This window comes from Anguilla anguilla, chromosome 14 (genome assembly GCF_013347855.1).
Source record: "Anguilla anguilla isolate fAngAng1 chromosome 14, fAngAng1.pri, whole genome shotgun sequence".
NCBI lineage: Eukaryota > Metazoa > Chordata > Actinopteri > Anguilliformes > Anguillidae > Anguilla > Anguilla anguilla.
Genome location: NC_049214.1, coordinates 16,613,301 through 16,852,725, shown reverse-complemented (window position 1 = coordinate 16,852,725; position 239,425 = coordinate 16,613,301). Strand labels below are relative to the sequence as shown.

The 239,425-nt window shown below is 41.1% G+C and overlaps 1 protein-coding gene across 11 annotated transcripts; it reads right to left on the bottom strand.

Annotated features, from left to right (window-relative positions):
• Positions 1-8,584: 8,584 nt before the first annotated feature.
• On the bottom strand, positions 8,585-200,088 carry dab2ipb (DAB2 interacting protein b). Of its 11 annotated transcripts, none has more exons than XM_035390340.1 (16): positions 199,894-200,088; positions 122,038-122,141; positions 104,461-104,579; positions 52,669-52,822; positions 49,780-49,878; positions 47,861-48,415; positions 34,203-34,347; positions 31,351-31,495; positions 29,023-29,259; positions 28,642-28,843; positions 25,436-25,614; positions 23,706-24,591; positions 18,332-18,484; positions 14,482-14,684; positions 13,386-13,473; positions 8,638-8,805 (listed from the first exon to the last, which is right to left on the bottom strand). In XM_035390340.1, exons 1-16 carry the CDS (start codon positions 200,066-200,068, stop codon positions 8,638-8,640), a joined length of 3,612 nt encoding a protein of 1,203 aa, XP_035246231.1. In that variant the 5' UTR covers positions 200,069-200,088. The 11 variants fall into 11 exon arrangements, with proteins under 11 accessions (XP_035246242.1, XP_035246230.1, XP_035246241.1 ...); XM_035390341.1 differs by having other exon boundaries at positions 122,044-122,141; XM_035390346.1 differs by lacking the exon at positions 199,894-200,088 and adding an exon at positions 177,649-177,876.
• Between the last annotated feature and the right edge of the window lie 39,337 nt (positions 200,089-239,425).

Here is a 239,425-nt window from a genome sequence, read left to right as displayed (position 1 = left end):
ATAATGTTTGTACAACACAAACCCCATAATTTTAGTTGACAGCTTTATATATGAAACTTTTGTCTATAGACTTGACTTTTGTGCATCAAACAGACAGCAAAATGTTCACGTCAGCCTGATTACACAAGATGTGTTGATCTTTGGCTTTGAAAGGATGTACTTTATTTCAAATTCAAAATGATATTGAGGTGATAAAATTGTTAAGGAGACTTCTGCTATTTGGTAAATACACTTAAATTGACAGTGTCTAAGCTTCCTTCATCAGAGCCAGACATTTCCACTGGCAACTTAACTTGTGGCAAGTTGCAAAATAATTTAAAATCTTCTGTACATGTTTGTCCAGTATCTGACTCAAGTGCATTCCTATTGGTAGAGAGAGCAGAATAGCCACATTAATGAAAGCCATGAAACCAATGATCATTTTCAAGATCTTGCACGACAAGCTATTTACCAACATATAAACCAATTAAAACAAGTAGAACAGCAGAATTAAGCAACATTGTTTATCATTTCATTCTCATACCTATATTGTATATTGTACTTGCAAAGTACTTGTCCAAAACAATGTTCACACATGGTTATAATCACAAGCCCGGGTACCAGAATGAAGGATTCTGAAATAAAATGCAGTTACAGTAATTCTGATGATGTTGTTTAAATTTATTCTCCCATCTGGATGTTGACAGCTGCACCATTGATTTAAAGGAAAGCACTTTTCCAATATCACTGTACCAATATAGCTTACATTTACCGACATCACTCTTTTGTTGGAGCAGTGAAGAAGACTTCAATGTATTGTGAATATACAGCACATTTAATGCAGATCTGCACTTCTCTGCACATCTATCATTCTTTATAGCACCTTGCAGCATGCATACAACTGTACAGTATTTAGCTATGTGTATACCATTTGTCATCACCTTCTTAATGAGAGATGTATAATTGTATTCTAAGCTTTCCCACTGTTGGTAGGGAGAGTGACACGAAAGGAACAGTGCTGATAGCAGTAAGCAATACAATAAAAATTTGTATGCAAATCAGTGTATAAATGCTCCAGCACTCGGTTGCTGCTCTCATTTTATGCTAATATTTATTGATATGTAAATCAGAAACTAAGCCATTCTGTTTCTGTAACTTCATACTAAAAGGTATATTATCATTCCTTTGCACTTTAGACACATATAGCCGTACAATAAAGTTTAATATGATATACTTCCTTGTTTTATATAAAGAGTATGTTTGCAATAATGAACAGTAGTGTTGAGTAGTCGTTCATGGACCAGCATTTCAGGTTGAAGTGGTAACTTCAGTACTTTTATATCCTTAAGCAAGATACATTATTTTTAAATGCTCCTGAGAAATTTTGGCTGCATTCGTGAATCCAAAATTTCAGAACACTCATGGGTGGCTAAGACTGTTCAATTCCACAGCATAGGCTTATGAGCAAAGGCGGTTTGAGTTTGGTAGTGAGATTGGATAAATTCGACAAACAAACTGAATATTAAAGAAAATATGTACACCACTGACACTTAATTAAGCCAAAGCCCAAACCAGCTGTTTTTACAGGAATCCTACAACTATTTGCCGCATTATGATTAGCCAAACTGCTTTAGCTCCTGTCTGACTGTTAGGATAAAGAGGTTATACCAAGTGTGTATTTGTCAACTACTTAATCATTAGTGACCACTGAAGAGGCTGCCTAACATTTACAGCTATGTTTCAATGGGCTAACCACTAAAAGCCTGCAGTCAGTACAACGCCAACCTAAGCTGACACCAGTGCCATAATGGATTCTGCATGGCTCTTAAGCGGTTTAATGGCATGATGCCACTGGGATCTCTATCAGTGTTTTAATTTGAATGAAAGTACAGTTGTTATTGCAAGAAAAGTGAGGAAAACAGTAATCATTATTCTGCACTTCTAAAACTGGCTTCTAACCTTGACTGTTTTGCTCAAGGTCGGAAGTGTAAATTCTGGAAAGCAAAAGTTCCTGATGAACTCTGCCCGACAAGAAGGTCCCGAGTGTATGGCTGCTAAGCAAGTTATCAGAATTTCAAATGTTTTCGGTTGTCTGGCATTGGATTAATGCATGTTTGCAGCATCTTTATGAGTCTGGAATGATATACAAGGTGAAAAATAATTAACGACTGTCAAGTGTGATTTGAGTAAAGGTAGGGATAATCCTTGCAGTATTTAGTTTAAAGATTGGAGGAGCAATAGATTTTGAAGGTTGTTAAACATTAACTTTGAAAAAGGAGATTCTGGGATTAGTGTCTGATTTGCCTCAGCGCTGCTTTTCTGAAACTCAAAAAGGAAATTGGCTTTAATTTAAAACCAGGTCAATCGTCCGTGTGACAAGACTGCAGGCCACAGATTGCTGTGAATTCGTTTCCTATGACAAACTAATGCTTTGGAATTTCCATTAGCACAAAAAAATTCTTAAAAGAAAATCTATTTAGTTTTGAGTATTTATTGTTCATTTCACATGTGATTGTGTATCTATGGCACAAGACTTATCAACTGCATTTCTCATATACTACTTTGGTGAGTGGGAATTAACCATTGTGTTCCTACTGTGGTATCAGAATTAAAATGGCTAGCCTCCTACAGATTACAGAAGTAAAATGCAATTAGCAAACTCTTCCAAAAGAAATCTCCTATATTAACTATTGTGTGCAAGGACACTTGGATCATTTTTTTTCTCTAAGCCTGAAAAATTAAATAATTGGTTTAACAGAAAAAATATGTAAAGGTGTATTGGTTGTTAGGCTTGCAAAAACACATGCATTGTTTCCCTTGTGTAAACAAACCAGAACCACAATCCTCCAGACCAGCTGCTACCAGAGAAGAGCAAGGAGAGTAAGGTGGAGACAGAGGAGGAGGCTGAGCTGGAAAGTGAGCTAATTTGAGAACACTTTTTCTATGAGCATACAGAATGCAATCTGCCTAACCCTAAACCTAATTTGAGCCCTAAACCTAATTGAAATCATAAGTACTTTTGAAAACAATGTCAAGATCATTAATGTGTAGTGTAGCATAGTGGGTTAGGAACTGGGCTTGTAACTGAAAGGTCATAGGTTTGATTCCTGGGTAGGACACTGCCATTGTACCCTTGAGCAAGGTACTTAATCTGCATTGCATCAGTATATATCCAGCTGTATAAATGGATTCAATGTAAATGCTACGTAAAAAGTTTTGTAAGTCGCTCTGGATAAGAGCGTCTGCTAAATGCCTGCAATGTAATGTAATAAATTCAATAATACAAATGCAAAATAATATATTTGAGATAATTTAAAATAAAATAAAAAAAGGTTTTCCCAAAAAAAAAAATGCATATATGCTACATCTTTTTATGGTCATAGGTTTTACCCATGCTACTAAACAACATTTTTGGCTCGTCCAAAATCAGAAATGAACCCATGTCCTAACCTTACTTTAAGCTGCTGAACACAGCCATAAACCTGCCACAACCCTAACCCTAACCCTAGTTTGAGCACTTAACCCTAATTGAAGACATAGATATCTTTTAAAACTTTTGAGAACCTATTTAAATTTGATGAAAAACAAGGTACATATTATGAATAAAACAATACAACTGTAAAATAATGTTTGAGGTAATTCAAAAATTTTTTTAAAGAAAAGTTTTCCCCAAACAATATGCATTTATTACACATGCTACTATAGAAAATATTTGGCTCTTTAATAAACCCATGTACTAACTGTTCTTCAAGCATTTTACCACAGTAAAATAAATTCTTGAAAATGTATTAGAATACATTTTTCATGAAAAACCTGTTTCAGTGGAAAAACAGGCAAATAGATAAAATTAGTCTTCCGTCCAAAAATGAAAAAATGCAAAGAAATTAGATTCAGATAAAAAATCATCCTTGTCCAACAAAAATGTATTTTTTCCCCCATATGTGATCTATGTGCAAAACAATTTAACTGAGCTGACCTCTATCATAAGGTTGGGAGAGCTGAAAAGACAATAGACGATGATGTCCATCTAAGGTATTCTTTGGTTTGAAAAAAAAAAAACCTCTTCAGAATATTGATAGATACGTGTCTCCACAACGTATAAAAGAGTATACCACAAATGTCTTCAGTTGCTTCCAATGAGCTAGAGACCATACTTAATTAAAAAAAGTATATCACAGAACACACAGGGCAGAAACTTAAAATAGCTAAATAAAACTTTAATAATTCTAGTTGCAAATGTACATAAATTGCACAGCCACATTTTTCTTAAACACAAACAACTTTCTCTGTACATTATTGTTTTGTCACCGTAGTTAACTGAAGCAGAGTCCAGCAAATACTTTACTTTCAACATACTTACAAAAGTGTTTCTAGAAGAGATTATAAAACAAACACCTTCTTTATATTTTAGAAACCAGTAATTTTCCACATTGGGGGTCAGAGAGAAAGAGAGCAAATATCTCCATGGTCTTTATCTTGTTTATTGTCAATATTGTAGGCTTCTTTGCCCAATGGACTAATGCAATAGAAATGTAGATGGGAAAAGACGTGACTGACCCCTGTGAAGAAGCCATGTTATTTCATCCTCAAAATATGTTGTACCTTTCTCAGTTTAAAGATTAAATGATGGATTTATGTCATCCATTGCCAAGACAGCTGCCTTTCGAATGGAGACTCTACGATTTAGACGCGAGTCATTTATGACCTGCTTGTTGGGTGATGAACAAAGAGGCATTTTATGTTACCTGGAAAACAGAAAGACTCATACCTGCCTCTTTCCACCATCACATTCAATCCACGGTTTTTCTGATGATTGTTCGTCTGCACGGGAGAATTCTTTTTTGCATTAAAAGAAAGTTAAATTAATAAATAATGTGAAATGATTAGAACATACAGAATGCAAACCCACTGTTTCTAATCTAAGCTTCCTGACCTTGGAAGTCTGTTTCCAAAATGAGGCCCATAACCTGTTTCTGTATGTTAATGACCCAAGGATCATGGAGTAAGATCCAGTGAATCAGAAATATCTCAGTCCATCGGAGCAGAAAATTTGCACAGACAGCGAGAAGACAACCACAGAACTCAACACTGCAGTGATCCCTGCCTATCATAGTGGCATAATAAGAGTTGCTTCTGAAGATACCTGTACACGGTATTCTCTTGTTTTCAAAGCAAAACACTGACATGGAAATTGTTTCTTTTTCCCTGCAAGTACCTGTCTGCTATACAAAATCTGAGCAAGCTTCTTCTAACTAAAGACAATACTAGCTGTCTGGCTAGCACCTTTTATAAGGGGACAAATCAAGATACTAAAAAAGTGCATAGAGCTGGCCTGTTAAAGAAGTGCACGAGTGCAGAGCAAGAAGGGGCATGGAGTTTGTGCTTCTGTTCCTCTTAAAGCTCATGCCTCCTTCAGTGTACAACATAAAAGTGTCACTGACTGAGATGGGCTCAGTCCTGTTCCTCTGCACTTTGGTTCATCTGTCATTCCAGACAAACACAGCTTTTACTTTCTTTTGCTTTTTCCTTTCAGTGTTTTCCTTTGAAAAGAAAAGATTGCCAACAGACTGAAGAAGCGGTAAAATTGAAAGCCGGAACTGTCTAAAGAAGCTGCACCAGAAATAAAATAAAACAATATATTTACAATATTTTTGTGATGTCAGTTACAGTAGAGTTAAACACAGGGAACATTTACAAAAAAGAGGGCTCTCTTATAACATTAGGTAAAAATATTGTGAACATTTTATTTACATATCTGAGGCACACTGCCTCTTAATACACTCATCTTAATATTTAAGTATGCAGCAAATAATATAGTGGAAGTTGCGCTTCCTTATCATTGGCAACTAAAACCAAATCATACCTTTTGTGCCACCACCCATAGCACTGAGCATGAAACATGCAAAAAAAATATTTTACAGGTAAGAAAAAGAATACAAAAATATACAAAATATAGAATGCTGAAATGCTTGGTATGGGTGCAAGGGGTGGAGTAGGCTTGTTCGGTTTAACCGGTGGCATACAGTAGCCTACACCGGTGTCATTATCTCCACACCGTCAATACCGGTACTTTTTGTGATTACAATTTAAAAATAAAAGCAGAAAATAAATAAAAGTGCATTTGTAGAGCCTCAAAGTTGATATTATTAAATGTATATAAACACATTACAGAGCCTACGTGTCCTTATCACTGATCAACGACAGCGTTAAAAGAGCTGGTGCTGGCAACGCTTGAAAACAACCTGCGCAGATTCTGCGGCTAGCTCTTCTCAGGTCATGCAGGCAGTTGCCTCCCAGAATTGTAAAATAGGTTGTAGGCCCACGGTGTAATAAGTTTGCACTGTCATACATTGGCTACAGCTTTGTAACATATTGTTTTCATTTGTTTATTTTATATTTACATTATGTTTTTGTAATGCTGAGACTATTTTAGTTAGGCTCTGTTGTTTGGTCTGTATCAAGGAAATTTAATTCAGGCTATTTATTACCGAAGGTAATTTTGCCTTGTATTTATTTTACGTAAAATTTTTTAGTAGTAAGAATTTTGGTTTCTTGTTGCAAAGTTTTTTATGAATTATAAAAAATTGAGTGTTAAACTTGAACCAGGTCAGGAGTACCGGTATCAACGGTGTTTTTGAGGGAAGTGTCAAAATAGTAATACCGCAACAAGCCTAGGGTGGAACTAATGTGCAGAAAAATGCCACATAAAGAGCTTAAGTTATGTTTCTGATTAGCATCTTAGCATTCAAAATAAACTTTAGACTTAACACTAACATGTTACCATTCAATGCAGCATGCTTAGAACTGGCAAAAGGAGAAAAATGACTCTTGCTAGTTTTCCTACGCCCATTATCTGAGCGTGAGTGACAATGCTACCAGTCCAGTGTTTAAGATTAACCATCACACCACGTTCTCTCTTTGTGCCAACTCATACTGCACGTTTCAATGAGACACAATTCCTGGGCAACCAACACAGAAATGGCTTTGACAGTATATGAAAAGGTGAAGGAATACACAGTTTTTGAAGTCTGATCTTCTTTGGAGGGACTATTTTACTGCTAGTGTCTAGAATGACCAGTAAGCTCTTCTAGAACAGAGCATCGAATTCTTTAAAGACTGAAGATCAGTGCTTTGTGCACCCACTGCGAGAGAGGGAACTGAAACATGCACAGGGCCAGGGACAAACATGCCATAAAATATCAGGCTAACTTCATTTTTAAAACTCATCTGACTCAATTATACTTACTCAAAAAATCCACCCCAGCCAGAGAGGCAACATGCTACTTAGGTGTCGGCCATTTTCAGGGCAGTTTAAAATCTTAATGGAAGCTTTGGCAGAAGATCTGCCAGGAAGATTTATGGGCGGTCCTATCTTTATGGACAATAAGGTAAACGTCACCCTTTAAAAGGTCACTCACCCGCGCCTTTCTGCTGTTTCAGAGATCTCCGTTTCCCCCTCTTCCTCCTCCCATCACCACCTGCTCCCTGCCTCAGGGGGCATCACATGCCTTGCTCTGCTGGCACTGGGCACACGTGCACTCCCTGCTGTGAGGCCCCGCCTCCAGCTCCCCCTCCAAACTTCTTCCTCGTTACCATGTCTGTGTTGTGCTAACACATAAAAATCTGCTACCATCAAATCTTTTTCAGATTTCAACTAATCTTTCTTTCAACTAATCTTTCCAATTACACTCAGAAATTCTCTTAGACATGCCATTAAAGTGTACATGCCATACCCACTAGCCAACACAGACCACAGAGAAATCTCAGCACAGGAAAACATTTAAATACCAATGCTTGCACTGATCTTGAGAAGCGAGAAACAATTCAAATGGTCAAATGACCACACTTTACAAAATACAAGGTTAAACTGTGCCCTTTTGCTTAATGAGGGTGCAAGAAAATGATGCTATGTTTGAAGTGTGTTAAGGCTTTGCTACATGCTTCATACACTTTCACAAAGTGCAATACAGAGCTATGGTGTAGGCCTTTTGGAACACAACCTTAGAACGTGAAATGGAATGGGTCATATAGCTTGATTACTAACATACCAGAAGCTTCTGTTAGACAAAAAAAAAAATACATTGAAATAAAATTTGGCTCCAAGAATGCTTACATTAGTATAGTTAAAAACAAGGTGTACACAACCAACTCCTGACTGAAAAGAAAAGCATTGGTACAGAAGCAGAGCTGTGTGAACACTGGCAGACACTCATGTAATATAGTGGTTTGTCACAAGCTTGATTTCAGAGTTAAGAATGTCCTCAATTCCTCTCAGTTTCTACTCTCGGAGGACTCTGCTGTGTAGGTGCTGATCAGTTGTCATTCCAAGGACAAGCTTCCCCATTTGCCGGAAAGCAATATGCCGTCCCATCCCCCAACCCTCCAGAGTCCACAAATGTGTAATTAAAATGAGCATTTCCACTGAAAACAAAGAGGTTCTCAGAGTCTGTCGACCAACAGCACCGATAGGCTCTCCGCTCGCCCCCTCTGTATCCAAAGCTTCTCTATCTCGACCGGTCGGTCTGTGCGATCCGTTGCCAAGGCATCCGTAATTGGCACTGCCCCACCCGCAGTCCAGCCACCCCCCCACCCCCACCCCCTTCCCCTTTCCCCACTGTCCTAACCCAAGGGCACGCTCTCCTGACTCCGTCCCCCACACTAGCAGTTGCTGCTGTTCCTGAACTCCCCGTTCTCGGTGATCTGCAGCTTGGTTGGGTTGGTGGGGGAGATGCCGTTGCGCGTCTGCATGCTGTAGCGCTCCTTCAGCTGCGTGAGCGCGCTCATCAGGCGGGCGTTCGCCGCATCCAGGGAAGCGATGCGTTTCTCCTGTGGAGGCGGGAGGGGGTGGGGGGTGGGGGGTGAGAAGACAGAAAGGCGGGCGGTCAGGATCAGCATCGACGGAGCTCATTGGAGCATTAAGAGGCTCTGATCCGTGGTAATGTGCTCTGCAGGGCCATGGGGGATTCTAGCTTCTGATTCATCTGCCCTTATTAAAATTATTGGGTCAATCATTTGGCTTGATTATTTGCTATTCACGTCTGCCCAAGGTACTTCGAAATCAAAGAATCTGATTTTTGATTCCGTTTTTAATTTTTATTTCATATCCTGTTTTTGTGGGTGGTTAGCCCAGGAGCTGGATCATTGATTTTTGTTTATTTGCAGAATAAATGAGTCTCATTACTTTGTGTGTTTTCTGCATAACAGCAGTTTGGCCTGTTTCCAGAATAGCAAGCCACTCCCACAGCATACACAGTCAAGTTACTCTGTGATTAGAATGCAATAACCACTCGCAAATACTAATTAATCCAATCCCACAGTTTGTAACAGATAACATCTTTCTGTGTTAAATCTAGCATTATATTGTTTTACAGCTAGTAAAGATTACAAAGGCTTGGTGTATTTATGCAGCAGCAAAATATTTAAATGCTCCAATAAATTTCAGGCTAGCTTATATTTATGGGTAACATGCAGAATGCCAGTGATAAAAGTAACCCTGAATAAGACATAAAAAATAACATGCTTTTCAGGCTATATTTACAAACATTCAATCCCGTTGGACTTTACATACAATTCACTCAAATATATACAAACAATATAGAAGTTTGTTGAAACATGGTAGTCTTTGTTTAGATATGGGCTGAATATGAATTAAAAAAATAAAACAGCAAGATAATGATTTAGTGTTAACTGGATAAAATCACAATGTAATCCTGCAAATCTACTAGGCCTTAAACCATCTGATTATTTAACAAGATAAACACCTAGTCACTTTAATTGAATGCACTTGTAGCTGGTAAGGTCATTAAAAGTTTGTACTAAAGAAACATGGCTCAGTACATCTTTTGGACAAGCTATACTGGCTGTAGATTTCTCCTTTTGGGGTGAAATCATTTTAATTGTTTCTTTTTTGTTGGAAGGGTCCCCCCCTTAATCTTACAGCACCTTAATCAAACATAGGAGAGAAAGGCTGAGGCTTGATTTACTGACTGGCTAGTCTTACCCAAATTCAGGGTAGCAAACAATACCTGCTGGTCTTACCATGGCCAACCTGTATGCACACTGCATTTCACCCCAAAAGGAATTTATGGCGTTCTGCCACCAGAGGGAGCTGTTCCATAGGGCTTTACTTTGCCCCTTATTCTAAGAAGTAATGCAAACTACTACCCTCTAAGAGCTTATATTTACACAGCATATCTCTATTGCTAATAGAGTAACCCATTTACATATGACCCATTTCATGTAGTGAATAAAAGTCATAATTCTGTCAATATTTACTATCTACTGTTCTGTTACTGGAGCTTGTAATTAACTGAAACACTCTGATTTTTTAAAATACTTTCTGACCACTATCAAACAAGGTACAACTAGACCTCAAAATCCTCTATCCCTTTCAAACCCCCTCAAAGTAAATATTTTAGTCCTATTTCCTTATGAAAATGGAAATACATAGAACACATCGTGGAAAGAACCATCCACTGGAGATATTAACAGCCCATGAAACATTCCACCAAGAGTGCTCTATTGGCCTAGCATTCAACAGTGTTTGATTGTCACTAAATAACAAAAAGAGATTAAAGACCTTTTCTGAAAGATATATTTTACCAAACAAATTATGAGCATCTTTATAGCTCAGAAATAATGATCAAAATGTCTAGGCTTGTGACTATTTTTAAGATGAGGAATTAGTTACCTGTTTTGATTACTACCAAAACCTCTATTGTGTGTAGTGGTGCATTTCGGGAATATTGCTCTAGTATAATCACAATAAAATATCTCATGTTTACAGTCGACCCTGCTGTCCTTTTCTGCATGTTTCTGAAGACCGACATTATGGCTTTGGCATGAAAATACCTTCCCTATCTTACTCTGCCTGGAACCAGAAGTACTTCTGGCTTTGACATACGCTTTAAGTATAAGACACTGTGGTTTGGTAAAATGTGGCAAAGCTGGAGATGCAGAATAAGACACTAGTAAAAATGCAGGTATGGTTTGGTGCTTTGGGACAGGGCCCTGCCATCCTGCTCGAGGGGTTAACAGTCTGAATTGATCCTTTTCCTTCCCACTGAAACAGAGGACCTTTGGGCAGATTGGCACTTATTTCAGTCAGTTACCTGGCTTAACACCCACGCTCTGATTGGGCTCTCAGCCCTTGGTTCCATTTTTCCACCCACACAAAGTCTGCAAAGTTCAGCTCTGCAGCTCAGCAGTAGGTTTGTTCACCTCCACTGGTATTTATATCTCTGCAATTATATTGTAGGTACAGTGCAGACTAAGTATTTGGGCAGGGACACAATTATTGTTGTTTTGGACCTGTACTCCAGCACAATGGATTTCAAATTAAACAATGAATATGAGGTTAAAAAGCAGAATGTCAGCTTTAATTTGTAGATATTTACATCCATATACGGTGAACCCTGTAGGAATTGCAGCCCATTTTATACACAGCTCCCCCATTATAGAGGGACCAAAAAGTTATTTGACAAATTAAAATAATCTTAAATAAGGTAGCCATATTTAGTACTTCAGGTTGCAAATGCATTCCTATGGATTACAATGACTTCCTGAAGTCTGCCAATCACAGACATCACCAGGCACTGAGTATCTTCCTCGGTGACACTGTGTCAGGCTTGTACTGCAGTGAAACATATGTTCAGCTGGATTCAGGTCAGGTGATTGACTTGGCCAGTCGAGAACATTCCACTTTTTGGCCCTGAAAAACTCCTTGGTTCCATTAACAGTGTGTTTGGAGTCATTGTTCTGCTGCAAGGTGACGTGCCATCCAATGAGTTTTGAGGCATATGGTTGGATCTCATCAGATACAATGTTCTGGCAGATTTCAGAATTCATCCTACCTGCTGCTGTCAGCAGTCACATCATCAGTGAAGACACGTGAGGCAGTACCTATGGCAGCCATACATGCCAAAACCACAACACCCCCACCACCATGTCTGACAGAAGAGTTGATTTCAGCATAGTAGAATACATGGTTCCTGAGATTAAGACCAGAGACTCATGTCCCCTACTGGGGATAAAATATAATTGCTAGGTCTAAGGAGGACACCTTCTGATACACACAGTATCAGTATATGCTCTTTGTTTGCATCACACTACTCCTTGTGCCAGCTCTTTTGCAGGCTTAGTGCAGGTGCATCGTCTTTAACTTCCTGGTTAACATTTCAGTCAGTCATTTAGTAGGAGATGATCTTGCATCACTGTAACTTTCATCATCTGCACATATTTTTCTTTGACATTTTTGCGTTGGGTTCATCACACTCTATTGGTTGCTGGGAATTTATTTATTTTAATCTTGTCCCATTCAACTTAAATTTTTTTCAGTGCATAATCATTATTTGTCAAACAAATAAATCCCATATTGATCCTAAATTGCTAATACAAACATTTGAACATGTCTAAACATCAGCTCTTTGCACATTTGAATAGCAATAAGCATAACTGGGTGCTCATTTAAAATCTTGCTAAGTGATAAAAATGTGTTCCTTTCTTTTTTATATCATGATAAATATATATATAAATATAAATATGCAAACTTTTTATTCAAAACATGTTCAAAATGCCAAAATAGAGCTGGAAGTGAATAATGTAATGTAGTAATAATGCTATGCTGACTGGAATGCTAAAATTGCTAAAGACTCAAAGGGAGCGGCATGTCAGTGTCACATTCTAGTATGACAAACGACAGCACAGCCCAGCATGTTCCCCTCTTTAATATGCAATGTTACGTTTCTTGCATTCAACTTCAAATTGAACCATTTCTTTTCATTTTTGAAATGTCCAGCCACTCCGACGAAGCTGAAATTATGTAATTTTCTGCCAAACAGTAGCTTTAATCTTACTTGTCATGCTGCTGCCATGGCATTCGATCAATATATGTTTCAGCTTACACCGTAGACTATTATGTCCATCCATAGACATTAATTTTCTTTTTCCTGCTTAAAGGCACGGTCACCATGTGAGGCTAATTTATGAAGGCGGAGATCTAAGACTACAACTCATGTACACAATTAAACAAATTATTGAAAAATTGGTACATGTGAGTGTCCTACAGACCTATGAATCATACTTCTACGTCTACAGGATTCTAGATTTTGCCCTGACACCAGCACTGAGCATAATTGCAAATGTCTGATAAAAGGGGCCCCCAGGTCTGTAACAACAGTTGCATTACAAAGTTACACTTTTGATAACTAACTTTTGTATATAAAATATTTGAATTGGGAGGGGAGGAAGAGCAAATAAAAGCAGTGGTATTTGACGCAAGCTCTCCTTGTGTAAGTTTGACAAACACTCTCCACAGGAGAATTCGCAGTGGAAGGGCCTGACTGCTGATTGATGGGAATACTGCTGCCTGAATGCAAACAGTGCCTGCATAGGTGCCTGGAACTGACCTGGGCCTCTATGATCTTCTGCTTGGAGTCCACCACGGCCTGCATGTCTGAGTGGTCCTTCTTCAGCTCCTCCTCGACGGACATTAACCTGGAATGCCAACATAGAAAATGTGTCAATACGGACTTCTGCTGTCAGTCGTAGCCATGGGAACAGTCATTGTGTAAGAGAACACAAAAAAATAAGCTTTATTTTCTCTTGTACAGCAAGATTGTGTACTTTCTTCACAGCAAATATGAGCATGGTGCCACACTTCCTGCGTGTTCAGGTGAATAGCCTCTCTGCTGATTGCGGGGGGTGGGGTCAGAGTTCAGCTGTTTCCATCAGAGGAGACAGGCAGACTGAGGCCAGCATGTGAACTCTGGCTTTTGTTCTCTCCCTTAGGGCCTGTGTACCCCAACATGGCCGGCTCAGCCATGGCGCCGTGCTCAAGCAACTGACTTTAATCACACCATTCATCTGAGGTCAGAGAGGAACAAGTAGCACCAGGAGAAAAGACATTCATGTACCGTCAGCAAAACAAGTGTGTTTGTTATGCATGGCCAGTTGTGTGCTATAGACAGCATTACAGGGCGTGTCTATGAAATCTATAAACTGGTGCTCCGATAACTTAATCTGCACCATGTACGCTGATAGCAATCGGAGGAAGTGAACAGGGAAGTGCTTGTCGCCTGACATCACACCACAGCAGATTGTGTCAGCTTCAGTTTCATCACATATCAGGGATCACACTGGCATTGTGTACACCACCCCGGTCTGGAGGGAAATATGCTCTATTTATATCAAACTGGAGAGACACGAGAATTAACAGTAATTAATTCCAACTCAGAAAAGGCCAAAAATACAGTTTCATTTGTCCCACAAAATAGCTGAATAATTATAATTTGAAGTTAAGCTTTACATTTCAACCACCAAACCTTTCAATCCCTACAGTAAACCAAGAAAGGGGAAAGTACTGTATAGGCAAAAAAGTCACAAAATGATTTGTGGAGTGGCTAATGGGGTTGTGAGCTCATTACAAGATATTCTAGAACCTCCCCTGAGCCCCTCTGCTAAAGTGCCAATGTTCCTCTCCACACCCAGAGCAGAGGTGCTCACCTGCTAATGATGCCCTTCATCTGCAGCTCCTTATCATCCTGCTGCCGGCGCAGTCGCTCCTCAGACTCCTCCAGCCGGGCCTGGTACTCCATCAGCATCTTCTGGGCCTGGTCGTCCTGACCCTTCAACCTGGACTCGTACTCCTCCAGCTTCTGGGTGGAGATCCGCAGTTTCTCCTGCAGGATGGCTATCTCCTGCTGGTACTGGAGAGATACAAGCAGTGGAGAAAGCACGCTAATTATCATCATCATCGTGATCATGGTACCGGAGACAAGACAATGCTGGGTCAGGCACAGGGTAAATACGCCTCGATTGTCATCATCTTCCCGCAGTGGAAGGCAATTCTGCTCTTCTTTTGTCCCTTGATATTTTCTTGCTCTCATGAACAAATCATTAGAATAATGATCCCAAAAGACAATCCATTGCTCAGAGAAGTGAATCTGTTTTCCTGTGCAATCCACCCTCATCACCAGAGCTCCTGATCATGACCCCTAGCCCATGTCTTCAGCCCCCTGCTAGCAGTGAGGTTGTGTGAAAGGGCTATATTAGGGTGGGGGGTGAGAAAAGGCTCTTCCAGTCCTAAAACTCTGGGACATTTTAAAGCACATTGCTGCAGGCTCAGGGAAACCAGAAAAAGAAGAAAATCCCTCACAGATCTATAGAAATATACATCCAACAACCGCAAGGTCAACCTGTCAAAAAGCAGAACTCGGAAAATACCCTCCAGAGAAGATCAGAAACACGCTTTGTGAATCCTGTGAATTTATTTCAAATTCTTATCACACCAGCATCCTGGTGTGCACAATTTCTTTTTCCAATTCTAATACTCCTATTGGAAAACAAAAAACAGAAGAAAAATGAGCACATAGAATAGATTCATTCCAGCTAGACAGATTGGGCTACAAGGTAACTCTTTGGTTGATCAGATGCATGTTCATATGCATTCATTAACAGTATGACCTCTAGGCTGAAGTAAACCTGTATGAAAGGAATTTATTTGGAAAAGGAATATTATGATTTATTTAGTCACTGAAGGGTCGACTACAAATTCTCTTGGTAACAGACAGTGGTGGGCCTTTGTCATTGCCCGGTGCCTGAAAGCCCTACCAGAATCAAGGGACTCTGTTTAAAACATGCAACTTCCTTGATAAAACAGGCCCTCATTTCCTCACACACAGACAGCAGAGTGACCTGAGAAAAGCTAGATATCCTGTATATCATGAGACTAAATTAATTTTCCTTTAAAAGATGTGAGAAAACGTTGGCCCAGTAGACTGTTATAAAGATTTACAAGGCAGAGAACAGCCATCTTTATTGCGTCAATAAAAGAAACGTTCCTGGCACTGCAGATGATATCTGAGAGGGACGTTGACTCTAAATGATAGTTCTATGGAAACTGTGCACAATGCATAAAGGAAGCCCAAATAAGCCATGGGTCACTATTATTGTATTGACAATGACTGGTTCAGTTGAATGGGAGATTCACTTGAACCAAGTATTTATCTATTTATTTATTTAAGACCTGTGATTGATGTGATCATTTAATAGCTCCACTTGTTTACTTGGTTTATGACATCATGCCTGCCTGTTCCTAGCTCAGAGTTCCTGTGACTGCTCTGGATGCCATGGAGGCACGACGTGTGCGTTGGTGGTGGTAAGGTGGTGCTGTATAATTCATAAAGAGCAGTCGGGGCGAGTGCTGCAGGGGAGCCTGCACAGCCAGGCCTTCAGTGAGGGTGATTAGTAGGAGCTCTGCCCTTCTCCGCACATCCACACTGCTGGTCCACATGTCCCGCGTCTGACAGCCACAATTACAACACTGGGATAATTCAGTGTCAAATTCACACACTTTCATCTTTCATTTATAAAGGCTCTCCTCCGTTCAATTGCTCCCTCGTCTCGACTCCTTTCAGCCTCCATATGCTTCCTGCAACACCTGCCATGTAGAAGACCCTCTATGCGATCTCGAGGAATGACACCAGATTTAGCATTCTTTCATGTTTTTGACTTCAAATAAAGCAGTGGCCCTATGAATTGTGGCTGCTTCCAACCTGTCTGTTGGCTTGCTGGTTCCTTGCTTGTTGCTGGAACAGTCTGACTTGAAATGGCCTTGAATGCCCACAGAATGACTTTGGTTCCTGCCAGTTTCCTATGGCTTCTCAGCCTTGTTTAAAACTGGATGGAAACCAGGCCCAGAGTGCACTCCATGGCTTTGCCCCAAAATGGCACTTACCTCACATTTTCATTGTGTAAAGTGTGAATATCAACAAAAATACGACCAAGCATAGCAGGCAGAGGTAGAACATTGTTTAAACATTCCCCAACATTGACTGATGTCACAATGCCGTTGGCGCGACAGCAGACTTCCAGAGAGCATGCTGTTCAAATGGGACTGTCTCTATTTTGAGTGCTGAGTTTCAGAATATTTTGTCAATATCATACACGATTAAAATAGAAAGAGTGTTGACCTGTTTTTCCTCTACAGTGACTAATAATCAAACACGTCTTGTTTATGTGCTCATTCTCCAAAATAACTACAGACAATTTATGTGATTAATACCGTGGCTATTATTAAACAGTTAAAAACTGAGGGGATTGAACAAAGGCCTGGGCCACAAGGAGGTGTTGACCCAGTTTATATACTGTTATATAAATTATGACATTAGATCACATAAAGTTACATCACCTTTTTCTTGTACAGAGAAAATGAAAAAAATACATCATATTTATGAAAAAAAGAGAAAAATACCAAGTAATTAAAAACAAACCAGAAATATGGATGAAATTAAGCAGTTAGAAAAGCCACTTTGGAGTCTCCGTGGAGATACCCATAACACTTTGGTTGCAGACGTCCAGCATGTATGGATGTACATGGAGGGGTGTTTTTGAATGAGCTGGTCTGGATAAGCACTTACTCCCTAGCATCACACTCCACCATTACAAGTGACTGCATAACCTCCCATGCTACTGTACACCTCATGCCTCCAGGGACGTCGTACCGCGTGTGTGAACTGCACACGCAAGGGATGGCATGAAAGATGCATGCTGCTCCCACTGTCTGTGTGACTGGAATCTCACATCAGTAATCCGCATGAGGGGGGTGGGGGAGGGAGCCTCTGGCACATTCGATTTTAGGCTGGATGAGGTGGATCTGGAATGTGAATGCTGCCGTCTTATGAAGTGAATAAGCTTATGGGCTGCTGGCCAAGGGGCTCTTGTAGGTTTTACCCAGGTACAGATGAAGAACAGGCATTGGTTTAGCCAGGTAAAGGTACAGGTACAGGGTTACCCAGGTACAGGTTGACGTACAGGATTACCTGACAATGAACACACCACTCACTGAGAGTGGTGTATGGTGATTTGCTCACAGTGCGTTACTTTAAATGCACAAAAGGGAGCACAGAGCACCTTCTTTTATACCTAATCACATTTTAGAGGCTACATGTATCTTACTATAACTTAATAGAGCCTTTCCTACATATACCTTAGCATGCCTTTACTGCTGCTACTATGACGGTTTCCACTTTTACAAACACTAGTGCAGTAGAGTAAGAATAATAGTAAAATTAATTGATAAGTCAACATTCATATTCTTACAGTATAAATAATTCAATCACCATAATTGTCTGCCATGTTGATATCAATTAATATCCTCTGTAACTGACAAAACTTTAAAAACAGTTAGAGAGACCATGCAAACTCTATTTACTTTTTTCACTAAAGGGGTGTGGGTTTGGTTTGTTATTTTTTGAGAGGTGGGGAGAGGGATAGTTCAGGGTGGGTTAGTATTTAGGGAGGAGTTAGGACGGGGAGGAGGAGGGGAGTAGGGGTAAGGGGGAGGTGAATTTACCTTCTCGATCTGAGTGAGCTCCTCTGTGTTTCTGAGGTCGTCCCTGTGTTTGGAATCTGGGTCAATTCCCTCGTGATCTAAATACTGCACATTCATATTCAATAGCCAGGCGGCGGTGCGGTCCAGAGCATGGGGGTTCACTGGGGAGGGGGCCTAGTGGAACCAACACAATAAACACATGAGCTTGCTGGTGGAAAAAAAAGGACAGCAAGAAAGCAAGGAAATGAAGGAAATAAAAACCGCATTAAAAATGAAAAGAAAGCAGCTGCAATGGGAATGCAGTCTGAAGCAGGGCGTGCAGGTGCTGGAAGCGTGGAGGGGTGGGGTGGCGTGGGACAGTTTAGCTCAACCTGTCCATCTGTCGTCACGTGGATCACAAACAAGAGCCTGGACGCTAAAAATTCTCACTGGTTAATAAACGTAGGTTTTTCCCCACAAAGAGGCCACATGTATTCGAGGAGGAAGTCCCTGAGTTGGTGCAATTGACAAGGATAACTAAGTTAATTAGGATCTAGATATGTAAGTGGAGATATGTAAATGATCAATGTTGATATTTAAATGAAGCCAACGTTCAATTTTGATCATCTGGTGGTTAAATAATCCATACAGCTGTAAGTGATACTCTGGCACATGTGTGAAGATGAAGCCTGTGAGGGAGAAAGATGCAGACGTAGATTTAAAAGAGGAACTGAAGCCAGAGATTTGGAATGGAAGCAATTCTCAACAATTAAAAACTTATGAGTTTAAGTGTTAATGACAGGGTTTAATTACAGAGTCCCTTTGTATAGTGAACTGGGAATATTTTGATATAGGCTGAGTCTTCAACAAAACCCTGGTGAGCGCTAAATCCAAGTTTTGCTTTTCACAGTGGTTCATATAATGTTCATACTGTTTTTGCTGAGAGCCCATGAAGTATTAACAACTGCAATAAACTGACAAGGAAAACAATTATTGTCCAGTGATCAAAGAAACCATTTAGATTTTTCTTACATATACTACATGGCCAAAGGTATGTGGACACCTGACATCCAACATCTCATCCAAAATCATTAGTATTAATATGGAGTTGATCTACACTTTGCTGCTATAACAACCTCCACTCTTCTCGGAAGGCTTTATACTAGATGTTGGAGCATTGCTGCAGGGATTTGCTTCCATTCAGCCAGAAGAGCATCAGTGAGGTTGGGCACTGATTGGGCGATTAGTCCTGGCTTGCAGTTGCCTTTCAAATTGATCCCAATGGTGTTGGATGGCGTTGAGGTCAGGGCTCTGTGCAGGCCAGTCAAATTCTTTGTTCTTGAAAAAACCATTTCTATGTGGACCTCGCTGTGATGCCCAGGGGAATTGTCATGCTGAAACAGGAAAGGGCCTTCCCCAAACTGTTGGGGAAGCACAGAATTGTCTAGAATGTGATTGTATGCTGTAGCATTAAGATTTGCCTTCACTGGAACTAAGGGGCCTAGCCCAAAACATGAAAAACAGCCCCAGACCAAGCGGTGTCCAGATACTTTTGGTCATATAGCATAGGTCCAGACCTCTTTAAAATCTAATACTGAAACATTGGCTTTCTCGCTAAAATTCAGCATTTAGATTTTCATTCAGTACAAACACCAGGATTTTGAAATTATAATTATTATCTTTTTGACCACAACACTGTAGACCACCCACTAGTGGTTAGGAAGTGCATGAATACTGTTTGACCACCATGCCTAACCATGACAATCAAGCCTGCATGACTACACATGGGCCTGGGATTCCATCAATCAATTAGTTCCTGAGGGAAAGCAATGCATTGTGGGGGCTGGGATGCCTTTGCTGCAACCTTCAACCTCTGAAACTGCACTAGCTGAGGACAATGATCGACCGCTGTCTATAATTACAACCAATTAAAATGATCCGCTGACTAGCATATCACCATTACCAGTGTGGGGCTCAATAACATACATAATCAATAACACACGTGAGGCTTACTCTCTCTCACACACACCCATTCATTTCATAGAACTCTAACCCACCTCCTTCTACTCCCATTGCCATATGTGACCCTACACTCCATCAGGATGTGCCCCCCCCCCCCCCCCCCACTCATGGTGACAGGACTAGAAGAGGGCAAATGACCTCATCCATGCGGCCCCTTCTCTTCCTCCCCCTTCTGCGAACAAACCCTTCCTGAAATCTAACGCATCTCTGGTTGCAAAATTCCCAGTTGTCCTGAAGTCATTGGAGTGTAACAGGGATGCACTGTGGCTTAGAGCTTCATTGCTACTGTGTGAGAAGGATTAGCCCTGAGCTTTTAATTGTGATGAACACTTTCATCCCCGTTAAATACAATAGGCTAACAATCATGCTGATTATAGTTGTTATCAGAGTAATTACCCCAATACATTCCAAATTCAGCCTTGAGCTCCTGGGGACATTGTTATAGAAAAGACATTTCTGCTCTAAACATTCTCATTATGTACTATGGCAATGCACTACGGCCTGAAACGAGTCAGTGATTTTACAAAAACAGCAGTTTGTCCTCTTTTCAATTAAGAAGTCATAATATAAAATTAAATATTTTTAAACTTGATTTCAGTCCATCACAGAGCAAAGCATCAAGCCAATAATCTACAGTACCTAACTGGTCCATCAATCACTTGATTTACAGAGAAAGAGAGCAAGGGACAGGGGGAAAAGGAGAGAGGATAAGAATTAATATAAATTAAGACTTTAAATATGTGAAAAATATGTGAGAAAAAATTAATGAAAAAAATGAGCAGAGATATTAGCAATAATTACATATAGACTTGTATGTGTGTGTGTGTCTATGTGTGTGTGTGTGTGTATTCCAGTTAAATGCTAAATTATTGGGACAGTGACACAATTTGTGTTGTTTCGGCTCTGTAGTTATGGTATACTCCAACACACCGGATTTGAAATTGAAACTGAAATGTCAGTTTTAATTTGAGGGTATTTACATCCATATTGGAATGATCATTGTAGAATTACTGCCCTTTTTAAACATAATCACCCCATTTGAGGGGAGCAAAAGTAATTGGAAAATTGGCTGCTCTTCTGTTTCTTTGCCAGCCGTGTCGTTGCCTCATTAGTTCATGCATTCATGACAAAAGGTCGAGAGTTGACTCTGTGTGTAGGATTTTCAACATGAGGACCAAACAAGTTTCAGCGCCAGTAAAGCAAACCATCATGAGGCTGAAAAATCTGAATAAATCAATTTGAGACATATACAAAATATTGGGGGTGTGCAAATCAACTGTTTGAAACATTGCACGCATGCACTGGTGAGCAAACAACCTGGTAGACCATGCAAGGACACTGTAGCGGATTACATTACATTACATTATAGGCATTTAGCAGACGCTCTTATCCAGAGCGACGTACAACAAGTGCAACGGATGACTGAAGAATACATCCAGTTGTGAAGAAAAACCCCTTTTCAACAGCCAAACAGATCAAGATCACTCTCCAGGAAGTAGGCGTAGATGTGTTGAACACTATCATACACAGAAGACTTCACCAGCATAACCTCAATGGGTTCACCGCAAGACACAAACTACTGGTAAGGCTCAAGAACAGAATGGCCAGGTTAAAGGGTTAGAGTTTGCTAAAAAAAAAAAAAAAGTAAATACGAGTACTGTGGAGTTCTGGAACTAAGTCTGTACCAAAGTGATGGAAGGAGGAACGTGTGGAGAAAGGAATTGATCATGCTCCAAAGCAACCCCCCCTTCATCTGTGAAACAGGGCGGAGGTAATGATCAGGCATGTGTGGCTGCCACTAGAACTGGGTCACATGTCTTCATTGACACGTGGTTAAAGTGCAGATTCTCAGCTTTTATTAAAGGGTATTTTTATTTTTTAAGGGTATTTACATTTTTATTTTTTAAGGGTATTTACATTTTGGTTTCACAATAAAGAAATGACAACACTGTTTATACATAGTCCCCCATTTCAGGGCACCACAACTTTTGGGACGAATGACTTCACAAGTGCTTCTGATTAGTCAGGTGTGTTCAATTGCTTCTTTAGTGCAGGTATAAGAGCTTTCAGTATCTAGTTTTGATCTAGGCTTTTGATTGCCTTTGCAGTCTACGACAAAGTACTAAATATGATTACTTTAATTTACATAACATTAATATGTCCTAAACATTATGGTTCCCTGAAATGGGGGGTGGGGGGGGATGTAAAAAGTTCTGTAATTTCTACATGGTTGAAAAGGTGTAGAAGTACCCTTAAATAAAAGCTAAGAATGTCCACTTGAACCATATGTGAATTGTTTAATTATAAATCAGAAATTTTGGAGTACAGGGCTAAATCAATTTTTAAAATGTGTTTGTCCCAAACATTATGGAGGTGTGTGTGTGTGTGTGTGTGTGTGTGTATATATATATATATATATATATAAAGAGAGAGAGAGAAAGAGAGAGAGATAACGTTTTCTAAGGTAAGCCCTGTGCAGTTAAACCTAAACTTAAGTTAGGGTCTGCTTGATCAGGCTTTAATGAAGATTCATTCACATGGCTTCTAAGGAGCAGCCTCAACAATAAGAATAGGCATTTAATCATGGCCCCGCACCACCTCCCCTGCACACTATTCACTCCGTCTGTCTACTTCACTCCCAGCCTCCTGAAGGCACAAGGCCACAAGGCCAGATCAGCCCAGTCATGCATGGGATTCCTTATCACCTCAGCAGGAGGGCTGAAGCCGGTTCGGCTCTTCTCAGAATGCTTTTCCAATTATAAAAAGCTGTTCTATGATGATGAAACCGAGGCACGGACTTTGTTTTGGCATTCTGACCCATTCACAAAGCCCTGAAATGCTTTGTTCTTGTTAGGTCCAAAAAAGGCTTAATTTGCAAATACATTTTATACGGAAAGTCTCTATTAAATATTGCATGCACGTTAAATGATAACTGCAACATAAACTACCAAAAATACATAAAATATCATTATTATTAAGGCAACTAATTCCTGACAAAACTTGATGTATGCATATTAAAAAGTGAGAGGAATTGCATCTAGTTTCTTTAATGTTCAGAAATTCACACAGTAATGTTAGCTTTCAGAAACACAAAATAATATAAGTTCTTCCAAGGAACTGAAGGTCACTGTATATAATAAATTGTAACTACGTATTTTCCATGGACAGCTAGTATGTCCTTTACATGAGAAGCAGAATGATGATGATATTCCTCAACTTTAACATTTATCAGGCTCATGCTCATGTGGAAGTAATAAGGTAATAAAGAAGTAACAAAGAATCTTAAACGCCCTCAATATACCAGTTGGGCAATGATGCATTGTATAGTATAGAGGCCAAAAAAGAAGGAAGAATGTTTTTGTGGAGCTGAAGCCCTGTTGTGGGTCCCCCTCACCTGTTTGTGCTGGGTACGTTGCTTTGTTTCGGGACTGTCCCCCTTGGAGGACGATGACTGCTGGCGTAGACGCGCCCCACTCCCTGGCCAATCAGGAGACGATGACATCATGCTGCCGCTGGAGGGACGGGGGTAGGGTGCAGTGTTGAGCAGGTTGGGAGGGGTGCGCCCCCTGGTGACAGTTGGGGGCGGGGGCTGGTCTATCCGGCGCTGGGGCCCAGCGCTGTTCTGCCGCGGGACAGTGGGCTGGTGCTGGGATTCGGTGAGGGATATCTGCCGGCGGGTGTACTCTCCGGAGCGGCGTGTGAAGTCCTCCCCGCTGCTGCCCCCACCTCCGCCGCCGTGGTTGAGGAAGCCGTGTTTGCCCGCCGCCCCGTCCTCGTTGTTGCTCTGGGAGCTCACAGAGCTGTGGCACTCGGACCCAGAGTCACCCACACCCCGCGGTGACACGGGCAGCCCTGCCGCCATCTGGTACACCGGGTTTTGGAAGGACAAAGGGGCCAGCAGCTGTGGCCGACCTGGAACGTTCTCTGAACTGGGTGTGGTGGGGGTCTGCCCCGCCCTCCTCAAGGTGGGCCCGGCAGTGGTGTTGCCCTGAGGCGTCCGGGCAGACCACACCCCCCCACCCACAGGGCCAATTGGTGATTGGCTGTCATTGAGCACGTCGCTGACTGAGGTGTTGGGGCCGCTCTCCAGGCTACGGTTGTCCTGGAGGTCCACCATGGAGAGGCTCTTGCTGCCGTTGGGCATCTGCATGTCCGGCTCGTTGGCCTCAGAGTAGCTGGAGCTGCGGGCTGGCGACTGCTGCACCCCAGAGTTCCGCGTCACAAAGAACAGGTCCTTGTTTTCGGGGGTTGGCGATGGCAGGCGAGTGAAGTCCACCAATCTGAAACATGGAGATAAACGGCAGAGTGAGGAAGGCTCGATCCAGCACGCTGCTTCTGCAGCTGAGACACGGTCGCAGGTGCTGCGATCGAATCGGGCTGCTTCCATCCTGCAGAGCTGCCCTTTTCTATCTACCACTAGACACTGAGGAAAAGCTGGAGAACGAGTGCGACTCAAACTGTTTCAGGGACAGAAGAGAAATGGGACACTAAATGAGAATGTCTGCCATGCTCAGAGCTGTGGAGGCAGAGTTTCTTTTCCAATGGAATTTTCTCATTTGCAGATCTATCGAGACCCACCTTTCCCTCACAAGAAAAAGGTAGACTGTGGCTTTATTGTCTAAAAACAATTACAGTGGCCAGGTGATTTATTTCCTCGTAATCTTGACAGCCACAAACTGTCTCGCTCCAGTCAGCTTTTCACTGTAAATAGTCTGCAATTAAGACAGACTCCAAGAGTATTCACAATGTCCTCTATAAATCTCTGTGGGACCACCTTAACTCAACGAGATAAAGAGATGACAGTGGCTTTCAAATAAAGCCATCGAGTGAGCGCTTAATTATCCTCATTGATCGCAAGTGACCATGGGACAATCACCGGGTGCGCATTTACTGTAAAAATATATGTATCTAGATGAACATTGTTAATCCACAGAGGGAACTGTGCATCGATTAAAATACAGCCTTACATTTTAATGACTTGGTAATGACTTCTTTCAGATAAAAAAAACAGCCAAGGCCCCAGTATCCATAAAGCTAGCAATCGGATATCATGACGTACATAGCATGTATATTTTGGCCTAGTTATACAGGCCATAACAATGATCAGTGATTTTTGGTCCTTACCCGGACAAGTCGTTTTCGATTACCATCTTCTGCAGGCCGGTGGAGATGCTGCAGCTGGCTCCAGGGGGGGACGCCACGCGCTCTGTGGGGATGGACATCTGGACGCTGGAGGGGTTGGTCAGTGCCGAGTTCACGTCCCGCAGGATGCGAGGCAGTGGGCCCAGCTTGGAGGCCGTGCTCTGGAGTGAGAAGGGGGCAAAGATTCAGGCTCACTGCGGACCTCACCCATGATTGTCTGGTATTCATTTCTGAAAGTTCTCAATTCAAAGGCCGCTACAAAAAATAGATCCTAATTAAGTGAAACCTTGAGGACCTCTACTTTGATTTTATATGCGGCATTTGAAGTGAAATCACCTGAGGGGACATTTTCTTCCACAAGGATATGATAATATTTCACCAATGCTTATTTGTACTTCAAACACTGGAATCGGTGAGCCTTGATTTTGGACCAGTACTGCTTTTCAACTGTAAATTGCATAACATATATGCGGCATACTTGGTTGTCTGTCTTTGCCTTTTTCTAATGCCTATGAATTAATCTGGCCGGATGTCAGATTCAAAATAGTTGCAGGTTTTTTCTGGGTTATCAATTTTCTGTGGTTTATGCCTTCAAAAAACAAAACAAACAAACATCAGAAACAGCTGTCGCAGCATGCCATTTCGGCAGGTTAGTGGTGGCGGTCCTGATTCAAAGTTTCAAGGAATTCTTTCCTGAAGTATACCTTTAATACCTCAAACAGCTAGTTTGCCAACAATAGTTTGTCTATGATTAAAAAACTAAACTTATGCCATTTAATAATGACATACTGTACACTACATGGCCAAACCTGCGTGGACAACTGACAACTGACATCTCATTCAAAATTATAGGCATTAATATGGAGTTGGTTCACCTTTTGCTGCTATAACAACCTCCACTCTTCTGGGAAGGCTTTATACTTCATGTTGGAGCATTGCTGCAGGGATTTGCTTCCATTCAGCCAGAGGAGCATTAGTGAGGCTGGGCACTGATTGGGCGATTAGGCCTGGCTTGCAGTAAGCTTTACAATTGATTCTAAAGGTGTCGGATGGGGTTGAGGTGCTGGCCAGTCAAGTTCTTCCACATTGATCTCTACAAGACCATACAGCATCTTCTATTGTTCTTTTCATCAAAAACATAAATAAGAAAGTTCAAGCACCAAACACCATCAGAAACAGTGCTGGTAATAACATAATTCAATGACAAACTCCTTAATGCCCATTAACTGGAACGTAATCAAAGCAGTACAATGGGCTGGACTCTGTCATTCTCCAATCATACTGTAAGCTGAGGAATGGAAGATGCATCCAAAAAAGAAAAACAAAGAACAAACACAAAACAGAACTTTTTACTAGTCCCATTAACAGTGAACTGTTAAGTGATGAGGTTCATGGGGAGTTTCCTGAAATGCTTTGAAGGACTTAACAGAGGGCCAGATGCTATTTGATTGTAGTTCCTCCAACACGTTCTTACACATTTTAAATATAGATGATTTTGAGAATAGTCATATTATTTATGTCTGCACTTTTGTCCTCTCATTCCTACCTCGGTTGGCATTTACACATATATCTGCCATTACTTTGGGAACCCTCCAGCACCTCCTCCAGACATGAAAGCAAAATCATCATAATTTGGGAGGCATGTTTTTGATATATATGGGGTTATTTTTTACTCGACCAGTTGATACTACGATTTCTAGCAGTGATAATATACTTTATATTTACTCTTATTCTATGATCTATGAATCCCAATTTTTCTGTGACTGAATTTCAAAGCAAGCCATAACCTGGATATATCCTTAATTGTTTCATTGCCCCTAACAACCAGGTTGCAGAACTTCAGGCCTGGAGGGTATATGACTTGTTGGAAAAAATAAATGATTGGACTACTTAAATGATTAAGAGCAGAAGTTGGCACAAAATCCTAAAATGGGTCAGTCTGCTGTGAGACCTCAGTTTGAAGGTCTTTTTCCAAATGAATCAAGTAACTAAAAAATAAGTGCCCCTTACATCTGGGAATGACAGGTGCTCATTGGTAAGGTAAGGCAGGTAGGCAAACACTAGGCAGAAATCCTTGAGGAAAAATTGCCTCTGAAAAGTAAGTAAACTAAAAAAAAGTAAATAAAGTCGCTGCACTTTTTAAAGTTATATTTTAAAGCTTATTTTACAGAGGCGGTTTTTCCTCAATGCTTTTGGTCTAGTTTCTCAAAATAAAATCACACTTTCTTTCAATAATTAAAATCACACTTTTTTTCGATTACTGCACCTTTAACGACTTTTTGTTCCAGATAAAATATTTTTTTTCTGTTTTTCTTTATGTTTTTTTCTTTCTTTTTTTTTTTTTTTTTTAGAGTTAGAGGCCTTGTGTCAGACTAAGAGTCTGACATAGTTATAATTGATGGCTCAGAGTGTGTGCCCATGGCTCTGGGTGCTGAAAATAATAATGAAATCTCAGTGTATGTGCCGGATTGATGGGGTTTAAAAAGTACAAAAGCAAAAGGAGCAAAAAACAGCCACAATAGCATTCCACTGGCAGTTTTTAGTGACTTGGGAGCATGGGTGTTGTCTCTGAAAGTTATTTACCTAAAAAAAAGTTTACCAAAAACCTCTTACAATTGGAATGTGTGCATTATAACATAAAATAACAACATAACATACCAACGTAATGACAGGAACAGGCCTTTCATCCCAACAATGCTCGCCATTTTCCTGACTAAATTGTACCTAGTGCTGTGATTACCTACAGACTAGATACTATCTAACACTGTTTCATTACATTGCAGGCATTTAGCAGACGCTCTTATCCAGAGCGACGTACAACAAAGTGTATAACCGTAACCAGGGACAAGTGTGTTGAAACCCTAGAGGGAAGTTTCAAGCCTGGTCTTGAAAATCCCCAGAGTTTCTGCCTCTACTACGTGACCTGGCAGGCTATTCCACACATTGACTACTCTCTGCCTGAAAAATGTTTTCCAAATGTCTGTATGGAATTTACCTTTTGCTAATTTCCGTTATGTCCCCTTCTACCATTATGACCTTTTACAAACCATTTCTGAAAGGATAATTGTTTATACTGATGTAAATCTTTATAGCCCCAAATGAGCCCATAGTCTGTAACTTACTATTTATCACCAGCACTAAAAAACATTTGTAATCCCCCAGATGATGCCCAGGCCCTGGTAATGCACCTGCTCCAGCTGGGAGACCACCTCTGACAGCAGGGAGTGCAGAGTAGACAGCTCTCGGCCTAGGTCAATGTAACCCTCGAACCCTGCTGTATTGGAGATGGTCTCTGGGTTGGAAATCTCCAACAGGAAGCGTTGCATGTTGGTCCACTCATGCTCCAGGAACTGGTTCATAAAGGACATGTATTCTTCCTTATTGCCAAACCTGTCCGGGAGAACCAGTCACAGTTAACACCCAGGAAGGAATACACACTCGGTTGTGAGCAAGAGCTGTGCAACAGGCACATACACACGTGGGCACACATACAGATATGCACAAACATAGTGTACAGACACACTGGCGCACACACACACACACACACACACGCTGGCAAACACACTTACTTTGCAAAGTTGGCCAGGTTCTGGGTGACCTTGGCGATGAGGGTGAGCGTGCGTGCGGTGCGGTCATCGGGGTATTCCTGCATCAGGTTGAACAGTGATGGGGACATGATTGCTGGACACAAGAAGCGCAGGAAAAGGGAGGCACTGATGAGCCGCTCGCTGATGTCTGGTCTCCCCCGGTTACTGCACTCCTGTCGCCATGATGCGAACACCTCCTTCAGCTCACGTGGGAAAACACTGTCGGGGGACACAGCCAACAGTCACATATTTAACCAGCCAAAACCAGCTTGTGCTCTCAATTCTCTCAATAGTTAAGTGCAATAGCTATTCACAGGAACAAAATGTGTTTGCGAACAAAGTCTTGTGTAATTTTAACAAGGATCGATAAGAGTTCCTGAGTAGTTTCGACATGGATGTTCACTATACATAGCAAGGAAATAGATTATAATCTGAACACTGACATGACCATCTTTGTATTACACTTGCAGTTATTTTAAAAAACATGGATGTTCCAGGAATAAAAGACCACGTTGTACTTTACACATAATCATTGCTTGAGGTACAGTAAAGTTTGACAAGCCAACTGAATACCATTTCCATTTTTGTGGTATGTCTATAACACCTCAAACTAGCCTGGAGATACCACGCTGGGATTCCCTGCAGTAGACCTTAAAACTGCTCTTAGTTCACTGATAAAAGGCACAGAATTCCTCCTTCTGGCTTTTATTCCTTGTGCGAATTCCTGACAGATATGGTCAGGCAGGTCCCGGTGGTCTAATTCCAATGCTGTCAAACAGGAACAGCAGGGCCCCTTTCTGAAAAAAGGTCAGCTTTACAGATAAAAACATGGAATTTTCTGTTGCTGATAAATTCAACTCTCTGCCCTTTACATTGGCTAGTCACAATCAACACTACATATACATACACTATATGTACTGTATGAGTAGGAGGCATTATATAAATTAGACAGAAAAGGTGATTATGATCAGTGCTATTGGTTACCATTAGTGAGTTGTATTCATTGTTAAATTGAATATGTGATAAAGAATACAGCTCATTGTTGCGTTAAGGAGTTTCCATCAGTGAAAATGTAAAGTATTGTTTTGGACAAAAACTTATTTTTTCTTGATTTGGCTCTGTACTCCACAATTTTAGATTTGCAATGCAACAATTCACATGTGGTTAAAGTGCACATTCTCAGCTTTTATTTAAGGTTATGTTTTTATGCATTTTGGTTTCACCATGGAGGAATTACAGCACTTCTAATACATAGTCACCCAATAACTACAGTGCATGTGATCAGTTTCATTACAAATCTAATACTATGGAGCACAGAGCCAAATCAAGAAAAATATGCCTTTGCCCCAAACATTATGGAGCTCACTGTATATTCTCTTATAGAAAGTCTCTAGTATTATTATAGCACCAGCTCAAATTTGTTTATCAGTTAGCAGGGTCAATTCTTATCAGGTGGCCTTTAAAAGTATGAAACAACATTTGATCATTAAATTTAGACCATATACAATGTCAATTAATGGTGTTTTGCCTAATATAACTATGCCACACTTGACATATGATCCCTCTAAATTTAGGTTATTGCATTGTTGGCTTTGTTATAACCAATAAAATGTTTTAAATTAACCATGGATAATGCTATATGTAATTAGCATGTTAATCCTGTTAATCTATGTTCATCCTTCTCCACACCTGAAAATGTAGGTGATTTTCTACAGCAAAATTTTCATTTTCAGAACACAAATGAAAGTAGGTTCGCTTAAACAGTTGTCTGTTGGCTGCTTTTTTATTTGAATATAGCAGCATGATGTATCTGGCAAGGTAATTCTACCTTCATTAGACATGTCACTCGCTTCTAGTGTGGACTTATTTATGGTGTGAATGAGTACATCAATCAGTGCCATGTGACAGTACTAGCACTATAATAAAGCTTGCATTTAACTTTTGTTTATTCCTTGTATTCCTACAAAAAAATCCACACGGGACTTCATTTTCTTTATCTCTTGATCAGACATTTTTATGTGTGCATCGTATCGATGCTTACATTTTTGTCACTCGTGCTTCTTAAAGCCACAGTGCACCACTGTTTTTCATATCAGTACTTTTTCCTATTGTCCTACATGTTTTTCATTATTTTTCAATTTGCCAATGAAAGTATCCCTAATAGGAATCGATTCTTACAAACAACATTAGTACTTTACTTGCCAGCAGGAAATGATTAGACCGGGCAGCATTAACACAATGACCAACATAAGCAGAGATGTTTTACTAGAGATAAGCACTATTACCAAAGGTGAGCAGTATTACAGTTACCAGTAGGAGTTGATGATCTTGCAGAAGGCCAGCTCACAGCACATCTTCAGGTTGCTCTGGTGCTCAGGCAGGTCTCCTGAGGAACACCTGGAAGGGTCTACCTCACAATTCTCATCTGACTCGTACAGGGCCTTGATGAATTCACCTGAAGGAAGGAGACACAGACGCGGAGCCAGAGATTGGTCCTCGGCACAAAACTGCATCAGGGCTGAATCACTGCTGAATCACGTATAGCACAGTTAATCCTGGACCTAAAAATACTGACTGTGCATTCACACAAGGCAACAGCAAACAAGACTCCCCACATTGCAGAGACTCACTGAGCTCAAGCTGTTTGCAAATGGCTTCAGAGAAATCGGTCTGCATGGTTCCGAAGATAACAAGGCTTCAGCATTACCAAACATACTATATACTCTCATTTAAAAGGCACCTAGGGCAAAACTAAGAGGTGAAAAACACAGGAAGTGTTGTACTATGCATTTGTAATTCAACCCAGCAAAGGGCCATTGACTGAGAGTGTGCTTGGTGCATCCAGATACACATTTTTATATGGTTAACTTTTAAAGATTTGACCTACTTCAAGCTAAAATCTTATCATTACAATTTGAATTAGCAGTTTAATAGTAATTGCCAGGTAATCTGCAGATAATACTTTCCAGAGAAGAGCCATTGATCCTTTACACACAACACAAATGTTGTCCTGGTTATGAAACTATCATAGTTTTATGAAAATGACCAACAGGGCTCCAGTGCTCTGACTGTGCAAACTGCTGTAATTCTACTGGAATACTGAAAGAACAGAAAGTCCTTGTGAGATCTGATAAACCTTACTTCACTTGTAACTCCACACTTATTGAATTTCAGTGATAAAATTGCATGAAGCCGTGCTTCACTTCGATGGAGACAGTAACTCAGTGGTAGCTAGTCAGTGAATCTCAGCCCAGCTTAGCCAATTAAGTAAGCCTGCAGAAAACTATATTTTAAGTAATGAGTTCTATCAATTACCCTAACTATGAACCCAGTTCCAAGTTCATGGTACGTTCTGCAGCCATCCCAAAGGCATACATTTATTCTGTTTAAGCACTTCGCTTCTTAGATAAATTCACAATGCTATGAACCGTAATCGCGTTCTGCAGTGACTTCAAAACATTTGCCACCAGTTGAAATTTAAATAAGTACTGAGTTTGTTATTGTTTAATGTCAAAATGTCATAATTCTGTAATCCTGTTAGTGAGTATAATTTGTTCAGAAACATGGATGGTGTTTTTGTTCCTTTTTTTTTCTTTTTAACCGAGTATCTGTGGGTATGCTCCTTCTTTTAAATTATGTCACCCTGCTGTGTACAAAAAAAAAAAAAACTAACTGTATGGAACTAAAGCGAACAGACAGAGCTGACAGAGGTCCACTGCGGGCTTCTGACCCCTGCTATAGATGGCCAGATCATCTCCCTGAGAGGAATTCATTGACTGGTCCTACAGAGAGCAGCTCTCTATTATTACAGCCACTTCTTTCAGCTGCGATATTAGGGTAAAGTCATTTTCTCCATACAGTTAGTCATGGCGATTACAAACAGGGAAAAGCTTTTGCTACCAAAATGACCAGAGAGGGATTTTCTCATTTTGGGAAAAATGAAACTTCTAATGGTGTAGGAGTTGAAGGAGATTGTTGTGTCCTTGTGTCTCTCCCAGAATCTGCCAGAACCAGTCAATCTTCAGGAGTGACATCTTGAATAATTCAGTGCTGCTTCAAACGACGTTAATTCTTAGAAAAAACACTCATGAATTATTCACAACCTTCAATGTATTCTCATCCCAACCTAGAGATGTATTCATGCCTTCAAATATACATGGATAAGATTAGATCTAAGTAAAGGACAGAGTTTACCTTCTTCAGATGAAAATTAAAATGGCACATACAGATATGTACATCTCCCAGAACTTGGAGGGTTCAATTCATCATTCTAAGCGCTAAACCCTATGCAGACCTTAATTGATCTTTAGAAATGTACATTATTTTGTAATGTACCCGGGGAGGTTACAGGAATGATTTCAAGATATTTCACGGAAGAAACAGTCTGCTTCCCCTGGGTCTTCTGATGGCCATCTTTCATGCAAGATAATCACCACAGGATGTTTTAAATGATAAGGTTGTGCCATCACAGGGATAACATCAGTCCTAACAAAAGTGCTCAGTGCTGCTTGTGCTCAGTGTTTTAAAAAGACAAAAGACCTTGGTGAAGGGCAAACTTTGCTTGCCACATAGCTTGGCGATGTTCCATGTTTGTAGCCTCAATTTTGAGTGAGTGCTGCTCTGGCTGTGGACCTACATCCTTTGAACCGATTAGATGGCTGTGTGTGAGAAAACACTGCAGGTGCTGTACACTGTGTTCTGTGATGGCCAGTTTTCCCCCTGGAGTCACAGCCTGATTGGCTGAGGAGATGTTTGTGTGCCAGAGGCCCAACTTCCCAGGTGCATTGTGGGGGCTCTCATTCAAGGTCTAGGAGGTCTCTCGGGAGCCTAGGCCTAAATATAAATCGAAATGAGAAAAAGGGACAGGCAGTGTCCATGTGAAAGCTTAAGGACACTTGCAGGGGAGATAAATGTTATTGCTTTTTCTCCCACACGACCTCCAGGGGATCCACAAATGTCACCAAGCACAAAGGCGGGAAGAGAACCAATGCTCTTCATCTACACAGAAGATTCTATCACAGGTTGAATGACTTTTCTTTTCTGCTTCTATCCAGATTACAGCAGCCATTTCTCTGCTCAGGTGGAGGCAATAACAAAGACCCTTTTATCTGGGATCATGGAGGTTCTTGTCAGCGCCCGATCTGCATTGCATGCTTACATACCCAGTGCATCCTGTAGGTATTTCTGCCCCACCAGTTTGAGGTACTCCTCGATGGCCTTGGTGGCCAGAGTGTTCTCCCGGAAAATGAGGTGCTCGTTGTCCCCACACCGGTCGACCTCAGACATCATCAGATCCGTCAAGAAGTCCTGAGAGAAGGAAGGAAGCAAGCCCAACAGAGTGAGTGAGAATTCCTCAGCAACTTCAACCTCCTTATAACTTTTAGACACTACATTAAACCGTTGACCCAAACTCAGAATATTGCATTGAGGCAAGCACCTTTGAGAAAGTTGGAGACAATGAGCATTCAATTTCTCATTTATATTTGGTGGGTGGGTCACAATTGTTATGTTTTTAAAGGACAGTAGACATGCTGCCCTTCATTTTCTATTCTCAACACATTTCAACCATAATTGTATCAGTCCCAGAAGGGAATTTATCCAGATTACTTGCATTACATTGCAACACACCCACCCTTTAAAATCTGGAGGTAGACAAGACACACCCAAAGGTCTTATTAATGAAGTGGAACCTAATATGGAGAACATGAAAGGCAGGCAAACATTACTGCAATCACACAAGGTTTATTCAGACCAGGCCTAAACAAGCATGGCACTTGAAGAACTGGGTTTCATTCTTTGGAAAGGAAAACAGGAAGAACTATGTTAAACATAAAACACTGCTTTCATCAAAAGCGCCGCAAAATACAGACATCAGTAACAAAGTCTGGCCATTAGAAACTTTCTTGCAGTAATTTTGGCACGATACCGCCCATAACAAAGTAATCTGAAGCTCTTCTGGTGATAATTGTTCTTTTCAATCAACTGCTATTATGGCAGGCATTCACATTGTAGCTATGAGCATGAATGGCTGATATAAACCTGTGTAAAATGAATGGGAACTCCAAATAAGAATGGAAAACAGTGGGCTCTTAACAGCTGGAATGTAAACAAACACCCCTCCAGCACACCCCCCTCCCATCTGGGCAGAAATACAGGTGCTTGTGATCCAGGGCTATGTGAAACAGATGTTGATAAAAACCTCATTGGAATAATTTTGATGACTTTTGATGACAGTGCTTACAGTAGCATACACTGTACACTTATATACATTTAAGAACCACAAGACTGTCACACTTTGAAAGAATCATGCACTCTAGCAGGGTCATACAACTTAGTCCTGCCATCCTAAATTTCAAAAATAGCCAGTGGGACCAACTGAGTATCAGCTCAACTTTGTGTTAATGGTATGGTCTCTGTTCCTCAGTTCACTGGGGTGTTCTCTAGACCGAGGACCTAGAAGGGACCGAATTTGGCCAAATCATTTCTTATGTGAGAAAGAAGGATGCCACAGACCTGGTGAGGCTTCATCTAGGCTACATCACAAGTAATATTTTAGCAATGACCAAACCAAACAAGAGGCGCTTTGCCAGAATGATGAACAATCAGCACTAATTCAATTTCATGAAACATGAAAGTGGTGGGAGACCACAAGGCTTCAAGGGGAACTGAGAATGTGGCTTTATGTTTGTGTACACTCAAGGCAATGTACACATTTCTGAATGTTACTTCTACCAGGACCAAGGACCATGTGTGATGACTTTTTAAATTTAACAAAAATATTTGCTGGCATCTTCAGCAGCAGTTTCTAACTAAGTTGAAGCAATCAAGTGATTGACATGTACTGACTAGCCCATAAGAGCTTAGAAATTTTTAGAATAGATGCTGTGCTTATACCATCAGTTAGCAAGCCTGCTGAGAGAAGCTGTGAACTTAGACAGACAGTTAGCTTACATGGTGAGTACATATGGCCTTTAAATGACTATGCATTATGTCATATAAAGGTCTTTAAAGTTGTCATGAGCAGTAGGCTACAACTTTTAGAAAACAAATCTACTCTCTTTGTGGTTGAGCTTGGTCAATAGCAACAGTGACCTAACAAGGCTCTCTGGTACACAAAAGCATGCCATAACAGAGGTAGCTAAGTAGCTCAGTTATTGGGGAACTGGATTCATAATCAGGGGGCTACAAATGGCTCATACGTAAAAAGGGATGTAATGCAAGTCATTCTAGATGGAGACATCTCCACAGCAAATGAATAATGGAATACAATAATGGCAATGCACTTTAAGTGAGCTAAGATTTCAGCTGAGGCCCTATTGGAAACTCATAACACTTTTTAAAAAGTTAAAGTGTTTAGCGGTCCGTATGGATGTGTCCTTAAAGGAGGTGACACCACAGGCTATGGTTTTGAAAAGACTTCAAGCTTCCGGTGAAATGATGACTCACTCAAATCCTCTAGTGACTTGGAGCCAGCAGATGAGGCAGCTCTGTGATGAGAGATGTTTTATCCCAAATGAATCAAGCAGCTATTCTTGGACCCTGTGCTAAACAGCCCCACTCCCTCATTGTAATTTAATCTGTCTGATTGTGTTCATTATCGAGAAAAGCCATGTGCTGGTGTGTTTCTCCGGCTACCCCCAGCTTGTAATCCTGCTGATTGGCTAGTGCTGATGCCCAGTCTAGAGACAGCAGGCAAATATTTCAATCATTTTATTCAGAAGCTCAGAATAGATGACCTACTTTGGAAAACTTATATAGAGAGAGAGAGACAGAGAGAGAGAGAGAGAGAGAGAGAGAGAGATAAAGAGAAAGAGCCAATAGGAGTTCTGTGTGTGTGTGTATGTGTGTGTGTCTGTTACACACACAACTACAAACTGTGAGCACACGTGTGATCAGACAAGAAGCCATGTTCTTGAAACAGCTGGCAGGACCAGGCTGAAAATGTTCCTGAAATATTTCAATACAGCTATCAAGCAGACCATAAAAAAGACATATGGGTATGTTTTACAACAAGAAACTGTGTGTGCGACCAGACTAATGTACACTATTCTGAAGGCCAAGATTTGAGGAGACCAAAGCCATCTAAATGATATACTGTGGAGCTGGGAAACAGACAGAAAAGTATGCTGAGAACACAACTCTAGGAGCTGGGATACAGTCGACCTGTGCAGCAGCACACAGCTGCACACAGAACAGAGGGAACGCAGCACAGCACAGCACAGCACAGCCTGACTCAGCTAGCAGGCAGGGAGGGACAACAAGGAGACAAAGGAGACAAAAACAAAAAAGCATTGCTGTTGCCTGGGGAAAAGCACTGTGCACATTTCTGCTTGTGATTAAAAGGCAGGTGAAGTAAGAACTCCAGGGTTGAAATAAAAACAGTAAAAACAGGGTATGAGGGTAAAAAGAAAGCAAGGCCCCATCCAAAGATTCCAAAACGAGTTCAGACCCATTACGACTCCTCCACACAGCTGCCTATCTGAAAAGAGATCATGGAAAACAGCAAGGGGGGAGTTTGCTGAGCAGTCAACGTGCGCTTCCTCCCTCTTTTCCTAAAGCCCTCCAGCTAAGCAGGATGCACCTAAACTCCACATGAAGCAGCTTTCTTTGACTGGGGCTTCAGTGGGAGCAAGACCAAAAAGAACCAGTAACTATATTTTATGACCTGGCTGATGATAAACGTTGCCACATTTGCTGGAACACCAGCTGATGAACTCCTGCGTTTCTGCTATATTAGCATTTCTTCCTTCCAAAAAACATCTCTTTCAACAATTTCAGCAAGCAAACAACCCTAGAAACACACAGTGCTCCAGTTGGAGAGCTCAGACGTGGAGCTCTGCACACCCACGCCCGCTCGGCCATGACCTTTGCTGGTCTCATAATAACGCAGCCTATAATTAGCCCAAGTTTTGCATGCTGGCTCCGGTGCATAACGTCGGGCCAATTACTGCATGAGCTCCTCTCCAGGCCTCCCCCGTCTTTATCTGGGAGATAAGGTCAGGGCTGCTCCTGCGTCCCCTCCCCGTTCGACAGGAGGGATGTTACGGCACACAGGACAGAGGGCACAGTCCTCCAGACAGGTACTGTGGGGCGGGGGCTTCATTCAGGAAGCCTACACCACTCCAGCCTGTCACTCTAAAGTCACCTTCTCAAGAGCGAGGACAGAGGCCCAACCTGGCCCATCAATCATCCGATTCATTAAATCGGGTAAATCAGCCATAAGGTGGACCATGACAGACAATCCCCCCCCCCCCTTCCCCAATCGAGAGTTCTGCATCCTTCAAAGTAGCACAGGAGAGCATGCTGCCCACACCCGGCGAATGACCTAAAACAGACAGGAGGTACACATAAAAATGATATTAATATAAATGAGTTACAACGTCCTGACCGTACAGTGGTGACTTGCCCTCGACTACTGGATAGCGATATAAATGCTTTTGGAGCTGCTGGGCTCCCGCTGGGCCGGCTAAGTGCAAATGTGTCATTTCTTCAGGAATCGGCTGCCTGAAGTAGTCAGGAGTCTGAAGGGCCAGGAGAATAATAACAAGCCCTGCCGTGACTCCCTCATATTGCACATAATATAGATGCTGCGCGCCGCTTCTCCCTACTGCTGCTTAATTGAAGGCAAAGTGCTCTGTATTCAATTATGACTCGGAGGCCGAATGGTGCCTCTTTCAGCTTCCTTCCTGGTCTCAGGCCTAATAAGAGAGAGTATAGCACTCTCTGCATTACTGTCACATCGGATCAGCCGAGCCATGCCTCAGCATCATTACCATCCTGAGAAAGAGGCCGACGGAGCGAGAGCCGGTGCAGGGAGCGGGAGGGAGAGGCGAACACATCAACAATAATAAACAGGGGAGAGAGGGGAAAAAAAGAAATGGAGGAAAAAAATAAATAAAAATCCTCTCCAGCATGGACAAGCTCCCCAGAGCTGGGCTGACAGCAGAAACTCATAAAGTGCTGTCCATCTGATTGAATTAAATGGCAAAATGAAATAAGGCGAGCATCGTCCTGAAGGCAGGAGATAAAGGCTTTCTGGCAGTGTGCGTGTGTGTGTGTGTGTGTGTGCATGTGTGTGTGTGTGTGTGTGTGTGCATGTGTGCGTGTGTGTGTGCATGTGTGCGTATGTGTGTGTGTGTGTTTCACGTGGCTTTTCTCTCTCCACTGGTTTCTCTGGAGATGGGGAGAGTAGAGGGATGTCACGGCCTGTGAGAGCTTTAATTCTCCTGCCTGAGGGGATCTGGGAGCAGTGGATTGTGTGGACCTTGAAGGCTATCAGCAAACCACTACAAGACACCACACTTCCAGGGTCAGGGGCCACAGCTGAGAGAGATTTGCTTCCCCCAGGTAGAGGTACAATGGCCCACTAAGAATAAGGCCAATTGAGAATATGGATAATTTAAAGCATCATTTTTTTTGATATATTAAAAGCACTGTTATGAAGCAATGGCAATACTTGCAGGCCCTTCTGTGCTAATTTATATTAAAATCCAATTTTAGAGATAGCTGGAGTCACTGGGAGGGCAAAGATACTGTGTGTGTGTGTGTGTGTGTGTGTGTGTGTGTGTGTGTGTGTGAGAGCGTATGTGTGTGTGTGTGTGTGTGTGTGTGCGCATGTGTGCGCATGGGTGTGTGTGTGTGTGGATGGGTATGTGTGTAAACCAGGACATCAGACACACACTGGATCCTAAAGCAGCACCGAGAGCAGTGAGAACCCATGCCTTGTGTCTCTGTGATGATGCCATGACTCAAGTCCCCCAGTTCAATTCATGCTGGCCTTGCCTATCCCAGCGCTCCCCTGCTGCATCATTACCCTCCACAGCGGCTAGCACCACCCCTCAGCACGGACCCAGCACCCCTCTGGAGGCTCCATCATAACAGCTCTAACCCCCACTGGGGTGCATTCTCATTCCCATACCACAAACAAACCTGCTCAAGAAAACTCTTCCCTCATTTAAACCAGACTGAATACAGCATTAGAGATCAGTCATTCAGACACAATTAAATTTTAGCAGGGACAAATATAAATTACTTTGAGCAAATTAATTCCACTCCAACTGCAGTGACACTTTATTTCTGACATGTTTCAGTTGCATTTTCCCAATATTAGCATAAAGTATGCATGTTGCATAAGAGTTCATTTACGGTATTATGTTATTGAATTGCATGCATTTAAATATATTTCTGTATGTATCAATCCATTCACCTATATATCTATCTATTAGCCCACTCTATAACGCTTTTAGAATTTGGTATATTCAAACATACATTCTTACACAAAAACCTATAGTGCTTTGACAAAGAACAGGGAACCACCCAGATACACCAACATGCTTGTGTATACACACACACACTAACCTATGCATTACACCCATACTTGTGTTTATCTTTGCATGCCATTCCATAGATACCCATAAAGACTTGATACTAAAGCTCCACATCCTGATAAAGAGCTATGTCCTCAAGCGTTTCCATGGCAAATAAGAGGAAAAGGCAAACAGAGAACATGGATATGTATGCTGTGACCTTTCAGATGAAACTCGCAAGCTAAAATAATGGGAGGACTTGGCATTTACCATAACCTGATTCAACTCCTTTAAAATGGATTGTCCTTGTATATAATTGACTTCATCTAAATATTCAAGAGCTCGGCATATATGCGCTGAACTCACTCAAACGTGGAAATCCCAAAAGCAAAATACAGAGCAATGAAGGTTAAAAAAGAAAGAGAAAAAAGTAAAACAAGCTACACAACTAATTGGCAAAATCAACAGCTTTGGGTTCTCTGCCCTCTGTACTATAGAGCAGAGAGGATTCCTTAAGCCTAACCATCCTTCACCCTTGAAGGCCCTGGGGACTACAGTCCACAAGGGTTCACCCGGAGAAACAAGCAACACAAAGAAAGATCAAACTTTTCCACGTCCGTGAACATCAGAATAAATCTATGCGAAATATCGCGTTTCCTCCCACCCGAATACCCTCGAACGGGACATCTGGCTGGAGGCTTTCAAAGCATTTTATCATCCATACCTCTTGACCTGTGAGGAAGTTTGCTCAGCAATGGTTGGCCATCTCTTTGGGGGGCGACTGTTTGAGAGGATGAAGAACTGAGGTTAAAGAAAAGGTCTGCACTTCAAAGCCTCTCCAGGCAGGAAGAGAAGGCTTTGCGTCGAACGCTTGCGGTTGATGAAAACTGCGTCCCCAGTTACATGCCTGCTCAGAAACGGAGCGATGAGGCGAAAGGGGAGCTTGCTAACGAGCATTCTGACTGCAGAGCTCCACCCCCGTCACTGATTAAGCCCACCGATGAAAGGTCTGTTGTTGCTGAGAGACCCTCAGAGGAGGCTGTGCTTTGGGAATGCCCATTTATTTAGCAGAGGGGTAAATGTGGAGAGGCTCTTGGAGGTGATTAGATGTGCTGCACAACAGTGAGCCTCTGCATCTCGTTGACATGCAGAGACAATCCAGCAGTGTTGTTTTTGTACTGTACGTGACCTGGCTAGAACATGCCAAACATCTGCAGGGTTCAAAGCATCAGCATCTACTTGGTTCCTTTGGACCTAAGAGACTTGGGCACAAATCCTGAATGGAATTCCTCTGTTACATCTATTCAATCAAAACACAGCTATGTGGACCTCCTCAGTGGGTCCGTTTGTAAAAGGTGACCGCCATGAACCAAATAGCCTTTATTCTGCCACTGGCTGCCTGGGGATTCCGCAGTAGAGGGAAGTGATTAGTTTTGTCCTGCCAGCATAGAGTAAGCTTAAGTTAGCCAGGACCTTACACATGAAGGTTGTCTGTTATACCTCAAGCTGAACCATACAAGATCACTTTAGAAATTTTTACCCATGGCCCCTCTATGTGAACAGCTAGAGGTGGGTTCCCTGGTTATATATTATATAAGACTTGTCCTGGGGGACAGGACGGAGTTTCTCTACCACTCCATAGCTAAGCAATGTTAAAGTGAACATTGGGGTCAGTTAAGCAATACAATGCAATAGCAATGTAACTTTCAGTGGGCGGATGTCTTACAAAAACCCTTGGCTTTGTTCAAAAACTCAAACCATTACAGGCCTCCGAAGTCATATCATTTGGCACAAATGAAACACAACTGACAAATTAAACAATGTACAGTTCCAGAGCTAATTTTTTGATGTTTTTCTTAAAAGGACGCACTCAGCCCTTTCGCTAGGATCCCTCATCCCAGCATGCTTTGCCCTGAACATCTCAGCGAGATGCAGACGTGGACGTAGCAGTCTAAGCTATGCTTGGCAGACATGCCAGGATTCCTCTCTTATTAATGATAACGAGAGCTCAGTCAGTTGTAAAGGGTGTGATCAAAGCTGGATCGCCGCAGTCACTCAAACAGACGCAGGCGTGGGAGGGGAAATGAGGTTTTAGAAGAGCCCTATCCTTCTGATTCATTTCACTTCATCCCATCGTTACCTTCCATTTTCCCCTCTGTCATTAAGATGTCAAGCTATGTCCTGACTCCTGAGTTAGAGCTGCGCTACCAGGGATACAAAAATGAAGAATAATGTGCACAGGTAGGCATGCCAGCATTTCATTTTTATCTTATCAAAAATCTCCCACAAAAACAAATTCCCATTGATAAAAAGCATAATGTAACAAGAGTAACTACTAGGAAATTATGTTCATAACCTCATTTGCAGTTTGTTTTGATGTGCATTAACAATTGGTCAAAAATTCCATGCAGGTATATTACCATGCCAACCCATATAAAATCAGGTTCCTACAGGAGCCCCACCCAGAAGCACCAGAATGAATATTTTTACATAAACTAAAAAAAGCTGAAGTAGTAGCAGCATACCAGCCAAAGAAAAAAAAATTGCCAAAACTATTAACATAAATCACAAGGTTCTGTTGACAGGAACTCTTAAAATACTTCATTTTACAAACATAAAAGCAGAAATACTGACCAACAAAAGAAAGAAATAGTGATATACAGTTGGTTTATGGTGCAGAGCATAAATAAATACAAATCGGTTCTAAGCTGCAGCTACCCCCAGCCTGAACTCCGAAAATGGAGTGATGGCTTGCTCTTTATCGGCTTGGATGGAAGTGTCTCTCGGTGTATTCATCTGACATGATGATTCTTCGGCACTGTGAAGAAAGTGGGTCACATGGATTGAACTCTAGAGACAGAGCAGAAAGCCAGTCAGTAATACAAATGTTACCATGGCCCTCCATCCACACTGGGAGCACAAAATCTTAAGAACATGCTTGTTTTTCACGATCACAACCCCTCTCCCCCCCTTGCATTGTTCACTGTGCCGAGAGAGGTTATGCCACAGAATAAAAAATCCAGCGTCTCTTCCAGGTCTCACTGGATTTCCTGGTGGAATTAAATACCGACACACTCAGATGTACAGAAGATGCGTTTAGGGTCCCCCCCCCCCCCCCACTGAGTAAATGGCTACTAAGAAAAGATATAAGATTATCTCCTTGAATGGCATAAACCTCCCCGCAGATGCTCTTTATGAATACAAAATCCTTTACAGATGTCCTCTGCAGAGAGGTCTCCAAGGAAAAGCAGAAAGTCTTTGCGATGTTACCTCATTCCCACGAGCCAGTGCTGACATCAAGTCAATTTCATACTGTGCCGCTTACTAGCAGCCATTTTAACAAAAAAAAGAAATGAGACCCTTGAGGCAAAGAAAGGTCCATGTTTTTATTTTTAAGTAAAAAGCCAGTCCAGCTGCAAACATCTAATATGGCTGGAAACCGAAAAAAGGTGGTTCTATGGTTTATGTCCTACTGCAGATCTAAGGACAGTCATGTGATGCAGTTGGGTTAATTTGCACATTACATCACTATAACTTATTTGTATGAATAAATGTCAAAGCTATAAAGAGAAACGGCTGTCTCACTCACACAGAGGTGGACACAGAGGTTGTGAGGGAATTTATTTACTTATATTTTTTCTGGGAGTGGCATCTTCAAGTGAGTCAGATGATTGCTAGATATAGGAGAGAGGAGAGGCATTTTGCAAGCAACCTTTCCAAAACAGATAAGATGGCTTTCGCAGCAGGAACCTGCTTTGGATACCATTTGAATCCTTTTTCACAGATCTTCTGCTAACGGCATCGAGAGATTATTCCCCCGGTTGCCGCGCCCTAGTCTAGGAGAAGGGGGGCGGGGCCAAGGCGAATGTCACCGGCGGCGTAGGAGCACCTCCTGCATTAACAGACACATCAATCTGTCGCTTCAGAACAGCAGCACCATCGCTTCAAAGTCACAGCCTTAGAGTGCAGTGATACATATCACAGCGCTCGTGGAAAATGCACTGAATATTAATGTAAGGCTATATAATAGAGGAAACCAGTGTTCTGAATATTAATTTCTATCAGAGTGAATAAATATACAACCTCCACTGCTTCTCATAATTAATATTTCCCTATTCACACACTGTGATTAAAACCAGATGCAAGGAACAGAGCCATTGGTAGACAGTGTAATTACATTCTACAGAATAAGTACAGCCTGAGCACGAATTAAGCCAGAGATACACAGTGACACAAGAAGTAATCTTTCTCTTCAGCTGATGCCAATAACAATTAGTAATAATTGTACATTGTGTAAGTGAACGTTGTTTTAGCTGGGGTAGCTTTTCCATGCTACTCCCACTAAATTCAAATTGCTTCCCAATGGCAACGTGATGACAGAATGGAATTCATTTGTAGTACCCACATTGATGCCACACTGAAGCAACCAGAATTCCTTGGAACATTGGGTTCCTTTTAAGAAGATGCTGTCCAGTGAACTCCGTCTCTAACAACAAGCCGTTGCTCTACTTTACATTGCTCTGAGTGCCTTTGGAACGGACACAGCACAAGCAGTGTTTTGTCTGTAGCAGGGGGTACCATCATTAAAAACCAATGACACAAGTGTCCTGACCTACTGCCAGTCTCAGAGAATTAACTGTTTTTAATTGACTCAATCAATAATGTCCTGCTCGAGTTAGCAGCATCTGTTTTAACACATACTTCCCTTTAATTGCCCTACCGCATTCCCAGGAGCAGATCATTGGGAATAATCGCTGGGATCATTATGGAGTGTTCTTCCTTCCAGCTTGGAGCAGGGTACATACACCGCGTTAATGGGAACAACGCGACAAACGCAACCTCTGCCGAGACAGCTCCCGTGAAAAATGACCTTGCGCGAATTAACACACCCCTGGCATTAAAGTTTTACAACACGTCACCCGGAGAAAAGGGGAGGGCCATAAAGTTGTTCCAAGCTCACCGCAATTAATGGGAACTAATTAACAACACAGGGGCGGAGGTGTCCGTCTCTCTGGGACCTTGTGGTAACCAAACGCGGCCCCATGTGCACCCATCAACTATCCATAAGAAACAATCCATTTATTGACCCGCTGTACTGGAAAGCTGCAGCTCAACAGAAACCTGGATGCTCCCTTCGACAAACACACAAGATGTACTGCAGACTTAAAGGGTGTCCTTGGCAACCATGCAATGAGGCAAGGGGGAAAAAAGTGATGCAGCCAATGCGACAAAGAGCTGAGTGATTAAAAAAAACTCATCTATTTCCTGGAAAATTATTTGCAAGAAGATTGTAATTAAAATATATCCCTCGCCCGTTGAACAATATTATGGTGACATACATTTAACTATTGACATATGTATATAAGCAATATCCATGCTGATATAAAAGTAATAGAATTTATTCTGGGCTGACTCCTTTCTTCTTGGAGCAAATAGAGCTGGTGCACAGCTCGGATAAATTGCGCTTCATGGCTTGAATAGGCAATTAGCCGCCACAGCCGCAAAAATGAAGAGCTGCGCAGAGTTCAGCAGAGAAGACACCCTTGCAGGACAAACAGCATTATTACAAAAGGCTGGAGTTGAAGTATGCTGGGGCTGCACCTTTCACATTCCTCTGTGACCAAATCCTCCCTCTCTTCAGTTCAAAGAATAATCAGGATATGCATAATTAGCTTAGTCTAAGCGCATTCTTAATAAGCCCTCATTATAGAATAGCGATATTCCCCCCTCTCTACTCACTTTTGCCAATGTTTACAACTCTGAAATCTCTGCCCTCTGATGAGACGTCAGCCAATTAGCTGCTAGGGCAGCTCCCTTTATCCCCTGATATTATTTCTGCTAGCCGGTTACTCGACGAAAACAGGAAACATTAGTTTTATTCTTTCATGGAGGGTGCGGTGGGAGACTGCGGCAGCCCGCTCCGAGTGAGAGATAATGTTTTCCAACGCTTCCTGTTGTGACAGACTAAACACTCGCTGATACACATGGTTACCCCTGGATTTCTGTTGCTCTACATATCGGCTCCTTGTGACGTACAGCCACTAGGATGTCCATGCCTTGGAGGGAATTATGACCCATTTAAAAAGGAAAACAACACATTTCAGCCAGGCTTAATCCAAAATATATCTACAAACAACACCGCCACTGTTTTGAAGCCCATGCATTGGCATATCTGTCTCTAAAAATAATATCCACTTGCTGGCTTTATTTATTTTTTTGTTCTGTTTTTGTTTTTTACTGTGTCGCCATTTTGTTGCTGGGAACAGGATTGAAACCTAGCCCTTTTGTCTATATGAAATGGGTCTGAATGACGTTTGAGAAAAAAAGCAATGCATTCTGTGCGATCAATACTGAATCCTTGAAATTTTTACCCACCACTCCTGTTCTCTCATGCTCAATACTAAAATGAGAACTAAAATATTAATGAAATTGCTGATGTAACCCACTGGCAATTTTGTAAATGCTACTAAGCCCCGCCTCCTCAGGGCACCATGAAAAAGGGCAATCAGTATACTGTTGTAGAGCTCCCACCGAAAGAAGCATGTGATCACTCGAACATCCAGCTGTCAGAAAGAACCTCTACACAGCAGTTTCAACAAAAAAGTAAAAAGTAACAACCACCCATTAAAGCTACTGCTGCACAATCCTCTCTATTCAACACTTATCTCAAAGTAAGTGCCTTTATGTAACATTAAAACAGTATCAATGGCCTTTTTATATCCCGGTCTGTCATTTTAAGCCTTGCTGAAAATGGGTTTTGTTCCACTGTAAATATTTTAGCCACCGTTGGATACATTCAGCGACTGGAATCTCCAGGTTCCAGAGACTGTAATCAGGGTCAAAGTTTACTCCCGACTTCCTGCACAACAGGATGCACAGCGGGTGTCGACTCGTTTTTTTGGATGGGATTCAGTGTGGGGCACGTAAACAATCAAGCCATCTGACCGCAAAGAACTCCCAGGCAATCTCTACAAACCAAACATGGTCAAAAACAGGCAAGAGTTGGAGTTCTGTGTACTTTAGACAGGTCAGTCAGAAAATATAGGACACAAAGAAGTAACATATTACACAATTGCTTCCTTGGGAGTTGGCCGTGAGGCAGAATATGCAACTGCTGCTGTCCTCCACATTAACCACAGACCCTAATATGGGCTTCAGTGGTTGTGTGCACACACGCACTAGGTGAGAAGAGAAAATTCTGTTCCTTGGAGCATAGATGTGTCTGCAGCTTGCTGTTGCTTCCAATTTACCAGGGTCAGTTAGCTAATTATCTATATATACCAAAGTAGGTTCACTTATAGATTAGACCATAAGAAAATATTCTGTGTAGGGACACACTCTTCAGCTGTCCTTCTTGAGCTTCTCAAAAAGTACAACTAAAATGTCAGTAAATAATGATTGGGTTGATTAAATCATTAAAAGCATAATTTGGCATGAAACCCAAAGACAGATACAGCCCTGTTTTCCTACCCTCATGATTTCAGTGAAAAACGTAAAGAGAAGGTGAACTCTACCTTAGCCTTGCCAGTGCTCTGCAGAATATGCACCAGCGCACAGGCCATCTCTTCCTTGTTCTTCACGCTGAGTGCTGGCTCCAGTACGGAGCACAGCAGCATGTAGTTGTTGGTGGTGTACTCGGCAAACTCCTTGTACATCTCCATCGGCAGGATGCTCATGCTCTGGTAGCGGGACTTGATCCGGATCATGGGCCCGGGCGTCTTCCCCTTGGCCGGGTTGGGCGTGCTGACTGGATACCACTTCTCCAAAAACTGCCGCCCGGTCACGGACGCAATGGGGATATTTACCAGGCCCACATAGTTATTCTTGTCTTTCTTCTTCTTCTTGTCTGTCTCCTTGTACAGGTGCACTGTCACGCTCTTGACGGCGGGCAGGTTGTTGAACTCAAAGTGCTCGCCCCAGAACACATTGTCCGTCTTGAGCTTGCACGTAGTCCGTGCGTACAGGGTGTCATCCAGACACAGCTCGCAGAAGTACTTCTTCTTGGCTGGCAGGTCCTTGGCCTCGATGATCCACAGCTTTAGCAAGTTCTCCACACGGCGGCTGTTGTCCTGTGGGAAGAGGAAAGCACATATTGGGGGACACAACACAATAGCATAACAGCTCTGCATAATAGCCCTCCCTATCAGCTCAACATATTTTACTCATTCAACCCAGGATAATGTTTAGTGGTTGAGTGCAACACACCTCGAAAGGAGTATTTCATATACATACAAACCAAAATTAGTCCACTCTTTCAACAAAATAGATGAGCTCGACTTTATAATACTGTGAACCTCTAAAACTGCAGGACATTGACACTGAAATTGAAATTCTTCAACTTGAGGAAAGTATTCTGTTGAATTATAATTACTTTATCAGATGGAGAAAAAATATCTTGCAGGAAGATGAGGAGATTTATGGTGAGGCTGGAGAATGCAGTAGCTCAGTAGATGAAGCTGAACTCATTTTTAATTAGCCATCAATTTGTTGAATAATGAAAGATGAAGAAAAGAGACTAATATAGGCTGTGCAGTGTTCTGGAATTTAAGACAAGGGGCTGTATAACGCAAGAAGGATTTAGTGAAGATTCATAGTCTTATATTGCATTCCAATGCACAATGCAATTAGCTTGAATTGCCTTAAAGGTAACGTCACAGACATTCTTTATATTTTCAGCATTTTCAAGTAGTTTACCTTGCCACAAAACAGGCATCCATATTGAAATTTCAGAAAATAGTTTGGAGCAGAAAACTAGTTTTTCACTTTATGTGACCTCTGTGTATAATCAACAGTGAATGGACACTTGATTTAATCGATGTGACATCACATAAGAGATATCAAGCAATGCGCAGGTATCAATTTGAAAATAATGTATTTCTTAATATTATGGTTAAAATCAAGTGCTGTTTCAGGGTGTCCTCAGTCCCCAGAAAGTGCAGTGGGTGTGTCCTTTCCTTACTTGCCAAAAATGAGTCAAAGCTGCAGGAGGCACGCACACTGCTAAAATGGATGCAAATTTAAATTACATACAATAAGACAAAATCCATATCAATGTCAATAAGTGTAAAATGCTAGCTATAGCTTAGATAAGTGTTTGTAAATTTATGCATTTAAGTCTTCAAGAAAGAATAAAAAAGGGAGCCAGGGTTTGTTTGAAGGTTAGATAGCCTGAAGCTGGTTACCAAACTTTAAGAGTTCAAATTAGAATGTTCTCTTTCTTATCTTAGTTATTAATAGAATAGAATGGAAAAATGTGTGCGATACATGTAAAGGCAAGGAGCACTATATGCGAAATTAAATGCAGAGCAAAGGAACCCTTTAAGCAAGTAGATAAGGTGTCTGCCCCATTACATTGTGGTTTATAGTACACTCTGGCTTTCTGTCTGATGACATGGTGGACAGCCCTCTGCTCCTGAGACACCTCTGAGTTTACCTTATTGGGGTGTACAGCTCTCCTCAGATTCTCCATCCACTTATCTCTCTCGGCTGATGATCGACAGGAGAAACATTTGCTTCCAGTTGAGGTGGTCACCTGCATTGGAGAAACAAGAGACATGAGACGATATGACAGTGGCCGTCAGAAAGTATTACTCACCACGTGCAACACTACTTGCCATCACTGAGAGGGCGATGCTTTCTGACATGTACTTGCCAATTCAGTTCAAGCCGTCCCTGAGATTTTTGGGAAGATGAGGGCACGAGATGGCAGGACAGTATCACTTCATACTGTGCCAGCAGTGTGAAGGTGTGATTTTAGAAGGACGCGACTAAGGCTAAGAGTTTGGTGTCACCAGACATCGCCAGCCAACTGAGAAGATTAGGGACACAACTGCAGCCAGTGTTAAAGATTAATGTTAATGCCCTGGGAACCAGGGCATATAGGACATGTAGGTACCGTGTGTCATCATAATCAAGTCCACTAGAGTGTTACTTTTTACCTACAAATGCATAAAAGGATTGAAATTACTGAATGACAGTCATAAATTACAACAAATGGTGAGTGGAGAGGTTAATCTTGGATGTGCGGGAAATTTATCTGTATATGTGTGGATAAACAGATTTATAAGGATCACCTCAGCCTTTGCTGGAGTTCACTATTATTGGTCGATATGGTCGCGGATGGTTGTTCCAAATGATATCGTCAATGATTCTGTATGATACGACACAAGGTATCGTGGCCTAAACAGCCCGTCTAAATCCCCGGTACTCCATCGCCATGCTCTGTCCAGCTGGCGATGGGCTTTACTCTAATAGCCTCTAAATCCCTGTAAATGGTTCCCTCAAAGCCCACCTCCAGCAGGCTACAGCCGAGGCAACGATGCGAGAAATTCCCAGAGTCGCGACACTCGCGGCCCCAGTCAGGCGGGAAATAGAGTACCTGGAGACAGTGGCCGGTTTGACCAAAATAAATAAACAAGGCGAAAATCTACTCCGGGAGATTTCACTGGCTGATTCTGACACTGTTGGCCCTCCCCCTGCTTGTGGATAAATCCAGAATTCAGACCTCCTGGCAGGTAATCTTTCCTCTGCTGGAACAGAGCAGACCGCACATATAATCCCAAAACCAATGGGAATTTATCAGTTTATTGCCTCCGAACAGCATTTTTTCTAATTAATGTTCTTTTTCCGTTCTGTAATGCACCATCTAATGAATAAATTGACTGCACCTGCTCTTGACTGGAAATAAATCATCCCTTTGCTATCATACCATCTCACTCAAATATACCCCTACTGACAGAGCAATAAGCAACAATCCCTTCTTGCAAACTAAACTCTATTCTGAATCCAAGTGAACTGCAGTCTGCCTCATTTATTAAATATTTTATAATTACTAACACTAAAAGACTCTAATAATGTGCTACGGCAGTTAAATCTATACACCTTCACCTCTGCTTGGACCTTGCCTTCACAAATGACGGTTCTCTAATTCTGGTTCTGGATGAATTAATGGGCTCATTTAAAACCGGATATTCTCTCTCTCTCTGTGCATTATAAACACATGTATTCATACTGAAAGAGATGCAGATGCATATTCGTACACATACAGTATAGACATAGGGGCACACACACACACACACACTCTCGCACACACTTGCATACTGCAGAGATTGCCGACCCTCAGCTTTGTGGCTGGATGAGGCGGTGTTGGCGCCCTGGCTGTAGCCTCGCGGCGTTGATGGATGATGGGAGGATGCAAGTGGACAGAGCAGAATAATGAGCACTGGGGCCTGCTGCTAATGGTGAAGCAGAACTGTGGTGTACAGTAGGGCTGATAAAGATGGCTCCTGTCTTCAGCTGATGCAGCCAAGGGCTTCTTTCCCATTCAGAGGCACAAATATACAATCTGAAACCGGCCATCTCAGAGCAGGGAGGATGAGGGACTCTAATGGGTGTTTAGTCACAAACATCACCGGCATATTTAGTCCTCTGGGGTTTCAGTGCAGAATACTAACTGTGAACTTATTCATTCCAGTGTGAAGGGAACCATAAACCCTGTTTGCAAAGCCCCATAATAAATGGAGCAATTGAACTGAGGCTACACTTGAGGAAAAAATACACACTAGCACATGCGCACAGATGCACACGTGCAGAGTTTTGGTTATAAATCGGTCCATCCAAAAGAAACAGGGACGGGCATAAAACCATGTCTATTTTTAAACCGACAAAATATTTTCCCTCAAATATGTTTCTCAATTAGGGCCACCATTAACTTCTAACCTCAGACTCATTGATAACAATACTACGCCTAAACAGGGATTTCTGTCTTGTCTGTACTTGTTTCAGACAAATTTCTACTGTTTGTATTTCTTATTCTTATTCTATAAAACATAAACAAGGTAGTACTCTGCAGTGGGTAAAATCTAAACAAGACCAAAGATAGTTAGGCAAGAGTGAGTGAAGGGATGGTTCAAGGCACTTTAACTCTTTGAAGTAGCATTTTGTCTTGCAACTGGACATGCAGTTTTTTTGAAGTCTAAATGGGAAGGGATAATTTCAGGAACTTGTTTTGAACAGATATAACTGTTAATATTTGTCTGGCCACTGTGGAAATGGGAAAACTGTAATACATATCTAATATTTCCTGTAGCACAAGTAGCAGTTTCCTGGGGGGTGATCTCTCCAGTTTTAGAATAATTAGAGACACGCTGCGCGCTGGGTCAACATGGCTCCCAGAGAAATGTCTTCATGCATAAATTAATTAGGAAGGAGAACAGAGGCGTGAAAAAATACAACATGTACTCAGTCCCCCTGCAGAAAGAGCCTGTGGGGGAGGTGGGGGAGGGGCGTGTAGAGCGTACAGAGCGGGTGTGGGCGGGGTTACCTCAAAGCAGTAGTCCTGTCCCAGGATGCTGCTGTGCACAGGCTTGATGACCACTTCCTCCTCCATGCTGAGATCCAGGGCTTCCACTGCACTGCTGGGGCTGAGCAACGACTCGTGAGACCGTGATTCCTTCAGCCTCGGCATCAGATGTGATCTGTGCAACAGGAAGGAGGGAAAATGAGCACGGTGAGTCACCAGGAATCTGCTGCACTCACATACACCTTTTTTAAATCAAATAATGCACACAAAGTCTCATTTCTAAACCATCCTTACTTCCTGTGTAGGATTCTTTTTTGAGTCGGTTCAACTTTTGATAAAAACAAGCTTGTCCCATAGCATATACTCAAAACATTCAGAAGCACTGCAACAAAATGCTTGATATTAAACTGAACTTACATACGGATTCTATTCTGAGGACGTGAGCTAAGGCCACTGTTTATAAGAGGCTTTATGTCTAAAAAGAAACATGTATATACAGGAGGGAACAAATATGAAGCTTTGAGGCTTATACACATGCTGTTAGAAAGCACTCAATACATAGCCCTATACCTCGAAGCTGCTATCATTTATGAAGCTCAGGATTTGTGCTTCCTTGCTGAGGAAGTAGAATACTAAGATTAGTGGACAAACAAACGCCCTAGGCGAACACCTAAAAGACATGGACACAGCTGACAGAAGTAGCGTCGCTCCCTCACAAATTTAGTGTTCTCTCTTGCTGCTATCCAAGCCTCTCAAATCTCCAGTTTGAACTTACGGGCTGCTTTGACTCCAGGTCTACGATCTCTTTGTGTCTCGTCTTCAAAAATACTGTCAATCTTTTTCTGAGGGTCAGGCTCTTCCCCTTTTCAAAAAGAAAGTTTGATGCTGGCAGGTCTTTCTTTGATCCCCTTGCTGTCTCTGAAGGTTGCTAAGCATATCAACGAGAGAGGCCTGCTACCAGGAAGGCAGTGAAGCTGCTGCGCATGGCTGATGGTATCGCCAGCCACACAATTGCAATGCTAAAGGCACAGCACTTGATCAAATATGGACTTTCAGCCTCTTGGGTAGATCTGAATTCCTGGTGCAGCGACACGCCCCACAGTCAGGAATACTGAGCAAGGCCCAAGGACTCGTCTGGTCCATCAGGCGCCTGCAGTCTGCCTGTGCCAACTGCATAAGTGCTCCATTCCTCCTGTGCAGTGCAGCTCTCCTGGTCGACTGCCAAATGAAAAGAAGTGCAGGCTGGCTGTACAGCTTTGGACGATTCGTGCGCTACTGAGTGTCCTTCTGAACTGACAAAGGACTTTGCAGGAATGGGATGGTCTTACAAATACAACTGGAAATAAAATAGTACATGCATACTTGAGTTGCATGATTTAAAGTAGTGGTCGTGGTAGCAGTGGTGGTGATGGTGGTAGTGGATTATGTTACTGCATTATGACCAAACTGCTGCCTTGCTTGTTTTCAATGTCACTTGAAGGACTTAAACCAGAAGTCCAGTTTTCTCAGATGATAACAGCTAATATAAAATTAGATTTATCACCAAACTGTCAGTTCATAATGCAGTAAGCCAGTAAACAATAAAAAGGAACAATAATAAACATATAGTATACATTATGTAATATAAGCTTCTGAATCATTTCGGTGTTAAGTTCTTCATTCGCCACCTGTTCTGAAAAATTGGCTATGCCAGGCCTGGCTTGCCCAACTAGTCGCTTCCCCGCCCAGTCCTGCGATTGTGCTGCACTGCTGGGCAGAGAGATGCAGCCCAAGCACACACCAGAGGGAAGGCTGCCTGTCAGACATGCATTTTTTGAGCTTCTGGCAAAGTACAGAGCACAACTGCAGGGAGAGAAGGGGGAGGGATGCTGCTCTCTGATTGGCTTCTCAGAAACCAGGCAGAAGATGCAGAGCTGTAAGACTCAGAACTGTCGGTACAGAGATTGTAGATATCGCAGGACCTCGGAGGATGCAGCACCCAGCTGCCCGTTTCCGATACGACTCCACTGAGCCGGGTGCAACTGCGTCCGTACTCCAGACGCACTGACAGGAAAACTGCAGGGAGCGACTGTCAAAGAAGTCTACGCACAAGAAGGCTAAAAAAACACACAAAATCGGGATTTACTATAGGCCTATTTGTCGGGATGCCGTTATATTATACCCCTGTGGAACCTGAAATATCCGCACACTACAGCTTTCTTTAAGTCGTGTTTTTAAATAATGAGGTTATGAAATCTGAACACTTAGGGATAAACATGTCACCTGTTTTCCCCAAATAAAATTTAATTGGAAACAGATAAAACCAGTTGACTTGAGTACAATCCTGAAAATGCCAATGACTTAGCATTTAGAAAGCAGACATTTTGTTAATAGTTTTAACAGAGTTAATCTGTGCTAAAGCCAATATTTGTGATGGCAAAAGTGATATTTGTGACAGCATACACTAGCCTACACTACGACTAATAATGGAGAACAGTAGAATTTTAATACACTAATATTGTCTGTAAATTACACTGCTACTTACAAGTCTGCAAAGACTGTAACACTAGTTTTAACCCCTTGATTCAAACTAGGTCCAACTAATAGGCAAGACATCCAGGCGTGTCGCATCACAGATGTGATAGAACCTACTGGTAGCTACCTACGTATAACAAGACTGCAAACATATTTTATTATGAATGAACTAATACCAGCACTGCAGTACCCATTCTTATAAGCCTGCATAAAATCAAAATGGCAACTTTCACTAATTATGTATTTTAAAACAGCAACAGAATACCGCATTCTTGAAGTGTTTATATAGGCCTAATTGCTTATCATATGCCTTTAGAACCTTTCTTCATTTTACCTCATATCCATTTAAACAGCTTGATTTTTACAGAGGCAAATCAAGTATGCATATTGCTGAAGGGTACAATGGCAGCACTCAGCCTGAAAACATAACCTGAAACCTTTGGGTTACAAGCCCAGATCGTTGTCCACCAATATCTCCACACACCCAGCCTACTCATGTCACCCTCCTCCCCTCAGGAAATGCACTTAGGCCAGTCAAGTCCAGAACCTCACATTTCCAGAATAATACCTATGCGGTGACTGTTCAGATTTGGAATGCCTCATTGCACCAGCTCTTTTTTAATCTCCCTTTTTAAATGCACAAAGTACTTTGCACCATCTGTATAGTGATGTTTCATTGTCTCAGCTACCTTGTGCTACTGAATTTATTTATGTATTTATTTATTTATTATTCCATGTCTTTATAGATATCTTGTTTTGTCTCGTGTACTCATGTCTTTGTGAGTCTTTGAAATTTTGGGTAAATGTACAATTGGATATTGAAAATACAAGTAATGTAAGTCACAAGGTGTTATTAGTCTTCCACTAAGCAAATAAAGTCATATTGAAAAATGATGAAATGCAGCCAAACACTTTTTGAAACTGATCACCCACAATTCACAAGACAAAAAAATTGTAAAGTGTCTGGCCCAATGTGCCTAAGTTATGTTGTTGCCTGTATCAGCAAAACATTTCTTAATGCAACTTACATAATACAAATGCAACACGTAGTTATGAAATGTGTTTTGAAGCCAAACCTTTGATAATCACCATAGCCATGGATACCATATTTAAGAGCAATTAATACAGTCACACCCAAAAACCCAATTAAGGGGTGTGTCGTCATGTAGATACGTAGTGCTGAAATATGTGAAATCTCCTGGGAGACTCATCTTTTCATAATTGGCACAATCAACTGAAAGGTGCCATCCTGCCTCACACTACTACAGCTCATCTGCTGGGTATCAGTGTGACAGTCAGCAGCTGTTGGGCAAAACCAACCCGGCTTTCCACATCCTTTTTTCACAATAAGAGGAATGATCACAAAGAGGAAAAGCAGAACATACAGTTTGCAGGTACTTTGTGTTGCATCTAAACAATGACAATCAATGCTGAGTAGAGGAGAGGTGGTTGTGGCACTGATCCCATGGCACAGAGGTTGTGGGTTCGAGTCCCATGGAGGACACCACTGCTGTAGTATTGAGAAAGGCGCTTGAAAACGTACTACTTATCTCCAGTACAGAAAAACCAGCCACATGACTGTTTCACATAAAATGTTCAATCACTATAATGTTAGGCCTAGTTGTTCCGTTCTTATATTCTCCACATTCCCCACTGCATCTTCACTGTGTACAGATCTGAAAAATAATGCACACTAGAGCTCTAATACTTTTTAAAAACAGAAGAACCAAATACGTGCTCTGAAATCCGCGTATTAAGTGTGATTTAAGGAGAGTGGTAGTTAGATATCTCTCATTGCTGCTGAGGTTGGACAGGGGTGGCGTGGGTTAGAGTGAGGCAATTAACCACTGGCTGTGAGGCGAGCAAGGCCACAAACCTGCTGTCCTTTATCAGTATAACCGCCCTCTGTTCATGGTTCACTCTCCATGAATTAAAGCTGCCTGTGTCCAAACGACAGCCCCTAAAGTCCCTGGGTGGGCTACTGCCACCAGCAGAGCCATCCTGCTCAGCCTCAACCAGAGACTTGACTGCCAGTGAAGCCGCCGTGTCTGCTAACAAAGTTAGACTGGCTGCGGTAAACAACTCCTTTTACAGACATTTCAGGCTCAGACATGATCCTCAGATGAAAGCCTGCGGCCAACTTGTAGGAGGCTGACTGAAGCAACTCCAAATGAGAGCTGTTTGCAAAGGTCACATGACGGGTTGCGCCACAAAACACTTACTCTTATCTTTTCAGACAAACAAAGAAGGCCGCACTGAACCAAAGTCTAACCAGGAAAATAACATACCTGAAGCAGACAGAAAGGTGCAGATCATATTTAAGACTGAAAAAAGAAACAGATTTCCAAGGGCAAATGAAAGAATAAATAGGACGAAAAGTTGGAACACTGTCATGAGATACAGACAATTCCCTGCTTCTGGAGAGATTCTTGTATGCATCCAGGCACAGATCTATACCCTGAGTATCATTTTCCCAGAGAATGTGCATGCTATTAACGACACCTGAAATGATGAAGGAGAGAGGAGCAGACAGGAAGCAAAATGGTGGAGTGTGTGCAATGGAAGAGAACAGGTCATCCACTCCCTGTTGGAGGCCTAGCCTCCAGTCATTTATAACACATTTTCTCAGCACACCTTAAAATGGATTTATCTCAGTCTATACAAGCAAGGTAGCTGAGCTTCTACTGAGCTGAGCCATTAACACCCATTCATCCTTTCCCAGTTGGAAAATCATGGGAGGGGGTAAGTGGGTGGCAGGTGGGTGGAGAATGCAGACAGGGCAGAGAGAATTAATCTACTGGTGCGACAGGCAGAAAACATGCAGCCATGTGTACAGTATGTAGTGCATACAGGTTCAGTCAACCAATAAGAAGAATTCAAGGATTAGAGAGAGAGAGTCCTCTTGGGGAATGCAGGTGAAGAGAGGGATAGCCTACATGCTCAGACAGCACGCTCACACAGGTGTCTAAATGGTATGGAATGTATCCTGTGGAATCTTTAAAAAAAACCACAAAAAAAACAGTTAAATCTGTGTGTCAGAATATTTTTAAACGTATTTCCTGTCTACTTCTTTCCTGAATCCTCAAACAGTTTCTCATGAAGTTAGAAAATATCTAAAATACTTGAAATACTTAACTATTCGCATGAATGTAGTTAAACATTGTAAAGGATCAAACTCAGACAGCCATCTTTAAATCCAACATCTGGAATATATTACAGCTTCAGTTCAAACTAAACTAAAGGGATGAGAGAGATACTGAGAAAAGTTAGTGAAAATTAGATGAGCACTGATCTTCTCCATTAATTCCTCTGTGGGGATTCTTTAAAGGCTTGGAAATTCCTAAACCTGACTTAATTGCAAAATGACACCCCTGGATGCACACACAACTAGGATGGAGTCAACACTGTTTCCTCAGTTCTTGTTACCACGGTAACAGGCCTAAACCCTCTCATTAAACCAGCTGGTTTTTGGACCACTATAGCCTAGGGCAGCTGAGCCTAGGGAAGTGTTCACATGTATATAGAACTGCAAATGAGCCTTCCAACCCCTACCCAACCCTACCCTGCCACCCCCACCTGTACAAAAACACATGCACACACAAATACACAGAAACACGCCACCACTAGCACCACCGCCCCTGCCCTAAATCCATCCACATAATCCCACAACAAAGACTGGAATTCATAAGTGAGCTGAAACAGCCATGGCTCTATATTCAATATATCGATACAGTGAGCAGAGAGGGTTTGTATTGTCTCAAAACACTGCACGCTTGAGGATGGCTGACACAGTTTGTTAATGTGATGCATCACCTCAGTGTATCAGGAGCTCCACAGCTCAAAGATCAACGCTAATACACACCATCCTTTAGACTGCCCACCCAGAGAACGACAGAAAGACTGACAAGGAACAGAACAATTGCTCTTTTAGATACTATTTGCTTGGTAAATACTTTCATTCCTCTTAAGCTTCCATTTTTTATTCTTCAAAAAGTGCTCCAGTGCAGTGCATAGACAAGACTATATTATTTTTTAAATGATGATGTCATTGACTTATATCATGTATCCCTGCACATTTGGTGAGATGTGAACAGTATTATGTGGACCACAATTAATTTACTAAGTAGATCACTAAAACCATGCAAAAAAACATATTCAATTCCCTGATTGAACAGCCTTCAGAAATATATTATTATCTGTACAAAATCTGCAGTATATTCACAATTTTAAAAACGAACACAGAGAGCAGTTATATCCATATTTATGGGGTTTTTCTTGTAACCGTATGTGGTCCATTAAACTTTAGGAGTAGATCTGATAGTAAAGGTCAAAAATAAGAGTTATATTATAGTCGCAATGACAAAAAAGGTATTAACATGGAGGTGTGCAATATAAGCACATTCTGACAAAATAATGCAAGGCCACATGCCTGGACAAATACACCATTCAAATGGGATCATGTATATTTATATCTCTAATATTTTTTTTAAATGTAATTTTTATATCAACTTTTTGAATTGAATTTCCAAATAGGGAATGAAGGGTCTCACTTGCTGAAACCCGTGGTTCCTATACATTGAATTTATGTGGGCAGCATGCCCAAAAAGATTTTTTGTATGCAGTTTCTGTGAGACACGCCCACTAATTGCGCAGTTTACCACAATGCAAATGCGGTTCAAAATGAAAACGCGTATATACAACAAAAGGTGACTTTAGGGTATAGAATAATAGGTTTTCAAGACAGTAATCTTTAGCCCTCCGATTGTTATTTTGTCCACGAAATGCGACTTTATATCATAATAAATCCATCCAGGAGATTGTTGCCGTTGATAGCTTGGGTGTCATATGTGTTCACAAGACCACGTGGACGGTTGAACAGTTTATGTTTTAAATTCAGTTTTCTTTTCAACCCGAAGCCTGCTTTACATTCCATGCAATTTAAAGGCTATATCACTACTAAAGATTCGCGATGCGACCATCTGCAACCGGTGACACATTCCAAAAACTGACCTGTTCACATCGAAGCCATTAGATGAGATGTTGTTTACGGTTACCATAGCAACGATTCTATCGACTTCCTTGAGTTACTAACTTGTTACTTGCAGTACTAATCTGGCAAATATCAGTCAATATAGCAAAAATGGAGCAATAAAAGCAAGGCTTCTTAAGAGCCGAACATTCAGTGCCTGTAGCTAACGCACAGTTGTGCAGGGACTTAGATTTACCGTATGTTCTTAATCTCATCCGTCCTTTCCCCGAGCAGTAGGCTCACCAAAGAGCTGGCTTCACCGTTAATTCTGGACGACACTACCCGTATACCGCGCGCTCTTAAATTAGCTAATTGCGGTACTGATTTTTTAAATGTGTAGTCATCAGTGCACCAACACCCTTCGCGCGCACCTTTCATTCCCAGCCCACTAATACATTTTTTTGCGGGGAACACTGAAAGCAAAACGCCCCCAGATATAAACAAGAACTGAATGAAGATGGCTGCAGTACAGGCCTGGCCAGGCATCACGGAGAGAAGATACCCAGTGTCTATACCCAGTGATGTCTGTGGGGTCACAGACTTCAGGCAGTCATGGAATACAAAGGATTTGCAAAAAAAGTAATAACTATAATGACTTCATTTCAGATTATGTTAAATTGTTCAATTACTTTTGCTCCCATAAAATGGGGGACTATGTATGTAAAGAACTGTAATTCCTACACCGATAACCCAATATAGATGGTAAATACTCTCAAATTAAAGCTGACAGTATGCACTTTAACCTCATAATCATTGTTTCATTTCTAATCCAATGTGCTTTGCATTTAACTGAATATAATTTGCATTTAACTGCCAATATTCCTGTTAATATGTTTTAACACAGACTATAACTGAAAACTAGCTATTAATGGGAGCTTAGAACGAGTCGCTGGCCTGAGGGAAGTCCTCCCTTTTTAGTAAAGTATGCATTTCTATTTTTTCATTATTTTCATACCCGCAACAAAATTGGAATGTGCTGTCTTTGTCTTTTAACAAAGCTGTTATTAGTTAAATTGAGGATAGTTATCACTACTCTTCTGTGTTCTGTGGTCAATAGTTATTGATGTCAGTATGCAGTTTATCTTTTTACAATTCACAATTCAGAAAAATCCCATTACAACCTAATAGAACCATTTACATTATGGCCGACATTAATGTTTTATGACTGACTTCAAACAGCTTCATATTTAGAACTAAAGTGCTTCTATAGTCTATAAAGTGGGAGCATAGTGTGACCTGATAATATACATCCAATATCACTGATTACTCAGAAGGCATAGTCCTCATTGTGGTGCTATGTACACTCTTTGGGCATCTCATTGTCTTACTGAAGCCCCTAAATGGCAGAGCTTTCAAAAAAATTCAAAGATGCACTTCTCCAAAAAGCAAGACCTCAGATAAATCTGAGGAGTACAAAAATGGTATACGCCCAGCCAACAGAAGTGGGACTTTAATGGTTTTAAAAGGCTTGGTTGTGCAGGGTGGATTTTTCTTGTTACACTCTGTTTCGCAGCATCCAGCCCATATAAGGTTACATGGCCTATATGACATCATATGCATACTGTAGCACCCCCACAGAGGCAGAGGGCCATATCAGTGGCTGGTTATTTCTCTCCATGGTAGTGAATCTCTGGGACCAGGACTGCCTGTCTCCTGCAGCTTTTACAGCTGCTCCACACTATGTAGAGGAAAATGGTAGTGAGGAAAGAGTTTGTTGTCATCTACACAATGTTAATGACCACAATTCTGTTTACAAAGGAATGACAGTGATCGCAGTTAGGCTATACCAAATACAAAAGCAGGACCATAATGACCACCAGTCATGATTCTCATCCCATGTATTATGTAATTTGTTACAAATAAAACCTTTACCGTCCCAATATTCCCTTTGCCTTCAATTCACACAAGATTTCTTTTGAAGAATTACTAGCCCCGTTTCCCTGGAGGTCCCCTAAGTTGAGGCAACACAGAATTTCAGTCATTTCAGTGTATGTATCTATTCTGTGCATTGAAATGAATAAGTCAGATTCTTTTGTGAATTAGTCATTACATTACAGACATTTAGCAGATGCTAAACAACTTACAACTTTTTTTATTATTATTGTTTGTTTAATAAAAACAGCTGGATATTCGGAAGCAGTTCAGCTTTAAGGGTACAACAGCAGCATCCAACCTGGGATCAAACCTGCAACATTTAGGTTACAAACCTCGTTCCTAACCCATTATACAACACTGCAGGTCATTTCAGAATAAGAAATATTAATTTGTATGTTAGAGATTTAATATCATAAACCTGATTATGACTTCAGAATCAAGTCACCCTTATTAAGGGTGCTCAGAATGATTAGGCAGGCATTATGCTGCCCCTCCCCTTCTATGTTGAATTCCACTGCTTGTTCATTTGGCAGCAAGGTTAAATGTGTAGCTAGCGTAGCTCTTGTGGACAGTAGGGCCCTCTTTGTAAACAGCTTTACAACAGGCTAAAGCCACTCCCATTCAGTGTCGACACAGTCCTCGCGCTTAATGCATCCGGTAAATCGATAAACACTTCATAACGGCCATTCAATCTGCAGCCTGTGGCACATCCGCCTCAGAGTGACCTTGTCAGCATCATTACAGACTCAGTAGAAGCCTGAAGACCCCAAATAAGGTGATTATGTCATTAAAAAAAGGCCTGTGCCAGAGTGGGGAGAGGAGCCAGTACACGGCACCAATCACACGGCAGCTCAAGGCTGGGCCAGCAAGTCGCCGCAGCGACCCTCTTACATCAGAGGTAAGAGGGCAGTCCAAACGGTACAGCGTCCCTTTAGCCTCAGTGCAATACAAATCCACACTTACTTTCATCATATGAATTTGAGCCATTTTTCGGCACACAGTGGCAATCAAACTTGGCACTGCCCCACCCCCCGGTCCGCCCCCCCCCCCCCCCCACACACACACACAAACTGCACTGGGAAATAAGCAAGATTCCTGTGAGAGAAGCAGCAAAACTCTCAGAAATCTGGACATAATTGGGACAGCCTCAGCATGATTGTTGGTTGACAGTTTGTTCATGGAAGCTGCCCACACAGAAGTGTAATGCGGTTCCAGTCTCAGCAGTCTGTTGCATAGAGTGCAGTACTGATGACTGACAAACTGTCACAAGTCTGACATGTTGGCTTTAAGAAGCTACTTGTTTGGCTCCCAGAAAACATATTGGCTCAAAACATGTTTTAGCCTACTTAGCATTAAACATAATGGGCCCCAGAGGGATTTAATGCTTGTAGCAATATAATTTTTTCCCCCAAAAAATTCAGTTGGTTTTGTGTCGTGTGCTATGAGCTGTGTACAAAACAGCCAGCTGTCAATTCCTGCATCTGTCTCAGCACAGTGGGGGAAAGGGAAACAATTTTTTTCTGGTTTGCAGCTCCAGCTCAGATTGCTCTGAAACAGCCTGCTGTCACGAAAGCAGAACGCCAACCTGCTGTGGTTCAAATGTGCCCCGCGTCACGTCAAGACCTCACCCTAACAAGACACATCAGAATCTATATTGGTTTGGTCACATGGTTCGGTGCATTAAAAAAACCGAACATATACTGTACATGTATGAATATGAAAACTGTAGATATGATCAAGACATGCCTCACAGCATGCCATGGAATTGAAAGAAATGCACAGAGTGCCATGCCTCTATGCTGTTAGCTCGACAGGGAGCTCAACAGCACAACAAGAGACACAAAGCCAGAGTAAAATCTTCCGGGCATGCCAGTAACTGCACCAGAAATAACAAGGCCCTGACACCACAGGGAACAAATATGACCCTTTGGAGATCAGCACAGCAGACGGCAGGTAGATTATTTAACAGGTACACTGAGTCAGCTTCAGACAGATGTTGGGGAAAAAAAACCTATGTGAATGTCAGCACAGATAATCTGGTGCACGTTTTAAGCATGGCATCGTACGGACTTTGTTATAAAAAATATAAAAAATATTTTTTTGTATTTTCTAAACCAAGCCCTTTAGGAACAACGATGCAAAACAATTGGTGGCCTTAATTCACAATAATAGTCCTGTTACACATCCCGTGAATTGGAAAAATAAATGGTTCAGTGGGCATGATTAAACTCACACACACTAAAACAGTGTTTTTAGCACCATTGTGTACTTTTACATCATTTGTTCTAATAATTGAAATGATGACTTTGTTTAAAACACTGACCTAGTTTTTTATCCAAATATTTTTTGAATTCTAAATACAGGCTTTTTGCATTCATGCCCAAAACTAGCCTCCACTGTGTACTGCATGGCTATTGCTATGCCATACAAAACTACCAAAGAGCATACAATAGTCAACTTTAGAAGGAATAAAATTTGATAAAAAACTGTTCATGATCCATGAATTCAGAATAAGTGGTTGACAAACTCTTGCAATTCACTGACAGTCTTCATTGAAGAGTTATGAACATTTCAACATTTGCTTATGTAGTTGTCCAATGACCATGATATGCACTTTTGTACATCGCTTTGGATAAAAGCGTCTGCTAAATAAATGTATTGTAATGTAATGAAGCTAATATTAACCCCCCCCCCCCCCCACACACACACACACACACACATAATTCCTAGCAAACAAAGAAATAATGAAAATATTATCAAAGCACACAGCTACAGTTAGAAAAAAAAAAAAATATGCCAGGTTTCAATAACTTCCTTGTACTTGGTGAGATATACTGGTATGTATTATCAGTAAAGCAAATAAATATCACATTTATATTAGAAAGTCATTAAAGTTTCTGCAATAAAGTTACTGGATAACACAAGCTTATAATGCACATGAACACCATTGAAGAACATATGTAAAGCACGTTGGATTGCATAGAACAGCCCACTGAAAGCCTGCACTTTTTGCATGTTCATTTATTATCCACCTTCATTTCAAGCAGTCATCCCCACATAGGAGGCTGGCAACAACCTCTTATCCTGCCCATGGCAACCTTTGGGGGAAAAGTAATCACCAGGTAAAATATCCATGCATGGGTGATGTGGTAGGTGCTATAATGAGGCTAATAATGTTCCTTATGCTGCACGGGTATGGCCTCACACTGTGCACAGAACCTAGCACATAACCAAATAAAATGGGAGACTGCAGAAATAACTGTTGCAAACATTGATTTGTCAATAAAAGTGGATTGATTAATAGGCAGGCATTGGAGATACACTAAATAGTTATCTGCTAAAACAAATTCCCATCACATGACAACTATCACAGCTTAGGAATGACATATTGGGACATCCTTCAATTTAGCCTACCTATTTTATAAATGTATGCAAACTAACAGGTATTATGAATTGTACCAGTCACTTGACTTTGTTAAACAAATTTTATACTTTCAACATTTAAGTAACAAATAGGTGGACATGTACTGTACAAGCGATAAGCATACCATTTGGTCTTTTGCTTTGGGAAGGACTGCAAGTACTATTATTGCACTATAAGGCAATGAATGTTAGCACATAGCTTCAGTGGTCATATATTTATCTAGAAATATATATATATATATTCATGCACATCTGTTTCTGTGGTTGTACGGGGGTGTTGCCTGTGGTGTGGTATGTTGTTGATAAAGATAAAGTCCATATATTACTAAAGGCTTACAGGGAGAGCAAAATGGTTTCCAACCAGGATGTGGAGAAGCTTGTGCAGGAGTTGATTAAAGTGCCCCATCACTCTACTACTCAAGGCATACGTATGCGTGTTTGCCCTCAGCAGAAGGTAGGGGTCACCCTCACTCATGCCAAAAAGTCTGGCTGCAAACGCTGTCGTCTGAGTGGATGAATGTCCAGAGCGGGACATGACAAAATCGGGGGGTTAACATGCAAGAATAAATGGGGTGCAAGAACATGCAGAGGTCCCATTAATATGCACACTGCCCAGAGGTACAGGGAACACAGTAATGACTCTGTTTGTTTATTAAGCGCTTTGCTTAAAAGGAACTCGAACACGCCCACTTCCCGCGTCGGATAACGCCGGCATGCAGTGAGATGTGTGCGGAGAACTGCCTGTTCTCGCTGCCCCGCCCCTCTGGGCTGGGGAGGGAATGAGTCACACAGCATGTGCAGACATGGGCTCATTTTCAAATGAGAGGGGGATGGGAAGAGAGCAAGGCCTCTCAGAAGTTATGAGCTTGACTCAACAGGGTCTAACCAATAGCTGAGGGCCAAACACACTGACAGCCTTCTTGTGGAATGAAATAGCAAGATCCAAATGTATTGGTTTTGGTTCTTCATGTCCAAAAAGAAAAGATTATGGCTGACACAAAGACAGAAAAGGACCTCTATCCCACTTTTCTTTACTCAAAATGTGTTCTGGTTTCACTTTCTCAAACAAACCAATAAGTATTATTTGAACATAAGCTCTATAGTTTGAAACATCATCCTTATTATTCAATTAATGTTGCAACCTATGCAGGCCTAAGTTTTTTGAAAAAAATGGAATACAATTTGGAATACCGGGGATCTAAATTCTCCCAGCTTTAATTTCTCCCAAAAAAACAGTTCTCCGCTAATGAGAGGCCAGCAGCAGGATGTATGTGCGACCTTAGACCCGTAGACCTCTGGGTCAATGGGGGCAGGAACCAGCAGGGAGGAAGGATAGCTAACACAGACATTTCTTTCACATTAGCTTTCAGCAGCACTGATGCACTCCCATCGTAAAAATCACTTCTAACACGCCACAATCCTTCTACTGTCCTCCTACAGAGACAGATCAATAATAAATATAAATATATTTTTCCTCCCACCAAATGGCTTTGGAGGCAATTAGCCAGAGCTCGTGACTCTGTTTTAAAAAGGGGGAAATTCTCTGCAAATGAATCGTTATATAATTTCCATTATACAGCATGGTGCTTTGAGCGGAGGAAAATATGAAATAGTTACAAGCAAGTAAACATCTTTCTTAAGACATTACATAACCGTGTTTTTGAGGTGAGGTTTGAGGAGTGATAGTTTCCCTGTGTGCTGCTTGGGGAAAAAGAGACGGATACTCCTTTGGAAAGGCTGCTTGGCCCATTCTTCCTGAGGCTACAGAAGGCAACCTGGTCACCAAGTGGAGTTGGAAAGGAACCCCCTATGAAGCAGAATTTAATGCATGGCCAGGAATTCCAGCTGACACCAGTATTTTCAGTTTTTTCTAAGGAGGCATTTGAGCTAAACCATGATCACGTCTTACATTTCACAACCTGCATAAACCCTGTGTGCTGGGTTAAGACATTCACTAACAGCATTCAGATGAAATGGCTTCTGGGTGACTGCTGAAGAATACCATCACATGGCAGAACTCATAGCCAGATATTTTTGTGACCACACCTACTCTTCAAATACTGACACAAAGATGAGCAACACCAAACACAATTTACCAGTTTACAATGACACAAAGTAGTCCCGAAAGACTTGGTTAAACTGGTGATAAAAATAAAAAAATTAATTTCCAATTTCCTATTTATTGATGTCTTTCCCACAGATCTAAATGCAGTCACTTTAGTCACTGTGCCTATTAAAACACTAGTCAGTTGAGCAGTCTTTGTGACTGAAGCGCCTGCCATCCATGCCCCAATAACGAACCCTCTTTCAAAGTCACTTAGAACTTTCTTAATGTCATCTTGATCAAAAATGGAGGTCAGCAGTGTCTGCTTAGCATTTTTATACATGCCACAGAGCATTATAGGATGTTCATTACTTAACTGTATCAGCAGTAAAGAAATGCGTAATAACTATAATGACAATAGGCCGATACAGACATTTTTGCTTCACAGATCAAATGAAAAGTAAAGTTGCAGATAATAAATGAAAAGCCATTTATAGTTCGGCGCAAAATGTAATACGCTGGACCCTCTGACTGAAGGGTCTTGAGCGTTGCGTCCGTTTGCGATACTGATGATGTACATTTAATTACGATACGCTGAAATATTTTACCCCTACATATCAGTATGAATCTTGGTAATGTATTAATGTATTGGTTACGCAATTGTTTGTTGTCTTGAATAAGGATGTCTGCAAGCAAATAAATGCATAGTTACTGTACAATATCTGTCACCACCCCTGCTGTTTCTGACAACTAGCCTACACTTAAGATCACCGTGTCTGTAGGGACTGTCCCGTCTCGAACGCAGTGGCGAGGCAGCTCAGGCGAGATAAAGGCAGGGGCTCTTGTGCTGAAAGCTGAGACAGTATGCTTTGCGACGCTGCGGAGGAACAGAAACGGAGGGAAACGGAGTGAACTCCCTTCCTTTTCCCTCCGAGCAGCCAATTTATCCATTTAGTGCATACAAATATTTTAAAAACACGACCCAATTCACAGTATAGCAGTCAAGTAACAGTTCCCTGTCTAGGTGTCCTGCGTAGGCTACTGTTAGTATTTAATTGGCTGTAAGTTGTATGTAGACTATATTATCCAGGGGTTTTGCATTTATTTTTAAATAAAATCCAAGAGGCTTACGATACATATTTTGAGGTCAGAGCATGAATTAGTTTACCAGCCTACTGTAGACACTGTTTAGCCTAGTTTTGACCGCGGCATTGTTTCACCTCTTGCTTGCACTCCGCATTGTAAATTGGACTAATGAATTATTAATTTTTGCGACCTTTACCCGGATCAGCAGTCAAATTTGAGGTGCCATCTGACATTATCTGAACGAAAACCCGATCACAGGGCTACCCCAGTAAAGCCGTCAGTTCCATAATTAATAAATGGATAAAATCATATTCATACAATTCCCTACCCCACCGTCTCCGGGAGACACCATAGGCCTATAATACGAGGGAAAGAATCAAGTCAGCTACCTTATAAGGGCAGCTATCTAACCTATCACATTTAAAGCGAAAACAGCATAAAAGCAGGAGAGAATACGAAACCAACGCACTTACTGTTTACTAAAGAGATGAAGCATAGCTCCACGGATATGAACGCGAGCTGCCGACAAGAGTTTGACTTCAGGCGCATTCTCGCTCTTTCCAACTTCCCCCAGTTTCCGACGATTTTAAAATCTCGGGAAATCTGTAACCAATGGTCGACAGAAAGTCCGGACTCAAGAGTAGCTACGCCAATATGTGCCCCTGGGATGTGCGCTGCGTTTTAAACACACCCTCCACACCACAAAGCTTACAGTAGCCGGGGCTATTTAAGACGACAGCGCTCCTATTTGAAACACTATTTAAAAAACATGTTATATTTATTTACAAATATGAGAAAACAGGCAACATAAAATTTAATATTTAAAAAGTTGTAACTGTACAACTTATCTTTTTTTCCGCAAATTACGCAGAATGTATCTATGAAAAATACATTCAGTCAAATAGCACAAACAATAGGACATGAGGACAAACGTGACAACCCAACTGTTTAGTCAAATTATTATGTTCTACTGAGTCACAATCGCCATAAAATTTACATTTAAAATGGACGCAAATAATACAACCCGTCCTTAAATTTAATTTGTATTTAGAAACAAAACTTAATTTTACAAATTAATCGAATGGGCTATCCAGGAAGGCCAGCGCTGTTTGGAGTTTGAACTGATAAGCTTATTTACAGATACTTCAATTCAAACGGGCAGTAGGCTAGCGTATTATTCACTAGTACATGCAATGTAATAATATCTCAATGTGAGGAGAATCCTCAAGCTGATCCGGATACACTGTGCTGCGCTCATACAATCTAGTAAACCTCTTTTCGCCAGTCTGGTATGCTGCACGTATATAAGGTTAATATCATTCTTACATGCCCCTTTGCGAACATAAAGGACGGATAAAACTTCCCTCAAAATAATTAATATACTGATTTAACAATGTATATGCATATGATAACATCTGGGGGGAATTCCAAACAAACTCAAGCTACATGTGAGGTTTGTCAGAAAGCAGCCATTTTATTTTTTACCAGTTTCCTTATGAGACAATGCTATGCATAACCTGAGCCCATTTCTTTCCCAAACTCATCATAAGAGAGCAGTGGGCTTACATCTGAAATATTTTACTTTTATGAATGGCCTGTTCAAGGTTGACACAGGAGTATCTGCCTCTTGACAGAGGGCATTTTTAACTTATTTATTTCTTTATTTAATCTGTAAAAATGTCCTGTCTTCATCGATAAAAAATAAACCGAGCTGTAACTAAGTCATGCTAAATAAAATATATTAATCCAAGCGGTTCTGAAGCACATTCTCCTTGACAGTTACTGAACATTGCTACAGAGCATGTTAAGAACATGATCAGAAAGTGAAACAACTTTCTAGGTTGTTCTCTGGGTCTCCGGTCACAGTATAGTGTTCCACCACAGTTTCACACAGAGGCTAGTTTCCTTCTTGGACATGTTCCATTACCGTAGGGGACTGCTGCAAAGCATGAAGTGTCTTTGAGCCATGACTTGCATCTTTGACTTTTTATAGTCTGGTGTGGCAGAGATTTTTCATCCAGAGTACATTTTTCTGGATGAAAGAAAAATGTTAGTGGTATCCACAGTTACTGTGCTGCATTCCTACCTTAACATTTGTTGGAAAATAAGTTTCTTACCTGTTTTAAATTTTGTTGAGTAAGGAAGAGACTGGCAGACATTTATTCTATTTAAGGGGCAGATGCAAGGGAATGGTATTATAGAGGAGCCTGTCCTTAAAGCACTAATGCTATCTGAAGCAATGGAATTGAGTCCACATAGAAATCATGATATATCCCAATTTCCCTAATTTCCACCACAGCAACAGTCTTCCTTTTTCTGTGCTTTCCCACAATCCCTTTCTACAATTTTTGCAATAGACTCAATGTTCCACTTCTCGGCCGGCCATGGCCCACTCATCCCGCCTCCTAATGTTTCCCACACTCCCCCAGACCGACAGGAAGCTGACCTCCCTTGAGACCTCCGTTCCAAGAGGGAAACAATAGCCAAGCAAGCATGTGTGGGAAAACAAGAAATGTGAACAAAATAAGACCCCTCGAAAAAAAGAAAAGAAAATCACTGCAGCCAAGCTTTTGTCATGAAACAAAGCCAGATGTATCCTCAACTTTTCAGGGACTTAGCAAACCTTCTGTAGACCATGACGTAGTAAGAGAAACAAATGTTCTTGGGGAAAATGTAGGCTATTAGGCCATGTTGAAAAGAATTCCAATACAAAGTTAGAGTAAAAAGAGCCAGAGGAAAAGCCAGACTGTAATACAAATTAGATCCTTAGAATTGTAAATAGGTTTCAGTTGAGAGCTTTTATTTAAGGAGTATATACCTACTTAAGATGTCAACCCATACTTTATTAAACCAGATCCGACATAGCATATGGCTTCTTTAAAGAAAATAAAGCCGGACAACCTCAAACACAAGCTGAACATTTTTAAGATGTTCAGTGCTTCTAAAATAATTGATACATAAGCACAACCTATTATAGACAAGAAGTTTTGGCTTCTACACTCTATGACAAATGATATATTCACACATAAATTCCATATCTTATCCATGGCAGTGTAAGATGTCTGGTACTTTATTTGGTCTCCAATTCCAACGGTATTAGTACAGTATTTGTACTTGCACTCTGAAAATTTTATAACTTTTATTGCTGTCAAATGTTGTGGGAGATGCAGAATCAGTGCACCATAGGAATGAGGTGTTTAACCAATAATATTTATTGCCATATTATGACTGTAGTGGAGCAAAAATCAAGCGTACACAAGTGCCAGTCAAGGCTTAAAATGGGAGCCCAACAACTTTACACACATTAACCAAAACTGTGGCATAGATCAAACCTTGTGAATAATTAAGTAATAGGAGAATAAAGTGAGAATGTAAAACTTTGCACAGACTGATACATTAGTGCTGTGCTTGTTTGGCAATCTATTGCAGATTAAACCTGATGCGCATACTGCCATCTTATCATAAGCAAACAGCTTTGAGCTTGGTGTTTACTGCCTGCCGGTTAAAAAGTAACTACTATGCCAAGGTGAAGACTGGGGACAAATGCAATTTCCTTTCATTGTAGGAATGTTCAGATACTACATGCTGTATACACTCTGAAGCACTGTACTCATCCTGTGCAAGATTCTCACACATTCAGTTTTGGCTGATGTCACTGAAACAGTCTTTTACTGTATATACACAGCACTTACCATAGCATTGAAAAATTGTACACACCATAGTTTACCTAACCCCTGTATCAAACTATAGTATGCATGCTTTGTTCAGGGCTCTTTATTTGCAAATGATATCTTGAGTGCACACGCTGACAGAGAGCGGTGGACAGCACATTATTAGGTGAGCCAGTTTAACACACTCTGAGAGCGTAGTTTTCTTATTTGAAAGCATATTTTACCAAATTTATATTTTCTGGAATAACATTAACCATTATAACCATTAGTTAGTGTTAGAAATATTAAGTTAAATCATTATAGTTATCACCAATATATCTCCAAATTCCCATCTGAGGGATTCTCATGTCAGCTAGCTAGCTAACTAAAGTTAAAATAGTGTTAGCTATCTTGTTTAATATTAATTCTGATTTTATATTTGGCTGTAATTATCTAGTATTGGATAGCAATTACCAGAACAACATACTTTAGTTTCTTTAAAGTCTTCTTGGCATCAATGGCATACATTTTTTCTCATTGTCAGATGACCATAAAAACTGAACATATAAACCGATTTTCCCATGTAGGGAATTTAAAAAAACTTTAAAATATGGCAATACCAAGTAAAGTACTGCGAGTAGCTCTGATTTTATTTTATATAAAAAGTTTGCTAAAATCAGGCATTAAATCTCCATGCAGCCAATGTTCCATTTTCAATCACAGTGAGTACACAAGAATGATTAGCTACTTTGGCTACTGTGAAATGCGAAGAGAATGCTAGGAGAGGGAAGGGCTTTGCTGTTGCAAGCAAAAACATCTTTTAAGGTTCCTGGGTGCGACTCCTGTAAGTTATTCCCATTAATGGGCAGCTTCTTCAAAACTGACACCCCAAGGCATGAGCCCAGCTAGAGAGACATTCCAGGCAAGTTCTTTCATGCATGTAACACAAGCAAATAGAAGTCATCACAATGAGCAGCAAGCAAGCATAGCCCCAGTGCTCAGTAAAATATAGCTGAGCATTTAAAAACTATGCACCTGAGACAACGAGGGCTGTTTTCTATCTGCCTGAATTAACAGACACGGACAACTTTCATTCAGCATTCGCAGGCAGGCGGCATGATTTGGGCAATGATGAGAGGTACTAATTAGAAATTAAATGATCTCCCAGATTGAAAATGGGATGGAATCAATGTTTACTTAAGTACAGTGCCTGCATATCACCCAACTGGCAAGTCACATTTCTGACAGGTGATTTCATGGTTCACCATACATGACACCTGAGACATCAACTATAAAAACATCACATAAAATGGCACAATTCTGTTAGGGAGAGGGGGAAGGGGACTGCAGAAAGGAAACAAGAGTGCTTGTAACAATATACACATATTCCACACAAAAAACTGCATAAAGACAGCAAGAGTGCTTATAAGAATATATACATATTCCCACAAAAAACTGCAGAAAGACAGCAAGCGTGCTTGAAATAATATATACATATTCCACACAAAAACACTGTTTTAAGTTTCCAATGCAGAAAAAGCAGTAATAGTCCATTAAAAGAGCCATGGCTGACTTGAGGGAATATGTGCCAGCAGAAACCATTGCCACTGACCTGTCAAGTGGAGAGGACATTTTGTCTGCAATTAATTCACATATACAGTACTGTACCATTTTGAAAAGAAGTGTGTGATGGAAAGAACTTTCATGTCATAGGTCAAATAAGAGTGCTATGTTCCCCTGCTTTTTCACTATTGTCAACTGTTAATGTCACTTAAAAAGTAGTTTTGTCTGGGCTTTCCGTTGTGTTTTATGCTGTCAATACTTGTAAAAGCCACAAAATGACTGATCTTACAAAGTGGTACTCAGGGGGTCTGAAGTAAGCTCTGAGCAGTCTGATCTGACTTCATGCTTGGGTTCTGAAATGGGCAGAGTGCAATGAGAGTTTTTTCTTGATCACGCTCACTGGAAGTGGAAAAAAGTGATTCCAGACCAATATCCACACCCTGACAAATACATTACGTGGCCAAAAGTATATGGACATCTGGCATCCAACATTTCTCCCAAAATTATGGGCATTAATATAGAGTTGGTCCAACCTTCGCTGCTATAACAACCTCCACTCTTCTGAGAAGATAGATGTTGGAGCATTGCTGCAGGGAGAAGAGCATTAGTTATTGGGGGACAAGGCTGGGCTTGCAGTTGGATTTCCATTTGATCCCAAAGGTGTTGGATAGGGTTGAGGTAAGGGCTCTATGCAGGCCAGTCAAGTTCTTCCACACCGCTCTTGACAAAATCATTTCTATATAAACCTCGCTGTGTGCCCGGGGGCATTGTCATGCTGAATCAGGAAAGGGCCTTCCCACAAGCTCAAGAATCATCTAGAATGTGATTGCATGCTGTAGCATTAAGATTTGCCTTCACTGGAACTAAGGAGCTTAGCTCAAACCATTAAAAACCACCCCAGACCAAGCGGTGTCCACATAATTTTGGTCATATAGTGTACATGTACTGTAAATACACACATTCAGAGAAACAATATATAGTTACTCGTTCAACTGAAATATTGCCAAACATTCTGTTATGCAATTGCAGCAATCCCGGCTTTGCCTGTTCATTAACCAAGTAAGGTTTTGTCTACAAAGCAGCTTAATTTAGAAACAGTCTGGCAAAAACAAATTATAATCCACTACATTAAAAAGAATGAAGGCAATGGAGGTTAACATGAGTTTGAAGTTTATTTGCAGTCCCTGATGTTCAGACCACAATTTTTGAGCAGTGTGGTTCCATCCAAATTAGAGGCACTCATTCTGTTGTCTCTTATATTGCTTTGCAGTGCAAGAAACAAACAAATCATTGTATTAAGTGTAGTCCCTATTACATATTTAAGAAGCAGGAGATCACAATCCACTCAGTAAAAAGGAAACATGCTTGGAAGGTTTAATACCATTTTGGTACAACAGCAGCTCTACATACCGACGTTAGAAGTCTGTTTCTGCCATTGTTGAAGCTCAGCACATTCTGATTTGCTGCATAATTTTGGACACTCATAAAGGGACATTGTTGAATACAGCACTAAACATCTGTAGCTAACACTCCAATGAAACGTCACCAGCATTCCAGGTTATTAGAGAATCTTTCTTTACAGTTCTAATTGTCCAGACAATAGCCACAAACAATCTAAAGGTGTGATCAGACTTACATGGTATCTTCATGTACATACATAAAACAATCTCTTTCCAGTTATGCAGAGCAAATGTTATGTTGGATTATCAGATTCTACAGTAAGCTCTTACCAGACCATGCTATTCAGCATATTTCTTGGTTTTTACTCCCCTTTCCCCTATTCACATTACTGAAGAAAGACTTGCCAAATATAATGCTGCAAGAACAGGCCAATTACCAGTTCTTTGAGCATGTTGTGTCCATGTTTACAGGACCTCAGAGACCAGCATTTGAAGAAGGACAAAAAGGTCAAAGAGTCCCCCTGTGACCATCAGACAAAAAAGGCTTTACAAGCTGGTTCTTTGTCCCCCATCCAGTGACGTAAGAGCAGGCATCTAGACTAGAGAGCTCTGAGCACGTTCATTACGTACAGTGACTAGAAGTCACTAAAAACAAAGTAAAAACAAAATGATAAATCTGCAACTGTGTCACCATGCTGTCTTCTCTATCAGAATAATTGAGAGCATTATTGACTCAGCCTACTCTCAAAGAAGACTCTGCCTACAGTGTAATGAAATCCTAAACTACAAGATGTACTATTGAAGACATATATTATCAAAATTATTGATCCATCTAAAATATGTAATATTCAACATAACTTTCCTTTATTAGCTTATCACTGGCCATCAGTGCATGCCTCTTTGTCATTCAGTATGGAGGCATGGTTGTGTATCCAACTGCTGCTAATTCTGTTTTTAAAGGCACTGATTTCCCATCTCATTCACTCAAATGCAGACCAAATATAAAGCCATTATTCTGCCCTCTGTCCATCACTGTTCTAAAAGGCACTTTGTTGAGGAAATGACACACCCTTTCAGAAACAGAACAGATAACATTAGCTAATTTAAGATACAGTTCTGATTGTTTTTATAATTAAATCAATAAATAAGACAGTATGATCCTGTTTTTGGTCAGGTATGTTAAGTTATTGGACATAACCTATAGGACAAAGCTTTTTATGTGGAATCATCTTTTTTTTAAATTATGTGGATTGGATGGAATTCATTTATTTACTGTATAATTGGCAGTGAGAAAACATGCAAAAATCAGAAGAGCGATTTTTATGGACTGTTAACCCTGTGAAAAACTATTTATGGTGGCTTGATATCATCATCCATCATTCTGGTAGCAGGTGTGTATTTGGAGCGTCCTTTGCTTTAGTGTGATTTTAGGCCAGATGACAGCCCTGCTCTGGTCACCCTCTACAGTGCCCTGCAGTGCACCTCTGTTTCTGGGTTCCCTGCCAAATGAGTTAAAGTGACTAAAGTGACAGAATAGAAGTCATCAACGGTCCGGATGCGGATCTGGACTAGACTCTACTTTTTATCGTGCGTCTAAACCATGATCAGATCTCAATCAGCATAAATGGATGAAAAAAAGAGATACAATAGGGCATATAAATTCAACCAAAACCAAGAGAACAAATCCTGACCGTATCTCCTTTCTCCCTCTCTGCAAGCATTTTTATATATTGAGTGATGATTTGTTGCCCATCTTCTGTACAGCTCTTCCTTCTCCTTCACTTTCACACCTTCTTTTTTCTATTCTGACTTTCAGTTCAAGTAAAATCAATTCAGTATTATTACTACTTTATTGAAATGAGAACTTGAATAGCCATGGCACATATGCTGTTAACAAACAAGTGCGAACACAAATACAATTTCAAGAATATGTCAGAATTGAACATTCCTCCTTAAAGAGACAAGTTGCAAGTGCTCAAAAACGTAAATACCACCAAGTGCTGAATTATTTGCGTGGGTTGTGGCTCACTGAGGCAATAGAAAGTGAAGCTTTTCTGCCTGGCCTGTAGTGCCTCACTTTCAGATTGAAAGACAAGCATTCCTTTGACTATGACCACAGGCACATTTGTAATATTTCATGAAACTAAATTTCTATGTGGTGAGATAAAATGGAGCTCCAGCAGCATATCTAGTTATTCATCTTACTTGGATTTATCAAAGTGTCTTTGCTATACCACGCCACACCAACAATGAGCACTGCAGTTTATTTTGCACTTTCATGAAGAAGCCAGTGATGGTTTCTTGGATGAAAAGACATGCAACATACTAAAGAAGACCTATCGCTGATAGGAGGAGAGGCACATCTTTAACTGACGATAACATGTAGATGCCAAGTGAGTTCACAGAGGACAGTTGGGCAGCAGTAACAAAAAGAAACCTAAATTCAGGCTCAGCCTTCCTAAATGTGACAAAGCCAATTAGGTCCAGGAATCTGATCCAATTGGATTGCTGGACATAGGAGGCTAATGTAATGACATAGCCCAAAATTACAGGGTTAAGTTTGTGCTTGGAGTAATTGCATGTATTTATATACAGGGCTTCACGTTAGAGATTTTTTCCATTGGCCCAACTGGGCCAGTAGGTTAGTGCTCTACATACCCAATAACATTTTTACTGGCCCAGCCGTAACCAATTTTTTATAGACCACAGAACCTGCATAATAATGAATGTCTATGGTAGTGGTTCTCAAACTCAGACCTGGGCCTCATGTTTATGCTGTTTGTTTTTTTTTTCTATCTATGTGCAAGATACATGCCCATACACTTAGGGTATTGTCCAGTGGGATCAACCAGAATACAGTAACAAAGGAGAGAGTGCCAGTGGCTGAGCAGACAGTACATTTGTGGTACTGACCCAATTGGGCAAGTTACCAATCAATCAACTGGCCAATAGCAAACCTATATTGGCCCCCAGCCATCAGGTCATCCCAATTGTCAAGCTCTGATATATATATATATATATATATAAACTGAATGTAACGTATTTTACCATGGAAACACAATCTCTTTGTTGTGCCTCTGTACTTGGTTTTGTTGTTTGTGTGGTGTGTTTTCCCCCAAAAGGTGATGTCATTTTATCTGAGTAGTACATAATTTATTCTAATGCTCAAATTGAGTTTGTTAATGTGATGCAACCATAATGATGTGGTGGTCCATCTAGATACTTTCTCTCTCTCTCTGGCTGTGAGCACAATCTTCTGTCCATTCCCATTGTGTCCACTCTAACCAAATAAGCCCATAAAAAAAAAAAAAAAATTAAACAGATGACCAAAGGAAACAACACTGTAGAAATCTGTAGGCAATCACCAAAATGCATTTAGTAATTCAAGGTAAAGATGTGTTTGCTTTTACTCTTCCTTAACAGCAATGGTAACATAATCAGCCATTCTAGCATTTTAATTGCGGACACGATATATTTTAAACACAACCAGAATTACCCTGTTTCCAAAAGGGTCAGAAGTGCTCGGAGAGACTAGTGATGGATACTGCAGTCCTGCTCCACTCTTTACAGCAACTACCTCAGATGATACAACTGGTATCAATCTTGTTGCATGTATTTTAATTTACACCCCTCTGTTATGCTGATACTCTGCCATGAAAACAGCTCTGTAAAGATGCTGTAAAGACATATGGGTAGAGCCAAAGTCCCTCAGCTCCAGAACCCCCCACCCCCAAAACACAGTATTATACACAGATCCTGCCTCCAGTAGTTTTTACCGTCCACCAATATTTTGGTGACATCTTTCACCGAAACAATTTATTTCATGAAAATGTAATTTTTCAACTATTTTTAATATCCTACTGCAGACTAAAACGGCAATGCACAAGTACCACCTGCAAGCTTACATTCGTAATTCAAGTGCCCCAGAATTTCATTCCACTTTCCTTCCTGTCCATCCTTTGCACTCTGGCATGTGGTCTGACAAATTCACAGATCAAAAGCCACATACAACAGAGACTCAGCTTCACCACCTGTGTGTGAGTGTGTGTATGTATGAGTCTGTGTGTTTGTGTTCCATTTCCTGAAACACATGCCCCTCCCCCTAGTTGTCACTGCCTGGGTTCAGGATTAGGTCCTCCTCAGACACTGCCAACAGCCAAACATCTGCAGCACAGGGCTGTTGGGCAGGTCTGAATATTCCAGTACACTGTGTGTTCTGTGTGTTAATGGCCAGATAACACACGGTGAAGGCCTTTAAAAACAAAAAAAGAGAAAAACCACTGCAAACCCAGCGTCTCAAAATAGCTGAATGCTGCTCTTTACCATGACTGAAGAATTAGCCTGCGTGGTGTTCTGTGTGTGAGGTACTGGTACTGCTGTAGATGTATTCTCGTGCAGTTTCAGATGGATGAGGGGCTTATGTGTATATAAGAGCAGAGCCATCACAAAGCAAACAACAACTAAATATAACTAGAATCATGAACAGCCTGTTACATATCTTTGAATTATACGCAAATAGAAGATTCCAGCATTTTGGCATGGCTTTGTACAGATTAATTAATTTTTCTTCATGGGCTATGACACTTGAAACCTTAAGCATGAAAAGAACAAGCACTTATCCTTAAGAAAACGGATGTTTTTGGAAAATCAAGGTTTCTGAACAATGCTGGTCTCCGAATGTGCCTGGACCATTAATGGGGGGCACTGTCACTTGAAATGCAGTCACAGAGTGCACTACTTCTGCTCTAAATATGAAGGACAGCGAAGCTTTTTCCAAGCCATTAATTGCTCTGCCTCATACGTGTCATCTGGTACACAAACCGTTTGTCATAATTTTACAGATGAGCTCAGAAATTAACAGTCAGATGATTTCTGTTAGATTTTTTTCTTTCCATTGTACCGATTTCCCTTTTGTTGACATGCAGTACAGCTAAAAGAAAACCAAAAATAAATCCCTTCCCATTAAACAAAATAATAATAGCATCTCCAAAAAAGGGAAATGTCTTCTCATAATGATAATAAAAATAATGTAAAAAAAAAAAACATTGCTCATTCGACAATAACTGCAGCTTTGCAGGGAGGAGAAAGGCAGCACACAAAGCTTTACCCAGCAGGGCAGCTCAAACCCCAGCACCAGAATCCATGTCTCCTCTCCCTTTTCTCTGTCTCTCCCTCATATACACACACACTCACATACACACACACGCACATAAACATACGTACACACAAGCAGCACTCTGTTGACAGATCAGCGGCGTTGCACTCACCAAGCATTTTCAGAATTCCACAGAACAATGGAAGGGCGGCGGAGTGAGAGAGCTGTAGCGGTGCGTGCTGGAGAGGGAGAGATGGAGGAGTGCTGCCGCGGAGCTTTCTCACAGCTCCATTTTCTGCCTGCCTGCCTCCAGCCTGCTCTGCTCTGCTGCCGCCGCCGCTGCTGCTGCTGCTGCTCTGAGCTGTGGGGTGTGCGGCAGCTCCTCTCTCTGCTCTCCTTTCCACTGCGTCCCTCGCCTTTCTATTCTCCCTCCCAAATGGCGGGGAGAGGCTGCCCTAGTTCCTCTCCTCTATGAAGTGGGACACGGACTCCTCTCTCGCTTACTGTGTGCACAGACTGCTCCGAGCTGGGAATGAGGCTTTCTTTCTCTTTCTCTCTCTCTCCCTCTCTCTCTCCCCCCCTTTCTATCTCTCTCTCCCGCTCTCTCTCTCTCTCTCTCCTCCCTCTCTCTATTATGGGCTACAGTGCTGCACACGGTGAAAGCAGGCGGAGAGAGCAGCCTGTACTGGCCCTGCCCCCTCTGCCTTCCCTGGGAGTGTGTGGTCTTTGTCCTGTTGTCTCTACAAGGGGCTGGCTCCCAGGCAGCTGCCGCTATGGCTACCGTTGTTCAGGGATCCCTGTCCGTCACTGACAAACTGTTTATGGACATGGGCAGATAGCCCCGAGGTGGAGCCAGGACACCTGGGTGGGGCAGTGGCGGGTGGTTTGGGAGGGTTTTACGAAACAGGTTTGTACTGCATACAGCACAGCCGTGAATACCTTCCTCTAGCTCAGAGGATGTTCTCTCTACACAAATATGACCTCACCAACAAATAAATCTTGGCGTGATCAGGAGACGTTAAGCTTTCAGTGGCTGTTTATGGCCATTACTCATTCAATCAGTGCAACAAGAGCCATTCACGCCAACCTTATTGAGATGCACTGGGTATTAATCACACAACACTTACTTCACCATTTGTGTTGGGAATAGACAGTAGCTCAGAGGTAATCACAGTGATGAGGACAATGACAAAGATGGGAAACACCAAATTGTGGTTTGGCATTAATGCACAGATAAAAAATTTAAACCATAAGAGAGGACCATTACATCCATTATCAGAGTTAAAGCCGAATGATACACAGGTCATAATCACCAGTCCATCAACGTACAAACTTAAAAGGAATGGGGAGGAGCAAAGCAGCCTCACTCTTATGAAAAAATCACATGCTCAAAAACCCCCATGAACACCCAACATGTGAAGAATACACATGTGAACTATAAAATAATGCTACTCTTAAGATGAGAGGGGGAAAAGATAACCGATGCCATTTCAAGTCAGATGTTTTGTATTCACATGAAAATTGTAGTTCACGTTTGAAAAAGTCAGTCACATGGGAAAATGAGGAATTTCATGCGATTTCACATCAGATGCTTTGTTTTCATGTGTGGAAAATTGAATTACATGTGAAAATGGCCAATCAAGTGAAAATGTCCAGTTCACATTTTCTTTTCACATATGAATATTTAAATTTGCATGTGAAGATTTCTAAATTCACATGTGAAAAGGCAAGGGGAGGTAGGAAAGTTGAATAAAAAATAGGCCTGTGATTGTTGTTGTGATAGAAGAAATGAGTAACTTTATGATAAAAGCTCAATGGAGACAAATCAAGCTACTGGCAAGCTGAACCGCTCCCATTTCACTCCATTGCACTCAATAAGGATCTAATTTGAGATCTCCATCTTAAACTGAAAGGCTTTCCTCCCTCTAATTGGTGTAAGGCTCAAACAAATTCACTTCCACCCCAGTTACTCCCATCTTTTTTGCAGAACAATAACTGAGGTGCTGGGGGTTGGGTGTGGCTTCACAAAACCTCACTCTTTCTGCTTCTCTCTAATTGACCCATACACAGCACCGAACAGCAAACATATCCTTGCAAACACACACACGCATACACACATACACACACACACACATGCAATAAAATAATAAAAGAGTAAATATTGCTGCTTCAGTTTGGAAACGTTAAATTGTTTTGCATAAGGCGGGGTGTTAAAGTAATGATCTTAACCGGCAAGCTCTGATAATTGTCTGCTTTACTCAGTCCTGTGTGTCTTTCCACAAAACCCATACAGCAAAACACAATAACGGGGGTATCATCACCATGATGCGCCGAAAAAGTTCCCTTTTTCATGTCTTTCAAATGCAAACTCCAAGGAGATTATGAAGGTGATACTGCTCTGCTGTTTTGTGTGAATAAGTAGTCTGATCCTGTAAATGTATTTTTTGTCAATAAGAATTGGGAAAGCTGTAAAAGGTTTACAGTTGAGCTTAAGTGAAAGTGGCACAGAATGTGCTCATGATATCTCAACAGAGTAGGATTTTATAGAAAGCATTTACTCTAATGGAGAAACAGAGTGTAAATCCCACTCTGGCCTGCCGAGATTTCACAAATGCAAATGGCTTTGAGGCAATACAATCTTTTAGGTCATTTTTAAATAACAAAAAAAGAAATTGACTTGCAGTTAAAAAATGTACATATTCATTTTTATTGAACCTTACATTTAAGACTGAAATAAAAGTGCTTGAGTAAAACCCATTGTTTAAGAAATGCCCACCTTCTCACTAATCCAAGCAGCAGATATAAAGGCACATTCTTTTCCATTTTTTTATATTGATCTTTTAAAATCATTAGAAGATTTGTCTCTCTGGCTGAGTATGTTACAAATGATTGACACATGAAAACTACTCAGATCCATTTGGCTACACTGCCATGGCTGCACTGGAACCACCCATAACAGCCTTTATTGATTTTCTTCAACCTGAATATGCATCGGCACAACTTCAGACATCCATTACTTTAAAACTCCCAGCTTTCAGATCCAAAATGATGACCACGTCTGTGTGAGTCAGAGCCACAGGTGCAGACATTATGAAGCACGCCCCTCGAGAGAAGAAGCAAAAAAGATGCTTTTATTATGAGGGAATGAGGAAAAACCAATCAAGGCTAGGTGTTATCAATACCAAATTTTATAATATAGGATGAACATTTCATTATGTACTCACTCAGGCTGAACTCACATTTGTACAACTTTAAAAAAGAATTTCATTGTCAGTAGCTCAGACTGAACCTGTGGAGGTCTTTGAATTTTCACACTCATTCGTCGGGCCTTCCTATCATAGCTAAAGTGATTCTGTACAGTGCTATTTTTACGGCTCTCTCATGACAAGCCAGCCTGCCCATCATAGCAAAGTATGTTCTTCAAACCAGACAATCACAGAGGGATAACTATGGGGAATGGCATCTTGAGGGAAATGAGGGAAACTATGGCGGGAGACTGACAGTTCCCTGTCCTATGATCTGTTTCCCATCTCCAACCAAGCACAATCAGGAGCAGTGAGCAAAAGAGCAATTAGCTGCCATCTAACTTGCCTTGCAGTCTAAAGGGCATGACTGTCTATCATCCTGAGAAAGAGAGGGAAAAATAGAATTTATGTGTTTTTTTTTTCTTTGACCTATTTTAATGTTTTACTGCATTATACATTATATTAATTGTTAAGTAGTTTCAATAACTGCTCATACAGTAACATAGGGGTATGTAACCACTGAAACCAATCAAGGCTGGTTTACAAAGATAAGTCAAACTTGTCAAACAGTGCAGTGGTATAAGATGCAAAGTGATAATATCTTGAATAAGGAAACAGGCAATTTTTTAAGTGTGGAGAGGGAAGGTTAAAGTTTGTCAGCAGAATTAGACTTTCCCTGTTCAGAACAGATGCCCATGATACACTTTCTCCTATCTGATGATAACACACAGAGGCTGAGGACTGGTTTATAGGACATAAGGCATGCTGTAGTTAATAGTCTCTTAAAAAGTCTCATAGCCTGAGTCTCCAGTGGGGGCATTTGTATCTGCGCAGACTATCCATAGATCCATAGGTGACGGCTGTTTGAGAGGTCAGACAGTGTTTCCATAATCGGTCTATCTTCACTAAGCAGATGCATGGCAAGTATAACAGCATGTCTTGTGTTCTAAATAGAGATAATGCAAACTCATATGCCGAGCAATTAAAACCAGAGTGCGTTTCAGCAGCTCCTTAAGAACTCAGAAGGAATTTCAGTGCCTTGCATAAGGGACAAGCATCACTCCCTACTGCAAAGAATGCATACCCACATTGGTTAAATGCATGCACGTCATCAGATTAGTACAAAGCTGCCCAAATGACGCAGGGATGAAAATGGCTAGAAAATGAGGTCAATCTTGGTCTCACATGATGAGCCAATCCCTTAATTCATAAATGGCAACTCACAAAGTACACAAAAAGACTTGATTTCCTCCTCCTCTCCTTTCAAAGGACACCAATACAGGATAAATTATGACCTAAGCTTCTCATCATTTATTTGATTTGTTGTAACAGTGAACCATCTCTTTCTGCATTATGATGCAAGTAAAAATAATCATGATACAATCCTCCAGGATACAGGATGTCTGCTAAACAAATGATCAATGTGCAGAGTAATAAAGAGCGTTATACAGACATACTGGAACCCTGCAGCAATGCGATCTTTGGTCTGAACTAATAATCTGACTCAAGCTCCATTTAGGACTGAGTACTCACTTTTACTACTCAATTAAGAGTCATTCAAGGGGGAAACGATAATGAACCTTAACCCTTCTGGTTAAAAATAAACCCTGTTTACCTCATTGTGGATCTGCAAAAGGCCCTCGTCCAGTTTATCGCACAATATGACCTGCCTGACAGATAGGCCAACATTAGAGTACAAATATGATCAAACAGACATGACAAGCTGCCTCAACCTCCACCCTCTCCCCTTCCTCTGAAAGAACTGAAAGATGGTTGGAAAGTCACAGCTTTTTCAACATAACGCGTGATATCAGGCAATAGGAGGCTGTTAAGGTTGCATATACAGAGTGTGTCATTGGACTTGTGTGTTTAGCAAAAGAAGCAAAGCAACAACAGAAGCAAAGTGCAGCTTCCATCTAGGCTCTCTCCCCAGTCATACACAGTAATCGATATTTGCTCACATAACTGGAAGAGAAGACTAGAATGGTGAGGAAATGCCTGGCTTTCAGCTTGTCTTTGTGACAAGCAATATCAGAGCATGTGGTCTGTGTTAGGTAACCTTCAGCTACCTTGAAAAATAAAAACAAGGACAAAGCATGTTTTGACTGATGCAAGAGAGAAAGAGATAGAGAGAGAGAAGAGAAGAAGAAAAATGGTGTGCATTTAACAGAATGCATGGTCCTGATTCATACTTAATGCCTGTTTTACAATGTAAATGGAAAGGAACTAAACCCAGAGATGACCTGTTCTGCGAGGACAACAAAGGAAGAAAGGAAGATAAGGAGTCAGCTATAAGGCAATTTCCGATTGCCTATCCCGTCTGTGTGGCCATGGGGCCCATCTCACTTGCCTCTGGCTTTGCATGTTGTAGAATGAATAATCAGGAAAATGGTAAACACTTTCCCTGGGAGACTTCTGACCGATCACTGCAGACAAACATTTAAATAGAAGCCGATACATCCATGTACCTCCATGAGTAGAGACTACCTATGCTTGAGGTGTAAGGGATAGCCTACTGTATATTGGAAACTAACAAGACTTGAAGAGGCCAGCATGTAAAATAGTGTCATATCTGGGCCTTCTTGCATCAGAGACAAGGAGCAATAAAATTCTAGGATGATGAGAAATCCATTACCCTCTTTGGCCAGGTTAACTAATACTGCGCAATCTTACACATATGTTGATCTGTGAGGATGGGCTCAAACAGTATTAGTGAATTTTGAGAATAGATATATGCACAAACTATATCAACATCACTACTGAAATAATCCCAGCAGAGCCACATAAAACAACAAAAACAAATGTATCTTAAACTGATTAAGCATGTTCGATGAAACTGAAAAGCACACTATAGCCGATGCAACTGTGGGAGAGGGAAGTTGGTGAGTCATCAGGTCGATTAACTGCTAGAGTAACTGGAGTAAGGCTTACATTACTTCTGGAACTACACACTTTGAAGATTGTATTATTTTCCCTCATACGAGTGTGCATTCACACTCTAAGTATTCGAGAGATGGCCATGCTTCAATGAGCACATCCTCTGCTGGTGCTGGCTAAGCCCTCTCTTTCATTTTCTTGTATTAATCTCCGGGTGCTCCAACTTAAACAGACAACAATGAATACCAAATTTGACCAGATCACCAAAAGCATGATCACCTGCCTGATTAGTTTTGGTAAACAAACTCCATGCATTCATTCTTGAGAAGATGAAGCAATGCACCCATATTTTGTGGCTGATTTACCATACCACGTTTCCTGGGAATCATGGGACCATACAGACACAGGAATACTTCCCCTACCACGAGCAAAGGTGCACCAGCAGCAAATAAAAGCTCAACTGAGCTGTACAGTAACTGAGCTACAGTATATTAAAGCCAGAAGGTACACCGTTTCCAGTGACAGATTGTGAGCTCCAAAACTAGAATTAAAACATGAAAAACATAAAAGTCATTTTCCCCACTGGACAAGATCACAACTATCTTTGTTGGGTTCCAGTCAAATATTCCATATTTCACTGTACAAGGTTCATAAAGACAGGATTCAGAAGGGTGATTGTCAACATTGTGCAGCAGTTAATTTACACACACGCATGCACGCTCACATGCACTTACACAGCATACAGTATGGTATGTTCAAAAGCCATTGAAGTAGTCCTTTAATAGGTAACATAATATCGGACTGTTTATAATGCACATTTTAATTAAACAAATACATCAAACAGTCTTGATGAGGGAAAAAAAGGAAATGTTTCAAGGCTTTATTTGGAAACATGGCAGTTCAGTCAGCATGTTGGAGAAAATTTGCTTTGGGATTAAAGTGTATGTTCATAATTTAGAGGAAGCTCGTTCAACACTGGTTTTACATAATGAACACACCAACAGAGTTGGCCAATTCAACGTCAGTGGTGGAAAAAGGGCAGGCCTAAGTTGGACATCTTTAAAATTAAAGATCTGAATAAAAAACATAGATGCCAATAAAGACAGTCCATTGTTTCTCAAATTGTACTTCAACCTTGAATACATTTTGAAAGAAGAAATTCAGCAAGCAATTCAAAGTGGTCAAAGAGAGGACCCCAAGCAATCTCCCATGCAAAGCTCCATATCCTAGGTTCTCCAGTCAGACCCCTGGATAAATTACCCTGCATTAAAAAGCTTTTGATATGTGCTGTGCAGAATATTACACATTGTGGGCAAGAGGGAGAAAGCATAAAGATAAAAACAGATATCACCATATTAGTATCTCTTATCAAATAAAACATATTGAATGTGAAAGCCTTGAGAAAGCCATAGATAGCACTGTTTCTATGACAACGCCACCTTTGTTCCACAAGGGAAAGAAAAGAGCCTGGTTCACCTGGTAACTGAGAATTTGCTTGATTGGTGAGTGATTTTCAGACTATTGTCCTAAACAGTGCAGTTCTCCAGGTAAATCATTGCACTTCAAAATCGTTCTTACCTCTGTAATTGAACAGCAGGAGGAGGCATTTGAGATCCTTGCCTTTTCAGACTCTCCTGTATGAATTAATATTGCCATCAGTGCACTGGTGAACAATGTTGAAAGTGTGGAAACAAGATGTGTTATGATAAACTAATGATGACTGGAAGCGTGTAACTGCACTGGCTTTTGCTGTAATAGTCGTGACTGATCTTCCAGTTTACAATTGTGTAAATAATCTGATGACAAAACAAATAAACTTTGCAAGGAATGGCATGAGTCGAATTATGAATTCCATGAACAAGTGACTGCTCAGTCAGATGGGTGGCAAGGAACATTATAAGGAATGGCATGAGTTTAATTATGAGTTACATGGACAAGTGGCTGCTCAGTCAGATGGGTAGAATGGTGGCACTCCCACAGACACCCACAAAACCACTGTCCATTTTGCAGCAGTGCAGTGATTTAAGTTTAGCCAAGCCATGAGCTCATTTCTGACTGAAATCTATTCAGAAGGATCTCAGCACTTCCTCACAAATGTATATTTTATTTACAGATAGAAAAAATAGTGGTGTGCTGTTCCATATTTGACCAGCAGAAAAGTGAACAAAGCACACAATCTGGCTCATGAGAGTCATTGTATTTTTTATGCCAGCAATGATTAAAAAACTCTGCTGTTGTGCATAAATTAATATAATTCTGGAGCATAATTGCATGCTGTTGCACTATGTGGTAGATATCTCCGTGTCAGTGGTATAATGTAGCTCATGCATGCCAGCTTAAATCCAGGAAACACAACTCAAGTTTGCAAAAAAATTTCATTTACATAGAGTTGTATTGTGTATCAGCAGTTGGAAAACAACAACCTTGTGGCTTTCTATCATTGTACATTCTAAACATATAAATCTATCCTTTTTCCCCACATTAAAGCTTTGCAAAAAATAAATAAATAAATAAATAAATAAATAAATCGAACTGCAGCCATGAATGGTAAGGAATAGTTCTAAGCCCTTGTTTTTAAGGAGTAATCCCAAAGTAAGAAGATAAGCATTTTCTGTCAATCGGTAGAATTTGCAGGGGTAAGTAGCAGCTTATCTGTTCCTTTACCAGATCGCATCATTCGTTATATGGTTTCAGATACAGAAGTCTGTGGTCAGTGAGCTACACAACTTGACACATGTGGAAAATCACCTACAGAGAATTTCCTTCCCACCATTAGATTTAATAGCACTATTCAATATTATCAGAGGCTCAGGAATGTGTTATTTCAAATGGCAAATTTGACAGCACAAGGCAGAATCTCATCACGCAGGGCAATTTTCATGAAGTCGTTCATTTTGATTCTAATGGGAGCCCACAAAGTGTTCCAGTCTCCTCAATAATTAGGATGGTGCCTTCGTGGACACACCTCATCTGGTGAACGTGTGGGAATTTCTGCTTGGTGACTGGCTTTTTCCCAAGTGGTCTTCTGAAACAGATAGTTGGGGAATCAGATCAAATATACCACAGATTTCAGATAACAAAGACACTGCACTTCCTCTGAGATCTAATTCATCAATAAAATGTTTAGCATATGGAGCACTTTATTAACATGTTATCTGTGTGATATTCCTGCAATAAAAAGCAACACTTGAGCTACTTAAATGAAACAACAGTTACACTGCACAGAATTTCATGAGTGATCATTTTCTCCACTTCCACGGGCTCTCTGTCAATGATGGTCTAGTACATCTGAATGAGCTCGACCAATGTGGGACACTATTGATAGAGAGGCAAGAAGATGCTGGCAGTGTCTTTCAGATTTCTCAGGCAGCTGCTCTACCCTTCCTCCAGAGAGCCCCAGGTCTAATTTATTCAACTTCAGCTGCAGCCCTTGTAGGTCTGTTTGCCACCTCTGCAATTCAGCTCAATTTATTTATGCAGGTTCGGAACACCTGTCTGTGCCTCAGCTCAAACACAGCAGCCCTGAAAACACCTTGCTCAGTGCGGACACTGTTGTTAAACCAAAACGCAGAGGGACTAATTCAAGACATCCGCTGTAATTGCAATACATTTACTTAATCAGTTCCTACACCTTCAGGCACCTCAGCTAGTTTTAGAATCTTCTCGGTGATAGAAACATATAATTCCACCATGTTACCTCCTCTTAAGACTATTGTAATGATACATCACACTTGTCAGATCTTATTGAGTGAAGTATCTTCATGTATGTGAGGATTAGCTTAAACTCCAGCAGAAAATGCTTAGAAAATTATGATAAAATCATAATGACTGCCATCTTTCAGAGACAACGATATGAATGAATGTATGGAAATATGCTTTTGGGCTATATTCCATAAAGAGTGAAAGGAGGCAGGATTCTTTACATTTTCAGGTTTGTCTTTCTCTCTAAATGGCCATGGCTTCAGCTGAGAGACACCAAGGAAACGGCAACCTGGCAACAGCATCTTTCAAGCAGCCAATTCGGCTCTTCTGTGTGTCACTCTGTGGTGTTATGCCTTACACCTTGACGCTGCTCTAGTCAGATGCAATTTGGAAAAGAGCCCCATAGGCTGTCACCAGGAAGTTAATGATTTAAAAGATGGCAAAATCAAGAAGTTGAAAAAGAGCTGGAGCAGACTTAATATGCATGGGGCACGAAGCAAACCCAGTAGACTTTCATTTTAGCTCCCAGTGTGTAGGATAAGAGCCAGTGTGTAGGATAAGAACAGAATAATGCAGTCATTAACAAAAACATTTTTCAAGGTGAAACATATGTCTGTAGGGCCTTATTTTGGAAAATGAAATACAGCAACACCTCCAGTTGTAAAATATTGGTCTAGAAGCTAAGCTGCTAAACTACTACCCATATCATCTTACCTGAAAGCCATTTGTCTGGGGAGAACAGGGTTTCGGTGAAATCAAATATGTTTGAATAATAGATGAATCAAGAGAAAATGCTAAAAAAGAGCCACTTTTCACAAACAATACCTTCCCCTTCAAAGAGGGAAAAACATAACACAGTGAACAAACATAATCCAGGACAAGTTTAATTTCACTGTATGCTTGGCAGCATAAGAATTCTACAAAAACCTAAGCACACACTGTTGACGGACTTTGTACAAGAGGACACTTTCAATACAACAGGACTTTTTTTTCTCTGTTGCAATATTAAAAAGCATTTATCCATCTATTTATTGTAAGTGTAACAAACACTAATTCTTATATTCAAAGGGGGGTATTGATGCAAAGACAGAAATTTGCTGTTGGATTAGGATGACCTTCCATTGCCCTGGTCTGTCAAATAGACTGATTATTCTGCTGCCAGTCAGGATGCAATACTGGGTACACAATACTATGTACAGCAATCACTGTGTGCAATATACACAGCTATCACTGTACAAGAGATCCTTCCTGCATAGAGAGCACAGTGATCACTGTGTGAGATCTCCTTCTTCCACACCACACACAGCTATCACTGTACGAGAGATCTGGTCCCCTACAGGCACAGGCAGCACTGTTTTACAAAGGCTGGGAAATTATAATATGCCCACCAGGAGAATATTTACTGAACCTCATAATGCTAAATGTCATCTGTTTATTGGATTTATGGCTCGATGTCATGAAACGGGTAGATGCACACAAAGCTGAATATGCTAAAAGATACAGATACAATAAAGGAAGTGAGTATTGCAGTATTTTTACATCAATCTTCATATTTTCCCACCTTTGGCCATGTTAGACTCCTGAGGTGCACTGAAAGGGAAAGGTCATACGCAGGCCACAACTGGCGGGAGGGAGGGGTGGAGGGTGGGTGGAGGGCAGGGGGCAATTCCTCTCTCTTTCTCCTGGAAAGATTAGTTTCATTTTCAAAATATAATTTCCCGATAGCCAGGGGGAAAAGCCACGCATTCTTGTGCATCATGAGGTCACTGTCTTGGCTGCTCTACTGGATCCATGCTGAGCTCCTACAGACTGGCTTCATTATACTTTCTCTAACCCCCATTTAGAATCAATAGAGACAGCCTACTGTTTCCTTGTTTTTTGCAATATACACAACACTTGACCCAGAATCCTATCGCTCTTGCAATTCAAAAGCTGTGAGCCTCAGTTCACCTCACGTGAGTGTTCACTCCCTCCTCCAAAGTGGTATGGGAAATTCCATACCACTATTTTTCTGGCCTGAGAAGGCTTACCCTGAATCATCAATCAGGTTAACTGTCATCATGCAATCGGATCTCTCTTAGACTGCAACAATGGGTCTTGATGGTTCTCCACTTCCTGCCGGAGCACTCGGCATTCGACCACTTCCACAATATGAGTGAGTCTCGACCCATTTCAATCGCTGTGAGATAAAATCAAAACATGCATAATGTGGACCTGGTGAGCACTTCGTATGGCTTGTCAGTCTGTTGCTGTGGTAACGGGGGCCAATCAGCTGCAAACGGAAAGGAGCCCAGAGCACTTGAACTCTGGCATTTCTGCAGAAGCCTCTTGATTCCTGGTCTGAGTGATGTGAATGGCAGACAATTTCAACAGAATCTTCACTGTGTGAACGGAGCGTGAATACGTTCAAATTACAGTCATCGCGTAATTCAGAAAAGCATGTTCTATATGTAATATTCATACCATGGCCACAATGTGCAAGCCTGAGATGTTGAATTTTGCATGTGCTTCTACTGGATGTGAATTTATTTAAGCCTTTGCCAAAGGGAGGCCGGTGTAAATAGTTAATGGCATGCTGGGCAGTGCAGATGGAATTGATTTTTCAATTCAGAAGAGAAGTTCCTAAAAGAGGGGATACGACCCCACTTCTCCCCTGTGGGGTCCTGTAACTGGTTTCATACATATGAGTTTGTAATATGTGCTAAGCATCGCAGAACATTCCAGACTGCTGTTTCGGTAGAATGGAGTTGGTTCAGGGCCTTCACCAGAGAGCTGGTGATTGAAATCCTGGCTGAGATTCTGCTATTGTAGCCTTGAGCGTGGTGCTTAATTTGAATTGTTCCAGTAAAAATTCAGCTGCATAAATTGGTTCCTAAATCTGAGCAGCTGCAGATACAATTTAGGCCTTTCTGTATGAGCTCTGCTTAACTTGTAAATGTATTAGGAACTGAAATTTCTATTTTTGAATATCTAAGAAGTCTCCACCAGAAAGACAGGAGTGTGACAGAGAGTAAAAGGAACAGGGAATGGCACACACAGAGAGAAACATAGAGAAATCAAATGTAATGAAAAATGAGAAGTGGTGTGAGGAAAACAGCAAAAGAAAAAAAGTGGAGCAAGTGGATAAAGACAAAACAAGGAAGAGATGGTAGAATAGAAGAATGAACTGAGTGAGGAAAGCAACAAAGTTAAAACAAGATAATGCAATATGATAAACAGAGTGAGAGAATAGAGTAGATAGGGTGGTGTGATAAACAGTGAGAGAATAGAGTAGAAGGTGGTGTGAGAAACAGAGAGAGAGAATAGAGTAGAGAGGGTGGTGTGATAAACAGAGTGAGAGAATAGAGTAGATAGGGTGGTGTGATAAACAGAGAGAGAGAATACAGTAGATAGGGTGGTGTGATAAACAGAGAGAGAGAATACAGTAGAGAGGGTGGTGTGATAAACAGAGAGAGAATAGAGTAGATAGGGTGGTGTGATAAACAGAGTGAGAGAATAGAGTAGAGAGGGTAGTGTGATAAACAGAGTGAGAGAATAGAGTAGAGAGGGTGGTGTGATAAACAGAGTGAGAGAATAGAGTAGATAGGGTGGTGTGATAAACAGAGTGAGAGAATAGAGTAGAGAGGGTGGTGTGATAATCAGTGAGACAGTAGAGTAGAGAGGGTGGTAATCAGTATGAAGTTGATATGGCGAGGAGCGGGTGGAGTAATACTCAATCAGGGATCGCAGGGTAAAGGTAAAGTGGCTCAGTGAAAGGATGGAGGCAGCATGGCACTACAGTGTTCACTCACCCCCAGCTGAGATCAGTGGCGCTCTCCCCATGAGCATCAGGGCGAGCAGAGTCAATGGAAGATCTGTAAAGTGAGAAAGCTGCATATCTCCTTTTACATTCACTGTGCTCAGCTTAACAGCCAGGTATCACCAGCATGGAGGCATGGAGGAGAACAAGAGTCTGTCCAATTTTAAAGCAATGTTAAGCAGCACTTTCCTAGAGGTGAACAATGCTACAGCAATGGCCCTGACCTTTACCAGGAATACAAACAACCCATTACTAGGAAACGGCGGGTTGGGGGGGTGTTGGCAGAATGGGATTTGGCCCAGGCATATGATTGGCTCCTGAGGGACGGCCGTTGCTTCATTCCACCCATCTTCCCAAAGGGCATGATATTTCTAGTGGGTTTCTGATAAAGAGAAACACGGCATGAAATGTTACTATTGGGCTCCTTCTTTTTGATTCTCTCGATATAACACACGTGAATGGGAGAGACCTGCAATCCTTACAGAATACTTTCAGACAGCCAAGTAATAACGGATATTGAGAGCATACAATAGGAACCCTGCTGTGCATCTCAAATGGAACAAAAACATAAAAAGTAACAAAGTACCAAACTGGGAGAGTGATCTAATAAGTCTTTTTAATGAATAGCCCAAGGCTTATTTTAAAAAGCAAAGGGGTATGCTACTGCTCCTGGGAGTGGCAACCTTGTGTTCCCCCACACAAGCTATGACTCATCTGACCGATGTCGTGGTGGCTCGAGCAAACCAACAGGCAAAGCAGGAATGCTTTTCACAGTCTAATCAGTTGAACAGATTTGTTTCCATTGGCAACACTGCTTCTGCCATGACCCATATCTAATTGAAACCGCCATGTACTATTAATGGAAAACAATTTAATCAATTCCAAGCAATTCCATTGCATTGCAATCTAATGGTTGGTGGAATGTCCTATATGCGTGACCTTGCCAGACCAACGCTGCGTATGGGTGGATATGGCAGGTATCTGTCACCATTAAAGGCTAAATATGGCACATTATTGGGTCGTAATGGACTGTCATTAATCCATGTGCAGTCAATGTTGGTACACTAATGCCAAGTTATGCAACACCAACAGTTACTCATCAGTTAGCAGCCAATGCAGGCTTTCTGATGGTGCCAATCAATTCTAGAACAAATGCATTTGCACCGGGAGTCAACTGATGGCTGATGGCAGAAATATATTGGACCAGTCTCAACTGCCAGCACTGGCACACAGTTGGATACGTTAATATTTACCAACAGTCACTTATGCCTCTAGACAATATCCCTGCATGAAAAATTGAGTTTCTGGAAGATACACAACCTGTCAAATTTCAGTGAAATTCGGGCTGTGTCAGTCGAGAGTAGTTTCAACATGTGCATTTTCAAACACTTCTGCACACTTCCAGGCCAAGTCTGTAATCAGGGATTTCTGGGCTTGGATATTCCAGGTTAAATCATGGACTTTGTACGCAATGAAATTTCACAGTGTGTCCCAAGATGTGGACGGCCATGTCTGGTAATTTATGCCAAGTGGCTGGACAAGAACATCTCCTTGCATGAAATGGTGTCTGTTTTCGACACAGAACTGTGGTTTCAGACATTGACCCATGCCGCACCCGGCAGCTAATGTGTCTGTTTTTGGATTTGCGTCCGCCCCTAAATGCACCTTTTCATGCAGCGGACCCTTGCTAGAAGGTTCTGAATGGTGTAACAGTATATCACCCAACATTATCAGTAGGAGATAATGACGCATTAAATGAAAAGACCACACTTCATGCTGCTTGATTTTTTGAAATGTTTTGTTCACATTTTGGTTTGTGGTGATAAAATGGTTGATCAGCTAATCAGAGTTACCTGACCAACAGGAGGCCATCGGTAATGTTTACTGGAAAATTAATAACAACAGTATTTATGTATTTAAAGTGCCAATCCTTAATTTTTTATATTTGCCATATTTGATGCATTTTCACACTGACATTTTTGTAGCAACATCCATTCAATGTATTCGTGTTCTGTAATTGCTCCTCAATATGCATTTAAAATGTGGAAGGGAAAGTGCCTACTATATATCTGTTTAGGCCAATATAGTAGAGACTTGACATACTAGTTTTTGTAAAAGATATTTGACGGGTTAATATTTTGCTAATCACAATATCAGCTAAACTCTTTTTCTTAGTTTTAGTTGCGGAAAAAGATTTGTGAAAGTGAGCATAAGTACTTACATCGTACTTACACATCAGATATTGTTACCTAATGTTCACTCCCTTATTTGTTGCAGTTGATGTCTCTAACAGTAAAATTTATCAAACGTAACCACATCTGTTGTCTTTAAAATTAGGTTTGATATGCTGCTCAATTTTACCATTTCAGAGAACATTGCCTACCATCTCCTGGCAGTGTTTCTCCAAAATACACAACCGCTGGATTATCTCCTAAGTAAATCCTCAATGCACCCTCAATGCACTCCTAGTGCTACACCCCAAAGCACATCACCCTTTGTTTGGGGGTGTAGCTTCCTTTCGAATGGATATCGAGTATGAAAACATACTGTTGTGACCGCCAGTCACGACTGATCCGCCAAAAAACCTAAAAAAAAATAAGGATTCACACCTTAATAAAAGCAGACCAACAGGCCACAGAATTATAATAAGGGACCTCTACTGGTGGCGGCTACATTATTTTTTACAGAAAGAACTGGAGCACAACTGAATGTACGCTGACTGTGACTTTAGAGGAGGAAAATGGCAAAAATCCCGGCACTTTGTTTTGCTACAACGCAGACAGGTGCCTATAGCCACAGAGGCTGTCCATGAGCAGGTGGTGTGTCAGTGCTCATCATGAGTACAAAGATACCCTTTGAACCTCACTACTCACAGAGAAGGCAGAAGACATGCATCATATCTGAACAGCACATACACATACATAACACACACACACAATACGATTACTTAAATTGCAACCCTATATGATGCTGCTCTAACAAATACACTAATCAAGAACCACTAAATCAGTAACATTACAATGCATGTTCTCGTTTTCAAAAATCAATATGGAAAAAACTCCTCCCCGCCACCTCTGAAAGCTTCTTTGTCCATCATCTTTTTTTAAACAGACTGAAATACTCTCATCGTCTTCCAGATCAGCAACGCAAACATTAATCTTCTCTAAGACATCTTTTCTTGTGAATGTATTTATCTCTATGCATCTCCTTTCATCTTTTATCCTCTTCCACCATGAAGGAACTGTACTTTCTGCTTTGTTCCTTTCTTTTTTTATCACACTTGAGGACAAGAAACCCTCTGAAAATGTTTGCCTGAGTAGGGACTAAGACAGTTCTTTAACTCCTGTAATTATATAAGAGAAAACCTGACAGAAAACAAACAGTCAGAATTGTTTTTAAAAAAGACATCGGCAAAGGCATGCATTGATAACTCAGGCATCTTGCTTTGTTGGTTATATAGATTTTAATCTTGGCCAGGATTAGGACAGGAAATAATAAGAAGTAGCAACAAAGTGAAATCAACACGATTGTTAAACCACAAGTTGACATCCTAAGAAAGGAAAAGAGGTTAATTCTTCTTCCATCGGGTTTTCTGTCCCAACAGAACTGTTTAAACAGTCATTTAAGCAATCACACATGAACAAACAAACAAATGAAACTGCCATTCACCCCACATAAAATAGTTCATGTATTAGGGCCTATATCATGTTAAAGGTACTGTTCTATTACCATGAATGGCCCCACGGTCTGGTTTTGAATCCAAACTGTGCCAGTGGCATTTTAACCAAGAACCACAGTGAGTTACACTTTCATTGAATTTTGGGAATAAAACAATCATCCGGCAAAAAAATGTATTATTATTTTTTTAATTCTAAATGAAAAATTCAAGTAAAACTACACAGCATTTACCATGAAAACTGCACATTTTGTCCTCAAACATGCACACCCATTCTCTTCCTCCCCTTTGTCTGCACACATGTACTGCAGTGCAGCACCACGTGGCTCTCTTTGCCTGCCAAAGTCAATCCCAGGATCGAGGGCTTACAGCACCATCTCGGTGTCTCAAAGGCCTAGCATCCACCCTCTTACACGGCTTCTTTCTCTGTAATTAAGTAGGACACTAAAGTACTGCCTTGAGCAATAGCACTGACCTGGAAGTCATCCTTTGTCATAAGACCCCATTAGAGACTCGGCCTTCAAAGGCTTCCCACTGTGCCCCCTTGTCTGTCCCCTCAGCAATAACAGTGGGGCCGATGACTCACAATGCACCTGTGACAAGGTGACGAAAAGCCAGACTTAGCAAAATATGTACCAGCATTCCGTACATGTGAGCAAGAGGAAAAACTGCAGAGGCTCTCTGTTTTTAACTGCCAATTATTCATTGCTGGACAACAGTCCTTTGCATCAGTATACATACAAATGTATACTAACAGGTGCCGAGATTCTGTTCAGTTCATAAATAATATGGTAGAGTTCTAAGAGCATGTGCAAGACACTTCCTCAAAAACATCTCAATATAATCACCAAAAACACTGAAGGATACAGTGTAACTTTCCTTGTTTCTGTCCTATTACAGTAAGTAGGAATGTTAGCTGTCTGCTCTTATTCTCCCTGAGCAATGATACATCTTTTTCTGGACATGATTATGCAAGCTGAGCCATACCTGCCGCAAGGAGCAGCTTCACCATTGCACGCCTCAATCACAGCAATTGGCTGACATATAACTGGGAGTGAAATGCCCAATGAGCCGCTATTAATGTGCGTGAGCCATGCACCCCTTGTAAAAAAGCATCTGGGCAAGGATAGGGGAATCATCAAATGAATGCAAACATGTACCTTACAGTTATAACTTAAATAGCCTACCTGCTGTCCCTTTCAGGAGTACATGTTGAGCTGGGAGATTTATCACTCGAGTGAAATATTTCCCTTTTGCTCTAACCCTGAAGAGCACTGAAGCACTAACTAGGGCTACTTCTGACACCAGCGGGATTCATTAATTGCCACTGCTGGCCTTGATATCGCATTCAGATACACTCTGGAGTAGCTGGCAGCAAGCCAATGTGTTGTCCAGCTGTATCTATCACAATCGTCCCCTGTGGACACAACTGTAGTGTGGGAGAAGGGTTGGGCAGAACATACCAGGCGTGTGGACGAGCTCAGTGGTTAATGCTGGGCAATGAGTCCTGTTGTGACACAAGCCAGTATGTCTAAAAGTGGCGAGTAATTTCCCAAAGTTTTATTCACAAAATGGCAATACACAATGCAAATGTAAAAACACACTGTTCTTAAACAGGATTTATGCAACTTGCAATCCTAACAAAAACATTTCTTTAATTGCCAGTATTGACATATCTTAATCACCTAAAGTTTTACAGCATGCAAATCAGCCCAAATAAACATAGCGTTTGCACATAAAGAAATGTAATTTTGGCATAGTACTTTCTTATGAAAAATGTTTGTGATGAGCAACAAGAGCAAAAACTGCAGCCCCATAAGATAAAATCAAGTAAAATGGAAGCAGCTGTTGAAAAAGGTTGATCCTTATTTTAAATTGGCCAGCTTGTTTATCATGCTGGAGCAGAAACAGCTTGTCTGTCTGTAGCTCCCATGCGACGAGAGGGGAAGCCTCGCCCTTATGAAAATGCATGGCCCGTGCGGTCATTCTCCAGACTCGAGCTGCTTAAGCTCGGCTTATCTCCAGATCTTTACTCCAACGCCGCGCTGAAGCGGGGGAAATATCTGCTGAACTGACGGACTGGATCCATACCGCGCATCCGCTCGCCGTTACACCGGGGGGTTGCGTCAGTGCGACCGGCTCGTTATTAGTACAGAGTCAGAGGCAGACTGCAGCAGGAGCCGTGCATTGCTAGGGGACTTCGCGGCCCCGGTCGGCGAGTTAATACAGTTTATACAGTGCACAGCTGACAAAAACGTTTGTGCGTTTGCTCGCCACACACCCCCGTTAAAGCCTGTTTGCCTGGTGGGGGGGAGAACAACACTCGCAGCAAATGGAACACGAAGGAGAGGATATCCAGCCATGTGCACCGGGCTGGGTATTTGATGTCTTTCTGAAGAATAATACAGACACCTGCCAGGTATTTGTGTTGTACGTGAATAGAACAGATAATCAAAAGGTGTCCATGGCTTAGGCTGGACTGGGAGGAAGGGGGAAGGAGTTCAATCATAACCTTTGGCAACATAACTCTCAATTAATTTCCTGTTTTACTGATACTGCCTAAGAAAAGCACAGTGAAAGCTCGCTCACCAGATGCCATTGATGCCATTGTCATCGGGTCACACATATCAGTTCTGAATGCTTGGACAGAGGACAGGTAATGGTCCCGGAGTGACATCGATTCGGGTCACAAACAAAAGAGCGCAATTAACAAGGCTGAAGGCGCTGTACGCATGACCCAAGACGGGTGATGTAGGATGAGAAGCTGTTCAGCAGCTCCCATAAGCTTCTGTGAGAAGCATGAAGCCATCAATATGTGATGAAACTGAGCATTAAAATATCATAAAAGTTTTCACTTAAAAACACTGGTGGGTGAGATCATCACGGTTCGCCTGTCCCTGGGCCTGCAAATTGCCGAGGGCAAAGTGAGATTTAGGAGGTCAGGAGCTAAGCGGGCACAGCAGACTGGTGAAAGGCTGCCCTGGCGCTGGTCCCTGCAGAGCGCCACTGAGGTCCAGGACCCCGCTGAACCGCGGCTCCGCCAACCTGTCACCACAGCAGGGTGGGCTTCTCACATCTAAACTCCCACTGCAAGCAGTCTGGGCACACACACGCAAACACAGACACTGACACACAAAAACACACACAAACACACACAGACACACAAACACACACAGACACACACACGCAGCCGCACACACGCGCAGTCGCGTGCACAGGCAGCCGCACACACGCGCAGCCGCACACACACAAACCGCGCTCCAAACACAGCACCTGCACACAGTCTGCACAAACAATATGCTCACATGCAGCCTGTACACCTTTGCAGTACACAAAGGCCAGTCAACCCGGCAGCAGCACCTGGCCCGAGGCCCAGTCCAATGAGCCTGCCCATGTGTCGCACGGTGTCAATGTGACGGCAGCCCCCGGCCCAGCCTGGCACGCGCCTGCCCCGAAAAAGCTGCCGGGCAGCACCTGCTCACCTGACATCCTGGCAGGAAGCGCTTGTTCACCCGAGAGGCAGACGGGATGCCCAGGAAGCATCCCAGAAACAGAGCCGGTCACGCTACGAGAGTTCTGTCATTACACCACGTGTCCTTGGGCAAGCATTCGGTTCAGGACAATACGCCGATGTAACGGGGTGTGAAATCTCCCCCACGACAAGACCGCAGCGGCGGCGTGGGGTGGTCTTCCTCCGACGCCGCGCGACGCAGCCCTTGTGCGAGGCCCGGCTTCGCCGACAACGGCCGGCCTGTGCTCTAATCCGCGCGAGGAACCGGCCCGTCCGCGAACTCAGGTAAAGGCGCCCGCGGGGCGGCGGCGGCGGCTCTGCGTTAGCCTCGGGGATGTTTACGGGCGCAATCGGAGGCTCTTTTGTGCGCGAAGGCTCCCTGTGATCTCAGAAGCAGTTCCTGCTGCGAGGTGACGGGGCCCTCGGGAGCCGTATAAACGCGGGCCTGGCTCAGAGCGGCGGAGGGGGGGGGGGCCAAGAGAGAGCCCGGTTCTCCCCACGGAGCAGCTCGAGCAGCCTGCGACCAGCTGGCCGGTGCATCGACCAGTCCGGGGGGGGGGGGGGGGCGATACGCTCTCGCTGAGCGAGCGGGAAGGCACCCGCCACGGAAACACTTCACCGTGGAATCAAAGCGGTGGACGGAAGATGGAACGTTGTCTTTCCTCCCTACTCACCTAGGGATAGGATGTGGCCATCACACCATGTCTACAACAATGCTAAAAATATCACAGAATTTTAAAATGTGGTACAATGTCACAGATGGAAAAAAACAGAAAGCATGAAGTCGGTGGGAAGATCTCAGATAATAGAAATCCAATACTGTAATAATAATACTAATAAAAATGTCAAAGATTGAATTCAGGGGGAAATTGAATATGCACCTGGGTGTTTTCAAAATTAGCTCATTGCGTGAGAAACATTCTAACATCACAGAGAGGGACACTACCCACTGTTTAAGTCCAGTAGGACCTCACAATTTCCATTTCAGGAAAAAAAGTAATCCGCTTGACATAGTGACATACGCTTTGTATACTTTGACATACGTCTGATCCATTACTGACAATCCTCATGCAACATTCGCCCAATTATGGTGCATTTCACTGAGGCCTGATGTACACAGCTACGCTGTGAAAGTCACATAATTATGGATTTCTTGTTATTACTCCGGTACAATTTCAACGACTACTCCTTCTAAAGTGCATTTCACGACATCTGCCACTAGACCAGCATGTCTCTCACTAATTCATCTCCTGAAGAGGATAATTTTGCATGGAAATAGTTATCCACGCTTTTTTTATGGCTTGAAAGTGACATCTCTTTGCAGCCACAGCTGTCAGACACCGGAGAGCAGTCAAAGGGGCCGGAAGATGGATGAAGGGGATGTATCTGGAATGTGTTTTCCCCACAAACGGAGCCGTCGGACGCTTATCCTCCAGCCCTCCTTCATGCCGTACAACTGAGGTGACGCACAATCCATTATTAAATGGCACAGGATGAGAATGGGGCATCGCATTGACATGAGTGATGTTTTTACCCTGAGCGGCGGGGCTCCTAATACTTTATGGCTGAATTAAGTGTCATCAATTTGCGTGGGGCTGGAGGACAGGGCTGGTATTCACAGCACCTGCACACCCGCATACAGATTTGGCAGGGAGGAGGAAAAACAGAATGACCTACAGGAAAGGAGTGGAGCGGCAAGTACAGCGAGCTCAGCTTATAAAATATTACCAACCTGAATAGTACTCATAATGAAGAGATAAAAAAATTATTCAGTGTTGTAACAAAGCCAGCGGTTATGTATATGCAGTGCACCTGTGGTAATGCCACATCCTGATAACCCCATGAGTGGCCCTGAGTACAAGATACTCTGATTCTGCAGTGAGGTTAATGTGTTCCTTGTCCACGGCAGGATCATATCATTGTGGAGGTCAACGGTACAATTCCTTCCAGAAGCACTCGGGTAGACCTGGTGCAGTGATTTGAATAGTTGAGTTGACAGGTGTCATTTGGATAAGTACTGGGTGTTCAGACAGATAGAGGGTGACATCATGCAGTGGTGACATACCTTTTGATTCGTTTGTGCAGTGAACTAATATTTGTACCACACTAGGTACATTAGAATGCATTATTGGTTTGTGTCATACTTGTTTCCGCTATTTGTGTATGTGCTGGCTATATACTGGTTCATCTGCATGCTGGTGAGGACTGGTGAATGCAGCCTACCAATGAGCTGTGGTTACCTACAGGTGTGTGACTCTAACTGCTTTACTCTATTGTATTTTTCAGTGGACCAAAACAGAAAAAAGCAATACGTGAATACATTAAAGCAGATTTTCTAAAAATATATGTGCAATAACAGTCCCTGTTGTCTGCAAACGGCACCGCAAATATCTAGACATCAAAACTGGGACTGGAATCAATAACAATGATGATGAAAATTAATATGAAACCTGATATAAAATATAATGGTGAAGATGATCCGTCTTACTTAAACATTTTCATATATCTACTCTGGACTTTATTACAGGGGGGTTTTGGGAAAAGATTTTCTTATGCTACCAGAGGCAGACAGAGAGTAAAACGTAGATTGATTTCTAGCATGGGATTGTTCTGCTAAAAAGCATTTATGATGATATGTTCAAAGACACACCCTGCCTCAGCCAATTCCTATTTTGTGGGCTTTGGATTTAAATTATGAAAATTGTCCTTCAGCAAGCATTTCTCAAAATGAAAATGGAAACTCTATTGAATCAGAGTTCAAGGATGTCACTCACAAGACATTCACCCAATATGGCAACAAAGGTCCTTGAATGAAATGTTTGTGTGTACCGGCTGAACGCTCTGACAAAACATCTGAAACGACCCGCAGACAAAAGCGTCAGAATGAAGCCCCGACAGAGCTTTGAATGCAATAAACCTGTGAAAGACAGAGCAGCCTGACCGACTCTGCAGGCATCATAACAACAGGAGATACATCACGTTCAGAGCGGGGTGAACAGGAAGAGACAGAGGGAGGAAAAAGTGAAAGAAAGAGAGAGAAAGAAGGGGGAAGACAGAAACGCAGCAGAGGCATGACAGATTGGAAAGCGCAGCTCTGCTGGTTTTCACTGACAATGGGAGCGTGTCAACAATGACCTGGAAACCCAGCCATCAGTCAAGCGCGCGGGTCCCGCGAACGGCACTCTGAAATCCAGGGTGCCGTTCCTTTGGCTGCAAGCCCCTCTGCTCCCTGATGCACGCACTGAAAAACACACGCGCGGGCCTCACGCGCGCACGGTCAGGTGACCGGCGGTCGAATGGGGGGGGGGGGGGGGGTCGTCCTACCTTTCATTGTCCACGCTCCTGAAGCTGGGAAGAATATGTCGGAAGCTGCTGTTGCGGTCGAGCTTGGGCTGGCTTTTGGTGCGTTTGATGGAGCCCTTCAGCCTCCGGCTCAGGAACCCCTGGACAGGAAGCAGCGAGAGACCGAGAGTGAGATGTTTAATTCACAGATTAAACAGATTACAGAGAGACCAACAGACCTTGGAGCTAGAGCTGCAGGAGGGATGTTACATTGATTTCTCTCTCGCTCCCTCTCTCTCCCCTCATCCGTGGCGGCTCAGAGCAATGTGCATTGTTGTCAGGATCTCACTGCCACATCTGCTAGCAGCGCGCGCAGCCAGAGCATCAACGTCGATGCGAGACTCCCATAAGCACCTGTTACCATGGAAACTGTTGGCTGGCATTAAAAAAGACTCGGAGTAGAAGACAGGACTAACACAAGTTCAGAGGAAGAACGAAGATTGGGCCTCTTTTTCTCTAAAAACGTGCTGGCATGCTTGCACAGCAAAAGGCATTCTTATGTAAAGCAGGGCCGGTTTGATAGAGTGTAATCATTTCTAACTGCTCTGGGTCTGTCTGTGAGCAAATGGGAGAGTTAAATAAAAATAGAGAGGTTACACTCGGCGAGGGTTTGGCAAGAACATCACTTGGTGAAGACAAAGCCGCGCCAAAGCCACAGACACTGACACTGACGAGATAATTACGGTGTTTGTGGCAAACACAACACAAACAGGCCTTCCTCCTCACAATTAACCTATCCTCATAATTAACACCCAGAAAATAATTTTGGGGTATGGCTCTGGCAATTATTCCTTTCAGATAAGATTGGAGACACACAACAGAGGAGGTGCCAAAGTGAAAAATTGAATAACGCACACTGATGAGGGCGCTAAGCTCTGTGCTGTCAACACACTTTGATCTCCCCTCGTCATCTGCCGATTGTCCGCTCGGCGGCGGTGGCAAACTAAAACAACACGGCACGCTTCTGTCTCTCTCCTCCTCTGCCTCCGGCCAGTCTGAGCAAGGGTCTTGGCTAGCTAGTCACATAAACACTATAGAATATCATTTTTTCTTATTGTATTTTCTAGAACTTTGCTCTTTCTGTTTGTGTAGGCAAATGGATCCAATATTTAAAATATATATATAGAATGCAAATTGAACAATAGCAACAATGGACCAGTTCTATCCATTTTATAAAGGTAATTATTGGAAGTCATTATGCTATAAAATACATGCATGAATATGTCATGCGCACTGCAGAAAAGAGGAGAGCTGGCTTCACACCTGAACTAAGTCTTTTTTTACATGAATTGCATGCAAACACACACACGCACACACATGTGCACACACGCACACACGCCAAATGATGAAGAAACCGAGGGAAAATGGGAGAGATCTGTAAATGCCTGAGAATCTGAAAATAAGAAAAGGGTGACCTTGAGAAAAAATGACAGCCGCTCGCCTCATCAATACCATTTCACCAGAAAATGACGAGTTATCTTGCTGCCCGTAGTCCTCTATTTGGTACCTCTCAGTGGCCTCGCACAGAGTCGATCTCAACTGTAGCTAAAGGAGAGTCAGTGACTGAAGTCTATTTAACTTCTTTCCACAGTTTGGTTGGTGCTGTTCCCCTTCTACCCCTAGTTATTGCTCTCAGACCCACTCTGCTACTTCTGAGCTCTCATTACATGCAGGTAAGATCACACTATTAGGCCAAAGGGCTTGAGTTAAGCGTCTGGTTGAGACTGTAGCACCCTCTGCACAGTGCCATTTTGCCTGTTCTTTGCAGAAACAAAAACAGTTGAAAGGGCATGCACAAAAAGAATTGAATAATTCCATCAGATGGCCTTTCTGAAAACACTCAGACTCCTCGAGATGAGACCTGCAACTGCAATATCACAACTTTCCCATCTCCCTCCGATCACATGAGAGCTAATTTAATCCTGAAACTAAATATTAGTACCCAAGATGCAGCTGGATCTTTTTATGATTATTCTTTTTGAAAAAATAAAATAAAATCAATCATTCAAATCAATCTAAATTTAGTATCCAGCGTATTGAAAGCTTTTTGTTTTCAGGTAAATTCAATATGCTTAATATATAATACTTGGAAATCACCTCCAGTAAGTTAGTAATTTACTAATGCTTTTCTATATAGCACTTATACATATACAAAGTATTGTGTAAGTCCATGTGAGATACCAAGAGAACAGTGAGATTACTAGCGATCCCTAACCTACATACTGATATCCTGCTAGAAATGTTGTACAGGGTTTAATTTAGTCTAATGTGACATGCTTGTCTTTAAAGCTGAACTCACAAGTTGACCAAGCACAAAGCCAGCATTCATAAACCGCAGTGACGACAACACAGCAAATGGGCAGAGTTAAATATACTTTTCGAGACACTTAAGTGTGCATGCTTGCCTGTGCATGTGCATGTGCATGTGTGTATTTTCCTGGCCCTTCGGTAGCACTGCCTCCACACTCAATCCATGGATGAGTAACTCCATGAGCTTGCAAACTGGATGTGGAACCTTGTTAGCAAAGTAGGGTGATTCAAAGGGAGAAGCAGAACCTGGAATATCTAGCCATAGAACATCATGCAGTGGAGGTGCTATTGAAAATCTAATAAATAAACTCCTTTAAAGAGAGTTACAAAAGTGAAGAAGGATGCAAGTTGTATTGTGAGGATTATAGACAGCTTGTGGTTTTGGGTAAGGTTTTTCATTCCCCTGACAAATAGACCTAACAGCAAAGTCAGGGCTCTGGGCTATTTTGAGAAGCACATTACCAACACAGCAACTTCACAGGAAGCAAAAGAATAGACCAGGGCCTGTGTTACCCGTCTTTTTACAGACTGCTCTGCCTGTCTATTTCCTGGATACTTTTAAGATGAAGAACATTGAGGACTCTTATTAAGTGTAGTAACAGCTTACTGCTTACTGTAATGTAATATAGCTTTATTCTTTCCACCCCCTTGATGATGTTCAACTAAGTATTTCTTCTCTCTGAGGATAATCAGGGCCAGAGTTACAAATGGCCATGGTTAATAATTAACCACCCGTACCGAGAGAGGTAGAGGGAGAGGGAGGGAGTGGGATTGAGAAAGAGAGCGAGAGAGAGAGGGAGATAGGGAGAGAGAGAGAGAGAGAGAGAGAGAGAGAGAGAGAGAGAGGGAGATAGGGAGAGAGAGAGAGAGAGAGAGAGAGAGCATAATGTTCCTTATTTCACTCTCCTGTTTGATAATTGATCTCTGTCCTCATTAACATTCTGTGCATGGCTGGTCATTTTCTTTTTTTCAGCTTCTGCACCCTCTGTTTTGATTAACAGCACTAGAGACAGATGTTGCATTTGATGTTTGACACATTGACATTTTCCAATGTTTGCACACGGATTCCACGGATCCACCTCTTTGAGGTGGTGCATATGATTTAAAAAGGATAACTGACCCAGTGTGAGGCCAACATTGCTAGCACACCAATACTAGTGGTACGCTTGCACTCAACACAAATTTCTAGATTTACCTATACAGGCAGAACCTCAGCACAGTCAGATGAGCAAGATCACCATATCTGAGAGCAAGCTGTCAGAGGTCACTGCAAAATAGAAATATGTCCATGAAGAAAGGGATGGGAAGTAAACACAGCATGGCTACATTACTGTCATTATTCAGGTTTATTTAAACAGGTACATGACTGACTTCTTATTTTTAGAGAAGCATGGGGAAATCAAAGCAGGAAGACGACGCAAAGGACCCTGCAGCCAATCAGATGCAGGGGATGATCGAGCAGTCTGATGTAGAAAGCCCAAAAATGCTGGGGTTCACTACGGTAGCCGATACATCTATTGTAAATGTGTTTTCCGATTTTCATTTGTGTTGTGATAATGTTACATTGCTTTGGATGTCTCTGCCACCATAGCTAACACCCCTATACTTTCAAAAAGCACCTGGAGATCTTTAATGACCGTAGCGAGTGCACCTTGGTGTAATATCTCTTCCCTAAAATGTCTTACTGCACATTATCATTGTGCTGGGGTTCTGAGTGTTTTACAGTATGCAGTCCAGAGGGACAATTCCACCTACTGGCCTACAAATATCTCTTCTAGAAGCACCTTAGATTCTAGGAGGTCTTCTATCCAAGCACTAAACAAAAACACACTGGCAGTATGGCTGCTGGCAAAAAAAAGAAACAGGTCTGTATTTAAATACAGAGCCAAGGGAGAATACATTGTAACACTGAGCCAATGACATTTGAGAGAGCTGTCAATTCTCTGTGGGGCACAGGTGTCCTATAACTGGCCCTGACGTGCTACAAGAGCTTATGGCTATTACGAGAGAGTGTCACTGTGGATGCCCACACAAATCCTGGTACCACCTGACACCTGGGTCACCATGTACTGCAGTGACTGGCCGACACATACCTTTCATTTACGCTTCTGCTGCCACCCTGTTCTGGGTACGGTCTTAATGACTTGCATGGGGTGAGAACAACCCTATGGGGTTATTAACCTCTGAGGAAACACAATTAATGACAATATGACTCCATTCATAAAACATATGCGTTGGAATCGGTAGTCACCTAGCCTTTTGTCTGTCCACCATAAAAATCACTGTAAAACATCCGGTAGGACAAGATAAGGTTATTATGGCCCAGGCCAGAACAGTGTGTGCAACGTGAGTTGCTGTATATTGAAATGATGCCATTAATTAGCAGAGGACGCCATCACCGACACTTAATTAGAATTAATAAGTGTGATACCACGTAGTGTGTGAGAGGGACACCAATGTGCCCGTGAAGCAGTGCGTAGATGACCCTGACTGGGGGGCGCAAGGGGAATTGAGGGGGGGTGAGACAGGGGGGGTTGCGAGAAGGACAGAGAAGGAGTCGATGCCCATCTCACTGCCTTCCGCTGACACGTCCAGATCAAGACGATGCAGTCTGAGCGGTTCAGATGGCACAGCCCTGATGGAGCGACTCATTTTGCCGCTGACGCTCCGAGAAGAGGCAGCTCTAATGGAGTGAGATGGAATCGGCCTCCAATAATGAACCGGGTCGTGCGCACACCGCATCAATGTCCCTCTCTGTCTTCCTTTTAATGAAAACCGGCCCGGCTAATCCAATCAAAGCCATCAGAACAAACAGTCTTGGTGTACAGAGAAAGACTAACAGAGAGAAAAAGATAACTGCTAATTCTGAATCAATACACGCAAGCAATATCCTCCACCCCTCCCTCCCCCAACCCTGACTGTTAATTCCCCTCACTGTGACATGACTGCAGCACTATTAGATTGGGTTTATTTTATTTTTCCAATGTTGGACAGTCTATTTTCAGCGGATAACCGACAGACGCATCATGTCTTTCTTCCCTCCTCTTCTCCCTCCCCGCTCAGAGAGTTCTTGAGGAGTTGGCAGCTGGCAGGTACTGAGAGAAAGGGGAACAGTCAGACTGACAGAACAGCGTCTCGGGCTGGACAGGAGCACGGGGGAGGGGCGCGGAGGGGACCCCGGTGGGCAGACCTGTACAGGGCTTCCTTGACAGCCCTGGAATTAGGGGCCCCTGGTCTATCGCCCCCTGCGACTTCAACCATGACGATTCAAGCAGAGATGGGCTGAAAAACATGGCTCTTTTTCAACACTAGTCAAATAGTCTCCCTGCCCTTCACAGTTGCACAAAAAGGATTCGCAGGACAGAGTCTCCAGGAGAGAGGATGCTGAGGAGCCCTTTCTTTAGACTGCACGCACTTGGAAGCACAAGGACGGCACAGTATACATTACCCTGACAGACCTGACCTTATACTCTCCACCTTATGCACTCCACAGTGTTTGCTCATCTGTCACATCAGCCCCATCCTTCAGGTAACCCTGACACCTGACCTGGGAGAGAGGGCAATGCTGCCAGAGGGCTCTTAGCACTGCATGAATAATGTCCCCCTCCCTCACTCCTGCATCTCATTTTATGACCACACATTATTTTATTGTTTTCAATAAAAGCAATGTATTGGGTCTAGATCACAATACATCTTAAAGTGCATTACATGGCGACGGTATTTTATGAGGCAATGTGTTAAAAAGGGCAATTCTCCAACTCCAAGCATTCAAAGAAATTGTAAAAAATGATCCAGGATCAGCATTTTTGGCCCATATCCTGTTACCGCAGAGTAGACTGTTTTATACAGCAATGCCTTGAAAGAGAAATGTACCATCAACACAGAACTGAGTTCCACCATCCACTATGAACCCATTAGCAAGCACTGCCTTTTGTTTAGATGTCATTTATTTCACAAACCATTGTTGAAATCGAGTACGTTTTTGTCTTTTCACACAACATATTCAACAGTGAACAAAATCTTTGCTGGTACTATATCCATTAAATAGCTCCTATTCTAGTTCTGTACCCATGAAAGAAATAGCTAATGTATGCTAATGCTGTATCTATATAAGAAATAATTAATCTGTGCTAGTACTGTTTCTATGAAAGAAATTGTAGTTGTGAGATAGTGTACGGAGGCGTGAGCACGCAGCTGAATAAAGTGATCACGCTGTGCAGATTTGTAATGCAGAGATTTGCACAGCACTTCCTGTGTACCAGCTGAAATAACTGGTTTAATAGCCTGAAAGCTGCGGTGATGGTAAGCAGTAGTGAATCCATGTACCAGGAATGTGCTTTTTGATTAATTTTATATTTAAATACTCCATGGCTTCCAAGACTAAACTTTGAATAATCAACCTCCCCACCCCGTGAACTATATGGAAGTCCAGTATTTTCTTCCAGTACAAATAATAACTTACTTCTGTGTGCACACTCATGCTTCCAAGCAGTATTATTAATAACAGAAATTCATTATCTGTTATTTTATGCAGGCACTCCATAATGAATATTGATGAAAAAACACAGCTGAATATTTCGCTTTTTAAATTAATTAATAAGCGCTCGTTTCCTGATCCCAATAATTGATCTCAAGCTTGGATAAATGAACATTTGGATATTGTATTTTCATCTGTTCTACATATGATTTATGCTTTGATAATGACCGCTGCTTGGAACTCAAGATTAAAGACCTGGAATGGGGTAATGGTCAAAACTGACCTACCCCGTTCAGGGGTCTGGATCTGCAAACAGCTGCTTTAAACTGCTCAGAGTGGCAATGAACTGTACTGGCTGTCCAGGCCCAAAAACAGCACTGAAAACTGCAGATCATTCTGCTTTACATCTGATCAAATGAAAATGACAGCAGTCTTTGTCATCACATCACATCTAAAAATGGAGTCAAAATCATTTTCTGACAAATCCTGTCATATTCAGTGAACTACACAGACGTCTAGAACCAAGAGGCAGAGAATAACTGAGATGGACTATATCACAAAAGAGTTGACTGCTTCAGTCTAATAGTAGTCAGTACTAGCGTTACTAGTTCACAAGGCTATATCAAGGTTGTGTAACTTTCACAGGGTAGTATGCACCTGCTTGAGTACTACCAATAGCTCTAGTCACTGTTCTGTGTTTTTAGCTGTTTTGACATTGATTCAAGTACATATCTGCGGCCAGTGGCACAAAAAAGGCCTTGAACAGATAAAGCCCTGAGTCAATCCCAAAATGGAGGGAGGGAGAGAGGCAGGGAGAGAGAGAGAGAGAGAGAGAGAGAGAGGGTGGGGGCAGGGAGAGAGAAAGAGAGAGAGATTCTGACAGATTTAGATCAGTGCCTAGGGGGCTGCGTTGGATGTCACTGTAAGGCTGAGCAGGAGAAATAAAGAGCACTACCCAGTTTCAGGAGGACCATGGCCAGGGTGTGGACGGCAAAGCATAAGTTCACATACGGGTCACTTGATCATGGCGCAGTGAAGGGTGCATGGCTCAGTAACAGTGTGGGGTGCATGCGGGGCCCTGACCCCGCCCAGCCCTCTCACATCATTCTCAACTGACTGGGCTGCCTCCAGAATGCACTACAAAGCCCACTGTGTTCTTAACACAGTCGTAGAGAAAGCTGAAGCTGAAATAACCATACAATAACTTGCCTTGACTTCGAGAGTAGTTCTCGACTTACACTGCTCTTGATTCCCAAAACAGCAGACAAACCAGTCCGCTGCAAGATTGGAGCGCAGCAAAATGTCCTCTAAACAAATGAGACGCTACCAAAAGTCTCCTTCATTTTGGGATATAAACACAGACCACAACAGCCTGATCTCTGGGGATTAGACCGCCCTATTAAATATTCATTACTGGTTTTTTTCTGTCATTGACTTCCATTTATTGTGGAATAGAAGCCGTGTATCCAAAGAGCTGCAATAGTCGGGTCGGCATGTAATTGCTATTTGTGAATTGCTCAGCGCTCAGAGAGGCAGAAGGATTAAAACAATTGTTCTGTCCATCTCCCTCTCTCCTCTCTCCCTGCTCTCGAATTTGTTTACTTTTCATCCCCCAATCTCATATTCTTCGGATTTATCTCAATGCAGCTGAGAGGTCAATTTCTGAAAGAAGATTTTAGAGGTTCACGGTCTTTGTTTTGAAAATGCACAGGGGGAAAAAAAGAAAAAAAGATTTCAGGTTTCTTGCATGGGTATTATGACTGCAGCCTGCAAAATTGCACCCTGCAAGCTCTAAAAAAATTTGAAGGGTGCGCGTTTTGCGAAGCGCTCGGCAATACGGTGCCATTTATGCAGTTCAGGAGGAGTGAAATCAGTCACTTGACAAAGATATAAAAAGCCCTGAAGCATCTGGTCCTCTGTTTCGCACTCAGTCAATGCACATGTCATGAGCTCACATTATGTGAAAAGGTATTGCACTGAAGATGAAACATGAATAGAATATAACCTTAAATTATTTCAATTCAAGTACAAGGAATGAAATGGTCATATTACAATAATTAATTATGGAAAGTTGTTTTAGAAAAGCCTAATTGTCAGCACATTATGAATGGAATCAATTGTCAGTGTTCAGCAGAGAGAACATTTCAAATTACCTTCTGTTCCTGTGAATCATATTTATTTGCCATTTTAACCGCAAGTCTAGCTAATCTATGCATTTGCCACTGGTGAACAGAAAATCATTGGATGATTAAATTAAATATCCTCACTGTCATGACATAGATAAACTCCCCTTACAAAATGCCAGTCAAAGCAGTCCCATGTGCACATTACAGACCATGGACTTCTTTAGGTATAAGCCAGACATTCGTGCCAGACATAAGCGCGGTTGTGATGTACTTCTCCTGCAAGTGCCGATACTCTGATCTGGGCCCGGCACCGGGCGTCTGCTCGTGCTGGAGAGACACAGTGGCAGAACGCGGCGGTATTACACCAGAGACACTGCGACAGCTTTACAGGTTGCTAATCGCTCATTAGCTTTCCGGTGAGAGAGCCCAACCAGACAGCAGCTGCAGGAAGTCCTGGGCACAATTCCATTACAATGTGTTCCCTCCCTCCATTCAGGAGTCGCAGGCTCCAAACGGAGCCGGTGCCGTGGCCTTTAATTGAATTACGGTGAGAGCACTTACCAGAGGACAGTGGGCTCCCAGGAGCCGTGCCAGTCCTGAGACGGGCCAAGCTCTACCCAGCCATTGGGCCATGTAGCCACGCTTGTATGCAGGTCTCTCCTGTAGGCCTCCCCTCGTTTATACACCACATGCTGCAGCCCTCTGTGGCTGACTGATAAATGAAATCCCGTCTATTTCCATTTAACCAGAAAGGTACATTGTGGGCTGCTGAGAGCCTGGTCAACAGCAAGATTGTTGCAGTGCTCTTTTGAGGTTTTTGTATTTTCTTACTCCTCTATTTTTAGCTGGGCAGTCGCATAGTCTGGCAGGAAGACTTTCAGGGTGTGTATTCATTGTGGCTGTCAGTGGTGGAGAGGGGGGTGTTTAGTGCTGAAGCAGCATGCCTTTACTTTTTCACACTCCTCTGCACAGCTAGAGGGATGTGTCTCTTTGATCCTGAAGTGCAGCCAGACGATTCAACACCAGAGGGTTGTCGGTTTTATTTGTAGTTGGGCTGCCATCCCTGTGAGCGACATAACTCACATAAAAAACCTAAACAATGCATCTGTGGCTATAGTTCATATGTAACATGCAAGCATCACAAGTTTCCCTAAGCAATTTGCTTGGTAATTATGTGATTCTCAGTGGTTATGCATTACATTCATTTGGCAGACGCTTTTATCCAAAGCGACGTACAAAAGTGCATTTTCATGATCGTAGACAACTGCTGAACACGGGTTCAGTAAGGTACAATTACTTATTTTGTACAGCTATTTCTAGCCGAGAACAATGAACACTATCCTGGTCTAACATCTGCAAAGCCATTATGCAATACATGGTGACGGCTTTGATATTGTGTAAAGGAGCTGGTTGGCTGGGATCTTTCTTTGAACAACCGGAGCCCCGTTTCCACCATTTGAAATGTTCTATTAACACCCAAAAAGAATATTGAGCTGAACTTATTTACTTGTGACACAGTCATTTTTTTCTAATCTACAGGCCACAGGGTACTACCAGTGAGGCAATACTGATTGGATCACAGGCATATCCCTCATTGATTATAACTCTAACCTGTCACCTGCCACATATTGAGACAGGTAAGAATACTGTACAATCATCACTTGAGAATGGTCAACTTAAACCTACAGACTCCTTGTCATATATGGCTTGTAGTCCAAGCCTGAACTTGTGATGTCTAAGCTGTAGGGCAAATCATGCACTCATAATGAGCACTTTCACTGAATTAGCCACTCAAGAGCACTCTCTGGGCACGCCCAGTGCCAGAATGGTGAAGACTTTAAAAGCCTTGCCGAAAGGTCGGTTGACAAGAAAAAAAAAATTGTCTGGGCCAATCAAAAACATACAATAAAACTGGAATATTATCAAAGAACTCCATAAATCTTAATAATATTTTTTCATCTGAAACAAACTGGTTTTTAAAACTTTGTAAAGTAAATAACACATTTTAAAAAAAAAATTATTTATGTATTTCTTTTTCATTCATTCATTCATTTATTCTCTTTTGCTTTAACAGTGCTGAGCAGGTTGTGTGGATATATTAAATAAAATGGTGTGAAAAAGTTTTTGCCCCCTTCCTGCTTTGATCTGTTATTGGGTATTTGTCATACTGAATGGTTTCAGATCTTTAGCCAAACGCAATATTAGAGAAAGGCTACTTGAGTAAACACAAAACACATCAAAAAAAAAATCTTTTATTTGATACAAAAAGTTATCAAACACCCATATCACCCACGTGAAAATGTTAGTGCTCCCTTAAGCTTAATTTTTATCAAGTCGCTTTCCTATTGTGAAATCATGGATACTGACCTTAGCTGAGACTAGAGAGGCCTGCAGTTTTTTGGATGTTCTTCCGTGAAATCTTTTGTGACGCTCTATATGAGTTCTTGCCGGACCCTTGGAGAAATTTTGACAGACCACTCCTGTGAAGATTCAACACTGTTCAAGTGTTCTCCATTTGGAGATAATGGCTCTTTCTGTAGTTCAGTGGAGTACCAGAGCCTTAGAAATGGGTTTGTAAGTCTTGTCTAGGCTGATATATTTCAACAACTTTTTTTCTTAGTTTCCCTTTGTCTATATAACATTTTGTCTAAAGATCTGAAACATTATGCAGCTTGACAAATGTGCAATAACAGAGGGAATCAGGTGGGGACAAATACTTTTTCACGGCACTGTAGGAATTAATATTCTCTGCAAAAGTCTGAATACTCCTGTGAGCCAGTGTATAGGCCTGAATACTCCTGTGAGCCAGTGTATTTAATTACATACAACACAAAACAGCTCAGCCTCTCTCTTTAAAACTTTTGTAATTAAAATATAAACATTGAAGTATAACCCAATACCAAGGCAATAACCTCCTTTTCATTATTTTCCCCTTGAAGTATGGGGGATTCCTCTGAAATCTGTACCAACCACTCAAAAATCACACTTTTGTATCGCATAAAGGTGCAACTTGCCACCTACCAGACTAGTTGAAGGAGAATTGTAAATAACGTGAGAGATTGTATTTGAAAAATTTGTCAGAAGCCTCAGTAACTTTGATGCCTGACCTTTCAACCTGAGGCTCAATTGAGTTCTGGTAAGAACTGAAGACAACACATATCAAATTGAATCCATGAAAATTTGGTCTTTTTTGGAGACAGAAAATCAAGCAATCAATAAGACAATGAGGCTTCTATGACATTGAACTTGGACCTTGTGAACTGAACTTGTATAGATTTTTGGGCAACTGCGAGGTTGGATCAAATTATATATACAATAAAGCCCTGTGCTAATGTGCCCAACTATAACATTAATTTGGATATAACGTGATCATCGCTCGGCTCCCGTCCACCACATTTCGACACTGTATTAATACGACAAAGCAATGTCATTTCTAGCAAGGTTTTATTTAGCCTATGGTTATATTTGTCACATGCACATTTTGTTTGTAATAATCAGTGTATTTCCTACACGTTTATCTTATGTTTATATGTGAGTATGTAAAACCTCAGTCAAATACTTTGTAATTTCATTTTCAAAATGGGATGAAGGAAATAAATTTATCTCACATGTGTATTTTGTGTCCTATAAATAAAGTGGGTGATAATGAGTGAAAACATGTTTATCCCCTCTTTCTTGACATATCAGTCTCTTTGTGAATACTGAGCTCACCAGTGCTCTTTCTTCTTAATGACGTTCCAAATAGTTTATTTTGGAATAATTGGCCTATGTCTCTGACTGTTTCATATTTCTCAGCCTCATAATGGCTTTCTTGACTTTCATTGGCACATATACCTATGATGCTATGTGTCCCAAAAGTTATGATGCCCTGAATTAGGGGGACTATTTATAAAAAAGTGCTGTAATTTCTAGATGGTGAAACCAAATTATATAAAAATACCCTTAAATAAAAGCTGTGCACTTTAACCACATGTGAATTGTTCCACATTATGGAGCTCACTGTATATGCATACATACACACACACACACACACACACACACATGTGGGTGTGCACATATATCAGGAGCACTTCGTGACCTTGGCCTCTGTCCTGCCATAAAAAGTAATTAACCACCACTGAAGTTCATTGGAAAAAAAACCCTACAAAAATATTCCCAGATTAATATGTCCTTGCCTCTTGGCTCTTCTGGCTCATACAACACAACTAAAAAAGAAATAAAAAGGGGATCAGGCTCATCTTGGGTGTAGCATGCTTTACAGCAGCCTCAGTGGAGAGCTTGCCATCTTAGACTCAATTTGAAACAGCAGTGAAGCAGCTGCAGATGGCTGAGTGATGACTGAAATAAGCTCCCTCCCATCCTGTTTTGAGATGAGCTGGGTACGTAACTCGCAGTCCCAGAGAGGGGAATAATGGGCCGGAGCAATCCTGCTGCTATCCCCTTCTCTGGAGAGGTGGACAGGGGGGCGTGGTCTGGTAGCCTGATCACTGACGACGCAATCACAGGACACCAGTCCATGACATCACCTCCTTCTGGTGTACGCTACCTCAGCTGCCAAGTGCACTTACATCGGTCTGAATGTAAGTGCACTTGACAGCTGAGGCAGCAAAGCCAAAGCAAGATCCAGCTAAAGAGAGTTTTTGGTAATATGATAATACAGATGCCATTACAGCATATTTTTAAATTCAGAGGAAAAAAGGAACACTGAGAGACAGGGAGAGAAGGAGAGACACCAGCCTAAGTTAAACTTATTAATAAGTGTGTGATGACTTATGACTTATTTGTGTGTAGTGGTGAGAATTTGACCAAACTGAGAACTAATGGAACACACAAGCTCTCCTGGTGCTGGGAGACCTGACAAAATATCAATCTCAGCAGGTACCCAACAAGTAGAGAGAGAAATATCTGGAGGCACACAACTCCCAATCAATCTCTTCCAATGCAGTCTCTCTTGAGCAGACCTACATCTAGTAGTATATATATATATATATATATGTGTGTGTGTGTGTGTGTGTGTGTGTGTGTGTGTGTGCGTGTGTATGTACTGAATGGAGAATGTTGATCAAAGAATATGTAGGGCTATTAAAGTATTCATATTTGCGATCTATTTTAGATTTTATTTTAATGATGTTATGTGCCAAATAGTGTAAGTATTAGTTTTAGTCGAGGCTTTGTTTTTTTTCAGTTTCTTACTTCTAAATACTTTTTGTCTGTCCTTTGTACATAACCTAATCTTCTGATTCTTCAGCCACTATCAGCATCTCTTCATTAAAAGCAGTGGCAATTTTGCTTCCTCTTTTTATGTGGAAGCAATTATAGCTAGTTCCTAGGCCCAGTTAACTATCTACAATATGCCCTGGGACAGGTGTGTTATCATAAATACATGAAAGTACAAAGCTATCTGAATGCTTTGTCTCTACTTCTAGGTGGCTCCATACTTGACTTAAGGCCATTTCAGATATTAAATGCACATTTAAGTCTGAACCTTCATTTACACTGGCACTGAACTTGAACTACCCTCTCAGCCTATGTGTCCATAAAGAGAATCTACCCAAGATTTGTGTATGTAAATTATTTGATGTGCTTGTGCGTGGAAACATTATTTATAATTCTCATTAATATGAAAATGAATTGCAACTATCTTGTACTGCCAGCTGCCAGTAGATGGCAGTATAATAATAACTAGATAGTGTATTAGCTGGAGGGGAGTCTGGATTCCTTGTCATGGAAAGCTGTTGGGCCCTCTAGTTAATATTTAATCAACACTCTTAATTACTTAATTGTATTGATTATTTGGCTCAATTAGACAAAATGATTTGAGGTCCTCAATGATTTTAGATTAAGAAGATTTTGTCTCCAGGAATGAATTATGGATCAGAGGGCATAAACAATGATGAAATAAAAAAGCTTAATAACTGATATAGAGAGATCCAATAAGTAATAAATTATAATAATACCAATAATAATTAGAGTGCACTGTCTCTTGTAATAAAAATCTAATTTTTTCAAACTTGAATCTTGTCAGTGGCGTATTTTTTGTTGGCTTGTACCACGGAATTTGACCATGATAAGCGATTGATTGTTTCATTAGTGATTTGAATGAGCCAGACGATGCAATCACCATCATCAACATCCCCTTCATCATCTCCATTGCCCCCATGATTATCATCACAAATATCATTATAAGCTATTTGAATAAACTTGTGGTCTACCGAAGGCACCGTGTGAGAAAGAAGTAGGGGGGCTGGAGACTTATCACCATGACAACAAGGATTCAAGACACTGATCAGGACATCTGTGACTCAAGGTCATAGCAGATAGCAAGTGACGCAATCTCTCCATGATGGGTATTCATGTGATGTCACTTGAGATCCTTGCCCTAATGGAAAACAGTCACAGAAATGACTGCAGTCTACCCTGCTGATGTTTCATCAGCTGTTATGCAATATTCTGTCATTAATGTTCACATAATGTAGGGGTGGCTTGTACTCTATGCTAATTGTGAAATACCACCCACTGAAACAGATTTGCCAATGCAGTGCTTATGGGTATTCCACATTGCGTTTAAAATGCAGAGAGATGATCTGTGAGCAACCACAGCAATTAAAACATGAGAGCTAAACACTGTCCCCATGGCTTCAGGAGGCAAGACGTTTCCCTGGGCACCTGGCTTCCCTGTCCGAGGCTCTCTTTCCTCCTCCCCTTCTCCCCGATGCATTCCCTGTTCATCTGTTCATTTCTCGGGAGGGAGAGACACTTGTATTACTCTTCCTGCGGGCTCAGGTTGGGTCCGTAACGCCATGGTTCTGTTCTGTCAGGAGCAATTGCTGCTGTCATTAATTCAGCTCGGCCCTCCGCTCTACCTCTCTCTCAGAGGGCGGCGACGCACGGAATACAAACAAGCAGCGCTGAGAGCAGGCCAGGGGGGCGGCCGTCTCCGCCCGACTCGCTCCGCCATCCGCGGCGCGTCGCGGTGCAGTGATGCCCGCCGTTTGCTCACTTCCCGCGTGCCGTTGCCCAGCGTCTCGCGGTTCAAGCCCGAATTGCTCGCCCCCCTTTATCTGGCTGACTGCGTTCGGCTGGCTCCTATTTGTGCTGAGCCAGGGGTGAGTGGCACGTAATAGCTCTGCTTTCATTAACAAAAATGTGGCACTAGGGGCGGCCTCTCTGGGGGCCTCGGCTCAGTGATCCTGTCAGCACGCAGCGCCACGTCCTGACTCGATCCGCCAACTAATGCCAACATTCATCACCGCGCCGGAACACCTCCATTCCGCATGCTAACCTTCACAGGAAAACATCAGGCCACAAGCCCCAGATCCACGGGGGTGAAATCAGGGTGCTTCGTCCTTGTGGCCGGCCATCGGCTCTTCTTCTGTGACTAACATTTGACTGAATATAACATTGTTGTGAACCTGAACATTATATAATATGGAAATATGGATTTCAACTAATGTCAAGCCTCCCTCAAAGTCGCAACATAGTGTTTCAGGAAGGTTAGCATGTGCCGCTGATTTGCGCATAACATTTGTTTATAATCAGTGGCCTTTGAAATACCACACTTTCGTGTCAAATAGCTGAGGCGAGGTTCCCATCTGAGCTGAACGGCTTCAACAATCACTGACACCCTGCAATGTGCACTGGGCTTTGATCAGAGCAGTGCTGAGGTTAGGCTCACGAGGCCCCTGACGTCCGTAATACAAACCAGATCGAGCTTTACTGTGCACTCTCTAATGATAACCTGGCCCTGAAACCTGTTTACAGAATTTTCAGTTCATAAAAAATGAATTCATTCAGACACTGGGAGGTCTGGGACAGGCCTATTAACATTCATTTGTTTTTATTTGTCTCAAGCTACAACCCATCAAAAGTTGGGAGCAGAATTATTGTTTTTATAGGTCTTGTAAACACACTGTTATGTAACACCACATCAAACTGAAAATTCAGCATGGTAACAACATGTAAGAGTGTGTTCTGAGTAATGTCAGAACAACCTGGGCATCTTTAATAATGTCAGCCTCATTAAGCTCTTCTTATTTCTAATTAAAGCTTGAAGAATATCTCAATGTACTGCATGCTGCATGAATACAGTTTTTTCTTTTTTTACTGAGAAAACAAAAACAGGTAAAAACATTTGCATGGTTACTTCATTTGCCTAGGTCTACTCAGTATCTCATTCCAGCATTTAACTCTCCAAGGGGTGCTAATGAATGTCACAATGTACCATACCATATTACACACTGTACTGCAACCACACAAATAAAAAAACGCATTTCACAAAACCAAACAAACACATTTTGCAAATATTCTAAAACAAATACTTTGCCTCACAAAACACACTCTAAAACCATGCCTCAGCAAAGGCAAGAACAGGACCTAGCTGGGACTGTAGTTCTGCAGGATGCCACCTGGAATCCAGGTGATTCTATATCACCCAGCACTCAGCCTACCTTGCGCTTCCCTACTCACACACTGTTCACTAGCAAAACACACTTTCATGTACACACAGGCATACACACAAACACTCATATGTCCAGATCTATACACATGCAGGCACCCACTCAGGTATGCACGTTTGCAGATATAACACACACACACGCACACACTCACACACACACACACACACACACACACTTGACAGGCGCTCACCGTTACCCGGAAGGGTGTGGAAGTGGCAGGCTCCATGGTGGGGGTCTTGTCCGTGGCGCTGCCGGGCATGCTCCGTCTCCGGCCGGAACGCTCAGGGGGGGAGTCTGGGAGACACAAAAGCACAGTTAGCACACGAGCGCACCCCCTCTCTGTGCTCTTCAGACAGTACATATAAACACTCAGCCACTCTTACCCAGGCTTGTAAAAATGACATGCAGGCAAAGAGGAGCTTTCCGACTCTACACTTTAATATAAACACACAGAGTGCACTCATCATTTAAGAGCGGGTTACCTTCCACAATGGCAACAGGAAGGCTCTTATCAAACACGTTGTCAGATTATGTCTTATTTAAACCAGGATAGAGAACATGGACCGTGAATAAGATGTCTCATGTGGTTTCCATTATCTGCACCTGAGGATTTCCTGCACATCTGAACAAAGGTCCCTGAGCTCAGCCTTCCCTAAGAATGCCTTTTAAGAAATCTACACATAATCAGGCATCCAGGTGTGTCAGAAGAAAATGCTCCAGCAGATTCCACTTATGGTGCTCAGTGAACTTCATTCACGTTCCAGGCATGTAGAACATCATAGCTGAGATTCATTATGAACATTACATTTTTAGTAAAACTATAAAATATAGCGGGGTGTGTCCAAAGAAAGACACTGACTAAAGCCTCTTTTTGACTTTTCAAACACAAGTATGATGATTCGAGAAACCGATATCACTATCTTCAGTTTCACTGTACATAAACTGTCCTTCCCCAGTCGTATCAATTGTACATCATCTGTGCTTCCAAAACTAAGAGTCCTTGATTTAAATACTGTGACCCCAACACCAAGGAAAGTACTCAAGAGAAAATCACTGTATCTTCATGAATCACACACTGTGTGAGATTCATTTCATGGTTTCACACAAGTGATTCTATTGCGATAAGTATGCATTTTCTTTATGACAGCAGGTGCTGGGATCCCAGTGCTTTCCTGAACTGGAACACTAAAGGAAGTGACGCACTACAGGTGTGAGAACATGAGTGGTGACTGGTGAAACTAGGACTGTCCAGATTTACATCATGATTAATAGCTGTGTTAGGAAATGGATAAAAAGAATAGAAAGGGTTGGGTAGATGTATATCAGCCAAAGCTACTGCAACCTATCTTTAAAATACACACAATATATGGAGTTGCAGTGTTTCTATAATCTCTTAGTCTAGAAGTAAAATGTTGCCTAGGGATATATCATTTTTGCAAGAAACCACAGGAAAGGAGAATGTCATTATGGAAGCTGAAGTTAAAAAAGTTAAAAAAAAAAAAAAAAGATATTAAAAAAACCATTTAAACATTATGTGCACTTCACTCCTATAAAAATGAGAAACATGCCGTTTGCATGTGGTAATACCTGGAAAAGCTTTCAGGTTGCATGTGCAATCTTGCCATGGGAAAACACTGGGAGGTATGAGAAATTGACATAACCTAATTGTGAATTCCAAAATGCAGACAAATGAAATTGCACTGCACCGAAGGAAGAAGGGAGAATGTTTCAAAGGAAGAAGAGAAGGGATGTCACTTTGATAAATGGGGGGTGAAAAAAGACTGAACCCCGCTGTGTACTGGCTGAGAAGAGACAGCCATAGGGGAAGATACAAAACAAACCGAGGATTAAAACTGGATGCAAGAGAGATTCAGCGGGCCATAGTTCTGCTGGATGTCAGGCACATCACATATCTCTTGCTTTATAATCAAAAAAACAAATGCTAAGATTTGATCAAAGAGTAGATAAGGATGCAACTCAGACATGTAGGAAACATTTTGTGCTACTTCCTAAATTAAAACTTTTACCTAAACACAAGCTATGTTTTATTGGTTTGGTTAAAGGTTGAATTTGTGTGGAGTACCTTATGAGGCTAAGATTTTGCACATTTTATTTTTTTTTTACATCTGAGAGCAGATAAACTCAAGACAGCCAGTGGCAAACACAAGCGTTAAAACTCACACTGAGCAGACACAGCAGGTAAGGAAGATTTGTTCTGTGGTGCTGGTAATACCCAGGAGCAAATGGTCACAAAGGCTTCCCCCATTAATGAAATATAGATGTCTACTATATAAAAAATTGGGCCTTTTAGTTCAGGTCTGCATTCAAAGGGGATACACAGGACCGAAGAGACAGCACAAAGAATTAGCTTCGTTCTAGCTAATTAACCCTAATTAATGCAAATTATAATGCGCTCCTCTCTGATTAACTCATTAATGTCCCTTACCAGAGCAACATAGTAACAACTACATTATTATAAGCTAATTATAAACTTTTAATATTCTTACAGGAATTATGGAAAACCAGCCAGCAGGCAAATAACAATCATTACCACAGTAATCAAAGTCATTAGAGAACATTATGACAATAAGACCGTTGTTTTCTAACTTCTAGTTCAATTCAGAAACATGCAGTTGTTCATTTTATAAAGAGCCAGACATGTCAAGACACTTTTTGGGACCTCCCACGTCCTGTCATCTGCTCTTAAATGATGATTAAGAACACAAAGATCAATATGTTTTCTGTGCAGGTCAGCAAAGCAGCGCCCTCTATTGGTGGAAACAGCAAAGGTACGCAATTTTATTGGTGGATGCCCGGGAGGGAACTAGAATTGCCCTGTCCAATGAGAGCTGACATTCATCATGCCTCTAATTTCACTCCAGAAATTATACCTACACATATCTTACAGGCATCCATCACAAGTGTCTATGTGCTCCACACATACTGAGCTACACATGAGGGGTCTACTGTTCAGCAGTGAGCTTCTATGGTTCCCTGGCTGGGGATAAATGCGGCTAAAATGAGCCCAGCAGAAAAAGGCTTGGAAAGATCAGAAATAACATAAAAAAGAAAGACCTGTAGGAAAAAGATTAACTAGTGTGCGTATCTTTGTAGAATTCAAAGCAGCAGTAAGAGATAAGAGGGGGACTCTGGCCTCTGCTATATTTCATTGCTTCATATTGTATTTGTGGGTGGGCCCAGAGGAAAAAATGCTGTGCTTTTGTGAAAGCAGTAACGAACTGCAGCGCTTCAGCATTTCACAGGAAAAGCCCGAGACCCCCAGAATGCACAGTGAACCTTTTATAGAGAACAAAAAAACATTCAATAAAGATTAATATGAGTGACATAGATGAGTGGTCTGTGACTTTATGGAACAATGTGAGCATGCAGAGATTGCATAAATGACATCCTGTCAGTGTCACATGACATGCTGACCCATTCACTGCCCCGCTCAACAATCAATGTTAACCCTTTTGTTTACTGGCTTACCTTAATGCATTCTATTTTAACTGACATTTGGGAGGCAGCTACAATGCGTAATACGTTCAACATGCTTACTCTTCTGAACAGCTTCCATTGAGAAGTGCAGGTCGGATGTGGCTCATGGTACAGCAGGGCCTCATCTGGCACAAGGAAACCCTGCCCACCCCCTGGTCATGTGCCCACACCCTGCATGTCCTACAGTTCATTTCAACTGCCGCCCGTTCAGAAGTGCTTTTATCATTACTTGAGAAGATTAAATCAGGGCATGGACACAAAATAGAAACAAACACACACACACACACCGAATGTGGGGGAGAAAATGTCACAAATTAAGCAACAAACAGACACAGATGACTGTGCCTTTTTACAGTAATTAAAAAATAATTACAAAGGAAATGAATCAGTAATGCTGACCGTAGTACTATTTAATCATTTCTCCAATTCTTTAAGTTGAGTGTGTTGGGGGCATAAGACCCAAAGCAAAAACAACCTATTATTACTCACTGGGCATGGGTAGAGAAAAAAAACCCACTTTATTTCCTGTCACCAGATCTGCCTTGACTGAATGCAAATCAACAGCCACCATAACCCAGTACACAAGACTGAATTCCAAAACAAACGAATTCATAAATCAGTATAAGGAGATCAATACTATTGAGAGTCTTTCTTCATTCCTGACTGAGTTCCAATATCATGCAGGTCAGAGGACATGATTTTTCACCAAAACAGGCCTTCATAATACAGTATTTACATAAGGAGCTGTAATGCAAGAGTGAACAGAAAATGCTTGATTTTCTTAGACAGCTGTGCAGCATTTACTTTTGCTTACAATATGAATTGCTGTTTTGTTTGGTTAACTTCACACTTATTTGGCCTCATTCATGAAACATGCGTATGATCATATTTGATCATAAGCTGTGTGTAAAAAGTTTCCACGAACATTTCAGTATTCATCACTTTTTTCTTATCTGTATTTGTTCATGGTTGTTTCCTTTTGCTAATCACATGAACAGAATTGCACATAAAATTCACAGTCAGCATTCATCATCTCATATACCTGTGATATGCACTAAAACAAAGGTCTGCACATGTGTCATGAATCCCATATAATTTTTTTCATAGGAATATTTTTCTGAACAAATGCAAGAATAATTTAAGAAAAGTTGATTGCCCATTGATCACAGTTGGATCTTCTGTTTCTTTTTGGTAATAATGCAATTTTTATCCCTGAGACTAACACTGATGCTCTTATTCACAGGTTAAGAGGACCTTTTAAGAGATTTAAATGTAATGCACCTACATTTGTTGTTACAGCATGTCACACTGTAGTGCAAAAATGTTTTTCCCTGTCATAAACAAGCCATTTGCATTTTTTTGGATCTTCCTGTCACAGTGAAGAAGAAAACAGTTTTATGATTAATTAGCTTAATGCAACTCATTCAGTCTAGTTATGCATATATGTTCTGTGTTCTACAGAAGTGTTCACTGAGGGATTACATCTAATGATCCTCTGGTTGCAAGCACTGAGCCTTAGCCACTATGATATGGATATATGCGACTTTGTGTCTTCTCTTATAGCCTCTTCTCTTCCCAAAGAAACCATCAATCCAGAAAGCTGCTGTACCCAGTTCCACCGAGAACAAAAAGGTAGAAATCAATTCAAGGTTGTTAAGTCACTTTTAGAAACAGCAGCCTCTTGGACCTCAGTTAGTTATTCTATTTGACTACTTAATGAGGAAAAGATTCCTGCCTCTCGCCCAATGCACACTGGGATAGGCACCCCCGTGACCCTGCCCAGGATAAGCGGGTATAGAAAATGGATGGATGGATGGATGGATGAGGAAAGAAAAACCTCCCACAACAGGGAAACATGAAAGGGAGGTTTCAAACAAAGTCTTATCCCACTTAGTATTTTTTTCTATGATTGGATGAGTGAGCAGATATAAACAGCAAACTGCATAGAAAATCCCTTTATTCCTGTTCCAATAATTACAGGAATTTCTGTGCATGTGACGTTGTCACCTGAGTGACTCAAAAACAAATAGAACACACATGGTCCAAGAGCAGATGGTCTCATCATTGTCTAATTAGAAAGTTATATTGAGCGTTATCTATGACACAGTATAGGCCATTTTTAGTTTTTCTCCAGGCTGTTATGGAAAACTCTTCACCATTCTGCCCTCTTGAATTCTATTCAAATCCATTTTACTGGCATGAAAAACACAAGGCCTTGCATTGCAGTGCAGTGAAAAAACACTGACAAGAGTACAATCAATAACAAGAAAATTAACAATATTTTTTTTCTCATACACCATGTTAAAAAATATATTTCAAAATATTTCTTTCAGAATTTTGTATTTCACACTTTGCTATATATTTCTATGTTGAAGTTTAATCGCAGGGTGCCTAGGTTGCCCATCACTACCCTGCACCAGTAGCATAAACATGCAATATGGTACTGAAGGTATTTACTGGCTCTTCATGCTGTCACAGGACACAAGCTTCTGTGTTAGTCCTGTCTTCAATCAGCTGGGTACATCGATAATACCTGTACAGCCAAAATTATCAGTAGAACATCCAGTATCCTCATACATTTGCAATGAGGGCCAAAGGAAAGCCTGACTGCAGAATAAACACGGCACAATCTTTGCAACACTGAAAAGCTCTCTCCTTCAATGTGTACACAAGCACAATGTGGAGGCCATGGAAAGTAGCTGTGAGTGAGTGGAATGACAAAGTCACCTCTGCAACCACATTCATTACTTCAGCTTGTCCTTGAATGCAAACGGCAAACATAAAACCCATTTATTCTTCATCTCTGGTGGAAATGACTATTGAAAAGATCGAATAAGAAAAGCTCTTTTCATCTTGTGCCATATTACATGCACTTTTCTTCAGGTCATCAGCAGCCTACCGCTCCCCTCAGTGTCAGCCACCGTTCTCCTGGTGATGAAGGACAATTTTCTCTGTGTACCGTTTCCACGGCAACACCGGCAGCTCCTCTGCCGGTTTCAGTGTCTACCCCGACTGAAAATGAGACGGTGGCCAAAAGGCAACTATACTGACTTTTCCCCTCATGTGTACTCTGTCCGTTTACAGTCTTGAATTTGAGGAACTCTCCCCAACTCCAAATTGGTCTCATAGCACTTCAGATATAGCACTGTTCAGTATATTCCTCCATATCCATACTCCTATCTATGCATATGCTCATATTAATATAGTGGATGCATGTGTGTAGAACCTGTATGATTTTTGTAGCATTTTGGAAAGATCTAAATAGACATGTATGCAGGAGGTTGTGTTAGTGAGTTTGTGAATGTGCATGAGTTCATGTACTGTATGCGTGCACACTGAAACATGATCATTACTTGGTAAAAGAAGAAATAGTTCAACTGAAACACACAATGGGCCCCAATGTTCAATGACTGTGACATCTTCATAAACAAATCCCAGGTTAATATGAACATTACATTAATGTCAAATGCAACAAAGAGGTCTATTTAAACATTACAACTTGTATATTTAGTATATTTTATGAATACGTTTTCCCCACACAATGTGAAATGAAACATGAACTTATTGAAGCAACATTATGAGGTAGCTATGACTCCTTCCACACCGCACACATGTTGTGCACGCACACACCGCCTATTGCTGCCAGTGGCACTTCTGGCATACCTTTTTCTGATGCAATGACACAAAGACAGACTAAATTCTGGAGAAGCACTGGTGCAAATGGGAAAAGAGGGGCATCTGAAACCAGTGCTATTATTTTAACAACATTAACAAATGTGGGGCACAGTGAGAGCATGATCCATCAGGTAGGTACAGAATAGGTTTATAGGTATAAAATAGGTTTGAAGGGCAAAATGAGACCCTGCAGATGTGATAAAATACCACCGTTCCATGCGTTTGCACTAATCCATACCTGTAGATGATCAACCCTCCCCCCTTTCTACCTATTCAGGAAAAAAAAAAACGGCATAAAAATAAAAGCTAGGTGCAAATGTCCTTGCATCTGTCTGCACTGCCCTTGCAACACCACCATTTTTGCTAGTGAGGGGCTTTTTGGATCCAGGAAATAGAGCCCTTAAAATCCCTCCCGTATGGTGGCGAGTCAAGGAAACTGTTTGATTTGAGAACGCAGCAAGCTGTAGATTTAGGAGCATAAACTTTTGAACTAAAACTGAATGGAACATTTTTGATTTTTGAAAGGACTGTCTTCGGGGTGAAAGTGTCAATATCTGTCAAAACACTTGATGATACCCAACCTAACGGTCACAAATGATTTCTGCAGTTTCTGCTTAATAAATTTTAATAATAATGATCATAGAAACATTTACAATACCGGCACACAAATGTTACTCTATTTAAATTTTAGATTACAAATGAAAGGTTAACTCTGCTGCATCTGCTCACACTTAAACCCCACCTCTCTCTTTCTCCCTCTTGCTCTTGCTCTGACTCTCACTTTCTCTCTTTTTCCTAAGTCTAATGCCATATTAACCTTTATTAGTACAAGGTCAGATAACACACTTCCTGTGAATGTCCAGAACCTTACCATCCAGGAAGGCTACCCTTTCCACTTTAGAACATTCCAGACTTTCCAGTCAGACACTGAGAGCCTGCATGCATAGTTAACCCTCGCACTTCTAGGCTGGACAAAATTGCAATTGTACTGTATTTAATGTAGAGACAGTAAAGGGGGGCGCAGCCAGAATATACAGGATGGATATTAATTTGTGTTGTGTAAACATCCTTCAGTGGCTGAAGGCACAGCTGTGAACTGTAGTCCTCCTCCGCTCAGCCCTTCTAGAGCTGGGAACATGTGAATTGGGAACCAACATGAGTAGCCTTATTCAAACACCGCACAAACTGTTCACTTGACTTTTTTCCCTCACTGCTTTCCTTTATTTATCAAATTAGGCAAGTGCCCCATTTACTGTTGAAGTCATCTCATATCTGGTAGCTTCCGCAGTTTGTCCTTGTCAATCAAACTGTTTTCTGTCACGCAAGGAGACAATGGCTCAGGCTAAATGAGACAGCTTTGCATTTTTGGAGAACGTGCTGCTCTGCCTAACCGTGAGTGCAGGTTCTAATCAGGGAGTGGGAGGAAGAAGTCATTCGAACAGAAAGCAATTGAGAACAGTAGCAAGCGGCCAACTGGAAATAGCATAAACTCTGCATTTGAAACTACTCCCCCCGCCCATTTCTCATTTCTTCCTGACTGTAAATCTGCTCAGAATTGATACGAGAGAGAGAGACAGCGCTCATGCAAGGAGGCAGTCACCATGTGGCTAATCCTCCGAAGACAGCGTTTGGACTCAGTAAAGAGCACAGGGCACACGAGAGCAGAACCCTGCTTTGTTTTGTTCCACTTTTAAGGCAAGGCAAGGCAGCTTTATTTGTATAGCACATTTCATACACTGGGGCAATTCAAAGTGCTTTACAGAGTGATAAAAATACAGTAAAGGTAAAAGATTTACAATTAAAAATGACAAAATTACAGACAAGAGATACAAAAGATAAAATACTTAAAAAGTAAACTAGTGCAGTTCAAATTAAGTGAAATGTGTGTGTGTGTGTGTGTGTGTGTGTGCATGGGCTCATATTTCTTTGTACAGAGATGTAAGAAGTGACCAACGTGTGTTATGAAGCAAGATAAAAATGCTTATCTTCCATTCACTCCTGAATGCTGCTGTCACACATAACTCCGTCTTGGAATGTAAATGAAAAACATTTCTCCTGTTTGAGGCTATTCTGGGGAATGACTCTGAAAGCTAAGAGTACATGTTTCCCAAATGGTTTTGTTCCATGTTATGCAAAGTCCCCCAAGAGCCTTATATCCACAAATTAAAAGGTTTGTGAAATGCCTAGATAAAGACTTTACAATTATAAGAGATTTACATAAACCCTACTCGGTGGAATGGGCTTTTAAACCCCCAAAGAACAAAAAGGACAATAACTAATTCAAGTACAAATGAAGAGGACACTGTCTGTGTAATTACCTTAACGCTAACTGAACAATTTGCCTGGCATTACAAGCAAAGGGCCACTGCTCAGAACACGGCCCCTGTTGCTGGGCACTGCATGTCTACACACGCTTGCATACCTCCCATTGTTCAGAAGTCAAACTTTCTATAACTTCTGAAGTTGTGCGAGGGATACCAGATAAATGCCACAGAGCAGCACTGTAGATCTACACCAAATAATCTCCTTTGGTCTAGCAGTGGACCCAAAATAAATGCACTTATTACTGCATCAAAAGTATGCTGTATAAGTCTGTTTACTTCTTAGTTTTAATATTGGTCATGGAAGAAGAACCATATCTCTAATTTGTGGTAAAAGGTGAGTCAAGCCATTTAGAACCAGATTTTGAAATGAGAAAACATACTAAAAAGCCATTAAGAGTGTTTAGAGGTCATTTAAATTCTCCAGCATAGAGTTATCCATCTTATTCTTATTATTGTCTCATTATGATCCCTCTTGGGATTCATGTTAGTGTACCGGCACTGCAAGTGGATAGTCTTTTAGAACCAAAGTTGCTGTAATTGCAACATGACCTGGATGCTGACCAGAATGAACCACATCCTGACTGTTCTCACAATTTTATGAGCTGGATATGACAGCCAATCCCACATCTACCCCCCTTTAATTTCCATTCTATTCAATATTTAGGAAGTGATATCATAGGACAGGACCCTTTATGTGTCATCAAAATAGTATCAAAATGTTATACATCCTGTTCTCTTGTTTCAATGATTAAGGGTTTTGTTATTCTGAAGGACCTGTGATAGCAAAACCAGTAAATAGCACTCTACTCAGTTACTTAGTGCCCTAAGGTCACAATGTGTTGTTACCTTGGCCATCAGTGATCCTATGGGTGTATCTGTTGCCATGGGAACAGATGAGCGTTGACTGATGAGTGACAGATGAATTGTGGCAGTTGCCAGAATCCTTCCTCTACATCACTTAGAACACAATCGAAAGGAAAAGAAAAATAAAAACAACTGGATTCCTGAAACAATGTCATTCATGCTTCATTAAGAAAATCAGCAATGCAGTGCATAAACAAGAGGCAAACTCCAGTGTCTGCAGGCATTTTTTTGCACCTGACGATGGTGTGAAGTGGTCAAAACATGCACATGTGAATCCTGTATAAGTATAGGTGAAAAGAACTGGGACTCTTGAGCATTGCTACTTATCAAGAGTTTCTGCAGTAAAGGCCCAGCTGTCTGTGTGGACTAAAGAAATCACTTCTGCATGATGTTAAATGCAGACCTAAGCTTTCTATTACAAGGTCATGTGTTTGTGAAAGAGTTAACTAATGTATACCATCACTGGAATAATGCCCTTTGACACCAAAAGTTCCAACAGAGAAGAGCTGTGATGCTATGATAAAGCCAAACCTTAAATCAAATTAATTTTCAGGTGATTTACAGTATTTCCCACATCACCTTGAGTCAAACACTAAAATGCAACTTCTGCAACCACATAAATGGTGCTACAGCAGTCTAGGTCTCTCACACAGAGTGCTGGCACTTTCATCCACTGCAAATGATGGCATAATCATAATCGAATCTTGCTATCCAAATGAGCCCTTTGATATTTAACCATCTCGTCAGGAGACTGCATCATTGGTAAAAAATATTCTTCTGAACAACTAACAACTAAACAACTAAAATTCTGAAACACAATATCTCTGCAGTCTAATTACTGTAAAAATTATTCTGGTCCTCACCCTGCAGTCCGATACAGGAGCTGAAAGTACAGTAGGATGGGCTTTTATCCCCAGAATTAAAATAAATGCCCCCTGGCCTACAGCTTCTAAAGGGCTTTTCATTGCTCAAAAAATAAGTAAAGCCAGTCTTCAGTGTGCCCTTGTTCCAATGTGCACTCTAAATAAACCACCCAATGTTTCCTGAGGTGTTCGTCGGTATCCCTCCTACATCCTTTTGACCAAATAGATTCATCCATAGCTAGGCTGGATTAACAACTAAAAATTCTAAATAAAAACATAGAAGTACATGGTTACATTAATTAATATATATGTAGTGAGCTCCATAATGTTTGGCACAAAGATATGTTTTCTTGCGTTCCACAATTTTAGATTTGAAGAAAACCCCCAAACGCCTGTCTGACAAATTAGAACGCACTTCAGGAGGCAGGTGTGAATGTGTCAGTGAAAACTGCCCGCAGAAGACTTTACGAACAGAACTGCAGAGGCCACGCTGCAAGATGCAAACCACTAGTTAGCCGCAAAACAGGATGGCCAGGTTACAGTTTACTAAGAAGTACCTAATAGAGCCTGAGTTTTGTAAAAAAAAAAAAAAAAAAAAAGGTATTGTGGACAGATGAGACAAGGTTTACTTATCAGAGTGACGGCAAGAGCAAAGTGTGGAAGCTAGATGGAACTGCCCAAGGACAAAGCTCCCCCCTCATCTGTGAAACATAGTGGTGGGGGTTTGGTATGGCTCACTTGTCTTCACTGATGATGTGACTGCTGATAGCAGCAGCAGAATGAATTCTGAAGTGTACCAGAGCATCTTATCTGCTCAGTTTGAACAAATGCTTCTAAACTCATTAGACAGCATTTCATCCAACAACTAGACAATGATCCCAAACATACTGCTAAAGCAACAAAGGAGTTTTTCAAACTCAAAAACTGGAAAATGACTGGCCAAGTCATTCATCTGATCTGAATCCAATTGAACATGTGTTTCATATGCTGAAGAGAAAACTCAAGGCAACTATATATATGGTTTCAAATAGTCAGGTGAAAACATTGTCAAAGCAGGTTGAAATTACAGCAGAAAAATAAATAAAAAATCACAGCCTGTCAGAAGTTTGGTGCAGGCTTACAGTGTAAATTTTGTCTTAAGGGATATCGTCTGTCTCCTTTTTTTAGCATCAAACCATCATTTGTCACCAGCTAGACATTTTTTAAAAGGGTTTTCTTGGTAGAAATATAAATTGTTTCATGTCAATCAAAGCACATTCTCTTGTTTTTTTATTTATTTGGTCTTTTTTCTTTTACTTCTTTAGGGAAACATCAATAACCTTTCATGTCCCTGTCCCAAACCTGAGAAACTCTTCCAATGCCTAAAATATCCAGAAAAAGGGGTACTAACAACTATTAAGACACATTAAAAGATCACTGAATTCCCCAATAACAAAACATCTTTGAATCTACTCATCATGAAAAAACTTCAATAAAAGAAAGACTTCTAAATAAGTATCTCTAAGGCATAAAGAGAGAAGAGGAAGCAGTTCTGGCACAAATTTAGAGACCAAGCAATTAATTACTGGGTAGATCCGAGAACTCCCCGGCAAGCTGGAAATCTGTCAAATGTACCTGATGCGCATTTTAGTTTTACGTCTTCCAACGTTGTGTATCACATTGATGTATGTGAAAGCTGAGATCCAGAGGTCCCAACAGTGTGGGTGGCTCCTCCAATGTTATGGAGCATTACTCAGACGTGACCCTACACAATAGCCACTATTCATCTTGAGATGAGCCCCCCCCCCCCCGCCCCACACTCTTAGCCACTTCATTAAGACCCCACTGAAGCAATTTCACCAACAGAAACCTGCAAAATCACCCTGAACTTTTGACCAGCCTTAAGATATTTGCCCTTCACAAACAGCTGCAGAACTGAGCTAGGTGAAGTAAAGAGCACATAACCTTTCCTAGAAAATGCTTCCCAAAGAACACACCTTTCCAATGAGGGTAAGCAAAGAATAAATATCACTTTGTTCACAGGGTGAAAAAATTCACACTGTTCATAAAGCAAAATATAAACAGAAATATCTTACTGTATGTATAGAGTACTTATATAAAATAGTATTTCAATCAATGCAGCAATGTCATGCAATTCCATTAAATGCAGCCTTGTGATAGAGATGAAAAGTGGTTGTTATATACACAGGAACGAAAATCAAATACAAAACTGGACCAGACTGCACACTACGGTGTTTGAAATTGTTTTCCTCGGTTAGCAATTTTTGTGAATGTCGTCCACCTTCATACCCAAAATGGAGAGGGGGAGAGGGACTAATTTTCCAATGATTTTTCAGAATGATTGCAGTTTCTTGCTGGGTAAAAAGACAAACAAATGATGATACATGTTAGTTAATAAATTTCAGCAGTGCCATAAAGCGTATCCACGCATCATCCATCATAGCATTAGGACTCTGGCAGTCTTCAATTAATTTACACTCCTGCTGATAAATAGCCCAGCAAAGTGCATATAATCGGCCATCTGATTTTGCAGGAGACAAAGCGATGCCAACAGGAAATTGCACAGCCTTCTCCAGTATTCATCTCTATTTAATGGTGATTCTAGCCTTCAAAATGTGGTCGTATCTCCCCGAGTTCAACTGGGAGCTCTGTTTCCTTCAGGTCACACTCAATTTGATGCTGCTGTTGACAAAGAAGCTGTGGCGTCGGAGAACACTAATTCCAATCAGTGCAGTGACTTTGAGACAGCTGCTGTGAGCGCCATGGCATTCTCCACCAGTGACCTCATTACCGCTCTGAGGTGACCCGCAGATAACAGACCACGCAGGCACTCTCACACAAGCACGCTCATGCAGGCACGCTCACAGAGGCACTCAAACACAGGCACGCTCACACAGGCACTCTCACACAGGCACGCAAACACAGGCACTCTCACAGAAGCACGCTCACAGAGGCACTCAAACACAGGCACGCTCACACAGGCACTCTCACACAGGCACGCTCACACAGGCACTCTCAGGACAGGCACGCCCACGCAGGCACTCTCACACAGGTACTCTCACACATGCACGCCTACACAGGCACTCTCACACATGCACGCTCACACAGGCACTCTCACACAGGCACGCTCATGCAGGCACTCACACACAGGCACGCTCATGCAGGCACTCTCACACAGGCACGCTCACACACACACACACCTGCATGCTCACAAAATCATGCATGCAGCGATTTTCATAATGCGCACAGGTATTGGAAAGACAGGGCCATACAGTGAGCCGAGTGCCATATAGCCGCTGTAACTGCTTTGTCATGTCATTGCTGAATGTCCAGTTCCCCATTTGTGTATTTGTATTAGTTATAAAAAAAACTGTTGTGCTTCCTGGTGAACCAAAAAAAAAGTTGCTGCTTGTTTGCTTTGGCAAATTATGTCCTTTGTCTTGAAATTATTTGTGAGAACTGCTCAGCGAAGGAAGTGAGTGTTTTTGCAGAAAGTGAAATGGACCCCTGCGTTCCTGGAATGTACTCTTTGTATAGTTTTTACTGCCTAGTACTAAAACATACTGGTGCCACTGTGGGGGAAGTCATGTAGTCAGTCAGTCAGCCCGTCAATCAGTCAGTACACAGAGGGGCTGCTTGGTCAAAGGCAGAAATATTCTATTTATTTGTTTGATTAGCCTGCAGAGGGGCACTCAGTACATTAAAGGCCCCTCGACAGGACGCTTTGAAGAATAAGAGATCAGAGTAAAGACTTCCTCTTGTCAAGCCTCTGCTGCTCTCGTGAACACAAAACAAGCTTCTTGTCCCAGAGATCTTAGTGGAAATCTCACAGGCCTGAGTGCAACAGGCTGACATGGGTCTCTAGCAAGCCTGTGAAAATTTGGGCAACTATGCTTCTTCATTTCTTTCCCCCACACACTACTTACTGATTCTGGATCGCCCACTTCAGCTGAGTACACACTTTGCACTTCTCCTCAAAGGCTTCATCCGAGTGCACACTTTGCACTTCTCCTCAAAGGCTTCAGCCGAGTACACACTTTTCACTTCTCCTCAAAGGCTTCAGCCGTACAGGGAGATGCTTCCATTTCCCATCCTGTTCCAGCGCTGCTAAGTGCTTAAAAATGACAGCGCCTCATGTGTGCTGAAACCTCTGAGGTAAACAGGACACATTTTCCAGGGGTTTAGCCAGCTTAGGCGATGCTTTACACAGCTAAAACGGTTCCAAATTCCTGTTTCTGGAACTTTCTCATTACATTTCTTTAATAACATTTTAAAAAATTGAAAATAAATAGAACATACTTTGGCAGGAAGAAAAGACCAAAAAGCAGCCTCTCCTATGAGTATTACACAAGATCACATCACCTATACCTCCACCTACATTACTGTCAGTTCTGATTTATATCTGTAGTGTCATTGTATTCAATTACATCCAGCATGCACCATTCAGCTGATCTTACTTTCTTTTCATGTTTGAAAGTCCACCTCAGCTATTTAGAAATACGGACGTCTCTCTTGCGGTGGTTGTTAGCTTACTGACATGCCATCAAATAATCAGGGAAGTCACTTAACTGTAATATGACTGTACTCCATAAATGTTATGGTTAATGGCAGTTTCATCTGTTTGTATTCCAATACATAGACAGAAACACAGAACTGCTTTCTCACTTGGCCATGGCACTTAATGTCCTTTGTTTGTTTTGCATGACATATGAATGTGCATGCACGTGTGAGAGAGGGAGAGAAAAGATCTTTTTCCTCGACTAATGTTTGCCACCCATAACCAATCGTGTATGCACTGTGTTTCTCTAGTGAGGAGTAAAGAAGACAGCTGGCCCTTACACTAAAAGAGCAACATCAAAGCTTCATCTGTCCCTGTTTTATAAGGGGAGAGAACAAGCAATATATTTCACAAAGGATTCTAAAAGAATAAAGGAAGGGGGCTCAGTGCTTCTGGAGTTTAAACCTCAGTATCATCTGAACTGCCCCAACAGCTGTCGTCCCATCAAAGCTGGGACTTCTCTCTGTGTGGGTTACAAGCAGGCCCGCTCGGCAGCTGGGAGGTGGTGACGCAACACCATTTTGTCTGAGGAATCCAGAGAAAATGAGAGCCCTTGGGGACACCTGCTGTGGATATTCTCAGGCCCACAGGGTAAGGCATATCACTACATGTCCGCTAAGGACCTCTGCATTATGCCAGGAAATGCACTGTGGGATAGTAAGGCAAATTTAAAGGGCTCACTGTTTAAATGGGTAATGCATCTACAGATTTGGGACATATACAGTCTATACAAAACTGAAATAATTTAATTACCAAAATGTGCAGACACACAGAAACACAGACACACACTCACTTACACACACACACACGTGCACAATTATGCCAAAGAGCTTAGAGAACTGCATGGAGAAAACTGTAACACAATCACAAAACAGCAGCCTTATCATCACAATTATTCCATATCAAAGTCAGTGGAGTTTACAGACAACACGTCCTTTGTGATTATTGCACAGGTGAGATCAGGGAAGCAAAGCCGATTCTTCTCTTCTGTTTGCGAACATTCAAATCAACCCAATGCCTCTCATTGTTTGCTCTAACCTGATAACACAATCAGCTGAACAGGCTTTGCATAGCAACTGACAGAAGACATGGCAAAAACATGAGGTAATCCCAACCGTTGTAATGCGACTGCGGTGCACTGTGTGTCATGCAGGACTGCTACTTCCCTACGATAAGAGCCACAGGCGGAGATGAGCTCTTCTTCAACAACACATCCCTCAGTTTCTTTTTTTAAATTCCATTTGTTTTCATGTTTTAATTCAAGCATTCTATAAGGACTCCTTAGTGGAAAACACCTGTGATGTGGCAGCATAAGACATTTCACATTATTTGTGCCATTCAATTTCTAAAAGACCAAATTTAAAAGCAATTGCTTTAATGTCACTTTGAATAGATAATTATTTACCAAAGTTGTCTTCACTGAAAATCAGTCTCTGTTGCTGTCCTCTCTTGCATACACGCATACACATAGAAACATGCTTTATAAAACTGGTGGAATTTAACCTAGAGGCAACCAATGTGTGGAAAGATTGCACAAGGCTTCCACTCTTCAAACTGAGGACTCATGCTTTGCCACAATGGTGTTAATGTCAAGAAAGAATCTGTGAAATGAATCAGAATAAAAAGGAAGACTTAAAGGGCACCCAGGGGCGTTCCATGATGTAAATATCAGGGGTATTACAGAATCATCTTTTTAAATTCAAGTAATTTTCTGTTTTTTTTGTAGAAGAATCAATAAGTGTTTGAAAATGAACTTCTGGGAACATTATTATTTAAATAAACTGAGCATGCAGCAAATCAATGAATTTTACAAAGAAGATTCACCAATGCATTGTGATGTATATCCAAAAACAAGGTTTTCCTGGTATCCGCTCAATAAAAAAACCATAGGTGTCTTTTGATAGGAAAACAAAACAGGCACAGAACCTTGCATATTTTGGGTATACAAAATTACAGAAAGACTGGAAGAGACAACAACTTGGTCACATGTTTGCCATTATTAAACAACGTACAATAACTTCAGAGTACAGAGTTCAGTTCATACACTTTTGTGGCTGTTTGTTCCCCATTCTCATTGTGTATTGCAAAAGTAGAAAAAAATGATATCACAGGTTACAGGGCCACTGAACCAGACTTGCCCCAGTCAATGTAATCGTAGCAGTGATAAACATGATATCTGTACAGACAACAGCTATCACAAGAGGAAAGAAACGGTTGTTTCCTTGTATCTTTCAGTAAAAAAAAAAAACAAGACAACTTGCCACTAGCTATGTTCAGAGAAATAAGAGGTGCTGCTACCATTGTCTTTTTTTGGTGCTGTTCTATTATTTTGCAAGTGCATGGAAATCCACTTCAGCTACTTGTATTTATGAATAAGGCACGTTAAAAGTATTAGCTCAAACTGCTAGACCTTTCTGAAACCATCTAGACGAACATTTTTCCCTCAAAGAAAATCCAAATATAAGCCACACGAGCATCCACTGTGCTCTCTACATGCAAGTCCTCACTTGTAGAACCAGATGGGGCAGCCATGCCCACTACATTCAAGAGCTTCCAAAACGTACATGTTTAAATTCCTCATATAACAGGGCAGAAAGTAACAGAAATAGTTTGTGTAAGAACTTGCCAGGCGAAACACTGAATGTTTGGAAGAGAACTTGGACAGAGGCAGAGAGGACAGCAAGGCGAGAGTGACAGTTACCCCTATTGGTGGGTCGGGTTCTGCTGCGGGATCTGCTGCGCTGTCTCTGCAGCCTTGTCCTGCCCAGCAGCCTGTAGTAATAGGACGGTCTCCCCGTGCTCTTTCTCGCTGTTCCCGACATAGTCTGCCCTAAGAAAGAGCCTCTCTGGCAGTGCGCTCTGTCCCGTCTTGTTTCAGAAGCTCCAGAGGTGGAAAACTCCCAGAGACAGAAAGAAGCGGTGGATCCTCTGCCTCCTGTTGCTCTGGCCTCTCAGAGGGAAGCTGCTCCCTGTTCCATGTCCGGGAGGGCACGACAGCAGCTCCTACGAGTCAGGGTGGCTTGGGAATGCTGGGAAAATAGCACTCTTGTTTCGCACACAGAGGAAGCAAACACTGCGGTCTCCTTCCCAGCCGATAAGTTTGCTGTACATGCAGTGGAACAGGAGCAGTTGGTATGCCATTGAGGAGAGAGAACAAAAGTTGTGCTCAAGGCAAAACCTGGCATGGACCTCTCTGGTGGAGGGGAGGGGATTAGGAATGAAAGAGTTGGAACTTGTTCAGCATTTCCTTTAGACATGTGCAAGCCATTTTCTGCATTCTTGCTACAGTGTATGAAGAAAGGGCTGAGGGAAGAGATGAATGACCTGACATCGCACAGAAAAAACAAGCCAAGGTTTATTCGCCCAAAAGGAGTCACCAGGTCTGTATCGTACAACTGAAAAGCCATCTTCTTCATATTAAAATAAACTGATGAAGATTATTCAATGCAGAACATATTGCTCATGTCCTTGATAAATTATGGCCATGTTTTATGAAATGGATCGGCTCGGCCCAGGAGCATGGAGTGACTCAAATGACCTCAGTGGGGTACAGTGAAAATGAAATTTGTCATCGGCCGGCTTCTGCTGATGTGCTCTGTATATGATTCTCTATGAATTCCTTGGACCTTCAATAGGCTTTGCTGCAGAGCAGTGCTTTTACCTATGATATGAAACCAATACACGTATGATGATTCTAACTATACTGTCCCGGTAGAAGAAAGTTTAATGCTTACGAGCAGCAGAGATCACTGTGACAGTTATGGAGGTGAATGCAGAGCCCCACGTCAGCGCGGTTCACTGTTCCCCAAAAACCCTCCATTCCAGCACCTTAATGGATGGTGAACTCGTGAACCCAGTGAGATCCAGGTTTTTGGGGGTGCTCCCTCAGGGGAACCCATGCTTGTTTGCAGGCAGGGCAAACTGCAGCCAATGAGGGAGTGCCCCTGATGCACGGGTCAAGCAGCTGGGAGGCAGACGGGTCGTAACTCGCAACTGGATGAAAACAAAGAGGGAGGCAGCTTTCGCAGAGAGCACAACAAAGCCGCCCCAGCCCCCCCCCCCCCCCCCCCCCCCCCCCCAAGATCACAGGGTCTCAGTCATTTTGATCCACAAACTCAACATGTCAGGCCACTTGTACATGTGCTGGAGAGTATTAAGGATATTCTGCACTGGATAAAGTTAGAAAAAGCACTGGTGTCAGCACCCATTTGGCAAAATGAACCTGAATTCAGCTTTTCAACCATATTTAAAAAGAGGCAGGGAGCCAATGTATCAGCCCCTTCCCAGAATATCCAGTAGCATTCCATGTTATTTCAGTGTTTGATCGTTCTGGGCAATGAAAGATTTAATATAATCTATGAAATGGTGCATTCATAGTCCAAGGGATTTTTGGATTAGAAAAACACTGGAAATATACCACCCTAGGGAGCCCTGCTACTTATATGATACTTTTCACATACCTTCACTTCTCCCCAATTTTGGCTCTACTCCAAATCGTAATAGTACACCCAGGCCATTACCACTGCAGATCCAGTGGCTTCTGAACAAGGCCTGACAATTCAGCTTAACAACCACTTTATGCGTGCTATTAACACAGCCAAAACATATCATTAGGAGACAGTTGGCTAGCATACACCATTGTGACCTATATAGATAAACAAGCCAGCAGCAGTAAGTAGTTGTCCAGTGAACATGTTATTCAGAGCAGGCCGTTTTTAATCACAGCCTTGGACCAACCTTCAAATTTAGAGTCCCAATCTGAAGGAGTCTTTCTTGTGTCCTAGACCCAAAGATGTATGTTTGCACAGCCATAAAGCCTTGAGGACTTAAGGACAGCATTAAGATCTAAACTCTGAAGCATCAAGCTTGACGGTATAAAGAGAAGTACAAGTTAAGCTGAAACTCTGCTTGGTTCATAATTAATTAATTAAAAGGTAAAACATGTTTGCGGTTCTTGAAATGGCATAGATGTAAGCACAACACAAATTCAGGCTCTGATTTCAAAATATTTGTCCTAAATACCCATCCAAAACAGAAATTACTAAAAATGACGTGGGTGGAAATGTGGCATCGTGGTTAGGAAACTTATCTTGTAAACAGAGGCTTTTTGGGTTTGTATCCAAAGGAGGTACACCTATTGTTCCATTGTGTTTGTTCCAGCAATACTTAAAGTGTTCCAGCTAATGTGCTGCTGTATAAAAGGATTAAATATTCACCAAGCCATTAATGCATCCTGGGATTCTATGTGTTTCACAAGTAATAACAACAAATATGTACAGAGAAAGATTTTGGAGGAAAATATTAATTTAAACCAATTGGGACCTTTCAGCAGCAAATGTCAGAGAGAATATGAAAGGATGGATGAATGAGTCACAGAAAACTGATAATATCACTGACAAGACACAGAAACCGACGAGGATATATTTCAGAACAAAGTACCTGAAAAAAACAAGGTTCATTTAAAAATTAATTTCAAACACAGCTTGTAGTCTTTTTGAACTTCAAGCGAATAAAGAACCAAACCCAAGTGCCCAGCTTGAACATCTGATTAATTAAGTAAAATAAGATGTTGAAATGTCATTGTATAGACAACAAAAGCTGGATTTGTTCTCTGAGCAGAGTCCATGAATCATTCCCCATGGATCAATAAAAACATGGATTTCTTTCACACTTTTCCCACTAGAATAAGTTAGCGTGGCCCCCCTATCAATCTTGCTCTGGAAGGTTTCCAGAGATTGTTCTCAATTTTGTGTCTGTTTTTCCATTTGAATAAAAGGCTTCAGCGTTTTTTATATTCCTGTGGGCTCAGCGTGAGTAATCCAGTGGTAAAAGGCTTATTGCTTGTCAGTTTTTTTTTTCACCAGTCCAGATCCACAGTGCTTATTCATCACCATAGCGACCACATAACTATTGCCATGGATGGCCTCTATGTTTCTGGATATATATTTATATTCGCATGTTCAGCCATTATCCAGATTGATTTAATATATACGTTTCTCTATTGTAAAATAATTACAACTGCTGCCCGAGAGACAGATTCAAAATCATATAATCCAAAAGTCAATGCAATATCATAACTGTGACTGAATGCATACCAAATTCCCCCGCATTTTTCTCACTGAAGGGCTGGTGTGGGCCTCTCTCACACGGAGAGGCAACATTACACAACTGCAAAACAACAGCCCAAGCCATCAAAGTAATGTTCAATGCATATTCCCCCTGTCAGATATCATCAAGAGTTCATTTGACTGCAATGCGTTTAATGTGAAACAACTCCATAAGGCCTGGTGACAGCCAGCCCAGCCACAAGGACATTCAATCTGCACACATCCCCCATCCTTTCTGTCGCTTGTAACTGTATGAATGACGTTGAAGCACTAGATATGGGATTGGCAGAATGTGGACAAAAGGAAACAGTGGTCACGTGAAAGTGTTTTCTGGGTCAAAGTGAGACAGAGCAGGTCAATTCTTCAGACGAGGTCACTTCCTGTTCTCATGCCTCCACTGGGAAACATGAAAACACTCTAGGGAGAGAAAGAGACCAGCCTCTATGTGGATAATGGCACCACAGTGTTTAAGTACATGTGAATGAACGAGAGTGTGAATGTGTACATGAGCACACGCATGTGTGTGTGTGAGCACATTCGTAAGGGCAAGTGTATAATACAGTGTGTTGATGGTGCAGCTAAAATGTTGTATGTGTGTGGAAAGGCATATCTTCAGGTTAACCAGGATTAAAATGGAATTTTACAGTTCGTTTCAGTTTTTAAAAGTTATTACCAAAGTTCATGATGTCCAAGGGATGAGCAAGTCCAGAACAATTGCACGGAAATAGATAAAATTAGTTTGTATAACAATGCTTGTCCTTCATTATTCTTAGAATTTCAGATGGTAACATTTAAGATGAACATAGTGTATGTACCTTGGAGTTCAGTTGAGTTTTTCTTTCTCCCATTGTAATTACACTTTCGGCTAAACTTTTCTTTGATTGTATTCTCTGCCAGGTTTCTCTTGGTTACCATTGCTTGGCGGTAATTGGCGCCTTATTATGATGATTGACAGTGAATAAGGTTCCATGTAGGCCCTAGATTTTGAAGTGCTCTCCGTGTGTGGGTTACTGTCCTCAGAGTAGCCATTTGTGCTTTGTTTGTAAACAGTAATTGTTCAGTTGTTTCATTGTACTGTAGCCCTCTCAACACCACAGGTTTCTGCCACACAGCCTTCATCTTTGACCCCCCCCCCCCCGAAAAAAAAGAACTTAACAGCTTCCTAGGTGGCACTAAAGATGCCGTGGTGCTTAATTGAGTGTGAGGACAGTCGTGTGGATCAGCTACTCCTACACAACGTTCTCATCTGTTTATGGCACCCAAATGCTAAACGTGAAAAATAGGTGCTCTTACGAGAGGACGAAACCTACATTTGGGTAGGAAGGAAAAAATAACAAAATCCTGGCTTATATTAATAATATATTCATTTTATATAATATGTAAGTGGAGCTATTCCATACAGACAAAGAAAACCTCTATGTGCAACATATCTCTGTGTAGGAGTGCCCACAGTATACTATCTCCTTTGCTGTTGTGTCCACTTTCATTGTGCATGGAGTCTGTTGTTGCGCCACTGTATGGCATGTGACCCTTGAGCTTATTTGTTTGGGCATACCTAAGAACAGGATGCTCTCATATATATATGCCCCGCTCTCAGTTTCACGCCACCAGAGATTGCCTTCACGTCCCCATTAGCCTTTGCCAAGGGATTATTGCTGATTATAATCATTTATTCATACCGCCACAACCTACAAAGCCAGAGTGATAAGAGAGCAGAGCACTGCTCACGGGACAGGACACAGAGCAAAATGCCGCTGGAGGACGCCAAGCACAAGCACAGACCCAGCAAACAGCAAGAGAAAGCGTGAAGGTTAACAGTTCGACAGCGAATGTGAGCAGGCAGGGAAAGGAACCCACCTTCAGTCTGAGGATGGGAAACCTCACTGTGGGATGAGGAGAGAGATCCAGGTTCTGACCAGCTGGTTCTCTGTTGTAGAGAAGGCTCTAGACTTTAAAGTAGCAGCTTGTTTTCGCAGATGTGGGGTGGAGGCAGAGGAGATATGTGTGGGCGAGGGGAGGAGTGAGTTCTAAGGCAGAATAGGTAGCAGGGGCAGAGCTCTGTCTCTCCCAATTTAAGAAGCGCTGCATTCATTCTACCCAGCCCTGGAACACACTATATCCCCCTATTACTGCCATTCTCCATAATGGTGTCCAGTTCTTTTACTTACATACACAACATTCATCTAACAAAGTGTTGCAGTATGATCAATCATAGTGGTTGATCAATATTGTGGCTCATGATGGGATGAGTGAATGCTCTGAATATTGAGGCTGATTACATTTCTTCTGAATGAGAACAAGATGAAACCAATATATTTTCAACAGAGATGTATAACCCTTCTCCCACTGTTCGATTAGGACTGGAGGGGATTTCAGGGAACACGTAAACAAGATCTTCTTACTGGTTCAAAGGGAAAGGGAAGGGAATCAGATTCTCTTGGTACATCATCCTCTCAGAATCTAAGGCAGGCTGGTTCTTGCCTCATTGTGGACATTGCAACACGACTGAGAGATTTAGCCGCATACCTCTGAAATCTTGAGACTTCACCGCTCAACTGCTCATGCTCGGAAACTTCAAAACAAATCCAGGTTTGAGAATAGGGGAGGGGTAAAAAAAAAAAAAAAAAACAACAACAGTAAGGCTTCTCCACCGAGCATCCATTAACATGCTTGAGTGGTTTAACATACTGCACTGATTCCATTAAAACAAGCAAACACAAAGTCGATGAGTCCAATAGGTTTTGTATTGCTTTTCCCTGAGACTCACGCTCCTTATAAAGCTATCTCTGGTGCCTCCTAAACTAACTGAATTAAAATGTTTTCATTCTTACAAAAGCAAGCAGATTGGAGGGCAACTGAAAAATCAATTTGCAGCCCAGTAATTTACCATTGGATTGATTATATAACGTTCCAATGCCCGTCACACACGCTTCAGAGTCCGTCTTACATTAACTACAGAATTAAATCAAAGGAATGGTCAACAATAAGGTGTGGTGACAGGGGTGGCATGACCCTGGCTAGAACTTGCTATTCTTGATAATGAAAGAAAAACAGTTGCCATCAATACTGGTGCTGGATGAAAATCCCTTGCCACGCAAATGCATGACTTGTGAGTGGAAGCATCAATCAGTTCTAACAAAGAAACACTGTGTCTGCTTTTTCTTTCCATCTCTTTTAAAGAAGTATAGCATTAACAAGGTACCCAAATATCATAATGGATATTGGAAGTGATTGGTCACCCAGGCCTTTTGAAAAAAGGTTTTATTCTATGTTTTCCCAATTGCTCTGGTTACTACTGTATACTCATGGACACCTTGATTTGCATAAAACTACTGTATCTAAACCAATAAGACTACATGCATTTATGCACACAGGCAATAGCAACATCATATTCTAAAACTGCATTCACTTCTAGTGTATATGAACTGCAGTAAAACATGTAGTATTTCATAGTCGTGCATCTTATAAATCCATATGAATTGGACTGGGTGATTATTCATGTATGAATGAGAACAATGATTTTGGTCTGATCCTCTGATCTTCACTTGTTGCTCTAAGGAGCCAGTCTAGTTACTCTATTTCCACAGTGGTGTTATCTTTGGGAAGAAGACGCTACGGTGTGATGTCATGACTGGAGGCCACAGTTAATGAAGGGCAAGGCATAGTGCTACTCCTTCACTTGCTTGATGACATGCAGGCACTGACCTCAGCATGAACTCTCATCTCAGTGCTGAGAGAGAGGCAGGGAAGTGGCAGCTGGTACTGTTTGTTTTCAGATACTTCACCAACAGAGCTGGCATCTGAGATGCTAAAAAGACCTTGGATTGCTCAATCCATGGCTCTCAGCCTCAAAGCTCTCATCCAAAGCCTGTTCCGTTAGCTGCAGCAGCATGCATGTCCTCTCTGACCCATTTTACACACTCAATCACAAACTCAGGCCAAAGAACTCACTCCTCATTTATATTATATACTTCATCTATTTAGTGACCCATGCTCAAAATAATTATAGCGCATCATGTATAAGTGACTTCATCTGCATGAAAACATAATTCCAAAACTCGAAGAGGAAAACTGTAAACACTAGATACTCTGTAGTCCAAATTCTGGTGATGCTCCACTTGAGGTTGTTTTCAGGGTAAAATATATGAACGTAGGCTAAGGCACAGTCCTGGTGCATGGATAGGCCTGATCATGCCTGTGCCAGGCTCCTCCCAATTACCCAATTAGCTCTAGCACAACCCAGGGATGGGATAGTTTCTATCAGCTAGGATGAGAGAGAGAGAGAGAGAGAGAGAGAGAGAGAGAGAGAGAGAGAGAGAGAGAGAGAGAACCCACTTCCTCTGGATAAAGGCAATCCTTATTTCACAGCAGACTAACTAAGATTAACCATGAGCTTCCATAATGAGAAGCAGCCCCATTCCTATGAGAATCCAGTCCAGATCCCTATTTCAGAGCTCCAGCCTGCTCCTCACTGACACTATGGGCACATAAAATCAAGGACACCAACATATGGAGATGCCATTGCCTGGTGCGGAAGTGCAATTGGTCTGTCTTCAAAGCGAGAGGGTGGGCAGGCAGTCCTTTTTTCCTGGTTTCATGTGCAGGGCCCTGAACACATGCAAACAGTTACCATGCCCAGGCAAGTCTATAGCCGGGCTCATTGCAATAAGAAACTTGGAGCCATTAAACTCAAATCACTCAAAAACAAGAGGAATGGCAGTATACTTCAAAGCAATAAACAAAGCCATATGGTAATCAGCAGCATTTGCATTCAGGCCCCCTGTACTAATTCTTCAAATACCTGCTTTTTTCAGCTCTTTCCTTTTCCAGACTGTTCAGTATGTGAAAGACCATCATACACATGTGACCTTTAATATGGCAGAACAGCCAACTGCTGAAGGTCTCCATCTGGCTTCTCTGCTCCTTCCATACAGATATGAGAGGTTTAACCACTTACGGGTTTCTTTCCGTTTTTATCCTCTGTTCAGAAGGACGGGTGAGCAAGAGGTGTAGGAATCCACTGGCGTCACATCACACATCAAAGCATTTTTGTTTTTCCAGCCGTCAACCAAAGCTCCACAAGAACCTCCAGGGCACAAAAGAACAGTCAGAATAATATCCACATAAGTGCACAGACCAAAGAGCGCACACTACATAGATATCAGGCTCTTTTCTAAAACAAATTATTATTACATGGTTTGGGGTGTAAGTGAGGGGATATTAACATGGTTCACCTGTAATTGTGCAATTTAAGCTTAAAAATTAGGCTGGATGTTGAGTAACTGGAGCCATGGGGGTGACATTGGTTACTCACAAAATCATTTTTCTTTTCTTGTACCCCACGATCCTTGGATGAAGCACCCTTCACTTTAAACTCAAATATATTACTTCCCACAGATACAGCACCAACTGTGCTGTAGCAAACTGATCAGGTTAGCCATTGAACAAGCCTTCAGTTAAACAAATAGGAAATCAATTGTAATAATGATAAAGTCAGTTCCACAAACATCCAGTAGGAATCCAGTGTAAGGAGGAGGAACAGGGACGTCAAACACCATGTGTTACCAAGTTTGTGATGGATGAATATGGTGCTACCAGTTCTAACTGCAGAGAGATCTGGCATACACTATGCAGACCCTTTAATGCACAAGATCCACGGTTCTATCTGTAATCTGATTCAAGGACAGCACATGTATTGCCCAAAAATATGAAGTGTTTCCGTCTTTAAGAATAGAGCAACAAGGCTTATGGGAAACATCAAAATGGGGAACATTCAACTTGATCAGAGCAGTGTGGTGCTCCACAGTAACAGAAAGTGTACATGCCCTGCCCTCATCTGGGTAACAGAGGAACTGCGGCACGTTGTAGCGCAGACACTAGGAAAAACAGGAATATGATTTATTGCACGTTCACTGAGCCCAACCAAGACCAAGCATACCCCTGCACATATTGAGGAGGATATAGAATTAAAATTCACCTGACCCCATCCATGCAGCCAGAACACATCTGTCCTAATAAACTCACAATGTGTTTAAAGTTTGAACCAATCCTAATACACACACAACCCCAAATGCCTTTAGAGGAAAGACAGACGTAATGAAACCAATGAGAATTTCTAGGGGGTTCACTCCTGAAGGCAGTGAGTTGTGTCATTCCATTAGAAAGAAATTTGTGTTGGGAATAAACCCACTGATCACATTAACAGAGTTTGGACATGCACTTCTGGGCAGTTCTTTTGCTCTGATTGGATCAGGGGACCACAGCCTGCTCCTGCTGACAAGAAGCGCAGTTGTCTCCTTCATGACATAGAGGACACACATTCTCTACCTGATCATCCCTCCCCTCCAATGTAATCTCTCTCAAAAAACACATTATCATCGCGAAGACAAAAGACATTTCTGGGATAGATATTTTTTAGCAGATTGTCCGTGTAGGAAGCCAGAGGCTTAAAATGGATAGAATGGGTGGGTGGCTAAAATGTTAATTTCTTTTAGCTCTCGAACAAATATTGTCATTAAAAAGAGAGCAGTTTTTCTGTGGATTAGAGAGATGAATCTGAGCAGATCAGAGAGGAAGTGAAAACACACAGATTAGAACATCAGATATACTAGAGAACACCTTCAAAAAAACAGGAAAAACTGGTCCATTGCCCCTTAAAGAAATGTCACAGTTCCCGTTTTTTATGCATTTCATTATCCTGTTCACGATTAGTAGTCCCCAAATCAAAACCCAAATAACAATTTCAAAACAAATAGCAATTAACAAAGCAGAAGTAAAGCCAATAGTATTGTATTTGCAAATAGCCTAAAAACCATGGTCTGTAATACCCTCAATCCACAAAGCATTAGTTGGTTTAGCAGAGCAAAAAATATATAAATGTAAACACACCTTACGAGCTACCAAAACAGAGCAAATCCAATTGTAATTCACAGCTTAAACAGACTGCTACCTCTCATACACTGAAGCCAAGTTATATATCTAAAGCAACCTCTTATCAATTCACTCTTGAATAACCAAAGAAAAAAAAACTGTACACCTCTACAACCCATTTTTCCCAGTCCAGTCCACTTCCACTACAGTACATACCACTGACCCAGACAGATTCTATTTTCATTCCAGAGCCTATGTGGACTTCAACACATTCTCTTCTCGTCCCTTACATGTAGTAAATGACATCATTAATCTGCTACATTCCACATTCAGAGACCATGAGTAAGACTGAAAACACAGTATGTTACAGTTCTTCCCATTTTGATCGCACCTCTCACAAATCAGTCAGCACCACCTCTTACCTCAGGGATGAACTTATGCATCTTAGTGTTAACAAGCACGGGGTCAACACGGGCATTTCACTAAGGCTTTCTATTGTATGCAACATCTTTAGCAACATAACTACATATTACCAGCTTTACTTCAAATCTACACAGGAACAAATTTAGTTTCTGCTGAATAGATTACAAACTATTGATAATATTCTAAGATTGCGCTGTACGCTGATTTACACGAGTCCTCTTGTTTGAGAAAAAGGCATCGCATTCAGGGACGCACTTCCACGTGTCCACCAGCAGAGGGATTATGCCAGCTAGTATTGGTTCAGTGCTATCTCACGTGAACTGCTGCAAAGAGGGAGAGAGTTACGGCACAGGCCTCTTCATCTATATCATAACTGCATTAGGGATCCGAGGTGGAAAATTGAGTTGTCCTATTACATGCTTGGAATGCAATCAGCAGGAAGCCTGTGGCTGTCCGTTTACAACAGAAGACATTGTGCACGTCACAGAGGTCAAGCCTTGATGGGTGTTTTACCTCAGAAACACTGTGTTCTCCAAGCAAATGAATTAAGGCACAACAACAAGAGTTCAGACACTAAAATTAGAGCTGGGACCTTCATAAAACAGAGTTGCAAGCAGAGCAGAGGGGGGAACAAAGGCAGGCATGACTGTGCGTGTCACGTGGACATGCAAATGCAGAAAACGTGGTTGCACAGAGCCACGTTACCACCTTCAAATGCTCATTACTTCTCCTGTCTGTCCCTTTTTAGAAAAGATTTTCCAGTGTGGATTCTTGTGAAAGACCAAGAGAGAGAGATGATGGGCTGTGTGACAGCTGCAGACCTTTGAGGCAGGGCTAGCAGGTCTCTCTCTCTCTCTCTCCCTCTCTCATTGTGTTTCACCTAGCTGTACTATACATTCATATAGTGCAGCTGGCTAGTACTACTTTATAAAGGGAGAAATGAGTTCACTCTATCATAAGCACTTGCTGATCAGGTTATATAGCAATCGGTGTTGTAGGCATTCACATGTACAAAGAAGTTTTACATATCCCAGAGCTTGGAACTTCTGACAGATAATGGGGTGAACTATTATATTGAGTTTTATTGTCTTTAATCCTAACTACTGCATAAGACATTGGAGAGGCAGAATAAGATAAGTTCCATAACACAGGTTTCACAGCAAAAAACAAGCAGCTGGGAGTAACTGGCACTTTCCAAATGATTAAACACCGTAGTCCTAACTTCTTCACAGATTCGGCTAAGGCGTAAAAGCCTCAAAGTTGTCTGTAAATCTGCCTAAATAGAGGCATTGCTTTAACAAGACAAGACATTCTCATTATTTGGAACAGTGAATCAGATCAGTGATATTAGGGTGATTATTTAAGCAGACTGGCTTCTTCGAGTACACAGACTGATTTCAGTTTCTTTATTTTACTGTACAAGAAGAGAGAACTGCTAAACAGTATACGCACCCCCCCCCCCCCCCAAAATGCGACACGTCCCATCACAGACAATCTGCACAGTCACATAGGAGAATGTCATGCCTGTTTATATTCCACAACTTTTGAGATTAAGAATTAACCCATCCAATATCACATTGCATGTGGGATCTAAGAGCTGCATGGTCAGGCTGCAATGACAGACATAAGGAGAGGATGTATTAGGCTTAAGCTTTTCTAAGCACAGAGGGGCCTGGTGGGGACAGTACAGAATGTTCACCTCCCTCTGCAGCTATCAGGCAGTTGGAATGGTTTTTTTAGGTGAGGAGAGAAATTTAATTGGCCAGTAACAATTTATACAATGAAGGATGACCTCCTAATACACTTCAATTGATTGAGCGCTAAACAAAATTTTTAAAATAAGAATTAAAAGCGTTTTCAACACACATACTTAACTGCAAAATAAGCGTCTCTCAGTTTCTCTGTAAACAATAAAATATTTTTATTAGCCACTGATGTCTCAAAAAATGTTCCTTTATTGGGAGAAAAAAGTATAAAAATGAAAGTGTTCCCATAATCCTCAGGCCTGATGTTTTAAAAACATATAAAAGAGAATAAATTAAATGGAATATGATTGGCTGGTGAATAAGATGTATGTTAACAACCTTTATCTAAAAAAAATCTGAAAATGAAAGGCTCAGAAAAGGCCAATGCTAACATGTCAAAAGTCTCCAGTCAGATCTCTGTTAAAGGGGGTGAAGTCAGGACAGCCTGAGAACAAAATAAGCAGCTATTAAGGTGAGCCTTCACGTAAACTCTGCAATTTGCAGCATGCTACCAATATCAAATAACTCTGAGGAATAAACAGCTTCACTTATTTGCAGCTTTGCCTTCAGACGGCATATAAACCATCAATCATCAAAGTTAGTAAATTCAGTCTGGGTGTTTGAGGGGGAAAAGTGGAGTGGCTTTTTCCATGAGAGCCACATGGCCCTGTTCTGCTCAGTCTGAGAGCCTTTTAGAGGCATGTCTTCATACCATTTCATATTAGCTATGGAGCTGATCAGAGATCTCAGAGTCTCTGATAGGAGCCTGTTCTGCAGACATTCCGAGCCCAAGACGCCACACCATTCTTCAGGCCTCACAAGGAAGTGGGGACTCCTGCCCACAGCGGAGAAGAACATGGAATCCCTCTTTACTACAGTATAATTGTTCTTTTTTTTTTGTTTTTTTTAAACGGACTACTATTTAGCAGGTACTAATGTTCAGAGCATAGACTGGACCACAGGGCAAAAGTTTCCACCCCCAAGAGGGCCTAAACTGGTACATAATCGATTGCTCTTATAGTAGCCTGCATTTTGTGCATGCATTATTGAAAAAATACTGGGACAATTTTAATGTTAATTTGCCCCCTTTCAAAGAAAATGACTTTATCAACATTTTACCCTGCCGTCAGGAGAATGATAATGAGGTTTTCCAGAATTAAATATCTGCAGAAATACTGGGTGCATTTCATTTAGTTGTGCTGTGAGGATATTGTTATTGCCAGTTTTCTTTCAATGGACTATATTCATTAGGACAAACGGGCATTCTCACCAACCACTGAGAAAGAACTATATCAGACTGCATTGTTTAATGCTATTTCAATTCAATTACAAAATAATAGCAAATTACTTCAAACATCCACCCATGCCAGAGGTCTCAAAGTGTAGTGTGGATGTATTTAGTGCATTAGTCACAGTGCAAGGAAGGATTGTGTCAGTGTGTGAAGAAAGAGCAGCCATCAACAACACTGTGCTGCCTGTCTGGGCTGACCTTCTGTCTCCAGGGAACACAGCACTATTTCACGATTCGACTGTATGGAGAAAGATGCGTGAGGGAAGGAGGAATAGACAGATAGACAGGAGAGGGAGGAGGGAGGATGAGAGTGAACAATTCAAATAAAAGGCCTTGGGTCTTTTACGTGCTGAGCCCAATCAACCACTCCTCTCCCGTTAAACTCTCTTTTTTCCCGTAAGGTCTTTGCACGCAATTACAGTGCAAACGTCATAAGAATCAAGACTCTTACAGACACTCCCCCGGAGAGTGAAGCAAGGGACGTTGGAGTGGATGCCAGGAACACATATCCAACAGTATGCTTCGAGAACTGCTTCCTAATCCCTTCCAGATCCCTCCACATGTTTTACAAGCCAACAACAACTGGGTGCACATTAACAAGCTCCAAACTGCCCGGCAATCCTGGTCTTGTTCCCATGTATAAGGGGAGGGTTTGTGAACATCAACAGGGCTCCTCTGTACTTCTGAGAGCCAACAATGCCCAGCAACAAACAGGGATCTCAATCAATCGTCTGGGTAATCATTGGCTGCTAATCCACAAAGAACCGCCCACACATAATTCTAGGTCTCCTGCGCTAACCTCATTAGCAATCATTGACTCTCTCTTCAGAGTGTACATTTGCAACATGCTCTTACAGTAGACAGAATTAAATTCAGGAAATAAATGACATTATACAAGTAGATTTCAGGGGGTGCCAACTTTACAGCATTGCAAAATCAATTTCAACCCTGGTTTGTGTTTATGATACCTGATCAACCATAAACCCCTGTATCTCATGTATCATGAGAAGCGATGGCAAAAAGAGCGGTGGAGAAGAAGAATGACTAATATCATGACTGCTGATAACATGTCTCATGCTGCAGAAATGCATATCACGTCTCAGCCTCATGGAGAGGGAGACCGAGAAGACAAGCACATGCAGAGCATTTGAAACCCTTCATCACCTACTGCAACGTACCTCCTGCTGAGTCATTTGCCACATCTTAGATCTTAGCTCAGGCAGGACAATATATTCTTAAGAAGTAGCATTTTAATCAATAGCAAGGGATTGTATGAAAAATGTTTAACAGAATAAAAAGTAAGACAAATAATTTCTCACCTACTTGCCAATGTGTTGCAATTTAAATAAAAATAATCAAAAATAGGCAAATTAGGTATTGCCTACAATAGTTATTTTAAAAAACCCATATATATTCTCATGAAAGGGTGTGTAATTTATTGTAAGGATGTAGGTTTTAGTATATGAAATTGAAGAAAAAAAACAGTTATAAAAGATGCTACATTTATAAGGAAAAGATGCTGAGTCCTCATTCAAACCTTAGGGTAACAGTGTGTTTTGTTTATTATATGGCGAACTTACACAGCAATAATGTTAGCTTTAATCTTATATGGAAATTAATTCCAAGTTATAAATAGTAAAGTTAAAGTTAAAGTTTATACATTTGAAACTGCAAAAAGAATTCTAATACACGTGGCACTTCAGTCCAGACGTCTTTTTTCTTTTCTTTTTTTTTGTTTGTTATAAATGCAATAAGGCCAGAGTTCTTTTTTAACCTAACATTAAATGGGGAGAAAATTACCAGGGAGCAGAATGCTCTAAGGGCTGACCAGGAGCTTGGTACTATGCTTAAGACTTCAGGCGTTGTGGTGCAGACGTTATATATACACACACATTTTACTGTTTTAGACAGCGTTTTGTAAGTTTTGGAAATGCTTCTGAATGTTTAAGCTCCTATGTTGTGCCAGGCTATCCCACATTATAAGAGTGCAATAGTACTTACGAAATAAAAATACACTTGAGAGTGAAATGAATTTGAATTTGAAATTTAACCTTAAAGTTATAGACTAAATTTGGCAGTGTTGTGTAGGGTTGCTGACTACATAAACTCACATCCTGTATGTACAAGATTTTATTTCAATTTGTCAATCTGTCTGTCTGTCTCTGGGTTAAGCATTAGAACATCTTAACAAGGCACATTTTTCAAAGCTTAACTTGTTTTCTAATACATAAATTACCTTTTTGTTCGAGTGCATATATAATCTAAACTTCTCTATTGTGCAATAAGCAGGATCATACTGACAACCACCATATTTCATGGGAGTATTTATTTACACAGCACAACTCACTCCATAAACTTTTCTTTGTGTGCTATATCTCACACAACAAGCTGGAAAGCTGGAAAAAAAGTTATTTTTAAGCTATTGTCAGCAAAACTTTGTTTTCTTGGAATTGGGAACTTCTTTCAGAAGATTACAAGGGTCACAAAGTTTACTTCCCTGGCCAAAGTCAGACAGCATAGATCCGGGATGAGCCAGACGCTGTTTTAGCTGATTCTTAATTCAAATTTAGAGTCATGAGTTTCATCCACTAAACCAAGCTCTGCATACATACAAATCCAGAGTTGTTGATAACTCTGTATACGTAACAATGTTGACCTTAGATAGTAGACAAACTGAGATGTACACAAAATGTACAGAAAAATATCAGACCCCCCCCTCCCCCCAAATGTAGGATCATACTATTCATGTTCCAGTAAAATGTATACAGTATGTGCTTCTATTGATCACAGCCACTAACTTGAGTTAGATAGCCAGTAAACAAGAACCAAAAGCACAAATAGAAAGTTCTCATAGTGATAAAGGAATATGTAAACGCACGCCACAACTGTTTTATTTGTACGAAACTGTTCCTGCTTCAAAGGTCTGGTTCATGTCGCAACTTGAACTCTGAGGACTGAAACAGGAAAAGTAAGAGTCACTAAGCACCCGCCAAGGGTGTCTGCCTCATCTACCCCATTGATATATAACCAAAATCAGCACTCAATGCTGTTACAAACCTTCCTCCCAGCACTCTTCACTCCTGGTTTGTCGCATGGGTCCCTCTGGTTTGCGCAGGAGCTCAGTCACAGTCCAAGGAAACGACATTCCGCAAGCCAACGTGATGCACAACCAACTCTTCAGAAATCCCCAGCCTCGTTTCCTTTGTATGCGGTCCAACTAGAGCTGACTGTAGTCACCCCGAGAAGGCATGCTTGTGTTTACTTCAGGGTCATCCGAGCACTGTAGAGAGCATGCACTCATCTCACCACAGCTGCCTACCTACACGAATGCTCCTTCTGGCAAAAACCAGCTGAGCGGAAGTTGGCTTGCACCATTAATGAAAATTAGGGAGGGTGCACAATCCAAAGGTAAACAAGCCTATACCTGGCCATCTCTGTACCGATCATGAGTAGCTTTGCAACTGAGTAAGAAGGGTATGTATGTTTGCACCTGCACAGTCACGTTGAAAAATACCAGTAACAGTTACATCAACTAGGCATTACAGAGAGCACCAAGTAATCTTTCAGAAGGCGTACAGGAAACACTTAACACAAGTTTCAACCTCACATTTTATCCACCACTGGTAATATTAGTCTTCATTTGTGCTTGGACAAATAAACCATAAAAGTACTTACAATCATGTGACAAGAGGTGAAACATCTATAACACAACAAGTGAGTTGGAAAACCCTGATGCTCTTTGCTTTGTTAACAACAAGCAAAGCGTCAGCACCACTGCAAAATTCTTACCTTCTTCCCCTTGTATCTGAGTGAACCCAGCGAAAAGACAGGGTTGGCGCAAAATGTCTTTGTGCAAGTTAAAGCATGGAAATAAATGAACCTCATTAAGGGGGGGAAGAATGGAGGTTTTGTATGATACTGGCTGCAGAACAAGGCTTTTCCACAAATAATAAAAAGCAACAATAGGGGAAAGAGGGCAAACCTCTGAAGAGGACCACTGGTTTGACTAATGAAGGCCTGCTGATTAAAATCCAGCACTTGAGGATTTTACACAATAGAAGTCTGGCAAACGAGGCTCACTGCCCTGACAACATTTATCCGTCATCCTGGCAAAAAAAAGAGAGAGAAGAAAAAATGAGCAGGCGTGAAAGAAAGAGAAAATTGCAATTCACCCATTTAAATGTGGCTGAGGATTAATAAATTCCCAAGATACTGGTCAATAACGTAAGCTCTCTATGTTTGCACAGCTAGCATGTAGTTCTACCTACTGAAGTCAATATCTTCAAGAAATCTTGCATTTCTCTGAACAATGCCTTGCTCTATCCATTCACATTAACACAAACTTGAATCCTCCTTTGTTCAGTGTTTCTCGACTCTGCCTTCTCAGGACTCCATTTTGGTTTTTGTCTTGTTTTAATATAGCTAGCCGTGCCAGTAGAATGACAGCCCTCATGTCTCCTTCTGCAGCACCTCGTATGTGGTATCGAACATCTGTCTAGAACAGACTTTTATTTTATTTTTTTAAATAGAACTAACTGTATAGAGATACAACATTTAGATATGCATTTGAGAGTAAATTGTGGTTGCTAATGCCCTCAGAAGTTGTATTGAAATAAAGCTTTCATGCGGCTTCCCTTTTACACTGCAACACTTTTTCATATTCACGTAATGTACAAGATGATTATTACTTTTGGTACCCCAGTGACAATCTGATGTTGAAGTGATATAATTAACTTTCACACTGCAAACGTACATGCGGAGCATGCAAATCATATTAAAGTTAACAACAGCAAATAGACGAATGTGAAGCACCGAATTTGAGGGAGCCCGCTCCTCATTGGAGGCACCCTTTCAAGTTAAAGCAGACATTCCACTACACACCATGATCAGAGCCAACTTTCCTCCTGTGGCTTCAGTGTTTCCAAATCCACAGTGAAGCAGTGCAAACCCACTGTGCTTCACTCATAAAGCACTATACTGCTTTGTTTTTGGTATAAAGCAGTTATAGGGATAAACACGAGACAGCAGCTGCTGCTCTGACTGTGATCATCACAAGTGGGGAATAAACTGGGATCAGCAGACTGGCTGCACTGAAAGTAAACAAAATCAACCTACTATAGGTAATGAGATTAAACCCTTGTAACTTATCACAAAAAACAATGAAACCAACATTTCACCTAAAATCCATTAGCAACTGAGACGAGTCATATTTACCATTAACCTGCTCCATGCCTTCATAAAAGATAATAAATAAATATTGTCAATATGAGGATGCAGAATGCTTCACATCTGGCTCCATCATTAATATGGTTAAAGTGCATTCAAGTGCTGTTGCTGATAATACTTCTGATTCACTTGGATTGGCCAGCTACCTCCGGCAATGCACGCACAAGATGCTGCACAAGCTAGCAGTGTTGTAAGACATTCACCATGAGAAGTCCCTCACAGTGTTACCAGATTTGAGAACAATTAACCCACCCAAAGCCATTTTACCCCACACAATAACATAAAAAAGCATCTCAATTGAGCGAGAATCCACCCAATCTGGCAACACTGGTCCCTCAGTCATATTTAATCAAGATTTAACAGCCCAATTTTGCCTTTTCACATTATTAACTGATATTGTAGCACTAGCCTTCCAGTTGATTTAACCACCTCACCCCAGCCTTCCATACAAAGCCCTTCAGAGCAAGAAAGGTAGACCTAGCTTACAGATCTAATCACATGCAGATAGGCCAGAAAATCTCTATTTATCAACTAGTTTCTGTTGTGCTGAATGTGGAGAAAATATTTTTAACAAAAATAATTATATGACATAACAGTCCTCTTGTGAACAATTTTCAGCAGGATTCAGCACAATGCCACAGTGAAATGTCACAGTGATTCAATTGTGTTTTCAATGTAATTTACTGAAGCTAAATTCTCCATTCTTGTTGGTGCTTTTCAGTGATTGGAACTGTGGTTCTACACGTGACCTAGCACAGGGACTCCACCCACAGGAGTGCTGCAGATTAAACTGCGTTTGACTTGCTGGATCTCTGGTCTGGAACATCTGATAAAGGTGAGTCGATTCTCCCCCACCTCTCAGGCACTCCTTACATAATTCTGTTTTCAAATTATGTGTTTTTCTGGTGTCACATTATTTTGGCAGCAGATTTGAAAAGGACTTGAATTGGACTTGAATTTGTAGTATGCAGGAAACTGGCACTCAGTAGATTAAAGTCACGAGTACTTCCTGAACTGTAGTAACCCACACACTCAACAGTGTGTTTGAAGTCTGAGCACTCAATCATTTATGACCATTTTGCTTCTTGAACCAGGGGAGATGGATAATTAGAATGGGACTATATAATATTATAAACAGTCAAACTGTCAGCTACATGAAGACATATTCCGGCATAGGTCCCACAAGGTTTGGTCTGAGTGAATTCTTTTTTTTTTTTTATAATTGTGTGTGATGCTCTTATGACATTTTAAGGCAATGTGGTCTCAACTTTCCGTTTAATGCTGATTAACCATAACTTAATTACCTTTTCCCAACCTCTCACATTGCCTATTAATCTCACTGCTGAATAAATTTATATGTGATGTCAATAACACCAGAAAAAATGAAGCAATGGCCTTCAGTACAAAACAAATATTATGCGGCACAGATGGATTTAATCCTTGCATAAATAAAATGCATGTCATATTATACTGCATACTAGAACATAATAGGCTGTATCAATTTGTGTGCATATATGTATGACAGTGGAAATGAATCTACACCATGCAAAAGATATCAACCATGATAGAATGCATGCATCAATAGAAAACACACTGCATGTAAGACTGTGGCAATAAAAATATATTTTCCATCTTGCATACATTCAGTCATGATTAATTTATTTTCTAATGTATGATGTAATTTACATATTACATATACATATACTTGACATACAGCTGAATACATATATATCATAAACTACACCTAAGTTGCATCTGGCCAGAAAGGGGAGCTTTGTTAAAGGCTCAAGTGCATGTAATATCTGCAAATACTATAACGGTGTTCAGACCATAAAAAAGAGATCATATGACAGGGTGAAACATGTTAATTCAGTTGATGAGCAGGTAAAGGCAAGAGAAAAAAAAACAACACAGAAGAAAAGTATATGACGATACAGAGAAAAATCCACAGATTGAAAGTACTATGGGCTAAAAGATGACAGTTAATACCAGTACATGTACTATGTAAAGACATCCTGAAAATGGTAAATCCTTTGAAAATTCAAATATTTCTTCAGACATAGGTGATCCAGCACTTCCAATCATCATGGAGGACACTAATGAGGAACTTTGTTCAGACGGAAACGCACCATGGTGGCACCTGGTCAAACATCTGGAGGTAACACGCGGGTCCATGCGGATGGGGAACCTTGTTTCCTCCTTCATTAGTACAGTGGTCCCCAAGGCAAATAACCTGCTGATTACTGTAATCACAGCAGCCACCTATACTGCATGTGTGCTGAGACTTACAAAAGCTCAGCACCGCTCAGCAATTAAAGTAAACTTACAGAATGCATGTTTGGGCTGGAACATGGTTAAATTGCACAGGTATTTCAAAAGTATTTTATACAGGCCCTGAACGATGCAAACTGTCTGCAAGCTGAACACAGTTGCACACCCGACAAACAGTCCCGTCTGTATTGCAACGTATTAACTGTATTATCTATTCTCTTCAACAAAACAAGTAAAAACATGGAGGAGATGAGGACATGTGTGAACATGACAATAGAATGGATTCAGAGATGTGACTTCACCCAAGGCTGTTTTGAGTTGATACACAGTGGTACACTTAAATTGCTCATTTGATTTACATGCAGGGCTGACAGCATGGAATTGCAGTACCACATGAAGGTAGGCTGCCTGATACTTCAAACTCTCATTATCTCAAAATAAAGTGCTCTGGATCCCCTCTTGCAACATGGCAGTGCTTCGCATTACACGAAGCATTTTTAAAGAACTACTTTCCTGTAGCAGACTTATGCAATCACTCAGAAGTCAAGAGACAGATTAACCATTCAATATTTACAGCTCAAGAAGGCACTGATTAAAGACTGCAGATTGGTACTTTTTAAAAATCATAAGAATCCCAAAATTACTAAACAGCACTGCTAAAAAAATCAAAACAAGATGTTTTGAACAGATCAAGAAATAATGGTGTACCTTCAAGATGAGGGCCATACCAAAGATGTTATGTTGATGGAGGATATGTGAATAGATTGTGCACTTGTCAGAGGGATGGTTACATTATTGTGAATGCATGCTTTAGTGTCATGTGAGCGGAATGTGGATCTGGAGGTGATTATGTGGTACCCGTTCATGGAGACAGACGGAGACGCTTCTCTGGTTTCCACCTGCCGGCTGCCTGTTGTCAGGTGTTCTTTGTGCTGGTCTCAGCGGAGTATTCATGAGGCTTTTAGTCATGTCACCTGAGCCCAACACCTTCCAGGCCCATCTCAGGACGAGGACATAAGGGGGTAAGGCACTGGCTGTATTACCTTGTGTACGAAAGACTGCTGTTTGCCGCATGCTGACTCTGGATAATTCAAACTTCACAGAATAGGAATGGCACACAGACAGTTCAACTGTCACACACAGCCCACACACACACACACAATATGACAGCTATGCTCTCTCACTGTGTTGAATTAATAAATGCAAGGCATAGCAAGACTTTCACTTCATGAAATCAGAAAGACAGATGATTCGTTAGCAGCCACTCAATCTCTCACTATTTTGTCAGGTTAAACAAAAGCCACGGTTGGTACAAAAGCTGAATAAGTCAGCTGAGTAAAGTTGCACATCCCAGGTTGTTCTGTTCTCTGCAGTGGAGCTTGAACTATCAGCAATGTGCTGTGCCAGCACTATTATACAAGCAATTAATGTGATAGGCTCAGTCACCCAACGTTCTGTGGAACTGCTGCTCTTCGTATACACGTAGGTGAGGTTCAGACAGCTGAACTGAAAAGCAGTTTATAGCTTAGTTGCATCGTATAACTCTTCTATGCATGGAGATTGATGGACGTAAAATACAAACATGCTTTCAGCTTATTTTTCATTCAAAATTGTACTATCCAAATGTTTAGAAAGAATGCTCAAAATATATTGTTAGAATACACTAAATGTAGCCAGTATAAACATAGCATGCAGTCATTGTAACACACATTTCACAGTAAATCTTCACCACTCGACTAATGAATGCATTAGACTTTAATCACTGTGATGCTATTATAGTTACTCATTGCTGAAAAGGGTTTTATGCAGGGTGACTTACATTGATTACATCATACGAATAGGGGACTTTGTTTGTCATCCAGGCCAATTCATTAAAGTGTTTTGTTCATAATATAAACTCAGATAAATTGATTTATAAGCAAGTACCATTTTCACATTACGTCACACATCACCTGAGTTTGGTAGTCAGTGACATAAACAAAATAATATTGTGTGACTCCATAAGAACACAGTTCAACGAAAGTTGAACTGCATCTAGAGTAGATTCATATTAATTCAAAATACCATGGCATTTTCTCCTTATCAATAGCTTTACAGGTCATGTATCACTGTGCAGTTGTATAACCTTGTCCGTGATGCAGGTGTCAACAGACCAGCCCTGGATCATGCATATTAGGCCACCAAGTTGACACGGTTAGAGCTTATTTGGCTTGACAGAGCAGAACGGGGAAGCCCCCTGAAACCTGAGTATGTCAGCCTGGTTTTAGATCTGTTCCAGGCCACAATAGTCAACCTGGGCATTTAAACTGCTAACCTCCAGTCCATAGTAAGTCTTGGTGACAGACATGTCAGAAAAGAGCCGTGGGATTCCAAATTCTGTGATCTGACCTTCCCATGATCAGCTAACTTTCTGCTTGAATGTTGGATCAGAACAGATACAGAACAGTTGGCTAAAGGTGGATATTCAGATGTCACAGTATTTTATCCTATACTGCAGCTTACAATTATCAGGGATGGTGTTCTCACATTCCAGACAGAGTACATAAGTAGAACACCTAAAATTACTTCAATGACACTTCTGTAGTGTTGAAATATTGATGCTTTACAGATGACTCTGATATGCGACTGCCCAACACCCACGGTTCCTGTCCTTCCCTGAAGCACTTCATTCTTAGACTGAAACTTAATTAAACTGTCCTTAAGTCACACAGAAAAGAAACACGCTCATAGCCAAGCGGAGGATTTTTTGAAAAACAAAGCAACGGCACCCATTGGCATTTTCAGAGGCTTTGACTGAAAAGCTCACTGATTAAATCCATCATCCAAGTACAGAAGCACATCAGCAAGCAGGGCTTGTCTGTGACTCCACACATTCCCCCAACGATGCATCTCTGTGACTCAGCATTTAATGGGATCCAGGCGCTAATGAAAGCACTCAGAAACTGACGCAGCCACAGCTTCTCTAAATGCAGTAATGAGCAGTTACGCTTTGGAAGAAAAGCACATTATAAACAATGTTGTTTAAAGAGAAATGCAAATCACAGTTCTGAATATCTGAGTCTCTCCTTGAGCGCTCAGAAAATGAACTCACAGAAAGACTGAGGGGAAAAAACATTGTGGTTTATATGCAGCCAGCTGCATATAAACTAAAGCTGGAGAAATCTTATTACCTGCACGGCAGACTTCAGATAAGCACACTGAAGAGAACACGTCAACCGATATATATATATATATATATATATATATATATACATATATATATATATAAATCAAGGGAAAGTACAACTGCAACAGATAAGTTCAACAAAGGCAGTACATTCTGTTCGTGGAGAAGTTGTTTTCACAAAGCCCCCCTGCAGCAGAGATAGACAGGCAGGATGCAGATGAAAACACTCGTCTTAATCCTGAAGATGAGCAGGCATGTGGGGCAAATGCCTGAATCGCAGCAGGTGTGTAAAGAGCCATTTATAATGTGAACGTGGCGCTGAGCACCAGGATCTGTGTCTGTGCCTCCGTGCGTCTGCGTTATCTCAGCTCCGCGTGGCTCCAGGGCGAGGCTGCGTTAGCCCTGTGACAGGGCTGCCTCTTTCAGAAAGCCTTCTACATGGCAACTGGAAACTTAATTGAGATATGTATGCACGAGTAGTGCGCTTGTTATCCACTGGAGCGTTATGTAATGAGAAACACATACCGCACTGATTGACAGTGCGAAACACCCTCTGTTCTTGATTACTTCGCCTTGCTTTGTGAATACATTACCTCAGAACACGATGTACTGCCAGGCCTGACAGACAGCTGGAACTGCAAGGCTAGTGTGTGAGTGCCTGCAGGTGGATTGCGGGAGATCCTGACAGTATGACATCACAGCACCATCATCAGTGAATACCATGCCTGCTTATAATCCGGTTAGTACAACCAAATTGACCACCGGCACAATCATATTTAGTGATATTGAACAGTACCTGGACACATAGTCAGGTTATATTAACGGATTCAGAGATTTGTGTGGAATCAGAATAGTTATCAAATAAACAAAAGAGTGTTGACAACCCTCAGTGGAGAAATATAACCAAGCGTCTGTGGGCAGTACAGTGCACTAATGGAAACTCAGATACACTCATCCAAAGATAATCAGAATGCCTATGCGATGTTACTAATTAATGCTGACAGAAACAAACAGCACATTCATCAGTGGATTATTGTCCTAATTGTGCCTCTCAGTCTGCTCTCCCAATGGAATATGAATGTGCGGTGTGGATGAATATTTGTCTCTGTAATAAGGGATCTATTTTTTTTTTTTTTGGGGGGGGGGGGTGTTGCTTAAAGAAATCCCAATGCTTCCATTTTCAAGAAAAGAATACAGGAAATAGAATACAAATGTAAGACAATACACTACTTTAATTGCACATTGCCGTTGAAAGTAAATCTCTTTCGAGTTCAGAACAAGCCTTAGCTCCACCTCCGCCAAAGTACAGGAAAAGAACGCAGATTTCTATGCTGGTGCCTTCAGGTTTAACATTCCACCAGCACTTAAAAAAATAATCTCTTCTCATCCAGATGTCACTACATCTAAAACATATCATAATATGCACCAGCTACACATTCAGCCCTTACAGGCATGGTATGCTGGTTTGCATTGCATCTATGCTCAACTAAACCTCAAAGCTGGATGCAGAGATCAGTGATTGTATAAATAAATGCATGTCAATTTAAGAACTTGTTTCCAATTGTTTTCAGTTACAGTGAACTCTGTGTATAATTGTGTGTCTTACCATAAAGCATGCAAATTTCTAAAAAGGGGGGGGGGTATTGCTGACAAGCCCAAAATTAAAGGCAATAAAGATGCATACTTTTCCCTCTCTGTTTACTCTAGTCTCCTTTAGCGTACTAAAGCATCCAAATCCAGTTCCCACAACAACCCGACTGTGCGCCAAGAGTGGGGGAAGATCCTGAGGCAAACTGAACCGGTATTAAAAAATCCTCTGATGTGCTTTTTGGGCTGACCCAGTTTTTTGCTGCTCTGCCTGCCTGCATTATCCAAACGCACAGATCCTGATCTGAGCACGTTCGCTCCTGGTCTCCACGGGCTCCTATCAATCGACCGCAGCGCAGCACCTCGCAGGAAATGCTGTCAATTATTTATTAAAGAACATTGATGAGCAACAAATCAACTGCCACTCTTCAAAAGGTCTGCTCTGCGTGAGAGACTCTGAGCCGGCTCCGTTGTCATGATACTCCAGAAAAATCCACTGAAGCAGCGCTGCCATTTCATCGACTACATGAGCATTATAACCGAGCAGATCAAAACGCTCTTTCTGATCGATTCACATGAGGACAGGGTAAGGCATGCTTTGACCCTTCTCTGTATGAAGTACGCACACAACCAGCCCTAACAAGAGCTCCTTGCTTCAGCTAAAGATGGTTGACATTACAACTAAAATGCTGCAATGCTATGTAGAAGAGCGTAAGGCTTATGGGTGCTATAGCATTAATACCCATACATCCTACCTTGGGACTTTGCAGGAAAGGAAATACCTTTCAGGGCAGTGCTCCTGTAGTTGTTATTGTAACCCCTGTGTTGAACACTACGGCGATAGGGCCACCCTGATCCTAACATTGAGAAGGTTTGTAAACTGATATCTGCCTAACTCTCCAAACCACATTCCCTAAAATCACTGCGCCACAGCAAAATTTAGACCACCCTTTAAGATTTTTTTTTATTTTTTACTTGCACCTCTTCCAACATAGGGGAATAATTAAGGCAGCTACTGGTGACTCTATCAGATTTAACCACTATATTCACTAATGCGGATTATGGTTTGTGCAGAGTGATTGAATGTCAGTTCAGTGAGAGGAATGGACAAGGCATATTATCTGAGCAGGAGAGGGAGAGAGGCTGAGAGAGAGGGGTGGGGACTTGAGTTGCATTAGTGCCTATATTCATTCCCTGGTTTTTTAATACCCTAATTGACATTAAAGACAAATTGTACCCAAATTCATCTTTTATTAATTTTCCTTCATTCTCAATACAGCAGAAATAAAATGGTATATACATAGTTCTGGCAGATTTAACAGTAAAATAAAATCCATTTTGCTCAGCAACTTCCTGTTCAGGTTACTGAAACTCAAGTGCATTCACATAATTTGTTACTTTCTCTGTGGTTTTTGCATTCTGGAAAAATGAGACAGAGGGGAAAATAAAATAATGGATCTCTCTCTAGTGTAAAACTGAATAAAATATGCATGTTGTCATTGCGGTGTAAATTGCTTAATAAATCCAGAACAATTTTCCACAGATGCTACACTCCAAATAACTCAATAAAAATTTGTAAAACAGAATGCAAATGTAGCGATCCATGTTTTTTTGTATCACTTCCCTGATGTAATTTCTGAGAAAAACATGGAACGAGATAAAGGCTGCCTAGCTATTTTTTGTCACACAGAGATTGTAGAAATAGACAAAACACAGGATGTAAGTGTTTGGGTAATAGTTGTTTTTAATGGCAAGATATACAGTCTGTGTGGCATGGTAATGCCTGAGTTGAAATGTGCTCTCTGAAAAAATATAAAACTAATAAAGTTCAAAAATAAAACTTTATCTTCTAGCAAATCAATACCTATTTGGCCCCTATTTATTTATTTATTTTTGCTTATTAGAAATGATCAATTCCACCTACACCCATCCAAAGAGCACTACGGGTAAATAATCTTTGATAAACTCTCCTTCCAAAATACAGTCCACAAAAAGCTACAGGGGAGGTAGCACACATCTCTCACTGATGAGAATCGGCTAAAGCAGAATAGAATAGAGTTTCAATAGAGGCTAACTTAAAATACTTGGTATCCCTAGTGGGACAAAGTCAATAGTGTCCTGGCACTGCAAGCTTCCAGTCTAATGGCATAGCACAGGCATTCAGCATCTGCTTGTGGCAACTGCCTTTACTGAGTGAGCCAGACTGGAGCCAGGGGATTACAGCTTGTTTTTAACAGCTGAACTTTTTTAAAAATACAAAGCGATTCTGCTAAAAAAGAAAGAAAAAGCTTTTGATTATGATCTAGAGAAAGTGGCTTGGAAAATGTACAAAAGACACAGCACAGCACCTTTCACAGAAGAAACTCAAGCTATTGCCACAGTGTATTTCCATTGGTTAACAAAGCTTCTGAAGGCTGGTCCTCATTGTTCTTTAATTTCTCTGCATACTAGAATGGAGAGAAGCTGCAGGGACCAACAGTTAGAGGCCTTATTATGTAAAAAAATGTGCATCACTCAGAAAGATAGCTCAGGATACGCAACAACATGGCTCTATCTGAGGCTGGCAGCATATAAACATCACATACAAGCAGGAGACATTTAGAGGCACCAATATGACCAGGAAGCCCTGATGTATTCTACTTTATGAGTTTGTGTTACTATACAAACTTGTCTCTGACCAGAACAAGACTGGCTAATGAAACATAAGGGCACAAAGTAATCAAACCCATTTAGTGTGTGGTTCACAACGTGATAAATCCTGCACATGCTTGGTAGCCTTTCTGTTTGACACATTCACTCTGCGGTTCTGATGGGAATCCATAAACCAATGGCCTTTCAGGGCCAAATGCTCAGCAGAGCCATTCATTTATCAAGAAAAAAAATGAATCCTCATTTAGATGCTCATGGCACAGCCCAACCTAGTAATCAGAATTCAGGCTCTCCGACATGTCAGCAGTTTGATGATCACAGACATTGGAAAAAGATTTTGATAAGATGAGAATAGTCTGCTTTCTGAACCTCTTTCGAGTGTTGGGTGACATGGGGAGAAACTGGCATGGATGCTCACCCAAAATATGCTCACAAGCACTTCACCCTTGTAAAAAATTAGCACTACATACAAGTCATGCTAGAGCCTGCAGAAGACTCCATGTGTATTATATAACACTGTTATAGTGTTATAGAGATGGATAAGAACATGAGCCCTGCAACAGTCAGATCTTTCTGACCAGAAAATAACCTAACTTGACCCAAGTCAAGTCTCCATGCTAACTAGCCCTCCTCCCTGACTTTCTCTCTCTCTCGCTCACTCTCTCTCTCTCACTCACTCACTTGCTCAGTCGCTCACTCCATCTCTCTTTTGTGTTTTTTTTCTTTTCCTTTCTCTCTGGTATGTGAATACATTAAGCAAACCTGGCACAATGGGATCTCTCCATCATTGTGCCAGGATGAAATACGACAAACAACACCTGCTGCTCCTGACAGCACTGCCTCTGTGCCAGGATGCACATTAAGGTCTCTTCACCAATTCAACACCATCCAGGCCTATAAGCGGCACGGGCCTTGCAAAAACTGCCACTTCCAGTATTAAATGGAGTGCATTGCAGCAAGTTGTCAGAAAGTCTTGTATTCTAAACCATTCCGATATGAAATATAGATAGGCAAAACACTTGTAAATGTACAATTTAAAGCCTGCAAATACTCTTGTGAGAAGAAGAACCTGGCAAACTGCTGGTTCGATCTTTAAAAAAAACACAACAATTTGCATTGTGTTATGTATCTGCGCAAATAGGGAGGATGGGGCGAAGATGGGGGGGGGGGGAGGTAAGTATTCCAGGGTAATTACCACTGCCACATTATCATTACCCCAGCAACTATTCAATAACCGCACAGACCCTCTCAGATCACCGTTGGTGGTCCCGTTTGTACATCAAGTGCCAATGCTTTATCTGGTGAAACTTTGTCCTGAGTAATATTATATGCGATCCTATTGTGCACAGGAATGCTGAGAATGAGGAAGGTTGTTCAACACTCATATTCATAAAAGGCAGCAGTCTGGATCAGGATGAATAGAGCATTCCAATTAAACAATGCACCAGGAGAAAAGTTTCAACAGGTGGGTTTTATTTTTGCACATTACAACACATCACATTGCTTTGCAGTATTGTGTGGGCCTTTAAGAGGTGGATGCTTCTGGTGGCCCAGTGTGGAATATTAATGCTTGTTGGCAATAACAGGGAGACTTTATAGACATTCCACTGCTGGTGCCAGAACACAGAGGTGAAGCAGGAGACCAAATTTAATCAGAACTTATAAAGAACAGCAAAGATAGAAGGCTGAGGACAGCTCATTACATCGGGCTAACGTTCAGTGCAGAGACCAGTGCAGTGGTCTGAGATCATTATCAATCGATAAGATTTTGGCAGCAAAACAGACGTGCTATAACACATACAAGCATACATGGTCTCCAACAGACATATTTGCTAACATATAACTGCATTCGGCACAAAAGCTGAAATGCACACACACGCACGCACGCACACATACATGCACACACACACACACACATGCACACACACACACACACACACACACACACACACACACAAACAAACACGCATGTACGCACGCACACACACACATCTATTTAGTACTTGTCTGGCTTCCTTGCTCCCCATCAACAGGGGGGTAAGTCTGAGAGTGTGATGAACAACGAGAATGTCCACACACAAAAAAAAAACATTCCTTTCATCACAGTACAGATAAGAGAATGGAAAAGAAAGACAGTCTGTGGAATAAAAGCAGGGTCCTAAAGTACTGTTATTGACTCTGTCTCTCCTCTTCTTAGCAGAAAGCTTCAGGTAGAAACGAAACTCTTTTTCAAAGGCAAACCATTAATCAAAGCACAAAATTCATTTTAAACAAAATACACAGTGGCAAGACAGACCAACACCAGTCCCGGAGTAAACTATACACACTATATAATACTTAAACGTAAGACAAACTTCCTTGATGTTGTACTTCATCAGCCTCTTATGTTTCCCCACAAACTTTCCCCTTGAACAGATGCTCTTTCATTTATTTTCACTGTCAGATTTTGTGACAGTGTAAGTCCCATTCTTAAACCCTTCTTCTACACTCTACAGCATGTAACAGAGTGAAAAATGTATGAAGCAGGGAACGCGCCTGACGTTAGGCATGTTGACCTTCAAACTGACCTTGGCTGAAATTCCTTCGATATGAGATTTATTTCCATATCTACCCAGTAGTTGCCTTGTATCCACTTGCCAAGCTAAAATAATTTTCGCTGGTTTTACCATGTCTACAAGTGAACAAAGAGGAAAATCTCAAGTTTCCTTGAGAAAGAGTTTTTTATAATACTGAATGAAAGGATAACTCTTTGAAATGAGCACTAAGGGATTGTCAGAAACAGTTGAGATGCCGGAAGGAAAGATCCTGAAGGCTAGCGTGATGACTGCAGTGTTCACGTAGATCGTGCAGCTTCTGTATGAGGAACACCAGACACTGCGGCATTCTGGGAGGAGACTGGAGTCTGTGTGATGGTGGGTGTGTTTGCGTGGGAGAGAGGAGTGTGTGGGAAGCTTTTCCACTTTGGGAAATGGGGTGGCAAAGGTTTGACTTTAAAAGACATTCCAATCATAGGAAACTCATGATGCCAATATGGCAAGATGAGTTTGTGCACATTGAAGTCATTTTTAAATCCTTGTGCATTACCCATTCCAACCCTCTCAGCAAACAGGGTAATAACATTCTAAACAACTAAATAACTGAATTAACAGACAGGTGACAAATTAAAGGAAAAACCTCAATGAATGAATGAGTGTAGAAATATAACGAATGCAGATGCTTCCACACAGGTGTACTGCATGATAAAATTAAACAATGAACATCCTATCATGCTCTGTAGCATGTATGAAAATGCTGACCAGGCCCAGTTGACCTCGATTTTGGATCATGATCGCAAAAGGAAAAGATCTAAGTGACTTTGAAAGTGGGTTTATTATTTGGGCATGGATGAAGTGCCATATGCAGTGCCTAATATTAATATTCCCTGTTTTGATGTGTAACCAACAAAATTGTGATTGCGCATGGATTTCAGGTAGACTGCTGTATTCAAAGGCTGTATAAATTATTGAGGGAAACTAACAGTATTCTCCTCTGATGAATATTTCACAGGGAGATGAAGAGCGGCGAGCAGGGCCAGCTGATCCTTTTCCATGTGTATCAATTTCTTCTTCAAAACCCAGCACGTGTTCAGAGAGGAGAGCAAATGACCCCCACCCACCCCCACCCTCCCGGCTCAGGCCACATGAAAAGCCATCCCCACGGGGTGCAGGAAGAGCCCATCATGCCACCTCCGGAGGCTCAAGCATCCTTTCACACATAGACAGCTGAACCCAAGACACGGGGCTCCTAACAACAGACGGTGACCACTGTTCAGGTCAGAGTGTCAACAGGAGAAGCCATAGCTACAGTCATAGCTATATCTTCCACAGGCAGATAGACTTTGGCCGAGCAGGTATCAGAACAATATGGTCTTCAATTCAGCACTGGGTTTAATGAGCATACCAGTACAGTTACACCACAACAAAGGGAGAAACAACACTAAAAACAGGAAACCCAGGTACAGGATGGGTTAAGTGTTGCCCTTATCTTACGATTGACCTCTCATAAAGCTTTTTCAGAATTCAGGGTCTTCCCACCCTGCTGCCCGCGTTGCCCCAATGGGGAAATGGGCGGACAATGGGTACTGAGAGAGGGGACGATATCCAGGAAGTGTAGTGCAACAGACGCCGCCCTCCCCAGAACCCTGTGTGCCTGACCATGACAAATTCTGATTTTCTATTGTGATGCTAAGTGCAAAGCGAGCACTGAACGCCTCACATACATTCCTGTAGACTAGAATAACAACCTTGGGAAGTGTTCCGGACTTTCGTTAGGGACTGTCCAAGAGGTTCTGTGAGGGCACGCCCAAGGCAGGGAGCCACCCTTTCTATTTTTGAAAAATCACCAGAAATAAAACAGGGTCATAGCTCATAGCCAGAGACCTGATATGGCATCAACATTGCTACTGCTTTCTTCAATTATGTACTTGTGGCCTGTGGTTAGTGGTAATGAAATATAAAATTAATTTTTAAAAGCCAGTTTAAATATATAATTGAGATGCCCCGTTTCCACGATACATTATTTTTTTGGCTTCTTTGGATTTTCTTTTCACATACAAAAATGAGCTCCCATGATCACCCTTAACAGACATTTTCTTTTGTCTGTCGGATTGTCTGCATCTACAGAAATACTGCAACCATTTGTACTTTTATGTGTTGCTATCTCTTCACTGTAGTTTACAGTGAACAATTACACTGTAGAGCTTCCAAAGTCTGAGCTCCCTGTCCCAGACACCATCCATGAACAAACAGCAAAGTCCGCCATCTTTAGTTTCCCAATCAGAAATAAAAATCAGCAAATCCTGATCTCTGATGCTTGGTTGTGGGCCAAACAGGAAGCGCAGCAAATGAGCTCCAATCCCTGCAGAGCTCCATCCTTCTCTCCCGCTTGTGGACATGGCAGGAGGTTGGGCACACCTGGCCCGCTCCTGCAGTCCAGTATTCTGCGCTTGCCCTTACAGTGGTAGAAGTATGCCAGGCGTGCCCACGAGACCACTTGCATACTTCCCCTCCCTCTCTGCAGGTGTGATGTGCAAAACATCCTCCAAAACAGCCCTAAATCCCACCCTGCCTGCTAAAAAAGCTGGCAGACTGCCAGAGCATATCTATGAGTGGGAGACTGAGAGACTGAGAGACAGGTCTACATGTTCTCTACACTGCTCTATCAGCTGTTGGACAGACAGGGCTCAGAGAACACTTTCGACCTGACACCGCAAACTTGACACTGCAAAGTTCTGAATGACATGGGGAAACTTTCTCTGCCCCCCCAGTCCTCTCTGCTGAGACCGGAGATGGATTTACAAAATCTTTTGCTTTCAGAGATAAATAAATGATTTCATCAGACTGCTAAATTCCCATCAGGCAACCCACGCATATAACATTTTATCCCTGGAACAGTGGCTTCTGTATCATTAGAAGCATGAGAAGCCAGGCGTTAGGGGACACCATTCTGCCGGCCACTAATGCCTGTTGAGGTCTCTCTCCGTTGCCCATGTTTATCCTGCATCCATATAAAGCATGTAGTGCCCTACAGCTACATAACAGGTGTACACTGCAGTACATAAATCAGATCAGCTGTGACATACATCTTCTAGTAATTAACTACACTATAAGTGCATGTTTAACCTGCAGTCAGTTATAATCACATTTAGCTACACAGATGATGTCATACAAAGTTATCATCTAAGGCCAAGGATACCAACAAGGCTTTAAGATAAAGATTATTTTGTGTGGGTGTGACATACATTCTTTAAGTGATTAGCTGAGGTGGGAGTACTAGCAAGAAATATGCTAGCAAGAAGCAGATTTGTTGACCCTAGTCACTACACTGCCTTGCAGTGATTTAGGGGTATTTAATTAATGTGTCTAAATGCCTCTGAAGTTTGGCCAGATCATCCTTGACAAAGTTTCACAGATTTAAGGTCTCAAAAGTTTTCATGTCAGTAGGGGAAACCTTGGTAAGCTCTTCCTGTTTTCTCAAAGCAGGGAAACAATCTGTAGAACAAAGCCTTGTCGATACAGGCATTGTGCAGAGAGGAGGTTGCCAGCCAAACATATGTCCCTCACAGCTTGACGCGCATCTGTAAAAACAACACATTCCTCCACTAAGAATGCCATTACCTCAGAAGCAGAACGCAGGCTCTTGAATTGCTAAAGTACACAACATTACACAACACTCAAACAATGCAAGGTTAGTAAACACTAAGGACTTCCTCTTGCTTAAGTATTTAAGTGGAAAGTTTGTGTGAAGAAGCTTGTTAACAAGGCACAGAGTTGTGAAATGGCTAATTGATAGATTTTGTGGGTATTGCAGCTGTCTTGCAAACACATGCGTATACACACACACACACACACACACACATCACACTGTCCTGTATTTCCATGTGTACATCACAGAGGGCTTTCTCTCTCAGGATCACAGTAGCTCACAGCTAATGTAATTATGTTTTGTAAAGGCAAAAATGTCAAAGGTCAGACTGAGAACTCCTGTTTATCAAGTCCTGCACAACAGTACACAAGCTATTTAAGCACAGTCATCAACCTCAATAAGAAGTATGGTGGGGGAAAACCATTTTATCTAGATTACAACGGTTCATGAAAAAAAAAAAATTTCAAGGTAACATTTCTAGAGAAAAATGTTCAATCAAAATTACACTGAAAGAAAGTGACAATGACAAGAGTTGGGAATAAATGCATATGAATATTTTTTTTAAAATATTTGAAAGAACCCTGAGCCTGATTGAATGTGCTGGCCTTGAATATTCACAAATTCTGTAAAAATAATGGAAGATGCAAAGCCTCAAGCATACCAGAAAAGTATTTTAGTAAAAACAAGACTTTGCTGGTGGTCACGAAGAGAATGTAACATACAAATGCAATAATGAATTTAAATACTGGTAATTCAGTATAGTCTTGAATGCCTTAAATATCACAACATCACATTACAGACATTTAGCAGATGCTCTTATCCAGAGTGACTTACACATCTTTTTACATAGGGTGTACACTGTATCCATTAATACAGCTGGATATATACTGAAGCAATGCAGGTTAAGTACCTTGCTCAGGGGTACAACGGCAGGAATTGAGCCTGTGACGTTTAGGTTACAAGACCAGTTCCTCACCCATTATACAACACTGCCGCCCCACCATAGGGCATGATAATGCAGATGCATTTAGACGCTAGGTACATACAGCAATAACCTGTTGTGTATGTGTTCAAGTAAAAATAAAAAGAAAATGCTTAGGCTTATCATATTATTAGTTCAATTACTACGGCAATGGTTCTGCTCTGCAGATAGATTTGACAGTTATGCCTCATTACTACATAACAGGTGCCAGGAGCACACACCAACTCTTTTCTACTACACAGAAAATGAGAAACTAAGGGACTGGAAGAAGCCTAACAGGTTTGCTGTTACAGCATTCAGTGTGCACAGGACACAGGACAACCACAATGTGCAGTCATAATTAGATACCATTACATGCAGAAGCATCATAAGCAGCTGAAACCTTTACTTGAGTAAGATTATACAATATATAAAATATATTTTTTTAATTAACAATAGCAATGATTCTATATATAGGCCTAACATTCACAATAAACACTGGAGAATTAAATGCCAATTCAAAGGCTTCAACCTGCATTTGAGGTTTAAAGCAGGGATGCAGGGGTCCTGGCTGTGGTACAGGTTCCAGCAGGATTTCTCCTGGTCTGGATGATGGTCCCATGATCCCTTTGGGGAAATAACATGGCTGCCCCAGACAGCCAGTGTGTACAGCATGATCTGTATCAGGACTGTGCTGGGGTCGAAGGAGCTCCATCACCCTCTGTACACCACCCCTTCCACATCCCTGTAATCTACTTCCAAGGGCACTTCCTTTTCCAGCAGCCGTCCACGGGCTATTAATAGGACAACAATGACCACGGAACAAGGGGCAAACCCACAACCGCACCATACAACTGAGCCGCAAACCGCCAAGACTCACTCCATGGTCAAAGCACAGGCAGACACCATGAAAACATCACATAATGTAATGGAAAACAAGTACACATAAAATGGATAGAAAGCATCACCAAATACATGTAGAACCAGAACCTCCAAATCTATAATACAAGAAAATAAACATGGAGAAAAAATTACAGGTATTAGATTTCAAGTTGGAAAACTGCTAAAAACTGCTGCTAGCAGATACATGCCACACACCACCGCAATCAGAGCTGTGCAAACAAAAGAAAGGCATGCTTATACTATAGTGAAAATGAAAGCTTTTAGGGGTTCTGTTTTTACACACATTCTTACAGTACTCCAGCTGCACTGCAGTTAAATGGCCAATGGAGATCACACTAAAGAAAACAATACATGATAAAAGTTTCATTAAAGATGCATTCGTGAAATCTCTGAATTTCTCCAAAACTTTCTGAAAGCCAGCCTCTCATTCACACATTCACCCACTTTGTAGAAAAAAGGCTGTCTGTGAATCTCATTGGCACGTGAGACGGTTGAACAGACACCTCCCTCCCCCGCACAATGCAGACCCGGGGAATGTGTAGACTCCTGGGGAGAAGCCCCTTTCTCACAGTGAGGAGATAAACAGCTCCCCAGACCCCCCCAAGCCCTGGCAGCGGGAAACAAGCCAAGCTCTTACCTCAGACGGTCTGCTGCTTCAGCCCGGGAATCCCATCCTCCACGCTAAAAAGCCAAGAGCAACAAGTTCTAACAACTTGTAATTTCTCTTTCTCTCTCCCTCGTTCCCGTATCTTGCTCTTTTTCCCTCTCTCTCTCTCCTCCTCTGCTCAATCAGTCAGCGGCAGCCACAGAGAATCCAGTTCACCGCATATTCCTACAGGGCAGCCAATCTGAGTTCAGTTCCTCCCCCTTTCAAGCTCAGAGTAAAGTAGAGTTTCAGTGAAAGCGAGAGGGGCTGGCATGCGGTAGAGTAGTAGCGGTTCCCCCTCCCTCTCTGTCCCTCCTCTGAAAGGAAGGGCTCCACGCGGTTCTGCTCTCAGCTCTGACGCCCTCGGGCAGAGGGGAATGAACAAGCTGCTCAGAGCTGAATTCCTGGCTGGGGGAGGACCAATCAGAGGGCGGGCCGTAGAGACCAGCGAACAACAGGGGCCCTGACTCACCCCGACTCCGTTGCACCTCGCTTCAGCATGCAGCACAGACAGTGCAGCACTGAAACATTAGGAACAGAAACAGTAACTACATCTCGGCCTTGCCTAGGCCCAAGCAGAAGGATCTACCAGTCATCTCAAGGCTACTTTTAGCACACTTTATAACAATGGAGAACTTTCCCTTTCTTTTCATAGCACCCTTTAAAAAGCAGGCTCTGATTCACAAAGATTGCGTTGTGGGCACACAGGTCAGGCAAAGTGAGCCAGAACTGCAGGGCCAAAGAGCCTTTCATCCACGCCCATAATCGCTCATTGCCCTGAAAATAGTAAAACTGTTAGTGCAATCTGCACCATAAGGTGTGCTGCAACTAATTCTCTACAGCTTGGAGCTGTTCACTGCCTCAACTGGGAAGCGCTTAAACAGTGCAGGTTAGAGAGTGACAGAGCATGGATCTCTACCAATATGGCAGTCCCAAGACTGCATAGAGGTTTGCTTTTCTGATAGAGAAATAAAGACACTTGTAACTGAACTGGGGAACAAAATGCCTAGATTGCACCCAATGAGAAGAACAACATATGGAACAGCATGGCCTCAACTTTAAGCAGTGTGGTTATTGCAAAATGCACAGGTCCATAACGTAAGAATGGAGTGGGATGATGTAATCAAAAATATGACAAATTGAATACAATCCAAGGGTTAAGCCAGTGTAGTCAGTCATGGTAACATTAATACAAGGATTTGTTGTTTAGAACACGAGTAGGCAAAAATTTTTAGCGCTTGTAAAATTCTAAACAGTTTGTGGTAGGCTATGCCCATTGCTATCTTGCCACTGTTTATTATTAAAGACAATATAGGCTAACTTATCTATGACTATCTGTTAAGAATTTGAAAAATAGTCCTAAACTTAAAGGTCGACCACTTTGCTTCTGAACAAATGTTCTTTGTTATTAGCTGTGACTTTGTTATTAGCTCTATAAGGCACTTTGACGGTCAGTCCTAAAATTTTATTAGAACCTATACTTTCAAAGCTCTAGCATATTGGTAATGTAGTGATTTCTGAACTGGGTCAGTAATGCCAATGCACCAAGTTCGAACACAGGCTGGTCGCACCTAAACAGGAATGGTATGCTTTATTTTCATGTTCATAATGGATTTATTAGAATAAGTAGAACAGAATAGTTTTATTTGGTTACTTTTTTCCACAAGGGTTAACATGACAAATATTCATCAACAATACGCCGACCAATGAGCCTCCCTGCATACTGTGGGCCGCCTCTCTCATTTTGGCCAAGGTTTTCTTCTCAAACCTGTCAAGAGCCTTGGCAACAGGTATGCAATCTCCAACATGGTTTGTGAATTCAACACAATGCTTTCTTTGCATGCACAGTTCCAAAATACTGACTGCAAACACCTAATTTACACATTCATGAGGGACATTAGCACATCTATCTCTGCATTCCATAACTGAAATATATGTCATGATTTGATTCAGCTATAGTAGCTTTTTATGTTTGCTTGGTTTAATGTCATTCAAATGAAATGCAATTAATTCTACAGAAAACAAATTCCTAATCTAAGTGGAAAAAGTTCGCCTGTCATTAACTTTGAGAAACAAATGTATCTGAATGGTTCCTTGCATAGGACCAGGTGGATTGGAGGTTGATAAAAATGAAATAAAAACTTGTAAGACTGGCTTACCCTTCAAAATAAAAGCATTGCCCTATTTTGAGAATTCCATAACTAGACTCGGTGTCAATTAAGTAATTTAATGGATCATGAAATTAAAAAGAAATGCCATTCCTAAGACAATGGTCACCTAAGGTTTAAGGCTATTGTGTTACAACAGCCAAAGAAGAGCGGTGAACTTTATCCACCTTAGCTCAGTTGACTTGTCTCTCTTTATCTTTCTCTATTACACAGAGCACCCACCCCCATCTCGCCTTCCCCTTGCATGTGTGTGTGTGTGTGTGTGTGTGTGTGTGTGTAAGAGGCCCATTAAGCTTTCAATGAGTGGGGGTTACTCAAGTTTTCAAACAACAAGTTCAATACACTACGGGAACTGAGAGCAGGCAAAAAGATGTCACAGCCTGAACTGAAGGTCAGAGGTCAGTAACCTTTAGCCCAGGGAGGATCTATTGCAGTTCCTGACGTGAGAAAGAATTGCATTGTTAGGAACAGATCTGGAGGTCCTAATTGCAACTATTCTTCAGAGTTTATTGGCCGCAACAGAGGCAAAGAGGAGTGGGTGGTTCTGCCTCCACACCATTGCCATCAGTTTAGCCCTTTTTCTTCTATGAGGCTTCTCAGCACAGGTAGTCACATGAGCTGCACCCCTATATGCCGAATATCACTGGAGACCTTTCCATGAGGTAAGGACAATACCTAAGAAAAGCCACTGGCCTGAACCCCCTACATTGCTATAGATCCAGTGCTTTCTGGATTTGAGAGGGACTAAAAAACTATGCACATGATGAAGAAAATGATGCAGTAAAAAAAAAACTTTAAACAGCACTTTATAGCACACCACTGGAACCTAAACAACTTTAACAATGTTCAGCTCAGATTTCTGCCACAGCCTGTTTCTTGGTTCAGTTCATCTTGCACTGAGTTGTCTTGTCTTGTCCTGATTAACAAATTATGATGAAATAGCAGGAAAACAACTCCCTGAAGGCACACAACTTCAAGTATTCAATCTTTGATAAGTACTGTACATCGATTTACACCTCAAAGAATTGATAAAGAAAACAAAAATCTGTATAAATAAAAGTGACTGGAAAGGTTCACTTCAGTTGCAAGATAAGCACCCAAACCTGTATCAAAACTAGAATATAGTAATTAAACGGTAGACAATATTATACAAAATGAATGTAATAGAAAGAAATTTAATTGCACCAACTTTGACATGAGAAGAGACTGCAGCAGGACTATCTTGTTAAAATAATTCTGGGAAAGCACGTAATAACCCATGCAATCTCAGCTTAATTACTTTTTCATTGCTAATTATTGGCAGTAATTTAAAATGTATTACACATCCCTTACCTGTGAGTATATCAGCTTTTTTATCATTCATTAGATGAAAACTCCATGTTACATTAGGTGAAGCATCGCATCATTTTAATTCACAAGAAAATAACTGGTGCAACTTCTCCACATCTAGTAGACTATAAGTAATAAGCCACCACTGCAGCATCTTAGAAACTAATCAGTATTTTCGTTTTAAAGACACACTAGGGCACACTGAAATGACACTAGCATGACTTGTTCTTAAGTGAATCCCCTCCGAGCTTGCACAAGTAGAACAAAATAAACACTGAATGCCAGTGAAGTGGTTTCCTCTCTCTCAGCTTCACAATCCAGGGGGAAAAATGTAAATGCGTGTTGATGCTCCAAACTTCATGTTCTAGAATGAATAGCTATAGTAGGGTAGAGAAAGAGGTACTGAATCCTTTTGCATTTACCTGCAATCAGTTGGATTCCATTTTGTATTTAAAATGCAAAAATTATGATCTGCTTATCTGTAAAAAGACGCTAAATAAATAAATAAATAAATAAAGGAAAATGACAATGAATTGATGTGATTGTGAATATGCATGCTTATGTTACAGAACTTTGCCAGGCAGATGAGAGCAGACTGAAACCCGCTGTTGCTGTGTTATAGTAGTATTGGCTACTGTAGGTCTATTCCATCACCACTAAGCTAAAGCTAGCTACCTCGTAACTTTATTGCATATGACAGCGAAGTGGGAGTTTTTGCCATTGGATATGTCAGGTGAGCATTTTGACATACTTGTGACTGCCTGAGTGCATGCAGTTATGAATGCAGCTATTGCTGTATTTTTGAAGGAGATGTGATTCCAACAGTCTACAATACGATGTTATAAATACACCAACATAGCTAGCCAGAGCAAAATATGTGGTTGTTTTGTTTGTGCATTAGCTTTGTTATCGTGGGGTGTATGTGGGGTTGAGAATGGAGGAGTAGATGTTTTTGATTGTAAACGCAGGAGCAAAGCAAGGAAATAAATTCTGCATAGCATGCCTTAAACATCTCAGAACATGCATTGTTACAAATTCCTATAAGCATTCCTATATTCCTATAAATTATTATGCCTCTTGTGGGTACCAACAAGCTGTGAGTAAAGTTCTGCCCGGCGAGAAATTTGCACTAAATTTTGTTGACTAATAATAATATATTCTATTTATGCGTTATTCCCATGCTCATTGCACAGAGGTGGCTTAATTTCAGAAAGCATAGAGTCCTGCCAACAGCCAGTGAAAAATAACCATTCAGCAATTTTATGTGCCAAAAAGAAACAGTTGTTTTCTGTAGGCTGTTTCTCAGAGAACCAGATAGAATTTGCATAATCTGTCAAAGGAGTATGACATAATGGCAATAGCTGCAAGAGTGAAGCCAAAATAAATACTGGACAGAGGCTGAAGACAAATAATTAATTTAACTGCAAGGATAGTTGGCCTCGACTCCTCGAATTCAGCAGTAGTAGTTAGATTCACCTGAAGTGCACTTGTACATTTCAAATGTCATAGTGTGTGTAGTAGGCTTAAAGCGCAATGTCAGATTCGGCAATCCACTACTAGCCTATCAAATTCAGATAAATCAAGTGTGAAAAAAAGATATGTGAAATCTGTTGGGTCAGTTAAAAACTGTTTTTCAGTCCATAGAAATATGGAAATATGCAGTATAGAGTCAGGGTATTTCTGGGTGAGGCATATATGCTGAAACAAAACTAAAACTAATATAATAAATTGAATGTGGCAATTTGGCAGCTCTCTCACCTTTAAATATGACTGCAGAAGGAACATTAAATAAAAAGGAAAATCAGCCAGGAGATCTGACGTACATGCCTGGGCAAGGACGATTCAGATACATAACATTACACCCCCTCAAAGCCACTTTGTGACCTGTAGCTCAGAGGTGATCACACTGCTGCGCCTTTTTTTGAATCACTGACTACTGCAAAACACCTATTGGATATTAGCAAATTACACCAATGCCAAACAAATCTTTTCAAACTCACACAATATTTTGAAAATGAATGGCAAAAGTGAGAGAGGTCAGTGGTAGCAGCTAAGAAAGTGAGAGCCAACAACCCTTTGCTTCTTGCTTAAATAAATCTGTTGGATGATCACAAATGCAACATCCCTACTGTAAAGAGTGTCAGTTCCTTCATTTCCAGACTGTGCTTCCTACAGACTTTACCTTTATCGATTTCACATTAGTCCCAGTATACATACATTGAGCACAGAGAGGCAGTTGAGAAGTGCAGGTATATGTGAATGTGCTTCTAAACCTCAGAGGTTGAATTGTTACATTTTTTTTTACAGTTACTCTGATTGTGTATTAGCTGTACAGACTGTTCATTATACTGTAGATACTTGGCTGAAGAATCTTGCTTCAAAGTGCAGCTTTAATACTTCACTTATTGAAGAATTCCCTAGCAGCATAGGAGTCCCTGGTCTAGTAAGAGCAGTGCCCTGAGGAGCGACTCTACGCTCCGTGCTGCTGCTCAAACTCCAGCGCTAATGAGCAGAAGTTCAGATTGAATATAACAGCGATGCGCTTTGTGTCCAACTTTAATTAAAGAATTTTCAAACGTTTTATTTTTGTTTCATTCTTCATGCGTCTGAAAATCAACAATATTACTTTCAGTAATGCTGTGCAGAAGGTTAGCAGCTGCTAGACACATTCCACAGTCACATGTGTGTCAGCTGCATCCAAGAGCTCTGCGGAAGTGTGTGATTAGAGGGTGCTTTCCACTTCCACTACGCACCTGCAGGGAACATCAGTCATATAACAGGGCAAAGTAGTCTGGGGAGCAGGGTGGGGCCTAAATTTGCAACTACAAGATTGCAGGTTTCAAAACTGGAGGAGACTCAATCGTTTTAAACTAAGCTATGTTCTTAGGTTGTTAAAGCAAAAAAGTAAATTAAAAAAGTGGGGGAAGGGGGGAGAAACCTGCAAAACATGAAAAATATCAAACATCCTAAAAAGGTTCATAAACAGTCATAGCTTTTGCTACCAAGATAGTGCGGTTGAATTTTTTTTACATAAACTCCATTAATATTTTTTTATCACAAGTTACAGCAATAGCTTAAACACAATGAGCTGGATAGTTTTTAACCACTTATTTTGTCTGACAAAAGCAAAATAGTTTGGCAGCCTAAGAGAATTGGGAAAAGTGCTTTGGGCCATTTGATTCAGGACAGTCATCTTAATATTTATGACTATAAATAGAATGAGTATGAGTGTAAATATTAACAGCCGAGGAGTAGATTCATGGCACACCCTGAGTCCATATATCAACAAGCCATTTCCCAATTGGACACAGTTGCTTCCAGTTGGTATGCAGCAAAAAACCTTGTTTGATCTTCATGTACTACTTTAACACATATTCACAGGGATTTTACAATGGAAGTCACAGGAGCTTTAAAACCACAAAAAACTTGGAGGCCAGAAAATAAAGCTTTGAACTAGAGGATTACATGGTATCAGTATTTACATTCAATAGCAGAAATGTAAAACCATGGGCTCTTGGCAACAATACTTTCATAAATGATAGCATTATACTGTGTCTCTGACAAGAAAATTTAGCTCTGAAAATCTTTTTGAAAAGAAAATCTGAAAAAATGCAATTCATATAGAATGTTACTTAGAAATATGATTGTGCATAATAGCTAGCTACTCACTAGCATTTCTCCATGTAGACCCATGTTGACAAAGCAACATAAGTCTGCATCTTTTATAAGTAGTCTTTTGAAACCACTTACACCTCTGTGGAAGTGAGGAAACAGTCTTGTAAAATTGACTCCTGTGAATTCAGGAGTAGAGTGTAAATATCTTTCAGCAAATTGCAAATTACACTAATTGTATACTGCAGATGGTTAATGGCCTATAACAACAAAATAATCAGTGTCACCAAGCAAACAAACACAAAACATTTGAGTGGGATAACTGCAATAATGGCATGTGGGTATTGTTCTCTGAAGCTTTGAAAACAACAAAAAGTTGTTCTTTCTTCAGTTTGGGGAGAGTTAACATTTGTTACCATAAATTACATGATGGCCTGCTTTACTGGCATTGACACTCCTTTGGACCTCATACTAAGAGACTACAGCAACAGCTTCAAATGCAAATTCCACACCTAGAATCAACTCTACACCTTTTGTTAGAATCATTGTGCATAAGCTAATGATGCAACGGCACACAGCCAACCAAGAAACAGCTGCGCCGCTAATTGTCCAATTATTTTAGATTCTTATATCGATATATTTTATACAGATACATATACTATAACAAATGTTTATACATCCCATTCACATGGAAGCAGAAACAATGTGTATATTTCGCAATATATTCCTATTATTTAATATATATATTCCAATACAATTGCAGTATATTCTTCATTTCAAGCAACAATTATTTTACAAGTGTAATTGATATGATTGATATGACTGTGTAATTAAACGGTGTAGTTAAACGCTGAAATTATTTTAAGAACTGCCTTCAATTGTCACAAAAAATGACAAATTACAGATTACCTCTGCCACCTACATAATGTATAACATTAAAACTGGAGTTCACTATTTTATATGAATAACCACCCATTTCTCAGTTACCCACTCTCACACATTGTTCTATGGACACATCCTCAATATGTGCGTTACTGTTTGAACAAATCTTACAGAATTCTTAATGTCAAATTATCATATCCCACACACACAACAGTATAAATTATGTCCATCACACTGTCTTTTTTTTACCAGTTCACATTTTCTCCATGCAGGCACCAGAGATCAGGAATATTATAAATGTAGAACCATGGGAAAGGCAGGGAAATTATTTCTGAGTTCTGCTACCTGTAGCAAAAAGAATGTGTCCTGATTGGTGAGATTATTTATAACTTCAGCCTCTAGTGATATGAACTGTGTTGCTTGCTGTATTCTGTCCTTGGCCCGAATGAAGGACTGTTCCTGAATCTCATAGTCTGGGTCATGCTGATGGGAAGGGAGCCAACATTTGCATGAAGTACATCTGGACACAGGAAATACTATGCACTTATGTATGAACTGAAGTTTCAGTTGAGAAATTTGCATTACTGGCCACAAGACTGACAACATACCATTATGTGAAGTCAATTATCTTAAGCCTGGTGCTAAAGGAAGGAATTTAAATCTCCCTTCTCCAACTGTAAAATATGTCATGCAACATGACTGCTGTGGACAACAGATGTATGCCATGTCAAATTAAGTATGCAGGCTCACCCACTGTTTTTAAAACAAGCGATAACTGGTCTGTTTCAGGTCAGTCTCTCTACCAAGAATAATATCTCCTTTCCGCAAATCATGTGAAGAAGGTAGGACTATCCCTTTCCTTGGTCTGACAACAAGGCACCATATTCAGCCTCTGTGCGAACAGGTTGCATTCACAACATATGAATAATCTGTGCAAATGAGAAAATTCATGTATAACCTTGATGCTCGAAACATTTGGAATTATCTAGACGCACCACTAGGCATTCATATCGTAAACATTATGTTTTCTTTGTACATGTACAGCAGTTTTAAAAGACGCTGCACTGAACTGCAGTTTGTGCCACACATGGACACAGAGGAACCCTGCTTTCCTCTTACAGAAGCGGTTTGTTTCAGTAAAAATTGATGACAAGGAGACCCAGACATAGAGCGTATACCCATGCGTTTATTTGCATCCGCACGTCCGCAGAAGTTACTTTCAACATTTGCGTGGTGGGCTAGGCATGTAGCAAAACATATTATGTAACAGTGTTAAGCTCTCTTCAGAGCAGTGTCTAGTCTTCAGCAATTGCCACCACTCATTTCCCAATATCCCACCAGTCCCTTACTTCTGTTGTTACAGTCATTTCAAATGCAGGAGCAACAACATCATCAGACCCAACCCAACAACCTATCTTCATATTTTGAACAGAATAATCACCTTTCACAAGCCCTCCACATCCTACCGAGTATGACAATGCCCACAAACCTCACAGAGCATCTACTGTACCTTCCGACTTGAACGACTTTCATGAACCTTGAGCAAACCACATACGGTATATTTGTTTCATGCTCAAGCCCTACCAATAGGCTTATACTGAACATTATGCAGCTGAGCTGTTATTGGTTATCTGAAGAGGTTGCCCAGAGAGACAGAACTCGGGTGGTCCAATCTGGCAGCCTCTGACATTAAATTAAATTTATCATCACAATGGTTTCTTCTCTCATAAAACCTTTACGCTTAACTGCAACTCAATGAGTTGTGTGTTTTCAGGAGATATGATTAGATTTTACGAGGCCACAAGAAAAGGAGACGTCTGTATAAATACTACTCAGTCATGTCATATCTTATGCTACAGCAGACCTGGTGTTACCTGATAAGCTTATAAATACCGTATAATTCTTAAATAAATTAAAGTCAGCAAAAGACAAATAACGTCTGAACTGCAGGAATAATCATTTGCTTTGTCTAGACAGGTGTCACACATCCTACAAATTGTGTTGAGTGGTTTTTGTTATGAACGGGTGACAACAAAACTGACGAGCAGTCTGAAATACCACCTCCTACTTATATATCCCACCACGTTCTCAGAACAGAGATTTGAGAGCTGGGATTTGTACAGCTGCTGCCTCAGAGACAAAGACACTTGTGTGCAACGTGGGTCAGTTAACTGCTCTGCTGTACGAAGACAAGTTGAGCCAAGTTCCTTTCCAAGGGAATTCGGACTCAAAACATCACAGGGCCACCAATAGTACTGAGTTATGTGTCATCAAACTAATATGCATCCTGCAAGCAGAAAAACCCTATCTCACTGACCACAGAGGAAAAAATCAAATTTCCTAAATTTGCACAACACATGAAGTTGTTCACACTGTAAACACTATTACTTAAGGCACTATTTACAGTAATGTTTTCTTTGATTGATCCACACAGCTAATATTATCGTATATTTATATATAATATTTATTGTGTGTGTGTATATATATATGTATATATATATAGCATAACAGAGCCACTGGATCCCCTCACTGTAGAGGTGAAGCATTCAGGCCTGTACCGCTCTCTTAGTGTACGTCACACAAGCACTCGCCCAATTGTCAAGAATATCTGACTATATCACTTTTTTTCACATCTCTATAGACCAGTGCCTATGGTTTTTGCACCACTGAAATCTCAAATGCGCCTTTGTCTTTGTAATTAGGGGTTTATGCACTCCAACCCTACTATAATCTCCCTCTCGGTGTAGTTGTTGAAGGACTGTTCTCGCTGACACAGTCTGATCATGTCCTGCATTGACATTCTTGGTCACCCGAGGAACAGTCGCTCTTCTGTTTTTCCTTACATATCGCACTAATGCACGAGTATCACTCTCATCAAATGTGCGCTTTCGACCATGATGTCCGGCCCTATTTACTGGTGTCTTTCCCATAGATCTAAATGCAGATGTCACTTTAGCCACTGTTCCTACTGAACCACTAGGCAGTTGAGCAGGCTTGAAGCAGTGACTGAAGCTTCTGCCATCTGTGCCCCAATAATGCCCCAAAAACCATAGGCACTGGTCAAACCCTACATGCCAGCCAGATCCCTCCGTTCTGCTAGCTCAGGACGCCTAGCACCTCCCCCTCTTCGCACCTGCACTTCCAGAACACGTCTCCTGTCTGTTCTGGCCCCACGATGGTGGAATGACCTCCCTGTGGAGGTCAGAACAGCTGAGACTGTGACCCATTTCAAACGACGACTGAAGACCCACCTCTTCAGGCTGCACCTCTCCCCATCCCTCCCTTCCCCCCTGTAAATGACTAAACTTAGGGTTGTAACTAGGCAGCTGTTTCATAGGTGACTTAGGCGCATCAACTGTCTTAACGACTACTTGTATTTTTATTTATTTTTATTTTTCCATAGATTGCGTTGTTGCCGTTCTCGTTGTTAGTGTTAATCAGTTTAACCATCAGGGTCCAAGTTGAACTATGCGGTTGTTCCCTGTACTTGGACCGGTACTTCTCTCTAGGGGTTTCGTCATACTTGTTCCTGGTTATGGTTATACACTTTGTTGTACGTCGCTCTGGATAAGAGCGTCTGCCAAATGCCTGTAATGTAATGTAATGTAATGTAATGAACTTTGGGCACTTACACTTTTTCCACTTGAACCAAAATGGAGGTGATAGGAGACCATGATAGGATGCTAATTGCTTAATTGTATCATGCAGTACACCTGCATGGATGCATTTGTTATGTTTCTGCAATCATAAGTTGTTATACACCAAATGGCTTGATATGTTAACTGAATGTTTTCACATCTTTTGTGTTTCTCCCTTTTATAAATATGAATGACCCCTATCTCTATTCCACAAGCTCTCCCACTCGGGTCATATAGCATACAGAAGGGATACACTTCACCGTAACTAACTAGTCAATCCTGGACATGGTCAATTAAGCAAGTGAGTAGTTTTTACAATATAATGGAAAACAAATAAACGGAACAGAATGGCTGTAGGTCAAAATTAATCGCCCATGACTGTTTTCAATACTCACTAAGAATGCAGTGAGTAAGAAACAACAGACCAAACACATACTGGACTACTGTAAAGCCCAATGCAACCATATTCATTTAGTATCTTTAGAAATGTTTAGGATATTGCTTAGGAATAGTTTTTTTTTTTGCCCTAGTAGGAAGGCTGTCCCAATACAATTCTATTAAATGTATACTTAAAATAGCACATAGCATTAACAATGCATTATACTGAGTAGACCATTGAGGCCTACACATTTTCCACCAGTAATCCAGATGAGCCTTACACAGATGTGGGCTGATGAATACACACATCTGTTATATACGCACCTGTTATACACGCACAAGTGACTGTATTAACCAGGATATCGCATAGGCCTAGCTCATGAAACACAGTACTGTATGTGCTGTGGACTGTTAATGTCTGTCATGTTATAATTCAGCAATTTTGTTTGTGAAAAAAACGCAGTAGTACATGTTTGTTGAAAACCAGCAGTCTGACACGAAGCATTCTCCTTATATACATCAGAGAGTAAAAAGCTTCTCTCTGTGGAAGTACTGTATTAGCTGCTATGACCTTGCAACTGACAAAACAAGCCTGTTAAATACATTCTGAACTATATTCAATTTACCTTACACAAGCAGAAAAAGCAGTTTTACTTACAACAGAGGTTCTTCACTATTACAGCATAGAACATTAGGAGAGAAAATGGAGTTGCTATGACTACATATGCAGACGAGTGGAGATGGAATCTGCAAACATAATGCACCAACCATCCACTGAAGTTGCCTACTTTTATCTTCCTCCAGGCTCTTTCAACCTTGATAGAGAGTTACAAATGTATATGCATGTGCAATCAAAGCATTACTGGCCAATCAGTTATGCAAACCAAGGTTCTATCCACTCCACAAAGGTCTTCTACCAAGATGTCCACAGACAGAATGTGCCAAGGAATCACAGCTGAAGTTAAACTGCAATGTGCAATATAGCGTTTGTATTATACAGCAGATCGGTGAACCTTGTGACAATCTACTGTGCATGCTATTAAAAATTCGACATTGTTGCAGCAAGGGTCCCGACAACACACTAGAACTGATGGTACACTATTCACTGTATGGAGTCTCAAGCTAGACATCTCCATTGCAGAGGGAATAATGCTGTTTCTTTAAAGAATCGATGCAATTCAACGTCATAATCAGTGTTGAAATTTAACATAGTTTTTACTAGACAGAGGACCTCAACATTATAAAAGGAGGTTCAATATGCTAAGACGTTCTGACGACCTGTTAATTTTACAAGGGCATGCATGGGGCAGTTGGGGGGGTTTGTAATCAAAAGCAAGAAAACACACTTCAAGTAACTCCAAAAGGAGGTTCAGCAACATTATGTTTCCAGAGGCTTTAGGTATGTGTATCCAGTTTTTGTATTCTCAAACCATTTACTGTTTAAAAAATTATGTTTAATATTATTTCAGGTCTGAACCGTTTCCTATGGTGCTTGCAACCTAAGATCACTGCATGCAATGAAGGAAGTACCAGAACAATATAAAAAAGATATTTAAATTTATAATTGTAAATAAACAATATGAAATGAGTCTGTTCATATTTCTAGCCTCTGGAAAAATAATAGACCACAAACCCCTGAACACCCTACTGTGTTTATAAACCCAGTAAGTTGTCGGAAACTTCTCTGAATATCTAAAATATCAAAATATCACAAAACTGTCTCATTCAATCAAAAACATATATCAAAGATGAAATAGTATCCAAAAACCACAGAAAGCAAACTATACTTTATAGACACCTTCTCAGACAAACTATCAGTCCTTACCCAAGCTTTTATAAACAACTATCCCTAAATGGAACGTTAGAAGTCGCTATCCAAACTAGATGGAGCTAAAAAGGCTGACTTAACTTTGGCTTTTTACATCCAACAAATCATTATCCCTGTGTTCTGAAGTTGTGTTTCATGAGTGCCTTTGAAGCTAACCTTATTATCATACTAATGTAACAACACAAACTAAAAGAAACTTCACAAGAAACAACTCTATATTTTTCTCGTAAACTTTGATTTGATTCTGCCTAGATCAGCTGAACTGCGTTTGCATATTTACATTAATTCACATATATCTGTTGGCCCTTAGAAAAGGTGTTTGCTCATTTGCATTATGAAATTACAATGGTTATGAAGCACATTTCTTCAGGGCCCCTGCTCAGGACGTGCAAGGTTTTTTGGCTTGGTTTCTTTCTTTTGTGATTAATTCTGTGCTGAAAACTTCCTGTACAGCAGTATGAGTCTTTGACTCAGGTCTCAGAGGGTGACTCTGTTCATGCTGATTTTCTCAAATTTGTGACTCAGTATGACATTAGTTTTACTTCAAGGACACAATTACTCAGCTGAACATTTCAATGCGGCCGTGATGTAAAGTATATGCTATCTGCAGAATATCATGGATCGGGATTCAAGTGTATTATCACTTAAATTGATCATTCTGGTAATTTGGTCACTGGCAAGCCAGGCTGGAATGAAAGCTTTCCAGTGATTGAACACTTGTGCAGAGATGTCTGTCTGTCTCTCGGTACATCTCTTGGGCCCTTGTCTTGTGGAAACCACTACCATGCAAGACCTGAAAAGTACAGTGTCATCACGGGCAGCCAGGGCTTATTGTGCACATAAAGAGAATACACTGAACACATGCTGTAATTATTTATTATTTATTAATGATCTATTTCCCTTGGATGATCTTGCCAAATGAAAACTGGCTGTCAAGGCTGCCTATTGGTGGCAGCATCTAAGAATAAGATGTAGTGCAGATCTCTCCAAAAGGACATGGACAGCTTGGACATGGACATGGAACTCACAGACAAACAAACAGAGCTGTGGATGGATGGGAAACAAACGCAATGGTAAATGCACACGAGGGCCCTCCATCTGAACACAGTGTCTCTCCATATCTCCGGGACTGTCCATTGAGCCACCCCCCCCGACCCACACACACACACACACACACTCACACACAAACACACACAGCGGGGGCCTCGCTATCAACAAATGGGGAAAATTACAGCCCTGCTGTGCTCCACTCAGATCAGGTTTCTTCGCCAATTTGTATGCCCTCTGATCCAGAGAGCATTAAGTTGCATTTACATCTAGCATTTATCATTATTACATCACTAACATTCAGTGGATGCTTTTTGTTCTGTATCAGACTGAGCTTAAACTACAACCGGTACTGACTGGAACAAACAGAGGCAGCTGTTTAGGATTCAAATTTTTTTTCCTATGGTTCTGGTCCAGTATCCAAACAACTACGGCAACTGACTGCAAAATATACACTCTCACTTTAAGCCCCAGTTTCACTTCGCCTTACAAGTATGTGTAGAAAGGCATTAATCACATTTAATGCTGGCTCATAGAGAATGCACTAATCCAGGTAAACACTTTTTTCGACAACTACTATTCTGAAGCTTTCTTTCCCCACGGCAGACAGCCCCTACTTGCTCTCTCCTTGAAAAATGCAGTCGACACACAGAACCTGCTTTCTGCTTCACTGGGGAGGTGGGGGAGGCAGATAAATAGCTGCCTGTGACGCTAAGTTTTCAAAGAAATCATATAACTGATCTGGTCGATCGTGACGGAGTTTGTGCCCTTGCGGCTCTCATCAGGCAGCTAAATTTAAAGCTGCGATTTAGCGGTGACGGGAGGACCCTAAATTACGGTTCCCGTTAGAAAGATGTAGTACGATCGCAGCAGAACCCTTCCCCTAGCCCATGATTCATGCAAATCACATTCCGCAGCACGGCCCTTGAGGATAGTGCCTTCATAAGTGATTCTTTAGCTGTGCTGAGTGAGGGATCAGTGCTGCCTAACGATTGCAGCACAAGCAAGGGCCTTCATTTAGATTCCTAATCAGGGAAGTAATCAGCCAGAAGAACAGGCTTCACAGTGTGTGCCCGTCCATTAAAGCCCACTGCTCCTCCTGGACCCCTGTCACACAGCCTGACACATCAAAGATCTGCACCCAGAACAAATCTGAATCGGTGAACAATTGACATGGACAATCAATGCACCCATTACAATCATTTTAGACTGAATGCTATAAATAAGTATCTGTCCAACTGTGATTCAGTGATGAAATCTGCCCTGAATGCATTAAGGACTTGGGAAAATTTGCACCTTGTCCTAGGTCACCTGAGCACATTTTCTTCAATTACCCTATTAAAAATGATTTTGAGATTAAGTCATCCAGGGAAAAGAAAGCTCTGGCTAGCAAGAGTAATACGGACAAACGCACTAATTTTTTTTGGTTTGTTTTTTTAAAAGAAATAAATGGAAACGATTCATTATTTATTCCTTCAGTCGTTCCTGTTTTATCGTATTGGGTCCACATCAAGCTGCCATTTTGTCACAGTGACTGCCATAAGGTTGTGCAGGTACCGTCAGTCACTTTGGAACAACATGATCAAGATAAGAGTGGTCATTTCAAAGGACCCAATTGAAACCACTGCTCTGTGCTTGGGTAACCAACACCACTGTACAAACCAAAGCCACAAATCTGCAGGCATCACAGGCTGGAGAAACACTGCTGACTGCACAGGACCAGGCAGAGACAGCATGTAAAAGGGCAAGATGAGGACCACGTCCTTATTCATACACAATAACTCTGTTGCTTCTCCAACTTCAAGCTCTGGCAGTGCTATAGTACTGCAAACTCCCCCTTAACGGTATCCACGGTATCCAATCGTCTAAACAACATAAATAATTATGCCAAATGTAATCATGTTCTGAAAAAAGGAAGCATACTGCCTGAAAGGCCATGTGGTCTTATTCAATTCTTTTTAGTCATGGGGACAAGAAGCAGAAAGAGAATTAGGAGTCAAGGTTCGTCAATAGGATTAGACCTGGAAGCATAGAGTGCCTGTTCTCAAATTCTCTGTGTTGTCCTAGTCAAAATTAAGGGACAGCTGAACCTTGCTTTCATTTCCCCTAACTGAACTCAGCTGGGGGAAGTAATGCAATATTAAAGCCTTTGGCTGTCTCAGCTGCAAATAATGAACAGGGAATTTTTATTCTGAGGTAACACAAGTTCTTGCCACGCGGTGACTGTCGCACATATGATACACCAGACAAAGTCCTTTGGCCACGCAAGTGTTGACTGCACATGCACTGCACTGTACAGTTGCTGCTACAAATGTGCACCACACTGCTGCTAACAACCAGTGTGTCATTTCTGCCAGTGATAGTCCAATCAAAGGAAATGTATTTATATACGCAACCCACGTTCAAACAAGAGCAAGCACAGACAGAGAAAGACACAAACAGACAGACACACAGACAGATGCAGATTCTCTCCTACACCCTCACACAGGTGCTTATGAATACAATAACACATTAACTGTATGTAAAATGGTGTGAACAAAGACACGTACTGTGTTAAGCACAAGACAGAATATTCATCCATGAGATCCCAGAGAGATCTATCATGTGTAATGAATATCAAGGGTATAATAAACCTGTCTAAAACCAGGTGTTTAATTCATATTATTCATTATCCTTTTTGAAGCTGGGACAGCAAAGTATGCAGATTAGATCTCTCTCTTCACACAGTCAGAACCTGTGGACAGGGGGGGAGGTTGGGTATTCATTTCAATATTTGCCCCACAGTAGCTAACTGTTCAACTTTAAATAAACATGTTTGTACATCACAATTCACACATATACAACAAACACACTGATGCACATGGACAAACAAAAAGAATTACAGTCTGCCAGAGACTGTCAGTCTAAGACAGAGCCAGTGAAGTGAGGCAGGAGAACATGTGGAACAAACATGCTTCATGATCCATGTCAGAGCACAGCATGTCTGCTGAATTAACAATAGGCTCACCATTACAGACAACACAAACTTTCTTCATAGTCATGCATCTTTCCTAGGGATTTCATCTTAAAGGGTATTCATTCCAAACATGCACAGCCTTATGAAACTTCACAGAGATGGACAAGCAAAGGGACTTTTATATTTCACTGCAGCTTCTGACAGCTACTAAGGGGAGATACGCTGCGCTCCTTCAGCAAAGAAACACACAAAACTGCCTTCTGTTTGGTCTTCAAATGTCAAAAGAATTGTCCCAAATACTCTGGTGCAATTCTTTTAAACAAAATGCTATACAGCAAATTTGTCCACCCACAAAGTCCAACCCCAGAGAATGGTATTGTTCCAGTACTCCACCCACTGCCCTCTTAAACAGGAATTCAGCTCTGCTCAAATAAACCAGAAAACACAGGGACACATTTACATGTCAATGACAGGCTTGGATTGTGTTTTTTTCCACTGCAATTCAGGCCTTGGATCTGCTTCCAGCTAAAGTATGGCTTAGAGCGCTCGCTTGTGCTACTTGTCCAGAAATGAGCTGCTCCTTCAACAATGTTTGAAGCTCCCTGAAAGTCACAAGCAAAGCAGTACCCCACCTCTGATGAAAATGTGATTGTTTTAGAAACTATGCCCATTTTCTGCTTCGTAACCTCAAAAATAACACTGTGACTTTTGGTTATGAAATTGTACACTCTGTTTAAGTTCTCATTTCTAGGCTAAATGTCTAGTAATGAAAACTTGAACACAATATTTTCATTTTAACAATGCGCCATTTTCTTATAATGGCTTGCATTTTAATGACAGGAAACAACCACTTGATCTTTGTGTACAGAGGCTACGAGAATGCAGGGTCCAAAAACCAAACCCCTTCACAAAACGTGATTCCAGGGGTTTTGCAACACATGGTTGTGCAAATTCAGTATGTTTATTCAGATATTAATTTTATTTAGTTTATATAAATATTTTATTTAGAAAATTCTTTATTTTCATAGCAGAGGCCATCATTCAGTATGATTTCTTAAATGTGTGTTTAATTTTCTCATGATACACATTGACGTACAGCATATTACAGCAGCCATTGCTCAAAGGTATAATGGCAGAGCTTCAACTTGGAACTGTACCAGCAATCAACGGGTTAACCACTGCACCATTATCATCCAGCCCCCACCTGAGAAAACCCTGTAATGTAACAGGGTTTCTTCTTCTACAGGTTTAAATAAATAAAAAAACACAGGTAGACAACCTGTAAGCATCTCCCACTGCTGACCTGAAAACAAATTGCTTTTAGAGCTTTTCCTTTCTCTGCTTGTATATAAAGCCCTAATTCTAATTCCTAAAATGGGCCTGACCTTGTTCTTAATGGAAAAGGCCTGGAATCGCCATTCTGTGCATCACGCTGCTTCTGTAGGTCTGAGGGCTGAGTGGCAGACAGCAAGTCTGTTACATGGTGAAGTGCTTTCGAGATTTCCACAATGGCTTAATTTTCCAATGAAAAGTTGAAAACATCCCTGCTGCTCTGTACCAAGATCTGGGTTTTCCACCCACAACATCCCAGAGACAGCCACCTGTTATGTATTTACAAGAGACTGCCTTATCAAAAATGATTTATCAGCTGCATCGCATCATTGTCTCAAAGCACTGTGGCCAGTGAGAGCGGGCTGGCGTCCTGTGTACATCCGTTCACAGATCCCGCCATTGACTTGATAAAAGCACTTTAATATGATTGTGGAAGTATGGCAGACATCCCGTTACAATTGGACCTGAGAATGAAAGATTGCTTAAGTGGTGATGAAACACAATGCTTGAGATCTTTCCCCTGGGCATTTACGAATACGTCCATAATTCACTTTGTGTGGTGCATTGCTCCAATTTTGCATTTCTGTATTACTCCATAATCAATCAACCAAAATGTTTGCTTCAATATATATTTGCTTTAATAATCAACAATGGCAAAACCCTAAGTATACTATCAAAATACAGCATACAGCAACTAATGACTGGTTAAACAAACATGCCCTAACATGACATTGACATTGATATTGATATTGGTTGTTTCCACAATCAGTCACTTCTCAGCAACACCTGGGAGTCAGCCAACAGCTTTAGATGGGACAGTACCAAAATGTATTTTTCAGAAAAAAGCTAAGGCAACTACTTGACCTAGATCTTCATCACAATGAAAATTTTTCAAAGGCAATACAGTAGCTCCATTCTGACAAAATGACTGCTTTTGACATTAAACAACTGATTGCTGAACTGGCAACCTCTGTTTGTTTTTTTTTTGTTTTTTTTTAAATAAGCAGGTTTTATGTCCATCCGTTGTGCTCTGAGCTGAGGCTGCAATCCACTGCGTGAACCAGATAAACTGTGTTTCAAAAGCTTTACCCAGAGGGCTGATGTTTTTGAAAGCCACTACAAAGGCACCTGTTTCTGTGCAGGCAAGGTGCACCTTCCCCCTGCCCCCTGGAGGTGCATCTGTGGAGCAGGGTTGGGCTCTGTGTCGACCGCCGCCTGGCAGATAAATGACTGCCGGGGACGATGGGGTAATTGAACATGGTATTGAAAGTCCGCGTTGAAGCAGATGAGGCCTGGCACGATGAATTGCGTGCGGGTAGCAGTATGTCAACGAAATACCCGTTCACAACACCAAAAAGTGGGATCAAAAGGACAAAAAAACAAAAAACAAAGAGGGTCAGAAGTTGCTCCCATAACCCGCAAGCCCTTGGGGAACTGCAGGGCCATTAACATCCAAGGACATGCAATACAGCGCACATGTGTATTTGATTTGCTGTCTGAAAGCCAGCAGGCCGTAGAGATCACACAAAAGCTTGTACTCTCTCACTGATTCTGAATGAACGATTCATTTAATCAGTTTATTAAAAATCAGCTCATTGGAATGAGCTCCAATTCCAGTTGCTGCAGACCCATAACACAAGAGCCATTTATATTTAAAGAAAAAGGCAACTTACAATTAAAATCAACGGGGTGTGAGAAGCACAATGCAAAAATAAAAACTGTCAGCATTATTTTAAATCTTACACCTTTGCTTATGACTTCATTATCCCAAATATCTGAAACATATAATAATTTTAAATAATTGTGCCAGGTATGATTAAAAGTACACGGTTCCAGGACAATCCATCTCCACGCATCCTCCTCAATTTCCCAGAACCACCCTCAGCAATCCCACACCTTCCAAGAACTACAGAGCAAAAGTATAAGCAGAAATGCCTGTGTCAGGAAGAATCCACAATGAAAGCCTCCAATGAAACCTCCCTTCTATTTACCCTCGTGGAAATGGAACTGAGTCCAACAAATAAAGTATTACAGCCTACCAAGAGCTGGCAAGTGTAGCTAACCCTTTTGAAATATTTTAGACGTTGACTCATTCTGTTAACCGCATTCCTCCTGAATATACGGCCTTCACCACTAGGCCGTTCTATGGTCACACCAGTAGAAAAAACTAAATTTAGTCTAGTTTTTTTTTTTTCATTTAAAAAAGTTAAAATATTGACTGGAAATGTTTAGAAGGAACTTTCTGTCAGTGATATGCAGTTGAGCTTGCCAAATATATTGGTCAGCAAGCAAAACGAACTCATACCGCAGACACAGACATGCACGCGCACACACACACACACACACACACACACAGTCTGTTTGTCTGGCTCTGTTTTTCTCACTCTCAAACTTTTTTCCAGCATTTCATTTCTCCTGACAATAGAGACATCTGTTTTCATGTGCCAATAATGTTTTCAAAGTCCCAGAGCTATTGTGATGGATTGGAACTTTGCATGAAATTGTGCAAAATCAAATTAAATACTACAGAGACAAGCATTGAAAGCATATTCTCTATATCCACTGTTGACAGGGTTTTAAAAAGTTTTTTTCAATCTAAAAAGGCAAACAAACAAAAAGAAATGGCAAATAACAGCAAAGAAAGGTAAGATTCTTTATTGAGCTTTTTTCATCACACCGGCAAATAGGGGACTGAAAGTGCTTGTCAACGATTTCTACAAAGATGAGGATCAGCCCTCCAGAACTCCCCTCCCCACACTCATCACCCCATCTCCACAAGAGGCTCTCTCCTCAGCCAAGTACTCAAAGGCACGTTCACAGAAAGTTTCAGACCCTCGATTTCCTTTAAGCTCCCTGTCGATTCTACGAGCAAAATGTAGGGCACACAGCTAGAACAACAGAACACAGAGATAGAAAGAGGCACGCAGTGAACTGAGGAACACAGGGGTCTGTTAGTCTCATCAACCCTGTGCAGTCTCTCACAGCTGCCTGAACACAGAGCAACAGCAGCACTGGTTAGCTGGTACTGAGTGGTCTGCTCCCCCCCCCCCCCCCCCTTCTCCTTACCATTGTGGATCTCTTGCTCGGCCGTGTTGTCTGGCTCCATAACTTCAGAGAGTGGGCTGTTACATGTTCCGCTGGGGAGGGGAGACGTGTTGCCGCGGTCCGGAGGCTCTTCGCCGGGTTGTGCTCTGCGGGGCTGGCCGAGCTCTGGCTGCGCTCTCAGGCTGCTGTGATACATCTGGCTCCCGCTCGGCTGAGATGACTGGCTGGAGACTCACGCAGGCCTTTTTCCACATCCGAGCGTCTCCGGGCTCTTAAAGACACAGCGTCCCTTTATTCCCCCGTCTGCTCGCTCTAAACACTCGTTCGCGTTGGGTGCTTCTTTGTGGCTTGGAAGAAAAGGGACCGAGCTGCAGCACACTTGAGGGGTGGAATACTTAGTCTGTCACAGCTGGTAAGATCCCATTGGTTTGTCTGAGTGGGCTCTGGGCTTAGGTGCGAAGGTAATCCCCACTGAACTGTAGGAGTTTTTCTCCTTCATGGTGGGTCATAACTGCAAACAGCAGTATTGTCATTCTTTATTTTGTTTTGCATTTTTTATACTGTGAATTACACACACCTTTCCCTGTGTAACGTTTAAAATTAAATTTAAGTAACGTGAAGTAATGACAAACATGATACTAGTGAAATTCTAACACTGTAAGAATCTCATTATCACCCAGGCAACATACACTATATGACCAAATGTATCGGGACACCCCTTGGTCTAGGGATGTTTTTCATGGTTTGGGCTAGACCCCTTAGTTCCAGTGAAGGCAAATCTTTATGCTACGGCATACAATGAAATTCTACACAATTCTGTGCTTCCCCAACAGTTTGGGGAAGGCCCTTTCCTGTTTCAAAATGACACTGCTCTTGGGCACACAGCGAGGTCCAGACAGAAATGGTTTTGTCGAGAATGGTGTGGGAGAACTTGACTGGCCTGCACAGAGCCCTGACCTGAACCCATCCAACACCTTAAAGCCAACCACGAGACAGGCCTAATCGCCCAATCAGTGCCCAGCCTCACTAATGCTCTTCTGGCTGAATGGAAGAAAATGCTTGCAGCAATGCTCCAACATCTAGTATAAAGCCTTTCCAGGAGACGGGAGGTTGTTTCTGATAAATGTCCTCTTTATCAGAAAATCACTCCTTCAGAAAATTCTATAGCTTTTTGTTCAGTTTTAAAAAGGTTTTCCTTTCAGGAGCGAGGTGCATCTGCCAGAGAATTCAGGTATTTGCACGCAGGCTAAAACTTTGAACATAAAAGGACCAGACTTTCCCCTACATTCCAGTGGATGACATACTGGCAGGTGTATCGCACTTATATATTGCATGCTGTGAATCACCCACAAAATGCAAGGTGGAAGTTAACCACAGTATCCACTGACAACTTAAAAGGCATACTCAAACTCATTAATGAGCATTCCATTATTTATTCATGAGGTCTCTTCTGTACATGTATCCTGGTCTTTGGGAAACCAGGTTTCAGGGGAAAAATTGAAGACAGGACCCTTTCCTCATGGGTATTCCAGCAGTGCCACTAACTCTCATATTTAATAGCAAAATAGGGTGCATGCACTTCCAAAATAATTAAAAGCGCAAATTAAATCCAAAGTAAACTACAAGGAGAAATACTACCCACATTCTGGGATTCTGACCGTGAGTGCCCTGCCCACTACTCTAAGCTACAGTCCTTCTGCTAGAACCATTGCTTAATTTTTAGTTCCCTCAGTTCAGAAACTTGACTTAAACAGAATCTAATGAATAATTTGACCCAAAATTCTCACAGCAATTTATGGCCATTACATTTCTACTCAACACTTTAATTGAAATTGAGGTGGCCCCAACAATGGTGCCCTTCATACAATAAAACAACCTAAGCAATTGAGCATTTAAAGCAGCTGAATGAATCTAACGCTGCTTCCCCATTCCAAAAATCACGCATTCACACACAACAGCCCCAGTGCCCATGATCCCCTCTGTCTGCAGGGGCAATTTTTTTAATGATCCCTTCTGTGATTATTGCACAGCCAACAAGAACTTCTTTTCTTTGTAAAGTGTACTCATACTCTCAAACAAACAGACCAAATGGCAGAGATCGAACTCCCATCCATGCAGGTGAACTGCTTATGGCTGGAGATTTGGCTGCCGTACGAACTGCGCCACACATCCAGACAGTGCTGAGATGTTCCAGAAGACCAACTGCAAGGATTTGCACTCACGTTGCATGCTTGAATTGTTTTTTGTCTTTTTTTTTGTTTTTGTTGGGGCGTTGTGAAGATTTATTCACAAATAATGTGTTTGCACATCATTTATGGATCTTTGTCAAGCATGGAAAGCAGTCTGATTCACCAGCCTTGTGTTAATCTAATATAATGACCTGACAGGAGGATGGCTGTCAATCGCACTGTCAATCACACACTGTTACACCATGGAGATGGGCGAATGCACAGCGAGGCCACCAGAGAGAGCTGGAGGGAGCACAGGAAAGAGAGGCGAAGAATTATATGAATCAAATAAGGGATGAAGACAAAGTGGAGGACACACAGATGCAGAAGGGGGGGGAGAAGGAGACAATCAGAGGAACACAGAGGCTGAAATAATAAAACAGATGGGACTCGGAGAGAGAAAGGACAGGGACATGGAGGAAGGAACACGGAGACGCAGGACACAGGGATAGAGAGAGACGATGAAGGACAGTCTGGAACAGAGCTCTGTTACATCATGGTGATTCAACAGAGCTGAAGGCTGACAACTGGGCCCAGCAAAAACGTCCCCCCTCTATTACCTTTAATAAACTTTCACACTGAACCTAGGGTGAACCCATTCCCTTGGTTTATTCAGCCTGAATTAACTAAAGTCTCTTGTGTCCAGTTTGAAATATATCACTTTCGGAGGACAACAAGATCAAATGCTGTAAATAAGCAGGAGGGAGAACAACAGAGTTCAAATATGATCAAATACCGCCTGGCTTGTGGGTGGGTCCTGTCAATACTCATACATCAGATTAGTACTTCTCAAAATACCCACTGGAAAAGAAACCGAACCTAGACACACAACAAATGCTGGATGCAAATGAGGGCAAAAACCAATCATATTTTAAAAAGTTGTATTTATAATTAGAGGGGAGCACAAAGTGACTGACAAAGGTAGGCCATAGGTATAGGTCACTATAAAAATATCCATAGCATTATGGAATTTCCAACAATGTATTATCTTCTCAAAAGTGAAGCCAATTACAGTAAATCTACAGTTTCATGTAAACAGCAATATAATATGGTACTAATGTATAAATCACTCATGCAAAAGAACAGGGCTGAGACAGCAGGAGGATTAACATGCTGAATTCCAGCCAAGACTGACACTGTACAACAAATTCAATGCACAGTAATGTCTGAAAAAAGAAAGGACTGTCTGTCATTAAAATATGGCTCCTCAGTGACCACAGTGATTGTTCGACTGTTTAATGAACAATACCCAGGCTTATACTGGATAACTGTGGAATGTTTTGTTTGTTGACCTTTAAGTAACTACAGATCAGTACTTTAATAACTTCACTGATGTACAATCACACTTAATCTATGTGCCATTCATTGGGAATGAACAAGCATTTATTTTTATATTTAAGCTTGTTTATTTTTTATTTATGTTTTTTTTTTTTTTTTTTTTAACAAAATACCAGCGAACACAACAGCAGCAAATAAGTAAAAGTACTCTCAGGTTTCATCTTTCCAAAGGGTCAAATAAAAAATGGTTTCCAATAAAATATTTTTTGTGCCATACAGTAGTACAGTGATAACATACAGTGTGGTCTAAAGGTCCAGGCCACAGAGTATAGTCAGCTCCATACAAACCTCCCACGCTCCCCGAAGGCGAGAGATGAGAGGTGAGAGGATGCTCTTCAGTTCTGCCTTTCCAGAGACAGAGCAGGAGTTCATTCTTTCAAGGACAAAACACAATAAGAAGAAAGCAATCTTAATAAAGGGCTAATCTGCCAAGCCTGAAACACATACACAAGCACTAAAGAGAGACATAAAAGAGGAAGAGCAAATAAAAGAGTCTTACTTATTGCACACAGACTATAACACTTAATTTCACCAAAATGACACTTAATCAAAAATGCATTCTCTACAGAGGGAAATATTGCACAGCTTGCTAAGAATCACAGCATTTCACAACTCTCCAAATCTGTTGTGTGTGTGTGCTTGTGCGTGTGCATGTATGTGTGTGTTTTCTTTTTGCCTAATCACATGGACATGAATAATCTATTATTTAATTCAATGTAATCTTACCAAAGTGGACTGAAAGGAGTCATTGACTTTTTCCTGTATTAGGATGACACTACATGAAGTATATTGACCCCTGGATTGGCAATCTGTTTCCAGTTAACAGACGTAATACAGACACAGACATAGAGATGTGGATCTATAATATCCCTCCTCTTTCAGGAAGTTGAAACTCATCAACGTACATACAGTAATATGAGTGTCTTAGAGATACAAAAAATAGAATAGGAGGAACTGAAGCAAGTGTACACTCAACTGAACCAGCAAACAGTTGGAGCCTGTCCAAGGAAGGCAGTGTGCATGGGATCAGCATTTTATTCCGTTCCATGGCACACTGTGCAGGCCACAACAGTGCGGGTTGCCAACGTGTCCGCAGAGTGAGCCTGCCAGCGAGAGAGCCAAACACACTGGGCCCAACTTTTTATAGTCTTAACAAAACCACCAGACGCAATGCAGCGTGCTGCAAATGTACCAGGGAGGGGAATGGGCAGGGAGGCAATTTAGGGGCACAGCATCTGGAACTCACCAGAATAACACAGCTTAAGTAAATATAACTTATGTGCATCATTTTTTACCACCCAGACTATCTGCAATGCAGTTTGGTTCCTCATTGCATTTTTCACGTGAATTTTAGAGATTTTTTTCCAAATGATTATTATTGAAATCTGAAGAGAGTCTGCCTACCTACATGTTAATAAAACATGCCTCAATAGGCAGTCACCCACCCACCACAGCATTACCCTGAAGCAACGCAAAACACTGTGAAGCTGGAAGCAAGAACTGTAATTGAAACAACCTGGATGCTGGGAAAATGTAGGCCCCCGGACTTTTATCTGGGGCTTTGACAAAATTGGGCCAACATTGCCAGTCTCTCACTAGAAGCAGAGAGATATATTCATGCTATCTTGGCTGTCTTTGGAACTATGGATGATGTTTCAGCTAATTGCAATGCAGCTTGTACATTATGTCTTAAATAAAATTTATATTTTAAATGTAAAATGTCACATTATTATTATTATTATTATTAGTAGTAGTAGTAGTAGTAGTAGTAGTAGTAGCAACAGCAGTAGTAGTAGTGTAGTAGTAGTACGGAAGCTGGATTCTATACCTTTTCAAACACACAGTCTCAAGCTCTGTACTTCAACTCTTTAATCTTTTCAGTCTTTTGTGAACCTTGCCTTTTAAACACATTACTGGTCTTAGGGCATAACCTCGCATTTGATTGTCTTTGCCATTTAATCTGTGAGTGAGCTATTGCCTTAGTTCAAACACAGCTGGCCCTTTAATGGGATGATGAGATACTCTGTGATAAATTATGTTAGGGACAGTGGAATTTGGGTCCATAGCCTCCTGGTGATGAATCCAGAGCCCAGTGCTGTACTACAGTTATGGAGCTAGTTTAATGTATGCAGTTTAGCCTCATTCTCCTTGACAACCTTCACCCTAAACAGCACATCAATGGTCGGCCTTCACAGCCACTGAGCTGGTCAGGCTAATTGAACACATTATACCCTGCTTCATTAGCTAGAGGAAAGAGAGTACTCTTTGTACAAATGCTGCTCGCAGAGTTACTGAAAGAGGTTTTGTGATTACATAAACCTTGCCATTACCTATCCAATCACGAATCATGAAAAGGATCAGCATTTTAGATACGTGAGTCACTGAACCAGCTGTTCAGTGATTGTTTCAGGCGCACAATAAACAAAATTGAAATGAACGTTCCTGAACATGACATTGTGCAACCTTGGCAACCATACAGAGAGAAAATCAAGATAGAAACTGTGAAATCAGAACACCCTGTTCTGTTTAATTTCACTTTAGTAAAATGTATGTATCTTTATGGCTTTCACAGCTGTCAGGATTTAGCTACAGCACACCTCAATAGGATTGCTTTTGTCATGTTTACACTACCACCAGGTATTTCAACCTGGTTCGAGAGGGACAGGTCCCCCTGGGATTTCTTGTAAGCGATCATTCACATGTCTCCCACAAAGTAACTATGCAGAAATGAAAGCTTTTGTTGTTTTTTTGCATTGTTCCCAGAATATTATGAAAAAAAATGGGGTGAGTGAGGAGGGAAAATGCATTTGATAACTGCAATTAGTTTTTCCCAATTTGGAATGCCCAGTCATTATTTTACACCAATGCAACCATGTGCTCCAAAGCTGCCGACTTTCATGCTTCGTTTGACTCTGCAGTCAACCGGGCGAGCAGCTCGGCCATCGTCCCAGCGTACTGAACGCTCACGCACAGCCGGCACAAGAAGACTGCAGGCGTCCCACTGGCCAGAAGAGCTGCTCTTGTGTGATGAGGCAGGGGACCTCCTGCTGACTGTAATGCTCTCTCCCTGGGTACATTTTGCATAACTCCATAGGACACGCAGCTCCAATCGAGCCCCTGACTGAAAATAGGACAGCTGCCATTTTTGCTATTCCAGAGCTATCTTGCAATAAACGTTGTTTTCTGGATCCAGCTATTCTATAGATATATTGCTGCAATTGTGCCAAGGACATTCGTTACTACTGAAGCTAGAGTAACTAGTGAACATAAACCACTGCTGCCAACTTAGCTAGAGTTAAATTGAATTTGAATTTGAATATGGCAATGATAATCAAAGAAAAAACTGTGAGAATAATGTAAAGGAGCAATATCATTCAGGAGGTGAAATCTCGTTTTATTCAACAAGAATATCTGCTAGTATTATGCAGCATGCAAACACAAAAATAACTCACATTTGCAAGTACTGCTCTGTCACTCTGTATAGCAGCTGTTATGAAGGGGTGGAGTGAGAATGAGTTCACCTCTGATGTTTCAGAAACATCACTGGAAACTGGTATCCAAGCTGTAACAAAAGCCAGCATGGTATATGGTAGGTTGTACATAACACCTGAATATAGCCAGTGGAAGTGAAGCATTATGTGTCAACTTAAACAACAAAGAAAATCCAATCAGGAAACTCAAGAACAGAATTTAAAAATACTCAAGCCAACACAGAATACAAAGTACTACACATATTGACATGCTTTATTTAGGCTTTTGTTATTGAGTTCACCAAAGTGCTTCTTATACTATCCTGTATTTATGAAAATTCTTTACAGACAACAGGTGCATGTGGGAGGAAGTTAAACACACCTAATACCAGCCTAAGCACAAACCAAGAAAAACAGGTCTGTTTTACTTTGGACTTAAGGGGACCACTAGAGAAAGTGGGACACTCATCTTCAGAGACAAATTTACCAGTCTGTGGGGAACAACATAAGTACATGTCTCCCAGTGCAGACATTCTTTCTCTGCCCTTGCCTTCCATACAGACCAGAGTGCAGACACTGCCATTAATGCCTTGCATTGTCTGGGAGCTTTGCGCACATAAACAATAGAAGCTACGTTTTATGTGCTTGGAGAGTGCCTTTAAATAGCCCTCTGTTGGATCTGTTGCATAACTTATTTTTTTCCATACTGTAAATTTCTCTTAGTTACAGAGAACTTTCAAAGACCAGACGAAGGTCTGTCATGATGGACAGGGAGTCCAGATGTGGTTGTAATTTGTTGTACGTTTGTTGTACATCGCTCTGGATAAGAGCATCTGCCAAATGCCTGTAATGTAATGTAATGCAATAGCAAGAGCTGTAAAACATTGCATACAGAGAGATTACTACTGAGGTTAACAGAAAATATTGTTTCAAATACTGAATAGATTGGGGCTGTCATCCCTGTCTTTAACAAGTCTCACAGTTGCAATAAGCAACAGTCACAGAAGTGCATTTTCATTTGTGCATTCATATAGGCTATGTATTGTTAGCCATCACAGTACTGGCAAAGAGCCAGTTTCAGTAAAACATATTTTCTGCTAGCATATTGACTTCAACTAAGATTTTCTTAGTTGAAGTCAAACAAAACAGAAAGACAAGACATGCCTTAGGGTGAAAACGTAGAGAGTGCTAAAATACTGGATTGTGTTTTTGTAATGCATACCTGTTATCTGGAATACCCGTAAGTGGAAAAATATAAAATTGTCTATAGCTGTTAAAAATACTATTTTTAGTAAATAAGATTCAAAATCCAAAACTGTAAAGATCAACACTCTGATGCCACCCTGTCTTTTCATCAATATTATTTGAAACATTTTGTTTTTAATTTGATGCATGCAAACAGAATTTTAAACATTGAGATCAATTATATGATGAGCGATACCATGTAATTAACCGACATTTGACTGACAGAAAGGAATATAAATGTACAGCATAACCAAAGGCATGATGTCATTTTAAATTATTTAAAATGTAAATGGTAAATTAAATTTAGGAAATCTTTCAATGGTTGAACACAACTGTGATATTTTCTATCCTGGCCACGAGTACTGGCCCAAAGCAGCTCATGGTAATTATGATTATGAAACACAGTAACATGAAGAATATGAACACGAGAAGCCACTGGATGCAAATATATAGAACATAATAGCAACGAGCAACTCAAGATTTACCCACGTTTAGCCAAATGCCTCAATTTAACCAATAAGAGCAGGAAGTCTTTCAATCTGAATCAAGCAGCATTCACTGATTATAGATTTATTCAAGCAATTATTTCGTAACTGTAATGCAGCATGCTAATATGCATTATAATGTCATTAGTCCAATGTTAAAATGGAAACATTGCAGAACAGTGTACCATGCAAAGTATTAACAGTCACACAACATGACTCGATCAGAGGCGATGAATAATGCAGAGACATGCATGTTAAATGAATCGAGGCCGATTCTCAGAATTCCTGATTAATCCAACAGAACCGGTGATTCCAGGAAAGGTCTGGAATTCAGGGCTTTGGGTAAAAGATGTCAGGGCATCTTTGTTTTTTTGAATGAGTAAGCATGCACACCTGGAGTTATGTACTGTTCTATTTTCAGGGGATTTTATCGGCTGTGAAAATGGGTCAGGGCTGCGTGCGTGGAGAGCGTTTCCGTAGCGCTGCAGCCCAAAATATTGGAGCCCGTCATGGTGAATAAGGGAGAACTGCGGAGGATGATAAGAGAGTGGGATTCTTTCTGAATTGGGTTTTAATTGGCAAGGCAGTGACAAGATGCATTTGGTGGTGACATGAGGCTGACGGTTCCTGCGTTCAGCTCTCTGAAGTCGCGCTAGCAGTTATAAGGGCTATGGCCTGTCACAGTGAGTAGCTCCGAGTTGCCAGGCACTCAATTTTGCAGAAGGAATAGGGAGAGACGTTGCATTCAAGGCAGAATGGCTTATGAGGCCAGAGGTTATTCCTGTCTTTTGTGAGGCAGCTTGATGTAACCTATGATCATACCTTCCCAGAGAGATGCAACCATCTTTAGGAATTCAATATTTAATCTGAGGTCCTGTTCCCTCACTTCACATGAGGTCCAGCTGTTACAACACTCATAGAATACAACTCAGGACAAACAGAGCATAGCCCAGAACAGTATACACATACAAAAGCATAGTGCAAGTACACACACAAAACAGCCCAGGACACAATACTTAAATCTCAGACCAGGGCCACTCTATAACATAGTATCCTCAGGAGTGCAAGAGGACATGTTTTTAAAGGCTTGTGGGCCATACACAGGACACAGAGAGGCATGTACCTCAGGCGATGATAGCTCTAAGCCTATTATCTGCAAGAGCCATGAATTACCAGAAAAGCCTCTCAGCTCTGCCGCTCCTAATAACAAGCTCTTCTCCTGACACTTTCTCATTTACAGCTGCCTCGCACTGGCCCGCCATGAGCTGGTCTCACTTGCACCCTCTCATGTTGCACAGTATAAAGAGGGGTGAAAGATGGGAAAAAATGAAGAATAAATTGTGTGCCGAACTACCAAAAATGACCTAAATTCAAAACATATTAATTCCAATGAGGCAAAAGTACCTCCCTCCAGCATATGCCCCAAGAGTCCTGAACTCTCACAGAGAAAATCGGACATCTGCAAGGTCCTGCAGCATCATTAATGCCATCTGACCTCAGAGGTTGTTATGGTTATTATAGGATCTGAGAGAGAGAGCGAGAGATCATTGTCAATTGTGCCTTGACAACTGTTGATCAGGTCACAGACCCAAGAGAAATGTGATGCAACTGTGATGGCTGACATATGTTTGACACATCATTTAGCCAATCAAGCAAGGGTTTTCCCTGGATGCTAGGAGGTCAGGAACTCCTTTAGAGGCTGGATAACCAGTCAAATCCGACAAAGTATGAAGCTCATTAATCTTCTAATAAAATGATTACATCTCTTTGAATGACACTTTGGACATTTTGGCAATCCCCCAAATATGCCACAACAGAACATTAAAATGACTTGAAACTATGAAATCGGAAACTAACTTATGGGAGGTCCCTATGCTATTCTCCTTTCTTGCTGTCAATCATCCATGCCATGCCCAACCTAGCTTTTTCTCAACATTCAGATTTACTGAACATCACCAGGAAGATCACATACCTCATTTGTTTAGGCTGACACTCGGGATACACTGGCGACATCCATTAACACTCCAGGAATTTAGGAAATCAGTTTACAACAATACCAACAATTATGTTGGTATAATAGGCCCAGTTAGTCCAACTCTAAATAATACACGTGGACGACACATGCAGTTGCACAACTTAAGCAACAGATAATTATTCCACCCATTGCTGGAGGGCAAACTACACCTCTTAATTTTATCACAAATACAGTTGTAAAGGGGGAGTAAACACCCAACATAGGCAGTTCAACATTTAAAGTAAAAGGCTCAGTTTTAAAGTAAATAAGACTGGAAATATCATTCAGTGAGATGCAGATCCCCAAGTGCCTACTTCTGGGTACTTCATAACATCAAACCTTTTAGCACTAAAGACTATGAAAAAATACAATGATTATGGAAAATGGATCAGAGGTGTGAAACAGAACAGGCACAGATATGCTATAAATGTTGGCTGATGGTCTAATAAGTGTCTTTATGTTATACAATTACTGTATTTCATGGCTTCTGTTTTACTGCCCCACAATATGAAGTGTTCATTACTGCCCTGAAATCACAATAACAAACTCATAACAATTTCATAAAGTACAAACCTCTTTGTGCTGTAAATGTCTTGTCATTCTTTTTTTTTACTTCTGGGTTTAAAGAATTTGTCTGCCATCTGCTATATAGTTTAGCATAGAAAACACCATATCACTGGGCAGCCGGGGGAGGAAAGAATGGAGGGACTGGGAGTGCAACAGCTGAACCGCACTACGCTTGGAATTAAACACTAAAGCACAGTGCAGACTGGTTTAGGGCTCGAGAATCGAAGGGGTCAGAAACCCTTGTGGGTCATGGGGTTGTTTCAAAGGATCCTAAGTAAACATGTAAAGTGAGGACAACCCTACAGGTTAAGCAGGCAATTTTATGGGCAATTGCACTGAACCTACAGACAATCGGCAGTATTATGCATCTGCATTTTGTAAAAAAAAAATACTAAAATTCAAACACCAGTTTGCAGTTTGTATAATTATATTTGAATGAGGAACTCCAAACCTGTAGCACTAAATCTAACCCTAATCATAACTATGAATGATTGTAAATTGAAGGTTTAATTTAAACCCTAACTGAATACTAATCTCAAAATCAACCCTAACTTTTAGTTCCTAAAGAGGTTATATAATGGCGTGTAACTGCATAACCATTTCATTATTACATAGAATGTGCTTACAGTAACTACAATACTAATTGTACAGGCAAACTGACAGCTTCACAAAGCGTGCCCAAATACAGAACAACAAAACAAAATGAAAAGACCAGATAACAAAACGTAAAGTTCTCCTATTGGACAACGTCAAAGGACACTTTTCCAGGTTACTCAGAAGCAGAAACTTCTAGACATCTGAACGTGTTTCATAAATGAAGGCTCTTGCGATCTTTGCAATGATGTATGTGCATCAGATGCTGTAGCAAGGCAGTATGCTGTACAGCAATAAAGCAGTATTTTGGACATTATTATAAAAGAGACATAAACAAGACGGACATGAACATTTCTTGTAAAAGCATTTTAACTTATGGGTCTTGCAGCCCTTCATATGAAATATGTATTGCATTATACTTAAAAAGATCTATATTCAAACACAGTTTGCTTCTTCATTATCTCTGCCTCGTGCTGATAACACTGCATAAAATCCCAGTGGTAATGACACAGCAGAAATATATGTCTGCTGTACAATGTTCAGTGATGTGTACAAAAGACAAAGAAAACATAAAATAATTCATTTTTCCTACAGAACACACGTTCCAGTACATCCAAATCTGTTGCTTTCAAATACTGAGATGTCAAATTTTGTAATGACAATAATTTGCTCTTCTGCTCTCTACAGCACATTACAGTGCCTCAACTATAAACAGTGCAGATCATTAAATTATAGCTAAGGGAGTTAAGGGAGTATGTGGGTGTAATGCTACCTGGAATGTCTAGAACGAAGCCCCCAGCATACTGATTTAAGGTGAGATACATGTTTAAAAAGAGATACATTTAAATCAAAATTATTTATGCATGCAAGCTCTCAACCTCTTAGAGGGAACTGAATTGAAATGGTGTTTTGCATGAAAAAGAGAGGAAAAAACACCTCCACCAATACAGCGTATTTACACACAAGTAACAAGCACATATAAGCAGGAGATGCACACGCCGAGCACAGCAATGAGGTGTGAGAGAGTGCAGTAGCCTGTTAGCATCTCCCAGCTGCAGAGCGGTGTTCTGAGAGCGCAGACCTCTCTAATAGGAAAGACAAGCTCCCCCTCTGCTGGCTAAGCTGCTGCCACAGAGCTGCAGGCTCCCTCGCCCTGTGCAGAGACTCCCTCTCACTTTGGGCTCTGTCTCAAAACGGAAAGCATGAGCTTGTGTTCTTACACTTCCACCAGAGTCACAATCCAGCCTTACCCCTCACTGAATATCAGGAATATCAGCCAATCATACAAGGGCACCGTTTCAACAGAGGTGATCCACAAATGGTACACTGTGAACTGAAACGCACGTGTAAAGTGTAACAGTGTGCCACATTACCGTTGCCATGGCCACTCATGGTAATCAACTACTTGTACTTATCTTAGATCATATTTGCTGTACAGCAGAAGCTCAGAGATGCAAACACATTAGGATGGATCATTTGTGACCAAAAGTCAAGCAAAAACTAAAATATTAAGAATAATTAAGCAGTAGTCAGGATCATATTAGAACTTTTTTTCTATGAAGGCTTCCTGAATGATATATCTCCTGTTCATAGCCTGCTATCTCTGCCCTCTTTAGTAATTGTTGCCTTTCCCACAGCAGCAATATTGCTAAACAATACATATTGTCTGATGTGCAGTTTATTATGCGTTTTACTCATTCTATCACTTAATGCTCAGCTTTCTGAATCAGTGATAATAGGGAGCATAACGAGGCTGCATTGCGTTTGCTACTTCTGGCTTCACGCCCATTCGACTGACCGGTCAATCATTCTGAGCTCTGTATCTCTGGGTTGCTACAGTATCTGTAACAGTGTTTAAATACTGCCTTTTAGGCCAGGTCTCTCCAGGCAGCAGGAAGTAGAGTCTGTGGGGCCCCATTAAGGCTGGTCAGGGCAGATTTTCTCTGTTGGGGGCCAACTCACCGCTCTCTGTGGACAGTTCAGCATGGTACTCTGGGAACTGGCTCTCGGCCGGCACGCTGATGGTGCGACGCAGCAGACGCACTTTACATGACTCAGCACGCCGCTCCTGCACCAGCAAGGGATGGATCTGCGGAAGACGGGAAAAGAGAGAAAGCGCTCAGCCAGAGAAGAAAGGTACAAAAGAACAGCGTTTGTGTCACATCACTGTATATTACAATGACTCAAGCATTAATTTTTTTTTAATGCACACAGGACTCCACTCCTTGAACACAGTCGTGTCATGCACAAAATGACTGCTAGTTATGTAATGCTCTTCTGCTGAGAAAAAGCTGTTCCGTGTAGCTAGAGCATGAAACCACAAAGCCAGATTCAGATATGACAAATTCCCAGGAGGGAAAAGGAAAATGAGCAAGCATGCCATGATTGTTCAGAATGAGCGTTTCGGGGAGGATGCCTTTCCGCAGCAGACGGTGAGCACTGCACTCGGATTGATCGGAGAGAGAGTTCTGGTGCTCTTCAGTGAGTGCTATAATGGACTGGCTCGATACCTGGCCCTCTACTCTCCTCTACTCCGCAGGACTCCACATCGTCTCCGTAATTGCTTAATTGAATTTCACTAAAGATAACATCAGAGAGCAGCTGCCTGCACCCGAAGGCAGAGGAGGAATGGGGAGAGGGGAGGAATACTGCGTGATTAACCAGCAATGGCTTGGCATGAAGCAACACCCAGATTACCTGCACATGTCAATAACTGAGAAAGACAGGATGAGGCCGAATGCCATGGCCGGAAGATTGGGATTTAAACTATGATGGTCCAATGCCAATCTTCGAGTGGCACTTGAATAGTATAGGTTCACATTATACTTAACACAAATGAATCACTGATATTTTTATTGGGATGTTCAGCCACAAATGGGTTTTTCTCCATCAGTGACATGATAAAAACAAGCATAACATTCAAAGATAATAGCAAGGCAGTCTTCAGAATTTATTTTTAGAATCATTTTCATGTATTCGATGTGTAATTTTCTCACAATGTGTCTAAGCAGGTATGGACATGACTGGAAAGAAGACATCTACATCGTAGCTCCAAATGTGTTCACACACACATACACACACACACACACACACACACACACACACAGACATGTATGTACACACACACACACACCCCAAACCACTGACCAGTCATCCTCACTCTCCAAGCCACTCATAAGCAAAGTACATTTTCTGCACAGGCAAGTGCTCAAATGAATACTGAATCACACAGGCTAAAAGAGTTTCCATTCAACACAACATGGTAATTTCCCTGCAGGTGTTTTTTCTTTAGAATTTATTTAGCCTCTATTTTTGTTGTAGCGCATGGCTAATAAGGACAGTCTATGTTATCTGTATATGTGGGGAAAACAATGTCTATGCGATCTTTATTATTGATGAAAATGCAGGCTTCTTTATTATATTAACAACATGAACAATAATTGTGTAATTAAAATTTTCAGAATTTCATTATAATTGTATATAAATATGGATGAAACATCAGTTAAGAACAGATAATCCGTCTTGAATTCATATAATTTATAAACACCACTGTATTCTGATCGGTAAAATATTTTTAAATTACATAAGCAGCATCCATATTGATTCATCATGGTATAGGAGCCCCCTGCTGGATGATTGGAACTATTGCACTCTTACAGCTAGAATCACATGTATATAAAAATAATGCAGTTCATATTACTTCATCTTCCTTTCCACCCCCCTTTTCCAACAGTAAAAGTAAATCAGATACAAAATGTAAGTAAATATGCTAAAAAATACCAAAGACAAGAAAAAGTAAATCCAAGACAGCCACTGATTCAGGCTTCCAACAATCAAAATTTGGAGGACAGGTTCAGGTTTTTTGTTAAAATAAGAAAGGTTTAACCGAATCGCACTCATTGCCCTATCACCAAGGAAACCATCCTCCTCAACTGGAAAACAAGAATAAAAGAAGCACTGCACAATGGATCGACCTAGCCATCTCACTGAAAATATATCAATGGAAAAAATCACAGCTCATGTCAACAACCAATTACGCCATTTTGAGCAAACATGGTATCCATTAAACTCTACTAGTTTCACAGATAGCTTCACAGATGTTTCCGCTGTATGGCTGATATTCTGGGATGCGGAGCCAGAATGAAGGACTGTCCAGGAGTCCTGGAACCGGCTGTGCCTTGAAAGACTGGCCGTGAAATATGAAATGTGAATTCAGGCATATTCACTTGCTGATGTATATTTGAAGAAAATGCCTCAGACTGCACTGTGCTTATGAGACTCTAGAGGTGCACCACATGCCCTGCCCTGTCTCTTCCTCTTTATGTGCACTACACATCAGAACTCCAGCCAAGTTCTAATCTATGCCACCCATTAAGGTGACGACGATGGCACATGTTGGGAGTGTGAACAGCTCCCGGGAACTTGTGCGGAGGCGTCTTCCTTTTGATCTTGTTCTGGCCCTGTCCTCCAGTGTTATGACACTGTGTGCGGTGGGCCTTGGCTGGGGGCGTTTGTGTCTGTGCTGGGCGGGCTGTCTGGAGACTGTGGCACATCCTCTCTCCTCTGAGTAGTGGTGTCCAGGTGCCTTCCAGCTGACCGTGGATAAATCCATGCGCATATAGTAGGTATATATTTCTGTGATATGGTAAGTGCAACAGAAAGTACAATGGACAATGATGCAATGGAGCGTATGTAAACAGTTCCCGGTTTTGAGGGAAGGCGCGGGTACAAAGGTGTCTCTAATATCCCATGCTGTAACTCCGTACTCTGTGCTTTGCCTTTTGTGTGATTTCTATTTCTTTTGTGTTTGATACTTTTTTCAGTTAACTGTTTCTTTCCTTATGTTGTTATTTCTCTTCTGTTGTTTCATCCATCCATCCATCATTATCTATACCCGCGTCTCCTGGGCTGGGTCGCAGGGGGCGGGGGGCTGGAGCCAATCCCAGTGTACATTAGACGAGAGGCAGGAATACACCCTGGATGGGCTGCCAATCTATCGCAGGGCACACACACCATTCACTCACCATCCAATCACACACTCACACCTACAGACAATTACAGTCTCCAATTAGCCTACAGTACCTGCATGTCGTTGTACTGTGGGAGGAAATCGGAGTATCTGTTGTTTCATTACATCATTAATTAAAAATAATAATAAAATAAAAAAGGCTCTGCTAAAAATATCTGGGGACTGGCAAACTTAACCACACACTTTAAAAGGAAAATGAGTACTGCCCATTTGTTAGACATCAGCCAAAGAAGTCCTGGGGCAAACCATGGCAGCTGTGATTAATGTATCGGTCCACATCTTCATAAAGCTCAGCTTTGACTCCTTTTTCCCTGACAGCTCAGAGTGTCTGTGAGAGCCGGAGAGGGCGGGAGACGCGCGGTCGTCAGGTGCAATTTCCTTCCCTCCCTTCACAGCCCTCCATTAGAGGAGCCGAGAGCAGCCTGAAGGAAAATCGAATCCTGCGAAACGAGCGGCCCGCGTCCTCTGCGCCACTTTGGGAAGGTGAGGCGGCAGCGGACCAGGAACGTCGATACAGCCACTGGCTCCTTCCCAGAACCCTCCCCCTCTTGGGGAAGGAGTCGCTAAGCTCAGACCCTGGGAGTCCAGTTTTGCTTATCTTTTCAGTTCCTTCTCCATCTCACACCCCCTTGTCTTGAGGTAACATAATTGCCAACTTCATAACTACCACTTTGTTAAATTGCCAAAATTAATTTCCCCAAATTAACTTCTACACGGTAAAGCCAAAATGCATAAAAGTACCCTGCTGAGAATTTGCACTTTAACCGCAAGTGAATTGTTTGATTACAAATCACACAAAGTGTGCAGTGCAGAGCCAAATCCCAAAAAAATGTCTTTGTCCCAAACATTATGGAGCTCACTGTTTATATATATATATATATAATTTTGTGTAATCCACAACACTGTCACGGGCTGTCACGTGTTGGCCACAGAGCCTTGTAAATGAATTGCAGATGGTTCTGTTGCCTGCCAGTCTACTGCTTGCTTGTGGAAATATCATTAAGGGATTGTCTGTTCACCGCTCCTGTTCCAGTGGCTGGAGGTTTATAACATGGGCTTTAGCCAGCTGCTCCGAGCGAGAGATAAGACAGCGCAAATGCAGGGGCCACGCTTCCTTGGCAGCTGTCAGCCTCTCAATGCGACTGTCATTAAAAACAACGCCACCCTGTACCACTCTGCCTGCCTGTGAGAAGACAGGACCAGCAGACAGGGACGGCGCCGTCTCTGTGGCACGTACACTCGCTGGGCTAAAAATGAATTATATCTTGTCCATGAGACAGTGCTGCGCTTCTTACCATCAAAGGCAAAGCTAAGTATCACATAGACATGGGCCAAGTTTTACAAGCACACACTTTAAACTGTACTACTGGCAGCAGGCTTATGAGCAGACAACGGTAATGCAAAAGGAGGGTGGGGGGAGGGCATTTGGATTTTATTTGTTTGTTCTGTTTCATGTGTAACTTCAGCTTTTTAACATCAAAGTGCATGAATTGTGGTTCTTGTGTAGTTTAATTTTGTGGTTCTTGTGTAATTTGGTTCTCATTTAATACACACTGTAATATAGAACTGATTAGATTTTTATAATGCTTTCATTCTATACTGCTATGCTAATGGTGCCCATAACTTTTTTATTGTCCTCCCTGTGTTATTCTCCCCACGGTTCTTCACTCGTCTGGTCGCACTGATATTACCCTCTGCGTAAGCATCAAAGGGACGCTCAGTCTTTATTGATCTGCCCCGGTCCCTGGACTGCACGGCCATCCCACCTTTCCGCTCTGCTGCAATGCATCTATTCTGATATGCTTCCCCTTAACATCTATTTACCGCCAGCCGCTTGGTGCCGAAATGTAAAAGTCTCTGGTTCTAACAGACTGGTCAAGTGAAGTGAAGCTCCCCCATCTATAGCAAACTCATTTCACTGGTTTTACTTTCAACTTCAGCTCCAGGGAGAAAATGATTCACAATAACTGCACCGCCCCTTTCTAGCGTCTCACTCCACAACCCAACACATTCTCTCCTTGACCATCAACCCTAACCCTCCCACCCAGGTTGTTCATAAGGTTTCTTATAAAGTTCATTTCAACTACCCTGACACTAAACTGTCTTAGACATGTATATCAATATGACTCACATTAATCAATACTATTTTATGACACAGTGATGTTTTCATCATTAAAATTGTGCCCTTATGACAAACTCATTCTTTTCTGGAAGCTAAAAGCCAAATGTTTTGATCCTGGTTTTATTTTTCTCCTACACATGCAATTTTTGAAATCAATAACTGATTTCACTCAGACATAAGACACTTATTGGTCACAGTATATGTAAGCCTATGTAAAATGCTATTCATCACCCCAACTGATACAGCAACCAAATCTGTTTGTCACACAATTACACCTTCTCAGTATTCACCTATTCATCCATTACTTAAAATATTTATCAGGCTTGATTCTTTTGCCTGTGGCCATACCCAACAAAACATAATTTCAAGGTTTTTATGCATTCATTTGTTTGTCCAAATTCATAAGCTACACTGACTATGGCCACCATTTCCACACAGGCCAAAACATGTAGCCTCTAATGCTACACTATCATTTGAATACAATTTTATGAATAAGTAAACATCGCATTATATTTTATACCAATTTTCCGAGGAAATGTCATGCAATTTGCTGTTGATATGGGAGTATGCTACATTAATAAAAATCCATGGGGGCAAAGCTAGAAAAATGTCAACAACAGATTCAAAGCTCTTGCATCTACCACTGCACACCCATAGTCACAAATCTTCATTAGGAAAACTTCTGACACAAATTCTTTTTTTGGGCATTGTGGATTTTTCTCACGTAAATCCCAAAAATGGTAAATTCCGCTTGCTGTCCTTTAGTGGCGTATTTTTAAAAAGACCAGGTTGGGTATTCTGCTGTGTGGGTGAATTGCATCTTTTTTCAGGTAGAAAGGCTGTCAGGTTGCCGGGGAGCTCAGAATGATTTTTTTTCACAGCCTAATTTCCTACAATCACTTGCAGCTGCACAGGAGACGTATCCAAGTTAATGTCTTGTTTTCTTACAAAGTCACGCTTCACTGTGGTGGGTAAACTACAAATGATATATCATATATTTTCCCTACATGCCTTGGGGTGGAAAAATAGGAAGGTGAGATACAAATGTAGTAGCAGCACCTATGTCATAAATGAAAAGATATCCGCACACCGAAATTAAAAGCTCCCAAGAATTTATTGAATTAACAATGCAAAGTTTTGGTCGTAGAGACCTTCATCCAGCATGTTCATTGCCTGATGAAGGTTTTTGCGACCCAGCGTTGTGTTGTTATTTCAATAAATTCCCGGGAGCTCTTAATATTGTTGTGCTAATATCTTTTTCTTCTTGGAGTTTACATTTTTTATCCTGCACCTGAACCCAACTTGGGCTGGATGTACACACTAATATCTTTCCTTTGTTGTGCCAATATCAAACAATTGATTAGTAAACTATTTGCCAGTGTCCAGCTCTCGCCTTATAAAATGAGAGCAGGGAATTCCTGGAATATTCTAATGCAGGTTTTCCATCTCAGCAGTACCTTTCAATTTACTTGAACTCCCATCCTCCATTTATATGAAGGGCATCTGAAGACTAAATTCAGCTAATCAACAACAAACTAAACACTTCAGCAACCAAGCTGACCTTTCCCCACACAAAATGTATGCCTATATTTAAGAAAATCAGACATGGAGTGACAAAGTGTGAATGAAGCATTGTGTCTCACATCGCTGTATACGCATGGAAGTAAGCAAGCTTACACCTTACAGGGACAGCACTCAATCACAGCCTTTCCCTCTCACACTCAGTCAAATGTGCTCTCTCTCCAAATGCAATTACAGCAGACTGGCAGGTCCAGAGAACGGGTGCAGACGTGTGGATCCGCAAAGGAACACACAGACAGGAGTGTATACACACACATACTTTGGTTTATTCTATATTGCCATTTGTTAGCAACACCAAACAGGGCAAATATTTTTTTGCTACAAAACAGTATATCCATAGTTTTGTAATTCCTCAAGGATTTGGTGAAAAAGAATAAAAATTTATTTTACCCAACGCACGGATACAATGCACGGTAAGCTGCATTACATATTTTCAAGTGAAGTGAAAATAGAAAAAAAGACATTTGTGTGTTCCAGATGGGAGCTGTGCACCAATCTGTCACTATGATAAACTACAGCACAAGGAACGCTCTGATGGTAGATTTGTTTCACTACCTTAAAAAATAAATAATGAAAAAGGCTCTTTGTGAGGAATAAAAGGAAGGGAAATAAAGCAAAGGAAGACAAAAGAACAGCAGAACAGGAGAAGACAGAGTAAGAGAAGGAATGAGAAATGGAGAGGAAGAAACTGATAGAGAGAAAGATCAAAAAAGAGGTAGGGGAAAAGGGAGAGGAAGTGAAAAAAAAAAGAATATTTTCAGGAAATAAAACAGTAGGGGATTATTCAGACCTCAGATTAGTTCATGTCCACTGCCATTAACTCCTAGGGACTGACACTGAGCCCTCACAAACAGGCATGTCATGTAGGTGAACACCACAGTAACCTGAGAGAAGCCAAAGAGAGCAGCCAAAGGTAGCTTCAAGCGTAATGCAGTGCAACGTAATGCTGTACAAATAAAATATCATCATCCCCGACAGGGGGAAAGACCTGAAAACATGTAAGCTGTTTTGCCTCAGCTCTACGCTTTGTTTCTGCCAAGAACTTACAGAAATGCAGCCTCGCGACTACAATACATTGTGATGTTAGCGGCCACTGACACAAGCCCTTAGTAGCCTCTGCTGCCCCTGCCTTCAGTACTGATGCAAGGCTAAACCATGGACTTCTGGTTCCAGGAGCAATTACAATGTGTTTTCTGTCTGGCCCAATAAAAACAATGCAGGTGGAACATGGAAACACGGGTGGAGAGGAGAAAAGGACTGGGAGCAGTGTGGCCACACCTGTCACCATGCCAGACATCATCTAAAAGTGAAAGGTACAGTTGGTTCAGTCCCGAGTAGCCTAGCAAACCAACAATCCACCATTGTTTTAACTATGAGCACATATATTAGCATATAGATAAGCAATAAATACTTTGTATGCTGTTAAAACTATGAGCGGATAATTGTTGTGCCTGGTTGGGCCAGGCCATGGGCCCGAGCAGGTCTGCGAGAAATAATGCAATGGAAACATAAACATGAGTTCTGCCAGCTTTTGATTCATGGGTTGTGGCTGTTGTTCCCCTTTGCTCACTAATGGTGATTAGTGGGAGCGGTCACACTTTCTGAAGGAGGTTTCAGCTCTGCAATACAACGTCTCAAGTCCCCAACACCCCACCTCCACTTCACCAGCACACCGTGACATCCAGGACACAGCCAAGCCTAATGCAGACCATTTGGGGGTAAATACCTCTTCTTTGTCCAGTAAAAGCAGCTGACAGTCAGTAACTACGCAGAACTTGGGGTTCCATACCGTTCGCTCAGCAAATGGGTGACCACAGGAGATCCAGTGGGTTGGGTGGCTCTTCATGTCTGCAACATTAAAAGACAGGAAATAATAAAAAAAAAAACATATTTGTGAATGAGAGGACATAATGCATCAATTAAATATTCAAAAAAATGTTTTAAAAAAACTGTCAAAAACTATATCTTGCTATAACCTGTCACAAGGAACTGGTAGAGCATAGGGATGATAGTGCTTACGGTAGGCTACAAAACAAGGATATGCAACAAAATGCATTTCGAAACAGTAACATTGAATCATCTCTTGAATAATACATTGGCATATTTTTAAAAGTAGATTACTGCATATCTTTTCCATTCATGGTTAAAACATTTTAAAATGCCATGCATAACTTTGTAACTAACATATTTAAATGCAATGTGTACAAGGTTTCCCATTAGAGGTCAGAGTTTTCAAAATGAACATTAAGAAAAGGAAGGTAGTATGTTTTTGAACTGGGTAATAAAAGCTCTCATTAAGAGCAACAGACCACGTTTGCAGTGTTCAAAGTGCTGAACGGAATCATCATCCTATGCAAATCATTTTCTGATCTGATTATTGAGGGAAGTCGTGCCACTAGATTTAGGAGGGAGTGGACAGCCAGGTACAGGAAGCATACACTTGGTAAACAGCGAGAGGAGAGAACCATCTAGATTTTATACATGCTGAAATAATTAGCCAAATAATTATCTCAAATTTAAAAGAGGAATTTGCCTCTTATTTCTGTAGTGAATCGGGGAATGGTGGTCCTGGATAACAAGAACCTTGAGAGAGCCATAAAAACACTTCTGAATGACATCCTCACATTTCTGTTTGCTTCCATAATTTCAGTCTTCTGGAATCTGCGCCACTACAATATTTTCCATGTCAAGTGTCTGATAAAGTACAATTGCTGTATTCATAATGTCTTGATGTGAATTGCATTTGAATTGAATTCATTTTTCAGAGGTGAACTGAGTTGTTACTATTAAATATGAAAGTAGATGATACTTAACCACATGAATGTATGAAATAATTATATATTTTTTTCATTTGCATCTCAAAACTGCCTTCCTGCCTTGACTGATGTGTAAAATGACCCAGTTACCCAGTATATAAAGCTTTAAATGGGACATTTGTGTAAACATGCAGCCATGTTTAAACATTACATTACATTACATTTATTTGGCAGACGCTTTTATCCAAAGCGACATACAAAAAGTGCATTTCATGGTCATAGACGACTACTAAACACAGGTTTAAACAATAAGATACAATACTTATTTTGTACAGCAATTTCTAGCCAAGAACACAGTTTAGTTCACACAGTGAACACTATTCTGACCTAACCTCTGCAAAGCCAACTAGGCAGAAGAATAAGCTACAGTATTAGGACCAATACAAATTACCAAAAAGTGCTGAGATGGGGCAACATGTAACAAGTGTCATGAAAAGGGGGGGGGAGGTGAATTTAGAGTGAAATATACAGCGTGGTGGTAGTTAGTCCAGGTATAGTCTGAAGAGATGAGTCTTCAGGCCACGACGGAAGATGGGTAGTGAGGGGGAGGTTCGAAGAGGGACGGGGAGTTCGTTCCACCACACATAAATGAACATAAAGCCTGAACAAACAGTATGAGAGTAGCTTAAGATATGCAGAATTATGGACAGTGCTGTATTTCCTATATGGCAACCAAATGTTTCTCTGTACACCAGAGGTTTCGCAGTTTCATTTTTAAAAAGCTTTGCTCAGTGAAAATAGGCCAGAAAAGTCAGATGAGCAAAGCACTGACAGTTATCTTTTAAAATAGGCAGCTTCTTGGCAACAAGTCTCCATGTACTAGAAAATCTGTGCATCCCTAAGCAGCACACATACATGCACAAATTGCATCAGAGTGACTGGCTGCTTCTTCCAGTGGGTGTTTCAGATACATGAAGAAAAGCAGGGAAAGCAGACTGGATTTGCTCCTTAATCGTTCCGCCTGTCTGTGCTGTCTCTTTGATCACAGCACGCTTGTGGCCAGGTACAGTGGCCCTTCCACAGGGATCTGTGAAGACGCCAGATCCATCACAGACAGAATCGTAAGCCTCTCACTGGCTGGACTGAAGCCGCAAGGTTTGAGTGAACGCAGGGGCTCAAAAACTGAGCTTTGGTTCCAGAGTGAGCCGCTGTTCCATTAAATAGAATAGAACTCAAAGCTAATTTGAAAATCTGCCTGTCACCGGATCACATGACCTGTAAGCTTTTCAGAATCTATTACATTGGAGAGGAAAAATAATAATACACACAAATCAGTCTCTGGGTTATGAATAGCCTCGTAAATACCCCCACAGTTTAGCAGTGCACTAAATCAAGCCGGTCTCAGAAATCAAAGCTTACTGACCTGCTGGAAACAAATTATCACCAAGACTGGAAATCGATGTGCCGAAGATTATGAAAAACCAAGAAAAAATATATGAAACAGAAATGTGAACTACTTGGGTTATGTTCCAATTCACAATCACCAGTAAGTTTTACCCATTCAAAATTTTTCATTTGCGGGTCATTTTTAAATTAGCTTGATGATGTCATGATGAGACCATATTCACTCTTGTGAGTGAATGAGAGTGAATTATTGTAGTTCAAGTATTCAACTTTGGAGTCATATGCTAGAATACCTACTCTGACATTCATAATCAAGAAATGTCTTTACCAGAGAGTTATAAACCAATGAGGGGGCAAAATCCCTCACACTGGCCACATCTAACTAGCAAGCTATATGTATAGCTATATAGTACCTGAAATGTATAAACTGGAATGCATACAGGAATGTGCATGTGCTAATGCACCCAAATTATAATGGCAATTACACTGTAATAATTTCCATTCCATTTAAAAAATTATTTAAAAAAGCCTTACATATAACCTGGTAGGCCACAGAGCTAAAGGATAGATTCTCCCACAGTTATCATTTCCAACATATTCAGAGATAAAGTACAAAATTAAGTTACTATAAAAAGTATATACTTCATGGCAAAGTTGAGCTGACAAAGCATCTATTTTAATTACAGTACTCTTATGCCTGAAAAAGGATTATCTCTGCCAATTTACTAGTTAGCTGTTCAATGTCATGCTTCTAATTCAGCATGTATTTAAAGGATGTTCATCACTGATTTCAGTTCACAGTCAGCTTTTTTCAGCTGTCATAGTTGGGGGAATTTGAAACTGACAGGCAGGTGGGGGGAGGGGGGCTCAAAAGGCCTGGACTAGAAAGTTTGATTTGGGACGCGGGCCCCACAGAGACAGAGGCATTTGCACAGCAGCCAGCATTTCACGTTACACCCGTTCAAATCAACTCCACAGATATTAGAAGCAAGCTCTTTTTTGATAAACTACTATATATTACACCACATGTTGTTATATGCTATAGCCTACTTTCCAGACTCAGTCATATGGAGGAACCACTGAGGAACTGCTGACAAAGGTTCCTTCATTTTTCTTCTTCTGACATGCTGGGACTCAACCCAAAGTGGGGATAATTTTATTTCCAGCTCCCAGAAGGGGAAATATAGAGGGAAGGCCAAGGCAATGCAATGTTACATAATGGACCAGAACACGGCCCAATCAATAATGCTTAACTGCAACTGTGGTGTGGAGTGGGCCGCACTGGGGCCATGGGTGAGGGTGGAGGCTTTGTACACAGGTGGAATTTGTCTTTAATAGTCTTCTGATATAAAACCTGCAAAGCTTCAGTTTAGCAGGTATATACACTGAATAGAAAGGAACTGATTTCAGATTCCTTCCCTTTCCTAAATGCAAAAGGAAATATATTAAATATGGTATTTGGTCAAGTAGATTTCAAAGGTGAAACGTCTGATGGCCTATGCATTAATACAGACAACAAAAAGACATATTAAGATTAAAATAACATTTTAAAAGACATATTACACAAAATAATTGTATTTACATTCATTTAAAATATTTTAATATCCATAATAAGCCTTAGAAAATGAGATGACTGGATTGCTCTGAGTATAAGGTATCTAATGTGCAGCATGTAAGCCATAACAAGGGTAAACCTTACATTGGTTTATGCCATTATCAGCCAACCCTGATGACAGTGTATTTATATTTCCACTGTCAATTTCCTATGTCATGTGCGGGAAGTAATAAGATAAAAAGGTAACCATAGCAAAGGGTATGTAGGCAGTTGGAATGACACAGATAAGAGCCGTCCCAGTAAGATTTGCACTCATCAGCACAGATTCTCATCGCTGCAGTTATTGGTTGAAAAAACATCAATACTATTCAAATGAATGTCAACATTTAGTTTACTTCGGTTTCACAAGAGGTAAGACATATACAATGGGGTTTTCCTGATTTATGAACACTGCAGTTTTTATGTTGAAGGTTTTAATTATGCTGGCTTTATTTGTGTGGAGACAGAAACTTTAAAGCCCTACAAAGTCACCAAAAAAGAACAAAATCAATGCTCTGACAGAATGAACAGGACGAGCGATAAAGAAATTGATCGATACTCCTTTTTACAGGTGTTTTTCAAAAGATTTCTGGCTCCCTTTAGCCAATGAGTAACAGAAAAGGGGTGTTAGTCTCTATAGTGCTTAAAAGAAACCTAATTCTTTCCCCCCCAGTATTTACACTAAACTATAATGTAGTTCAGCCCATTCCATATGTATTGAGTCAAACTGTCAAATAGACTACCCCAAATTATGCAGCCATGTAAAAAAAAATGTCTGACACACTTAGAGGATAAAACATGCTATTGGGACAAAACAGCATGGGTCTGTAAATCAGGGCAAATGTGTGGATAAAATTAAAATGAGCAATGGCAGCACCTCAAAATCAGTTCTAGTCTTAAATTCACAAGCTTAAACTCCAAAATCCATATTCTTGAAAATGCAAAACCATTCCAACTCATTTTCAGCTGCATCTCCAATCCCAACCTGACCACATCAAACAGAAGATTACTTTATGGACCTGCCACACATGACTCCTTATCACCAGACAACCATATGTTCAGGAAGAAGGGTTTGTGTGTGCTCTATTTTCCTCGCACTATATCACTCACCCTGTTTATACATAACTCTCACACAGAAATCAGGACTGACCTGCTTTTCGATTCATGACCTTGCGCTGCAGAACTCATATTTCTGATATTTGTCTCCTAAGGCAGATATACATTGTGTCATATTCAGCAAAAGGATAATGTGCATCTGAAGTGTCCAGATTAGAAAGAGCATCTATGAGAAATATTAATATTAGTTCCCTGATGTGAATCCAGACAGTAATGGAAAAATGTGACATACCAGCAGAAAAAGTTTTTTCCCCATGTTTGATACACTAATCAAATGCAATCTGGTAGCAAACATTTACTGGTAGTTTTTAATTATTAGTATGTGAGTGGAAGGGTAGACAATAGATGATGAGGTTTTAATTAGTTACAAGGAACTGCCTCCCAAGCAACATTAGAGCTCAGTGATTTTATTCAATTATTTTTCCACATATGCCATTTTCTCAAATCAGTCTCCTCTTTAACAGAACAAAAATAGCTCCTTAATGCACATTTGGCCGTGGCTTTTCTCTTCAGTGAGCCAAAGAGCAGACAGCATGTCATAAAGAGAATCCCCACTTCTTGCTCCTGGACAAAACTATCAGACATTTCATAACAAGGCAAGTCATTCCACAGCACAGTGTGCAGCACTCATTCCCCTGTCACAGAGAGTAAGGGAGAACAATGGGTCATGTATTTCAGTCTCTCTGCCCTCGCAGTGACCATTCCACTGTGCCCAGGCAAGAAATCACTGAGGATCAGGGTTGTGTTGCAGGCTGCAACAAACAGCCTGCATTATACAGAGAGGAATGTTGAGCAGTTCAGTGGTCAGCAGTGTCTATGCATTTTAATTACCAACCACCAAACCAATAAGCAGCATAAAATACATTTTCTCATGCAAGTGTGCGATCCAGTTGACTCCAGTGCCCCTGGAGATGTGTATCATAGGCAGAAGGAAATGTTTGAAACCTTGTTCTTGTTGATAAAGAAGCATTTTATTTCTGCTGAATTTATGTTAGTCAAGCAGGCAAAAAACCAAACTTGCTCTTTTGACGCTTCAATAAATCGTGAAAAAAGATGATATGTATCGTCACAAAGAGGTCCTTGACCTACAAACCAGCTGCCAGACTGGTGCAGGCTGGGAGCACCTCTTTGCTCCACCTACACATCGACAGGCCAGGGTGACACAAACACAGTTTGCTTGAATTGCCATTGCACCTGCAGAGACTTGAGGCTCTAAGCCCATTAGCTATCACCAAGTTTTTGTTTCTCCAACATGCCTAATAGCAAACAGATAGCTCCACAGAAAGTTTATTTTGAATTAAATAACTACACACACTACACACAGACATTCTTATTTTATCTATATTCCTAATGGACACATGCCATTAAGATTTCAACTTCAAAGAGAGTAGAAAATGAGGAACTATGGTTTTTTTCATATACTGGTGGCAGAAGAACCGCTCTTGGAAGCACAGCAACTCATTCAAACATGCAGAAATTCTTGTACTAAATGTTTCTCATTATTTTTAGGTTTATGTGTCAATTATAGCAAAATGGTAATTATGTCGCATTCAAGTTTGATGTATTATTTAATTATATGCTACTTTCGCACAGCATCCCTAGGTAGACACAATTTAAAGGGAGTACATCACTTTCAACTCATTATCAACTTTTCCTGGTATAGTACACTCTAAGTACATGACTAGCAGTAAGCACAGCTCATCTCACAAAAATCATATGCACACAAGTTGACTGGTCAAAGGAATACCTAATGCAGCATTATAAACATATTTTCTGGGGCCTATCTACTGTGTTTCTCCAACGTGACACTTCTCCATTCCACACAGTATAAAAGCAGCCAATCAAAACGGGGGGATCTGATTCTTCATCATCAAACAATCAACCAGTTCAATACACTGTTTGCAACTACAATTGTACTTACTAAGCAAAATATTACACCCCAGGTCAGATAGAGACAGCTACAGTCAGAACTTTCATTTTATTTCTAATCATTCTCTCTGAGCCAGCGTTGAAAATTTATGACTTTTAAAATAATTGGGGGAAAAAAGTGAAAACAACACTTTTTCATGATAAGCTTGAGAAAAAATAATTTATTAAAGCCATTAATTTATTATGTTCATTATGGTTTGGTTCAAATGGAGGTCCTTGGGTCCCCATTCATTTTGTAATTAATATAGCTGTATGAATAATCAAGTCAAGTTAATTTACTGAAATTACAGTTGTGAAAAAGTACAGCTATTAAGGGTTTAGGGGATACTGTAACACTGCTTATTATTCCATTTTCATTTTATGTGACTTTAAATTTTTTTTTTTCCTAAAGTCAATAAACAAGCAATTGCAAATTGATCCATCGGTTACATAAAACACAGATGCTGAAATCACACAATGGTGAAACAATAAAATAAAAATGCACTTATGATATATTAGCAGGTGGATTCAATTTCACTACAGATTCATGCTACATAGGGCGTAGAAGAAAAAGCATAGTTTTTGGCATTTCACCACATCATAAATGTAAATTTTATATCAGAACTTGGAAATCCAAAACTATGCTACCAGCAAAGTGAATAAACTATGGACAATAGTTTGGTGAGGGTGTGCAAAAATGATGTTAAGAGAAAAAGAGGTTAAGGATTCAAGGTTAGTACTGCCTGATGGGACCTGACTATATATGGCATTGCAGGTCAAGAGGAAGATCTTAAAATCAATATTGGATGACACAGACATGCCCCACATCACTGCCCCAGGATGTTGTGGATGCGAAATACCAAGTTTTGCAGACACTACCCTGCAGTGAGCTCAGAGAGCAGCAAGGCCTGTGACCTGAGAGTAGTAGAGTCAAAACAGACAGGTACCCAGTAATGGTTTGAATCTAGCTACTGTTTATGTCATATTCAAGGTGAAAAGAATGTGCTTTATTATGATAGACATAAGTCCCCACGATGCCAATTCCAGTATTTAAATGTCAAATAACTGACTATTACATAACATAACATAACTAAGTATTTACCTCTTCCTGATTTTTTCTATTACTGTATATTTGTTATACTCAGTGGTTTCAGATCTTTATACAAAATGTAATATTAGACAAAGTGAAACATTTTTTAAAAAATTTGTTCATTTATTGAATTAAAAAAAGTTATCAAACCCTTATATCACCCATGTGAAAATGTAATCTCCCCCTTAGTTACTAAATCAATCAATTAACCAAATTATAACTGAAAATTAGATACAGCTGATTGAACACAGCCAGGCTTGATTGCAGCCAGCCCTTTTGAATCTAAACCTCATTTATATTGAACCTTACCATCAGAGTCAAGTAGTCAAATTTTCTACGAGAACACTATGTTTCTATCAAAGGAAATTCCAGAAGAAATGAGAAAAAAGTTGTTGAAATACAGTATATCAGTCTGGAAAGAGTTACAAAGCCATTTCAAAAGCTCTGGGACTCCACTGAAACACAGTGAGAGCCATTATCTCCGAATGGAGAACCCTTGGAACAGTGGTGAAGAGTCCCAAGAGTGCTGAAAGGGCGCAGCAACAACTCATCTTGCCATTATTGAAGGAACCATGAATTCTGACCGGAACCAAAAAATTCTTAAGGAGAATGTCCGGTCACCTGTCTGAGCTGAAGCTGAAACGTAACTGGGTGATGCAGCAAGGCAATGATCCATAATACAAAAGCAAGCCCACATCGGAAAGCCTGAAAAGAAACTAAATTAAAGTTTTGGAGTGGCCTAGTCAAAGTCCTGACTTGAACCCAATAGAGATGTTGTGGCAGGACCTGAAATGAGCAAAACCTACCAATTTGTCTGAATTACAGCTGTTCTGCAAAATACAGCAGGCTAAAATTCCTCCACAGTGATTTGAAAGACTGATATAAATATATAAAATTATATGAAGCATTTGGTTGCAGTTATTGCTGCTAAAGGTGGTGCAATTAGTTAAGTTTAAGGGGGCAATTATATTTTATATGAGTGTTTTTCATGAAATAAACGAATCAATAATTTAAAAAATGTCTTTTGTGTTTACTCCAGTTCCGTTTGTCAAATATTAAACATTGTCAGGAAGGAAATTTATTAAGAAAATTATTAAGGAATTATTAAGGAAATTTCATGACCAACAGATCTCAAGTGCTGTCGCTAGTCTCTTTGCAATATGCATGACCGAATCCAAAGCATGCATCAAGGATTAGTAAGTTAGTAATTAGCAGAAATGAAATTAACACACTGCATTGCAAAATTAATTGAAATTACAACTGTAGATGGTATGGTACAGTATCCATTGGATTTGGAGAACAGCTGCTCCCCAGAAAATTCTGCACTTGCCTGATTATAAAATAAATCACTTTCAAACAAACAGGAAAATTAGAAGCTGCCAAAAACACAAGAAAATTGGTTACTCATGTTATTAAACATGAATTAGCATCAATTAATATTTAATTAAAAAGTATTCACAATGAAAAGTATTCACAGTGCTAAAAATACTTTAGGTCTTAAATAATTTAATAATAATCTTTAAAATTGAAAAGAATATTCCGCATAGTACTTCTCATAAAAACATAGTTAAGTAAAATTGCTATCCCAATGGATATTTACTGCCTAATTAACTGTGATTTGAGTATTATTTGTAGACGTGTTTCAAAGACAGCTGGATAGCTAAAATACATGATAGGTAATACAGGAGATTTTGCCAACACAGAGATATCCCTAAAATGACTGTCAATCAAATCAGTTAGCATTCTCTAAGACATCAGGGTCTGCTCCTATGTTGGCTAAACCAAATATATTCATTTTTAATGCAGCTTCACAGTTACCAAATTATCATCCCATGTTGATACTATGTGAAATATATGAAGACAGTACTACTCCACTAAGTAGCTCTTAGTGCTAAGATAGCCATGGGATAATTAGCCAGCTTTTCATTAAGATGATAATCCTTTACCACAGAAGAATATGCTCAAGAGTCTGCTTACAGCTGGTTTTCCACTCCAAGAAAACTAACTTTAACATAATGGAAACAGAAAAACATTCCACAAGGAATTACAGTAGAAACCACAATGTATTCCTATTATGAACTGCAACCAGATTTTGTGTGTAATTGACATTTCAATGTCCATTTGTCTGTCCATGTAGTGCAAGTACTGCCTGGTATAATTCAGCTGGGATGCTGCAAGACATTTAACAGCATACCCACAGGCAACCTATAAACCCACTTTCAACAAGCAATGAGAATAGCATTTACTTTGGATTTTTTGCACATTCTCTTTTAATGTGCAGGTTGCTAGCAAGGTTTTCAAATGCTCCCAAGAGCAAATGCTCCTACATGAAACTTGATTAAGTAAATGATTTCCTTTGCAAAATACAAATCACACAAAAAGCATATAGAAAACACAACAAACTGATGAATGCAGGCCATGCAAGTAGGTTTGCAGGGAGCAATTTATTTTACGGTCAGTCAGTTAATCCGCCCTGCTGCACGGTAGTCCGTTTTGTTGTGCAACAAAACTGAACTCGCTCTCCTTCCCTGGACCAACGGCTTAGATTACAGTGCTCCTCAAAGGCTTGCGCTTCACGGACACACACACAAACAGAGAGAGGAAAGGAAAATGATGAAAGTAGAGGGGAAAAACAGAGGCTATTTACCTGTCATGGAATCAGAAGACATGCTGTCCTGCTTCTGCATTTCCTTCCAGGGTCCTTGTATGTATGTGTATTGTGTGCATGTGTGTGCGTGTGAGCGCGTGTGTGTTTTAATGAAGGCGCCAGAGCAGCAAAGTGAATGTCGTTCTGGAGCCGTGATGACAGCCAAGTGATGCCCGTTTTATTACCGGGGCAATATTAGCCTGCGCCCGCACGCATGATACACTGAACGCTAGCTGTTTAACACATATTAAAGAAATCAACAGCAGAGGACTGAGCGAGCGAGGGAGAGGGAATGAGGCAGGGAGGGAGGAGAGGGAGAAAGCAATCACCTTTAGTGCACAGTTACACATTCAGGGCTCAGCCATTACTCTTCCTTCCCCTCCACATAACCTTGCTGTGCCGGCAGAATGCTAAGCCTGTGCTCACACTCTCACAGTCTTTGCTATTCTGCCTGTGCGCCGTATTTACGTCCGTGCGTGTGTGCCGTGTGTGTGTGTGTGAGAGAGTTTATACAACGTGTATATGTGTGTGCATGTGCATGTATTTATATACATGCTCATGCATAAGTGTGTGTCCGTGTGTCAATACATATCTGCATGTATAAGTGTGTATGTATATGCATGTGCATATGTATGCGTGTGTACACATGTGCATGTATCTGCGCATGAGTGCATGCGTGTGTCTCAACCTCCTGAAGTACCCACTGTAAATATTCAACATCCCTTGCTAAAAATTTCATCAATTTTCCCAGTTGGGGAAGTGAACAGATAAGACTGCATTCTGCCATGCTGCTTCTTTACATACAGCTCATTTAATGCCCTGGTGTAGCAGGGTTAAATATGGTAACACGGCACCAGTCATAGCACAAGGCACTGAATTAAATATGTGCATTAAATCACACCACTGCCCCTATGACAGCGGCGCATAAATGATGATCCCCGTTATTTTATCATGAGGACAAAAAGCAGAGCTATAATGCACCTGGATATTACATTATCTGCAATATAAACAGGATGCTGATCTAACAATTGGGAAGAGAATATGCAAATAACTTCATTCAGGTGTATATTTGAGTGTATTTTCATATAGCTAATACAGCTATATATATATTAGCTATATAGCTAATTCCCATACATATTTATTAGATTAGGAGAGATTAAATGGCGTCAATGTAAAATAAGGCAAATGCCTTGTAATTCAAACAAATCAAATCATTCTATATCCTACCATAAGGATACAATTCCAATAGCAGATAACCCTGTTATCACAAGTATCTCAGAGTAGGATTTTAGGTGGTCATGAATACTGAAATGAAACGAGAAAACTTAAAAAAGCAAATTCCAACATTGATAAAGTGTATATACACATATATGCATGACAAGGCTTGCAAAGGTTTGCAAAAGCTCACTTTGCAATGAAGTTTGTCAGGAAAAATTTACATCACTTGTTCAGCAAATATCCATATTTATCCCATGTTATTTCCAGCATCAGATCAAAAAGATGATGGGACTACTAAGAGAAATAATCCTTACCCAAACACTGATATTGATGAAAGACAAATAAATCAAGAAGGCTGCACTAATATTCACGATTTTGAATATGACTTAGGGAGTCCCACTGTGAGTTTTTTTTACCGCACAAGCTTGGTATTTGGGGGTTCATTATAGCAGTGCCCAAGTACCATATTTCATAACCACAGCATAACACAAACATACCTACGTGGTACAGGTTATTAGATGCTTGTTATTTTTGGTAAGATAATGTTCACCCTTTCATTACCATTAATTGATTAATTTATTTTTACATTGTGTTACTGTGAGCATTACTATTAATCCCTTTGCATTTATCAATCTGGAATTCTTCTGCTCTCATGCTACATGATGACATTCTAACAACGCGCAGACATTATGAGAACAGACATCGTCTGTGAAGTGAAATTATAGGAACTCATTAAGGAGACAATTCAATTCCCCAATTCCGTTATTGTTTTTTATTAGGGCAGGAAACTTGTGAAATCAAGGACTAAGTGCCCCCATCAAGCCAGGCCTTAAAATAGCTTGTGTTTGCACAGATACACTGTTCTGATGCTCTTGGCAGAGAAAACCAGTCATGACTTGTGGTTGCGGGCTTGATATACATGCCAGACAGCAAACGTGTTAGTAATATCAGCACACTGACATCTCCAGTGTCAATGAAAAATTACTTGAAAATGCAAATTAGCTGAGCAAGCTCACAAATATACAGTTAATTAAAATTCTTCAGCATTTTCCTCTGAAATGCATTTCCGGAAATCCTGCTCATATAAACAACCAGTCTGTAGTCCACCAAAGAATCCTAGTCAGTCTGCACAACACTATGCAATTATCACTGATGAAAATGCCATTTCACTATAAAACAAATTTCAGTATTCATTGAGATTATTTTGCCATCAATGTATGCTTCCAGTGTCAATCCATCCATGAATTTACTGAGTTACTGTTCCATTAACCCACCTCCCAGTGCACATAACCAGTTATCATATACCATCAGTTCAACTATTTCAGTACATACTAGTATTTTCTCCAGAACAGAAACCCTTTAGTCTTGCAGCAGAATGAGGTAAGATTCAGATTGAGTTTATGGTAAAATGACAGATGGGGAAACTTTCTGTGGTGTAGAGGCACACTCACACAGCAATCATAGGGACAGCCAGTGGAACAGATGGCCCAGAGTTCCCAGTAATAGTCCAGTTCAAATTATTCAACCCATTATTCAAACAACACTTCTTTTATAGAACATGACTGTGTCAAAGACTGGTTTCAAAGCCAATCATACTGAGATGTTTAAGCTCAGTGCTTGTGATTGGTAGACTATGCTGTCTTTTCTATATACTGGAGAGTTTTACACGTTTTACACGTTATTCTACTGCTTTCACCCCCAAATTACCATGCCGCCACACAAGGTATTCTTGCGATAGCCTGATGCGATAAATTCTTGATGACGCTTCCTGCCTTTCCCTATCCTCTGAACAGTAGATTAAAGTGCCTAGACTGGCACATTGTCTGTGCATGCACAGCTCCATTCCACTGTGAGCAGATGTCAGAGTGAGAGAGAATCTGACAGCACTTCGCATATTCCCTGATTAAAAACCGCTCTACTGAAAATCCTGTCATTGCTAATCCATCATGAAGGCCAAATTAGTAGAGAGAGTCCTCACCAGGATGAAAATATTGTGATCGCCAAAGCTAGCACCATTGATTTGAACCCAAAGGCCACTGTGGTCAGCTTTCTGAAATTTACACCTGGGTAGGTATTCTACTACAGAGGCAATTTTCTCTGATGAAATCAGATCAAAGTTTGTTGGAGTGTTCCTGGTTTACTGTGATGAGGTAACACAGACAGCTTTGCATGTTTTTCAATACTCCTGCCTTTGGTTAAAATTCATTTTATATTTATATACTTTATATAATTTTATATACTATAACACATCATTCCCATTGATTATAAAACTGGTAAACTGTGGAGTTAAAATTACGAACCTGGAACCTTACTGACATTGCTTTTTTGTTTTGCATTTTCCTACAAAACTGACTTCATAAATATTAGGCCAAATTCACTAACATTTTTCCTGAACGTTTACTTAAAAAATAAATGCAGAAGATCATTTTTTTTTCTTCACAAGCAAAGTTTGGACAGATGACTTTTGTGTTCGCTGAACAAAAACTTAACAATTAGGCCTACAATTAATCCTGAGTTACAGTTAACAAGAAACGTTCACTGAATCCATGGCCATTGTTCTGTCACATATCACTCGCTCTCAGAGTCAAGACTGTTGAGGGTAAATTCCCTCAAAAAAACCTGCAACCTTGTAATGTTGAAATGTTACATAACAGATGCAGGAGATGCATGAGAATCTACTTTTCACCATCCACTTTTCATGTTTATCCCACAGCATCCCAAAGCCCATCTATATAGCGCACCAACCACAAACTCAAAGGGGCTTATCCTAAATCCATGTTCATACTCCTCCTCCTTCTTCCTCTAGCCCCTGCAACATAAGCACCAAATCTCAGACCTAATTATTGGTCCGTCATAAGCAATGTGAAAAAAGAGAAGTGGCTGATAAGATTAATCACTAATGCTGCACACTGTAGCCTAGCGATTACACGGTTACTGACACACAAAAACAACTACATAAAAAAGGAAAATGCTAATTTCGCACACTCATTCAGTCGTACATATGCTGCTCTTTGATTATGAATCGATGTACTTGTATGAATAAGTGTATGAATAAAAATATTCATTATTCATATGTAATTAATTTTACAGTCTGTTAGGCAGCGACTCTGTTACATCACCTACTATACAACTATAGGAATGTTTTCATGTGTTCATGACTAGCTAAAGTGCAGTAATTCAATAAACACAATGGACGTTGCCATTCCCAAAGGCTTATTTTAAATCTCCTGGTAAAACCTGCAAATCCCAAGACTCTTCACAACAGTCTGTAAATTATATTAGCTGTGTACGTAGAATTTGCCAATCATTTTTGCATCAACCCTGTTTAAAAATGTCAGTCATCCAGTCATCTGTATAATCTAGCCCTTAGAGGTCCTCCGCAACTTCAGCGAATAACTTAATTGATTAAAAAAAATTTTTTTAATCCTGCCAAAAGGTTGCACCTTTCACAGCAGGAGTACTGCATGCCTGTGCCTCATTGATCAGAAGGTTACACTACAGGCACCTCTGAGGCAGCAGATGGATGACTTGATCGATACGCCATTTTAAAAGAGGGCTCAATATTCCATACCTAATGCTTTGTACCGTCATCAGTGGAGATTCAGCCAGCCTGCACTCCAAAACTCACAATACAGCATAATGATGTGGTAATGGGATCAAACAACCATTTGTCTAATCCCTTCTCACCTCTTTGATACCACTGCCCTGGCCACACACTGCAATAAACTGGAGACAACAACTGATTTAAAAATGAACAATTCTTCCCATCCTTTAAAAAAAAAAAAACCAATATATCTCAATGATGAAAAACACAGAACAAGTCTTGAAATATAAACACAAAAATTAAAATAAACAAAATAAAAATTGCCTCAAAATACATAGGAATACTAGCAATTCCTCCAAATAATCTCATCACAGTCTGCACTCAACTGCAACAATATTTTTCTCAACACGTAATGTTCAAAGGAAAAAGCAAAAGAAATAAGGACTGATAATGTCACTACATTATCAATTTCTCACTGAATTGTTGCGTAATCTGAGTTTCCATTATTTTGCCATTAGGGCAAAGAATCACTTGTGCGTCCGGAGAAAACGCACATTCTGTAAAACAAAATTAAAAGCAATAAAACAGAGGTCAGTAGTTGTTACTGGTGGTGGATTCAATGTCAAGGAAAAACAAAAAAAAACTAAGGCTTTTGAATGAACCATGGGACATGAACCACCCCAAAATTCACTTACTAACCACAGCATTTCTTCACAATTTCATGTGACTGTTAAACACAAAGTGAATGTCAAATATTATAAATAAGAGGATTAAATGATGTGGCCAATCATCATCAATTTTTATTCTGGTTTATGACATCATTTCAGCCATGTTCTTTTAGGGGTTGGTGGACTAATGTGCAACTGCAAACTTCATGCAAAAACAATTATATTTAAGCTTGACTGCACAAGTGCCACTACCTTCCAGGCAACATCTGCATATCTTTCTGATATATCTGATGTTCAATTTCCAGGCTTGGAGCTTTACAGAGGGATTAATGAGGGCATCAGTTAAGATGATCCACAGGCTGTTGCTCTTTGTGGTTAACATAGACTTAACCTTTAAATACAAACGCAGTGATTTGACAGCAAATGTCACCAACAGTCTCATAAGCACCATATTAGCTTATTACTGGAAAGCAAAAATGTGAGGTTCTCAGACATGATACATGGCCAAGGATGATATTAAAACAAAATACCCATACCAAATGTAACTAACCTAAGTCTCCATGTTCATTATGGATTAGTGTTGTATGACAACTACATAAATGACACTTGGACAGTGTCATTCAGACAGAAAATTGTTCAGTATTCAAAGTCATAACGTTTAACTCCTTATTGCACTTCACTGCGCTCAACCCTAAGGACAGTGTGCTCTGGTCTGAACAGTGAAAATCCTAAAATGATGCAATGTATAGAATGCACAGCCTATGTCTGTTATAAGAGTGGAGAATGTGTTTGCAAGAAACCTGTTGAGATTAGTATGTATGTGTGTGTGTGTGTGTGTGTGTGTGTGTGTATTATTACAATAATACTGTGATATTTGTCTTAGTGCCAGTGATATCCACTTTTGCCCTACTTTATTTTACAATAAAGTATGGGAT

Excerpts from the sequence above, each read along its gene's own strand:
- dab2ipb (XM_035390340.1), bottom strand. The coding sequence starts at position 200,068 with ATGTATCACAGCAGCCTGAGAGCGCAGCCAGAGCTCGGCCAGCCCCGC. Across the intron at positions 48,416-49,779 it reads GAGCTGTACACCCCAATAAG|GACAACAGCCGCCGTGTGGA; the intron begins GTAAACTCAGAG and ends CTCTTCCCACAG. Across the intron at positions 28,844-29,022 it reads AACCTGGCCAACTTTGCAAA|GTTTGGCAATAAGGAAGAAT; the intron begins GTAAGTGTGTTT and ends TCTCCCGGACAG.